At 34.7% G+C, this 243793-nt stretch overlaps 2 protein-coding genes and 1 pseudogene across 18 annotated transcripts; 2 read left to right on the forward strand and 1 right to left on the reverse strand.

Moving 5' to 3' along the window:
- Window positions 1-30817: 30817 nt before the first annotated feature.
- Window positions 30818-44893, forward strand: LOC114095844 (RNA-binding motif protein, X-linked 2 pseudogene; annotated as a pseudogene).
- A 4111-nt stretch (window positions 44894-49004) lies between these two features.
- On the reverse strand, window positions 49005-204037 carry Wrn (WRN RecQ like helicase). 15 transcript variants are annotated; one of them, XM_071610231.1, is made up of 36 exons: window positions 203849-204037; window positions 201261-201335; window positions 177963-178069; window positions 177286-177398; window positions 171168-171313; window positions 170527-170675; window positions 169692-169841; window positions 168429-168498; window positions 164769-164883; window positions 161082-161505; window positions 158370-158450; window positions 157329-157467; window positions 155933-156008; window positions 151041-151108; window positions 150654-150762; window positions 148809-148877; window positions 141722-141804; window positions 137261-137367; window positions 118941-119128; window positions 113152-113326; window positions 107238-107419; window positions 105292-105393; window positions 104708-104800; window positions 100466-100607; window positions 88703-88873; window positions 88528-88625; window positions 87921-88008; window positions 86874-86950; window positions 82403-82478; window positions 82052-82164; window positions 79774-79888; window positions 78080-78211; window positions 75424-75586; window positions 66641-66855; window positions 53374-53505; window positions 49005-51381 (listed from the first exon to the last, which is right to left on the reverse strand). In XM_071610231.1, the coding sequence occupies exons 2-36, from the start codon at window positions 201313-201315 to the stop codon at window positions 51259-51261; spliced, it is 4446 nt and encodes a 1481-aa protein (XP_071466332.1). In that variant the 5' UTR covers window positions 201316-201335; window positions 203849-204037; the 3' UTR covers window positions 49005-51258. The 15 variants fall into 15 exon arrangements, with proteins under 15 accessions (XP_071466332.1, XP_071466325.1, XP_071466324.1 ...); XM_071610224.1 differs by lacking the exon at window positions 203849-204037 and adding an exon at window positions 203666-203803 and having other exon boundaries at window positions 86874-86947; XM_071610223.1 differs by lacking the exon at window positions 203849-204037 and adding an exon at window positions 203666-203803.
- A 575-nt stretch (window positions 204038-204612) lies between these two features.
- On the forward strand, window positions 204613-242188 carry Purg (purine rich element binding protein G). Of its 3 annotated transcripts, none has more exons than XM_071610238.1 (3): window positions 204613-204680; window positions 204970-205848; window positions 241296-242188. In XM_071610238.1, exons 2-3 carry the CDS (start codon window positions 204976-204978, stop codon window positions 241398-241400), a joined length of 978 nt encoding a protein of 325 aa, XP_071466339.1. In that variant the 5' UTR covers window positions 204613-204680; window positions 204970-204975; the 3' UTR covers window positions 241401-242188. The 3 variants fall into 3 exon arrangements, with proteins under 3 accessions (XP_071466339.1, XP_027795116.1, XP_027795115.1); XM_027939315.3 differs by having other exon boundaries at window positions 204970-205839; XM_027939314.2 differs by lacking the exon at window positions 241296-242188 and having other exon boundaries at window positions 204970-208145.
- Window positions 242189-243793: the final 1605 nt, after the last annotated feature.

Here is a 243793-nt window from a genome sequence, read left to right on the forward strand (position 1 = left end):
AAGAAATAAAGGAAGAATATTATGGTAGAGGTCAAAAGAGAAATGTTCTTGCACTCTGATGTGCTTTAAAAGAAATAGAAAATTTAGGGGAAAGGGTGATATGTAATCAGAAGTTATTGGAAATCCTTTTACATTTGAAGTGAATCATAGTCATTACTGTGCTATTGATCAAAAACCATAAGGGAATCAAAACTTGTCATGACTTTCAGGATATTTGAAGAGAACAGAAGAGCCTTTGATAGTACATGCAGAAAAAAATACATCAACACCACAACCATGTTATAATAATCCCATTCGGCACTGACTATACATTAGTGCTACCAACTCAGAAACTTAATTTCTCTCTACTTTCCAAAAGATGCATACATGTATTTGCAATAGGGCTTCTATTAATCAGGAGAAGCTAAGATATACTGCAGTCATAAAACATGGGGTTAATTTCTTTCATTAAAAGTCCAAAGTGTGTTAGAGTTTACACATTTGGGAATGTGTGGTTTCTTCAGTCTATGCAGAAGGAGAAGAGAGAGCTGGAAGATGTAAGAGGTGTTCTTAATGGTCAAGCCTGAAATATATTACATCACTTCCATGACATTCCATTAACCAGTACCCTATGATCATCCTAAAAATCAGGATGTAAAACATAGTCTTCTTGTGAGCTAAGAAAGATAAATGGGATCCAGGAGTTTCAAGTCAGTCTGTATCACAATGAAGTTGTTGAAGACCTTATTCACTATGTCAATACAATACTTTCTTTTTTTGGCTGTGGGGGGATGTGGATTGAACTCAGGGGCACTCAACCACTGAACCACATCCCCAGCCCTATTTTGTATCTTGTTTAGAGACAGAGTCTCAATGAGTTGCTTAGCGCCTCGCAGCTTCTTGAGGCTGGCTTTGAACTTGTGATCTTCCTGTCTTAGCCTCCTGAGCCACTGGGATTACAGGCATGTGCCTGTGGCAATACACTTCTTTCTTTATAAGTATCAGCACCAGGAATAGGTAACCCACCTCTAGGTAGGTGACATACATTTTAGGGTATAATTTTACCCTGAGAGGCTTCTTTTCCACATTCATTTTCTCTCCCTACCTATGCCCACCCCCAAGTCTTTATAAATTTTTTTTTGTAATAAAGCAGAATATAAATGAAATATAAATATAAATATAAATGAAAAAAAAAAAAGCCAAACTGTAAACCCTGCCTCCAGTCTTGTCATCCTAACCCACTCATCACACAACCATCTGGTTGACATTTTCTAAGAAGCACATTTTCAGTTAAATTGATCATTGGATGGTTCCCTATAAGGCGTAGGACCTCCACATGCATTCCAGGACCCCAGGATCAGGATCCCCTTTTCCACCCTTATCCTGCCATCCCCAATTTTGAACCTTATTGCTTTTCCTCCTCCTCCCCACACCCCACACACAAATCATGACATGGACTCACCTCCATATTGGCCCATGATGATATCTCTCATTGAAAACCCTTCTCTCATTTTTCCCAACTTGTGAAGTTGTTTTTTCAACCATCCTTTGTGCTTTCATTATATGTCTAAGCTAGTGTCTGTCACATTCTACTGGGGATTATTTTTCTACATATTCGTCTCCCCTACTAGATAGAAGCAAAGTAGATGGACTATATCTTACTCATCTTTTAGTTTATCACTAAGAAGATACTTAATAAATATCTACAGAATAAATGAATTAATGAATATATGAATGTGTGGGATAGACTCATAAAGCTAAGAATAAAGTAACTGACCTAGGAACAAAACTCTAATGATTGAAATTAGTATTACTTACTTTGCCATTTTGTTACTTATGAGAAACCCAGAAACATTAAAAAAAATGATTAGGCAATTGTCACAATCAATTAATCTGAATGCTCCCAACATAAGTTCTGTTCAGTTCATTAACCTCAATCATCTGATCAGAGGATAGCTAGCACATTTCTCACAGTTATACTAGGCAGTTGTAGCTGAACTTGGGGTCCATTAAGCTAGGATCAACCATAAGAAATGTTGCAGTTGGGAAAGGATTATCATGAGCATTGAAGGTCCTTCTACCTTTTCACCCCTTTGTGGAATGAAGCTAAGTATTAGAGAAGAAACACACCAGACCACACAAGTAAGCCTAGTCTTGGTTCCATTCTCTGCCATTCTTCACCAATTAGCTGTGTGGAATCCAGGAGGCCACTTCACCTCCCTGTGCCTATTTTTCTCCTTTGTAAGATGAAGCTTGCACTAAAGATATAGGTCAAAATATTTAGGTCTTATAGCCACAAAATCTTTTTTTCTAACTCACATTCATAGAAAAACCCCATGTCTCTCTAGAGGAAAGTGATTTTACACTGTCAGATTCTTGTCTCTCTAGGTTTCTGGCCACATGGGACTTACCACACAGTCAAAATGTCGCCCAGCTTTTGGCCTTCCTCCCACAAACCCTGAATCCTTTACACCCTCTTGTATTTATTTCAAATCCCTCCTCTACTGAATACCAGGATAGTCTTGAAGTTTCCATCCATTCCAAACAGAACATCTGCATTCTGTTTCTTAAAGGCTTGGTTCTGTTCATTTCAAAATAGCTGAGGACAAAACTGGGTGGGTATTGTATGAGACAATCTTAGGTCCTTTCCTACACACCTCCCTTTCTCTTTCTCTTCCTTATATTTATGCATTTGATGTTAGAAAAAGAGGAGCAATACTGAATTTGGTATCCTTCCCCAAAAGACTAATAATCACATTTCTTTTTGTTATTATTGTTTTAATTAGTTATACATGACAGCAGAATGCATTTTGACACATTGTACACAAATGGAGCACAACTTCTCATTTCTCTGGCTGTACATGATGCAAAGTCACACTGGTTGTACAAATCATACATGTATGTAGGGTAATAATATCTGTCTCACTCCACCATCCTTCCCACCCCCAAACCCCCTCCTCTAATTCTCCTCTGCCAAGTCCAAAGTTCCTCCATTCTTCCCTGCCCCTCCTATTTTGGCTCAGTATCTGCTTATCAGAGAAAACATTTGGCATTTGGTTTTGGGGGATTGGCTTATTGTGCTTAGCATGGTATTCTCCAGCTCCATCCATTTACTTGCAAATGCCATAATTTAATTCTTCTTTATGGCTGAGTAATATTCCATTGTGTATATAATACCAAATTGTCTTTATCCATTCATCTGTTGAAGAGCATCTAGATTGGTTCCATAGTTCAGCTATTGTGAATTGAGCTGCTGTAAACATGTGGCTGCATCACTGTAGTATGCTGATTTTAAGTCCTTTGGTTATAAACCAAGAATCAGTAAGTGGGATGGATTCAAACTAAAAAGCTTCTTCTCAGCTAAGGAAACAATAATGTGAAGGAGAACCTACAGAATGAGAGAAAATCTTTACCTCATGTACCTCAGACAGAGCATGAATCTCTTTATAAAGAACTCAAAAAACTTAACACCATAAAAAAATAACCCAATCAATAAATGGGCTAAAGAACTGAATAGATACTTCACAGAAGAAGAAATACAATAGATCAACAAATATACGGAAAAAAAAATGTTCAACATCTTTAGCAATTAGAGAAATGCAAATCAAAGGTACTCTAAGCCAATCCCAAAAAAACAAAGGCCAAATGTTCTCTCTGAGAAGTGGATGCTGATCCATATTGGGAGTGGGGGCATGGGAAAATGGAGGAACTGTGATTGGACAAAGGGGAGGGTCCGGAGGGGAGGTGTATGGGGGCAGGAAAGATGGTGGAATGAGATGGACATCATTACCCTAGTACATGTGTGACTGCACATACAGTGTAATGCTACATCATGTACAAGAGAAATGAAAAGTTGTGCTGCAATTCTGTATAATGAATCAAAATGCATTCTGCTGTCATATATACCTAATTAGAATTAATTAATTAATTAATTTTTTAAAAATTACTCTAAGATTTCATCTCACTCCAGTCAGAATGGCAATTATCAAAAATACAAGTAACAGTAAGTGTTGATGAGGATGTGGGGATAAAATGAACATTCATACTTTGCTGGTGACACTGCAAATTGGTGCAACCACTCTGGAAAGCAGCATGGAGATTCCTCAGAAAACTTGGAATGGAACCACCATTTGACCCAGCTATCCCATTCCTCAGTTTATACCCAAAGGACTTAAAATCATAATCATATTTCTGATCTTTGTCTTTGGCCTCAGCTACACAAATAGAAACTCCAGCAAGCCCCTCTAAGGAAGAGTTCTTTCCCAAATTAATGGTGGTTCTTAAGGAGACTTGCTTATGTCTTTTAACTAAGGCCTGCTGGCTTTGGTATGTCCATCAATTTATCCCACACTGAAGCAATCCCAGGCTCTACTGTAGTCCCCATCTCTTCTTCCCTTTTATCCAACTATTCAGCTAGCAGTTCCTGTGGTATCTGGCCCCTCTACTCAGAAATAACTTTATCTGAGGTGGGGAAACTATGATGTCCTCCTTCACACCTGACACCTCCACCATAGATCTCTCCCCAACAACACAGCAGCAGTCCAACAAGCTGCTAGATAAGAAGCTGTGCAATCAGAGAATAAAATGCCATAACCCCTACTGTAGGTTGCTTAACTTGTAATTAACCACCGAATTGTTTGTTAAGAATGTAAGGCAGCTCCTTCACTAACGATTCTCTTGGGGGCCTCCTTTAGAGGCATAATGGAAAATGTCTACTTTCCCTCCTCCTTGGGGAGTAGAGGAACAGGAATAGCTTCACATCACAAATACTGTGCTCATCCAAAAAGGTGGCATCCCCACTTCCAGGCTCTTCTTATATCAGTAAGTGGGATGGATTCAAACTAAAAAGCTTCTTCTCAGCAAAGGAAACAATAATGTGAAGGAGAAACAAAATTTTAATACTCAACAAATATTCATTTAATGAATGAATGAAACTTCATTTATTGTAATTTTGCTTCCATGACCATAGCTGATGACCTAAGAAGAACTGAGTCATTGGTTTATCATTTGTCAATCATATTAGACAATGAGAACATTAGCCAATGTTCTAAGAGAAGTGGAACCCAAAGACACAAGGATTCTAGGTGAGCCTTTATTGAGTTCTTGATCTACAAGGTGACAGGAAGCTGGGATAGGACGGCACATGCATGGTAACACAGAAAGAGCCGATCTGAAAACAGGAAAATTAATGAAGCAGATATGAAGAGAAGTGAAAGGAGACTGTATGAACTCAGAAGAAGAAGAAGAAGAAGAAGAAGGAAAAAAGACTCATCTCTTTTCCTGACTCTCTAGTCCTTGGTTTCAGTATCCAAGAGGCCCAGTCATATCCACTATCCTCACTCCTCACTTCCTAGGAAAGCTCAGAATCCCTCCAGTGATTTTCCTTATCTCACCAAGTTTGGTGGAATTATGTTCCTTGAAACTGAAAAAGCCCTCACACTGAGAAAGAGTTTTCCATATCAGTGAATTCTCTAGATTACTGAAGTTCTTACTTGAACTATTTGTAATAATCTATTTATAAGCATATTATACAGATTTACTCTTTCATAGAATTTTTAGAATATAATTGTTTACTTGATGACTCCAAGTCACCTGTTTGTTAAATAAATAGTCCTTCAGTGTATGACTTTGCTGTCAGCTGTCACTATCAGAGCATCTTTCCTCTTAAAATGAATCTTCTAATTTCTTCAAAGCGTACTTTTGAGGAGTCATTTCTACAGGATGATTTTTCCTGGGTGATGACTCCAACAGTCCTGAGAAGAGGCTCACTCTCAAATGGATAGTGGCTCTTAGAGAAATTGGGCTACCTCTTGGAGCCTACCCCCCTCACTGCTGAACCCTAGCCCCTGACTCTGAAGCTTTCAAGCCAAACTGTTGCCCTTCTAAACTCCTTCCAGTCCCTCTTCCACTAGGAACTTGCTCCCCTCATCCTCTTTTATTTCTACTGTTAAGTGTTCACACACAGAAAAGTTCTCCAATATCAATTATTCTCTCTCAATAAAATGGATCTCCCTTTCCCAAGGGGCCACCTGGTTGGCAACAGAGAACAAAGGCCAAGTCCTGATGCCTTTGCTGCAGAGTCCAAGTTGATGCTAACTGGACTGCCTCTTGGTTGCTCACATAAGGGATTAGGTTCCTCTCTAACCAGCACACCGTTAAATCCACTAGGCCTGCTTATTTTTATCGTCATAACAAGGGTGCCAAGATCAAACATAGCCTCAAGTTTATAGAGGTAACATAAAGCCACACTCTTAGGTCATAGGCCAGACTCATCATAATAAGTCTCCTGTTCTCTGATAGACAGTTTCAAGAAAATAAACCCAAGTATATCTCAGGACCACCAGGTGTACTCTTAACTCCAGACCAGGGACCTGACCACCCTATAGTCTGTTCTTGGTGATGTAGGGTCCTGGTTATCTGAACCAAAGGCTCTAGGACCCAGATCAATTAGAAAGACTATAGAGGCCCATCTTGGTAGCTCCAGGATCACTTTTACCTCAAGGTCCACTTTACACAGGATCCATCATAATGTAAAAATAAGATCAGTCTACCAAATCACCAAGCACAGCCACCCGTCTTCCATTTCAGACAGTGTCTATTCACAAGTCTATGTTTCTAGTTGAGCTGAATTTTCTCTACCCAGACCATCAGGAACAAAGTCAGGATTCTTATAGGCTAGTAGACCAGAGATATAAATTAGTGTACATGGAATTTTGTTTGTGTATATATTTTCTTTATGGAATTATTCCTTTCAAACAAGGTCAGAAAAGATAATATAAGTGGCATGCAAAATGTGGCACCATAATGGACAAGGGTTATCTTTAGGGATCCACAAAATATATAAGAGAAAACACTTTCTACAATCGAAGGTCTGAGACCCAGAGGGATAAATGGAATCAAAGGGATCAATAGAACACTTGAGAAACTTAATAGCAGAATTTATAGCATATGTCACAAACCTACCTAAAAGCCATCTGGAGCAAAGAAAAGGACACCTGTCTGGCTTAGTGTCTGCTACAGAACCCTCTCCAGATAATGTAGATAAGTTTCTCTTCTTGAGAACTTCCAAAAATTAAAAACTACCAGCTATAAAAGTGAATTTTTATACTAAAAGGATATAATACTAAAATGTATATGAGAAAATAATTAAGACTGGGTCTGACCCCTAAGACATGAACTACTATTTGTTTTACTTAAAACATTTTTATAGCATTTATTATGTACAAGACACTGTTACTAAGTGATATACAAATGTTAAGACATTTAGTGTTCATAACACCCTGAAAATAAAGGCAGCTAAATGAGAGAAGCAAAAGCTGTTCAGGCAGAGTCAGCCACCATCACATGCATTTAGCATAGACTAAAAGACAGTGAGAGGAGGGCAAAGCTTTCCAGTGGAGAAAAGGGAAGCTGCAGGTAAGCCCAGATTGGGAGATATTGGCCTGGGGAAGCTGCAGGAAGGCTGACTAGGAGTGGGGCATCCTAAGCAATTGCTAACCTAACAGAAGCATATTTGGCTTTCTCTGCTTGGTCCTAAGTTGGAAGGAGGGACAAAAATTGGGGAAGCTATTGTTTATTAATATAGTCCTGGCTGTTTGGGACCAATAGTTGCATGGGTTATTGTTGTACTTTCTAACCTATTTGCTAGAGACAATAGTCTGATTTGTAGATGGTAAGCTAGCTTCCTGGGCTGCCTCAAGAATGCTTGCTATTGGGTCAGTTCTGGAAACTTATTTTCTGTGAGGAAATTTAAATCTCTGTTCCTCTCAGTTGTTTGGTGTCCTACCTATCCAATCCTGCAGCCCAGTCAAGAGGATCACAGCTGGCCTTTGCTTGGTATGCTACAGCATGAGACTGGGAATGTGCTGTTATGCTAATAATTGATGAGAGGGGTTTTTGTTGTTTTGTTTTATTTTCTGAGTTTTGCTTGTGATTATCTTTCCTGGGAAGACTAGGGAAGGAGAATGTTTACAGTTTGGGTTCACTGGACAGAAATTCTGAAATGGGGATTGGCATGCAGGAACTTTATAATAGAGGATACTCTTGGCATGAAGCCCAGTAGAGGGAGCAGGAACTGAGCAAATAGAAAAGTGGAGGTGTGGTGTGACTTCAACAAAGGACTCCACTGACCCCCGGCGCGGGGGGGGGTAAATGAAAGTGAGAAGGCTTTAGAGTTGTCCTACATTGCAGCAAGGCTGTATGTATCCTCTTATTTTCCCTCTAGAAATTAGTAATAGTGTAAGTTGCCACCAAAAGCAGCTATAGAGAGCTGATGGCCAAAGCTGATGGTCAAGGCTGTCTGCTGAAAACACTCCCAAAAGCTGGGAATTAAGTCCTTCCAACCCATAGAAGAATCAGCATCATAGCATCCACTCCAGAAAGTAAGTGTGGAGTCAGTTTATGTATTAAAATATCATTATCAGAAAGCAAAACTATTTAAAAAAGTATTCCTCAGACTATCTAAAAATAAAAAAGAAGCACTATTACCTGGTGATGTTACATTTGGTTGCACCAAAATAGAAACAGTTGAGCCAGTACAAAAACAATCCCTGAGTGCTTAAGTGGCAACTTTAGGAATGAATGAACCCCTAGGAGTACAAACCCCCAAAAGGCATGTGTGGGTGGGGTGACCGGCCTGTTCCAAAATGCCTTCTATTCCCATCTGATCTTTATTTACACTACAAATTTTGCAATTGTCTTAAGACACCAGTTCAATGGAATGAGTCTTGGATCCTGAACCAGAATTAGATTAGAGCATGGACCAATTGATAAATTCCTTTGGATTTTGGGTAGCTTGTCTGGGCTCTCATTGAAAAGAGATTTCTCTGCCTGCTCTGGGCTTCAATCATGTGATCCCTGAGCCAGCATTCTCTCTTGAACTCTGGCTGACTCAGGGTTTTCTAGTTTAATTAGTTTTCTGTTACTGTAACAATATAACTAAGATAATCAAAAGAGGAAAGGTTTATTTTGGCTCATGGTTTCAGTCATTTGGCCCCATTACCTTTGTGCCTGTGTTCGGAAAGGACATCATGGTGGGAGCATGTGGTAAAAGAAGCTGCTCACCTCATGTCAGCCAGGAGGCAAAAGAGAGATAGGAAGGAGTCAGAGCCTCAATATCACCTTCAAGGGCATACCCCAATGATCTAATTTCCTTCCAGTAGGACCCATCTCCTAAAGGTTCCTTCACCTCCCAGTGGCACCACAGGCTGGCAACCAAACCCTTAATGCAGGGTCACTGGGGGACATTTCAGATCCAAACTATAGCACAGGGGCTGTCTACAGGGTTGTGAAAGTTCCATGAGGGTAAGGGGACAGGAGAAGAAAGGGACAAGGACAAAAGAAGGAAAATAAGACAGAACATAGAAAGGCTGCCTATGCAGTGTCGTACCTGAACACAGGTGACAGATGAGAAGACATTTCAAAATTCTTTCATCCTCATGAATCTAAGATTAAGTTGACTTTGCAAGTAATTTTCTGCAGAGATCATGTGTGTTCTCCCCACCTACTAAGGCTAATTTTCTAATTAGGGAACAAAACATTATTCTACCTAACAACATCCTCCCACTGGGGAACACAGCAAAGCTTTTAACGCCTTCTTCCTACCGCTTCTAGCAGATAATCCACAGAGAGAAACAGAACACACTAAAATAAAACCCTCTCCACTTAGAAAATGGATAAAAGACAAGGCCAGAAGAAAGCTACCCCATGATAACTGAGTAGTGAAAGTTGAAAGTGCTCTTTCAACACCCATCAAAAAGTAGAACTATGAAAAGAAATCATCTACTTTTTCAAGCAATTTGCTCCTTACAACAAAAATGTTAAACACAAAACAAAATGCTGAACCTTTCAGAAAATAGCTTTGAAAGCTCATATGCAGAAGCATGTTACATTCATTTTCCCAAAATATTTCCCCTGCCAAAGGAAAAAAAAAAAAACCTGTATACCATTTGTTGGAGAAAACATACTGTTTCAAATAATACACAGCCTGACAAATACATCTCTTAGATTTTCTAGCTATTCTAATAGAAAATCCTTCTATTTTTTACATTGAACAATCCCTTTGGAATTATAAGGATACATTCATTCCAAAAGTATATGACTTTTAGATTTGTATTTTTCTATTCTTTTCACAGGTTTTCTAGCAAAATATTCAGATTGTCCTGGATTCTTGCTAACTCGGAGACCTAAGGCTTTATAGGCTAAGAAAGGCACGGAAAACTTACTTTTTTAAAATTTACAGTACAGTTAATCCCCATATTAATCTTTAATATGTCATTCTTACACTAATTTAACTAAACTCAAATGACCTGAACCATTCTCTCATTGGAAGGATGTTATGAAGTATAGAAGAAACATTTAACTCTTGTTTTACGCAACTGGATTATTTTTTCCTCTTGGTTTTATTGATTGGAGTTTAGCTTTTAAAAAAACCTAGACTCGCTGGGCGCAGTGGCGCACGCCTGTAATCCCAAGTGCTAGGGAGGCTGAGACAGAAGGATCCTGAGTTCAAAGCCAGCCTCAGCAACCATGAGGCACTAAGCAACTCAGTGAGACTCTATCTCTAAATAAAATACAAAATAGGGCTAGGGATGTGACTCAGTGGTTGAGTGCCCCTGAGTTCAATCCCTGGTACCAAAAAAAAAAAAAAAAAAAGATGATAGTACATGGCTATTGCCATAGACATAAAAAAAAAAAAAAACAGGTTCATTTAGGTAGCTCTAGTTCCTGGCCACCATAAAATAATATAGAAAGAAAAATACCAGGTCCATCAACATTCTGGGACTCTGGGACTTCACAGTCATGATATCTTTAGTGTAGCAACTTCTCCACCTCAACCTGAAATTTTATATGGTCTATTTCTATAACTTTTTCCATTTCGTGCGGTATTATATATCCCATGGCAGACATCACTTGGCAGGAAGGGGCTTTCTGAATAAAATGAACTACATATCACAAAGAGAGCAGAGTCCCACAGAAAAAGCGGGGAAATATTGATGCATGCCAACTGTCACAGGCAGGAAGGATAAATAAAGAATCATCACTTCAGCTGTGCTCCTGTTTCCTAAATGCCATATCATAGAGGTGTAGACCCTTGCTGGGTTGACATGGCAGTTCATGATTTTAGGCCCTTGGGCTAAGAATTTAATTTTCTTTTCCATCAGGTTTTGAAATGATATTGCTCTACTTTTCCTATGAGCACAGGCAGACTAACATGGAAGCATGCTTTTATCTTAATCAATTATTTGTGGTATGCTTACAATAGACTTGAGTGGAAGTCTGTTGGTAGGGTTTGTGTTATGCTCAGCCAATACTATAAGGAGCCTAGGCAGGTTAGAGGAGTCAGTAAAAGTTTCTACTTGAGTAGATCCACAAAGGCTTCATGATGGAGAGGACGTTGGAACCAAGGCTTGAAGGGACAGCATTCTAGAAAGACAGCAGTATGAGCAAAGGTACAAAAGTGAGAAGCTACTGGGCATCCACAGCTAGCAAATGGCTGGTACAGATACACTTGATTTCTCTGAATTTCTAGAAGACCCTTCCATCATCTTTAGTCCCCCCCCAAAAAACCACCTCAATTTAAAAATTAAAATTTCTAGTCTCACATAACCGGTAACATTCCAGGATTTAACTGCGTCCTCTCTTTTCTCCACCCTTTTACTTTTGTTGGCTTCAGTTCAGAAGTGGGGCAAAGAATGATGTATGATTCTTCTACTCTCTACTCTCTGTGAGCTTACTTCCTCCCCCACTGGGAAGCCACAATTTCAGACTCCTTTCTATGATTTGTCCCCCAGAAGTTCACCTTCTGGAGGCTTGATACTTCAGGGTGGTAGGACCTTTAAGAGGTGGGGCCTAGTGGAAGGTGACTGGGTCATGACCATCCTCAGGAAGAGATTAACAAGAGTGATGAAGAGAGTTAACAGGAGTGGACTGGTCTTAATGAAACTGCCTGGCTCCTCCCCAATCTCTTGCTTCCTCTCTTACCATGTAAAATCTCTCTATCCCCCCCACCCTCTCTCTCTCTTCCACCCCTACCCCCACTGTCCCCATGCCCCCACTATGTGATGCCATCTGCCAAGTCGTAATGCAGCTGGGGACCCCTCACCAAATGTTAACACCACATTGCTTGGACTTTTCAGCCACCACAATGGTGACCCAAATGAATCTCTTTTTTAGGAAAAATGTGTTAACCAGTGTCAGGTTTTCTGTTATAAATAGACTAAGACACCCCTCCAGGGTCAAAGCCGGTGCCAATGAGTGAGCAAGTAAGACAAGAATTCCCAGATAGATCTGGCTGTGTACCATGGATTGTGATGGTACTTTCCATGGGTTCTTAATGAAATTTCCATGACCCCATGAAACCCCTTGGCATCTTCTCTCATGTCAGTCAATTCCTACACAACATGCCTGAAGAAGACCCCCACACCAGGTCTCTCTCCGAAATGTGTCTACAGGAAACCTTCCACATCCCTTTCTCTGACAGAATCTCAGACAGCAGACCGCCCCCAGCACAGAAGGCACTCTTTCTTGCTCTGCCACTGAAGTGGCCAATTAGTCCCTTTCACCTCTGAAATTCCTATGTTATTGTCAGACCTCAGTCTTTGGAGTCTCCCAGCTGTGGTGAACATATCTCTAAACTATCCAATTGTCCCTTGCCCTCTTCCATGCCCTCACAAGCTGGAGTGAGAAAAGGACACCCTATATCTCCCTCCTCCAAAGGGTGCATTTGCCTGCATATGGCCCATCTATGGATGAGTATATAGACCAATAATAAATGGATAGATAGAATAAATGATATTTACTTAAATGTGATAATATCATTTATATACAATACATGGAATTTAATTTCACTTGAATTTAACAGAAGGGAAATAAACTGGAATTGTGAACATCAAATTAATGTTTTTTCTTCACAAGATATTATTTCTTTTTTATATATTTCTTTTTTAGTTGTAGTTAGACACAGTACTTTTATTTATTGTATGTGGTACTGAGGATTGAACCCAGGGCCTTGCAGGTGCTAGGCGAGCACTCCACCACTGAGCCACAACCCAGCCCAAGATATTATTTCTTAAATGGCTTTCAAAGGATTTTTTTAAAAAAATTGAGGAAAATTGAATTTTCTGTCATTAGGGTTTTTTTTCCCCTGCCATGTTTCAATTTTAGACAGAATTAAGAAACCCCCTGCTTTGAAAGAACATGTCTTCTCAAACCTCTCTCCAGACTCCTGTAGTTTTCTTCACTATTAGTTTACATTTTTCATTTACTTTGTATTATCTAAACATGATTTGCAGTGGGAGGGAGGTTAGCCTGAAATTCATATTTAAATGGATTTGATGCACGTCCAAATTATGTTATTAGAGTTTCTCTATTCTTTATTTTTATTCAACTCTTATTTTTCTAGGTTAATTGGTTAAAAAGAATTACATGGATATTGTATTACTTGAATGCACTTATATTAGCTGATATATGCCAGTTAAATACAGCTTTATTTGGGTATAATATTCTTGGCTCAGAATTTCCTCCCTCATAAAGTAAATTAGTACAACCATTATGAAAAAATTAATGGAGGTTCCTCAAAATATTAGAAATAGAACTATCATATGATCCAACAATCCTACTACTGGGTCTATATCCAAACGAGTGAAATAATGTGGAAGAAATTTGCACTAGCCAAGATATGGAACCAACCTAGGTGTCCATCAGTGGATGAATGGATAAAGAAATATCACACACACACACACACACACACACACACACACACACACAAATGGAGTATTATTCAGCTGTAAATGTAATCCTGTCACTTGTAGCAACATGGATGGGAATGGAAGACACACAAGTGAAGTATGTCAGACATAGACTGACAAATACCACATGTTCTCAATCACACATAGAAGCTAAAAAAAGTTGATATCACAGAATTAGAGAGTAGAATAGTGGTTACCAGAGGCTGGGTAGGGGGAGGAGGCAGGAATGGAGAGAGGTTGATTTATAGGTACAAGGGTGCAACTCATGGAAATACCACGTGGTGCCCTGTAAATATGTACAATTATTATGTGTCAATTAAAATAATTTTTAAAGAATTTCTTCCCTCAGAATTTCTTGGACTTTGTTCCATTGCCTCCTTGCATTAAACACTGGGGTTGGGGTGAAGTAAGTCAGACATAGACTGACAAATACCACATGTTCTCAATGCAGGGAGAGCAGCAGGGGCCAGGATGATCTTCCCCTTTCTGATGATTTGCTTTTTCTCTTAGAATACAATGTAGAAATAAAGGCAAAGGAATAAAGTTTAAATGAAAAAGTATTTGAAACGTGGTAGAAGAAATAAGCCTATCAATTAAAAAAGCTCAGTGAAGGGCTGAGGTTGTGGCTCAGTGGTAGAGTGTTCACCTAGCACATGTGAGGCACTGTGTTTAATCCTCAGCACCACATAAAAATAAATAAATAAAATAAGGGTACACATACATGGAATTAAATTTAAAAAAAGAAAAAAAACATCTGAGTGAACAACCAGTCGGGTACCCCCCCAAAATATCACACCAAGATACATCATAACTAAATGTTTTAAAACTAACATCAAAGTCCTGAAAAACAGTCAGATGTTTATATTTATTTGAATGGAAGTAGATTTCTCTTCTGAAACCACAAAAGACAGGAAAAAGTGGCTTGACATTTTTCAAGTACCTGTACCTAAAGAAAAACAGAACCATCACTCACAAAGTCTATACACAGTAATAGAGATAATACAAGAATTAAGGGAAGCTGCAGCTGGCTCAGTGGTAGAGCACAAGTACAAGGTCTGGGTTCAAACCCCTGCATCAGAAAGAAAAAAGAAATAAAGACATTCTCAGGTGGAGAAAAACTAAGAATTTGTTGCCGTCAAATCCACTCCTAAAACATGGCTGAAGAAAGCAGGTGCAATAGCCCACGCCTGATAGCCCAGCTACCCAGGAGGCTGAGACAGAAAGAGAGTAAATTTGAGTTCAGCCTGGGCAAATTAGCAAGATACTTTCTAAAAAAAAAAAAAAAAAAAACATGTTTGGTGGCACACACCTGAAATCCCAACAGCAAGGAAGGCTGAGGCAGGAGGATCACAAGTTCAAAGCCAGCCTCAGCAACTTAGCAAGGCCCTGTTGCCAAATTAAAAAAATAAAAAGGGCTGAAGATGTGGTTCAGTGGTTAAACACCCGTGGGTTCAATCCCTGGTACCAAAAACTTTTTTAAAAATTCTTAAGTGTTGGGTACCCATCAATAAAAACAGTGGGAAAATAAATAAAATGTACAATTTTTTTTTAAAGTTCTGGGATGTAGTTCAATGGTAGAACATTTGCTTAGTGTGTATAAGGACCTGGGTTCAATCCTCAGTGCCACCAGAAAAAAAAAAAAAAAAGAAACTAAAGAAAGTTCTAGACAGTACCCTACACACAAAGAATGTTCTCTGATAACAGAAACCTCAAAAAAGAAGGAAAATTAAAGCAAGTAAAAAAAAAAGAAAGAAAAAATTAATAAGAACAATAGGCTATCCTACTTCTAATGAGTTTCTTAAATCATATTTGATAACTGAAGCAAAACTTATAAATCTATCTGGTATGAGGTCAGTGAATATAGAGGAAATGCTTAACAAATATATTTTAACAAAAGGAAGGTAAAGAAACCTAAACACAGGTAAATTTTCTACTCTTCACTTGAATTGAGAAAACACTGATATCAGCCAAATGAGACACTTCGCAGTTAGATAGTTCCACCTACAGTAACCACTAAGAAAGCTATCAAAAAGAGGTCCCCCAAAATGTTATGAATAAATCCAGATAGTACCCTAAAAACTGTTCAAATAACACACAGAAAAAGAGGACAAAGGAAGGAGAAACAGGAGAAATAAATCGAAAACAAACAATAAAATGAAGATTTAAACCTTAACATATATGAAAAAGCAAGCTATGCATTGGGAGAAAATATGTACAAACTACGTTTCCAACAAAGTACTAGTGTGTACAATATAATAAGAACTCTCTAAACTCAATAATTTTAAAAGTCTTATTAGAGAATGGGCAAAAGACATGAAGAAACATTTTACCTATGGAGATACATATACGAAGGGTAATTAAGTGCATGAAAAATGTTCTGTCATTAGCATTAGAGAACTAAAAGTTAAAACCACAATGGCATGGCAATGCACATCTATCAGGGCAACTAAAATAAAAATAAATTAAGGACAACAAATGCTGATGAGAAAGTGGAGAAACGGGGGAGGACTCAACATGGTGGCGGGCGGGGAGGCAGCGCTTCCATTACCTCCTCAGCCACACGGACAGAGAGACACATCAGAGCATTTGGATTCTGCCTCCTGAGAAACTCCCAGCAAAATTCCACTGAAGTGAGACCTAGGCGGGGAGTTTGGGATTATTGAAGGTGACAGCTTGCCCTGGTACCAGTGAATCTCGGCCACCCTGCGTGCGGAGGTGCTGGCCAGCTGTTTGGCGACCAGCCACAGATGGAGGCTTTTCAGCACTGCCAGGGACCGTGAGCGGTGTAGAGAAGAGTTGGACCCTTTGAAGTGGTTGCTAACCAAGCCTCCATGAAACAGCGGACCGAGAACTGAGACCGAGACCGGGACAGACCAGAGACAGGCCAGACCTACCCCTCCCATCGGACACCCCGGCAAGCAGTCTGGAGCCCACCATAGCAGAGAGCTGACGTCACCAGAGTTCGGCAGACAGGATCCCTTCCCAGCAAAATCGGCTTTAACAGGTGTGTGACTCCCATCCCCACCAGATGCATACAGCTGGGAAATCTCAAAAATCTCTCCCCAGAGCTCTGTGGGTGTGACTGTAGGGGCCGAGGGAAGCAGAGGGGACTCCTGACCTCCAACTTCCCCTACCACCAGCGTGGACACCCAAGGCCTTAGCCACCAGCTCCCGGGAGTGTGTCCACTGAAGGGGTCCAGGCAAAATAAGCTGACGGTTCCCAGATCACCCGTTCCACAACCTTGGGGTCTGGGTGAATGGCAAACAGAGAGAGTGCTCAGTCGTTCGGGAGAACAGGGCACTCAGGGGGCTGCAAGTATAACTAGATCTGTGGAGAATGCCTCCGGTGAGCTGGGCCTGGCTGGCTGGCTGAGGAAGGGGGGAGGGGCCGGAGAAGAGAAATGGCTCTGGACTAACAGGATTGGAGAGACGCCCAGTAGGGGAAGAGGAGCCGCTTTACAGGGATTGCTTCCGGCATATAGAGGGCAGAAGCTCGGCTTGGAGGGCACAGCTCCACCTACTGAAAGAGAAGAAAATAGAACTCTTTTCCCTTTTCAATTTTTATTGTTCTTTCCATTCTCCTTTATTCTACCTATTTTTCTCTCCCTCTTTCTCTTTAAGGACTTCTTCCTTCCCCTTACCCCTAACTTTCATCCCAAGCATTAAGACTTTCATTACGTGTAATTTTCTAAATGCAAATAGGTGACTGTTCTGAGGCTGTCTATAGTGCTCCTAAGACCCTAGCTACTACGAAATACCCTGATCCATTCGCCTGCCTGTTAATATCCCCCTTCAGTAGAGCAATCGTCCAAAGTAGCCAAGACATACTAACCTTCATACCATCATAGCACCCAACCTAAACATAAAGTCCTAAGACCAAACAACAGATCACTATATGCCTACAGAATCTGTAAGCCTTTTATGAAATGAATGAATCTGCTTTAAATTACAATAAAGCCCAACATCTCTAGACATAGTCTCCCACCACAAAGGAGAGACCACAGAGATATACAAAACCAAAACAAATTTATAGGAGAAAACAAGCAGTCAAAGAATTGGAAAGTAACATGAACACCATGAAAAAACAAGGGAAAAAAGGATTACAAACAATGCAGGAAAACTTAAATTTACAGAAGAACCTAGAGGCATCAGAAAAATGGACAGAGAAAGAACTCAAGGCATACCTGACTCAAATGGAATGGAATCTTAAAGAAGTCATTACACAGCAAGTCCAAACAATGAAAGAATACTTTGAAAATGAATTACATAAACAGATTCAAGAAGCAAGAGATAGAGATTAAAAAAAAACATCAAACAGTAATCCTAGAAATGTAGGAAACCATAAACAAAATCAAAAACTCAAATGAGAATATTATAAGTAGACTATATCAAATAGAAGTCAGAACATCAGACAATGAAGACAAAGTATATCAACTCGAAAAGAGTATAGTCAATGCAGAAAGGCTGGTAAGAAACCATGAGCAAAACATCCAAGAGACATGGGATGTCATAAAAAAAACTAAACTTAAGAGTCATTGGGATAGAGGAAGGTATAGAGGTCCAAACCAAAGGAATGAGCAATCTATTGAATGAAATAATTTTAGAAAACTTTCCAGACATGAAAGATGGAACGGATTGCCAAATCCTGGAAGCCTACAGGACCCCAAACATACAAAACCATAATAGACCAATTCCAAGACACATTATTATGAAGATATCCAACATACAGAACAAGGAGAGAATATTAAAAGCTACAAGAGAAAGGAGGCAGATTACATTCAGGGGTAAACCAATTAGGTTAATGGCTGATTTTTCATCACAGACGTTGAAAGCGAGAAGACCCTGGAACAAGGTATTTCAAACGCTGAAAAATAATGGATTCCAACCAAGAATATTGTATCAAGAAAAATTAAGCTTCAGGTTTGACAATGAAATTAAAATATTTCACGATAAACAAAAGTTAAAAGAATTCGCAGCCAGAAAACCAGCACTGCAAAGTATTTTGAGCAAAACACTACAAGAAGAGGAAATGAAAAACAGCACCCAAAACCAACAGTGGGAGATAACTCAGTAAAGGGGGGGAAAATAATCAAAGAGGAAAAACAAGTCAAATTAAAATAAATAAATAAATAAACAAACAAACAAACAAACAAACATGACTGGAAGTACAAACCATATATCATAGTAACCCTAAACGTTAATGGCTTAAACTCACCAATTAAGCGACATAGGCTAGTAACCTGGATAAAAAAAACCAGATCCAACAATATGCTGCCTTCAGGAGACTCATATGATAGGAAAACACATACACAGGCTGAAGGTGAAAGGTTGGGAAAAATCATATCCAATAAAATCAATTTCAAACCTTAGTTAATCAAAAGGGATAAAGAAGGACACTATATACTGTCAAAAGGAACCATTCACCAACAAGACATAACAGTTATCAATATGTATGCATCAAATAATGGTGCTGCAACGTTCATAAAACAAACTCTCCTCAAGTTCAAGAATCAAATAGACCACAACAAAATAATTATGGGTGACTTCAACACACCTCTCTCACCATTGGACAGATCCTCCAAACAAAAGTTGAGTAAAGAAACTATAGAACTCAATAACACAATCAATAACCTAGACTTAACTGACATATATAGAATATATCAACAATCATCAAGTGGATACACGTTCTTCTCAGCAGCACATGGATCCTTCTCAAAGATAGACCATATATTATGCCATAGGGCAACTCTTAGTAAATATAAAGGTGTGGAGATAATACCATGCATCTTATCTGATCATAATGGAATGAAACTGGAAATTAATGATAAAAGAAGGAAGGAAAAATCCTGCATCACCTGGAAAATGAACAATATGTTACCGAATGATCAATCAGTTACAGAAGACATAAACAAGGAAATCAAAAAATTCTTAGAGATAAATGAAAATACAGACACAACATATCGGAATCTATGGGACACAATGAAAGCAGTTTTAAGAAGGAAATTCATTGCCTGGAGTTCATTCCTCAAGAAAAGAAAAAATCAACAAATAAATGAGCTCACACTTCATCTCAAAACCCTAGAAAAGGAAGAGCAAAACAACAGCAAATGTAGCAGAAGGCAAGAAATAATTAAAATCAGAGCAGAAATCAATGAAATTGAAACAAAAGAAACTATTGAAAAAATTGACAAAACTAAAAGTTGGTTCTTTGAAAAAATAAATAAGATCTACAGACCCTTAGCCATGCTAATGAAGAGAAGGAGAGAAAGAACTCAAATTACTAACATACGGGATGAAAAAGGCAATATCACAACAGACACTACAGAAATACAGAAGATAATTGGAAATTATTTTGAAACCCTATATTCTAATAAAATAGAAGATAGTTAAGACATCGATAAATTTCTTAAGTCATATAATTTTCCCAGATTGAGTCAGGAGGGTACACACAATTTAAACAGACCAATAACAATGGAGGAAATAGAAGAAGCCATCAAAAGACTACCAACCAAGAAAAGCCCAGGACCAGATAGAGTTTTACAAAACCTTTAAAGAAGAATTAACACTGATACTTTTCAAGTTATTTCAGGAAATAGAAAAAAAGGGAGTTCTTCCAAATTCATTCTATGAGGCCAATATCACCCTGATCCTGAAACCAGACAAAGACACTTCAAAGAAAGAAAACTACAGACCAATATCTCTAATGAACCTAGATGCAAAAATCCTCAATAAAATTCTGGCAAATCGATATAAAAACATATCAAAAAAATTGTGCACCATGATCAAGTAGGATTCATCCCTGGGATTCAAGGCTGGTTCAATATACGGAAATCAATAAATGTTATTCACCACATCAATAGACTTAAAGATAAGAACCATATGATCATCTTGATAGACACAGAAAAAGCATTCAACAAAGTATAGCATCCCTTTATGTTCAAAACACTAGAAAAACTAGGGATAACAAGAACTTACCTCAACATTGTAAAAGCTATCTATGCTAAGCCTCAGGCTAGCATCATTCTAAATGGAGAAAAATTGAAGACATTCCCTCTAAAATCTGGAACAAGACACGGATGCTCTCTCTCACCACTTCTATTCAATATAGTTGTTGAAATACTGGCCAGAGCAATTAGACAGACAAAAGAAATTAAAGGCATAAAAATAGGAAAAAAAGAACTTAAATTATCACTATTTGCAGGTGACATGATTCAATACCTAGCAGACCCAAAAGGGTCTACAAAGAAACTACTAGAGCTAATAAATGAATTCAGCAAAGTGGCAGGATATAAAATCAACAGGCATAAATCAAAGGCATTCCTGTATATCAGCGACAAATCTTCTGAAATGGAAATGAGGACAACCACCCCATTCACAATATCCTCAAAAAAATAAAATACTTGGGAATCAAACTAACATTTATACAATAGAAACTACAGAACCCTAAAGAGAGAAATAGAAGAAGATCTTAGAAGATGGAAAAATATACCCTGTTCATGGATACACAGAACTAACATCATCAAAAGGGCGATTTTACCAAAAGTTCTCTATAGGTTTAATGCAATGCCAATCAAAATCCCAATGCCATTTCTTGTAGAAATAGATAAAGTAATCATGAAATTCATATGGAAAAATAAAAGACCTAGAATAGCAAAAGCAATTCTAAGCAGGAAGAGTTAAGCAGGTGGTATAGCGATACCAGACTTCAAACTATACTACAGAGCAATAGTAACAAAAACAGCATGGTACTGGTACCAAAACAGGCGGGTGGACCAATGGTACAGAATAGAGGACACAGAAACCAATCCACAAAATTACAACTATCTAATATTTGACAAAGGAGCTAAAAGCATGCAATGGAGGAAGGATAGCCTCTTCAACAAATGGTGCTGGGGAAACTGGAAATCCATATGCAACAAAATGAATCTGAATCCCTTTCTCTCGCCATGCACAAAAGTTAATTCAAAATGGATCAAGGAGCTTGATATCAAAACAGAGACTCTGCGTCTGATAGAAGAAAAAGTTGGCTCCGATCTACATATTGTGGGGTTGGGCTCCAAATTCCTTAATAGGACACCCATAGCACAAGAGTTAAAAACAAGAATCAACAAATGGGACTTACTCAAACTAAAAAGTTTTTTCTCAGCAAAAGAAACAATAAGAGAGGTAAATAGGGAGCCTACATCCTGGGAACAAATTTTTACTCCTCACACTTCAGATAGAGCCCTAATATCCAGAGTATACAAGAACTCAAAAAATTAAACAATAAGAAAACAAATAACCCAATCAACAAATGGGCCAAGGACCTGAACAGACACTTCTCAGAGGAGGACATACAATCAATCAACAAGTACATGAAAAAATGCTCACCATCTCTAGCAGTCAGAGAAATGCAAATTAAAACCATGCTAAGATACCATCTCACTCCAGTAAGATTGGCAGCCATTATGAAGTCAAACAACAACAAGTGCTGGCGAGGATGTGGGGAAAAGGGTACACTTGTACATTGCTGGTGGGACTTCAAATTGGTGTGGCCAATTTGGAAAGCAGTATCGAGATTCCTTGGAAAGCTGGGAATGGAACCACCATCTGACCCAGCTATTGCCCTTCTCGGACTATTCCCTAAAGACCTTAAAAGAGCGTACTATAGGGATACTGCTACATCAATGTTCATAGCAGCACTATTCACAATAGCTAGACTGTGGAACCAACCTAGATGCCCTTCAATAGATGAATGGATAAAAAAAATGTGGCATTTATACACAATGGATTATTACTCAGCACTAAAAAATGACAAAATCATGGCATTTGCAGGGAAATGGATGGCATTAGAGTAGATTATGCTAAGTGAAGCTAGCCAATCCCTAAAAAACAAATGCCAAATGTCTTCTTTGATATAAGGAGAGCAGCTAAGAACAGAGCAGGGAGGAAGAACATGAGAAGAAGATTAACATTAAACAGGGAAGAGAGGTGGGAGGGAAAGGGAGAGAGAAGGGAAATTGCATGGAAATGGAAGGAGATCCTCTTTGTTATACAAAATTACATTTAAGAGGAAGTGAGGGGAAAGGGAAAAAAAGGGAGAGAAATGAATTACAGTAGATGGGGTAGAGAGAGAAGATGGGAGGGTAGGGGAGGGGAGGGGGGATAGTAGAGGATAGGAAAGGCAGCAGAATACAACAGACATTAGTATGGCAGTATGTTAAAACGTGGATGTGTAACTGATGTGATTCTGCAATCTGTATACGGGGTAAAAATGGGAGTTCACAACCCACTTGAATCAAATGTATGAAATATGATTTGTCAAGAGCTTTGTAATGTTTTGAACAACTAATAATAATAATAAAAAAGAAAGTGGAGAAACAATCCTTATACATTGCTGGTAGGACTATAAAATAGTATAACCACTCTGGAAAATAGGTTGGCAGTTTCTAAACTAAGCATTCAACCACTTTTGCATTCTCAGGCATTTACTTATCTCAAAGAAATGAAAAATATATTCCCACAAAAACCTGTACACAGAAATTCACAGCAGCTTTAATCATAATTACTGAAACCTGGAAGCAACACAAATATTCTCAGCAAGTACACAGTAAAACTATGCCACCTGTATACTATGGAAAACTAGACAGCAAGAAAAAGAACGAGCTATTGATACATGCAATAACTTGAATCCATCTCCAGAGAATTATGCAGAGTCAAAGAGCCCATCTCAAAAGATGACAAATTGTATGATTCCATTTAGATACCATTCTTAAAATGACAATGTTATAGAAATGAAGAACAGATTAGTTGTTTCCAGAGATCAGAAATGGGGAGGGGATGGAGGAGCGGGTGTGGTTATAAGAGAATGACACCAAGCTTCTTTGTGGTGATGAAGACATCTGTATCTGGATTATATCAATGTCAATACCCTAGGTGTTATATCTGCAAAATGTTAACACTCAGTGAAACTAGATAAAGGGTACAGAGTATCATTATGTATTATTTCTTACAACTGAATTTGAACCTACAATTTTCTTATAATTAAAATTTTATATTTTTCATAGTTTTTTTCATAGCATTGTTCTGAGAGATATTACCCATTCCTATTTTGACCAGTAGTTCAATTCCTATTTATCTAACCTAAGCACATTTAAATTCTAAATATTCTGTTCCTCTGGTCACAATGAAGGAAAGTCAATGCGTTATGACTACACAATTGTTAAAATTAATATTTATTACAAATAAATTTTACATAATGGCTGCTAATCATTTACCTTATTGCACTAATCAAAACTTTGTATGTCTTTGTTGGGAACTGGATTTTGGTGAACACTGAATTCTTTATTAGAATGCCCACTGAAAAGATAAACAACTGAATGGGTGAAGAAAGATGATAGAATCATTAGCTTCAGTCATGAATAGAGGAAAAGGGCAAAAGAGAGAAAAAAGAAATGTAAAATGAGGTGAGATGAAAAACAAAGAAAAAAATACATATAAAATCAGGGTTAGACCTTTACTTATAAAAAGGTTGGTTTCCTTGGGGCTTAAGAAATTATTATGAAGGTACAAGTCATTATTCAAGAAATGAAACTGACTGGGTCATTTGCTCTTCATGCTTTGCTTTGTTTCAAGAGTTAGATAGACAGGAATTCATATAATAATATAATTAAACACATACATATGAACACATCCAGAAAGCACTGGCCCATGGCAAAAATAATAATTATGACTTGACTTCTACTTCTCACCCCAGAAAATATATCTATCTGGCTAAGAAAATGCCCAGAAAACTAGTGGCTTCTGCATATATTTGGGTTGAGTTTTTGTTTGTTTGCTTATTTTGCCAAAAGTTCAGGGTTAGAGCTATCAAAATTAAATCAGTGAGCTATTCTTCACAAAAAAATGAACTTTTGGATGCAAGCTAATTGATAGTTTCTACAATCACATATCTCTAAATTCAGGGCAATTTTATTTATTGTTTCTTATTTAATTAGCATACTCTTGAGAAATTAGTTGCCCTTTTGATATCATTGAAGGCCAGTAACACAGGGCTCAACAGTAGAATGCTCGCCCAACATGTGGGAGGTCCTGGGTTCATCCTCAGCACCACATAAAAAGAAATAAGTAAAATAATTGTGTCCAACTACAACTAAAAAAAATAAATATTTTTTAAAAGGCCAGTAGCACATTATTATTGATAAATCAATATCTGCTCACTTGACAGAACTGTGAGCAGGCTTATTCATTAATCAACAGGTTGAAACTGGTGTATGGATTATGGAGATTTGCCAAGGCATAGAGCAAGATTAATTAATCAGGATACAATAATCTGATCATATGATTTTTTAGTCAGAGTTAATCTAATTAATTAGAAAATTATAGTGGAAACCCAGGGCATTTCTGGGAATTGGTGGTCATCTGGAACTAAGAACTTCAGCTTTGTTTTAGCTCCTTTGTCCCTCGTCAATAATCCCAACTGCCATTAATCCCTCCAGAACTCTATTGTTGGCATGGTTTCTGCAATCCTTCTCCAAACCCTCCACTGCAACCATCTCCTTGCCATTTGATATTGACTTGGAGATCCTGAAAGAGAATGGCTGTTGTTGGAAGTTAAGAAGAAATATAAGTAGTTCTGGGCTGTGATGAATCTATATAGAATTAATTTCCCTAAACCCACATGATTAGATATAACTATTACAGGTATAATGATTATATTCCCCTTTCAACCCAAAGAATAACTATGACCTTAAATCAAAGTATAATATTTATTTTACTACTATTGACTTTTTCTAATGAACACTTAGAAACTATTGCTAAATAAATCAAAAATACAAAATCAGTATTTAATGAATACCATGAAACATACAAAAGTGATTCCTTCACTCAAAAGAAAAGGTAGGTACAGAAACAAAGTTAAAACATGTGTTGGGTAAATAACAATAGAAGGAACCTATATAGCAGTCCTTGGTTGACTGCCAAAGAGCTGTTCAATCAGAAAAAAGTAAAGATGCTCACAACAATGTTCAAAATTGTACTGATAGTTTGAAGAACCCTATGTCTTATTTTGTTGAGATAGAAGACTTTGGAAGGTTTTAATAGAAGAGGAAGAATTTGAGTTGGCTTGTAAAGAATAGCAGAATTTTTTTTCCTTTTTTTATATTTTTTTATTTGTTTTAATTAGTTACACATGACAGTACAATGACCTTGACATACCATACATTTGAATCAGATGGGATATAATTTCTAATTTTTCTGAATGTACAGGTTGCAGAATCACATTGGTCATGCAGATATATATATATATATATATATATATATATATATATACACACACACACACACACACACACACACACACACACATACAGTAATAATAATGTCTGTTTCATTCTACTATCCTTCCTATCCCCCCCATCTCCTCCCCTCCACTCCCACCTAATCTAAAGAATAGCAGAATTTAGAGAGCATCCAAACAACCTAGAGCAGTGCAGTGTGAGCTCCTGATAACAGAGCTAACCAGTCTGGGTGACAGAGAGTTTGTGAAGAAAAATGAATGGGGGAGGGGGGATTAAGCCAAAGACATTGACTTCAAGATGGCATCAGAAGCCTACTTACTTAACTCTTATCTCAAATATAAAAATATTGTAGAATCTTTGCCAACTCTGGAACTTAATATGGTATTTACTAGAATTCAGAAACTTCTAAAAAATGCTACAAGATAAGTATAACTAGAATCAAACTGAAGAAAGGCCCAACCATTTCAGGGAATAGGGAGTTGAATTCCTCAGAGGGAACAAAATTATATATCCCTGCAAATTCTGAGTCATAGGGTTGTATGAAGGGTCACAGCGGCTAAACATCAATTCCGAGACGTCTGGAAAAGTAGGAAGAAATAAAGCACTACAATATGCTCTCCATTCCAGCTAACACTAAGATGGGCTATGTGTCAAGACTAAAGAGATTGGGGTCATTCTATTAATTGAATTCCTCTGAAGTGGAACACTGACATTCCTCTTAGGAAAATGTATAGATAAGCCTTAAGTTATAAGGTGAGTTCGCTCCATGGGCCTTGTTATTGTCTAGGTCAAGGAGAAGAGGAGGGTCTCCTTTGCTTTAGGGGAAAGAAACTGAAGTTCCCAGGAGAAATTAGGGTAGATGAGGAAAGAGAATCCTTAAAGCTGGGAACAGACACTCCCTTAGAGATGTGGTAGCCTAAACAGACTTTTGGGAAGAACAAGAATATCCAGGAGATGGATTACTCATTGTGGGGGCCTGCAACATAAAGTCCTACACATGAATACTCACCTCCCTGATGAAATCTTCAGGTAATTCTAGGAGGCTCTTGGATTCTTTTTGTCTAAGTAAATTACTTTGAGTGATAATAACTTCTTCATTCAAACTGATATGTGTGACAGGAGTTGGGGGAAGGTGAACAGAAGATTCATGTTTTTATTTTTTTATTTTATAGTTTTGCACCACAGTTATTTTTTTAAATACATTTATTTATTTATTTATTTGGTGCTGAGGATCAAACCCAGAATCTCACCTGTGCAAGGCAAGTGCTCTATCACTGAGCCACAACCCCAGTCCCAGATTCATGTCTTGATACAAAAGCCAGGTACATCATAAGAACCTGGGATTAGTTTCAGGTGAAAAAAATCATGGGAAGACTTCTTAACTTTTCTAGGATGTGTTCAGACAAAATAATTCAACAATGGCAAGATTACTGTGGGAAGGTGTTAGACCATAATGCAAAGAAAAGACTACTTACTCCAATTGAAATCAAATTAAAGCAAGCTTATAATTCTGACTGGCCCAGGCTGATTCTCCTGAAAAACTCGGGAACAGAAGACAGCCCAGCAGCTCTCTAGGAGTACAGCTTTATAGCACAGAAAGTTTCACAAAAGGAAGGTGTCTTGATAACTTACAGATAACAAATTTTTTTATATTTAATATTGCATTCAAGAGAAATAGAAATAATGAGCAGAAAATTTTAAATTACAATTGAAAAAGTTAAAATGAATGTTTAGTTGGCAAGTCTTGCCAGATAACAAATTTTGACAAGCATAACACAAAGGTTAGTTAATATTTTAGCTGGTCCCGATGTCAGAATTTATTAAGGCGCCATTAGAGCTTCAGAGAGGGTCATTATCTGGCCAGGGAGAGCCAGAATTTATGAGGCTCCACTAAAGTTTTGGAAAGGGTTGTTATCTGGTCAGGGAAAGCCTGGCATGGGTGAGTTCAAGGCATGGGCAGGCATTCCAAGCAAGTTTAGAAATCACAGTGATTTATAGTAAAGATGAAATGAACCTTTCATGCCTTTGTGGCTGCCGCAGTCTGGCTGGGCAAAATAACCGGGAGGTGACAAGCAACTTGAAGGTTGAAGCGGTAACTGAGAGGGAACTCAAGGTAGTGGGCACCCAAGTTAGCAGGAGCCCCTTTATTGCGGAGCAGCAGAGGTATATATACCTAACTGATTACACACAGCTTGACTCAATTAGCATCATCCAGATACAGCAGTCAGCCAATAAGGAATCCCCACCATCTTAATGGCTCGGTGGTGTTGCTTCACAAACCACTCCTCCTGGCAAACTGCCAGGCACCATCTTGACTTGATTTGTGGTCCCCAACATGTGGCGAGATGGCTCCCAATCTTAAGAGGGAATTAGGCTAGGTTTATCAGAAGGCAGGAGAGGGTTGTAAGCAATTGACATCTATGATATACCACGTGAAGGGGTGAATTTGAATCAAATTCAAAAAACTTTCCACCTTCCAAAGATTATAAAAAGAACATACTTGCAAGGTGTGGTGGCAGTTGCCTGTGTAATCCCAGCAATTCAGGAGGCTGAGGCAGAAAAATCATAAGTTTGAAGCCAGCCTCAGCAACTTAGCAAAGCCCTAAGCAACTTAGTGAGAACCTGTCTCAAAAAATTTTTTTAAATTATTTTTCAAAAAAGCTAGGGATGTGGCTTACTCATTAAGTGCCCTGAGTTTAATCCCTGGTGCCACACACACACACACAAACACACACACACACAAATAGAATGTGAGTTAAAAAACAAAGCAGACACTAAACCTCATGAGACCTAGATAAATGACCCAGCACTAATAAAGAGCAAGAAATAGCCCAATACACTTCAGCACAATAATGGGTCCATTATTTCTAAAGGCAGAGCCAGAGTAGTTTCTTTACCTAAACTATTATTTATTAAAAATTGCCTTTTAGACAGACGAGTAGTTGATGGTTTGGCAGTTCTGCTGACTTGAATACTACCCTAGAATTGAACCACGTTCACCTTCCCTGAACTCCAGCCCATTCTTCTGACTAAAAACTTGTGTAGAGACAAACATCATCTTTTCCAGGAAGTTCATGGAGATGCAAGATGTACTCAGGCAGGTACTAAGACAGAAGATTTCTTCCTGTGGATTCAGTTTCTTGAGGGAGAATAAGGCATTATCCAAATAAGAACTTTAAAGAAGGGAGTAGATGAAACCCAGTGCAAGAGTGTGAGGATTAAAGAGTCAGAGAATGAAGACCAAATCTTTGCACAGCTCTATAGAAAAGCAAAAGCCAAGCCCTGAGAAGTGAAAAGAAGAAAAATAATAATGTCTGGAAAATATTTGACACCACAACAAAGTTCCCTGCTTTATGTCTGATTGTGACCTGAGCTTCTGCCAACAGATCCAAATAAAGCAAAAACAACTTTCTCCAATTCAGAGAGGCCAGTAACTTAACTGACGGTATGGAGAACACAAAGTTTGAACCTACAATCAACTTCAGAAAACTAAATGTGGGTACAAAAGGGAAAGCCCTTGTTCCCACCTCACATAATATGCCAGCTGGGGTGTTGCCATGGTAGGTTCACAATGAGGGTGGTCAGGCAGTTAGAGCCATAGACAGAGCCTCTGCTGATCTTTTCTGCCACAATAAACATCGAAAGCAGCTTGGCTCAGCTGTGAAGTTGTGGGCTGTTGTACTGCCTTGAGCTACAGCTGTTTTGAAGTTTCTTACAGTCCAATAGAAATAAAAGTGACAAAATAAAACCACACAAAAAAAGACAGGTGATACTTGAATCTCTGAATTGCAAATTCTAACATTGGAAACTACAGGCAAATTTACCTGTAAGATTAAGCTAACAAGGTGCTATAATTTGGGTCTGGAATATACCCCAAAAGACTACATGTTAAAGGTTTGGCTCTTAGCTTGGTGCTATTGAGAGATGATGGAACCTTTAAAAGGTGGGGCCTAGTAAGAGATCTTTAGGTTATTGGAGGTGTGCCTTTGAAGGGGATGTAAGGACTGCACCAGCCTCTCTTTTGCTCCCTTGTCATGGGAGCACTATAATGAAGGACTTTTCCATTCCAATCCTCTTTTTGGAGCAAAAAAATCTTGACCAGAAGCATCCTCAAGCCATCTGACTTCCATCATTGTCTGAGTGGTCATAGCTTAGCTCCATGTTCACCCATAAACAAAGAAAACAGGACCAGTGTGATTTACATGGAGTAGCCTACCCACTATAGCAATTAGCATATCATAATTGGTAAGGGAAAGTAGACTTCTGGCAAGCCACATTTTCCAGGTACAGGGTAATGTGCCCATTAGAAATTCATTCAGCTGCAAGTAGCAGGAAGCATAGGTATTAGCAGGGGAGGTATTCATAAGCCCACGTAATTAGAAGTCATGTAGTTCCTTTCCCTCTTTCTGCTTTGCCATCCCTAGCCTGTTAGTCTTTACCCTTGACTTTTCCTGTACCTCTGACATAACATTTGCATCACATTTGCATTCAGGGAATTTAGCAAGGATGAAGAAGAAAGGGCAAAGAAGTAATGAGCTTTTTTTGGAAAGCTTTTGCCTTTCTATTCAGAAAAGGACTCTGACTCCAGGGACTTGTGTTTACATCTTGCTGGTCAGAACCATGCCCCATGCCAGGACTATCTACAGGTGAGTAGAGAGGCAGACCTGCGACCAACCGGCAGAACAGGCCCAGGGGCCCGCCGGCGTGGTAGACACATCACCCCAATTGCAGGAGGGGCTGAGCCGCCGCCTGCGCCTGCAAGGTAGGCAGACCTGCGACCGACTGGGAGAATAGGCACAGCGGCCCGCCGGCATGGTAGACACATCACCCCAATTGGAGGAAGAGCCCAGCTGCCACCTGAAAGGTAGGCAGACCGCGTGTCCTGAAGAAGGGTCCCAGCGGCCCGCCAGCCTAGTTGAAAGAACACCCCAATTGGAGGAGGGGCACAGCTGCCGTCTGCGCCTGCAAGGTAGGCAGACCTGCAACCTGAAGAACAGGCCCAGCGGCCCGCCAGCGTGGTAGACAGATCACCCCTATTGGAGGAGGGGCCCAGACATTGCCCGCAAGGTAGGCAGACCACGCAACCCGGAGAAGGGGCCCAGCGGCCCGCCAGCGTGATAGACAGATCACCCCAATTGGAGGAGGAGCACAGCCGCCACCCGCACCTGCAAGGGAGACTTTGCAACTATACAAGAGCAATATAAATATATAGGGGGGAAATTCAATAACACAACAGTTTCACCAAGCAGAAAGAAACACAAGCAGTATGAAAAGACAAGGAAAGAAAGGACCACAAGCAATGCAGTTCAACTCAACTTTAGAAGAGGTAATAGCTGCAGCAGATGGAATGTCAGATAAAGAATTCAGGATATACATGCTTCAGATGATTTGGAGTCTCAAGGAAGACATTAGACAGCAAAATCAGACAATGAAAGATCACTTCGACAATGAATTACATAAACAAATCCAAGAAGCAAAAGATCAACTATACAGGGAGATAGAGGTTATAAAAAACAAACAAACAGAAATCCTAGAAATGCAGGAAGCAATAAACCAACTTAAAAACTCAAATGAGAATACTACCAGCAGAGTAGAACACTTAGAAGATAGAACATCAGACAATGAAGACAAAGTATTTCAACTTGAAAAGAACATAGACAGCTCAGCGAGACTGTTAAGAAACCATGAGCAGAACATCCAAGAAATATGGGATAACATAAAGAGACCAAACTTAAGAGTCATTGGGATACAGGAAGGTATAGAGGTCCAAACCAAAGGAATAAGCAATGTGTTCAACGAAATAATACGAGAAAACTTCCCAGACTTGAAGAATGAGACAGAATCCCAAATCCTAGAAGCCTACAGGAAACCGAATGTGCAAAATCATAAGAGATCCACACCTAGACACATTATAATGAAGATGCCCAACATACAGAATAAGGAGAGAATTTTAAAAGCTACAAGAGAAAGGAAGCAGATTACATTTAGGGGTAAACCAATCAGGATAACAGCTGATCTTTCAACACAGACTCTGAAAGCTAGAAGATCCTGGAACAACATATTTCAAACGCTGAAAGAAAATGGGTTCCAACCAAGAATTGTGTATCCAGCGAAATTAAGCTTCAGGATGGAAGATGAAATTAAAACCTTCCTTGATAAACAAAAGTTAAAAGAATTTGCAGCTAGAAAACCATCTCTTCAAAACATCCTCGGCAAAACATTACAGGAAGAGGAAATGGAAAATAACAATGAAAACCAACAGTGGGAGGTAGTACAGTAAAGGGAAAAAATAATCAAGGAGGAAAAACAAACCATGTTAAGTAACATAAATAAACAAATATGGCTGGAAGAACAATCCATATCTCAATAATAACCCTAAATGTTAATGGCTTAAACTCACCAATTAAGAGACACAGGCTAGAAGAATGGATCAAAAAAAAAAAAAAAGATCCAACAATATGCTGCCTATAGGAGATGCATTTGATAGGAAAAGACATACATAGACTGAAAGTGAAAGGTTGGGAAAAATCGTATCACTCATATGGACTTCGGAAACAAGCAGGAGTGTCCATACTCACATCAAATAAAATAGATTTCAAGCCAAAGTTAATCAAAAGGGATAAAGAGGGACATTACATACTGCTCAAGGGAACCATACACCAACAAGACATAACAATCATAAATATATACGTCCCAAACAATGGTGCAGCTATGTTCATCAAACAAACTCTTCTCAAGTTCAAGAGTCTAATAGACCACCATACAATAATTATGGGAAACTTCAACACACCTCTCTCACCACTGGACAGATCTTCCAAACAAAAGTTGAATAAAGAAACTATAGAACTCAATAATACAATTAATAACCTAGACTTAATTGACATGTATAGAATATACCACCCAACATCAAGCAGTTACACTTTTTTCTCAGCAGCACATGGATCCTTCTCAAAAATAGATCATATATTATGTCACAGGGCAACTCTTAGACATTATAAAGGTGTGGAGATAATATCATGCATCTTATCTGATCATTAGACCATGGAAACATGAAGATTTAAACACATATATTAAATTATGTAGAGACATTAATGAACAAGAGCAAGTCGTGGCAGTTGCAGTAAAACAGGCTTTAGATGCCAGGCCAAGAACATGCTACAATTGTGAACAAACAGGACATTTTAAAAGGAATTGCCCCATAGGAGGAGGGTTTAACAAAACTAGGTATCAAAGGAGTAGAATACCGGGTATTTGCCCACGATGCCGTAGAGGGAGACATTGGGCTAATGAATGCCATTCTCAAACCACCATAGAGGGTACTCCATTATCAAAAAATGATCAAGGACCAGGTGTTTATCCACGATATCATGGAGAAAGGCATCGGGCTCCATTGCCAAAAAATGGACAGGGGGGCCCAATGCTCTGGGGCCCAAAACCACAAATATACAGAGCACTGGAGGAACCCAGCAACCCCATCAGGGTAGTGCCCAGGACAGATTGTCCATCAGATCCCTCATCATACAAACCAGAGGGAGCGCAGGGTTGGACATCTGCGTCTCCGCCAGAGCAGTACTAACTCCAGAGATGGGAGTTCAAATCATTCCCACAGGGGTAAAAGGACCTCTTCCCAAAGGAACAGTAGGCTTATTATTGGGACGCAGCTTTTCTAATCTAAAAGGGCTTATGATAAGTCCTGGGGTAATTGATCCCGATTATGAAGGTGAAATAAAAATTATAGCCAGTTCTCCAAAGGGTATATCAGTAATTTCACCAGGAGATAGAATAGCACAGTTACTAATAATACCCAGCCTACATGATAAATTTTCCAGTCATACTGTAGAAAGAGGTTCCAAGGGATTAGGCTCCACAGGTGTAGATTGGGCTATGCTTTCTTTAAATTTAGATTCTCACCCCATGCTAAAACTAAATATTCAAGGACATGAATTTAATGGGCTACTGGATACAGGTGCAGACCTTAGCATCGTCTCTCGTCAAGAATGGCCAAAACATTGGCCATTACAACAAGCCACTCAAACTCTTCGAGGCCTAGGAGTGGCGACTAATCCCCATAGAAGTGCAATGGTATTAGATTGGAAGGATCCTGAAGGATGTGAAGGAACTATACAGCCATATGTATTGGATCATCTTCCCGTAAATTTATGGGGACAAGATGTCCTAGATCAATTAGGTTTGACATTAACAAATAACATCAACCAAAATGCACCCACTATTATGACTAGACAAGGTTTTAGGAAAGGAAAAAGATTAGAAAAACAAGAACAAGGTATAGCAGCACCAATACAATAAAGGAGAGGCTTGTGGGAAGCCGGTGGTGGCAGTTGGGCTCTGAGGGTTTTTCCTGAGGAGCTGTTTTGTTTGGCATGTGTGGTTCTAAAAATAAAGTTTGTTTTTTTTTTGACAAGTGGCTCCTGAATTGTGCCCAGCCAGACTGCGGCAGTACAGCATCCCTTTATGTTCAAAACTCTAGAAAAACTAGGGATAACAGGAACATACCTCAATATTGTAAAAGCTATCTATGCTAAGCCTCAGGCTAGCATCCCTTCTGAACGAAGGAAAAATTGAAGGCATTCCCTCTAAAATAAGGAACAAGACAGGGATGCCTTCTCTTACCACTTCTGTTCAACATAGTTCTCGAAACACTGGCCAGAGCAATTAGACAGACGAAAGAAATTAAAGGCATAAAAATAGGAAAAGAAGAACTTAAATTATCACTGTTTGCAGGTGACATGATTGATACCTAGCAGACCCAAAAGGGTCTACAAAGAAACTATTAGAGCTAATAAATGAATTTAGCAAAGTGGCAGGATATAAAATCAACACGCATAAATCAAAGGCATTCCTGTATATCAGCAACAAATCTTCTGAAATGGAAATGAGAACAACCACTCCATTCACAATATCCTCAAAAAAAAAATAAAATACTTGGGAATCAACCTAACAAAAGAGGTGAAAGATTTATACAATGAAAACTACAGAACCCTAAAGAGAGAAATAGAAGATCTTAGAAGATGGAAAAATATACCCTGTTCATGGATATACAGAACTAACATCATCAAAATGGTGATATTACCAAAAGTTCTCTATAGGTTTAATGCAATGCCAATCAAAATCCCAATGCCATTTCTTGTAGAAATAGATAAAGCAGTCATGAAATTCATATGGAAAAATAAACGACCCAGAATAGCAAAAACAATGCTAAGCAGGAAGTGTGAATCAGGCGGTATAGCAATACCAGACTTCAAACTATACTACAGAGCAATAGTAACAAAAAAGGCATGGTACTGGTACCAAAACAGGCGGGTGGACCAATGGTACAGAATAGAGGACACAGAAACCAATCCACAAAACTGCAACTACCTTATATTTGATAAAGGGGCTAAAAGCATGCAATGGAGGAAGGATAGCATCTTCAACAAATGGTGCTGGGAAAACTGGAAATCCATATGCAACAAAATGAAACTGAATCCCTTTCTCTCGCCATGCACAAAAGTTAATTCAAAATGGATCAAGGAGCTTGATATCAAATCAGAGACACGGCGTCTGATAGAAGAAAAAGTTGGCTCCGATCTACATATTGTGGGGTCGGGCTCCAAATTCCTAAACAGGACACCCATAGCACAAGAGTTAATAACTAAGATCAACAAATGGGACTTACTCAAACTAAAAAGTTTTTTCTCAGCAAAAGAAACAATAAGAGAGGTAAATAGGGAGCCTACATCCTGGGAACAAATTTTTACTCCTCACACTTCAGATAGAGCCCTAATATCCAGAGTATACAAGAACTCAAAAAATTAAACAATAAGAAAACAAATAACCCAATCAACAAATGGGCCAAGGACCTGAACAGACACTTCTCAGAGGAGGACATACAATCAATCAACAAGTACATGAAAAAATGCTCACCATCTCTAGCAGTCAGAGAAATGCAAATCAAAACCACCCTAAGATACCATCTCACTCCAGTAAGATTGGCAGCCATTATGAAGTCAAACAACAACAAGTGCTGGCGAAGATGTGGGGAAAAGGGTACACTTGTACATTGCTGGTGGGACTTCAAATTGGTGTGGCTAATTTGGAAAGCAGTATGGAGATTTCTTGGAAAGCTGGGAATGGAACCACCATTTGACCCAGCTATTCCCCTTCTCGGTCTATTTCCTAAAGACCTAAAAAGAGCATACTACAGGGACACTGCTACATCGATGTTCATAGCAGCACAATTCACAATAGCAAGACTGTGGAACCAACCTAGATGCCCTTCAATAGACGAATGGATTAAAAAAATGTGGCATTTATACACAATGGATTATTACTCAGCACTAAAAAATGACAAAATCATGGAATTTGCAGGGAAATGGATGGCGTTAGAGCAGATTATGCTAAGTGAAGCTAGCCAATCCCTAATAAAACAAATGCCAAATGTCTTCTCTGATATAAGGAGAGTAACTAAGAACAGATTATGGAGGAACAGCATGAGAAGAAGATTAACATTAAACAGGGACGAGAGGTGGAAGGGAAAGGGAGAGAGAAGGGAAATTGCATGGAAATGGAAGGAGACCCTCATGGTTATACAAAATTACATACAAGAGGAAGTGAGGGGAAAGGGGAAAAAAAACAAGGGGGAGAAATGAATTACAGTAGATGGGGTAGAGAGAGAAGATGGGAGGGGAGGGGAATGGAGGGGGGATAGTAGAGGATAGGAAAGGCAGCAGAATACAACAGACACTAGTATGGTAATATGTAACTCAGTGGATGTATAACCGATGTGATTCTGCAATCTGTATACGGGGTAAAAATGCGGGTTCATAACGCACTTAAATCAAAGTGTGAAATATGATATGTCAAGAACTATGTAATGTTTTGAACAACCAACAATAAAAATTTAAAAAAAAGAAGAAGAAACACCAATGGCAAAAAAATAAATAAATAAATATTTTTTTAAAAAAAAGGTGAGTAGAAAATTGAGCAATTGTGCTGCATAGTTTGCTGCAATCAACAAAATCTGAGTTCAGTGACTAGAGAAAAATGGAAGAGATGGATATCTGATATGCAAATAGCAGCATCTGCCAGACACAATAAAAATAAAAAAGTCTGGCACTTTTAAAAATCAAATCCCTTGCAAATTTAAAAAGCAGTCTTCTTATAAATCCTTGGATGTAAGAGAAAGCAAGAACTGTAATACTATCTACATCGATCACAATAATAACAATACATAGCAAAGCACAGAAAAATAATCCCCAAATACCCAGAAAAGAAAATGATTTTGAGCTTTAAATATTTTTAAAATTACATTTTTACAAAAAAAATCAACTAATTGAAGAAACTAGAAAAAAATAAATGAAAGCAGGAAGTGAGAATTACTTATTAAAAAGTAAAATTAACTAATTATGAAATTAAAAAAAAGATTGACAAGCAAATATTAAGACTGTCCCTTGAGAAGATCTATAAGAGACACAAACTGTTGGCAAGTCTAACCAAGACCGAAAAGGAGAAAATGAAAATATAAAAACAAAGAATGGAATCAAATAACAGATAAAAAGTAAAAAATTTCAACTACAAAACAATACCATTGTGTGGTTTTTACAATAAGTGAGACATTGTTATGATAAATAAGATTATTTTGATCAAATTAATAATTTCTATGCAGATATACATTACCACATTCAGCTCTAGAAGAAATTAAACTATTTGGAAAATAAACCAAATAGAAAAGTAAGAAACATACACAAAGAAGAAAATGTCTCATTTTTTAAAATATTTTTATTTTTTAGTTGTAGTTGGGCACAATACCTTTATTTTATTGATTTATTTTTATGTGGCGCTAAGGATCAAACCCAGGACCTTGCATGTCCTAGGTGAGCACTCTGCCGCTGAGCCCAACCCCCACCAGAAAATGTCTCAATTTTTAATGGAATTGTGATAGCCATATACTGAAACCTATGAAGGAGAGAAGGAAAGAAGAAAACAAGTGAATCATTCCTAAAAATATAATACAAAATAAAATATGAGACTATTAAATCTGGTTCCAACTTAAATAAATAATTTATCACTACCAGAAAAACACTGAAAAAAAAAAGTATATAATATTAGGAAAATCTATGTAGATAACTTATCATATTCACAAACCAAATATATAAAAGATATTAGATAGGTGTCAGTAAGGACACCTGATAAAATCCAACATCCATTCTGGGAAAAAATTAGAAACTGAATATGTTACAAATAGAAGGAAACTTCCTGGAAATGTAAGCAAATATTTATCAGAAGTTACTATTAAATATAATAAGTAGTGAAATGAAATTATTGCTAGAAACAAGATGAGCATATTTGATTTCACCACAATTATTCAACATTGTTCTGAAAGTTCTATTCAGTACAATTAGAAAAGAAGAATTAAGAGATATACATAGTACACAGCAATATATATCAATACCATGTTTGGCATATGATATGAGAGTCTCCCTGTAAAATCCTATAGAATCAATGAAAATTTTATATATAACAGTTATTGCTCAACAAATATATAATTTTATTACTATCATAACTAGCCAATTAAAAAATGTAAAGGGAAAGGTCCCCATTCATAATGACACAAACAGGAAAACAAAAACTACCCAGGGATAAACTTGAGATATACATGAGACCTAGATTAAGGAAACTGCAAAGCTTTACTAAGAGACATTTTTAAAAATGAAGAATAACAAGAAATAAGCTATGTTCCCTATAGAAAAATTTTAATTATGTTAGATGATTTTTCTCCCAAATTAATCTATAACATTAATGCAATCCAAGTAAAAAAAAAACTTGTTGGAATTTTACAAAATAATTCTAAATTCATTTAGATGAACCAATTATAGGAGAATATCCAGGAATTTTTTGAAAATTAGGAGAATTGCTTTACAGACATTAATATATATTACAGAGCTGCAATATTTAAAACAGCATAGTACTGACTCAGGATCTGACAGAATATAATAGAAAGTCCAAAAGAGACCCAATTTTAGAATAGTTTAGAAGGTAATATCATAAACATAGTTTTTCTTCCCCCTGTATTAGTGTTCAATAACTGAGTTAGGGACTATGGGTGCACACCTATAATCCCAGTGGTTTGGGAGGCTGAAACAAGAGGATTGAAAGTTCAAGGCCAGCCTCAGCAACTTAGTGAGGCCTCAGAAACTTAGTGATGTTATAGTTTAAGCACCGTCCCAGGTTTCATAAAATGACTTCCAGACCACTCACGTACAATCGAATCAAGCCTTTATTGAAGCATACCGCACGGCAACTGACTGGGAGCATAAAGTCTGTTCTGGATCCGCCTCAAACAATTGTAAGGGCCTTCCTTTTAAGCTTGAAAACCACAAAAGGGACATTTGGGGGTTTAGCCAACGCAAGCAAGCCAAGTTACAGAAGCAGGAGATTGCAGTCAGGTGACAGGAAGCTTAGCCAATCACAATTAGCCCATTCACCCCAATTACAGAAACAGAGCCCCATTAGATATTTCCATGTTCTTGAGGGTTTCTACAACAAAAGGAAAAACAACTTGCCCCAATCATGACCTTTCTATTTGGCATGGCTGTTTTACAAAATGGAGTTACTAAACAAAATGGAGTCACTTTGGCTTGATTATCACAGTGAGACCCTGTCTCAACATTTACAAAAGGCGGGGGGGGGGGGGGGGGGGGAGGGTAGGGATGTAATTCAATGTTTAAGCACTCCTGGGGGTTCAATCCCCAATACCAAAAAAAAAAATAGTGTTCAATAATTGGTCCTGGGGTAACTGGATAATTATTAGAAAATCCAGAGACCTTAAATACTGTATACTTCACAACTTATTCCAATATAAATTCTAGACGGACATAATTTTAAATAGCACTTCATAAATTTTTGTAATACATTTATTTTTTGTTTGTGAAGAAATCATGAATCCAATTAAAATGTAAATGTCAGACTGACATAACTGAGAGATAAACATGACTGAGCCAGTATCTTTAACTCATAAAGCAGCTTTTATAGTTTTGTAATGTTTTTAAAATACCTAACTTTTAATAAAGAAAAATACAAATTACCAATAAATCTGTACGATTAATGTTTAATCTTCATAAATAATAAAAGAAATTCAAATCATTATACAATAATAAGTGACAATTTTTTACCCGTCAGATTGACAAAAAGGCAAAAGATTGAAAGTAGGCAATGTTGGAAAGGTTACAGACAAGAACACTTTGGATACTTTGGACAATTGGAAAATATGCACACATATTCTCTAAATGGGGAATTTTGACCATACAAATCTATTCATATCAAAAAAATTTTCACTTTTAAAAAATATTTAAAATGATGTCCATTGCAGCATTATTTATAACAATGAAAAATAGGAGACTAATTGAAAAAAGCATGGTACATCATGAAATAGAATGCTGTGTGACCATTAAAAATGATGTGGTCATAAGAGTACGTCCAAATGTATTTAAAGTTGCTTTCAAAACAAGAAACTCCTAATTGAAACAATGGTTAATTGAGAGTAGGTACAGAATAGGAATTTATTTTTCTAATTGTGTTTCTTATTTTTTACACTACATTTACAGCTTTGCTTTTAAGTTTGTATAAGAAAAATTGATGGTATATTGCTAAAGACCTTGCATTTTGGGCCAAGAGGTTCTTACAGCCTTTAAAATGCACACAGGATATTGGCCAACATCAAGGAGCTTACCCCTGGCTTGTTCTCCTACATTCCTTTCCATTAGGAAGGGTGAGCTCAGCATCTACCAAATAAGATCTAAACAGGGAAGAAATTAGTCCAGGTTAGAATTCTCAAAATGGAGAATCTCTGCACTCCACAGAACGAGGGTGAGGGTGTTAATGGAAAACATTGCTTAGATAGAGGCTGTTTAATCCATTTTATGGGATGAATTTGAACAATGAGAAACTCAGGGCACATTAGTCTGCTAGGGCTGCCATAATAAAATACCACAGACTGGGTGTCTTAAGCAACAGAAATTATTTCCTCATATTTCTAGAGGCTGGAAGCCCAAGATGAAGGTATCGACAGGGTTACTTTCTTCTGGGGCCTCTCTCTTTGGCTTGCATATGTGGCTGCCTTCTCCTATGTCCCCACATGGCCTTTCCTCTGTGGCTATGTCCTGATCTCCTCTTCTTCTAAGAACACCAGTCTAGAACCTTCCTAGTGACCTCAATGTAACTTAATTACTTCTTTAAAGGCCCTACCATTAAATCTGAGGCTCTTAGGGTTAAGACTTCCACACCTGATTTTGGGAGGTACACAAGTCAGCCCATAACTCAGGGTTATCCTGGCACTGTGGCTATCAAACTGGAGGACAGGTGGCCTGATGGTAGGTTTTATCTAAGTAATAGGGTGCTTACCCTTTGTTTCAGAGATGCTCTCTACAGAAGTATAATTCTTTCTTTAAGGCACAAGATTTGGAGACTAGAAATAATTGTGAGACTCAGTAAGTGAGGATGAAGGATTGCTGTCATTCTGTCTGTGAGGCTGAGTTCTCTCTGACAGGATGGGGTAAGAGGAAGGAAAGTTTAAGAAGCCCCTCTCTGGACTGTGGGGAGTCCCAGAATTTTCTCACTACAAGTCAAAGGAAGATTTCCAAATGAGAACAGAGAAGTAAATCCAATTATGCCCTGCCCAAAGGGACTGATGGTCAGTTAAATTCAAATCCCTTCAGCTTTACAAGTAAATAAATAGATTTCAGCTTCTCTATGATGACAAAAATGGGTTGAGAGTTAACAGCCCTCTCTTTCCCTGCAAATCTGGACCCATCAGCTACATGAGATTTTTAAAGCTTTACAATCCTAGACATGTCTCTGTTAATGCAAAAAAAGCTTTGTAAGCAAAAAACATTGCCCTTAATTGCACACTACTTTAAATTTCTGTTATTCTTGAAAACAAAATAAATTATTGACAATCTGAGGCTATCTCTAGAACAGAAAGCACTCACTCTTTTCTTCCCCACAAATCAATAAATGATCCTCATCTCGTGCAAATTTTCTTCCTGAATATGGACACCACAATCGAGTCAGCAGAGTTAGAGTTCTTTAAACAAAAGAGAGATGAGTATCTAAGAATTTGATTTCCCAAAAGCCTGGAGAAATGAGGTGTGGAGAATGAATACATATGCAAATATAAGTATACACAACACTCACAAACTGGGAAATCCTCCAACAGGATGGATTTGAATGATTCAGTGCTATCCCAGGCCTGTGGTTATCAAGGAGAGCAATTTGCTCAAGAGGGAAAAGGAGCCACTACTCAAAAGTAAGGTGATACTAATTCTATCCACAGTCCCAGACAAATATTAATCTTTCTGTATCTTCCTATAATTACAATCACACTTTCACTCACTGACAAGAAATCCTCTTGGTTTTAAGCAGCAGCTCTCCTTCCGCTGGGCCTTTGAAGAAGATAAAGGATCACAATCCTAAAATTGCCACCAGGGGGCGCAAGCGATACATTCCTGCCTCTCCTGGTTTACCCCTACCAGATCTGCGATCTTTATTGAACTGAATTTTGTCCACCGGCTAAAGGTGGACCTAAAGTCCAACCAAGGAAGAAGAAGCAACAAGGGGAAAAGAAAATGAGTATGTTGGTGAGTTGCTGGAAGGCCAGAGTCGAAGGCTCCTGATTCAGCACTCAGGAGGACTGCTTGCTGATTCCCAGTCTGATATCGCCCCGCATCTGTTGTCTACTCTCTAGCAAAACCCAACATCTCATCACTCCCTCGCATACACTTCTGTGTCCTGGCTCGGTTGTTCCCTGCATCTGTCATACCCTTCTGCTCTCCACCTGCTTGTTCTTTGTTTGCACTCCCCAGGCCATCTAAACATCATCTCCAGAAGCCTGCCCTGTTCCTGCAGGCCAGGTGACAGTTTGCTTTCCAGAAGCTGCCCTAAGTTCCTGAGTGACCTCTCACCTCATCATTAACCCCCATGCTATTGAGATTTGGGGGACTTTTGTGTTTGTCGGAAAGGACCTTGTTGACCCTATCTGCGTAGATAGGACACCCAGCTTACTTTGGAGTGCGGATCCACTTTCTTTATGCCAGTCAGGTTTGAACTATCTAACAATGTTAGAGGTTTAGTCTTGAGTTTCCCATTGTCCCATTGGCATAAGAAGCACTCTGCTCCACTTACCCTCCTGGTCTTCACATTATTTTCCACCTAGAAAACTGCTTTAATAAGTGAATTGACCAAATCCAAACAAAACCAAAAGATGGTCTTTGATTTTTAGGATGAACCATATAACCTGAAATTGCCAGATGTGACCAGTAGATGGTGATCTTGAACCAGTGAAGTAAAATGTTGCTTTTTTCCGCCCAGAGTGAAAATCATGAGCCAAAGAAGCAAAAGGAAGATAGATAAATAGAAAAAAAAAAGGGGGGGGGGATGGGGACGGAGAGGGGCGGGGGGGGGGGTGGGTACAAAACATAATTTCTTATTGTTTACAGAGTATGAAATTCAAGTTTTTAAATAAAAATAATAAACTGTCCCTACTGGGACCCAAAACAATGGGGCCTGGAGGGCTTGCCGAGTCTCATTTTCTGTAAGTTACAGAAAATGCTTTTTTCTCCCTGCTATTCAGCAATCCGTTCCCAGCTTAAATACCCCTATTTTTAAACAACTATAGTAAGCCCTTGAGAAATAAAAACTGTGATTTAATAAATAGCCAATTCACAAACCAGAATATTTCGTGCAAATATTTGACTATTCCGAATATTTTCTTAAAAACGTTTCTGGAATGCCCATCCCTTTGTATTCTTTGTTAAGTGAAAAGTAAGCATTGCTTTTGTACATCAAGAAGCCTTGGTGAAGCTTGCCCTTGTGAAGATGAACTCTTTAAAGTGAAGCTGATCAACAAGCTGAACAAAGAGAGGTCCAGCTTGGGGTGGCAGATAAGGTGTCCTGGCACGCTTGAGTACAAAGACAGTGCCTGATCTTTCTGGGAGGGCTTCCTTATGAATTGACTGAAGGGGACATCATTTGTGTGTTCTCACAATATGGGGGATTGCTAACATTAATCTTGTGCTAGACAAGAAGACTAGGAAATCCAAAGGGCTCTGTAGACCAGAGGAGCACAGTTCTGGCATTTGACAATTTTAATGGGATCAAGATAAAAGGAAGAACTATTCGTGTGGATCACGTGTCTAACTATGAGGCTCCTAAGAACTCAGAAAAAGTGGATGATGTGACCAAAGAACTCCAGGAGAAGGGCTGTGGGACTAAAACTCCCTCATTGAGTTCATATAAGGGTTCTAAAGATGACAAACACACAAAAAAGCAGAGCGGGGGAGGAGGGGGGGAAGGAGAAAGACAAAGAGAAGAACAGCCATCCTCTTCTTCGTTGCTTGGAAACAAGACAATAAAAGAAAAGAATGACTCTGCTCCTAAGAAGCACAGCAGCAAGAACTCAAAGAAGGTTCATAAGTCCAAATCTAGAGGGACAGAAGCACCACCCTTGATCCCTGAGGTCAGGATTTCCTGCTGTGGTAGGGCAGAGGGCGCAGAGAGGGATCCCAAGAAGGAGAAATCTAAGAATGAGCACAAGCCCTCAAGCAGAAAGAAGGCAGAAGACAGAATAGGGATGGAAACAGAGGGCGACGCTCAGACACACATTCTAGCTGGCACAGTGGGCATTTTGAAGGATGGTGTCACAGAAGTAGAAGTAGGAGCCAAGATAAATCCGGTACACAAAAAAGGCCCACTGCTCCTGGGAGCAGGAGACTTTCAACACCTGCAACTGTAGGCAGCACTGAAGCCTGTTTCAGCTGCTTGGTTTATTTGAAAATGAACTGTTTATCAAATTCAGTTTTGCTATTAATATTTCCATATATAAAATCTCTGTGACTGATTCTTATAATCCCTTGCATTTGTTGAGAAGGTTGTAATTTCAACAGCCAGATATCCTGGAATTTTTGGTGCAGTCGTTGTCTCTGGGAATATACTTGGTACTTAATCAGAGTATGTGTCCTAAATTTTGGTTCATAAATATGGCCCTTGAACCCACAGACCCCAATTTAAGGTGAAATTGCCAGAAAGGGAAAATACCAGATAATTCTAGAATTGTATTGCTTGTGGTAAGTATTTAGAATCCAGGATGTGGAGCTATATAGAAGTGTGGCTTCTTAGGAATTGGTAGGAGTCCTAAAATTAGCCACTTCCCTCCCTAGCTCTCCCTTGAAAAACAGTTTTTAAATATCTTACTTATTTATTTTTGGTGGTAGATATATCTCTTTCTGCATATGTCCCTTACCATTTGTTTATTCATATTGAGATGAAATTCACATATGAACTATTTTACACACACACACACACACACACACACATACACCAAAAAAAAAAAAAAAAAAAAAAAGAGAAAGAAAAAAGAATAAAGAAACCTTGTCTGGTATCACTAAGTATCAAAATTATAACTCCCCTTTTTTATACCAAACCACTAGGCAAACTTCTGATTATAACACGGCTTCCTCTATAGCTTTCCTAGAGAAAGGATGAAAATAGCTAACGTTTATTATTCATAGTCCAATAAAGATTGTGCTAAATGCTTCACTTCATTCAACTCCCAAATACTCTAAGCCTGTTTCCTCTTCTACAAAATGATTTTAATAAAAAAGGCGTGTAGTAGAATGATTTGCTCAAGGTTATAGTTACAAGCTGTTCAACTCAGGCTAATTCCAGAGCTCAACTCACATTCTCAGCATCCAATGTGAAATACTCTTGCCTCCTTCCCCACTTCTCCTACCACATTATCACCATCTAAGGGATGAAAAAATACACATTTTCTTTTATTCACTACCGTATCCCCAGAACCTAGAAAAGTGTCTGGCACATAGTAGTTACGTTACTTAGTAAATTATCTGTTGAATATTTACTTGTGGCTCTGTCAACTTGGATAATGACAGTCAGAATCTGCCCTTGAAAGAGATATCCAGTTTGAGTTGCTGACACCTGAGATTTCTAATCAAGCACAGTAAGAGGCATTCACAGGACCACTGTGATCTCACAAAGAACTGCCCACCAAGGAATGTATGGGAGATAGGTGACCTGTCTGCACTCCTGATCACTGACTGTGTCTTTCCTGTTAGATGTTTCTATGGCTACAAGAATGAACACCAACTATGGGTGCTAACCATTATTAAACAGTCTACATACATTGTGTCTAAGACCAGCAACATCTCTACATTGTATTACAAAGTGTTTAAAAGAGGCTTAGTGTGTGTAAGTAATTTGCTAATAGATGGCAGAGCTGAAGACTTGATTGTGTGTGCAGCTACTCTGGGGTCCAAAGGCAAAGTTATAAAGGGAAGTTTTGTGATTCATTTGATTGGAAACCAGATATAACCAGGCATCTTACAGAACTGAGATCAAGGACCTGTGTGGAAAGTAGAGATGACTAGGGATCCATATGCCTCCCCAGCTAACGGAGCTTTGACCAGAATCCTGTGGCATCTGGATGCTCCCACATATTTATTTATTGAACAAATACTTCCTACGTTTCTGCCACCCTCTTTCCTAGGTGTTAGGTACACAGCTGTGAACAAAGCAGACAACAATCCCTGTCCCCATTGAGCTTATGTTCTATCCAGGGAGATCATAAACATAATAAGTAAATTTTCAGTATATTGGAAGGGGATGTACTGTGGGAAGAACTGGAACAGGTAATAGAGAGGGACAGGGTACTGAAATTTAAAGGAGGTTAGTTGGAGTATAGTTCTATTTTGTTTTCTGCTGTGCTGGGGATGGAACCCATGGCCCTGAGTATGCTCTCGGCAAGTTCTCTTTCACCGACCTACACCTTCCAGTCATTTAATGGAAGTACCTTCCAAGAGGAAAAAACAGACAATATAAACACCCTAAGACATAATGTATTTGCCTTCAGGAACAGTACAGAGTCCAGTGTGGCTGAAGCAAAGATTGGGACAGGGAGATAGCCTAAGAGCAAGATAGTAGGAGTCAGAGAGGTACTGAGGACAGAAACCCTAAGGGCCTACAGGGCTCTGTTAAAAGCTTCCCTTTCACTCATGGAAAGAAGGAGGAAAGAAAACCTTGAGGCAATCAAGCCTCTTGGGGAGGGGGAAACTAAGATTTTTGTTGTCTGTTATCAAGAAGAATTAGGGTTTAAAATAGAGATTTCTGAGTTACAGAAAGCAAAAGCAATATTTTTGAAGTGTTGAATTTGAAGTTTGTGAAATTCTATTACATAAAGTTGTATTTTACTTTATTTTGCAAAATGCTTAGGAGAGAAGTGAAAACTTTCCCCCTGAAAAGCCCATGCATGACTTTGACAGGCACTTTTAATAATTACAGCATTCACCAAATTGCTTTTTGACGTTGTTGTGGTTTGGAAGTTTTTGGTTTCATTTTGTTTGCAATTTCATAAATTTAACACCACTTTGGAAGGTTGACACAAAAACTTAATAAAAATCATTTTTTTCTTTTCCTCATCTACTTTTGTAAAGTTCCACAGTTTGAAATACACACCAAACAAGTAAAATGTATATTTGAGTTATTTTGTAACAAACTAACACAGATATGTATCATGAGAAAAATATTCTTATGTGGCTGCCTATCTACCACTGGGTTGGAATGGAACCACCATTTGACCCAGTTACCCCACTCTTTGGCATATACCCAAATAACTTAAAATCAGTATACTCACATCAATGTTTTAGGAGTTCAACTCATGTTACCTATGGTATGGAACCAACCTAAATGCCCTTCAACAGAAGAATGAATGAAGAAAATGTGATACCTATACACAATGGAATATTATTCAGCCTTAAAGAAAAATAAAATTATGGCATTTGCTGGCAAATGGATGGAACTGGAGACTACCTTGCTAAATAAGCCAATCCCAAAAACCAAAGGTCCAATGTTCTCTCCGATATGTGGATGCAAATTCATAGTAAACGAGGTGGGGGGTGGACAGGAGGAATAGAAGTTCACTGGATTAGATAAACAGGAATGAAGGGATGGGGGGTAACAGGAAAGACAGTAGAATGAACTGGACATAACTTACCTATGTTCATATATGCATACACACACAACCAGTGTGACTCCATATCATGTACAACCACAAAAATGGGAAATTATACTCCATGTATGTATAATATGTCAAAATACATTCTACTGTTATGTATAACTGAAAAGAATAAAAAATATTTTAAAAAACCCTCCTTCAAACAGGTTTAATATAAAGAAGAATTAATGTCCCACTTATCTGAAATATTCAAAGTAGGGTAAATGAACTAGTAGCTCGGCAACATCACCAATAACCTAATTTTTTCCCATATTTCTGAACTGCCTATCTCAGTGCCAGCCTCACTAAAGGATGATTGTTCATGTTCCTAAAACTGCCCCCCAAATTTCTTCCTAACTAGTACCAGGGGAAAAGAGAACATATTTGCTCTAGCATTTTGACAAAAAATACTAACATTCACTCTAATTTTAACAGCTCAGGCCATGAAGCTACTCCAGATTCAAATGCTGTTACCAGGGACTGGCTTAGATACGGCCATAGGTGCCAATCCCACATCCAGGTTGGACTGATCCTCCTTAGAATCAACCCAGACAGAAAACAGAACCACAGGTAATGAGAAAAGAGAAATTACGCTGCAAAGGTATAAAATCTAACAAAGAAAAGAAAAACAGATGTATTCTCCCTTTGGTTAGGTTTTTGGCACCAGACTATACCTATTTTGTTTCAAGAATGTTCAAAGCACTGCTGTTTAAAATAGCAAAACAAACAAACAAAAAAATGGAAGTAACTTCAGTGTTCAACAATAAGAAGTCAGTTAAATAATTCATTGTATACACATATAATAAAATATTATATCAACAGTTTTCAACCTCTGAGATCAAAAGTATCCCTTTTAAAAAAGATTTAAAATTTATTGAGGATCCCAAAGAGTCTTTGTTAATGTGGTTTATAGCTATCATTCATTTAAGAAGTCAAACATAGGAAGATTTAAAAATATTTATTAATTTGTTTAAAAATATTAAATCATTACATGCTAAGATAAATATGATTTTTTTTAAAAAATCGTATTTTTAAAAAAATAGTGACAAGAATGGTATTGTTTCATTTTTGGAAATCTTATGACATAGTTTAACAGAAGTGGCTGGATTCTCAGATCTGTTTCTGCATTTAATCTATTTTGACATGCTGTTCTGGCAAATTGAACTTGACACAAGTATACAGTTGGAAAACAGAGGAATTTTACAGCTTTTTCAGATAATGGTAGACAGTTTTGAAATTATACCAAAACTGAATAAGTTATAGTTTAAGATAGTTGTAGTTTAAGATACCTGAGATCCAACAGATCTTTTATTCATGCATGATTATGTAACACCATGAATTAATCATCCAGAAAATACTGATTCATTGAGTTATGCAAATCTTCTAAACATATATAAAATCTTTAATATCAAGAGTCATATTTTAAAATTATTATCTATCTCATTAGATAAATCTTTAAGTTAAGGCAAGTGGCAAGTTTTTGGTAAAGGATACAAATTTTCCAAAATTATAAATTTTACTAGAAATTTCAAATATTATCACTGGTGAAGTGAGAAGCTGACATCATTTAACCTTGAGAAATTGTTGCTGAATAACCAAGTTTTCTGTCGGTCTGTTTGTTTGTTTGTTTTGGTGAAAATTATATTCCATGAAACAAAGTAGCCAATTCAATTCACAACTCAAATAATCAAACAAAATCAAATTTCTAGAGATGATCATCACACTTTGGCATGCAGCAAGAATGTTTTATGTGTACTTGACATTTCATCACATAGAACGTAAATGCATGGAAATGTACAAGAAATATCTAGAAAACTATGTATGACATATTTAATAGGTGTTCCCTTCTGGCACTGGGATGTGATAAAATGACAACACAGGGGACTTTTACTTTTTATTTATAGTTTGAGAGTTTTACAATTAAAATTCTTTTATGTATTATTATATATAACCAATTAAGGAAACAAGTAAATATGAGAAGGTCTAGCAAGATATACAAAGGGAGATAACTATGATTTCCTATCAGTAGAACTAAGGGTGATTTTCATTATCTTCTTTTTTCTACTTTCTGGACTTTGGTAATTCTTCTATAATAAACAAATATTTCTTCTTTATTAAAAATGATTATTTTTATTAACAAAAAAGTCAATCAGCCAGGTTTAATGGTGCACACCTGTAACCCCAGCTCTCAGGAGACTGAAAAAGAAGGATTGCAGATTGAAGGCCATTCTAGGCAACTTAGTGAGACCTCATTTCAAAATAAAAAATAAAAAGGGCTAGGGATAGAGCTCAATGGTAGAATGCCCCTAGGTTTAATTCCTAGTATTGTGGGGATGGGAGGCAATCAAGGTTCTGGAATGTATTTATAAATTATATGATGAACTGCTTAAAGACATATAATCATGGTTTACCAAACTCTGTCAGAGTTTGAGCTTCAGATATTTATTTGTACTACATAAGAGACATTAGAATCAAATGCGGAAATTCTAATAAAAAGGTATTTGGAGTAATTAAGTAAATGAAAGTTATATATGTATATATCTTTATAATATTTAACATGAAGGACATTGTTTTATTATTTGAAAAATATCAGAAGCTAGAAAATACAAAGTGCAATAGCTGCCTAATACAAATGGAATTCTTTTAACTTTCTTTTTCCCCACTTACATGTTTTCCAAAATACTGTTTCATTTTCACTGGTCTGGTCAACTAATACCATCTACAATGCATACACAAAAGCTTCTTTGAAAGACAGTAAGACAATTTGTGAAATAACTATGCTTCCTTACACTTGCAAGACAGATTTTTGGTAAAATAAAAAGATTTTATATCACATAATCACTATACAACTATTAATCTGTTATATATATCAAATCATCACATTACAATTTACAAATATATTATTATAAAAAAATTAAAAAGCAAGACACAACACATTCCCAAAATCAATCTGAAAGAAAATTTAATATTCTATTTTATGATATATTCACTTAGATTGAGAGAAGACTGAAATACTTTATCTGAACTGTGAAAAACTAAGATGCCAGTCCTTCAATATACAGGTGAGTTTTATTTTGGGATTAGAATAATTTTTTAGCTAAACTATTACTCCTAACCCTTTTCAAAAATAAAATATAGCTCTTTCCTCTTATAAAACAGTAAGACACACAAGGTCATTCTAGTAATTGCCAACTTAACTAAAAAGACCTTTCTTTATTGTTTTGGTCATTGATTTGTTGCTGGTGGCAGCTGATGTTTCACTTCTTTTGGCAAACCACTCAGGTAATTTTCTTTTTGAGGCTTCTGATGATGCAGCCTATAGGAAACAGAAAGAAAATACAAAAAAAAAAAAAAAAAAAAAAATCTCTATTACTGAAAATATACAGCATTTGCAAAAAAATAACACAGGTTCCTGGATATACAACCACCTTTCCTCCCCACACAAAACCAACCAAACCAAATAGTGACATCCATAGAAATTTATGGGTCAAAAAGTTAATAAAAAAAGAAATCATTATCATTTCTTTAGGCAATTACTTGCTATCCCGTCATCTGTTCTTAGACACTCAAGTCTAGGCACTAATGTAGTAAAGGAAGAATTTGGACATTATTTTAATCCCATAGTGAATCTGCTTTGGGTTAACGAAAATGGTGAATTTTTAATTTTCTGAGAAAGGCATACAGTCATGCATGCAGACACACATACATTAGGCATTTGAAAAAGAACATAACTTCTAATGTCCACAATGGCAGATAGACTAGAAGAGTGATCCAATTATTATCAGCACCTTGCAGAGTGATCAAGACACAGCAGACACTCATGAAATAGTCAATGAATAAATGAAAAATAATATTTTTTTAAATCTCAGAGTCCTTTGAGACTCTGCTGACAACTACAAATCCCCTTCCCAGAAAAAAAAAAAGAAAAAGAAAAAGATAAATGAACACAGGTGCAACACTGCACACAATTTTAGCAACTCAAGCACTAAAAGCCTCTTAACTATAGGTTAAAAGTCCCTGGAAAAAAGAATACACAGGATGGGTTTGTGTACCATACCATCCATACATGAAAAAAAAATTTTTTTTTAAGTAGGCAAGAATTCCCTAACTCTATAATAGCATTAATCTGAGCATTCAGTTTGAGTACTAGAACTTCAGAATAATATAACAGAGAAATCATTCTAACATGAGTATGCCTTGGAATCAAGCAGAGTTAACAGTGACTGGAAGTATTTGAAGGCTTTATGAGAAGGTAGCTTTATTCAAGTTACAAAACATCTGTTACCCTCATGTATAGCTATAATATAATTTATTTTAAAAACTGATGGTTTATTTATATATTGTTTATCAACTGCTAGCTATGTTTTACTGTTATGTTTAAAAGCTATTTATGTTAAAATAGTTGAGGATAAGAAAAAAAGCAAACAATCACAGGCAATACACTATGAAACTTTATATTTTAAAAAGCTGTTAGTGCCATCCTGTAATCCCAGCTACTGAGGAAGGTTTGAGAAAGAAGGATCACAAGTTCAATGCCAGCCTGGGCAACTTAGTGAGACCAAATCTCAAATAAAAAAATAAGAGGCTGAGGGTGTGGACAAGTGGTAGAACACTCCCTAGGTCCAATCCTCAGTACTGTTTAAAGAAAAAGAAAAAATGTCCTTGGTTTAAATTCCAACTGAGACACATGCAATATGTATGACTCATGCATGTTATTTAAGTTTCTTCCACAGAAAAGGGTAATCATAGTATATATAACATCACTGAAGTAACTGGAGTTAAATGAAAACGTGCAAAATATCAAAACACATCTTGACTTATTCTTGGTACTTACTAATATTATTTTTTCCTACAATATTTCTATAGCATTTGTCAGTATTTATAATTATAACAATGATCTTATTTCATTGAGAAAAGAGGGGGAAATGCTTATTCACTGTGTCTTCTGTCTCAACAATCAGTATATGAAGAGACCTTAATTATGAGGTGTAAGTCATTTATTAGAAACATTGCTCTCCAGGTGTCTATTTCCTTTATCAGTAGAACAATAAAATTCCCAGCCATCATAAAAAGGAATTTTATGGGGCTATTTACCACTATTTGATGTTCCAAATTCTATCACCATTGCCATTAAGTTGTAATAGAAAACATTAACTCATTTGCTGATTATATGCCTACACATATTTAAGTAAAGAGAAATAAGTTATATTCACATTTAATTTCATCTATAACTAAGAAAATTCTATACATATTAGTTATCAAGCCTGACATATTTGTCATGAAAACTATTTTCATAAATCAATTTTACCTGTGAGTGAGAATCTAAAAATAAATCTTCTTTTTCTGGATAGTTAGATGGCTGACTCCAGGAAGTTGGTTTTATTGGATGTCTGTGATCTCTGTCTTTCATTGAAAAATTGTCAGAATGCATTCCAACAACCTTTAAAATTTTTACAAAATATAAAATAGTTATGTCATACACTATTCTCTTAGTTAAAAAAAAAATCTATTCCTAAGAAAGTAGAACAAAATCAGATAAGGACACATCAATGAAAACAATAGACCAATATCCCTGTGAACTTTGATGCAAAAGTATTTAATGAAATATTAGAAAATCATATTCAACAACATATTAAGAAGATTGTATATTATACCAAGTTCATTTTACATCAGGGATGAAGGACAGTTTAAAATATACAAATCAAGAGCTTCCAATCACTCCTGCAAGGTAGGCGGGCCTGCGACCCACCGGCAGAAGAGGAGCAGCGGCCTGCTGAGAGGCTGAGCCGCCCCCTCCCCCTGCGCCGGCATAGTAGAGGGAACTGTGACCAAACACAGAGCAGGCCCAGCGGCCTGCTGAGGGGCAGAGCCGCCCCCCACCCCCCGCGCCTGCCAGGTAGGTGGAACGGTGACCACCGACAGAAAAGGCCCAGTGGCCCGCGGCGGGACAGAGCTTCCAATCACTCCTGCAAGGTAGGCAGGCCTGCGACCCACCGGCAGAAGAGGAGCAGCGGCCTGCTGAGAGGCAGAGCCGCCCCCTCCCCCCCGCGCCTGCAAGGTAGACGGAACTGTGACCACCATCAGAACAGGTCAGACCTGCAACCGAGAGACAGAACAGGCCCAGTGGCCTGAGGAAGGGTAGACCCGCCCCCCCCCCCCGCGCCTGCAAGGTAGGCGGACCTGCGACCCACTGGCAGTACAGCCCCAGAGGCCTGCAGAGGGGCAGTGCCGCTGCCTGCGCCTGCAAAGTAGGCAGAACTGCGACCACCGACAGAACAAGCCTAGCGGCCCGCAGAGGGACAGAGCCGCCGCCCGCGCCTGCAAGGTCGGCGGACCTGCTACCGACCGGCAGAGCAGGCCCAGCGGCCTGCCGGCGTGGTAGGCACATTGCCCCAATTGGAGGAGGGGCAGAGCCGCCGCCCGCGCCTGTGAGGGAGACTTTGCAACTATACAAGACCAATATAAATATATAGGGGGAAAATTCAATAGCACAACAGTTTCACCAAGTAGAAAGGAACGCGAACAGTATGAAGAGACAAGGAAAGAAAGGACCAAAAGCATTGCAGGTCAACTCAACGTTAGAAGAGGTAATAGCTGCAGCAGATGGAATGTCAGATAAAGAATTCAGGATATACATGCTTCAGATGATCTGGAGTCTCAAGGAAGACATCAGACAGCAAAATCAGACAATGAAAGATCACTTCAACAATGAATTACATAAACAAATCCAAGAAGCAAAAGATCAACTATACAGGGAAATAGAGGTTATAAAAAACAAACAAACAGAAATCCTAGAAATGCAGGAAGCAATAAGCCAACTTAAAAACTCAATTGAGAATACTACCAGCAGAGTAGAACACTTAGAAGACAGAACATCAGACAATGAAGATAAAGTATTTCAACTTGAAAAGAACATAGACAGCTCAGCAAGACTGTTAAGAAACCATGAGCAGAACATCCAAGAAATATGGGATAACATCAAGAGACCAAATTTAAGAGTCATTGGGATACAGGAAGGGACAGAGTTTCAAACCAAAGGAATCAGCAATCTATTCAATGAAATAATACGAGAAAACTTCCCAGACTTGAAGAATGAGACAGAACCCCAAATCCTAGAAGCCTACAGGACGCCGAATGTGCAAATTCATAAGAGACCCACACCTAGACACATTATAATGAAGATGCCCAACATACAGAATAAGGAGAGAATTTTAAAAGCTACAAGAGAAAGGAAGCAGATCACATTTAGGGGTAAGCCAATCAGGATAACAGCTGATCTTTCAACACAGACTCTGAAAGCTAGAAGATCCTGGAATAACATATTTCAAACACTGAAAGAAAATGGGTTCCAACCAAGAATTGTGTTTCCAGCGAAATTAAGCTTCAGGATGGAAGATGAAATTAAAACCTTCCACGATAAACAAAAGTTAAAAGAATTTGCAGCTAGAAAACCATCTCTTCAAAACATCCTTGGCAAAACATTACAGGAAGAGGAAATGGAAAATAACAATGAAAACCAACAGTGGGAGGTAGGACACTAAAGGGGGGAAAATAATCAAAGTGGAAAACACACCATGTTTAGTAACATAAATAAACAAATATGGCTGGAAGAACAACCCATATCTCAATAATAAACCTAAATGTTAATGGCTTAAACTCACCAATCAAGAGACACAGGCTAGTAGAATGGATCACAAAACAAGACCCAACAATATGCTGCCTACAGGAGACGCATTTGATAGGAAAAGACATACATAGGCTGAAGGTGAAAGGTTGGGAAAAATCATATCACTCATATGGACTTCGGAAACAAGCAGGAGTATCCATACTCATATCAAATAAAATAGATTTCAAGCCAAAGTTAATCAAAAGGGATAAAGAGGGACACTACATACTGCTCAAGGGAACCATACACCAACAAGACATAACAATCATAAATATATATGCCCCAAACAATGGTGCAGCTATGTTCATCAAACAAACTCTTCTCAAGTTCAAGAGACTAATAGACCACCATACAATAATCATGGGAGACTTCAACACACCTCTATCACCACTGGACAGATCTTCCAAACAAAAGTTGAATAAGGAAACTATAGAACTCAATAACACAATTAATAACCTAGACTTAATTGACATATATAGAATATACCACCCAACATCAGGCAGTTACACTTTTTTCTCAGCAGCACATGGATCCTTCTCAAAAATAGATCATATATTATGTCACAGGGAAACTCTTAGACAATATAAAGGAGTAGAGATAATACCATGCATCCTATCTGATCATAATGGAATGGAACTGAAAATCAACGATAAAAGAAGGAAGGAAAAAGAATACATCACTTGGAGAATGAACAATAGGTTACTGAATGATCAATGGGTTATAGAAGACATCAAGGAGGAAATTAAAAAATTCTTAGAGATTAATGAAAACACACACACAACATATCGGAATCTATGGGACACATTGAAAGCAGTTCTAAGAGGCAAATTCATTGCTTGGAGTTCATTCCTTAAAAAAAGAAAAAACCAACAAATAAATGATCTCATACTTCATCTCAAAATCCTAGAAAAAGAAGAGCAAAACAACAGCAAAAGAAGTAGAAGGCAAGAAATAATTAAAATCAGAGCTGAAATTCATGAAATCGAAACAAAAGAAACAATTGAAAAAATTGACAAAACTAAAAGTTGGTTCTTTGAAAAAATAAACAAAATCGACAGACCCTTAGCCATGCTAGCGAAGAGAAGAAGAGAGAGAACTCAAATCACTAACATACGGGATGAAAGAGGCAATATCACAACAGACACTTCAGAAATACAGAAGATAATCAAAAATTATTTTGAATCCTTATACTCCAATAAATTAGAAGATAGTGAAGGCATAGATAAATTTCTTAAGTCATATGATCTGCCCAGATTGAGTCAGGAGGATATACACAACCTAAACAGACCAATATCAATTGAGGAAATAGAAGAAACCATCAAAAGACTACCAACTAAGAAAAGCCCAGGACCGGATGGGTATACAGCAGAGTTTTACAAAACCTTTAAAGAGGAATTAATACCAATACTTTTCAAGCTACTTCGGGAAATAGAAAAAGAGGGAGAACTTCCAAATTCATTCTACGAGGCCAACATCACCCTGATACCTAAACCAGACAAAGACACTTCAAAGAAAGAAAACTACAGACCAATATCTCTAATGAACCTAGATGCAAAAATCCTCAATAAAATTCTGGCCACTCGGATACAAAAACATATCAAAAAAATTGTGCACCATGATCAAGTAGGATTCATCCCTGGGATGCAAGGCTGGTTCAATATACGGAAATCAATAAATGTTATTCACCACATCAATAGACTTAAAAATAAGAACCATATGATCATCTCGATAGATGGGGAAAAAGCATTCGACAAAGTACAGCATCCCTTTATGTTCAAAACTCTAGAAAAACTAGGGATAACAGGAACATACCTCAATATTGTAAAAGCAATCTATGCTAAGCCTCAGGCTAGCATCATTCTGAATGGAGAAAAATTGAAGGCATTCCCTCTAAAATCTGGAACAAGACAAGGATGCCCTCTCTCACCACTTCTGTTCAACATAGTTCTCGAAACACTGGCCAGAGCAATTAGACAGACGAAAGAAATTAAAGGCATCAAAATAGGAAAAGAAGAACTTAAATTATCACTATTTGCAGATGACATGATTCTATACCTAGCAGACCCAAAAGGCTCTACAAAGAAACTATTAGAGCTAATAAATGAATTCAGCAAAGTGGCAGGATATAAAATCAACACGCATAAATCAAAGGCATTCCTGTATATCAGCGACAAATCCTCTGAAATGGAAATGAGGACAACCACTCCATTCACAATATCTTCAAAAAAAATAAAATACTTGGGAATCAACCTAACAAAAGAGGTGAAAGACTTATACAATGAAAACTACAGAACCCTAAAGAGAGAAATAGAAGAAGATCTTAGAAGATGGAAAAATATACCCTGTTCATGGATAGGCAGAACTAACATCATCAAAATGGCGATATTACCAAAAGTTCTCTATAGGTTTAATGCAATGCCAATCAAAATCCCAACGGCATTTCTTGTAGAAATAGAGAAAGCAATCATGAAATTCATATGGAAAAATAAAAGACCCAGAATAGCAAAAACAATGCTAAGCAGGAAGTGTGAATCAGGCGGTATAGCGATACCAGACTTCAAACTATACTACAGAGCAATAGTAACAAAAACAGCATGGTACTGGTACCAAAACAGGCGGGTGGACCAATGGTACAGAATAGAGGACACAGAAACCAATCCACAAAACTACAACTATCTTATATTTGATAAAGGGGCTAAAAGCATGCAATGGAGGAAGGATAGCATCTTCAACAAATGGTGCTGGGAAAACTGGAAATCCATATGCAACAAAATGAAACTGAATCCCTTTCTCTCGCCATGCACAAAAGTTAATTCAAAATGGATCAAGGAGCTTGATATCAAATCAGAGACACGCCGTCTGATAGAAGAAAAAGTTGGCTACGATCTACATACTGTGGGGTCGGGCTCCAAATTCCTCAATAGGACACCCATAGCACAAAAGTTAATAACTAGAATCAACAAATGGGACTTACTCAAACTAAAAAGTTTTTTCTCAGCAAAAGATACAATAAGAGAGGTAAATAGGGAGCCTACATCCTGGGAACAAATCTTTACTCCTCACACTTCAGATAGAGCCCTAATATCCAGAGTATACAAAGAACTCAAAAAATTAGACAATAAGAGAACAAACAACCCAATCAACAAATGGGCCAAGGACCTGAACAGACACTTCTCAGAGGAGGACATACAATCAATCAACAAGTACATGAAAAAATGCTCACCATCTCTAGCAGTCAGAGAAATGCAAATCAAAACCACCCTAAGATACCATCTCACTCCAGTTAGATTGGCAGCCATTATGAAGTCAAACAACAACAAGTGCTGGCGAGGATGTGGGGAAAAGGGTACACTTGTACATTGCTGGTGGGACTGCAAATTGGTGCAGCCAATTTGGAAAGCAGTATGGAGATTTCTTGGAAAGCTGGGAATGGAGCCACCATTTGACCCAGCTATTCCCCTTCTCGGTCTATTCCCTAAAGACCTAAAAAGAGCATGCTACAGGGACACTGCTACATCGATGTTCATAGCAGCACAATTCACAATAGCAAGACTGTGGAACCAACCTAGATGCCCTTCAATGGATGAATGGATAAAAAAAATGTGGCATTTATACACAATGGAGTATTACTCTGCATTAAAAAATGACAAAATCATAGAATTTACAGGGAAATGGATGGCATTAGAGCAGATTATGCTAAGTGAAGCTAGCCAATCCCTAAAAAACAAATGCCAAATGTCTTCTTTGATATAAGGAGAGTAACTAAGAACAGAGTAGGGTCGAAGAGCATGAGAAGAAGATTAACATTAAACAGGGATGAGAGGTGGGAGGGAAAGGGAGAGAGAAGGGAAAATGCATGGAAATGGAAGGAGACCCTCAGAGTTATACAAAAGTACATACAAGAGGAAGTGAGGGGAAGGGGAAAAATAATACAAGGGGGACAAACCAATGTCAGTAGAGGGGGCAGAGAGAGAAGAGGGGAGGGGAGGGGAGGGGAGGGGGGATAGTAGAGGATAGGAAAGGAAGCAGAATACAACAGACACTAGTATGGCAATATGTAAATCAATGGATGTGTAACTGATGTGATTCTGCAATCTGTATATGGGGTAAAAATGGGAGCTCATAACCCACTTGAATCAAATTGTGAAATATGATATATCAAGAACTATGTAATGTTTTGAACAGCCAACAATAAAAAATTAAAAAAAAAATAAATAAATAAAATAAAATATACAAATCAATAAAAGTAATTTATCACATCAATTAGAATTAAGGTCAAAAACACTTGGTCATCACAATAGATGCAGAGAAAGTTTTCTAACAAAATTCACCATCTATTCATGATAAAAACACTTAAGAAACTAGCGATAGAAGAAACCTAACATCATAAAGGCTGTCTACAAAAACCCCAAAGCCAATATCATAGAGAATGGGGGAAAAGTGGAAACATTCCTTTAAAATATGGAATAAGATGTCCACTCTTACCACTCCTATTTAATATAGTACTAGAAATTCTAGCAAATTCAGCAAAGTAGCAGGTTACAAAGTCAACACAAAAAAATCAACAGCTTTCTTATATAACAATAATAAGTCTGCTGAGAAAGAAATCAGGAAAAAAAAAATCTCACAATTGCCTCAAAAAAAAAAAATGTGCTAAGAACTAGGTGCTGTGGATAATGTAATAAAGGCAGCTTGCTTCCCACCTTCAAGAGGCTTATAATCTTCAGTATCCTCCTGAGATGTTTATAAGCAAGCATACAAATACATTTTGTAAACGTGTTTTATAAAGTTTCTGGTTATGAAATATACATCTGAATTTAAAAAAATAAATACCTAGGAATAAATATAACCAGAGATAAAAGACCTCTATAATGAATACTATGACCTCTATAATGAATACTATACACTGAAGAAGGAAGTGAAGAAGATAAAGGAAGATGAAAGACCTCCCCATGTTCATGGGTAGGCAAATTTAATATTGTTAAAATGGCCATATTACCAAAAGCAATATACAGAGAGTCAATGCAATTCCAATGACAGTCTTCAAAGAACTAGAAAACACAGTCCTAAAATTCATTTGGAAGAATAAAAGACCCAGAATAGCCAAAGCAATTCTAAGCCAAAAAAAGCAATGCTGGGAGCATTGCAAAACAAGACTTCAAATTATACCACAAAGCTACAGTAACAAAAATTTCATGGTGCTGGCATAAAAAAAGAAATGAAGACCAATAGAATAGAAGACACAGAGACAGATCCACAAAAATGCCTGTCATCTGATCTTTGACAAAAGTGCCAAAAACATACATTGGAAAGAAGACAGCCTTTTTTTTTTTTTTAGAGAGAGAGAGAGAATTTTTTTAATATTTATTTTTTAGTTTTCGGTGGACACAACATCTTTATTTTTATGTGGTGCTGAGGATTGAACCCAGCACCCCAGGCGAATGCGTTACCGCTTGAGCCACATCCCCTGTCCAAGACAGCCTTTTTTAACAAATGATACTGGGACAATTGAATATCCATATGTACAAGAATGAAACTAGCCCCTTATCTTTCACTCTGAGCGCACACATGCATACACACACACACACACACACACACACACACAAATTCAAAGTGGATCAAAGATCTAGGAATTAGACCAGAAACTATAAAACTCCTAGAAGAAAATATAGGGTCAATACTTCAACATATAGGCACAGGCAACAACTTTCTGGAAGCTCAGGAAATGCTTCCAAGAGTTAATTAATGGGATGGCATCAAATTAAAAAGCTTCTGCACAGCAAAGGAAACAATTAAGAATATAAAAATGGAACCTACAGAATGAGAGAAAATCTTTGCTAGCTACTCTTCTGACAGAGGAGTAATATCCACAATATATAAAGAACTCAAAAGACTTGACACCAAAAACAAGTAACTGAACTAATAAATGAAGTGAACTAAACAGACATTTCTCAAAAGAAGAATTACAAATGGCCAATAAATACATGAAAAACTGTTCAACATCATTAGCAATTAGGGAAATGCAAATCAAAACCACACTGAGATTTCATCTCATCAGAATGGCAGTCAGCAAGAAAACTAACAATAATAAATACTAAAGAGGATGTGGAGAAAAAGGAACACTTTTATGCTGTCGGTAGAACTCTAAATTAGTACAACCACTATAGAAACCAGTATGGAGGTTCCTCAAAAGACTGGAAAAGTCATCATAATATAGTGATACATGTATACCCATGTTTACAGCAGCACAATTCACAATACCCAAACTATGGAACCAGCCCAGGTACACATCACAGATGAGTAGATTAAAATAATGTGGTGTAAACACATTATTTTTAATGAAATTATGTCATTTGCAGGAAAACAGATGAAACCTGAGAACATAATGTTAAATGAAATAAACCAAATTCAGGTTAAGGGTCATATGCTGGGGAAATGCTGGGGAATGATACTAGCCAAATTATATAGTTTTACTGTGTGCCTGTAGGAATATATAACAACAAATCCCAACATTATATACAACTACAGTGACCAATAAAAAAAAGTATGGGAAAAAAAGCAAGCTTAAAAGAAAACTTTCTCTTATGTAGTCAAGAAAAATAAAAAGAAAAAATGATAAAGGAAAAGGTATTGGAAAGAAACTTTGCAGCAGCAAAGTTTTTAATATTTCTAAATACCAGTATTAAAATAGATAGCAAAACCAAAAATCCATCTTTTTCTTTTTGAGTTCAACATTTTTTTAGGTCATCTTTAGTTTTACAGCAAATGAAAACAATAAATGTTATGCATTATATATTAATCCACAAGCAGTCTGACTTCATATATGAATGGCACTCGAGAGCATGGGAAATTTAGCTTGGAGGTATCTAGAAAAAAGTCAAACTATTAAGCAGGTAAAGACAGACAACCAACAGCCATTAACACCAATATAGCCACCAGGCAAGGTGATGCACACCTGTAATCTCAGCAACTCAGGAGTCTGAGGCAGGGAGATCACAAGTTCAAGGACAGCCTCAGCAAATTAGTGAGGCTCTGTCTCAAAATTTTTAAAAAGGGTGGTCTGGGGATGTGGTTCAGTGGTTAAGCAAACCTGAGTCCAATCCTCTCAGTACAACAATAAAAATAACATTTTTTTTTTTTAAAAAAAAGATCAACACAATAAACATCTGTATGAGAAAAAGCAAAAACAAATAGTGAGGTGTCTGTAAACAGGAGAACCCCAAAACAGTCCGCTGGGGTGGACATGGTGGTACATGCCTATAATCCCAGCAGCTCAGGGGGCTGAGGCAGGAGGATCATGCATTCAACATGAGCCTCAGCAATTGAGTGAGAACCTGTTTCAAAAAAAAAAAAAGGCTGGGGCTGTAGCTTTGTGGTTTAGTGGTTAAGTGCCCTGGTTGGTTCAATTCCTGGTACAAAAAAAAAAAAAAAAAAAACACCAATAGAAAGCATGATAGAGTAATGTGAAAACAGCATCTTAAAATTGGAGGGCTTTTGTCCAACCCAATTAGCATGTGAATGTGAAGAGTTCCCACTGGTGTCTGAAGTGGCTAAAGCTTTGATGAATCTGTGACCACTCAAGGCTATCTTCTAGGAGAAGGCCCCACATTCAAGAAAAAGTGCTAGGGTTATCAAAATCAAGTAGATCATGTACAACAGAAACAAATGGAAAAGAAAGCCCTATATATCTCATATTTGAATATTACAACGACATTAGAATTATGTGAAATTGAAAAAGAAATCCTGACCATGCCTTCTTTTAAAGTGCAGGAAAACTAATTTCACATTAAAAAGAGCAACAGAAAAGAATCAAGATCACATCTCAGACATCAGACCTGCTTAGACACAGAGTAAAATAGCAACCTTTGTTTTTTAGGGATTGGCTAGCTTCACTAAGCATGATCTGCTCTAGTGCCATGAGGAAGAGCAGGAAGAAAAGATTAACATTAAACAGATACATGAGGTGGGATGGAAAGGGAGAGAAAGGGAAATTGCATGGTAATGGAGGGAGACCCTCATTGTTATACAAAATTACATATAAGAGGTTGTGAGGGGAATGGGAAAATAAACAAGGAGAGAAATGAATTACAGTGGATGGGGTAGAGAGAGAAGATGGGAGGGGAGGGAGGGGGGATAGTAGAGGATAGGAAAGGTAGCAGAATACAACAGTTACTAATAGGGCATTATGTAAAAATGTGGATGTGTAACCGATGTGATTCTACAATCTGTATTTGGGGTAAAAATGGGAGTTCATAACCAACTTGAATCTATTGTATGAAATATGATATGTCAATAGCTTTATAATGTTTTGAACAACCAATAAAAAAAAAAGAAATTTGAATTATAAAAAAAAATAGCAACCTTTGAAAATGAGCTGAAAAACACTAATAAAATTATTCAAAACATGAAAAACAGCATAAATCAAAATCAGAAAACTAAAAAATTGAAAGAAAAACTCAGGGGAAAAAAATAATCGAAGAGAAAGAAAGAATTTAATGAGTACTAAATTATGCAGAAAACAGAAATAAATATTATGTCCAAAAAGAAATAGAAGGTTAAATAAAATTGTAAAGAGAAATAAGTTAAATAAAATTGTAAATAGTTAAATAAAATTGTAAAGAGAAATAAGAAGTATTCATAAAATGCAACCAATATTGAAGGTAGGTAAGGAAGACCATAACATATAGATAGAAGTCCCTAAAGAAGAAATACAAAGCAATGGAACAAAATACTGAAAATATAATTTAAGAAAACTTTCTTGAATTAAACAAAAAAAATTTAAAGCCATAATTCAAGAAAATATTCCAGAATAAAAAACTACATATTCAAAGAACCCACTGTATTCCCATGTATCTTAAATCAAAACTACCATTATCAAGACATAGAATTCCTCCATTAAGACTAGATCAAGCTTCTGATGTAACAGTAAATAAAACAGACATAATAATAACTATGCATCAACTAATAAAAATAATTCATTATAATTACATTCTTTATCAAAAGCCTCAATGATAAAATGGAACAGAAGAAGGAATATAATCCAGGTCAATAAAGAAGATGAACTTTAAAACACAAAAGGCTCTGAAAGGAGGCCTCCAAGAGACTACATTAATCAGAGCACCTTTCTATACATGGAGGCTGACAAAAGATGCTTTGATGGCTCCCTCACCTCTTAATCTACTCCCACTGCCTGCCTCAATACCCTTTTTCTCCTAAGTGGGGGAAAAAAGGCTTAATTAGACATACCTTTAGGATCCAATAGGCTTAGTATGACTTCCTCCCACCCATCTCCCAAAATCTGTCTCCACTCTCTGTTGGCATCTGTTGCTATTTCAGTGGGAAAAAAACAAAATTGCTAATGTGTGGTTAAAATGATACTTTACTGTAAAGGTAAAGTAACAAGAAAAAATAAGTTACATCTTTTCCTATACTGACAATTAGAAGTTGGGGAAAAATAAGAGAGTCTTAAGCACTTAATAAATGAACCTAGTATAGATTACAAAAATGAAAGGTTGGGCATAGAAGATAAATTTCATTAACTCCACCCAAAATATATTTACTTTAATGTTCCTTTTATAACTATTCAACTAATTAAATCTCATTAGGTTATCTAGGACATGACTATACATAAGCCTAAGTATAGAATTTCAAAAGACCAGTTACCTTATTTATAAGGTTTTGAGAAAAGTAGGAGTTTGTTTGAAATCCTATAAAGATTACCTTAGAATTAAATTGTAGTCCCTAATCTTGTAATTTAAGTATTAATAACCTACTATTACACTAAATTTATCATCTAGGAACTAAAATAATTTTTTAGTGTATTATTAAATGTTCAACAACTTTTATCTTGGACTCATATAATTTTAGACCTGGAAGACGCTGAAGGTCAAATTGTATAATTTATGCAATCATTTAAGAGTCACCTTGTCAAAGAATAATTATTCTCTGATCACTTTTTTTATTGATTTGTTAAAAATAAATGACAGTAGAATACATTATAATTCTTCTTACCAATCCCCAAAAGAAACAAATGCAGAATGTTTTCTCTGATATAAGATGCCTGACTCATAGTGGGGTAGGGAAGGGGAACATGGGAGGAATAAATGAACTCTGATCACTTTTTTATCTCATATAACACATCAAGCAATAATTTTCAAAGCATTTGATTTTAATACAATATACTACCTAAAATAATACTAAATTTGTAAATTTCTCTCATCATGCATAAAACACTTTATGATATGCTCAGAACTGTGAACAAAATTATCCCGGTATCCCACATATTCAATGTAATAGTAACAGCATGATGAATGACAAAATGATATATAAATAAGCTTGGGGGATATTTATAATAGAATTTGTTTTCTTTTTTTTTTTCATTAACTATATAAATTGCCATATGCTTAAATCCATTACCTACACCACTGAAATAAAAAAACAATTTCCCAGATATAAGGTCAAACTGCTACAAATTAAGCTGATATAATATATAATCAACTAAATAGAAGGGAGATCAGTGGAGGAAGGGGATTGAGAGGGAGGGAGGAGCTGACCAAACTTTCTTATGCACATACATGAATGAACCAAAGTTAATTTCACTTTTTATGTATATCCATAATTGACTAATTTTAAAAAACCATAAGTAAACAGAAGAACAATCAGTAGAGTTGAGGAAAGGGAATAGAGGGAGGAAGGAGGGGAACCCATAAAGGGAGGAAGAAGGGGCAGGAAAGGGGAAGTACTGGAGACTAAATTGGAGCAGATTATATTCCATGCTTGTATAATTATGTCTAAACGAACCCCAATATTATATTTATACTGAGTTAATAAAAAAAAGTACAGATCATTCTAGTATTAGAACATGCAAACTGAATAAGCTCTTTATGAAAATTCTACATATAATTAACACCTTAGTACTGGTGCTTACTTCTTCCTTGTTTCTCTTAGAACTTAAACAGGTCTCTTCAGAGTTGGGAAAACATCTCTTTTTGTTGGAATCACACGAAGGCTGGAATAACGGTCTGCTGTCATGATTATTTTCAAGGATCTCAATTGCCATGTGGATAAGATATGTGTCGATGTTTTCTGGAACTAACATTCTAATTAGTTTAATTTTATTCATATCTGTAAAAGATGAAAAAAACAATTTTAAAACAAATTGTGCAGAATACTTTAGAAAAACCTATGAGCTGGATACAGTGAAATATTTTACATAAAGGAAGGAGGAAGATTACCCAAGAAAAATTTCCTCTTTCACATGCTTATAGCCCTACAAAAATGATAATGGACTACAAACAAGTCCCCCTCACTCCTGCATCCCCTCAATCCACCTGGCTCCAATATAGGTCAGTACTTTTGACTCTGAATAAATTTATGTTTCACACTACCTTTTGTAGACCTCCCTGAGAATCAATCCAAGCATTTAGAGAAATGTTCCTACAGGAAACTGCTTTGAATTACAAATATCCATTACAAATTAATATATCTTAAAAATAATTTATTCTTAAAATAGGAGCTAATCATATTTGTAATATACTAACAAAAAGAATCCTTTCAATGGGTATTATAGCATAACAAAACACATCAATTGTTCAAAATGCTTATTAACTAGATGAGCTTTCTGGGAAACATATGATGCATATTCAAAATCAAGGAACTTTGAATTTTTTGTATCCAACAGAACTAATTCAGATTGGGTCTTCTACACACCTTCTACAAATTATGTAGCAATCTTTTACAAACAAACCACTAGGCATGTTTCAAGCACTTCCTTCAACATCATATTCATCTGCATGCTCTAGAACATAACAAAAATAAGCAGCATAGAATCTACTCACTCATATTCATGTGACTTATAAAACACATCAAACATTCTAACAATTCAATTTAGTAGTCAGAAACCAAGTCGTTTTTTAATGCCCACCCTGAAAAAATGGTTTCATATTATTACAGTTTTCAGATTTACATCTTTTTTCTTCCAAAGATCTTAGCTCGCTATTCCAGGCCTTCTCCCATACACTCCACTTTGATTAAAAAAAAAGGCAGAAAGAAAGTTAAGAAGCTCATTAAAATTAGGACACTGGGTTATCTAAGTATTTTTAAAGTTTTTAAGACTGGTACTAAGCATAGTCTTAGAAAAGGAAAATAGCCTCTAGTTGCCATATCTACCAACCAAACTAAAATTTTATTTGTTCCTTGATCATTATCCAATTCTAATATACCATGGAAACATCACAAATTTTATTACTTCATTTTTTTATGACTAAAGAATGTTTAGTTCTATGTGTATGTCAGAATTTACTTTTTGAGTTCCCTTTGTCTTCTCTGTTTTTTTAAAACCAGCGTTATGATGAATATCATATTATGTATATCTTTCCATACTTATAGATTCCTAGGAGACAGATTGATAGTTCAAGGGTTAGACACCTTTTATATTTTGATGTATATGGCCAAACTGTTTTGAGACAGTAACTAATAACCTACATGTTGCTATGGAGCAAGTGAAATGTGGCTGGTATGAATAAAAAATGAATTCTTAAATATAACTTACTCTAATTAATTTAAAATTAAATTTAAAACTGATATTTGATTCTTTTATTGGAAAACTTAAGCATTTTGGAGCAATTTGATTATGCCAATCTACTTGTTAAGATGTAAATTTTATGAAATCTAAACATACCTAAAGTATTTCTACTTAAACTTTAGCATCAGAAGATATGCTATAAATGTAAAATATCTGATTTCAAAGGTTTATTACAGAAAAAGAAATATCATTAGTAATTTTATATTGATTAAATGTTGAAATAATAAAATTTTAGTATATTAAGTAAATTAAATTGGTGGCTAATATCATATTTCTATTGAATAGTGCTGCTCTAGAAAAGTATAAATTGTCACACAACCTAATCAATTAATACAACTATAATGTACTATATTTTCTTCTGTGGGTATCTAAAAATCAAATACATCCTTAATTTCTTTTTTTTTTTTTTTTCCTTTTTTGCACATTGAAAAGATTGAACTCATACGCACTCAACCACTAAGCCACATCCCCGGACCTATTTTTCTGTTTTATTTAGAGACAGGGTCTCACTGAGTTGCTTCGCACCTCACTGTAGCTGAGGCTGGTTGTGAACCTATCCTCCTGCCTCAGCCTCCAGAACCACTGGGATTACAGGCATGTACCACCATGCCCCACCCATCCTTAATTTCTTCATGCTATAAATGAAATATTTGCAAACCAATTTTTTTAAAATCCATACAATCTTGAACTACCATAATGTCATATAGGCTAATTGAGTCATTTAAAAAGAAATTAAAAAGGTATTTTGAATCAATTAATTTCTAATACTATAATGTCTTCTTTTTCATAAAATTACAATATATAAACCATTGCTTCTGGTGTTTAACCTCTGTTAGTGATTTAAGAAATACATAAAGTTAATAAAATTTTAGGTATAAGTAGAAAATTCATATTTTTTACACATTTCTTTAAGTACCTTTTATATTTCTATTTTAAAGTCATCCTTCATTATACATATGCAAATAAGTGACATCTAGCTTTAAGGATCCATCTTATTCTGGTCCAACTTTCCAAGTAAATAAATATCTACTGAAGAACTAAATAATAATACTAGCTGTACTCCTTCAGTGATTTAAGTATTTGTGTTTGTGTGTATGGTGCTAGGGATTGAACCCAAGGCCTCTTGCAACCGAGGCAAGCACTCTACCAACTGAGCTACATTCCCAGCCCTCCTTCAGTGCTTTAAAAGAGACCATGTTACCCCTACTTTTATGGCACGTCCCGTGGAAGCCACCTTTTATTTTCCAGTTACAAGTACACAAAAATGGGAGAAAGAAATTATTCAAAACATTATCTGTGCATCTCACTAAATACCTTTCTTAATTAGTTATTAAATACAGTCAGAATCAACTCAATAAAAAGGTTAAGATTATATAAATACAGAAGATTTAAAAGAAATAGACTTCCATAAGAGTTATATAGCCCAAATCTATGTAGCAAATAAGGGTGTTTCAAAATAATATTTTAATACACCAGTACTTAATTTTTAGGTAAAGACTATGTTACATAAAATATAGAAAATTTCTCACTTCAGGATGGTGCCAAATTTAAATTTCAATTAAACTTTTTCATTAAAACACAATTACATGATAAAGCTGCAGTTAAATAAGATGATTAGAATTGCATTAAATCTGTATAGTGCTTTTGGCAGTATGGTCATTTTGACAATATTAATTCTGCCTATCCAAGAACAAGGTAGATCTTTCCATCTTCTAAGGTCTTCTTTAATTTCTTTCTTTAGCATTCTGTAGTTTTCATGTAGAGGTCTTTCACCTCTTTCATTAAGTTGATTCCCAAGATTTTTTTTTTTTTTTGAGGCTATCATAAATGGGGTAGTTTTCCTCCTTTCCCTTTCAGAGAATTTGTCACTGATATACAGAAATGCCTTTGATATACAGATGTTGATTTTTATATCCTGCTACTTTGCTGAATTCATTCACAAGTTCTAGAAGTTTTCTGATAGAATTTTTTGGGACTTCTAGGTATAGAATCATATCATTGTCATAATGCTAAAAAAAGAAGTCATAAAATTCATCTGGAAAAATAAGAGACCCAGAATAGCTAAAGCAATCCTTAGTAAGAAAGGGAAGTAGGTGGCTTCACTATATCAGACCTTAAACTATATTACAGAGCAACAGTAACAAAAACAGCATGGCATTGGCACCAAAATAGACCTGTAGATTAATGGTACAGAATAGAGGACACAGAGACAAACCCACATAATTACAGTTATCTTATATTAGACAAAGGTGCCAAAAACATACATTGGAGAAAAGACAGTCTCTTCACAAATGGTGCTGGGAAACCTGGAAATCCATATGCAACAAAATGAAATTAAATCCCTATCTCTCACCATGCACAAAATTCAACTCAAAATGGATCAAGGACCTAGGAATTAAACCAGAGACAGTGCGCCTATTAGAAGAAAAAGTAGGCCCAAATCTCCATCATGTCAGATTAGGCCCCAATTTCCTTAATAAGACTCCAAAAAACAAACAAACAAACAAACAAAAAACAATAACCCTATCAATAAATGTGCCAAGGAACTGAACAGACACATCTCTGAAGATGATATACAATCAGTCAACAAATATATGAAAAAATGTTCAACATCTCTAAAAATTAGAGAAATGCCAATCAAAACTAAGATTTTATCTCACTTCAGTCAGAAAGGTAGCTATTAAGAATACAAACAATAAGTATTGGTGAGGACGTGGGAGAAAAGGCACCCAAATTTGTGCAGCCAATATGGAAAGCAGTATGGAGAATCCTTGGAAAATTGGAAATAGAACCAGTGTTTTGATCCAGCTATCCCACTCCTTAGTCTATACCCAAAGGACTTAAAAACAGCATACTACAGGGGCACAGCCACATCAATATTTATAGAAGCACAATTCACAATAGCTAAACTGTAGAGCCAACCTAGATGCCCTTCAGTAGATGAATGGATAAAGAAAATGTGGTATATATACACAATGGAATACTATTCAGCATTAAAAGAGAATAAAATCATGGCCTTTGCAGGTAAATGGATGGAGTTGGAGAAGATAATGCTAAATGAAGTTAGCCAATCCCCAAAAACCAAATGCCAAATGTTTTCTCTGATATAAGGATGCTGATCATAATGGAGTTGCCGGGGAGCATGGGAGGATTAGATGAACTCTAGATAGAACAAAAGGGAAGGAAAGGAAGGGAGGGGGCACGGGGGTAGGCAAGATGGTGCAATGTATGAAAGCACGAATGGTATGACTGTACTTTGTGTACAATCCGAGATAAGAAAAATTATCTCTATATGTGTAATATATATGTGTAATATGAATTGTAATGCTACTGATATATAACAAAATTTTAAAATTTATTTTAAAAAAGACAAAAATAATGTCATTAATATAGCAAGTATATCTTTATTTCTTATCATTTATAACTTAATTATGTTTTCTCCAGTAGGAGAACAAATAGTATTTTATCAAAGAAAAATAAGAATCTAAAAGCAAAGTCTCACATCAATTCATGGTATCTTATAGACTATAAATATACTATCAAAACAAATAAAAGTCAGAATTTATGGTTATCACAACCTTCTTAACTTTCTCCATTTTGGCTCTGGAAGGAAAGTAGGCCAAAAAATATACTTTTTTAATATTATGTATGCAACCTGCACACATATATTGACACAAAGCTAAAATATGTGCTTAATAAGTCAAAAACTCTCCGCTACTCTTTTCAATTTAATTTGATATTTATCTCCAAATAGAAATTTATTTAATGCTATACTCTGCATATAATGGTAAAGACAAATATTTTATTAATGTTTTAGTCATTAATTATTGCAAAATACTTTTCTCATCTCCCTAATATTTGAAATCAAGCTGTTCAATTATAAGAATGTTTCATGCTTACATATTGATTTCAATATTGTTTAATTTAAAAAGTTATCTAACATCAGAAACTGAAATTGCTAAACTTAACATAATGGATACTAGATATTGTAAACAATACTTAAAGATATAGAAGTTATTAAACAAAACATTATCAAGCTAATTTATTTTACTTATCAAGTTAGAAATTTATAAACCTGAATCCTATATAAGACTTATAAATTGCATATTTCCTTCTTTTAAGTTAACTGGCAATATAACTTAAACATGGTTTAATAAAAAGAAAAACTTGCTCTAACCTTAGATATGATATTAAAACAATTTTGCAACTCTACAAGTCTCACTTTTCTGTCTCTAAAAACAGGATGTGAGTGGGAAAGAAAAAATTTAATGTTCCCAATTTCTTTTCCAAATATAAAGTTCCATAACTTTATGACTATATGATTTAGAAATGAAATCACCAGCAACTCAATTCTTCATCATAGACAAATAAAATAGATGTTGTCAATATTTGACTGAATAAATATAATCTTAAATTTTCCTTTATCATTTCCCGCTGCCAATAATAAACTGAGATTAGAACATTCATCTTATGTCACTGAAGAATATTGCCCAAAAATTCTTCTTCTTTTCTTCTTTTTTTGGTACCAGGAATTGAACCCAGGGACACTTAACCACTGAGTCACATCCCCAGCCCTTTTTATTCTTTATTTTGAAACAGAGTCTTACCAAGTTGCTGAAATTGGCTTTGAACTTGTGATCCTCCTGCCCAAGAATTCTTTAGGACAAACACACACACACAAAATACATTATGTTCTTCCAGAATTATTAAAGGTGTATGTTTCTGTAAAATACACTTGGCTATTGATATCTGTGGGTTCTGCATCCCTGTATTCCATGTCCTGGGTTTACTTTTTACCCTTATTTCTTAAACAATACAGGATAGTAACTGTTTATATAGCATTTACATTATAGTACGTATTTATGGTAAGTAATCTAGAGATGTTTTAAAGTATACAGAAGCATTATGTAGATTACATGCAAATACTAAACCATTTAATATAGGAGACTTCAGCCCACATTTTTGGATTTATGCAGGGGAGAGAGGGGTCTGAAACCAATATCCTGCAAACACTGAGAGATGACTGTAGTTTCTAAAATCTTCCTTTTTATATCCATATTTATCAACTTCATATATTCTGAATTAGCTATTAAAAAGGATAAAGTATAAAATGAATCAGATTTAAAGGGTATTTTTAAGATGTTGTGAGATCTTACCATCTACTTCTTCAGTTATAATCTTTTAGCATCACCACTTACTATTTATCATGTGCCAGGGTTTTCTGTTTTATCTAATTTATTTCTGTGTAAGACAAGCAATATTATCCCTCCCTATTATAAAGATGAGGCAACTGAGGCTCAGGGAGATTGGGTAATCTATCAATGTTCACATAACCATGAAATGGTAGACAGAAGATCTGAGAATATATCTGTTGCCTGAACCTTTGCTCTTATTGACTAGGTAAAACCATCTGGATTTAAGGAAGGCAATCTTAAGGATTTAAGGAAGTTAGTCAAATAACAGCAAACATGATTGTCAATATTTTTTCTTAAAAAAGGAAAAATATACAAACTTAGAGAATGTTGCCTACTACTGAAAATTTTATCAAAAGACATTGTTTTCTGAGTCCTGATAACACATTTATAATGAAAAAATAATTTCAGAGTATTAAAATCAAGAAAGCATTTGAGTCTGACTTTTCCTAAAACAGTGTCTTTTTGCAATGAAGAAACAGATTTTACCACCTTAATCCAATCCCTTAAAGTAATTACTATCTTCCTCCCTCAACCTTAATTACCAGCAAAATAGCTGCTGGTGTTATAAAGACTGGAATGTGACCAGGAGAGCTGGCTAGCTTTCTCAGAAGATAATCCACAGCTAAATTACCTTGAATATTTTATTGTATAGGATTTGGCTCTCGGGCTTTCAAAGTTAGAAACCAAATTTAACCCTTATCAGATTCACACTGACCAAGTTCACAAAAATTCCAATTTATTAACTTACAATTAATATATAATTATCAAATAGATACTTAAATAAGCATGACTAGAGCATGCTTTCCCTATAGATAGAGAAAATTATAACCAGAAAGCTAGAAAGTGACATAGAAGCTGAATTACTTGTTAAGAGTATCAGACATGATCTTGATATAATATTATCAACAGGCTCGATGGCCACCACTCCTCATCTCTGGATCTTAGATGAGCTCCACCAGAACATGCCCTTCTCTCCTGTTTCTGGGCTTCCACAGTGGGTCAATGGAAGCGATGAAAGTGTTTGTTCTTTACACCTTCAGTCAAGTCTTGCTTTATCCTAGAAATAATGCTGCCTTTTAAGATGACTTGATTATTTTTGCTCTGGTCAATTAAATACTATTAACTGCTTTTAGAGAGTGATCTTATTTCCCTTATTTTCAAATTCTTCGGGAGAACATTATAGTTGCTTCCATGTGGGAAAGAATTTGAGGTCATAAAACATAATTATTCATGTGGTTTTGGAGATAAGGCCTTATGTTTGTTCTATCTTAATAGTTTGGAAAAAATTATTAGATTCACTGAATTATGACAAACCAAGTTTATACATATATACATTTAAGGGAGAAATCCTCTAATATCCCACAACTTTACTTCTGTAAACAATGGATCATTCCTTATAATTTTTTTGCAGGGCAAGTAAAGAGGCTCTACTTCTATGAGCACAGTTGAGATTTTGCAAATCCTCCTACAGGAGCTACAAAACTTGACCTACCCATCCCATGTCACAACCATTTTGTTGATTAGAGAGATTACTCAAGTCAAACAAGGAATCAGAAAGGTTTAGGGGAAAACAAGCTGTCAACAAGCTGTTGGGAAAGAATGTGGAGAAGTATTTTTTTGCAAATAATGAGGTAGAAATTAGAAAAGGGTAAAGTGCACTTTTGGGGCGCTGGGGAAGTTGTTATCTAAAGTGGGAAGGAAAAAAGAATTTCCCAGTATACTTTTCTCTGAATGATACTAGGAAGAAAATTTGTTTTTCTAAAACAATAAGAAGCATTATAAAAGTTAGGCTTTTACAATATCATAAAGGGTCAATTCTGTTAAAGTGAAAAGTATTAACAGATTGCTTGTTTACTTCATCTGGGTACAGTGACTCAAGTCATTAAGGCTGCAAAGAAAGGCCATGTTTATCACCTGAGTTGACAGGAGGGTTTCGGATAACATCAACAATAATCTTCTGAACCTCTGGAGTCAGGCCTGCTCTCTCCATATCCAGGGGGTAGCCAGCTTTCACTGCTTGGGCTAAGTGCATGCCAATTGCTGTGAGAGGCAGAATCCTCTTCTCAGCTATGCTAATCTATAGACAAACAGTAGGAGGAAAAAAAGTATTTTTTTTTCAAGTTTTCACTATACCTCAGGGTAAGAAAATACCTAAAACCTTCAGAAAGTACACGTGCAATGAGAAATAAATAATGGACTACACTTTCACTTAAATTTTTCATTTTATTTCTTTAAAAGTACTACAGACTTCCACAGGATCTACTTTTTATAATCATTATATTGATTAAAACAAAATCACCTAACTTTAGCCAAAAATTCAATCTTCATACGTAATTATTCACTTTAGAAAACTATTAGTGGCAGAGGGAAGCCATTCCATGTAAATCTAATAGTGGTCATAACCTACTGGAAATACAGAAAATTGTACTGTAATATTCTACATACTTGAAATAATAGACGGTGCTTTAGTTACATCAATTTCCAAGGAAACAAATCTTAAAATGCTTAGTGATAACATAAGGTTTAGATGTGTTCCGTAAAAGGCTCATGCAAAGACTTTAACAGGTGTTTTAAATTGGCTCTATTCACAAAATAATAGTTATAATTTTAACAAGGGCTGTCAGCACTATCCTACTATTGAATTTAGCATGAATTACATTAAATTTAGGATAGTATTTCATATTTATAAAGTTTTTAAAACAAATGTGACTCCAAATATATTAAGATATGTATTAGGTGAAACATTCTTTTCACAACATTCAGAAAGCTTAGTCATTCAACTCTAACATTTCATAATACTCCTCATGTATTTCTAAAGTCTAAATTTGTAGACTATCTTTGTGACTATTGATACTTTTACAGAACAGTCCATTTAAGGTGCTACTTTCAAAAGTAGTATTAAATTACTTTCATTAAATGTCTACCTTTTTTACTAAAAAGTGGGCACCATGTGTGCATAATATCATGGTTATTTGATACGGTTATTTGATACTAGGCATCAAATTACCTCAAACTAATTGTATTATTGCTCCTGATTAATTAGTTGTTAGGCATCTTTAATTTGGTGGTTAACTGGCAAGACCCTCTCAGACTCTAGGGAGGTACAAATAATTAACCATCATATCACACAATAAAATACTACCAAACCCCAAAAGACATAAATGAAGATATACCACTGTTCATATCTTAAAGTATGAATGTGTAATATAACATATGAAACCTCATATTATGACTATTAGAATGCACTTTATTCAGAAAAATCTGGAGACTGTACCAGATTTCCTTAATAACTATATCCATTTCTACCATATATATATATATGGCCAAATCATGGATATACAGGCATATTTAACATGTATGTGTAAATTACTAATTACATAAGAATTCAACTTAAAATTTCTATTTAACATGTATTTTGTTACAAAAATAGTACAATAGAATTATTTGGTTTCTCAGGTAATAACTTTTATACTTTTAATTGAGGAACCTATCTAATTAGACCGTTAAGTTAGTAAGATAAGCTATGAACAATTTATTTGTATTTACAGTGGACCCTGAGTTAAGTAAACATGCAGTTTAGTGGATTGAGGCACAGTGGATATGAAAAGCTGGCATTGGATCCCATAATATGTTCCAAATCAATTTAATGTCAGAGAGAACAGGAATTCAAATCAACTAAACTCAGCTAGAAGCCTCATTCTATCCCTATTCTATCTCTTCATATTGTATACCCATCAAAACAAATAAAACCTCAGAAGCCTTAAGGATTTATATAAGAACAATGAAAAAACATTAAGAATGGCTATTTCTTTACAGTAATTAAATCTGTCCCAAAGAACATCTGTTTAGTTTTAAAAAAAATGCAAGAAGATAGAGTAAAAATAAGTTTTTTTTTAAATTATTTTATTTCCAGTTTTTGAATATACTTTCAGAGATAACTGTACACATTTTTAACACATACAAGGAGATATGAATATAAAAGCAGGAATATATACATTTATGTATATGTGTGTGTGTATATATAGTTTTTTCTTTTTTTTTTTAAACACCATTCTGCATGTCCATTTTTTAAACTTAATGTATCTTGAACACTGTTTCTTCCTTGTTTCTTTTTCTTTTTTTGTTTTTCTGTGTATATGGTTTCTGGGGGTTGAACCAAGGGCCTCACACATGCTAATCATGCACGTACTCTACCACTGAGCTACACCCTCTGCTCTAGGAGATTTTTTTTCTTAACAGTACATATAATAGCTTTTTAAATTATTAGTTTCATTTAAAAGAATAGTTTTAAAATATTGCTGCTGCAGTATCCCTGAGCTATAAATGTGTTTACTTATAATGCATATAATCTCTTTGAAAAAAATCACTGTCAAACCAGTTTTGCTGTTGCTCCTAGACAGGGATAGGCTTAACAGAGGAAATGTCATTGTTTTAAAATTAAAAATAAAATAAGACTTCTTGTGCAGTTAGAAGAAATTGGTCACAACTCCCAGCTCTAATATACAAAAGCTAATAAAACACAAGTTTAAATAAACTAAAAAATTATCTGTAACATAAAAGTAATACTTACCAAAGACATTTTCTTTTCTTGGAATAAAGAATATGTGCAGGCCACAGACTGTGAGAGTGAGCATTTTTTATTTTTAACTTCCAGACTTTTCTTCTGTTCTTCTTGAGGTATTATATTTGAAAAGAGGTCTGTCTACATAATTGTAAATGTAGCACAAGTAATGAATAATAACATCAATGATAGATATAATAATATCAATATATAATCATTTCCCATTAGGAAAAAATAAGAGAAGTCAACCAAAGAATTCTTATGGGGAGCTCAAAAAGAAGTTGGATTTTTCACATATTGATTTTAAAAGGAAAAGTAATACTAGAGGACATAAATTTTATATTTGTAATAACAAACTTTATTAGTCTTCTCTTTAGTTAATAAGAAAAGGAACTACAATGTGAACCACTCTGTTCCTATATCCCTAATCCTTTGGAAGTGAATATTGAATAATGAATAAACAAAATCAATATTCAACAGGTAACCACAATCACAAATATGTGTGTGTGTACACACACACATGCACACACACACACACACAATTAATTTATAAAAATATAGCCTAACCAGAACTCTAACCTTTAAACATTATGTAAAATCTCAAATATGGTTCCTTAAAAGATGTTTAAAAGGAAAAAACAGAGTAAAAATAAAACTAATATAGAAATACTGGAATATCTTAAAGATATAGACAACTATTTTCTTAATCACACACAAAACAGCCTACTATAGTCGTAACAAAATTTGTAACAAACTAGTTTAATAATTTAAAGAGCCTTGTTTCCTGATGAGTGACACTGGTATCATTTTGGCAATGTTTTTTATCATTATGGTTTATTAAATTTTGTTTAGATACATGAGGAAGAATATGAGTTTTCTTTGGGAAAGCCATTTACTTTTTGTTTCCATATTCTGTCATTAAGATAATTCAACTTAAAAAATTGTTATGTAAGTTTTGGTCTACCAATTGGCAAGAAATATAAATGTCTGACTTTTCCTTATTATATGTACAATGCCTAATTTTAGAATTTGAATCATCCTGCATGTTTTCCAAACTTTTGAGGGCATTTCATAACAAATTTCAGAGCTATACTTTCACATTAACATTAAAGAGAATTGTAAACAAATACCCTGAAGGGTGGGGATTTAATGTTCTGAGCATATAATAGGTCTAAATAAAATGGGGCAAGGTGTTATATCTTTCTATTTCCACTTTAAAGTTTCAGAATGGCTGCATTTTGGAGTTTGTAGAAAGAACACATCAAGACAGAATAGATGTTTTCTAGGAAAGCTTTGCAAGCTTCTTAGACTGGTCCCCATGCTGTGGCATTTTGCCATGGTTTAGTGTGGGGTTTCAGTCCTCATTCTTGCAACCTTAAAAGTCTGATGTGTCAAAGCAGTTGCACTTTGGGAATTATAAGTGTTTATACTACTAGGAAGCAAATTTATCAACCTAAAATACAGGACTTAGTCAAATTTCAAAATAAAGCCTACCAATGAAATAGAAACAAAAGCCTCCCAGACAATCGCTTTACTATCATCTTTTAACAAGTAACTAACAAATTTTTATAACTATTTACTATAAAAACAATCTGAATCCATTTTCTAAGTGTCCAGTATGAAAATGCAAATAAAAGGCTAAAATGTTGCTTTTGAAATGGTCAAAGAAAGGTTCTTTTCTAATAGTTCCAATAGTATTTTACCTGAATACTATTTTCTATGCAGAACTGTTTGATGACTTCCAACAGAGGAGCTAACACAGTAGCTTTGCCTTCAGAAACACCATCGATCTGTTTTACATTTTCAACTGTCGTTGGTCTATCATTTAAAAAAAAAAAAGTCAATAAACCACTGAAACAGCATCACTCCAGCAATACAGTTGATGTTCAGCTTCATAGTGATATTTAATAAATGTACATTTCTTTAAAAAATAAAATACAAATTACTATACAAGCAGGCAAAAACTTTATAAATTTATTTCTTTGCTTTCCTCCACTTACAGATTTGCTGTTTTAACAATTCATGAATAAAACCACCACTACCTCTATCACCACTAAAGCATAGTAGCTGTACTATCTAGTAAACAGGTCACTGTCAGAAAGAAGCAGGCTAACATTTTATCTTGCACTATTATTTATATTATTATTATTGCAAAAACAAAAACTAGGAGGTACTACCTGAGGACAATTAAGAGCCTTAAAAACTCTCTTTTTTTAAGACTGTTTCAATCATTTTTTTCTACAAAATGCTTATCTATGGCTGGGGTTGTACTTCAGTGATAGAGTGCTTGCCTAGCACATGAGAGGCACTGGGTTCGGGCCTCAGTACCAAATAAACAAACAAACAAAGTAAAGGCACTGTGTACATCTACAACTAAAACTATTTTTTAAAGATGTTTACCTATAACAAAAATCTGCTAACTAGGCTTTTAGTTCTTATTTCTTATTGTGTCCAATATCCAAAAGACTGTAAAATATCTTCTAAAAATCTGCCAAGCTAATGATAACTCCTTTTCCTTAAATATCTTCTCCAAATATTAAAGTGTGGACTTAGAATACAGGTAAATATTTTCAAAAAAATATTATTGTAAAATATAAAGCACTGTAATGTCATTAGAAAATTCTGCGCTAGAGTTACATCTATTGAATGAAATTTAGTGACAATTTTTAAATGAAGTTTAAAAAGATGAATGAATGAAAATTAGCAACAAACACATTTTTGGAAGGAAGTATAAAAATGAATACAATTACCCAGCAACTATTCTTTGGGAATAATTTCTTCTAAATATTTATTAAATGCCTAGTCTTTATTAGGCATTGTGCTTAGTACTGTGAAAGACACATAGAGAATAGGAACAAATATCTCTATCCACAGAGACTAAAATCTAGACGATATAATATATGTCTCCCATTAATTATAAAAATTAATAAGGCATTCTGTGAAAGTGCCATTAAAGCATGTTTAGAATTCATCTAAAAGTTCTTTATGAATTCAAGATAGAGGAATTATTTTGCTGAGTAACACAACAGGAGGCTTCATGAAGTAAACAGTAATAAAACTAGATCTTGAAGGATTTAAGAAGAGTTTTAAGGAATCAAGGAAATACAAGGCAAAAGCAAGACTGTAAATAAATATATATAAGTTGAAAAGGAATCTTCAATAAATGGTAGACAATCCAGGTAAGATATATCATTCTGAATTCTGTGACTTAGATGAAAAAAAGCAGGTTTAAGTCCATAATGGAGGGGCTTGATTTCTAGGCTAAAGAAGTTAAGATGGGGGGCTGGGGATGTGGCTCAAGCGGTAGCGCGCTCGCCTGGCATGCGTGCGGCCCGGGTTCGATTCTCAGCACCACATACAAACAAAGATGTTGTGTCTGCCGAAAAAAAAAATATATATATATATATTAAAAAAAAATTCTCTCTCTCTCTCTTAAAAAAAAAAAAAAGAAGAAGAAGAAGTTAAGATGGTTTCCCATGGAGAGATAAACTGAAGAGTGACCACTTAAAAGGCTATTATAATAAGTACTAATATGGGGTTGAATAGGCAGGAAGGCATATATAGATAAATACCAAAACATTCCAATGAACACTAACTGAATAAGAGACAAGATATATGTTAAGGAGTGGAAACAATATCAAGTTTTAAACGTGTGATTAGAAACATGATAGTACCACTAAAAATGAGGGATTCAGAGAGAGGAGTACTGGCATTTGGATAAAATATGTACATGGAAGGTAAATGAACAATGAGTTGGATTTTATATATACTGAATCTGATTGCTATACATAATTGGTTCTCAACTCATGCAGAAACGTGGAACTAAAGCTTAGCAAAGAGATCTGCATAGCAACATGGGAGATTTGGGCGTTAGCTCACAAATCTGATAGCTGAATCCCTGGTCAGCTTATTACTTAATGATATATTTTACAAATCTATTATGTCAGAGGAAATAAATCAGAATGTAAACAAACAGCTTACCTCATTTTGGCCATATCCAACAATATCTTATTTGTTGCCAAAATAGCTGGAGGTACATCCATTATATTGGCATGTCTCTGTCTAGCTTCTACCAATTTGCGATATAACATAATCTGAACAACAACAAAAGAGAAAAGAACTCACAATTTTTTAATGTACTTAGAAAAATTCAGTTGTTACATTTAGAGCTTCAGATACTACATTTTCCCTTAAGATGAAAATAAACTGAACTCTATCTCAGATTCTTAGCTAAAGAACAATTTTTAATAAACTGGTAGCAGATTTTTAAGCATGCACAGAATACTAACTCCCCTCTCATAAATTAATTACCCCTTTTCACAAAAACCTTACCTGAGTCTCTTGCTCTTGGGCCAAAAGAACAGGATCTGAGAAACTGTAAGATTTTTCTGATGAATGCACCATGATACTAAAATATTAAAAAATAAATAAATAATAAAGTCTTTTCTTTCTCCTAATTTTATTTTGCCCATAAAAATGAGAATATCATTCCAACTCAGTACAAATATTTATTCTTAACAATGCCAGGAGGGCAATTATTATTTAAGTGGCAACAATTAGATTTTAAATATTTCAGAACAAATACAGTCAGTATAATCATATAGTTAAAACTGTAATTTGAGTTCTTTATAAAATTGATGTACTTAAGAAAAGTATCTGTCCTATCCTCCTCCTCAAACAAATGTTTTGAAAGAAAATACTGCATATCCATACTAAAGAGAACATTTTTTTCTTAACTAATACAAATACAATCTATGATTCTTGATGTAAAATCGCTGATTTTCAATTGATGGAAAACATAATATTATTCAGAACTTTCTTCAAAATGAAATGAATAAGCATAAAGCAAAAGAAGTAGCTAGATGTGGTGGTACATACTTGTAATCCCAGCAACTCAGGAGGCTGAGGCAGGAGGACTGCAAGTTTGAGTCCAGTCTCAGCAACTTAGCAAGACCCTAAGCTACTGACACCCTGTCCAAAAATAAAAAATAAAAAGGGCTAGGGATATGGCTCAGTGGTAAAGCACCCAAGTTCAATACCCAGTAACAAAAAAAAAAGAAGTAATTTTGTTTTGTTTTGGACTCTTCAAGAGGGAAAAACTATACCTAATGAGGAAACATGGTATGAAAGGTGCTAGGCAGCAAACTAGATATTCTACAAGAGACATTTCTCATTGATAAACTAATTGGAAACAGGAAAAGTTATAAAAATGAAATTGTACAGAATAGTCTACATAAGAGGTGTCACATTTAAATAAATTCCTGCTTTGGGGGACAAAAGGGAGAGCATACTTGATATTTAAGAGATGTTTACAGATTTCTCTGTTATAAGAACTCAGAAACTATAATGTAAAGAATTTCATTTTCACAATTATCAAATTAAGTATTAACAAATCCTATCACTACAATAAATAGACTGGACCCTGAAGAAAGATAACTACAGTTCAAAGAACTAGTACTATCAGGTTAATCAAGAAAATGATAAATCTGCTTTAAATTACATATTAACATTTATATTAGAATTATAGAATCTTTATACTACAATGCCATTTGAAAAATGATTTTTAAACTATTTCACAAAGGAAATTTTATTATTATGTATACTGGCCAAATCCTGGTAATATCCCTGAGGCAGAAGTATATGCAGAAAAATTTTAACAAAAAAAAGAATGTGATGTCTCTGAACATCATTACAAGTTCACAGAAGAATGTTTCAAAGTAACTATAATGAATATCATCAAAGAGATTAATAAAGATACTGTATCTACGAAACAAGAAAACAGTTATATATTATTAAACAAAAAGAGAACCAGAATTCTCATCAATTAAAAATTTGACAACTAATATTCAATGTTCACTAGATGGGAAGTGTTAAAAATAAAGGAGGAGACAATTATTAACATCAGGAACAATAAAGGTAGTGGTGGCCATATCAACAGAGTTTGGCTTTAGTATAGAATATTTTTGTGGTTATAACAATATAAAAATAAATTATTAATATGACCAAAACTTATAATTATGTTGGGAGGATTGAAAGAAGGCAACCTACTATGACAGCAATTCAATAAAACATTTCTATAATTGGTAAGTCATAAACTAGTATCTAAGCATGTCATTTAGAAATATAAAGATTAAGTACCAGAGAAATCAGATGGAAGATTGAATACAGCTAAGTAGGCTTAGGGAGGGTGAGCAAAGTGAGCAAAGCATTAGAAAGTGCATACTTTATTACAGACCTCGAAGTATCAATTGACTTTTCATATGTATTATTTGACGAAAATAAAAGTATCCTGTGTACTTCTGTACACTAAATCCTTATATTTAAATTCATTTCTAGGCAATTCCACAGGTATCCCAAACTCAGTATTAACCCATCTATCTTTTTCAATCACCGAGTACTAACAATTCTATCACTAGGACAAGGGTGAAGCTTAGTGGTAGAGCGCTTGCCTCATGTGTGTGATACCCTGAGTTCAATCCCCAGCACTGAAGGAAAAAAGTTCTTAGAAGTCTAAATATCTCACAAGTCTCTTTCTCCCCATGCCCACTGCCATTTCTCTCATCTATGCTACTATCACCTCTTGCAAATTCCTCTGCAATCACCTCCTTATTTGTGTCTCTACAACAACTCTAACCTCCTCTATTCTCTCCACAACAAACAGATTAATAAAGGGTTGGCACACAATGGTCTACAGGCCAACTCCAGCTTTTTTTTTTTTTTTTTTTTTTGGTCAGGACTTAGCTAAGTCTTTTATACTTTGAAATGGATTTTTTAAAAAAGATCATTCTGTGACATGCTAAATTATATAAACTTTAATTTAATAAATAAGATTTAGTAGGAACATGGTCACACTCATTCCTTCATATATTATCTGTGGCTGCTTTGAGGCTACAAAAGTAAAGTAGAGCAGCTGTCACAGAGGTTTGGGCCTTCAATGACTAAAGTATTTACTATCTTTCTTCTATAGAAAAGTCTGTCAACTCTCGTTCAGAAGTAGAGCTTTGACCACATTACTGTTCTACTTAAAACACTTCCTTAGGTTCCTAACTGCCTTTATGATCTAGTCAAGTGCTTAGAAGAAACTGGATACTCTGGACTCTATTTAATTTTCTATCTTCAATTTTACCACTCTCTACTGATAGGTAATCTCTAGCCATATTGCTGAGCATAGACCTTCATTTACTTTCAGCTTTTTACATGTGAACAATTCCTCTACTTGGAACACTTTCCCTCATATCACTTGACTGACTTCCACTGAAGCTTCAAGTATCACTTCTGGGAAGCCCTGATTAAGCCTCTATTGTTTCCAAAATATTATTTTCTGGATTGTAGTTTTATGTTCCCTTCCCTGTATATCCCATTACAGTATTAGCTCTGTGGGGGGCTGGTGACTATGTCTCCATTATTCTCCACTGAATTCCAAAACCTAAAATAGCACCTGGAACTAAGAAGCCTAGCAAAAAAAAAAGTAAATATTTAAATGAAAAAATGCTTCAGGATATTTAATGGACATATTGTTTTTTACACCCCTTAACCTTTCTGTTCATATAAAACAATGGTAATTACATTTCACACATTCAAACAAAAAGGAATTGATTGGGGTAGAAAACTGATATTATGATAAACATTTTATTAGCTCCAAAGTAGTATTATCAAAGTGAGCAAAACATTAGAAAATGCATAACAATCCTAGATCACATTAATATACTTTGACCTGATATGAATGTAAACATAGTCCATTTAAACTGTGTATGTATAACACGGGCCCTGACATGACATGATTTTCAAATTTTCCTTCTTCAGAAACTCTGGAATTTGTACTCTTCTCACTCTTTCATTAATCAGTAAATCAAATAGTAAGCCTAAATGTTCAAGTATATTATCTTTATTCTCTCCCAACTCTATATGTGTTTATCATTTTATGTTGCCATAAATTCCTTTTTTTGAAAATGAAGTGGGTATATTTCACACAAATGTAATAACAGTGGTTAAGGCTAGTTGTATACACATATAGATTTAAAAGTCACCTCTGCCATTTGCTATATGTTCTTCAACAAGTTAGTTAACTTCTTAACCCTTGGTATCTTCAACTATAAGATGGAGATAAATAATAGGGAGTACTAACTCACAGACTGTTGTAAGATGAAGTGTTACATATGAAGTGCTTAGCATTTAACATAGAACCTGGCAAACAATAATACCCATGAAATGTTAGCTATTAAATTAATACTATCATTGTATGGACCTGTCAGATCAGACAAGGCAGGCAGCTACCAAAGGAGGCAGATTTAAAAGGGCCGCTGAACAGGCTTTATTGAGATATCACTCCCGGGTGGAACTCGATCAGACCCACAGAGGGGACAGGGGAAGGGTCTGAGGAGAAACCATGTGGAAGCTCGCACCGGACTGGACTTTTATGGGGCTTACAGCAAGAAGGGAAGGGCTTGGGACAGGAAAAGGTGTTTCTAGGGTCCCTTTGCCCCCTTGGAGTTGGTCAGGGGAGTTGGCTGAACTCTAGGATTGGCCAGGGGGTCCTGCTGATTGACAGGCATTTCCGGCAGCATCTGATTGATGTTCTTTTCAGGCATGGGCTGCTTTGTTCTAAGTTGCCATTAAGTCGCCACCAAGTCGCTGCCATGGACCTAACAGGATCTACTCTAATAATTGTAGTACTGGAAACTTATGCTTTAACCTCCTTTTGTCAATGAAAAAGCCAACATCTAACAGTCCTTTATCTTCAGGAAAGAAAGGAAAGTAATACTGATAATATAAGTATAGGAAATAAATATTTGGAACTCTGTACCTTTTTTTAGGAATGTTACTCCCAGAAGAAATGTTAGCAAGTGCTTTGGAAGAACACGTCCTCTCCAAGTTAGACTGCTTTTAAAAACATAAAGGATCATTTAAAAATCACAAGTTTCAAAAAACACTTAAATACAAAGAAAAAAGGGTACAAAATCTCACAATGACAATCTCTCCTCAGATAACCAAGTCATCAAATAAATCAACTGAAAATAAGCTCTTGAACTATCAACTTTTAAAATTCAAAAGGCAATTAAAAATACAACTCAATAGCTGGGGGCTATGGCACACACCTGTAAGCCCAAGGTCAAGGCCAGCAACTTAGTGAGGACCCATCTCAAAATAAAAAGGCAAGGTATATAGCTCAGTAGTAGAGCACTTACCTAACTGCTCAAGGTCCTAGGTTCAATCCCCAGTACCAAAAAAATAAAACACAAAAATACAACCCAATGTCCCACTAATCCAAAACTCATAAGTGATCAAAAGAACATTCTAAAGTACAGTAAGAGCCCAAGACACGAAACTGATTCAATTACATTCCACATATTTTAATAAAGCAGAAAAAGTATACTACAAAGTTTAATTCACCTGTATGTCCCGTTTCCACATTCTAATTAGCTAATGTCCACCTGTGGGTGAGTTCCTAATCTACAATAGCTGTCTAAGATCCCAACAAAGCAAGAAAATGTGGATGGTGCCTGTATGTGTGTTTGTGCTTGTGAAGTGAGTAATGTAGCTTTAATGAGACTATTTAGGAAGTAGGCTTATTTTTCCATCAACCTTAAGCATTATAAATATGTAAAAACTAAGCTAAATTAGTTATCAAATAGGCTTAAAAGAATCAAAGTAAGTTTTTTTCCTCAAATACTTCTAATTCTTCTAATAGCTCCAGAAATCACATATTGCATTTTACTCTATTCATATCATTTCTCTTTTCAATTTATGACTTGTTATATGTGCCATTTTCCTCTTTATGTAAAGCAGAATTAACATAATGTTTTAAAACAAGAGTTGCAACAATTAAAAAATAAAATAAATTAAGAACCACCTCTTTAAAACAAACCTTCTCTGCAGTTAATTCAATTGGTATTTGATTAGAAGAATGCGGTTCGGTGCCTGAAGATACAGTTTTAGAACTGAAAAATAAAATTAAATTATCTCAAATGTGAAAATGCAATTATCTATCATACCCCTACTCTCTCAGAAAAGCAGATGACATTATATTATCCTTTTTAAATGACCCGATGACTTGTAAATGTAATTTCTTTTCCCAGAAAAGGAAGATGTTTGAAAGAAAAAACTGATACACAATCAATAATATGTAAAGGTATTAAAAAGTAGGCAATAAGTGTATTCCCTTCCCATCTTCTACACATGAGAAGAAAATGCAGTATATGAATTCTTCAGCATTCATGTCAATGCTACTTAATCAATGGAAAAGAAGTTTTCTAATGGTCAACTACTTCCCATCAACCAAGAAAGTTCTGTGATTTATCTTTTCCCAGGGACTCCCTTTCTTCCAAATTGACTAAAGTAGATATGCAAAAACAGGCAGGCAATTCATTTTACTTGAGTGGTACCTAAAATCACTGAAACAGCAACACCACCAAAAACCCATAAGTTAACAGAAAAAAAAAAAAAACTGAAAAATGAACCTTGGCCGAAGAAACTTCCTTGGACACAACTCTTCATCAGCTTGAAGCATAAGACTCTGAGGAGATTCTGCATTGGATCTATCAAGCCAATTTCTACCCTATTGAAATAAAAAAAGAATCTTAATGCATAGTTGAGAAAAATTAAGTCAAACAGGTAGACTTCTATACTGTTTACCTTTTTTGTAAGGGTGCAAATCTTTGCAAATTTGTTATGCCCAGGAACTTCTACCAAGAATCCTTCAGTTATGAGGTGACGGGATAAGGCCTTCCACCAATTCTCTGTTTGATCCTTACCAGTGCCAAAAAAACTGTGACTACGATATTTATTTGCAATACGCTGAGAACTCTGAAATCAGGAATAAAATTAATATCTAAAAATGCTTATCCAACTAAATGGAATAAATTAAAAAACAAACCCATCCATTGATTCTTTGGATTTAACCAAAAAATCCAACTTTAACAACCTATAAAATTAAAAAAATTTTTTTTAGTTGTGATGGGCACAATATCTTTATTTTATTTATCTTTATGTAGTATTGAGGATCAAACCTAGGGCCTCACATGTGCTAGGCAAGCACTCTACCACTGAGCTACCACCCCAGCCCCCTATAAAATTTTTATATCCATCCTGCTTGTTCTGTACCCAACTCATACATAGTATGTGTTCCTTTTATATTTTAAATAATCACAGAAATTTTCACATATAACTCAGATGCACTTCCCAATGCATAGGTTTAAATACATGTTTGGAATTGTCAATCTCTGCTCTTTAGACCTTTGAATAACATACATTATACTTTAAAAAGATGATCACGATCTACAGCTCAAGTCTAGAACCATGGATGTTAAAAGACAATGTGACATGATAGTCCTGTAACAATTCATGGCTTCCATGCATGGCTGCTTTTACTGTGTGTTTCTTCATTATACACTACAAAGTTTATTCACTCCTTTATGATTTATTTGCTTCACTGAGATATACCAAGGAAAACATGCTAAACAGTTGATGATTTTTGAGATATTTTTCCCTAAGTGATGAGAGAATTCCTATGGGAGACCCTTCATAGCCATCAAGTTCAAGAAACACTGAGAAATTTATCCTTTCAGAGAGAGGACTCTACACTCCCTACAAAGTACTCTTCCATTCACATCACCCTTGTACTGCCTCTTTCTTTCATCCTACACATTTAAATACTAGTTCAAATGTATATGGTAATATATGAACAGAACTATTCCTGTCTAATATAGTTGAGGTAAATATAGCAGATAATAATTCAAGGGTCATCCTAACCTCAGTCAACTTCTACTGTACAATCTGGGAAGTCACAAACACGATTTCTGAAACTCTTTCGGTCAGGGTTCTGGATATGACTTAAGTTCTGCTCATCAGATGTTTGCATGGTATGCAAACATATTTGCATGGTATGCAAAAGCAAAATGTGAGGTAAAGGCTACTCCTCTACTAGTTTTGTAGATAACATATTTTTTAATGAACATTAACAAGGAACCCAGCAAACAACTATTAGCTTTGTAAGTATCAAGAGGCATTTACTTTGTTGACACAGATTATAGCAACCTCAATGTGGTTCTCAGCAAAAATAGAACCCTCCTGAGTGCTATGGCTTCCAATTCAGTGCAATTCAGGATAAGGTGTCAGTGATAGCTTCCCAAGTTGAGAGCTTCCTGATCACAGAAGAGGCAGCTGCTCCTTTGACAGACTGCTTTGCAAAGTAACCTTGTCAATAATTTCCTAAGTCACTTAATATCCTTTCTGTTTAAATTAATTAAAATGATCATTAGCTTTCTAATATAAGTACTGTATTTTAGGTTGTATTTATGTTATAAAAACATTCATCCCTTCAATATGTGAAGAGGTGATTATATTCTGAATACTTAATATAAAATAATACTTAATATAAAAATGCAGTCTAAAATTTTAGAATTGGGAAGATAATTAAACATTTCATCTACGAAGGTTTAACAACCAATGTATATACAAATCCAGAGGTCAAAATTAAAAGAATATGCAGGATGAGCCACAATAGACATAACTCAGGGAACTGTAAGACTCTATTAAAAATATACTAGCTTTATTCAACTAATGAGAACATAATGGTTATAGGTTTATTATTTTGTAATCTAAAAATGTGAATTCCAGGTTTTTCAACATGGCGGCGGGCGAGGAGAGATCAAGTCTCTGACTTCTTCAGCTGCGTGGGCATAGGGACTCGTAAATTGTCTAAATGCTGTTTGCTCAGGATCACTAGGCAATGCTGAGCTGACATGGATCTGGGGCAAACAGTCTGGGCCCCTCAGAACACACACACTGAGCCCAGATCGGCTGCATTCAAGTTCGCCTGCTTCTCGTGACTCAGCACTAACGATCCTAGGCAGTGGCCACAGGATTGAAACAGGGCTTGGGAAAGACAGTCAGGACCCACCTGTTGCATTGGTCACCCGGCAAAGGGAACGAACGGTCACCATTTGCACAGGATACCACCATGGCAGAGAACTGACGTCACGGGTGGAGGAGATAACTTCATTGAAACCAGCGCGACAGGTGTGTAATCCCCTAGCCATCTCTCTCCACACAGCGGGGAAACCTTAAGGGCCCCTCCCAGCTCTCCTGTGAGCGCAATAGCCAGACCAAGGGAATCAGGAGTGGCGCGGGACTCGCGGAGCGGAACTCCCGGCTACCGCTCCCACCAGTGCTGACAACTGAGGTCTCTTGCACCAGCTACTGGGGGCGTGGCTACCGGAGGGCAAGAAAATTCACTGGGGGTTCTCAGCCCCAAGCTCTACAAACTTAGGGTCTGAGGGAGGCAAACAGAGAGAGTGTGCCCAGGCATTCATGAAAACAGGGCTCCCAGGAGCAGCAGACCTGGCGTGTAGCCAGTATTGTGGTGAGCGTCACAGGTGAGCGGGGCCAGGCTTGAGGAAACACAAGAGAAGGCTCTAGGCACTCAGGATTGGAGACCCGCCCAGTCTGGGAGAAAGAGCTGCTGCACAGTGAATGGTTCCCACCTATTGAGAGGAGAAGCTTGGCCCAGTGGGCACAGCTCCACCTACTGGAAGAGAAGTTAATCGAACTCTATGACGGCATTTATTATTATTTTTTTTTCTTTTTCTTTCATTTTCATTTTTGTTGTTGTTGTTGTTCTTTAACTTTTTTCAATGTTTTTAATTTTTTTTAATTCTTTTATTTTATTATTCTTATTATTTTTTAAATTTTCATTTTCATTTTTTTATTATCATTATTATTTTTTTAAAAAAATTTTTTTCTTTCATTCTTTATTTTCTATTTTTTTCTTTTGTCTTTTCACTTCTTTTCAATTTTCTTATTCCCCCTTCCTTGAATTCTACCTGCCTACTCTCATTCTCTTTAGTGATTTCTTCCCTTCCCTTCTAATATCTTTCCTCCCAAGCATCAAATAAATTTATAAGAGTAAACAGTAACTCAGCAGTCAAACAGAACAAAAAGTAACATGAGCAGCATAAAAAACCAAGGAAGAAAAGGAGTACAAACAATGAAGGACAGCCTAAATATTCAGGAGGACCTAGAGGCATCAGAAAAATGGTCATATAAAGAACTCAAGAAATACCTTAGACAGATGGAATGGAACCTTAAAGAGGATACGAGACAGCAAATCCAAACAGTGAAAGAATACATTGAAAATGAATTACATAAACAGATAAAAGAAGAAGTTAAGCATCTTTATCAGGAGATAGAGATTATTAAAAAAATCAAACAATAATTCTAGAAATGAAGGAAACGATAAACCAAATTAAAAACTCAAATGAGAGTATCACTAACACAGTGGAGCAAGTAGAAGCCAGAACGTCAGATAATGAAGACAAAATATATCATCTTGAAAAGAGTCTAGCCAACTCAGAAAGGCTGGTAAAAAATCACGAGAAAAACATCCAAGAGATATGGGATAACATAAAAAAACCAAACTTACGAGTCATCGGGATAGAGGAAGGTACAGAGATTCAATCCAAGGGAATGAGTAACTGCTGAATGAAATAATTACAGTAAACTTTCCAGAAATAAAAAAGGAAACGGATATACAAATTGTAGATGCATACAGGACACCGAGCACACAAAATCACAGTAGACCAACGCCAAGACACATTGTTATGAAGATATCCAACATACAGAACAAAGAGAAAATACTAAAAGCTACAAGAGAAAGGAGGCAGATTACATTCAGGGGTAAACCAACAAGGTTAACAATGGATTTTTCATCACAGACGCTGAAAGCGAGAAGATCCTGGAACAACGTATTTCAAACACTGAAAGACAATGGATGCCAACCAAGAATTCTGTATCCAGCAAAATTAAGCTTCAGGTACGACAACGAAATAAAAATCTTTCACGATAAACAAAAGCTAAAAGAATTTGCAGGCAGAAAACCAGCATTGCAAAGCATCTTGAGCAAAACACTACACGAGGAAGAAATGAAAAACAATAACCAAAACCATCAGTGGGAAGTGCCTCTATAAAGACAGAGGGCGGGGGGAAAGCTAATCATGGAGAAACAAACTAAATTAAAAAAAAAAAAAAAAGAAGAAGATAAATAATCAAACATGGCTGGAAGTACAAACCATATATCAATAGTAACTCTAAACATTAATGGCTTAAACTCTCCAATAAAGCGACATAGGCTGGTAACATGGATTAAAAAAACAAATCCAACAATATGCTGCCTCCAGGAGACACATCTGATTGGAAAAGACATACACAGGCTGAAGGTGAAAGGTTGGGAAAAAATATACCACGCACACGGTCCTCGTAAGCAAGCAGGGGTGGCCATCCTCATATCGAATAAAATCGACTTCAAGACTAAGTTAATCAAAAGGGATAAGGAAGGACATTATATACTGTTAAAAGGAACCATTCACCAACAAGACATAACAATTATCAATATTTATACACCAAATAATGGTGCTGCGACGTTCATAAAACAAACTCTCCTCAAGTTCAAGAATCAAATAGACCACAACACAATAATTATGGGTGACTTCAACACACCTCTCTCACCATTGGACAGATCCTCCAAACAAAAGTTGAATAAAGAAACTATAGAACTCAATGGAGGAAGGATACCATCTCCAACAAATGGTGTTGGGAAAACTGGAAATCCATATGCAACAAAATGAAACTGAATCCCCTCTCGCCATGCACAAAAGTTAACTCAAAGTGGATCAAGGAGCTAGATATCAAATCAGAGACTCTGCGTCTGATAGAAGAAAAAGTTGGCTCCGATCTACATATTGTGGGGTCGGGCTCCAAATTCCTCAATAGGACACCCATAGCACAAGAGTTAACAACAAGAATCAACAAATGGGACTTACTTAAACTGAAAAGTTTTTTCTCAGCAAGAGAAACAATAAGAGAGGTAAATAGGGAGCCTACATCATGGGAACAAATTTTTATTCCTCACACTTCAGATAGAGTCCTAATATCCACAGTATACAAAGAACTCAAAAAATTAGACAATAAGATAACAAATAACCCAATCAACAAATGGGCCAAGGACCTGAACAGACACTTCTCAGAGGAGGACATACAATCAATCAACAAGTACATGAAAAAATGCTCACCATCTCTAGCAGTCAGAGAAATGCAAATCAAAACCACCCTAAGATACCATCTCACTCCAGTAAGATTGGCAGCCATTATGAAGTCAAACAACAACAAGTGCTGGCGAGGATGTGGGGAAAAGGGTACTCTTGTACATTGCTGGTGGGACTGCAAATTGGTGCGGCCAGTTTGGAAAGCAGTATGGAGATTCCTTGGAAAGCTGGGAATGGAACCACCATTTGACCCAGCTATTGCCCTTCTCGGACTACTCCCTGAAGACCTTAAAAGAGCGTACTACAGGGATACTGCCACATCGATGTTCATAGCAGCACAATTCACAATAGCAAGACTGTGGAACCAACCCAGATGCCCTTCAATAGATGAATGGATAAAAAAAATGTGGCATTTATACACCATGGAGTATTACGCAGCACTAAAAAATGACAAAATCATGGAATTTGCAGGGACATGGATGGCACTAGAGCAGATTATGCTTAGTGAAGCTAGCCAATCCTTAAAAAACAAATACCAAATGTCTTCTTTGATATAATGAGAGCAACTAAGAACAGAGCAGGGAGGAAGAGCAGGAAGAAAAGATTAACATTAAACAGTGACATGAGGTGGGAGGGAAAGGGAGAGAAAAGGGAAATTGCATGGTAATGGAGGGAGACCCTCATTGTTATACAAAATTACATATAAGAGGTTGTGAGGGGAATGGGAAAATAAACAAGGAGAGAAATGAATTACAGTAGATGGGGTAGAGAGAGAAGATGGGAGGGGAGGGGAGGGGGGATAGTAGAGGATAGGAAAGGTAGCAGAATACAACAGTTACTAATAGGGCATTATGTAAAAATGTGGATGTGTAACCGATGTGATTCTGCAATCTGTATTTGGGGTAAAATTGGGAGTTCATAACCAACTTGAATCTAATGTATGAAATATGATATGTCAAGAGCTTTGTAATGTTTTGAACAACCAATAAAAATAAATAAATAAAACCTTAAAAAAATGTGAATTCCAAAACAGGTATATTAACACATTTATGTCATTTACTACCGTTTCTAAGGCACAGATTTCCAAAAATAGCCTAAGTAAGGTATATCCCTCAAAAAAAGAAGCTAGGATGAAATGAAGTAAAGGAGACTAAATTCCCACCAGAGTCCGAGACATCAGTGCCTAGATACTGGAATATAAACAAAGGCTTCCGCCAGGAGTAGTTAACAGTCTATAGTTGCTCTCTATTAAATTTTCAAAATAAAAATAGAAGGTTTATTAAAATAAACAAAGTAAGGAATTTTAGAAGCATGATGATTATATTTATGAAAATGTTATTAGAACAAGATTTAGAGAAATATAAACTAGGTATGACACGACACTTTTTTTCTTACCCACAATCTTTGCCTATGCTAACTCTCACTTTGGTTGATTTGAATAGAATGTTTAAAAATCAAACATCAAATACATATGATGAACAAATCTAACGACCTTATGTACAACATGAGAACTATAGTTAATAAAACAGTACTATAATTGGGATTCCTGTTAAATGAATAGGTGCTCTTGCCACAAAAACAAGCAAACAAACAAATAAATAAAAAATTGGTAACTATGTTGAAATAATGGATATACTATGTTGCTTCACTCCAGGAACCATTTTATTATACTTATGTACCCTCCAAACATAGTGCTGTTTACCTTAAAAATATACACATAAAATTTATTTCAAAAAATAAGTGACATAAAAGAAAATATCATAGAATTTAACAACTGAAAGGAAAGCTGAATCTGTTTGATCTATCTTAAGTCATTTTCTTACTTATACTCTAACAAATAATCAAACATGTTATGTCACATCCCACAGTGTCTTTGTACTACAACTAGGATAGAACATAGGCCTCCAAGACAACTAGCACCAATTTTTTATTAGTTTTACATGTACTCTGCATGCATACATACACCCACATACACAACCAATATACTAGGTAGGTTTTTAAGCTACTTTACCTGGGTTTAGGTCACTGCTCTGGCAAGTTATTCAACTATGCTTCTAGGCCTGACTTGATATGCAAGTATAATAATAGTTTCTATGTCTTGGGAATATTATACAGGTGAAGTGAGTAAGTAGGACAAATCCTGTCTCAGTAATATTAACTTTCTTTTTACTAGTTAACAGCAGACCCTTTAACTGAACCTGAATTCCCTAATCTAACAGTATTAGTTTCCTCTGGAACATTTGCTAATAGTCTTGTACATCTGCTATGGGGCTCACCTTTGTAGTAGAATATTCTACTGCTTATAAACTAGTAACACCAAAAGGTATTAAGTTGCCTAACTAGCACTTTCTAGTTCTCTTAGACACTAAAAATTACTGATAGATTTTCCTTTCCTAAGCAGAAAAAAAACCTGAAGTGAATCTGTGTACATCTACTAGTATGAAGCAATAAAGCTTTTTCTAACTAGTCAGGAGTAACTGTCTCTTCCCTTTATGATTAAGAATCATTGTGAATACTGAGTTTTATGTGAATAAATTTTCACTGTCTTGTTTCCATGGTAATAATCATGCAGAGAATGAAGTATCTTTGCTCTTTGATAAAGAACATTTTTGTTTTAAAGAAATCATATATTCCCTTTTCAACTAGAAACCCAAATGGAACCAAGTAACTTAAAAAAAAAAAAAAACCAGAATTAAAGCAAACTGCAGTAAGAATTTTCAACAACAAATGTTTGATGATTTCTCACTCCAAGAAAAACATCCTCCATTAATTGCTTTAATGTTTCAGTTAATTTAATTTTCCAGGTTATCTACTGTCAAGAGTCAAACTGCCTGGAATGGGAAAGCTGCTATGAAGAGAATATAGGGCTTTGGGTATTGATTTTTATAGAGGGCACAATTTTATACACATATCACTCGTCAACCAATAACAAATCTTCATTTTAGTATCTCTAGATAATTCGATTTAAAAATACAAATTTAGAAGTGCATTTAATAGCATAATAAACACAAAGGCACTGTTAGGAAAGCTATTTGTCCATCCTGCTACTGGCACAAAGTAACAGTATGGCCTAGACCAGATCATTTAAAAACTCTGTTTCAATTAGAATAAAATAAAACGATAGGGCCAGTCTTTTTGCCAAGTTTTGGCACTAAGAGTCTATACTTCTATGGGATGAAGTCTTAAAAAGGAAATTTTCATCTCATTATTTTCCTTTAAAAATCAGGTTAGAAAAACAGGGTCAACAAAACTTAAACTCTTGGAATGTGGAAATCTAACTGATGAGTAACAGTTGCAATAAAGAGAACTAACTGACTAGTCAAATTACACTACTTGACATATGAGTTTTTGATAAACAGTTTTCTGACCTAGTATCTGACAGAGAAAAACAAAAGACTAAAATTTTGCCACTTTTCCAAATTAACTTCTTTAAAATTCACAATTGCTTTTTGTAGTAATTCTTTCTGCTGGGAAAAGCATTTTCCTCCATCCTTCTTCCTTCATTCTTTCTCCAAATGTCCAAATCAACTATACCTCTCAGAAATCTACTGTATCCCCCATAAAACAGAAAGCTCCAATTAAATCTTCACAAACACTTCTAATTCCCCTAAGAATACTCTCTCTAGGACTTCAATAATAGTTCCTATCGGTTCATATATCCTTTACCTCTTTCTAAACTATATTATACTTACATCCAAGTAATATTTTCTACACTAGATGATAAGCCTCATCTAATTCAACTTTGGATCCCCTAAAAAATACAATATAGTGCCTAACACAAAAATAGATGTTTAATAACTAGTGGAAAAATAGCTATAAACTTCAACTCAAGAAGCGTTGAATTCTAAGTTCTTAAGAGTACAAAACATGTCCAGAGCTTCTATTAAATCTCTCTCACACAGACACACACACACAAATACACAGACTCTTTCTCAGTTCCTACAAGCAAAAGAGGTTCATGATTACCACTTTAGGGCTTCAGAAAATCATTTTGAGCTGTTAATTCCGTGTAAAATAAAATCAAAGGATAAAGTAACCATAATCATCTCTAGGAATATATTTTAATCAGATGAAATTGGTTGTCTAGAAAATCAATGGGCAGTCCTTTCCTGTTAGGTACTTTGAAAATCAGAGTTTGATTAAAACTTACCAATAGTTCCAATGGCTGTCTAGGTAAAATCATCTTTTATGAAAAGCACTATACAATGCTGGAGCAATGATAAGGTTTAGCATGTTAATAATATGATCAGAAAAGATGTTTCACTTAATCTTTCCTATACAGATTAATGACTGTGTTTCCATTTTCTAATCTATAAAATTAAGGCCACTGTATATATTGTCCATATTCACACAGGGGGTGTAAAATTTTTTAGATGGTGAACAATTTAAAACAAAGTTCCTTAGGCAATACTATCATGATTTAATTTCTAATAAAACATGATCTTAAAACAAAATTTTAAACTCCACTTACAAACTTGTGAATAAGCTGCATAAATGTTTATGCTATTTAGGAAAATCTTGTGTAGATGAACAACATCATGTATTGCTGAAATTGCATTTGTTATATATTTGCACACATAACATTATTTCTTTTAAAAACTCTAAAAGTTTCTCTGTTTAAGACACATCATTTTACAGATCAAAATTATCTACAAAGATATTAATGTATCCTAAATTGGTTAAGGAGAACAATTCCCAAAGGTATTACAATTATAATTTTTAAAATAATATCCCAGTAGATAGCAAGATCACTGAAATGGGGGGTGGGGGGTAGATAGGGAACTTACCTTATTTTCACTGCAGTTAGTGTCTCTAAATTTTCATTAAGTGGTACTTTTTAAAAAGTTTTACACTTTTATCTAGCAAGGGTAGTATAAAATTTCACAAAGGATAAACTTCTTAATTTGAGGACTCCCAAAAGACACTGTCAGTATAAAAGGTCTGAGTTGGTTTTCAAATAATAGGTGAAATCTGATCCCTCTTGTGACCAGTTCAAGTTAGTCTATGAGCCCACTTAAACTTATTTGTTGATACTGGATACTACTGGATTATACCAAATTAAAACAAGGATAATGTTTATAAGTTATACATTCAGCTGGGGTACAAAGGTGTTAAAGGTGATAAAAATTTAAAAAATTATAGATCTCAATTATATTTAAGCTGTCCCATGCAATTTGTTTGTTTGTTTTTTAAATAAAAAATATAGTATCACTCATAGGAATTAAAACAAAGTTCCTTAGGTGACACTTCCACTATTAAATTTCTGATCAAACTTGTGATTTAAAAATAAAAATGTAAACACCATTCAGAATATTAAAATATCAGTAAATGAAAAGTTAATATGTTTTCAACTATTAAAAATATTTCTTAACTAAGTTAACAGGTTCCTTTCTAAACAAAATAAAAACTAAAAAATATTCACATGAGCATTTGACTATTTAACAAATAAATGCTTATCTAAAATGGTTTTATTGGGCTGGGGATGTGGCTCAAGCGGTAGCGCGCTCGCCTGGCATGCGTGCGGCCAGGGTTCCATCCTCAGCACCACATACCAACAAAGATATTGTGTCCGCCGAGAACTAAAAAATAAATATTAAAAAATTCTCTCTCTCTCTCTCTCTCTCTCTCTCTCTCTCTCTCTCTTTAAAAAAAAATTAAAATTCTTTGAAAAAAAATGGTTTTATAAATTCTACATACAAAATAAGAATTTTAAAGAATATTTAAAATAAATGTATGTAACTGTAAAGTGTCCTATTTTCCACTCTTAGTTTAGTCAACTAGTATCAACATAGAACACTTAATTTTGTTCTATCAGGAATAAAATCATATTTTATTTTACAAAACAAAAGTAAAGTCAAATTTTTTTCTTGGTATTTTATACTTCTGGTAGGAAACAGAAGAGGAAAACAAATATGTTGCCAAATATTGTTATGAACTAAGACATTTACAAAATTATCCTCAAAACTACAGTTTTGCTTATTTTAAAATTCTTTCCTGGGTACCAAAAAAATCCAACTTTATTCCACCAGCGCCTTGATAATGAAAGTTAACATGCCTTAACTATCCTAAGAAAGATCAGTCTAGGGATTTACCCCAACAATGTAATAAACTAATATAATACTTCAGACTGAGACGCAAAGATGAACATAAGCTTGGAACATCAAACAACAATAGATGTGACACATATATGTTCTGTCAGAAGTAGTGAATTGCAGGGTTTAAATGTAAATTAATGTTGATTTTCTTCATTTCTAATAATTCACCTAAAGTCAAAGCTATAATCACAACACAATAAATCTTTAAAGAAACCATAACAGGAGCAAAAAAAGAACTAAGAAGGTCATTCACATATACTTACAGATCCTCGGAGAAATAAAATTGGAACCCCAATTCCAAACTTTTCCTCTAAGATGCCCACAGCAGATAACAACTGGAATGCTTGTGGACCAAAGTCCTGTGATGTATCATCTGAGTCATTATTAGAATCACAATGATTCAATCTGAATAAAAATATTAATTATTAAGACAGCATAAACAAAATACATACCTTAAGCAATAAAAAAAGATTTAATGTGCAAATTAGCCAAGTAAAAAATATCTCAAATGTGTCAACTGCTGTAGAAGATACAAAATTTATATAGCCAAGAGCATGTGAAGTATCTCAAACATGACAAATAAACTATAATACAGCATCCCAGAATGTTATGCTAATGGTTCCCCTCTAGTGTCCTAAGAAGCCAAGTTTCATGGCAAGTGGCCCAGACCTTAGATGGAAGAAGACTAAGAAGTTCAAGAAAGTACGACAGTTCCACTTGATGGATTATATATGAACATTGGACTTTTGTGTTAGGTTTTGTTGGAAAAAAAATGGGGTTATTACAAAAGAAAATTTTAACTTAAAAAGAAAATCTCCTATCCAATAAACTGTTAGTTTAAACTCTAACTTATAGTTTAAACTATAAATTATGACAGAAAGATATAAACTCTTCATTTAAGTGTACATAAGGTAAATTCATAAATCATTCTTCAACTTGATATGAAATTTTTATTAATATAAATTTGATTTTTTTTTTAGGTCAAGAACAGCAACAAAAAAATCCTTAGGGAAAAATCAACCACCTAATTCAACTGATAACTTTCATAGCAATAAGAATGCATTCAATATTCCAGATAAAATAATGTTTGGAGGGAAGGGGAAAAACTATGTTTAGGTTTATTCTTCTATTCTAACATCTTTAGTAGGATGATTACCTGGTTAATTTACTCTACTAATAAGAGTAACTAAAGCTATCAAATTCTCATAAAGAACTACCTGTATTGCATTTATTGGTTTTTAATATAATTATCACTAAATTCTAAAAATATTTTAATTTCCAGTTTGATTTTTCTTTAAGTTATTTAAAAGTATTATTTTAGATTTCCAGATGCATAAGAATTTTTTATTTATCTTTTAGTTTACTATCAGATTTTAATATATTATCAGAATATGTGGTGAATTAGATACCAATTCATTGAAAAATGCTGAGATAAACTATAATTTAGTAAAGGGGTCAGAAAACATTTTCCATAAAAGGCCAGATAACAAATACATCAGGCCTTGTAGACCACAATGGGTTTTGTAGATAACTACTTAACTCAAGCAGTCATCATAAACAGAAGGGCATGGCAAAGTTCCACCAAAATTTTATTTACAGAAAAACAGGCAGTAAGTGAAGTGGATATGGCCCAAATATCATATTGCCAACCCCTGCTCTTGTAGTCAATATTTATAAATACTCCATGTATACATGAGAAGTATAGACTCTCATTCAGTTTTTCCCAACTAATATGCTGCAAACAGATTCTAGGTGGGCTGAAAGGTTAATTATTTCAGTCCAAGTTACCTGTATTCTGACATTTGCCCAGTGTGGGATACAAATACTGATCATTTGTTAGGGGGATCATGAAGTAAATAAAGTAATTTACATCCACTTCTCTAGCTGCTTGATAAGTTTTCTATTACTAGGTGCCTAATAAATAAAATTTGTACTATAGTGACCAAATTTCCTATAACTTGCTAATTTTTTTTAATTATTTAACCTACCAATAACTAAAAAATTATATCAAACTTTTCCACTTTGAGGGCAGATTTGTTTATTTCTTTGAGTTCCCTCAATCTGTGCTTTATGGGAATGAGTTTTCTGTTTTGTTTTACCTTGTTTGTTTTTTGAGACAGAAAACAATGTTCTCTTGGTGAAGGAACTATTTATCATTATGCAGAGAACATCTCCAATCCTAATAGCATACCTTGTGTTTTATAATAATGTATCTACCACACAAAAGTATATGGCTAACTCAAGCAGGTGTATCATTTGTTTTAATTTTTCAATCAATAAAGAGTTACATTAGTCATATTTGTGTAAAGTTCTACAAATTTTAACACATCATAGATCCACATATATAGATTCACCTAATCCTCACCATACTCAGGACACAAAACAAATCTATCACTCAAAATACTCGTTTGTGCTACCGTTTTGTATACCTTCTCATTCTCACTAACCTCTGGCAACCGCTGATCTTCTCTTCATCCCTACAGTTTAAATACAAGTTTCAGAGAATATCATATAAATGGAACCATATTGTAGAACTGGTGTTATTTCTTCTTCAAATGTTGGCCAGATTTTGTCACTGAAGCCTTCAGGGCTAGAAATTTTATTTTCGGAGGCTGTTAATAAGGAATTCACTTCCTCTAATGCTTGGGGGACCATTCAAGTTCACCTATTTCATTGTGGCTGAGTATGGTTAGTTTGAGATTATTAAGTAATTAAATTAAGTAATTTCATCTACATTAGTGAATTTATATGTAAGTTGTTCATAGTGTTTTATTCTTATCCTTATTAATGTCTACTGGATTTGTAGCAAAATTCCCTCTCCCATGCCTGCTATTAATAAATCTATTTCTCTTTCTTCTGTCAGTCTTGCTAGAAGTTTTTATCAATTTTGTTGACCTTAACAAATAATGACCTTTTGCATTCACTGTTTTTTACTACTCTTTTTTCTGTTTTCTATTTCACTAATTTAGGCTCTTATCTATATTATTTCCTTCCTTCCACTTCCATTTGCTTTATTTTGCTTTGATTTGCTTGTTTCTTATGTTGGAAGCTTAACTGGTCTGAAACCTCTCTCCTTTTTTAATATTTAATGCTATAAATTTCCTTCCTAGCATAGCTGTATACTAAACATTTTTGTATTTTTATTCCATTCAGTTAAAAATATTTTCTTATTTCACTTGAGACTTTCTCTCTGATTAATAGTTTAGAAGTGTGCTATTTAATTTCCAAGGGTTTAGAGACTTTCCTCATATCATTCTGTTACAACTTTCTAGTTTAATTCCAGTATAGTCAAAACACATACTTTATCCAAATAGATTACTTCCAAATTTATTAAAATTTTGTTTTATGACCCAGAGTATGATTCATGTTTGTAACATTCCATCTTCCCTTAAAAAGAATGTGTACTCTGTTGCTGTTGGATGAAGTGTTCTTTTAAAAACTAATTATATCCAGGTTGTTGACAGTTCTGTTTATTCTTATCCCCTTAGTGATTTTTTTTGTTCTACTACTTCTATTGATTACTGAGAGAAGATGTTAAAGTCACCAACTATAATTGTGGATTCTCTATTCTCCTTTCAGGTCTTTTAGGTTCTTTCTTTGAGTATATAAACATTTAGGATGTCTTCTTGGTTGGGATAGTTGATTTTACGTGTAACTTGGCTAGTCTGAGGTACTCAGTTGTTTGGTCAGATACTAATCTAGAGGTTGCTGTGAAAATATTTTGTAGCTGTGATTAATATTCATAATCAGCTGGCTTTAATTAAAGGAAGTTACCATCAATAATGTGGGTAAGTCTCGTCCAATCAGTTGAAAATGTTAAGAGCAAAAAATGTAGCTGAAGAAAGAATTCCACTTCAAGACAGCAACATCAACTCTTGCCCATGTTTCCAGACTGCTTAACTTGCCAACCCCCACAACTGTGTAAGCCAATTCCTTATAACCAACTCCACATAATTCCTTTCATCCTTCCCCCTTTAATATAAAACCATTCATCCTATTTCTCTGGAGAATCAAGACTAATAAATGAGTGAGCTGATCCTTTTACATCATGCAATGTCCTCTTTTATTCCCGCTAGTATTTTTTGTTCCAAAGTGTCCACTGCACAACATTAAAACAGCAACTTCAGCTTTCTTTTGACCTGTGTTTTCATGGTACACTATGTTTCATTCTTTTGTTAACCTACCTATATAAATATACTTGCAGTGGATTTCTTACAGCATATAAGATAGGGTCACATTTTTAAATCAATCCTGAGAATTTACACCTTTAAATGATATTTTTAGACAATTTACATTTAACAATTGATTATGTTTAGGTTTAGGTCTACCCTTCTATTGTTTTATCTATTACATAAAGTAAAATACTCTAAATTGTTTGCTTTTTAATTTTTAAATAAATTCATTTAGTTTAAAAAAACTAAAATATACATTCAACAAAAATTCAATTAAATATGACCTAAAAAAAGAGAGAAATTTTAGAATGTTCATCAAGAAGAAATCTGTACCTGAATCTGCAATTATCACAGCATTTTTCAGTTCCCATAATACCCATGGAGGCCTTTCTTAGTTGTTTGTCCTCAAAATGAGACAAGATCATTCTATCCAAGAGAAAATTTTAAATTAAATAAATAAATACACACACGTTAACTTCATTGCTAAAAATAGATAAAATCACCATTAATTATTTGCTTGGAACCTCATTATTTGAGTTTAGTTTACTCAGGCACAAAGAAAGCTGCCTTTAAAACTGAGCATACCATAACATCAACAAAATATTCTTTCAAAATAATTCTAATTATTTAGCAAATGTTTTTCTTAAAAGAGAAATAGCCTGAGTTTTCATAAACCCAGGCTACTAATTGATATAAAATAAGTAATACAGCTGAGCATGGTGGTACATGCCCATAATCCCAGCTACTCAATAGGCTGAGGCAGGAAGAATACAAGTTCTAAGCCAGACTGGACAAAGCATCAAGATCCTATCTCAAAACAAAAAATAAAAAGGACTGGGGATACAGCTCAGTGGTAGGGTATCCCTGGGTTCAATCAAGAGTACAAAAAAAAATAAAATAAAATAAATAATACATACTGTCGCCTACATCTCCTGGAATGAAGATATTTTTCCATTTTTGCCATCATCTTTAATTTGTATAATCGAAACTTTTCATTACGTATCTCAGTAAGGCAGTTCCTGTCAATTCAAAATTTCACAGGGATACGTGAAACTATTATTTATTACTGCTTATTTTCATAACCTACAAAACTCACACTCATATTAGGATAAAGAATATTTCTAATCATCCTAGAAAGTTCTCTTATATTTCTTCACAATCAATGCCCCCAAAGGAGGGAAGCACTTTTGTAATTTTTATAAAAATTGCTTTCAAAAGAATTCTACCGGTGCCGGGCGTGGTGGCGCATACCTATAATCCCAGAGGCTAGGGAGGCTGAGGCAGGAGGATTCAGAGTTCAAAGCTAGCCTCAGCAAAAGCAAGGCACTAAGCAACTCAGTGAAACCTTTCTCTAAATAAAATTCAAAATAGGGCTGGGGGTGTGGTTTAGTGGCCTGAGTTCAATCCCTGGTATCAAAAAAAGAAAAAGAATTCTACCTATGTCCAAGTAACAATTCTTAAGCTGCCTTTGAAAAATTACTATACATGCTAGTTCTTCATTTTGATTTATATGTCACAAACTTTTTGATTTCCAGCAAATCTTTTATTATACACAAATTTTTACCTTTTCCCAGGTAAGTCTATGCATTATTTTAATTTATTTTCTAAGAAACTGAATGCATTTATATAAAGAATACCAAAAGAGGCTCATTACCAGTAGGAGTCTTTATCCCTATTAAGTCTTCAGAGAATTTCTTGATCCTCCAAAACTAACTTTGTATATTGGGGTATGCAGGAACACCAATAAAGTATAAGAAATAAATTTCTTCCTCAAACAAGTATAATTGATTTTCTTCTATAATACTGAATTTATTAAAAATTGTTAAATCGGGCTGGAGCTGTGGCTCAGTGGTAGAGCGCCCGCCTCGCACTTGGTAACTATAAAATGGGATTTCTGTTCATTCTGTTCGATCCTCAGCACCACATAAAAATAAATGAAGATATTGTGTCCAACTACAACTAAGAATATATTTTTTAAAAATTGTTAAATAGTATTAAAACACATTATCTTCTAAAAAGCCAGTGCAACTAAGCTCACCCTGTTTGTCTAGTCTTCTGTGAATAAATTTTATAAGTATCAATATCAAATGATAAAAATCTCCCGAATAGCTTTGTATACCTTTCCAAGAATAAACAGAAGAAGGCAAATGAAGGGGAGGGAGGAGGGAAAGGAAAAGGAACTACAGAATGAAACTGATTTCTGAATTATGCTCCATACATATATGAAAGAATAAACAAACAGACTCTAAGGTAACTATGGCTGAAGACATATTACAACATGAGAAGACATGAGGAGGAAAAAATACTATTCACTTGATGTACAACAGTAGGAAAGTATTCTGTAAGATCTATGTTATATGCCTAAGTATAAAACTTATTTAGGTAATTCCTCACACTCAGGAATGGCTAAAATTAGGTCATCTCCTCTATGTGGCAACATTTATCATCAATGTTCTTCATAGATGTTGTCTGTTTTGGATTTTTGCTTTCATTTGTTGGTTGATTTGGGTGCTTTATTTTTATTTTTTTTTAATTTGTTTTACTTAGTTACCCATGACAGTACAATGATATTGACATATCATACATTTGAATTAGATGGGATATAATTTCTCATTTTTCTGAGTGTACAGGTTGCAGAATTACATTGGTCATGCAGTCACGTATATACCCACAACAATAATAATGTCTACTTTATGCTACTGTCCTTCCATTCCCCCCTTCTCCTCCCCTCCCCTCACTTCTCTCTACCTAATCTTGTTTTTTTTACTTTAAATATACCTGCAAATTACTTGAAATTTTAGACCCTGCTTCAATATTTTCTTGGAAAGAAAGAAATATGCAAGGTGAAAACAATAGTTTTTACCTATTTAAGTTAAAGTCTGCTGGAGCCCAGAGTATATGACAAGAACTTTGAAGTCCATCACGGCCAGCTCTACCAATTTCCTGATAATATGATTCCATTTCTTTAGGAGCACCATAATGAATGACTCTGCGAATGTCAGCTTTATTAATGCCCATTCCAAAAGCTATAGTAGCGATGACACACTGAGAATAAATAACATAGTTTGACAAACATATTTAACAGAATTAAAACTTTAACAATAATTCAATCATTAAAATATCTGGCATAAAACTAAATTTAATATAATTTCAACAAATCACCTATAGAATAAAAGAGTATCTGCCCAATTTACTTATTAAAGATTGGTAACTATAAAATGGGATTGCTGTTCATTCTCTATAAAAAGCATAAAATAAGTGGGTTCTCTGAACATCTGTGAGTGTGAGACACAAAAGAGGGTCTTAAAAATATTTATTGTATTAAATGAAATGTTTATATTATGAAGTATTCAAGTATCTTACTACATAGCAAAGTATCTTATCCTAACATGATTCTAAGACAGAAAAACGTCTCATTAAAGATGGTGAAGTGAAACATAATTTTCACTTCATCCTTAATTTTCTCTATATCCTTAAGAGGAAATGACAGAATACCTAATATGCATGTATATGCTAAGAAATCTTAACAAGTATTAACAATAAGAATACCAGTAAATGGATGGGGCTGGAGACTATCATGATAAGTGAAATAAGCCAATCCCAAAGAATCAAAGGCCAAATGTTTTCTCTGATATGTGGATGCTAATCCACAATAAGGGGGTGGGGGGCTAGGGAAGAATAGAGGTACTCTGTACTAGACAGAAAGGAGTGAATGAATAGGACATTATGACCCTATATACATATATGATTACCCAACCAGTATAATTCTACATCAGGTACAACTACAAGAATGAGAAGTTATACTTCATTTATGTATGACTTATACATGCATTCTACTGTCATGTAAGAACAACAACAAAAAAGAATACAAAAAGAGCTGGGCATGGTGGCTCACTCCTGTAATCCTATCTGTTCAGGAGTCTGAGGCAAGAGGATCACAAATTCAGCAACTTAGCAAGGCTGTAACCAACTTTACTAATAAATTTAGTAAAATTTAATATAATTCAAAATAAAAAAATACAAAAAGGGCTGGAGATTCAGCTCAGTAGCTAAGCACCTCTGGGGTCAATCCCCACTACAAAAAAAAAAAGAGAGAGAGAGAGAGAGACAAGTAACCGTAATAAACTACATGACTGCATTGCTTAAAGATTTAAAAAAAAAACCTTTACAGAGTAATTGTGTAAATCTTGTACAATGAAATAAAATTATGATACAAATAATGCCTATAATCTCAGCTACTCATGAAGCTGAGGAGGATTACTTGAGCACAGGAGTTCAAGATCAGCCTGAACTCAAGATCAGCAATACAGGGAGACCTCGTCTTTTATTATTATTATTATTTATGTATTTAAATTAGGTATATAAGACAGCAGAATGCACTTTGATTCATTGTACACAATTGCAGCACAATTTTACATGTCTATGGTTGTACACGATGTAGCATCACACCATATGTGCAGTCATACATGTACCTAGTGTAATGATGTCCATCTCATTCCACTGTCTTTCCTGCCCCCATGCACCCTCCCTACCCTCCCTCTCCTTTGCCCAATCAAAGTTCCCTCCATTTTCCCCATGCCTCCCAGCTCCCCATTATGGATCAGCATCCACCTATCAGAGAGAACATTTGGTCTTTGGTTTTTTGGGATTGGCTTACTTCTCTTAGCATAATATTCTTCAACTCCATCCATCTACCTGCATCTATCATCCTCGTCAACACTTACTGTTGTTTGTATTCTTAATAACTGACATTCTGACTGGCATGAGATGAAATCTTAGAGTAGTTTTGATTTGCATTTCTCTAATTACTAGAGATGTTGAACATTTTTTCATATATTTGTTGATCAAATTCATATCTTCTGAGAAGTGATTGTTCAGCTCCTTAGCCCATTTATTGATTGGGTTGTTTGGTATTTTTTGGTGTTAAGTTTTTTGAGTTCTTTATATATCCTGGAGATTAGTGCTCTGACATGAGTGTAACAAAAATTTGCTGCCAAAATGTAGGCTCTCTGTTCACCTTATTGAATGTTTCTTTTGCTAAGAAGGGAGACTTCGTCTTTAAAAAAAAAAATTGTAAGAAAATTGGTGAGGATGTGGGGAAAAAGGTACATTCATACATTATTGGTGGGACTATAAATTGGTGCAGCCAATATGGAAAGCAGTATGGAGATTCCTTGGAAAACTGCAAATAGAACCACCATTTGACCCAGCTATTCCACTCCTCGGTCTATACCCAAAGGATTTAAAAAACAGCATGCTACAGGGACACAGCCACATCAATGTTTATAGCAGCACAATTCACAATAGCTAAACTGTGGAACCAACCTAGATGCTCTTCAGTAGATGAATGGATTAAAAAAATGTGGCATATATACACAATGGAATATTATACTCAGCAATAAAAGAATAAAATCATGGTATTTGCAAATAAATGGATGGAGCTGGAGAAGATAATGCTAAGTGAAGTTAGCCAATCCCAAAAAATCAAATGCTGAATATTTTTTCTATATAAGAAAGGAAGCCCCTACACCATAGGTGGGTAGGGAGGGGGAGCATGGGAGGAACAGATAAACTCTAGATAGGGTAGAGGGATGGGAGGGGAAGGGAGGGGGCATGGGGTTACAAATGATGGTGAAATGTGATGGACATCATTATCCAAAGTACATGTATGAAGACAGGAATTGGTGTGAATATACTTTGTATACAATCAGAGTTATGAGAAATTGTCCCCTATATGTGTAATATGAATTGTAATGCATTCCACTGTCATATATAATTTTTTTAAAAAACTTGAAAAAGAAAGAAATAAGTAAATTGAGAAAATGGGGTTAGAAATGCATAAAATGGAGAGGGAGAGGAAAAGGACACTAAAGGATGTGAAAAAGATCTAAACTTTCATCCTTCACAGTGGGGAGTCAATAGATAATGCCTAAAACATATAAAAAAATTAAGTAGTAGCAATAGAGGCAAATCGTGGCAAAAAAAAATAGTTTTAAACACCTAAAGGCTCAGCTAAAAGAGTTGAGAGTAGGAAAAAGAAGTGAAAAGGCATGAGGGGCTACTTGCGGAGTTGTACGTATAACTGATAAAAATTAAAGTCCATTTTAAAGAAAATAGGTAAGCTAAGATAGGACAGGAGAATAAAAAGGATAAAAGGAAAGAAGAAAACTACTGAACTAGTCAAAGGATGATGAGAAGGGTGAGAGAAAAATAAATACACCAATAATAATAATAATCAATAATAAGTTAAAGCTTTGGACAAAGACTAGGCAATTTTTCTATATTTAAGGGTTAATAAGCAACACAATAATGATTCTACTTTTAATCATATTATTTTTAGAAGAGATCAACCAATTCCATAGGCTTTATTTTTAAAATATCCCTATAAACTTTCAAGTATAAATAAATATATTTTATCAAATAAGTGATTTGCAGCCTCATTCCAGAAAGAAAGAGAATTTAAGGTATCATTAAAGGACAAGTGAAAATACAAATGGATATACAACAAAAAGTCAGGATTAAATATAAGAATGAATGGCTAGATTAAAAGGCAAATCTACATGCAAATATAATTAGATATGATTATAAAAATCACAAATAAAAGTCTATTTTTCTAAAATTATAAAAATATAGTTAGATATGGCTATAATAATCACAAATAAAAGTCTATTTTTCTAAAAATATTAAGATTCTAAGCATCAATCCATCTAAGCTATTAAGAGTTGAAGATATCAGCTAGACTTTAGCCCTGCACTAAGGTATAAGTCAATTGTAAAAAGAATTACAGGAAAAGTGAATATTTAGAATTCAGGATATTCATTCATTCGTTAAGCACTAAATAAATATCAATGACAAGTAATCAACTGCAAAAGCACTAGCCTCTTCCATATAGAAGATAAAATATATTTTCATCACTTGAAAAAGTGATTTGAGAACTTTCAATACAAATGTGGAACTTCTAAACAATTAATGACAAAGGACTATCTGGACCAGCTGTTAGATAAAACAAAACTTGATGTTAGGCTAGAGTAAAATAATCAATACTAACTTATTAATCTTCATAATATGTATAAATATTTGTGACATCCCACCATAGAAAGGGAAAATATAGTATCACATATATACATACACCCTTCTAGAGATCAGGTGTAAGCTAAAAGATTACTATAAGGATTTTTAAGCCATATTTCAAAATATTAATATTTAAAGGAGCTGTGTATTGGTAGGAAAATCAGATGCATCCAATGAAATTAACCATCACAAAATAACATGGATAAAGTTTGTACTCTCTCATATTTTTGGGAGATATTTTAGTCTAAATGAATAATTATTAAATTAAATGAACACCTGAACAAAGAATAAACCATTGGTCAGTTAAAGGCTTGAAGACTGATTGCTAAGATTTAGTAGGCAGCTAATAAATTTTATCAGACAATTTTCAAGCCACTGAGATAATAAAAAACACAAATTTGCATAAAATCTCTGTCCAGTTATGACAGCTGTTTCCATCTGTGCAAAGAAGGGGAAAGAAGAGAATAGATACTTTGGGGCAGATATGCATTACAGCAAACCTACACACAGTGAACTTTATAGACAGTACATATGAACTATACTTAAGTGTTAAGATGTTTGAACAATTCTAGTTTGAGGTGGATAACAACTACCTCTCATAGGGAGGGCTTGATAGAAAACTCCAGGGCTGATGCAAGTTCATTTCTTGAGAGGAAGAACTATTATATTGGCTTACAGTAATCAGGTGGATATGATGCTGACATCATTAAGTTGTTGAACGAAACCAACTCATGTGACTTGAATTTAAATTCTCCCAGATATTCTCTAGGTTGCCTACTGAACCAAGCCAATCATGACAGGAGTCTCAGTGGCACCATCTCATAATAACTTCATCATTACCCTTCCCTTCTTCAGTTCTGCCCTTAAAATTAATCCTATTAAATGCTACCAGTCTATTTTTATGATAATATCATTCTGCTCAAAAACACAGAAGAGTTCATCATGTTAATATTCAAACTCTTTTCTGTGGCATGCTAAGGATTACAAAACACATACAGAGGCTGTCTTACAGCCTGGGAGGTTCAGGTCTCCCTTCTCCCTCATGCCAACTCCAACTAGAATTATTATTTAATCTATCTTACCTATTAGATAAAAGCTCATTTAAATGAAAAATTCTAAGGTTAAAGTAATCAGGAAAAATTACAGGAATCTAGCACCAAGCCCAGTATATCTCTTTCCTACAAGTTTTAAAGCCATCCATAAACCTGGCCAACAAATCCATTTAATCTTTTTCTTAGGAGTCTTTTAACAGTTCCTCACTGCCTCTTTATCCATAGTTTTTGCCATTCCTATCCCTTGCTCTTTCCCTCCAGTCATTCCAAACCACTCATAATTTGCTGAGCCCTGCAAACACTCTCACATCACACGTTAGTCCTTGTTCCTGGAATTCTATAACCAATTCTTCTGCTCTCATCACCTACCAGCCTACAAACTTCTATTCACATTTTCAAACTCTATTCAAATTGCACCTTCCTGGATAGTCAACTCACATAACAAAACCTATCTCAGACGGCTTTTTATACTTAATAATCTGCAACAGTTTTTTCATACACTTACCTTTCACATTACATATAGACTGATTTCCTTAACCAGAGGAGCTATATTATATTTAATACCAAAAAGTATTTAATAAAGATATGATATAATTTGAGAAATATCTATTTTCTCTAAGGAGCACAGAGAGTAATGACAATTGATTCTCACACCTGAATTTCATCTCTCATGAACCTATGATGAACATCTTTCCTTATGTTAAAACTCATGCCTGCATGGTATGTTCCACAGGCTAACTTCAGTTTCTTAAGTTCAGCAGTAACTTGTTCTGTCATTTTTCTAGAAGGACAATAGATGATAGTTGGACCTTCAAATTCCCAATCAGAACTAGAAGGAAAAAAGGGAAAAAAAAGAACAAACATAGTGAGAGAAAGAAGGGGGCGGGGGAAGAATATTTCAGACCAGTTTGGGTTTTATCTCATTTAACATTTCCTTTCTATTAAACAAAAGACTAAAAGCATATTAAAAAACAATGACATATTTAACTGCATGAAAATCTAAAACATTATGGAGAATCACGTGTGAAATAAGTTGTAGTGAGCTCCAAAAACTTTTGACTTAGTTTTGGTTCAAATCAAAGTTAAAATATGAAACAAGTAAGTTTGTCCTAGCAGAAGTCATGATACAAATGCATCAACTATTGATGCAAATATTCTAGGAATGTAACACAACAGAGAAACAATTAGTCTTAATTTTTGTAGAAGTGAATATTTATATAGAAATATGTATAAAAATTCTTATTCTTTTATGTTCATAGAGTTGAGCTTATTTACTAAAAAAAAAAAAAAAAAAAAAGACCTTTTTGGAATATTGCAAGATTGCTTTTATGGTTCAAAGAAGTAATTACTAACAATCTTGAGACCATCAAAGTTTAAGAAAAAACTGTTTCAATGTCTATTGTAGAAATTTGTGCTTACTTATTAAGAGTGTAAACAATGATTTCCATAAAACATTTAATACCTCAATGTATTCATTTACTTAAAGGTATTCATTTATGCTGACTTAATTATTATAGACAGACAACTATTTTAGATTCATGAAAAGTTATTTTAGGGCTGAGACTGTACCTCAGTGGCAGAGTGCTTGCCTAGCATGTATGAGGCACTGAGTTCAATCCTTAGCATTGCATAAAATAAACAAACAAACAAAAGGCATCTGTCCATCTATAATTACAAAAATAGTAATTTGATTTAATTTTAAATTCATATACCCTTTGATGTAATTTCAATTTAAAGTTTGTTTGTTTTCTGGGTACTAAGGATAGAACCCAGGGGTACTTTACCATTGTACTACATCTCCTTCCCTTTTTTTTTTTTTTTTAAGAGAGAGAGAGAGAGAGAATTTTTTAACAATTATTTTTTAGTTTTTTGGCGGGCACAACATCTTTGTTTGTATGTGGTGCTGAGGATCGAACCCGGGTCGCACGCATGCCAGGCGAGCGCGCTACCGCTTGAGCCACATCCCCAGCCCTCCTTTCCTTTTTTAAATTTTCATTTTGAGGAAAGGTCTTATTAAGTTGCCAAGTCTGGCCTCAAACTTGCTTATCTTCCTGCCTCAGCCTCCCATGTGGTTGGGGTTACAGAAATGTGCCACCTTGTCTGGCTCCAATTTGAATTTTGGGAATTTATTTTATAAAAATACTTATCTGCCAAAAGACTATACAAATATTCAGAGTAAACCTATGATAGTGAAAAATAATCTAAATGTTCATCATTATGTATATTCGTATAATGGAATACTAAAAAAACTTTTTAATATGTCAAACTGCACTCTACTGTCATGTATATCTTTTATTTTTTTAGATGTACAGGGACACAATACCTTTATTTTATTTGATGTGGTGCCGGGATTGAACCCAGAGTCTCACACATGCTAGGCAAGTGGTTTACCACTGAGCCACAACCCCAGTCCTCCTAAACAAACATTTTTAAAAATTAAATGTTTGGGGCTGGGGTTGTGGCTCAGAGGTAGACCACTTGCCTACAATACATGATGCACTGGGTTCAATCCTCAGTACCACATAAAAATAAAAATGAAGATATTGTGTCCACCTATAACTATAAAAAATAAATGTTTTTTAAAAATTAAATGCTTATAAAATCATTAAGAAGGACTATGGCAGAGGCTACTGAAAATTAAACAGAAAAATCAGGTAATATTAATAATATTAATAACCTACACTACACAAGTTTTGATAGTAAACATCTTAAAGGAGTGAGAAAGGCTAAACTTTTTTTTTTTTAAGTTCACAAAAATCTTATTATAAAAAACACATTTTCAAAGAAGAAAAAACTGCTCACCAAAATCTGGATAGTATATTCTACACATTAAGGCCCTAATTTAATAAAATAAAATATATGGAAAGATACTTTAAATGAAAGGAGAAATGGATATGGTATGAAATTATTTCTTTATAAACTTAACAACAAAAAAATAGGGGTGCACGTCTGCATAGTAATAGAGTAAAAGAAGTCTATGTAGCTAAACATCAAAATATCAATAGTAAATATACATAGAGAATGGGACTGAAAAATGAGCCATTTTCAACTTACAAATGCATCTGTATTATTCAAAATGATATTAAGTATTAAAATTTAAAAAGATACAGACAATATGTAAAAATTTGAACTTAACAAATCAAGCCTAAAAATTCCTTTTACAAAAGGAATTTACTGCCAAGTAACTTACTAAAAACTGTTATGTCTTCATAACAATTTCCTGAGAGTAAAAACAAAAAGCAGCCCTTATTTGCCTAACCATTAAATGAAATAGGCAAAAGAGGTTCATCTAATTATCTAAATAAATATAATGTGAGAGCTGGGACTGCAGTTCAGTGATAGGATGCCGTTGTGTGCGTGTGAGGCCCTGGGTTCGATCCTCAGCACCACATAAAAATAAATAAATAAAGATATTATCTCCATCTACAACTTAAAAAAATGTTTAAAAAATATATAATGTGAATATAAAAACAAAATAAGGCTATTTTAAGAAACATTTTCAATCAATAAATAGAAAAAATGTAAATACTGACAAATGGCAGAATCAAAGTAAGAGAAGAAAATGGAAATAAAAAACCATTGATCTGAAGCCTTAATTACCCTCTACTTCATGTCTCAGATCTGTAGAAAGCATTCTGACTCTCAATGTTTTACTACTACTATACTCTGTTTGAAGAGGACTGAAAATGGGTATAGAATATTTCTTGATCTGTTTTTAGAAAAAAATTCCATATTAAATATTGACATATTGCTTCCAATATTAAGCAAAGGAGTCTGATCTTCATTCCCTAGAATAGAATTCCAGAAAGGTGCTCCAAGATTTAAGAGGTGTGCTTTCAGAAGATGAATATGAAAGTTATGTGCAGAGTGCAACAATGAGCAAGAGGAGGAGAGAGATCTGTTAGGAGATATTCAGTCTGGGATATAAAGTAACAAAGACATCAATTAGAAGAATTAACATAAAAAAAAACAGAAAGAAACATTTGCATAAGACATGGAGACCAACAGTGTCAAAACACAGAGAAGCCCACATGGTGGTGTTTGCCTATAATTTCAGGAGCTCTAGAGACTGAGAGAGGAGAATCCTGAGTGCAAAGCCAAGCCTCAGCAATTTAGAGAGGCCCTATGCAACTCAGTGAGACCCTGTCTTTAAATAAAACACAAAACAGGGCTGGGGATGTGGCTCAGTGGTCAAGTGCCCCTAAGTTCAATCCCTGGCGCCCCACCAACAAAAAAAAAAAAACCAAATACTAACAAAAGAGGTGAAGGACCTATACAACGAAAACTACAGAACCCTAAAGAGAGAAATAGAAGAAGACCTTAGAAGGTGGAAAGATATACCTTGTTCATGGATAGGCAGAACCAATATCATTGAAATGGCCATATTACCAAAAGTACTCTATAGGTTTAATGCAATGCCAATCAAAATCCCAACGGCATTCCTCGCAGAAATACAAAAAGCAATCATGAAATTCATCTGGAAAAATAAAAGACCCAGAATAGCAAAAGCAATTCTAAACAGGAAGAGTGAAACGGGCGGTATAGCGATACCAGATTTTAAACTATACTACAGAGCAATAGTAAGAAAAACAGCATGGTGCTGGTACCAAAACAGGCAGGTAGACCAATGGTACAGAATAGAGGACACAGAGACCAACCCACAAAATTACAACTACCGCATATTAGACAAAGGTGCCAAAAGCATGCAATGGAGAAAGGATAGCATCTTCAACAAATGGTGCTGGGAGAACTGGAAATCCACATGCAACAAAATGAAATTGAATTCCTTTCTCTCACCCTGCACAAAAGTTAACTCAAAATGGATCAAGGAGCTACGAATCAAACCAGAAACTTTGCATCTAATAGAAGAAAAAGTTGGCCCTAATCTCCATCTCGTGGGGTCGGGCTACAAATTCCTTAATAGGACACCCATAGCACAAAAGTTAAAAACAAGAATCAACAAATGGGACTCACTCAAACTAAAAAGTTTTTTCTCAGCAAGAGAAACAATAAGAGAGGTAAATAGGGAGCCTACATCCTGGGAACAAATCTTTACCCCTCACACTTCAGATAGAGCTCTAATATCCAGAGTATACAAAGAACTCAAAAAATTAAACAACAAGAAAACAAATAACCCAATCAACAAATGGGCCAAGGATCTGAACAGACACTTCTCAGAGGAGGATATACAATCAATCAACAAATACACGAAAAAATGCTCACCATCTCTAGCAATCAGAAATCTCACTCCATTAAGAATGGCAGCCATTATGAAGTCAAACAATAACAAGTGCTGGCAAGGATGTGGGGAAAAGGGTACACTTGTACATTGCTGGTGGGACTGCAAATTGGTTCAGCCAATTTGGAAAACAATATGGAGATTCCTTGGAAAGTTGGGAATGGAACCACCATTTGACCCAGGTATTCCTCTTCTCGGACTATACCAAAAAGACCTAACTAAAAAGAGCATACAACAGGGACACAGATACATCAATGTTCATAGCAGCACAATTCACAATAGCTAGACTGTGGAACCAACCCATATGCGCTTCAATAGATGAATAGATAAAAAAAAAATGTGGCATTTATACACAATGGAATCTTACTCAGCACTAAAAAACAAAATCATGGCATTTGCAGGGAAATGGATGGCATTAGAGCAGATTTTGCTAAGTGAAGCTAGCCAATCCCTAAAAAACAAATGCAGAATGTCTTCTTTGATATAAGGGGGGCCACTCAAAACAGAGCAGGGAGGAAGAGCATGAGAAGAAGATTACCATTAAATAGGGACAAGAGGTGCGTGGGAATGGGAGAGAGAAGGGGAATTGCATGGAAGATGATAGGAGACCCTCATTGTTATGCAAAATTACATATAAGATGGTGTGAGGGGGAAGAAAAAAGAGAAAAAAACGTCACAGTAGACTGGGTAGAAAGAGAAGAGGGGAGGGGTGGGGAGGGGGGCATAGGAAGGGCAGCACAATACAATAGACACTAGTATGGCCCTATGTATAAATGTGGCTGTATAACCAATGTGATCCTGCAATCTATACACGTGGAAAAATAAGATTAAGATTACATACCCCATTTGAATCAAATGTATGATATGTCAAGATCATTGTAATGTTTTGAGCAACTAATAAAAAAATTTTTAAAAAATGTTACCCCCGCCCAAAAAGGCAAAGAGAATGATAAAGATTACAAATATTCCTATTCAAGCATCAACAGGGAATAAAAATAACAGAAGAATTGGTCCCTAACTTCAAAAATATACTTTTTCTCAAGTTACTGAACTGATTATGTAATACCACACTTAACTTGAACCACAGCTAGGTAAAAGCTGAAATAAGTCAAACATGTATTAGAAAGAAATAGTAAAAAAATAAATAAATTATTCTATAAAAAAAGAAATAGCTACAAAAATCCATCAACCATTAAATCCTTACCTTGTCTTTTTAACAAGAAATGGCTTTAGATCTTGAAGAATGTTCCCTGTTTTCCGTCCAACTTCTAAATATAGATTTGGTCGATCAAAACTAGTACAGGTAATCTGAGGATTGTTCAGTTTTAAGCAACGTACAATGTCTTCCCGGATTGAAGAACTTGCAGTTGCAGTGAGGGCAATGATTGGAACCTGAGTGAAAAAACATGATTTTTTAAAAATGTTCACTAATTCTAAATATTTCTACTGCCTTCTTACAAAAAGAGTGTTACAGGAGGTACACTGTCAAAAATACCTTAAAATTATACTTTTTAATAAAAGAAAAAGAAGCTACTTAACTGTTTTCAGTCTTCTAAACATAACATTACTTCTTAAAAAAAAGCAGAAATCATTTATAAGCACTAAATACAATTTACTTTGTCTTATTAAATTAAATGTATTTATTAGCTCGCTATCTTTCCAGTTATTATTTTGAACTATTACATCTATAATAGTACCCATATAAGTAAGGGTGCATTACTTACTTTTTTTTTTTGAAAATCTAACTGTATAAAGCAAGGAGGTGTTTTCTGTGGTTTTTCTTTGGCAGATTGGTGTTTTAGTGTTTTGTTTTTTTGTCTCTCGTGAAATATGTCAGTTAACAGCTTTTCATATCTAAAAGCAAAGCTTCCCATGACCTGGATAACCTCTTCCCAGTCTTACTAAAGTGAATCAATGGCATGGTATATATAATATTAAATGTGTATTATTAATTGCTTCCTAAAGCAATGAAACCATACTCTATTTTCAGTCTAGCAAAGACTCTGAATTATATAATCAACCAAAAAGGAACATAGTAGGCATGAGGAAAAACATACAATCTTTCAGAAATTCAAAGGCACGATAACAAAATACCTCCCATAAAACTACACTTCATATTTTTGTTCCTATTATAAAAGGGAATCATACTCAATTATGCTATATTTCATAATCAGGAAAAAAATGGGTTACATCTTAAGGTTGTTCCTAAATAATTAGCTGTTCCATTACCAGAATACAATTTTCCTAAAAATACGTTTTGGCTTATTACAGACAGAGGAAACAATGTCGCAATAAAATGCTTTTTTTTGTTGGATATGCTGTAGCTATCTCACAAACCAGCTTAAATAATTATCTTTTGTATGTAAAAATTTACATACAATTTATCAATTCAAAAAAAAGTGTATGTAGAGTCTGACTCAAAATTAAAACAAGATACAAATTACAAACTTTTTTGTTACATTTGCAATTAATATAGATTTACTGAATTAAAAACTATCTCATCTTGGGAGGTTTTATGAATGAAAAAAAAAACCCAACATGACCAATTAATTGTATCATTTTTATATTCTCTATCCTTAAATTCTGTAAAACTGAGGAGATCCAACATGGCAGCGGGCACGGAGAGATCAAGTCTCTGACATCTTCAGCTGCGCAGGCATAGGGAGTCGTAAACCATCTAAATGATATTTGCTCAGGATCACTAGGCAATGCTGAGCTGACGTGGATCTGGGGCGAACAGTCTGGACCTCTCAGAACACACACTGAGCCCGGATCGCCTGAATTCAAGCTGCCATTCGCCTGCGCCTCGCAGACAAACCGCTGTGACTCAGCACTAAACGATCCCGCTGAAACAACTGATGGGCCCTTCTGAACCTGCGGAGGTTAATACCAACCGAGCCTTCATAGGCAGTGGCCACAGGATTGAGACGGGGCTTGGGAGAGCCAGTCAGGACCCACCCGTTGCATTGGTCACCCAGCAAAGGGAACAATCTGTCGCCATTTGCATGGAATACCACAATGGCAGAGAACTGACATCATCAGAATGCGGCAGAGGAGATAACTTCATTGAAACCGGCGGTGACAGGTGTGTAATCCCTTAGCCCTTCCTCTCCACACAGCGGGGAAACCTTAAGGGCTCCTCCCAGCTCTCCCGTGAGCGCGATAGTCAGACCGAGGGAATCAGGAGTGGCGCGGGACCCGCGGCTACCGCTCCCACCAGTGCTGACAACTGAGGTCTCTTGCACCAGCTACCAGGGGCGTGGCTACCGGAGGACAAGCAAAATTTCGCTGAGGGTTCTCAGCCCCAAGCTCCACAAACTTAGGGTCTGAGGGAATGGCAAACGGGGAGAGTGTACCCAGTCGTTTAAGAAAATAGGACTCCTGGGAGCAGCAGAACTAGTGTGTAGCCAGTATTGTGGTGAGCGTCACCGGTGAGCAGGGCCTGGCTTGAGGAAAAGTAGAGAAGTGACTAGACACAAGAGAAGGTCCTAGGCACTCAGGACTGGAGACCCGCCCAGTCTGGGAGGAGGAGCTGCTGCACAGTGATTGGTTCCCGCGTATTGAGAGGAGAAGCCTGGCCCAGTGGGCACAGCTCCACCTACTGGAAGACAAGTTAATCAAACTCTAAGACTGCATTTATTAAATTTTTTGGGTTTTTTTTTTTCATTTTCATTTTTTAAATTTTTTTATTATTTTTTTAATTTTAATTTTTTTTATTATTTTTTTTCTTTTTTTATTTCCTATTTTTTTCTTTTGTCTTTTCATTTCTTTTCAATTTCCTTATTCCCCCTTCCTTGAATTCTACCTGCTTACTCTCATTCTCTTTAGTGACTTCTTCCCTTCCCGTCTAATACCTTTCCTCCCAAGCATCAAATAAATTTATAGGAGTAAACAGTAACTCAACAGTCAAACAGAACAAGAAGTAACATGAGCAGCATGAAAAAGCAAGGAAGAAAAGGAGTACAAACAATGCAGGACAGCCTAAATATTCAGGAGGACCTAGAGGCATCAGAAAAATGGCCAAATAAAGAACTCAAGGAATACCTTACACAGATGGAATGGAATCTTAAAGAGGATATGAGACAGCAAATCCAAACAGTGAAAGAACACATTGAAAATGAATTACATAAACAGATAAAAGAAGCAAATAAGCATCTTTATCAGGAGATAGAGATTATTAAAAAAATCAAACAATAATTCTAGAAATGCAGGAAGCTATAAACCAAATTAAAAACTCAAATGAGAGTATCACTAACAGAGTGGAGCAAGTAGAAGCCAGAACGACAGATAATGAAGACAAAAATATATCATCTTGAAAAGAGTCTAGCCAACTCAGAAAGGCTGGTAAAAAATCACGAGAAAAACATCCAAGAGATATGGGATAACATAAAAAAACCAAACTTAAGAGTCATCGGGATAGAGGAAGGTATAGAGGTTCAAACCAAGGGAATGAGCAACCTGCTGAATGAAATAATGACAGAAAACTTTCCAGAAATAAAAAAAGAAACGGATATACAAATTGTCGATGCATACAGGACACAGAGCATACAAAATCACAGTAGACCAATGCCAAGACACATTGTTATGAAGATATCCAATATACAGAACAAAGAGAAAATATTAAAAGCTACAAGAGAAAGGAGGCAGATTACATTCAGGGGTAAACCAACAAGGTTAACAATGGATTTTTCATCACAGACGCTGAAAGCGAGAAGATCCTGGAACAACGTATTTCAAACACTGAAAGACAAAGGATGCCAAACAAGAATTTTGGGTCCAGCAAAATTAAGCTTCAGGTACAACAACGAAATAAAAATCTTTCACGATAAACAAAAGTTAAAATAATTTACAGCCAGAAAACCAGCACTGCAAAGCATCTTGAGCAAAACACTACACGAGGAAAAAATGAAAAACAATAACCAAAACCAACAGTGGGAAGTGCCTCAGTAAAGACAGAAGGAGGGGGGAAAGCTAATCATGGAGAAACAAACTAAATTAAAAAATAAATAAATAACTAATCAACTAAATTAAAAAATAAATAAATAAATAATCAAACATGGCTGGAAGTACAAACCATATACCAATAGTAACTCTAAACGTTAATGGCTTAAACTCTCCAATAAAGCGACATAGGCTGGTAACATGGATTAAAAAAAAAAAAATCCAACAATATGCTGCCTCCAGGAGACTCATCTGATTGGAAAAGACATACACAGGCTGAAGGTGAAAGGTTGGGAAAAAATACACCAGGCACACGGTCCTCGTAAGCAAGCAGGAATAGCCATCCTCATATCGAATAAAATCGACTTCAAGACTAAGTTAATCAAAAGGGATAAGGAAGGACATTATATACTATTGAAAGGAACCATTCACCAACAAGACATAACAATTATCAATATATATGCCCCAAATAAGGGTGCTGCAACGTTCATAAAACAAACTCTCCTCAAGTTCAAGAATCAAATAAACCACAACAAAATAATTATGGGTGACTTCAACACACCTCTCTCACCATTGGACAGATCCTCCAAACAAAAGTTGAATAAAGAAACTATAGAACTCATATCACAATCAATAACCTAGACTTAAGTGGCATATATAGACTATATCAACCATCATCAAGTGGATATACTTTTTTCTCAGTAGCACATGGATCCTTCTCATAAATAGACCATATATTATGCCATAGGGCAACCCTCAGTAAATATAAAGGGGTGGAGATAATACCATGCATTTTATCTGATCATAATGGAATGAAACTGGAAATCAATGATAAAAGAAGGAAGGAAAAACCCTACATCACATGGAAAATGAACAATATGTTACTGAATGATCAATGGGTTACAGAAGACATAAAGGAGGAAATCAAAAAATTCTTAGAGATAAATGAAAATACAGACACACTATATCAGAATCTATGGGACACAATGAAAGCAGTTTTAAGAGGGAAATTCATCAGCTGGAGGTCATTCCTCAAAAAAAGAAAAAACCAACAAATAAATGAGCTCACACTTCATCTCAAAGCCCTAGAAAAGGAAGAGCAAAATAACAGCAAATGTAGCAGAAGGCAAGAAATAATTAAAATCAGAGCGGAAATCAAAGAAATTGAAACAAAAGAAACTATTGAAAAAATTGACAAAACTAAAAGTTGGTTCTTCGAAACAATAAATAAGATAGACAGACCCTTAGCCATGCTAACGAAGAGAAGAAGAGAGAGAACTCAAATTACTAACATACGGGATGAAAAAGGCAATATCACAACAGATGCTACAGAAATACAGAAGACAATTAGAAATTATTTTGAAAACCTATATTCCAATAAAATAGAAGATAGTGAAGACATCAATAAATTTCTTAAGTCATATGATTTGCCCAGACTGAGTCAGGAGGATACACACAATTTGAACAGACCAATATCAATGGATGAAATAGAAGAAGCAATCAAAAGACTACCAACCAAGAAAAGCCCAGGACTGGATGGGTATACAGCGGAGTTTTACAAAACCTTTAAAGAAGAATTAAAACCAATACTTTTCAAGTTATTTCAGGAAATAGAAAAAGAGGGAGTTCTTCCAAATTCATTCTATGAGGCCAACATCACCCTGATTCCAAAACCAGACAAAGACACCTCAAAGAAAGAAAACTACAGACCAATATCTCTAATGAACCTAGATGCAACAATCCTCAATAAAATTCTGGCAAATTGGATACAAAAACACATTAAAAAAATTGTGCACCATGAACAAGTAGGATTCATCCCTAGGATGCAAGGATGGTTCAATATACGGAAATGAATAAATGTTATTCACCACACCAATAGACTCAAAGATAAGAACCATATGATCATCTCAATAGACGCAGAAAAAGCATTCGACAAAGTACAGCATCCCTTTATGTTCAAAACATTAGAAAAACTAGGGGTAACAGGAACTTACCTCAACATTGTAAAAGCTGTCTATGCTAAGCCTCAGGCTAGCATCATTCTGAATGGAGAAAAACTGAAGGCATTCCCTCTAAAATCTGGAACAAGACAGGGATGCCCTCTCTCACCACTTCTATTCAATATAGTTCTCGAAACACTGGCCAGAGCAATTAGACAGACGAAAGAAATTAAAGGCATAAAAATAGGAAAAGAAGAACTTAAATTATCACTATTTGCAGGTGACATGATTCTATACCTAGAAGACCCAAAAGGGTCTACAAAAAAAAACTACTAGAACTAATAAATGAATTCAGCAAAGTGGCAGGATATAAAATCAACACGCATAAATCAAAGGCATTTCTGTATATCAGCGACAAAACTTCTGAAACGGAAATGAGTACAACCACCCCATTCACAATATACTCAAAAAAAAATAAAATACTTGGGAATCAACCTAACACAAGAGGTGAAAGATTTATACAATGAAAACTACAGAACCCTAAAGAGAGAAATAGAAGAAGATCTTAGAAGATGGAAAAATATACCCTGTTCATGGATAGGCAGAACTAACATCATCAAAATGGCGATATTACCAAAAGTACTCTATAGGTTTAATGCAATGCCAATCAAAATCCCAACGGCATTTCTTGTAGAAATAGATAAAGCAGTCATGAAATTCATATGGAAAAATAAAAGACCCAGAATAGCAAAAGCAACTCTAAGCAGGAAGTCTGAATCAAACGGCATAGTGATACCAGATTTCAAACTATACTACAGAACAATAGTAACAAAAACAGCATGGTACTGGTACCAAAACAGGTGGGTGGACCAATGGTACAGAATAGAGGACACAGAGACTAATCCACAAAGTTACAACTATCTTATATTTGATAAAGGGGCTAAAAGCATGCAATGGAGGAAGGATAGCCTCTTCAACAAATGGTGCTGGGAAAACTGGAAATCCATATGCAACAAAATGAAACTTAATCCCCTTCTCTCACCATGCACAAAAGTTAACTCAAAATGGATCAAGGAGCTTGATATCAAATCAGAGACTCTGCATCTGATAGAAGAAAAAGTTGGCTCTGATCTTTGTGGGGTCAGGCTCCAAATTCCTTAATAGGACACTTATAGCACAAGAGTTAATAACAAGAATCAACAAATGGGACTTACTCAAACTAAAAAGTTTTTTCTCAGCAAGAGAAACAATAAGAGAGGTAAATAGGGAGCCTACATCATGGGAACAAATTTTTATTCCTCACACTTCAGATAGAGCCCTAATATCCAGAGTATACAAAGAACTCAAAAAATGAAACAATAAGATAACAAATAACCCAATCAACAAACGGGCCAAGGACCTGAACAGACACTTCTCAGAGGAGGACATACAATCAATCAACAAGTACATGAAAAAATGCTCACCATCTCTAGCAGTCAGAGAAATGCAAATCAAAACCACCCTAAGATACCATCTCACTCCAGTAAGATTGGCAGCCATTATGAAGTCAAACAACAACAAGTGCTGGCGAGGATGTGGGGAAAAGGGTACTCTTGTACATTGCTGGTGGGACTGCAAATTGGTGCGGCCAGTTTGGAAAGCAGTATGGAGATTCCTTGGAAAGCTGGGAATGGAACCACCATTTGACCCAGCTATTGCCCTTCTCGGACTATTCCCTGAAGACCTTAAAAGAGCGTACTACAGGGATACTGCCACATCGATGTTCATAGCAGCACAATTCACAATACCAAGACTGTGGAACCAACCCAGATGCCCTTCAATAGATGAATGGATAAAAAAAATGTGGCATTTATACACCATGGAGTATTACGCAGCACTAAAAAATGACAAAATCATGGAATTTGCAGGGAAATGGATGGCATTAGAGCAGATTATGCTTAGTGAAGCTAGCCAATCCCTAAAAAACAAATGCCAAATGTCTTCTTTGATATAATGAGAGCAACTAAGAACAGAGCAGGGAGGAAGAGCAGGAGGAAAAGATTAACATTAAACAGAGACATGAGGTGGGAGGGAAAGGAAGAGAAAAGGGAAATCGCATGGAAATGGAAGGAGACCCTCTTTGTTATACAAAATTACATATAAGAGGTTGTGAGGGGAATGGGAAAAAAACAAGGAGAGAAATGAATTACAGTAGATGGGGTAGAGAGAGAAGATGGGAGGGGAGGGGAGGGGGGATAGTAGAGGATAGGAAAGGTAGCAGAATACAACAGTTACTAATATGGCATTATGTAAAAATGTGGATGTGTAACCGATGTGATTCTGAAATCTGTATTTGGGGTAAAAATGGGAGTTCATAACCCCACTTGAATCTAATGTATGAAATATGATATGTCAAGAGCTTTGTAATGTTTTGAACAACCAATAAAATAAATAAATAAATAAATAAATTCTGTAAAACTTTTTAAAAACTTAACCCCAAAACTAATTTAATTGATGTCTGGCTTCCAATCAGACTCTTCTCTGAATTTTGAATGCCTCCATAAGGAAGTAGAGATAAATGGGCTAATTTAAAGAAGTTAATTTCTCTAACCAAGCCTTAATATAGATACATTTCTGTGTTAATATATAGGTACTAACAAATATATGGCTGAGTATAGGGAAGTTGAAAAATTAGAAGTTGTGGGCTGGGGTTGTGGCTGAGTGATAGAGTGCTTGCCTAGTATGTGTGAGGCACTGTGTTTGACTCTCAGCACCGCACATAAATGAATGAATAAAATAAAGGTCCATCAATGTCTAAATAAAATATTTTTTTAAAAATAGAAATTACTAGGACATACACATTCTCACCCTTACAATAAAGCATTTCCCTTAAGTGCTTCTATCAACTTATTTGTAAATACATTAATAAATACTTGCTTCTCTGCATATGCAGATTAAAAAGGGAAGTGTTTTAGGATATAGCTCATAAGAAGAGAGGGTTAGGGCTGGGATTATAGTTCAGTGGTAGAGCACTTGCCTCGCATGCATGAGGCCCTATGTTCAATCCTCAGTACCACATAAAAATAAATAAATAAATAAAAATAAAAGGGGAGGGAAGGGAACCATTAAAAAAAAGAGAGCGGGGGGCTGGATATGTTTCTAAGAGAGATAATGTATCAGTAGACAGAAAATGCATTTACGAAAATATGGAAATTAAATGTCACATCTCCAAAAAGTTAATGGAAACATCAGACAAAAGAGCAGCACAGCAGTGAAACAAACCTGGCTTGGAATCAACTACTTGGGTTTAATGTCTATCTTTAGCTGTGTGTTTATCTCTCTAAGCTTTGGTTTTGTCCTATAAAAAATGGCTACAATAACAGAACCAGTATCATCGAGTTCTTATGAACATTAAATGAGACAAAATATGTAAAATGCCAAATATACAGGACAGCATAGAACACTCAAAAGTTTTCAACTGTAACCACCATTGTTACTGCAACAATTAAAAAGGTTTCTGTATGGAAATTTCACAGATATGGGTAGTAGTCCCAGATTTGCCACTGGCCTTGGCAAAGTGGGCTGTTAGACCCCTGAAATTTAAAAATTCCCATTTGCTTAGAAATTCCCAATTCCAATGACCAGCTAACAGTGAAAATGATTATAATATAAATAGTTACTCTTTTGCCTCCAACATTCTAAAAGTCACAGTTAAGAATGTTGCTTCTGACTTTCTTATATTTGATAAAGGGGCTAAAAGCATGCAATGGAGGAAGGATAGCATCTTCAACAAATGGTGCTGGGAAAACTGGAAATCCATATGCAACAAAATGAAACTGAATCCCTTTCTCTCGCCATGCACAAAAGTTAATTCAAAATGGATCAAGGAGCTTGATATCAAATCAGAGACGCGCCGTCTGATAGAAGAAAAAGTTGGCTATGATCTACAGTCGGTGGGGTCGGGCTCCAAATTCCTCAATAGGACACCCATAGCACAAAAGTTAATAACTAGAATCAACAAATGGGACTTAATCAAACTAAAAAGTTTTTTCTCAGCAAAAGAAACAATAAGAGAGGTAAATAGGGAGCCTACACCCTGGGAACAAATCTTTACTCCTCACACTTCAGATAGAGCCCTAATATCCAGAGTATACAAAGAATTCAAAAAATTAGACAATAAGAGAACAAACAACCCAATCAACAAATGGGCCAAGGACCTGAACAGACACTTCTCAGAGGAGGACATACAGTCAATCAACAAGTACATGAAAAAATGCTCAACATCTCTAGCAGTCAGAGAAATGCAAATCAAAACCACCCTAAGATACCATCTCACTCCAGTAAGATTGGCAGCCATTATGAAGTCAAACAACAACAAGTGCTGGCGAGGATGTGGGGAAAAGGGTACACTTGTACATTGCTGGTGGGACTGCAGATTGGTGCAGCCAATTTGGAAAGCAGTATGGAGATTTCTTGGAAAGCTGGGAATGGAGCCACCATTTGACCCAGCTATTCCCCTTCTTGGTCTATTCCCTAAAGACCTAAAAAGAGCATGCTACAGGGACACTGCTACATCGATGTTCATAGCAGCACAGTTCACAATAGCAAGACTGTGGAACCAACCTAGATGCCCTTCAATAGACGAATGGATAAAAAAAATGTGGCATTTATACACAATGGAGTATTACTCTGCATTAAAAAATGACAAAATCATAGAATTTACAGGGAAATGGATGGCATTAGAGCAGATTATGCTAAGTGAAGCTAGCCAATCCCTAAAAAACAAATGCCAAATGTCTTCTTTGATATAAGGAGAGTAACTAAGAACAGAGTAGGGACGAAGAGCAGGAGAAGAAGATTAACATTTAACAGGGATGAGAGGTGGGAGGGAAAGGGAGAGAGAAGGGAAATTGCATGGTAATGGAAGGAGACCCTCAGGGTTATACAGTGGAGGAGGTAGAGAGAGAGGAGGGGAGGGGAGGGGAGAGGTGGGGAGAGGGGAGGGTGGAGGATGGGAAAGGCAGCGGAGCACAACAGACACTAGTATGGCAATTTGTAAATCAATGGATGTGTAACTGATGTGATTCTGCAATCTGTGTATGGGGTGAAGGTGGGAGTTCATAACCCACTTGAATCAAAGTGTGGAATATGATATGTCAAGAAATTTGTAATGTTTTGAACAACCCACAATAAAAAATTAAAAAAAAAAAAAAAAGAATGTTGCTTCTGGGCTGCGGTTGTGGCTCAGTGTAGAGTGCTTGCCTAGCACGCATGAGGCACTGGATTCAATTCTCAGCATCACATGAAAAATGAAGTTATTAAAAAAGGGAATGCTGCTCCTGCAACTAGAAAATAAAGTAACATAATAAAATTAAAGAAACAATAAAGATTCACTTCAAAAGTAAATAGAACCTATTCTTAGAATTCTGTTTTGGGTACTTTATGATGCTACAATTTTACAAAGAAGGTTGGGGATGTAGCTCAGTGGTAGAGTACTTGCCTAGCATGAGTGAGGCCATGAGTTCAACCCCAGGTACCACACATAATTTATAAGCAAACTAAAAAATAATATACAGGCAGGTTATGAGAAGGGTGATCATACATGCTCATTTTACTGGGCTACTCTCAGTTTATATTTGTAGTCACAGAATAATTAAAAATTTGAACCCTTAAATTTTCAGAAGCAAACTGGACAGATGCTAAATTATACTGCCACCTAGTTGTAATAAGTTACTAAGTCTTAAAATTAATTATTTGAGTTTATTAAGTCTAGGTTTCAGGCATCAATTTTTGCCAAAACAAGCAACAAAATATAAAATAATCGTGTGATTTTATAAATCTAAAAAGATATTTAGCATATATTTCCATAGTACAACACCCAAAGATTTAGAAAACTATAACTATTCCATTTGCTTCTAAATTTGGGTCATGTTTATTTTAACTCTATATTCTATAATACACAGAGAATTTATTCCTTCATTTCAAATGGTTACTGAGTGTCTGCTGCATGCTTATCTTTTTTCCAATAGGTACTAGGAAGAAAGTAACACAAAGGACCAATATGTCTCATGGATTTCACAGTTCCCCCATTAATGTTACAGAATTTTAAGACTTCTGTAGAGTTTTATGCCTGGCTGCTCTTTCTCAAGGCTCCCTTTAATAATTACTTCCAAATAGAAATCTTTGTGCCAAATGGTTTAGTGATATTTTTGCTATTTTTTAGACTTACTGAAATAATACAATAAGAATTCCAGGTTTATAACAGGTGTCCTAGTGACACTTGAATTAAAAAAACAGCACCAAGAACAATGAGAAAAATGATTGGGCTACAACCACCAGGTGGCATTTCTCACCAATTAGCTAATAAAGAGGATTCTTGAAAACACCAAGAGAACAACATTTTCTCAGCCACTGCTTGACAAACACCCTGTCCCAGAGGTTCAACAGAAGGAACACGCAATATTTAAAATCATCCCAAGAAATGAAAATGATACAGTGACGTCAATAGCTAGACATAATAAAAGATTTAATTCCACCTGAAAAGTGTTTAAGAAGTACATAAAATATTTAAAACTCCTTTTAAACAATCCTTCTAGTATCAAAGGCCTAGGAAAAGATTACAGAAAGCAATCTTCCTAGTTTCCAAAAGGTTGCTTTAAACCATTCTAAATTAATGAAAATAAGTTCTCTAGGGCACTGTGCCTATGGGATTTCACCATCAAATCCCTTCTCTATCTATTACATGTACTATTAACACTATCACTATTAATCTTTCTGTATTATTTGTACCAGTCCACATACTTTATATTGTTAGGTATTATTCATTTGTGTGTGGGTATATGTGTGTATATGTGTGTGTGTGTGTGATGATGCTGCGTCAAACTCAAAGTCTCATGCATGCTAGTACTGATTTTATTTTTATAGGTATGAATCTAAATTCTTTTACTATCTGAAAGCAGAAACTATGTTTTATGCCTCTTCCAAATAATTTACTATAGAAATTAGCAGAGTCCTTTGGTGTAACTATTTATTACACAACTCTTTCACAGCTATCTGTGTAGGAGATTACTGATTATCAGCTTTCTGATCAGAATTCATTCATTCAATCACCCAATTATTTATTGAGCATCTACCATGATCCAGGTACTGTTACAGATTTTTTCACCAATCAAAAATCCCTCCTCACAAAAAAAAAAAAAAATATTCTGGTAGGTGCTCACAGAAAACAGACAAAATATAGGAAGTTTAAAAAAATAGAGATAATAATAGAGATAAATGCTATTTCTAAAAATAGCAAAGATATCTGAGGATGATTTAATGTTGGGGAAGGAGGATTAATGTGATATTTCAAATATGGTAGCCCAAGAGACCTAAATGAGATGGCAATATTTCAGTGAATATCTGACAAAAATAAGGGAGCATAAATCAACTGGGTGAAAAGTATTCAGGAAGAAGGAATATGAGAGGCAAAGCTCAGATGCAGAAGTGAGGCAGGATAGAAGAAACTCACCAGGCTGATGCCAAACCACCTACACACGCACTTCCAGTGTTCTGTATTTACAAAGTTTCCTTTGTGCCTCTTCTTTTCTTTTTTCTTTTTGGTACTAGGACTTGAACTCAGGGCATTTACCACTGAGCACACCCCCAACGCCAGCCCTTTCATTTTTTATTTTGAGACAGGGTGTCACTGAGTTGCCAAAGCTGGCCTGAAACTTGTGATCCTACTATCTCAGCCTCCTGAGTTGCTGGGATTATAAGCATGTGCCACCACACCCAGCCTACCTTTGGTTATTGTAATTATTACACCTCAGTCTACTTCCTTTGTGCCTCTTTTGATATATCCTGAAATTTCCTTCCTTTCTGTGGCATAAGTCAAGAACCTGCCAGGGCCAAACTGAGATTCCTTCTGTCTAAAAGGGGACCTCCTCAGACCCTTATCCAGTAATGTATGTATGACTGTATATGTAAAGCCCTAGGAAGGTGGAGTGGCTGGAATGCAGTGAATGAAGAGGCATTTAGGACAGGATAAGGTCAAAGCAAAACTGGAAGACTAGATAATAAGACTCAGTAAGACATGGTATCAATGTCTGCATGCCACTACCAGAGGGTTTGGAGGGGAATATATCAGACATATTTAAAAAGTATTAGTTCAAATGCTGTACTTAAATAGATAGGAGAAGGGGAAAAGTGAAAGCAGGAGATTACTGTAACAGTGCAGGTGAAAGCTGGAGATTTGTACCAGGGAAATGGCAGGGATCAACTGATTAGATCCTAAAGACCTCACAAGATTTCCTTACTGTTTAAATGTATTGTAGAGAGTGAGACAAAGAGTAGAGTTGAATGAAATTCTAAAAATTTTGACCTCAACACCAGAAGGATGAAGCTGTTATTAAATAAGATTTTGGAGATTCTTGGGAAGGGAAGGTCTAGAGTGGTGAGACTATCAAGAAGTCATTCTGAAACAGTTTGAGATACCTATTAGACATCTAAGTAGAAAAATCTTCAGAAGGTAACTATATATCTACATGAGTGTTTATATGTGTATGTATACCACATACACACAAGTATACACACATATATACATATTCTATAAATATTCTTTGGAATATTATATTTATATTCTATAAAATGTAACAAAAAATAATGATAATACCAAGTGCTGGCATGGAGGCAGAGAAACTGAATCACTCACATATTGCTAATATTAGTCCAAGGCTGTAATATAAACCTGAAGGTTCTCAGGATATAGATAGTATTAAAACTATATGTTGAGCCAGGCATGGTGGGGTGCGTGACTATAATCCCTGAGATTCAGGAGGCTGAGGCAAAAGGATTTCAAGTTCAAGGCCAACCTTGACAACTAAGCAAGACTCTATTTAAAAACAGAAAAATAGAAAGGGCTGGGAATGTATCTCAATGGTAGACAACCCTGGGTTCAATGCCTAGCATGGGGCAGGAGGCATGGGGGGTGGGAGGAGAAAAGGGCTGGGGAATATAAACTCTGTTAGAGTACATGCCTAGCCTACAGCAGTCCCAGGTTCAATTCCTAGTACTGCAAAAAGAAAAAGCCCTATCTGTTAGATAAGATGATAAGGAATTTGAGTACAAAAGAATAAGTCCAAGGACTAAGGTTTCAAGCTTGCCAACATTAAAAGGATAAAGAGATGAGAAGAAACAAAGGAGACTAAGGCAAAACCAAGGAAGAAAACCAGGATAGTATGCTGTTCTGTGACAAGAACTGTTTCAAGAAACAGTATAAAGATATTCAACAGAAGAAGGACAGCCTTTTCAACAAATGGTCTGGAGCATTATAAGGGAAAACAATGAACCTCAACCTAAACTTCACACCTATATAATTGAACTCAAAATGGATCACAGACTTAAATGTAAAAAATAAAACTATAAAGTTAAGGAAAAACAACTATATAAGAAAATCTTTACCATCTATGGCTAGGTGCAGAGCCTAGTCCCTAAGTGAAAAAATTGATAAACTGGATTTCACCAAAATTTTAAATGCTTGCTCTTTTAGACACTGTGAAAATGATGAAAAGATAAGCTAAAACTGAAAGGAAGTATTTGCAAACCACATGTCTAACCAAGGACTCAGATCTACTATATATGTGTGTGTGTGTGTTTGTATGTATGTGTGTATATATATATATATAATATATATATATATATATATATATATATATATATATATATATATATATATATAAAACATACTATATATATATATATAACATAATATCACACATGTATGTTATATGTATATATACACATACAGATATATATATATTTATTTATTTTTAAAACTCCTAATACTTGACAGAAAAAAAATTTAAACATAATCCAATTAAATCAGGTATTTCTACAAAGAGGCAACTTACACAAAAATCTCAAAATCATTCACCATTAGACAAATACAAATTTAAAACACAAGATATCATTCCATATCTATCAAAATGGCTAAAATTTTAAAAATAGTGTTAACACCAAAAGGTGGCAAGGATGAGAAGAAACTGCATCTCTCATGCATTGCTGGTGGAAAGTGAAAATGGTACAGCCACTCTGGAAAACAGTAAGGCAGTTCCTTAACAAAACGTGCACTTACCAAAGGATCCAGCAACTACTCTGCGGGCATTTACCTCAGAAAAATAACAACTTATGTTCACTGGTTGTTTAACCACTGGCTTAATGAAGGACCTTTAAGGTACACACAAATATTCATAGTAAATTTATTCATAATAGCCCAAAACTGAAAAATAACCCAAAAGTTCTTTAATATAGGTAAATGGTCGGACAAATTTTGATATGTCTATACTATGGAATACTGTGTAGCCATAAATAGGAACAAACTTTTGAAATATATGATAATTTGGATAGATATCAAGAGAATGAGAAAAAATTGCAAAATGCAATAAACTGTGATTCCATTTATACAACATTTTTCAAATAACAAGATTAGAGAATTATTAGCAGGAACTGAAGTTTGGGGTGAAGAGGACTGTGGGTGTAGTTATAAAGGACAGTACCAGGAAGCCTTGTGGGAACGAAAACAATTCTATATCTTGATTGCAATGGTAGTAACTCAAAATTTATTTGAGAAAAAATGGTGTAAAATACTCCACACATATATACACAAATGAGAACTTACAAAAATAATGAAATATGAATAAACTCTGGTATTATATAGTGTCATACTCCTAGTTTTGATATTATACTACAGTCATGCAATTACTGGGGAAATTGGGTGAAAGTACACAGGATCTCCTTACATATTTTTGTTTTACAACTTCCTGTGATCTTTAGGTTTTCAAAATAGAAAATAAGGTCAATACTGTGTTTTCAAGCCATTCATGTAACACATGCCCTTCATGTAGAACACTCATGTAAAAAATTTTCAAAAAATTTGGTTTTCTACAGTTTTCTATGAAAGGGAATAAAGTGGAATTCCAGTTCTAAAAGCTTTTCCTTTTTAAAAATATTTTTTAGTTGTTAATGGATCTTTACTTATTTATATGCAGTGCTGAGAATCAAACCCCGTGCCTCATACATGTTAGGCAAGTGCTCTACCAGTGAGCCACAACTCCAGCCCCTTAAAAGTTTCTTTTAAAAAATACCATTAGAATACTTGAATTTCCAGATTTCTAATGTGATACAAGAGGGATAACTATACTTTACTACATCCTATCACAAAAGAACTTACAAGTGAAACATCACTGAGAAGCATGGTAATCTAACCATGTTTCTAAAGCAACAGTCTACAACTATGGCCTATAGGACAATATGGCCCACAGCCTGGTTTTGCCCATAGTGAAGAATATACTGTAGTTCTACATTTTTAAAAGGGTATTTAAAACAAGAGAGAAAGAGAGCAACATGTGACACATACATACTACTCCTATTATCTGCAGTGTGGCTGTCTGTGGTTTCAGTTATCCATGGCCCAAAAATATTAAATGGAAAATTCCAGAATTAAATAATTTGTAAGTTTTAAATTATATGCCATTCTGAGCAATGTGATAAAATCATTCTAATCAGCTCCATTTTCCCTAGGAAGTGAATTGTCCAGTACATCGATACTGTATATGCTATTGCTGGTTTGTCATTTAGTAGCTATCTTGGTTATGAGACTAATAGTCAAGATATGGCAATACTTGCAATGGAGTTTTACTCAGCCATAAAGAGGAATGAAATAATGGCATTTGCCAGTAAACAGATGGAAAGGAGAAAAAAATCATGCTAATTGAAATAAGCCAGACTCAGAATATCAAAGGTCAAATGTTTTCTCATATGCAAAAACTAAAACAAAATAAGGGAAAGAAGGCAGTCGGGGAGGGGATCAGATATCACAAAGACCTAGGGAATAGCAATGGAGTTAAAAGAATAAGATGGAGGGAGAAAGGGAAAGAAGAAGATAAATGGGATGAATCTAACAAAATCATGTTATATTCATATATCAATATACCAAAGAGAATTTCACATTTATGTATATATAGAAGAAAGGAAATTTAATAGAGTAGAGGAGAGAAAATCAGGGAAGGAGGAGGATTGGAAAAGAAGGGGATGAAGCTTGAAATCGAATTCCTTGCATGTATGATTTTGTCAAAATGAACGTAATTACTATGTATTATTATGATGGTTTAATAAAAAATTAAAAATAAAAATTATATGGCAGTGCTTATATTCAAATACCACTTATATTACTTAGTTACTGCTCCAGAAAGCGAGAGTACTAGTACTGGCAATTTTATTACAGAATACTGTTATAATTATTCTCTTTTACTATTAGTTATGTTTGTTAATCTCCTACTGTGCCTAATTTATAAATACATAGAGTTTAGTACTATATGCTGCTTCGGGTATTATATCACTGGGGCTCTTGGAACATATACCCTATCAATAAGGGGGGACTACTGTAACTATTATCTGATTCTTTCAAGAAAAGGTTTGCCAAGCCTTATTCTATGGTATTTCTCCATATATTATAGACCAACCTTATAAAGAAGCCAAAGTTAGAATTTTTTAAAATCTTTCCCCTGATTACATCATCCGTTTGCCCTTTGATAAAGAAGTCTGCAGCTTTTTGGCCATTCCCCAGATCTGAATGCTCCACTTGGTGAAAATGTCATTAAAAAACATTAGAGTTGGCAAAGCTTACCATTGGGAGTGTTGCCTTTAGAGAGCTCAACATCCTGAATGAACTTCTAAAATCATGCCCCCACTCAGAAATACAATGAGCCTCATCCACAGCAATAAGTGTGATACCTACAAAACAAAAATGAGAAAAATAAAAGTTCAAAAAGAAAAAAAATTCATCTAAATCAACATCATTTTTTTCACTTAAGACTATATAAATATTACCCCAAAAAACCCAAAATAACCCAAATCAAAATATTTGTTTCATACGAAAACATAAGTATAAATAGTACCAGATAACATTTAAAAAAAAAACACTATTAGAAAAAGGAGAAGGAAAGAAATATGGATAAAAGGCATTAGGATAGGGCTGGGGCAGTAGCTCAGCGGCAGAGTGCTTGCCTAGCACGCGTAAGGCACTAGGTTCGATCCTTAGCACCATATAAAAGTAAACAAATAAAATAAAGGTATTGTCCATTTACAACTAAAAAAAAAAAATTTTAAAGGCATTAGGATAAAAAAAAGAAAGAAAAAGTATGCATTAATTCAAATAACATATTTATTAAATTTCAGCTTTTATTGTTATTCCTTGGGAAAATGAATGACTTATTTTTTTATCCAAAAACTATCACTTATGAACCATCTCTCAACAATGTTTTTTAAAAGTGGCCTGTTCTATTTTTCTGTGGCAACACCTTAAATCTTATCTCATGGATTAGCTTTCAAAAGAAACAGAAAGAGTATATTTCCACTGAGATTAAGTGCATCAGTATCCAAAATTGATCACATATCATATTGCAGAAAGTTCCTCTAATACGTCATAGAAAACAAGATGAAATCCACATTGTCTAATGTAAAAGGGTATGGGAAGACTAAATCTCATTACATACAAAGCAGGTAAGAAGAAATATAATTTGGTACCCACCCTGCCTCCCAGCATTCTCTCTACTCTTCCCACACTATAGACATACACTAAAACAGAGTTGATAGTGTGTAGTATTACATGTCACTGCAAAACCACCCAATAAGACATTTCAAAGTAATGACTAATATTGGTTTTGCCCTCAATTTTCAAGTTAAAGACAAATTTAACTTCCCTTTATGGGAATACTAATAATGTTCTGCCAGGGTGGTGATTAAAAATATGTGCTCTGGAATCAGACTGCATAGATGTAAAATGTGGATCCACCACTTACCATGTGTATTTCCTTGAACAAGTTACTCAAGCTTTTCAAGTCTTGGTTTCCTTACGAGTAAACTGTGGATAGTAATAGTACCTAACATTTCTTATAACTCTAAAGATTAAATAAAATCATTAACATAAGAGGCTAAAATAGGGCCTGATGCAAGAAAAAAAGAGTTTAATTAAAAAAAAAAACTGTTGTTATTTTAGTTATTATATGGTCATTTTAATCTAAATCCTTTTCTAGGAATAAAAAAGTGAAATATTAACAAGAAACACTGATCTCAAAGAGTTCACAATTCTAAAAAAGGAAATGGACATAAAAATAAACAATGGCAATTCGTTGAGATTGTACTAGCTATGATAATCCAAACAGAGCATGAAGGAAAAAGAAAGCAAATAAGCAAAGTAGGTTGATTAGCAAATTCTTTGGTTACTAATTGAACATAACTTGCCTATATTCATATATAAATACACCACCCGTGAAACTCAACATCATCTACAACCACAAGAATGGGATCCTAATTAGAATAAGTTATACTCCATGTATGCATAATGTCAAAATATACCGTCATGCATATCTAAAAATAATAAATAATTTAAAAAAATTAAAAAGAGTGGGGATGGTGGCTCACACCTGTAATCCCAGCAGCTCCAGAGGCTGAGGCAGGAGGATCGCGAGTTCAAAGACAGCCTCAGCAATGGCATGGTGCTAAGCAACTCAGTGAGACTCTGTCTCTAAATAAAATACAAAATAGGGCTGGGGATATGGCTCAGTGGTTGAGTGCCCCTAAGTTCAATCCCTGGTGCCAAAAAAAAAAAAAAAAAATGCAAAAAAATTCTCTGGTTACTAACTGGGAAATTTTCAGTGTTACCACTATACTTATTTTGGCTTTAGAAACTAAATCAACCAGACTTTAAATAGCTTAAAACAAAGACGATGTCCTCCTGTATTTTAAAAGTTTTAGTTGCAGTATTGATAAAGTAGCTTATAGTGAAGTTGAACCTTGTACATTACAATCAGTTTAGGCAAACTTTATCAACATACACTTTATTTTATTTTTGATGTTTTTGGTGCCAGGGATTGAACCCAGGGATGCTTAACTACATCCCCAACTGTTTTATATTTTACTTAGAGACAGGGTCTCACTAAGTTGCTATGGCTAGCTTTGAACTCACAATCCTTCTGCCTTGGCCTCCTGAGTCACTGGGACTACAGGCATGAACCACCACACGCAGCTAAAATACACTTTAAATGTACAAGTTCAAGTGTCTTGCCAGGTCCTAGACATATTTCATTTTGGCATACTGGCCTTTTAAGCCTTATTTCCAAAGTTAAAAAACAATTTACAAGTATGGTTGGTAAGGATTCTCCACACACAAGCATACTTGCTATTTCTGTTATAAATTTAGACTACTTACATAATTTAACATTTACCTAAAACTGATAAATCTGATTAGCTAAATGTCAGATTACTGTATATATAACACACTGAGTATGTTCTTTTTTGCAAGCATTTCACAATTTCCTACAAACAAAAGCCAAAGGAAAATATTTCAAAAAAAAAAACTCATTTAATATGTCCCTTTTAATTCAACACTGAGTCACTCAAAAAAACCATTTTCATCCTTCATAAGCAAAATGTTCTATGCTCTACTCTAATGAATGAGGGTTCATAAGTTATACATTACAAAAACTAGGAATTTACAACTCTTAATTAAATAAATATTTACTTAAATAATTAAACTATTAATTCATTGTAACAGTATCACAGAAATAAAACAAATATTAAAGTGGAACAAAAATATTCAGACCACTATGGACACAGATACTAACTTCTGCAATAAAACCAAGAAACATATGAAGTAGCTAAGTTTAACCCAAAGTGAAATATTAACAAGAAATTTCATACAACCTAAAAGGAGACATTTCAAACTCACATTAAAGGCAAAAATAGAATATACCAATAAGGGAGCTTAACAGATGATGGGTATACTCTTTGGTAATATATTTAACTCAAATATTAATATCTACTCTCATTCTTGGTTTTATCACATACAACTTTGTTTTCATTATATTGCTAGAAAACTGTTACTTTCCCTATATGTGATATTAACTGACAGTTGTGATATTATAAACCTAACCTATTTGGAATTATTTCAATAAATAATTATTCAAATAGATCATACAATCTGGGAAAACTTTAGTTCAATTGAAAATTTGAAATATAATCATTTGCAATAGAAGCCATGACACAACTCACAGGTGGCTCAGCCTCATCATCAAAAAAACAACAAATAAAAATTTTATTTATTTTTATTTTATTTATGTTTGTTTATTTGTTTTGGTACTGTGGCTTTAACTCGGGAGCTCTTTACTACTAAGCTATATTCACAGACTTTGTTATTTTTTTTTTTTATTTTGAGACAAGGCTTCTCTAAGTTGCTTAGGGCCTCGATAAGTTGTTGAGGTTGGCCTTGAACTTGCTTGCAATCCTTCTGCTTCAGCCTCCTGAGCCCCTGGGATTACAGGCATGCATCACTGCACCCAGGCAAAAACAATTTTTTAAAATATTTTTTAATCTGTAGATGGACATAATTCCTTTATTCTATTTATTTATTTTTATGTGGTGCTAAAGATTGAAACCCAGTGCCTCACACTTGCTAAGCAAGCACTCTACCACTAAGCTACAACCGCAGCCTCCAAAAGTTTTAAGTATAAAACAAAAAATGGCATCAGATTTTGATTAATTCTATATTTACATTTCCTAGTAAATGAGCTCTGACTTAGAATATCAAGGTTTTAGGTTTAGTTGTTCTGTAATCAGTCATACTCATTTATAATTAAAGGTGGTTTCCAACTTTGGCTACTCATAAAAATCACCTATGAACAGCTAGAGGTGCCAGGCCCCATCCTAGGCCTGTTAGATCAGAATGTGAAAAAAGGTAAATCATAATTTCATAGAATCTAGTATTCAACATTCATTCAATGGTACATTTCAGTAACATTTCAAGCAACACACTCAGGGAATATAAACAAACAAGAATGGTATTTTTCACTCAAAAAGTTTGTAGTCTCTTGGAAAAGCAAAACAGATACATTAAATAGAAAGTTATAAAACAGGGACCCAATTTCTATGGCAAAAAGAATTACAATGTTCTAAGAGATAAGACAAGAAAAACACCAAGTTAGAGAATCAGAGATTCCTTGGAGGAAATATTTGAAATCCAGTACCCACAGGTTTAACTTCAATGGGTAACAATTCAGGAAGTATTTACAAAGATCTATTTGTCACTTACCAATATTTGCCTCAAGTTGCCGGAGTAGGTCCAAATTACCTAAACAGAATTCTGGAGTCATGTATACAATCTGATATTTGCCTCTATAAACAAACAAACAAACAAATAAATAAAAACCAGAAAAGGAAACATACAATAAAGAAACTAACCACCTCAATAAGTTATACTTGAAATCAAAATACCTAATAGATTTTTAACACTATATTATGCCACTTATGAAAAACTACATGAATGCTATTCATGTGGGGATATATGATATACATTAATTCTTTTATTTCTATTCAACATATCAAAATAAAATGTGTCAAAACTCTTATCACAGACTATTTAGCACTAAGATGACATTAAAAGCCAGATCCTGATTTCCAGCATTCGAGTCCCAAAATTAAAGTGTTTCAATTAAATGATCAAGCCTTAATAAACTTTTCACAATGTAATCCCAGCCACATACCACCCCCTTCTCTCATGTTTACTCTATGTATTATGCTTTCTTGTCTAAACCTTATTGGGCATTGGAAAGACACTGTATCAAAGCCAAGCCAAAAGGTTTCTATCTTGGAATCTGGAGTTCTGATCAAGAAACAACCAGCCAAGTGAGGTAGCACACACCAGTACGTAATACCAGCGGCTCAGGAGGCCGAGGCAGGAGGATTGCAAATTCAAAGTTAGCCTCAGCAAAATCGAGGCACTAAGCAATTCAGTGAAACCCTGTCTCTAAATAAAATATAAATAGGGCTGGGGATGTGGCTCAGTGGCCAAGTGCCCTTGAGTTCAATCCCTAGTACCCTCTCCCACCCAAAAAGGAAAGAAATAACTAGTCACTGCAATTGTAAAAAGAAGAGAGTTGCAGAGCAGCCATTTTCTATTTTGTAACAAGACAAGTTGAGAATACTTAAGCTCTTCAGAAAGAAAAATGATGAGGACACATATGCAAATAAAAAGAAAGCCCTTCTGTATTTTCCATACCAAATTATAGTCGTCCTAAGTGGGGCTGGCTAATTTCTTTTTAGATGGATCCATATGAGACATTATCCCTAATATAAAACTCAATATTTGCTTACACTCGTTGCAGTTAATTTCTTTTTCTAGGCAGAAAGAATCATAATAAGACTATGTTTGTAATGAAGGCTAGGTCTTAAGCAAAACATTTCTAGAATGTTTTCCCCATTCTAGCAAATGAAGCCAGAGATAGACTTAAATAAAATAAAACTTATTCTACATAAAAATAACTTTACAATATTTAATTCATTCATCCAACAAGTATTTGAGTGTCTATTCCAGGCTAGGCATTGCACTTTCATTAGGAACACAACAAATGTCTTTACTTTCATGAAATTAATATAGTATTCTAATTAGCATAAGACACAATAGAAATAACAAGCTCTAATATCATACTGCCCAGGTTTGAATTGTAGTTCTATTTCTTTTTTTTTTTAATTTTTTATTTTTTAGTTGTAGGTAGACACAATATCTTTATTTTATTTATTTATTTATTTATTTTTAGGTGGTACTGAGGATCAAACCCAGTGTCTCACACATGCATGGCAGGTGCTCTACCACTGAGCCACAATCTCTGCCCCTGCAGTTCTATTTCTTACAAACTGAGTGATCTTTAGCAGGTTAGCTTTAGTTTGCCCCAGTTTTTTCAGTATACAACAGTAAAAATAATTATCAAGATAGCTAATTCTTTAGATCCCTAGATTCAAGGTAAAATAAAACACAAAAATCCCAGCAGGTATTTTGGTTGAAAAGGTGATGTTGAAATACTTAGGGACGGCGTGTCTCTGATTTGATATCAAGCTCCTTGATCCATTTTGAATTAACTTTTGTGCATGGCGAGAGAAAGGGATTCAGTTTCATTTTGTTGCATATAGATTTCCAGTTTTCCCAGCACCATTTGTTGAAGATGCTATCCTTCCTCCATTGCATGCTTTTAGCCCCTTTATCAAATATAAGATAGTTGTAGTTTTGTGGATTGGTTTCTGTGTCCTCTATTCTGTACCATTGGTCCACCCGCCTGTTTTGGTACCGGTACCATGCTGTTTTTGTTACTATTGCTCTGTAGTATAGTTTGAAGTCTGGTATTGCTATACCGCCTGATTCACACTTCCTGCTTAGCATTGTTTTTGCTATTCTGGGTCGTTTATTTTTCCATATGAATTTCATGACTGCTTTCTCTATTTCTACAAGAAATGCCGTTGGGATTTTGATTGGCATTGCATTAAACCTATAGAGAACTATTGGTAATATCGCCATTTTGATGATGTTAGTTCTGCCTATCCATGAACAGGGTATATTTTTCCATCTTCTAAGATCTTCTTCTATTTCTCTCTTTAGGGTTCTGTAGTTTTCATTGTATAAGTCTTTCACCTCTTTTGTTAGGTTGATTCCCAAGTATTTTATTTTTTTTTGAAGATATTGAAAAAGTTGGCTACGATCTACATACTGTGGGGTCGGGCTCCAAATTCCTCAATAGGACACCCATAGCACAAAAGTTAATAACTAGAATCAACAAATGGGACTTACTCAAACTAAAAAGTTTTTTCTCAGCAAAAGAAACAATAAGAGAGGTAAATAGAGAGCCTACATCCTGGGAACAAATCTTTACTCCTCACACTTCAGATAGAGCCCTAATATCCAGAGTATACAAAGAACTCAAAAAATTAGACAATAAGAGAACAAACAACCCAATCAACAAATGGGCCAAGGACCTGAACAGACACTTCTCAGAGGAGGACATACAATCAATCAACAAGTACATGAAAAAATGCTCAACATCTCTAGCAGTCAGAGAAATGCAAATCAAAACCACCCTAAGATACCATCTCACTCCAGTCAGATTGGCAGCCATTATGAAGTCAAACAACAACAAGTGCTGGCGAGGATGTGGGGAAAAGGGTTCACTTGTACATTGCTGGTGGGAAAGCAGTATGGAGATTTCTTGGAAAGCTGGGAATGGAGCCACCATTTGACCCAGCTATTCCCCTTCTCGGTCTATTCCCTAAAGACCTAAAAAGAGCATGCTACAGGGACACTGCTACATCGATGTTCATAGCAGCACAATTCACAATACCAAGACTGTGGAACCAACCTAGATGCCCTTCAATAGATGAATGGATAAAAAAAATGTGGCATTTATACACAATGGAGTATTACTCTGCATTAAAAATGACAAAATCATGGAATTTACAGGGAAATGGATGGCATTAGAGCAGATTATGCTAAGTGAAGCTAGCCAATCCCTAAAAAACCAATGCCAAATGTCTTCTTTGATATAAGGAGAGTAACTAAGAACAGAGTAGGGTCGAAGAGCATGAGAAGAAGATTAACATTAAACAGGGATGAGAGGTGGGAGAGAGAAGGGAAATTGCATGGAAATGGAAGGAGACCCTCAGAGTTATACAAAAGTACATACAAGAGGAAGTGAGGGGAAAGGGAAAAATAATACAAGGGGGACAAATGAATGTCAGTAGAGGGGGCAGAGAGAGAAGAGGGGAGGGGAGGGGAGGGGAGGGGAGGGGGGATAGTAGAGGATAGGAAAGGCAGCAGAACACAACAGACACTAGTATGGCAATATGTAAATCAATGGATGTGTAACTGATGTGATTCTGCAATCTGTATATGGGGTAAAAATGGGAGCTCATAACCCACTTGAATCAAAGTGTGAAATATGATATATCAAGAACTATGTAATGTTTTGAACAGCCAACAATAAAAAATTTAAAAAAAAAAAAAGAAATACTTAGGGAAATATAAAGAACCCAGAATACCCAAAAAAAACTTTGAAAGAAAAGAACAAAACTGGAGGGACTGGGGCTGGGGTTGTGGCTCAAGCGGTAGCGCACTCGCCTGGCATGCATTAGGCCTGGGTTTGATCCTCAGCACCACATACAAAGATGTTGTGTCCGCCGAAAACTAAAAAATAAATATTAAAATTCTCTCTCCCTCCCTCTCTCTCTTCTCTCTCTCTCTCTCTCTTTAAAAAAAAACTGGAGGGACTTGCACAACCTGATTTCAATGTAATGAAGTAATCTAAACACTCATCAAGACAAAATAGATTTACAAAACAAAGACTAGAGCAGCAACAGACCCACATGTATGTACTCAACCTATTTTTGACGCAGATGCAAAGTCAATTAGTAAAGAAAGGATAGTCTTTTCAAGAAGTAGACTAGAACAATTGGATATACTTGTGTGAAAAATAAACTGCAATCAATACTTCATACAATATTCAAAAATTACTAAAATATAGATCACACATCTATATGTGAAATTTAAAACTATAAAACTTTTAGGAGAAACATAAAATCTTTGTGACCTAGACTAAGCAAAGATTTCTTGGATGAAACACTAAAAGTAAATTCCATAAAAAGACTAAATTGACAAACTGGACTTCATCAAAATGTAAAATTGCAGCTATTCAAAAGAACTGTGAAGACAATGAAGAAAAGTCATAAACTAGGGGTATATGTGTGCAAAATATAAACAAAATAAAGGATAATAAAGGATCTGAATACAGAATATATAAGTGATTATCAAAACTCAATAAGAAAAGCAGAATGAAAAAATAAAATTGACTAAATTATGTTGTGTAAATGAATATATAACAATGGATTCCTCCAATATGTATAATTATAATGCACCAATAAAATAAGAAAAAAATAAGAATGGGCAAAAAGAATGATTAGATGTTTTCCCTAAGAAGACATACAGGTAGATATGAAAGAATGCATAATTAGTCATTAGGGAAAATCAAATTGAAAACACAATGAGATCCAATTAAAATAGCTAAAATTAAAGACTGTAACATCAAGAAATAGTAAGGATAGGAGGCTGGACCTCTCAAACTGCTGGTGGGAATATAAAATGGTATACCAATCTCAAAAAGGTTGACAGTTTCTTAAAAAGTTAAACATAGATTTACCATATATTCCAGATCCACTCCTAAGCATATACACGAAATACTTAAAAACACACTTTCATACAAAAATTTGCAAATGGGCTGGGGATGTGGCTCAAGCAGTATCGCGCTCGCCATGTGCGTGGCACTGGGTTTGATCCTCAGCACCACATACAAATAAAATAAAGATGTTGTGTCCGCTGAAAACTAAAAAATAAATATTAAAAAAATTCTCTCTCTCTCTCTCTCTCTCTCTCTCTAAAAAAAAAATTGTAAATAAATGTTCATAGCACCATTATTAGTTACAGCCAAAAAGCAGAAACAACCCAATGGCCATCAGTGATGAATGGATAAACAAAATGTGGAACGCGTATACAATAGAATATTATTTAGACATAAAAAGAAATGAAGTACTGAAAATATTAAACTAAATAAAAAAAGCCAGGTACAAAAGACCACAAAACTCTATGAGTTCACTATACAAAATGTCCAGAACAGGCAAATTAAATAGAGACACAAAGTAGATTAGTAATTGGAATGAAGTAGAAAAGGAGACAATTGGAAGAGACTACATAATCAGTGTGTCAGTACCATTGGGGGTGCTAAAATGTTCTGGAAAGAGATATTAACACTAAAAGCTACCAGACTTTAACAATGGTTAAAATGGCTAAATTTTATGTTATATGAACTTAATCTCAATTAGAAAAAAGAAAGTTTAAATATATATCTACCCCTTCATCCCATCAGTTCATTCCTTGGTATATACCAATAAAATGAAAACATTTTATGTTCAAACAAAGACTGATGTACAAAAGTTCATAAGCTTTATTTGTAATAGCTCAAAAATGGAAACAATACAAATATCTATCAACAGGTGACTGGACAAACTACAATATATCCATATAATGTAATCTACTTGATTGTAATTAGCTATTAATAAGTGTTAATGCATAAACAAATCTCAAAACAAATATGCTCTATTATTTAAACCAGACAAAAAAGAGCATATAATACCTGGATGATTCTGTTTAAATACAATTTTAGAAAACGCAAATTAGTTAATAGTGACAGTAGATCAACAGTTACTTGATGACTAGGGTGGGAAAGGCAGAGACAGGAAGAAAGGTACGGTACGAGTAAACTTTGCATGTAATGGATATGTTCATTATATGGACTATGATGATGATTTTTCTAGGTATATGTATACATCAAAACTTATTTAGTTATATATTTTTCAATAGGTAAAAATTATTATATATAAATTATATCTCAATAAAAGGAATAAAAATGTTTTTAAAAACAAAACAGATGCTCACAAATGACTATTATAATAATGTTTTAATTAGCTTTATTATTCATAGCCCAAAACCAGAAATAGCTTAGATATCCATCAATGAAGAAATGTAAAAACAAACTTTTTTATATAATGAAATATAACTCAGAAATTTTAAACAAACACTATTTCCACATGCAACAACATAAAGGAAATCACAAGAAGATTATGCTGAATGAAAAAAAATCTTACACAAAAGAGTTCATATTGTCTGATTCCAATTACATGAAACTCAAAGAAGACAAATTTAAACTGTGGTAGGGAAAATTAGAACAGTGCTTTGCCTCAGGATATAAGATTGGAAGGACAGACTAGGAAGGGACATGAAGAAATCTTCCGAAATAACAGTAATATTCAATTATCTTGATGGGGTTTGGGTTACTCACTAAATATACATATGTAAATTCATATATACCTATATTAAAAATACATGCACGTTTTTGTGCATATCTGAAATGATATTCTTCTTAGAAATGAATCATGATAGAAATGGTGGGACAAGAGACCCAGAATACAGTCCCTTCTCAGCCACAAATTCATTGAGTGGTTTTTGGGAAATGATTTACCTCTGGGCCTCAATTTTCTCATCTATAAAATGAAACAAATCTAGATATTCTCCGAATTCTCTTTCAAAATCAAAATTTTATAATTCAATGCTAATCTAAGAACTAAAAATAATAGATATCTTAAGTTCTGAAGATTTTAAAATTAATAATTCTCAAATAAACTATAAAAAGAAAGCATGTTTAAAATCATGGCCATTTTATTCATGGATTCAGTAAATTTTTTGTGTGTACAAAATTCTCCCACATAGACAACTGACCACATGATCAGAAATCATATAAATTACTCACAATTTAATATCTTCGAGAACATTTTTTGATTGTGCTGATCCAAGAAAACAGGTTGGAACTTTGGACATTCTATGAGAAGAAAGAGCAATATTCTAGAGCAATGTCTATAGTACAAATATTTACATCATTCTTAATTGAGAAGGAATAAAAAAACATGATAATGTGTTACTCCTTGTCTTTGAAATCTCACTTTTTGTGGTGAACTAAATTAATACAAACACTATGGAAATCAGAATGGAGGCTCCTCAAAAGACTAGGCATGGAATCACCATATGACCCAGCTATACTACTCCTCAGCATTTAATTCTTTAGGAATTAAAGTCATCATACTACAGTGATATAAACATACCTGTGTTTATAGCAGGCAATTCACAGTAGCCAAATTGTGGAACCAGCCTAGGTGCCCATCAATAGATGAATAGATAAAGAAAATGTGTCATACATACAAATGGAGTTTCATTAAACCATAAAGAAAAATGAACTTATGTCATTTGCAGGAAAATGAATAGAACTAAAGACCATTACGTCAAGGGTCTTATGTTTTCTTTCAAATGTAGAAACTACAGAAGAAAAAGGAAAAGAAAGGTGGGGGCAGATCTCATGAAATCAGAATAAAGATCAGTAGGGGAAAAGGACGGGGTTGGGAGGAGAAGAGTGAGGGGAGAAGTGCTACGGAGTGATATTGGGCAAATCATATTGTTATTTTGTGTGCGTGTACAAATATGTAACAAATCTCATCATTATGACAACTATAATGCATCAATAAAAATGTGGAAAAAGAGACATATTGAGCTTTTTAAAACTTAAAAACCAAAAAGAAATTCTCATTTTATATCTCACTAACTTGATAAATTTTTTCAAGGGCTATATCAGAAAGTAGTTGTTAAAGAGAATCTTTAAAAAAAGATTGAAAGCTCAGGTTGAAGAAGTTGGAAAGGTTTTCACAGATTAAAAAACACACTTTTACATATATACTTCATACCAAGCTAAAGAATATGAGTAACAGAGCTGGGGTTGTGACTCAGAGGTAGAACGCTCGCCTAGCGGGTGCAAGTCCCTGGGTTCAATCCTCAGCACCACATAAAAATAAATAAAAACAAAGGTATTGTATACAACTAAAAGAAATAAATATTTTTTAAAACAAGAATATGGAGGGGCCAGGGGATTAGCAAGGATGGTGGAATGTGATAGACATCATTATCCAAAATACATATATGAAGACACGAATTAGGTGTCAACATATCTTATATACAGAGATATGAAAAATTGTGATATATATGTGTAATAAGAATTGTAATGCATTCCACTGTCATTTTTTAAATCAATAAAAAAGAAAAAATAAAATAAAATAAATAAATAAATAAAAATAGGTGGTGTTCCAAATGGATAAGTGCCCACATCAGTAATCTTCCAGAATTAGCTTATCCATCCTGGATTTTATTTTCTGAATAGAATCCAAATATCAATAGCATCAACAAGCAGATTTGAAAATTCAATAAAAACATACTATTATTTTAAAAAAAAGAATATGGGTAACAGAACTAGAAGAGAATTTTGAAACAGTCAATATAAACTGGTATAATATAATAATGCTTTTTCAGAAAATTTTCGCAAGGCCACCTGATAGCCTTGAATTACAGAGAACTCAATACAGAAAATCAAGGTTGGACATATAGCACAGTGGTGGTGGAGCCTTAAAAAAAAAGATAAGCCCTTCCTCCAAAGTGTCATTTACTTTTAGAAAAGCATTAGTGTGAACTAAATTTTAACATACATGATACATCAGATGTTTCACTCATAGAATAAAAGAAGAGGGAAAGATGTGGCAATGCAAACATTACTTACTCCAGCTGGAGCACTTGGTCTTCCATCAAAGAAATAAGAGGTGAAATGACAATGCCAATCTTGCCTATATAAACAGGTGGGTACTGGAAACACAAACTTTTTCCATATCCTTGAAATTAAAAAAAATATACTCATAGAAAAAAAATTAATCCTTGATATTTTAATCTTCTTCTTAAAAGGCACTTGCATAGCTGAATGATCATATTAACATTTCATCTTCCTCAAAGATAATTCATGCATAAATTTGTGCATTCATCCCCTATATCAAGTCTTACATATTTTATATCAATTCTACTTGTATTTTGAGAATTTAATGAGAAATTAAACATTTTTAAATCTTCAAGTTTTATTTTTCAAAAGACAGGTTACTTGCTTAGTATAACTTACCAGTTGCCATGACAACAACATTATCTCTTCTTTCTTCCAATACAGAATGAATAACTTTCCACTGAACCCTTGAAGGTAAAAAGCATAAAGCTATTTTATTAATAAGATGACACTAAATGGATAAAGTTAAAACCTATTTAATCTTTTTACTTCTGTTAAAAAAATTTCTTTTATACTTTTGAGCTTCATGTACAAATATGTTCATAACCTAGAACTTTAAAACAAAGAACTTCATTTGATCAACTTCCCATTCAGGTTGACTGAAAAACTAGGAGTTTCCATTTGGTATATGTATTAAATGTTGTTACATATATACAAAACATAAAATGAATTTCAAGCTTTATACTAGATATTCAAAAGAACAATGCTTTAAACAAAAGAAATGTTTAGGTTTAAAATGAAAGAACTTTAAGACCATATATTATGCCACAAAGGAACTCTTAGCAAATATAAAAAAAAAAGTCAAGATACTACCCTGCATTCTATCAGATCATAATGTAATGAAATTAAAATTAATGATAAATTAAAAAATAAAAGCTATTCCAACACCTGGAGATTAAATAATATGCTACTGAATGAATAATGGGTTGCAAAAGACATCAAGGAGGAGATTAAAAAATTCTTAGAGGTGAATGAGAACACAGATACAACATCAAAATCTCTGGGACACTACAAAGGCAGTTCTAAGAGGAAACCTCACTGCCTGGAGTTCATTCCTTAAACAAAGAAAAAGTCAACAAATAAATGACTTAACATTACATCTCAAAGCCCTAGAAAAAGAAGAACAAATAAACATTAAAAGCAGTAGAAGACAGGAAATAATTAAAATTAGAGCCTTGAATTACAAGCTACAGAGAAAAAATAAATAAAATTAGAGCAGAAATCAATGAAATTGAAAGTGAAAAAATTAACAAAATAAAAAGTTGGTTCTTTGAAAAAATAAATAAAACTGACAAACCCTTAGCCATGCTAACGAGGAGAAGGAGAGAGAAAACTCAAATCACTAACATACGTGATGAAAAAGGAAATATCACAACAGACACTACAAAAATACAAAAGATAATTAGAGATTATTTTTGAAAACTTGTACTCCAATAAAATACACAATATTGAAGGCATCGACAAATTTCTAGTCATATGATTTGCCCAAATTAAATCAGGATGATATACACAATTTAAACAGATCAATTTCAAGCAATGAAATACAAGACACCATCAGAAGCCTACCAACCAAAAGCCCAAGACCAGATGGATACACAGCCAAGTTCCTCAAGACCTTTAAAGTAGAACTAATACCAATACTCCTCAATTTATTTCAGAAAATAGAAAAAGAGGGAGCACTTCCAAAATCATTCTATGAAGCCAATATCACCCTGATTCCAAAATCAGACAAAAACACATAAAAAAAAAACTTCAGACCAATCTCTAATAAACATAAATGCAAAAATTCTCAATAAAATTCTGACAAATCAAATACAAAAACATATCAAAAAGATAGTACACCACAATCAAGTGGGGTTCATCCCAGGGATGCAAGTTTGGTTCAACATGTGCAAATCAATAAACGTAATTCATCACATCAATAAACTTAAAAGATAAGAATCATATGATCATCTCAATAGATGCAGAAAAAGCATTCAACAAATTACAGCACCCCTTCATGTTCAAAACACTAGAAAAACTAAGGATAACAGGAACATATCTCAACATCATAAAAGCTATCTACACTAAGCCCCAGGCCAACATCATTCTAAATGGAGAAAAATTGAAAGCATTCCCTCTAAAAACTGGAACAAGACAGGGATGCCCTCTTTCACCACTTCTATTTAACATAGTTCTTGAAACTCTAACCAGAGCAATCAGAAAGAAAAAAGAAATTAAAGAGATACGGACAGATATAAAAGAACTCAACTTAGCACTATCTGCCAACAATATGACTCTATACATAGAAGACCCAAAAAATTTCACCAGAAAACTTCTAGAACTAATAAATGACTTCAGCAAAGTAACAGGATACAAAATCAATACCCATAAATCAAAGGAATTTCTGTATGTTAGTGACAAATCCTCTGAAAGGAAAACTACCCATTTACAACAGCCAAAATAAAATAAAATACTTGGGAATCAACTTAATGAAAGAGGTGAAAGATGCCTACAATGATAACTACAGAATGCTAAAGAAAGAAATTTTAAAAGACCTTAGAAGATGAAAAGATCTACCTTGTTCTTGGATAGGCAGACTTAATATTGTCAAAATGACCACACTACCAAAAGCATTATACAGATTTAATACAATTCCAATCAAAATCCCATTGACATTCCTCATAGATAGAAAAACCAGTTATAAAATTCATCTGGAAAAACCAGAATAGCTAAAGCATCCTTAGCAAGAAGAATGAAGCAAGTAGCATCACTATGCCAGACATTAAACTATACTACTATATACAGAGAAATAGTAACAAAAACAACATGGTATTGGCACCAAAACAGACTTGTAGACCAATGGTACAGAATAGAGGACACAGAGACTAACCCACATAATTACAATTATCGTATATTAGGCAAAAGCACCAAAAATGTACATTGGAGAAAAGATAATCTCTTCAACAAATGGTGCTGGGAAAACTGGAAATCCATAGGCAACAAAATGAAATTATCTCTCTCTCACCATGCACAAAATTAGCCCTATCTCTCACATGCACAAAATTCAACTCAAAGTTTAATTCCCAGAGACCTAGGAATTAAACTAAAGATACTGCATCTATTAGAAAAAGTAGACCCAAATCTCCATCATGTTGGATTAGGCCCCAACCTCCTTACTAAGAATCCTATATCAAGAATCAATAAATGGGATGAATTCAAACTAAAAAGCTTCTTCTCTGCAAAAGAAACAGTGAGGTGAATAGAGAGCTTAAAAAATAGGAGTTATTTTTTACCCCTCACACAGCAGATGGAGCTCTAATCTCTAGGATATATAAAGAACTCAAAAATCAACTCAAAAAAACAAATAACCCAAACAATAAATGGGCCAAGGAACTGAACAGACACCTCTCAGAAGAAGACATACAATCAGTCAACAAATATATGAAAAAGTGTTCAACATCCATAGGAAATAGAGAAATGCAAATCAAAACTACTCTAAGATTTCATCTCAGTTAGAATGGCAACTATTAAGAATACAAATAAGTGTTGGCGAGGATGTGGGGGGGAAAGGCACACTCATACATTGCTGGTGGGACTGCAAATTGGTGCAGCCAATATGGAAAGCAGTATGGAGAATCCTTGGAAAACATGAAATGGAACCACCATTTGACCCAGCTATCCTTCTCCTCAGTAAATACCCAAAGGACTTAAAAACAGCATACTACAGGGACATAGCCAACATCGATGTTTATAGCAGCACAATTCACAATAGCTAACCTGTGAAACCAACCTAGATGCCCTTCAGTAGATGAATGGATAAAGAAAATGTGATACATGTACACAATGGAATATTATTCAGCAATAAAAGAGAATAAAATCATGGCATTTGCAGGTAAATGGATGGAGATGGAGAATACAATGCTAAGTAAAGTTAGCTAATCCCAAAAAGCAATGCCAAATGTTTTCTCTGATTTAAGGCTGCTGATTCATAATGGTGATGGGGGGCACGGCATGGGAGGATTAGATGATAAGACACAGGGGAAAGGGGGAGGGAGGTGAAGAGAGGGGAAATGGCAATAGTGGAATGAGATGGACATCATTACCCTAAGTACATGTATGAAGACACGAATGGTTTGACTGTACTTTGTGTACAATCAGAGATATGAAAAATTGTGCTCTATATGTGTAATAGAAATTGTAATGCATTCTGGAGTTATATATAACAAATTAAAATTTTTAAAAATGAAAAAAAAAATAACAGAACTTTGTGGTGATAATGTTCTATATCTTGATGAAGACTTAGGTTATATAGATGTGTGTGTGTACACTTGAGATTTGCAAACATACATTTAAGGTTTGTACTCTTCCTAATATGCAAATTTTATCCAAAAACTGTAGTAATGGATGGATAGAGATATGTATAAATGGATGTGATAAAACAAGTAAAATAAAGTGTTAATAATAGAATGTAGGTGGTGAATAAGCCCAAGTCCACAGCAGTAGTAGTAGTAGTAATCCTTTCAATTTATTGTATCTTAGAAATTTTTCTTAATAAAATGTCAAGGTAAAATCAATTGGAAAGGTGATCTTCTGCTATGCTGATAATGACCTATTCTTATCTAAGTGCTGGTTACACAGAGTGCTCAGTTCATCAAAATTCATTGATCTGTATCATATGTATATTTTTCTGTATGTAGGATATATTTAAATAAAAATATCTTAAAACAGAAAAAATGCTTCAATATATTCTTCTGCAAGTTCGCAAAGCTGGAAAACAGTCTACATTCTTAACAGTTTTATTCAAATTTACTTCTTGTTCTTCTCATTTTTATTCATCCTTTTTATGTATATATGTGCCTGTTAAATGTGAATACATTTGAGTATATTAAAACAGATAAAATTACCACTATTCTTTCAACTATTGCCTTATGAACTTCTTAGCATACTATGGAAAATATGATGCACAAAAAAAGCACATAGATACTTAATGGAAAAAAAATCAGCATTAAATAAAAATTCATTTTTTAATATTTCTAAACAGAAGCATTCAATTAAAATGAAAATCATTTTTCCTTACTGATAAAAAAAATTTTCAGAAATAATTTTATAGTCACACATAAGAAATACAGTGTGGCATGCATGATTACAAAGAAGTTGTATGCTACTGTTAAAAAATGGGTTATTTACCTTTTTGTTCTTTGTGAAGAAAACACTAAGTATTTTATTTAATTAACTGAAATTATACTCACGGTTTAAAATTGTTATGGCCAAAGTAGGTCTTGAGGCAAACAATATGCTTTTCATTGGGTTCTGGCAATAAAAGATCTTAAAATAAAACAAAATAGGCATTTCTGTTCAAATAGAAATACACTAAATAAGAGGAGGAAGGAGTTTATTTCATTGGCTTTTTTTAAAGAATAAATATAGTGGTAGGTTTCAGAGGTTACTGTTTTAATTCCAACTTAATTTTGTTCTCAGAGTATAAGTAATGACTTCAGGTAAATACCTTGATTTTACTAAAGTATTAAAATTTTGTTGTGGTTCAGACTTTACCAGCACTGCAAAAAACTAATGTTTTGGAAATCAGCTAAGTTTTTAAGATCTAACATCTAGAATCCACCATAATAAGCAATATAACAATCCATAATTTATAATATAACTAACTAATTAATGGTAATCAGAAATTATACCAGTGTCATAAGTGAAGTCTACAGATAAAATAAAATCTTAATTTTAAAACTCAATCTATTACCTAAATTTAGTTACCTACATCTAATTTAGTTATCTAAAACCGATTTTTAGGTAAATTTATCTATCTATCTGATTAAAATTCTAACTGCACAGTACAATGAAGTTATGTTAGTTCTACCCAAGTGATTTCCACTGTTTATTATTTGGCTTAAAGGTTCATGTGAGACCAAGAAAGGTCAAAACAAAAAAATCAAGATAATTTTTTACTAAACAAATTAATTATTTTACTTCTCAACTTTAACAACTGTAGAGAGAAAACCAAACATATTTGGACAAATTATAAGAAAACAAAGAGGAAAACATCTGTCAACATATTCATATATACTTTCCACCTATAAAATGGCTTTAAAATTTTCATTTGTCAATGATGAAGTCTGAGTTTAGTAAGAGTGCTACTTTATGAGAATAACCCAAACTTTCCATAATATGCTTATTTGCACTTACACAGAAAGTTCATTTAATAAATTCTTTGTTAACATACTGTCTAAAAATAAGTCCATTTTGTTCCTTTTTATTGTCCTACTTATTTAAATAATAAGATCCTGAAGAATAATGCTACATATCCATACATGTCACTAACAATGATCTTTAATATAAGTAATTGGCAAATGATTTTGACCATCATTAAGATCCAGATAAAATATAATTCAGTATGAAAAAAGTGAATATATAATTCACCACATCCACTGAATGACACAACACTTCTATTACACATTTTTATAAATAGTAAGACTCCGCTTTATGGAGACAAGAGCACTAAGGAATTTCATAGCAAGTTTAAAGGAACTAATAATTATATGTCACAAAGTCCCTGACCTCCAGAACACATGTACTCTAAATTAAAGACAGTGGTGCGGATCAAGAGAGTTAAATAAAACACACTTCAGTGCTTACCCTCATCTTCTTCTTCCTCTTCAATAGCTTCATTTTTATCATCATCATCTTCTTCAGTAGAAAGTCTCAGATTTCTTTCCATTTCTAAGCATTTAGAATGAATTGGTTCTACCATGCCACTATTTAGATTTTCTAAAGACTGAAAGTTTAAAAGAAAATTTAAAAGCAAAACCACTGACAGTATCAAATCTTTTTCATCAAGCACAAAGAAGTATTATTAACAGAGCCTACGATTTTGTTCAAAGCTGGCAGATGTGCAAGCAATACCACAAAAGAACATGTGTGCTTCTCTATAAATATGTGCTTAAGAATGGTTTCCAAGGCACAAGGCCAAAGATGGAATACATCCAGCATAAACAAGGTTCATTAATAGCATAGAATAAACTGCCCCTGGAGAAATCTATCATAAATTTTGAATCTGGATAATTTTAAACATTTTTTTCTTTCTTGTATTTAAATGTTTGCAATTCCAAATTGATAAATATAGATTCCAATGCTATTTTTGTAATAAGTTTCTCTATATCATATGTCAGTCATTCTTACTGAATAAGGATAAGATTTAAACCATAAGCAAACAATGAAAATGTTTTTGCAATTATTGAAACAAAAAACAAGATGGAAATAATTTTAGGAAAGAATATTATGTATGTGAAAAAAATTATTTGGCTTTTTTCTGGTTCCACAATATTAGGATTATCTATTTCAAAATTATTTCATCTATGAAACTTTTTACAAAGAAGTGATATGGAAGATTTCATGAAACCATTAAAACTTACATTTATTATTATTTTTTATAATTTTAACTAAAGGACTTTATTTATAGACCATATAAACATACACAGAAGTATGAATTGAAAAACACTAAATCTGTTCTTGGCTTGTATAGTTTTTGAGTCCTGTGAAGAGTTTCTTGTACTTAGAATGTTACATAATTGGTAGCAACTTCATTACTGTGGAAACTGGTTTAGAATCAGGTAATAGTTTACTTAATTAAGTGTCCTTTGGAAAGAATAGGTAACTTTTCCAAAATTTTAAACATACCTTAAGCATCTCCATTTCTAAATCTTCATCACTTTCAATTAAGTAAGATGAATCTTTTTCATTATCATTGGGAGACAAATGCTTTAAAAGAAAGTATTTCAAACATTAATTTCCAGTATAATCGATTCTATATCCTCTTTCCTACAAAATAAAGTTTCCATATGCTAGATAACTGTAGATATCTTCCTCTTCTCTATTCAACAAATGTATTAAAAAGGGGAGAAGGTGGGCTGGGGTTGTGACTCAGTGGTAGAACACTTGCCTAGCACGTGCAAGGCCTTGCCTTGGGTTCGAATCTCAGCACCACATAAAAAAGTGTAAACAAAATACAGGTATTGTATCCAACTACAACTAAAAAAATAAATATCTAAAATAAAGGGAGAGGAAGAAGGATAAATAAATAAAAGGAAAAAAAGAAATACAGCAAGATAGACAAGTTAGATAAACATACATAAAATTCCTGCTCTAAATAAGAGTACAAAGTTCAACTGTGGTTAAACAACATCAAACTGTGTTTCCCAAACATTTTAAGTACAAGAAACTCTTCACAGGGCTAAAAAACCATATAAGCCAAGAACAGTAATTATTCTTTTATTAAATCTACTGATGTTTTTAAAAAGATACAAAATCTGGGGCTGGGGTTGTGGCTCAGCGGTAGAGCGCTCACCTAGCACGTGCGAGACCCTGGGTTGGATCCTCTGCACCACATAAAAATAAATAAAATAAAGGTATTGTGTCCAACTACAACTAAAAAGTAAAATATTAAAAAAAAAAGGATATGAAAGCTAATACACTATGACTGTGGTATCTCTAAATAAATCAGTAATTTTCCAAGAAAATCTATATATGTTTGAAAAGGTGTCCTGTTATTTACTTGGTCTGCTGCTGAAGTTTGGATATGAGGAATCTTTATAATAATTTGGCAATCCCAGTACATCAAGTGATCAAAAACTCACAAAAGAAATTTTAAAAAGCCTGGTGCACTTGTGCACACCTGTAATCCCAGCAGCTCAGGAGGCTGCTGCAGCAGGAGGATTGTGATTTCAAAGCCAGCCTCAGCAAAAACAAGGCATTAAGCAACTCCTTGAGAACTTGTCTGTAAATAAAATACATAATAGGGCTGGAGATGTGGCTCAGTGCTTGAGTGGCCCTGAGTTCAATCCAAAGAAAGAAAGAGAGAGAGAGAGAGAGAGAGAGAGAGAGAGAGGGAGAGGGGGAGGGAGGGAGGGAGGGAAGGAAAGAAGGAAGGAAGGAAGGAAAGAAAGGAAAGAATGAAAAGAAAGAAAGAAAAGAATAAAAAGAAAGAAAGAGGGAGGGAGGGAGGAAGTGAGGAAGGAAGACAGAGAATCTGCCTCCAAAATGCATATTTAAGCTAGAAGTGGGATAAGTATAGCCTTAATTGACCTGCCAGTTTTAAGCTTTAAAAAAAAAAAAGGTCTTTAAAGGAAGTATTTTACTAGGAGATAAAAATTCTTTTACTTTTTAAAATGTGGTGCTGGGGACTGAACCCACTGCCTCACATGCACTAGGCAAGTGCTCTACCATTGAGCCAAAACCCCAGCCCTCTTTTACTTTTTAAATAAGGTCTTGAATAAATAATTGAAAAACTTGAATGAATGAATGAATGAATAAGAAAAAATGCTAATAATTATACAATAAAAATTATAACTGGTTTAAAAATAGTCAAGAAATATTATCATAATTCTATATACGAAAAATATCACTTTAAAGTATATATCTAAAAATAAATGTCTAGAAAATTAAAGAGTAATACAGATGCTAGCAAAAAATGGTATTTCCCAAAGGAGGAAACTGCTTTCTGCACAAATGATTGAAATGAGAATAGCTGAAAAGCAATTTTAAAATAAAATATATCTACATAATAAAAATGATTATTAATATAGTGATCAAAGCAGAGAATTTCTCCAATTTCATTTCCATTAGAAAAATGAGGCCATAATCCTATTAGCAAGCTTTCAAAATCTAAAATCTTATTACAAAAAATGTATAAAATTCCAGAGAATATGGACTTCTTAACTAATAAAAACAAATGAGAAATTAAGGGGGGGGGGAAACATTTTACTTATGTATTTTTATTTGGTGCTGAGGATCGAACCCAGGGTCTCGCAAGTGTGAGGCAAGCAATCAACTGCTGAGCCACAACCCCAGCCCCAAGTACCTGACTTTTAAAGATGATAGTAAGACATGTCAAGCAAAAACATGAGGTATTTACTAAAAACTTTACCTAGCAGGTAAACAAACTTTGTATGAAATAAAAACTACCTAAAAGTCAAGTTTAGAAGAGTAAACACTAGAAGATATGTAAAGAATACACAAAAAACAGATACTTATTATACAAAAAAGAAAAAAAGCATAAGAAATTGTAAAATAGAAAATTACAACAAATGTCTATTGATACTATAAATTTTTTCCACTATACAGTGCTATTTATTATACTAAGTCCAGGGCAACAGCTGTGGCTCACAAACCAAATACAGCCCACTGTTTATATGTAAAGTTTTATTAAAAAACAGAAGGCATGTTTGTTTACATTTGTCTGTGGCTAGGGTCACACTACAGAATTGTCTCTATGGAAGAAGTGAGTATCTGTATGTTTCATAAAGTGTAAAATATTTACTATGTGTCCATTTAAAAAAAAAAAAGACAATCCCTACTAATTAATAAACAAAGTGTTTCCTCCTTATTTAGTACCTCAGCAGAAAGGTAAGAAACATCATTAAGAGGAGATTCTTCCTGAGCCTGTTGTTCCAAAATTTCAAGTTCTTGATCTGTAATATCTAATGACATCAAACAAGTTCTTTCCGTATTTTCTTTCAATTTATTGTCTTCTATTCCATCTTTAAATCCATCTTCTTGCTTTACTTCATTTCCAAGTACATCTTTTCCATCATGTTTAACTAAATTATCAAGTGTTATATCCCATGGCTCATCTTTAGTTAAAATTTTATGTTCTCTAATTTGTTTCTGTTGATGTCTACCAACAGTTGACTCTTCCAATGATAATAAATCAAAGTTACTGCTGGGGCTCAGTTCAGTCTCGGTGTTAGAAGAACCAAATATAATCTTCTTCAGTGAACATAGATTTTCTGAAATATTCTTCAAAATTATAGAAACCCTAAAAAATTTTTAAAGAAAGATTATTCAATTCAATTGCATTAACTATACTAGCAAGCTTTAAAGCTTTTAAACTGACCTGCTAGAAAACCCACTGGATAAAGTTGCTTTTCATCCCCTAGTCCCTCATGCCCATGTAAGGATAGGTAGTAGGCACTCTCTAGCACAGCAAGGTACTTTTGCATCTAACAACTGACTTGTATGCTAAGAGTAAACAGTGTTTGATAATCAACTTATTTATGCCAGCTTTACTTATTTGGAGGGGGGGCACGGTAACTAATTCAATTAACTATAAAGTAAGTCAATGATACATGACTACATAAAAGAAAAACTATTTCATTAAATTCTGGGTTGAACACATCGAAAGACCTAGCAAATTTCTTTTAAAAAGAAAAAAGTTATTTGATAAACTATAGTCAAAAATTAAAATCTGAAGGAAAATTCCTAGGACTGTGCACTCAGATGGCTTCAAGCATCTTAATTTTTCTCTCCATTTTAAAGAAACTGAAATGAGAAAATGTAGATAATATATTTTGAGTATAGTCTGAACAAGAAAGACCCTGAAGAACTACAAACAGCAGGCCTATAATTAAAAACAAACAAAAAACCCTTGGTACATACCAAAAAATTGGGAACAAATATATTAATATGTTAAGTTAAAAGCAAACTTTTATGATCTCTTTTTATAGCTAACTTTTTCAACTCACTGATCAATTAATTACTAGTCCCAAATGCAAATCATAATAGTGCTTATGCTACAATTTAAAAATGATACTTTTTGCATCTTCAAAATTATCAAAACTGTACACATATCCTTTGAAATATAGAAGAAAAATTTCCCACCAGGAATTATTTCTATACTGAAAATTGTATCATTAATAGCACTTCAAAGTGGGCCTAAGCTTCTAAGCAAACTCTACATTAACACAAACAAAATCAACAGCAAAATTAAATCCAAAAACTAAAAACATTTTTTAATATTTATTTTTTAGTTGTAGTTGGACACAATACCTTTATTTTATTTATTTTTATTTAGGGCTGAGGATCGAACCCAAGGCCTTGCACATGCTAGGTGAGCGCTCTACCTCTGAGGCACAACCCCAGCCCCAAAACATTGATTTTAAAATTATAAAATTCTCTAAATCTTATAAAGAATATTTAGCATTATATACAACTATAAAAAATATTTAGGTCTGCAGTTGTGGCTCAGTGGTAACGCGTATGCCTAGCACGTATGAGGCACTGGGTTCGATTCTCAGCACCACATATAAATAAATAAAATAAAGGTCCATCAACAACTAATATATATATATATATATATATATATATATGTGTGTGTGTGTGTGTGTGTGTATATATATATATATATATAGAGAGAGAGAGAGAGAGAGAAGAATATTTAGCATTATACACAGCTATCCAAATTGAAGAACTGTCTATAAGTAATTTAGTAGGAACAGTTACGTGATACAGCTTAATTATTAAATGTACAGGATGCTGTAATATAAATATAGCAAAAGTGGCACAGATCAACCAACAAGATTGGCTCATTTATCCTGCACTAATATCAAAAATATTTCATACAAAGTAATTTAATATTTACTCTAACAAATACCAAAGGCCATTCTGCCTTCTTTAATAGGACATAATATACACCCTTCTTTCTTGGGATTGTTATCATGCATTAGTTGCCTGTGGACAGTCTTGGCATCCAGCAGAATATCAAATACAACAACAATAAAACAAATAATGTATTGAATTTAAATCAATAACTCTGCAATACTATATTCAGTGAACTTCCAGGTTCTACTGAAACATATGTTCCCTTATGCAATAAACTTCAAACTTCTTTAAGAGTTTTATTTCAAATTTATTAAAATTTGGCTACTCCTTCATAGACTACTAGCTATCAGTTCTAGCTGCTGTCATGCACATATCATTTTTTATTCATATCACTGTCATTTTAACTAGAAATCCAAGCCTGTCAGACTCAATCTATAAACAAAAAGCAAATGTACTCTGAATGCAGCCTATTCACTCCACTGGAAATGCAGAAAGTGAGTCCAACTGCATGCTTATGGCAGGTATTTTGGCTACTAAAAGGCCTTTTTTGCTCCCTCCTAGTTCTGAAGTATAATCTGAATAAGTTATGTTTTACTGAAGATGTATAACAAAGAACATGAAATAAGAGATTTGATTAGTTATTGTTTTGACACTAAAATTTTATGAGACCCAATATTTCTCATTGTTAAGTTTCAAGAAAATCTATTTAGCTTTGGTGTTACGAAGAAAAGCATTAAACATATGCAATTTATCTTAAGTAGATATTTTCACTGCCAGTACAAAAATCTGAAAGGTATATAAAAATCAGATAAAAGAAGATTTTTCTAATTTTATAGAAAAATGTAAAAATGACAAAGAAATGGATTTACTAGTACCTTTTACCCATTTAAAAGTTATATTTTTTCAAAATTCTCAGTTACCTAAAAACCACCAAAACAACTTCTTCGTAAGGGAAAAAATGACTTAGAAATTTGAATTTCTATGCTACATTCTTTAATCTCTTAATCAAAACCTATCACAAATCTTATCCAAAAAAGAATACATTAACACTGCACTTTCCCAGAGTCAAATATTTTCTATTTCAGCTAACCGCTTCACATTTCTAACAAATATCTTTGCCCACAAAATACATTATTACATTGTTCACTATTCAAGAACATTCCTGCTTTTAAAGACTTAAGAAAAAAGTCATTCAGCAATTAAGACCAAAGCAAGGTTTGGTTCCAAAAAGATTTAGCTACATAGCACCTGGAGTCTAAGGTCTATTAATCTGTGTAGAACATTCAATCCAAGTATCTCAAGTTATTTAGTGGTTTCACCATAAAACAATTTTTAAACTTTGTATACCCTCTATTTTAATAGTCTGCCAACTAGATAAGAGTATTAAATAATAACCAGATGATAACCTATTTTATTTAAAGATTTCAAGTGATCAAACTATAATTAAATGAAAGATGCTCATAACCAGAAAGACAACTTTGCATCAAGTATTTTCCTTAATATGTGCTTATTTTATTTTGCTTTAACAAAAATACAAAAGTAATTTCAAAATATAATTTGTTCATAAAATAGCCTATAAAGAAGACAGAAAATCCTTAGACATCTGGATGTACGAATCTATATATAAATCCACCTTTATGAACAGTCAATTCTTCATATATAGGAATGAGAATAAATGTAATTGATAAAAACATATTTAACCTCTGTGAATTTTCCAATTTTCTGCAACTGTCAGGAAAATGCTTAGCCAAATACATCATCTCCTCAGAGATTGAAGTCAACTGTTTCTTTACTTCACCAGGTGAGATTTTCTCCTCTAGGGAAAAATAAAAATCAATATTCATTTTCAAACTACAAAACAGAAATATTTATTCAGCTACTTCATTAACTAGTATTAGGGCTCAGATTTGTATATTCTTTCCTTAAACTGAATTCCAACAAAAAAGACTATTCATCTCCAAATCATATCACTTTGCTTCACTCATCTGCACTATTTCTAAATTAGAAATCAATACAGTAACATGAGGGCTGATACAGTTTGGTAAATATAATCTCTTCTAACAGTCATTCTTCATTGCCCTCATTACCAGTCAAAACCAAAATCAAATGCAAGACTTTCTAATCAGTAATCATTTTCCAAATTATCAATTTCATTATAATCTCATTTTCCATCAACAGCACAAAATCTGTTCTCCTTTCCCCAAACCTTTCCTTTCTTAGCATTTTTTCATCACAACTTCCCTTGTCCTTTAAAAAGTCTAGCTCTAAAGCATCTGACATTGGGCCATAAAACCTGTTATTCCTGATTGCTACAATTCTCTTGTCATCTCAAAATCACATGCCTTTACGTGTTGATTTTAACACCTTGTTCATTAACTATCTTTCCCTCTACAATTATTCCTGTGATCATTCCTTGTGATTTCAGCATTCACAGACATGGTCAATCCAAAAATGTGGCCTTTTCCATTCCTTGACATCTCCATTTCCAATAATTTTTCTTCAGCTGACTTCAGCCACCTATTCCCTTAAATATATCTTTGACCTTGTAATTGCCAATAAAATCATCACTTCAATAGTCCAAGTACACATCAATTAAAAAATATAAAAAAGAAGAAAAAATTCAATTGTAAGTATTCCCCATGAGCACCAGCATGACTTTCTTTCCATACAATTATTTGACACTTTCAGAACCAAATCTATTGAACCTACCACCTTTTTCATTATTCTCCTAGTCCCACTCCATTGTCTTTCTTTTCTTACTCCCATTTTAGTAGTCATTCATCTGATGCATAGACTCTCAACATCTTTGCTCTCCTCCTCAATGGTACTTATTTGGCAAAACCCCTATTCTAATGAAATCCAGCTTTTTTACCTACACCCAAGCAGAAGAATATAGATGAAAATAAAACACAAAGAGAATCACTCAGTTCACTTTAAATTCCTGGCACAGATCTATAGTTCCCACTGGAAAGATGACTATTTGACAACTTTTCCTTTCTCTTTGAGCCTCCAACACCTGCTTATCCTTCCTTTTACTCAAGAAATAGTTTCACCTCTAATTTCACTAAGAAAATAGAAACAATAAGGACTACTTTATCCTCCTACTCTCCAAACCACATATTGATCTGTATTCATATCTTTATTTTCATTTACAACAAATACCCTTAAAAGAATTGTCCACACTCACTGTCTCAAATTTCTCAATTTTCGTCTAAACTAACTCCAACTAATCTTTCACCCCTATCAGTAAAGTAAAGCTGCCTCTGGAAATGTTACTAATGGCCTCTACTTTACTAAACCTAATTGTTAACCCTGAATCCTCATCTCGCTCAAACTCAGAAATTTAAAACAGCTGAAAACTTCCTCCTACTTAAAACAGTTTCACCTGGCCCCTGAACACCACAATCTGATACTTCCTGCTTCATTAATTCCCCTTCTCAGTCCTCTTTGCTGCTCTTATCTTCCTCACCTAAGTGTTGGAGTGCCCTTTGATGTCAATACCTCTTCTTTTCTTTATTTCATTAATTCCCTTAAAAAAAAAAATCATAGATGTAGATGAACAAAATTCATTTATTTTATTTGTTTATTTTTATGTGGTGCTAAGGATCAAACCAAGTGCCTCACACATGCTAGGCAAGTGCTCTGCCACTGAGCCACAGCCTCAGCCCTCATTCATTCCCTATTTTCTCATCCAGTTTCATAAGTTACATCTCCAACCTCAACCTTTTCCCTGAACTCCAAAATTGCATTTCCAACTAAAATATCATATAAGTATCAAAGCCATTTAAAATTTATCAAGTCCAACATTGAAATCTAAATGTTTTTCACCAAAATTTGTTCTTCTCAAATTCTTCCACTATAACTGACCTTTCCATTTATCAACTGATTCAACCAAAATATCTTGATTGTTCTTTCAGTCTTGACTCTTAGAATTCATCTACAAATACTTCACTAAATATTCAAAAATCTACAGAATCCACCACTTCTCACCACCTCTCTTTGCTACTAGCCTAATCCAAACAATTATCATCTGTTATCTGGACTATTAAAATGGTCTCTGAGCTAACCCAGATGCCCTTCAGTGGATGAATGGATAAAAAAAAATCGTGGCCTCTCATCCATATCTCAATTTCTGTTGATAATACCAATCTACTAAATGTAGTTTGACACAGCCACATCACTCAATACAAAGAACTGGTAAGTTAACATTACTTCTTATTTGGGTTTACTATCATAGTCTCCCAAAGGGAATTCACACTTTGACTTTTGCCCTCCTACACTTTGTACTCTATAGTTCAAATTTTGTTTTGATCTGTTTTATTTTTGAAATATAATGTTTTTTCACTCCTGTGTTTAAAATCTTCAATTGCTCTTGGGAGGAAACGTGAACTTCTTAACACAGCCTGTCTTCTTTCCCTTTTCTGCTTCTCCTATATTACCCCATTAGACTCAATATATTTCAATTGCTCACAACCAGCATCATATCTCTGATCTCTAACACTCTGCATCTGGCCTTTCCTGGGTCTACAACACTTTTCCCTTTCTCTTCAGGTAGCTAATGCCTGCTCATATTTAAGGTCTTGCCTAAAACATCACTTTCTCTAGGAAATATTATTGAATACCTCAAAATATGTTCATCATGTTGACACTCAAAAAGTTCTGGATTTCAAAGCCTTCCATATTTCAGATTAGAGAAGCTCAAGCTGTATTAAAAACTCTCTCTACAGCTGCATATAGATAGATATTGTACTATTATCCACATTCCAAACATAGGGAAAGAGATATACCCCAGGTCACACGACTGGGATTCCACCACTGGTCTACATAACACAAAAGCATGCTCATCCACTCCACATAACTCTTTATGCAGTCACTGATCCATCACAACATCTAACAAGGGCACTGAAGTTGAGTGAAGAAACACAGCAGAAAGAATATGACAATTTAAACTAGAAAAATATAAAGCATCTTAAACATTTTAAAGCATTATACATATAAAGCATTTTAAATAGTTATAGCAAGGATGCATAATCTCTAGCCTGGAGGAAAGTTTTTTGCTTTGGTGATATTATCAAACCTACAAGCCCCAATTCCAACAAATTTCCAACAAAATTCCAAAAAATTTTGTTTTGTAGTAATGCTACAAAAGTGATAAATGCTGCTCTACCACAAGTAACATACCTAAAACTCTAATCTTTGATCTTGATAAATCTCACCTTCACATCAACACTGCTCAGACATTTGAGAAGTTCTAATATTGAAAAATACTTTTACAAATATCTGAATATTGGGGTTTTTTTAAAATAAATCTCACAAAAAAAAAAGAAAATTCACCTTTTATCTTTTTAGATCATAACATACCTTTATTTGGAGCAAACATGTGCATAGCACTATTCAAAATTTCTAATTTTCGATAAATAATGAGACCAGCCTACAGGAAAACAGAAAAATAGGTGCAGGTTAAAGATAACCAAAATAAAGGTATACATCTCAGCTTTATATAAATCCAAAAGTATGATTTCCAAAGCACCCATAATACTGAATTTAACCTACTATGGTACACAAATATCTTCATTTAATCACCATTCCATTTGTAAGAATGGAGAAAGTAACCTGCCTCAGCCTTAAAATATGTTTTCGTTTATAAACACTCAATATATGAGCAGGTATCATGTGACTTATAAATACAATTTAACAAAATACATTATAGTAAGAGAATCTGCTTTGATTACAGATATCTACTTCCTTCCATTTCAATAAATCAGCTGAGAATGTTAGTGTATGAGCAGTTCTCCTTCTAAGCATGGTTAACAGGAATAGTCAAGTAAAATGATTTTTCACAAATGAAGGTGCTACAGAACTTTTGATAGTTTGAAAAGTTTTTTAATTTTTTTTAAAGGAAAAGTATCACCCTATTACCCTGCCAAGAAAAAACAAATTATTTTTCTGGTTACAAATTAAGCTTACATTCCTAAAAATAGATGCAAAATGGGAAACAATAAATTCATCAACAAATGAAATTATGAATTAGGGAAAAAGAAATTAACTGTGGAACAAAATATATTCCTCATATTAAATACATATATACAAATAATGCTATCTGTAAAGATAAGCTGAGATTTGACTATATATAAACTTGTACTAATAAAAATATATCTAACAGAAGCAGCAAGTTAAATTTGGAGGCAATTTTTCTAAATTTTTGCCACAGTTTAAATATAAGAAATAAGGCCAGTTTCAATACAGAAAATGTCTTGCAACTATTCTTATTCTGAATTGCTATAAGCAATTATTGAATACATCATCAATACCATTTGTGCGTTCCAAGCCTGAGCTTATTAGTCTTTCATGATTTCAGCAAGTTTCACATTTTTTCTATATACAAATTACACATTATTTTGGCTTCATGACAATGAAAATAACTAGTACTGAGCAATGTTTTGACTGATACTTGCTAATTAATACCAAGACTTAAGTTTCAATTCATGAAAGCATTTCTTGCTGCCAAACTGATATTAATTATCTTGGTAGAGTTTATGCCTCTTCCACAATAAAGTTATTCTAAAGTAATTTATGCTAAGGTTTAAAAAATACGTAACAACCTAAAAATCTTTAAGTACGTACATAAGCATCAGTGGCTGCATATAGTTTCTGGTCCTCAGTGAGAGGAAAATTACTCCAATCGCTACAGCGGATTGATTTGTCTTTCAGAAGCTGTTTACCTAAGAGATGTTTAACCAGACCATTGAGGCTCCAGGTCTCTATACATTTCAGCTAGAAGTAATAAGAAAGCAACATAGCAAAAATTACTTTCTTCTATTATCAGATATTCCTGAATACCACCACATGACCAGGCCACAAATAAACAACCCTCAGTAAATTTTCTGTCACTAAAAATCTCATTTGTAGTCTACAGTATAAGAATTTAACTCTGGAATTTTGCCAATGTAGGTATTAAAATTCTTGGACTTTACAAGTATTGTTCATGGGGGGAAAAGCCCAATAGTTTAGTATGCTTTCCACAGCCCAGCCATATATGAGAATTTAATGACTTCATTAATAAAATATGTGAAATATAGGAAGTGGAATTAATGGTCAAACTTCCACTCAGAGAATTATATCACAATAGCTACTTTATATTCTCTCTTTAAAAAAAAGTTATTGGTACAAATACTTTATTAAAAAACTTAAAATAAATATTTAAATTTGCAATAGAAAATAAAGTCAAACAATACCAAGAATTGGGGATAAGAAAGACAGGAAACTTAAAGAAACTAAGTACTGCCAAAATGATGGATTAAAATTGAAGGTTTCATTATGGTACATTCACTCAGAACCTTTGTACTCATACAAAACAGTACATAGCTTAAATTATTTTTTTTAAAAAACAAGATACCATCCACAGAGAAAAACCACAGTATCGTCTTGTTTATGAAAATAATACACTTGTTATTTCTACCTTTTCATTGGCAACATCTGTCAACTCCACAAAACTCTTCAATTTGATGTCAAAGTCACGTAGAAGTTTCCACTGATCTCCTTCAATTCCTACACCTGCTTTTTTAATTGCTTTATTTTCAAGCAACATTTTTAATCCCTGGGGAAAAACTATAACATTTTGTTATTTCCATAAGTTCTGTTAAGTATAATGGATTTATTCTCTATTTCTTACACATGCCATTTGTATTTTTTAAATTGCTTATGTTAAGTTTAAATTCGGAAACACATTCACCTCAAGTATTTCTTTTCTTGCCTAAATCAAAAACTCCTGATTAATAAATGGTAAGAAAAAATGAGTGTGAGTACTCTGCTAGAACCAACAGTGTATTACTGGTCATCCAGATCCTCTAAAGTTCCATCCAGATCCTCAAAAGTTCATTTCTCTCTTCTTTAAAACAGAAAAAATATCAATGCTTCACAGGGTGCTATGAAAATTAAACATGAATATGAGTGAATCAGATGGAAACTAAATAGTTAAATAAATGTAAGATGATGAAAGAAGTACCAGGTAATGAAAGAGTTTAATTTTACAGGGATAAAGTTAACATATTACAATTATCAGCAATATAAAAATGAAACAAAGAAAAAGAGATAACCAACCTGCCATTGATGAAATGTGAAACAAGTAACATTTGCTTTCAGACACGCACAATTGAATTAGTGCAACTCTGCTTAGTTTCCCTTTACTGTATACTGGCGGCCATTCCATATCAAATCCTATCACATCTCCATCAGACAGATTCATGCTGGGGGGTGGGGGGTTTTGACCGGAAGAATAGTGTAAGTTAATTGCATTAAAATTTTAAACAATTGCAGAACTAAAGACATCATTTTAAAACTAAATGACAAACAAAATCTAAAAGACAAACCATATAATGGGAGAAGATATCTGTGATACATAAAACTGATAATAACCAGAAAATATTAAAAGTTCCTCAAAATATTATTAAGAAGCCAGGCATGGTGGCACACCCTATATCCCAGCAATTCAGAAGGCTGAAACAGGAGGATCACAAATTGGAATCCAGCCTCAGTAACTTAGTAAGACCCTAAGCAACTTATGAAAGGTTGTGTCAAAACAAAAAATAAAAGGTGCTGGTGTAGTTCAGCAGTAAAACACCTCTGGGAAAGATGGAGGGAATGAAAAGACATATAAGATAAATAATCCAGCAGAAGAATGGAGGAAAACAGCAATAGTCAATTCCCAAAAGGAAATTCAAATGGCCAATAAACCTAAATAACTATATGAAGATACCAATTTTCTCTACACTCTTTCACATGTATCCAATTGGCAAAATTTAAAGGTTCACAGTATCAAATGCTAAGACAAATAAATATGTGTGAGACTGCTCATTACTGATACTGATGAAAATATAAATTGGTAAAATTCTTTTGGAAAAAAACTTTCACAGTTTCTAATTGAAAATGTATAAACACTATGACTTGGGAATTTTTTGTTACAAATATATGAAATTCTTACACATATACAAAGAGACAAACATGTTTAAGTATGTTAATTGCAACATTGTTCCTACTGGCAAAAAATTGGAAACTAAAGTTCTGTCGATCAGAGAATGCATATATTGTAGCATACTAAAACAATGAAATATCATATAAACATCATATAAAAGTCAAAATGGAACTACACAGATCAATATGAAAAGCCCTCAAAAACATAATGTTGACTGAAAAAATACAAATACATAGTATACATACAGTTTGACAACATTTTTAAATGTTTTCAAATGGACAAAATAATATATATTTGAGAATATAAAACACTAAAGTAGTATAAAAACTATCGAGGAAATGCTGACCACTGAGCTCATAACAGATGTTATCTCAAAGGGCACTATAAACTGTACCCTGACTCAACTCTCCTAAACTGGTTCCCTTATCTGACCACATAACAATTTTGTATCTGTATCCTATCTTTCTCTTGGCACTGCCTCCTTGAAACCCTGTGGCTTCCTTGGCTGTCTTAACCCTTTCTTAGCTTTACTTTAACCTATGTATATCATTATGTGAAGTAGAATGTGTGACTTGAGTGTTACAGATTATTAGTAATTAAGATTGAAATGAAATAAAAGAACTTTCAGTGAATTAAAGCCAATAAAAGTGATGTACCTTGTGAATTGATTAAATAACACTAAACTCAGAAACTAAATCAATTGGAAGTTGTAAGGCATATTTTTGGAGAGAAGGGCATTAGGCAGGAAAAGAGCTCCATAAGTCTTCCTAGGCTATCCTTGAGACTTTGTAAAATACTAAGACAAGCATGCACAGACTGAAATTCTATGAGTCTAAGCAAAGAACTACTAGTAGACTATAAATTGAATAATTCCTAGGTATTAAGAGTTAAAAGATTCCAAAAGAATCACACCTTTAAATGGCTTAAAGTACCCATAAGAGTTAAGGGCTTAAAAATATAACTTAAAATATAAAGTTGATCTTTAAGTTACTTAACTATCTGACAATCAAAACTCCTTTCTTTGAAAGACAACAAAATCAAACAAGATAAAAATCACAATGCCTACTCAAAAAAAAAAATTAGAAGTCATGAGAACAGGAAAATGTTGTCATAACCAGGAGAACAACAACTCAATAAAAGAAGGAAAAAAAAAAAAAAGGCCTAAAATAATGAAATTGAGACAAGTAAATTATGTTCAAGAATATTTTAAAGGAAGGAAAATTGCATGGTAATGGAAGGAGACCCTCAGGGTTATACAGTGGAGGAGGTAGAGAGAGAGGAGGGGAGGGGAGGGGAGAGGTGGGGAGGGGGGAGGGGGGAGGATGGGAAAGGCAGTGGAGCACAACAGACACTAGTATGGCAATTTGTAAATCAATGGATGTGTAACTGATGTGATTCTGCAATCTGTGTATGGGGTGAAGGTGGGAGTTCATAACCCACTTGAATCAAAGTGTGGAATATGATATGTCAAGAAATTTGTAATGTTTTGAACAACCCACAATAAAAAATTAAAAAAAAAAAAAAAGAATATTTTAAAGGCATGAATATGAGACCCAAAATGGTAGATATATATTTTTAAATGGAATTTCTTGAAATGAAAAGTATAACCACAATAAAAAATTTATGAGATAAACAGATGAGATACTACAGAAGAAAAAAATCGTGAACTTAAAAGAAAGCAAAAGAAACTATTCAAAATGAAGCACAAAGAGGAAAAAATCAAAAGAGAAAATAGAAACAGAATTAAGCACTCTAACTTGCGTATCAGGATGCAAGGAAAAAATATTTGAAGCAAATTTTCAAGTATGATAAAAGCAATAAACCCACAAATCCCCCCCCCCAAAAAAACAAACAAACAAAAATTCAATGAATCCAAAGCAGGATAAATACAAACCACACTATACAAAGACACATCATAAATTGGGGGAAACCTGTAATGGTATAAATCTTTTTTTTTTAACAGCTATATTTATTATTTGTTCTCATTAGCTATACATGACAGTAGAATGTATTTTGACATGTTATACATATATAGAGTACAACTTCCCACTCTTCTGGTTGTACCTGATGTAGAATTACATTGGTCATTATATTCATATGTGCACATAGGAGAGTAATGTCTGATTCATTCTATTATCTTTCCTATTCCCATTCCCCACACCCTTCCATTCATTTCCCTTGTCTAATCCAAAGTACTTCCATTTTTCCCTACCCACACCCCTTATTGTGAGTTAGCATCCACATATCAGAGAGAACATACCAACTTTGGTTTTTTGGGATTGCCTTATTTCACTTAACATGATAGTCTCTAACTCCATCTATTTACCAGCAAATGTCATAATTTCATTTCCTTTTATGGCTGAGTAGTATTCCATTGTATGTATATGCCACAGTTTCTTTATCTATTCATCTGTTGAAGGGAACCTAGATTGGTTCCAAAGTTTAACTATTGTGAATTGAGCTGCTATAATCATTGAGGTGGCTGCATCATTGTAGTATGCTGATTTTAAGTCCTTTGGGTATATGCCAAAGAGTGGGAAAACTAGGTCAAATGGTGGTTCCATTCCAAGTTTTTCTGAGGAATCTGGACACTGATTTCCAGAGCAGCTACACCAATTTGCAATCCCACCAACAATGTGTAACTGAATATTTTCCCCCACACCCTCACCAACATTTATTGTTAATTGGTATACTTGATAATTGCCATTCTGACTGGAGTAAGATGGAATCTCAGTATAATTTTAATTTGTATTTCTCTAACTGCTAGAGATGTTGAACACTTTTTCATACACTTGTTGACAGATCATATTTCTTCTGTGAAGTGCTTGTTCAGGTCCTTTGCTCATTTATTAATTGGGTTATCTGAGTTTTTTGGTGTTAAAGTTTTTTGAGTTTTTTTTTTTTTAGTTACCAATGGATTTTAACTTTGTTTACTCGTATGTGGTGCTGAGAATCGAACCCAGGGCCTCACATATGCTAGGCAAGCGCTCTACCACTGAGACACAACCTCAGCCGCATTGAGTTCTTTTATATATACTGGAGATTAATGCTCTGTCTGAGGCACAGGTGGCAAAGATTTTCTCCCATTCTATAGGCTTTCTTCACATTCTTGATTGTTTCCTTTGCTGTGAAGAAGCTTTTTAGTTTGATAGATGGTATAAATCTTAAAAGTGACCACAGAACAGGGGATAAAAAAAAAAACAAAAGACAAAAATTCTGCCTGTCTCTTATAAAGCAAATACAATTCATCAACACCCTAATTCTTCAAATCATTTATATGTTTTGATTTTAGATATGATATACTATAGGTATATCAAAGGTAGCTAGTGAAGTTAATATATAAAGAATTTACCCTCTCTGTGAGTCTAATTTAATTCAATACAATAAAACCAAAAGGACTGGAGTGGAAGTGAGGACAACTGAATACTATTTCTAGATTACATCTATCACCAGAACATTAATAAATAGCTTAATTTATTTCTTTTTTTTAACCCAACATGTAACAGGTTTGTTTGGTTTTTTTTTTTTTTGGTTTTTTTGTTTTTTTAAAAAGATAGGTGTAACAACTTCAAAGAAGATGGAAGAAAAAAGGAAGGGAAAAGGAAGATAGAAAAGGAGACTGAGCAAATTAGGTGCATGTGCAAATATGGCAGGATGAAACCATTATTATGTAAAATTATGATGCACAATTAAAAAAAAGAAAAAGAAAGCAGATCTGATTTACTTCCTTACTACTTCTGCTTATAAAATGTTTCAAGAGGTTTAGACTGAAAGATTACAGTTCCAATTTGCTTTGGTTTAAATATCACCTCCAGACACTGCTACATAGATGTTCATAGCAGCACAATTCACAATAGCAAGACTGTGGAACCAACCTAGATGCCCTTCAATAGATGAATGGATTAAAAAATGTGGCATTTATACACAATGGAGTATTACTCTGCATTAAAAAATGACAAAATCATGGAATTTGCAGGGAAATGGATGGCTTTAGAGCAGATTATGCTAAGTGAAGCTAGCCAATCCCTAAAAAACAAATGCCATATGTCTTCTTTGATATAAGGAGAGTAACTAAGAACAGAGTAGGGAGGAAGAGCATGAGAAGAAGACTAACATTAAACAGGGACGAGAGGTGGGAGGGAAAGGGAGAGAGAAAGGAAATTGCATGGAAATGGAAGGAGACCCTCATGGTTATACAAAATTACATACAAGAGGAAGTGAGGGGAAAGGGAAAAAAAAAACAAGGGGGAGAAATGAATTACAGTAGATGGGGTAGAGAGAGAAGATGGGAGGGGAGGGGAAAGGGGGATAGTAGAGGATAGGAAAGGCAACAGAATACAACAGACACTAGTATGGCAATATGTAAATCAGTGGATGTGTAACCGATGTGATTCTGCAATCTGTATACGGGGTAAAAATGGGAGTTCATAACCCACTTGAATCAAAGTGTGAAATATGATATGTCAAGAACTATGTAATGTTTTGAACAACCAACAATAAAAATTTAAAATAAATAAATAAATAAATATCACCTCCAAAACTCATATGGAAATTTAAACCTCAGTGCAACAATGTTAGGAGAGGTGGCTAATAAGAGTACTCTGCCCTCCTGAATGGATTGATAATGTTATCACATGAATGGATAGGTTATCAAGAGAGCAGATTTGATTTAAGTTTAGCTCCTTATGCTCTTTTCCTTTCTCTGTTCACTTGTTCTTCTACCATCTTATGACACAGTACAGAGGCCCCCACAAAATGCCAGTGCCAGGATTTTTGACTTCTCAGCCTTCAAAACTGTGAGAAATAATTTTATAATTTACCCAGTCTGTGATAATTTTGTTACAGCAACTATTAACAGTACCAGCAGTCATGTCTAATGTTCTTTTTAAGGGCCACTTGGTGATACTGTCACTAAGCAAATAAGAGAACCAATCATAGCCATTATTCAATATTACTATGTTGATATTTTAAATAAGGTTTTATATTATATTACTCAACATTTAGAGGTTGAATAATTTTTGCCTTTTTTCTAAATTGCTTATGAATGAACAGATATTACAAATTTAATTTTCATAATGATTTTATTTTTATTTAAAAAGTAGACTAGAACTTACTAATACTCTATATTGTAAAATTAATTTCCTCTGGAACACATCTCAACTATAAAACTCACTATACTCACAAATATTAACTAAATAGTTATTATCTTCTAAGGATGCAAAAATCAATGAAATTCAAATCTCTTACCAAATATCTTCTGACAGGAAAGAGCAATCACTAGCTTCATAGCTATATATAATAGATCCTGTGAATTCTAAGAAGGGAAGGTCATCTTCAAAAACACTCTTCAGAATACATGCCTTGAGAAAAATAAAATTCAACACAAATACAAGTAAAGTTCATATTAAATAATAAATGTTCACCAAAATAATAAAGTCCACTGAGTGGTAGAATACTCGCCCAGCATAAGTGAGACACTGGGTTCGATCCTCAGCACCACATATATATAAATAAATAAAGGTATTTTGTCAATCTACAACTAAAAAATATTTTTTAAAAATGCTGATAACTGGTTGTCAGAACTTAATTCTAGAAGGTCTTAAACTGCTTTCCCCCCAAAATTCACCAGTGTTAGTGTTTCTAAATTATCTGAATTCAAATAAACTACTAAGGCCAACCATGTAAACTGACATAAAGGGGGAATATACAGCAAAGTTCTCATTTTGTAAAACCCAAGAAGTTCTCATTTGTAAACCCAAAATTTATTACTATTCACCCATTCTAGAACTAGATGCTGGTTCATTCACACATCAGAAACACTAACCTAAATAATTACCTGAAGTTTACAAGTGAGGGTTGACTCATTCTACAGCCAAATTTAAATTAAATTCCCCATCTGAAAGAATAGTCAATAAATAATATACCTTTCTTTCTTCTACAGCACATTTTTTATTCTGCACTGTCATCCATTTAGGAAATTTCCGCTGCTGTGGGTTTGTTTCCAGCTCTTTTTCATTCATTTTTAAAATCCCTAGTTGCAAAAAGAAAAAAAAAAAACAATGACTTGGTGAATAAATGCAAATCCTTGAAAGAAAACTCAAGAGAGAGTCCTGTCAATGAGATAAAACTGAATGTACATAATTAAATTATCACATCTAGGCCCAAGTATAATATATAAATATAATAGTTTCTATTAACTATACATTAAGTATCTCTTTCTTTTAAAGCAAGTGGGTCATTTTGAGTTCTAAAGTTCTGGCAATTTCAAAATTCTATGACTTTAATCCTTTCAAATAACCTTTACATCATTAACAAAGAGAATTCTTGGGTATATGAAATATTAAAATTTTTTCAGCCAGATGCTGTGGCACAATGCCTAAAATCCAAGAGACTAAGGAGGCTGAGACAGGAGAATCTCAAATTCGAGACCAGCCTTGGCAACTTACTGAAACCCTGTCTCAAAATAAAAAATAAAATGGATTGGGGATGTAAACAGTAGTAGAGTGTCCCTGAGTTCAATCCCCAGTACAACAACAATAACAAAAAAAAATTATCTTTAATTTTCTGTACAATTATTATCTACAATCAAAGTAAACTAAGCCAGACCATTAGATTTATTCACAAGTATACTTGAAAATCTTCCTTTTAAAACACAGAACAGCTCTTCTATATTAAGGTTGTTTTTTTTTTTTTTATTATGTCCTTTCCTAGAAAGTGTACGTTACCCTAAAACTAAGAGCTTCTTAGAGAATTTTTTTTAAATGTGTTACTAGTTTTGAGGGCTCTCTACAATGTAAACAAAACTTAAGTATGGTTAAAGTAAACAGTGAATGAGCAGGGCACTACACCTTGTAATCCCAGGGGATGAGGAGCCTGCAAACTCAAAGCCAGCCTCAGCAATTTAACAAAGACTTAAGGGAGACCCAGTCTCAAAATAAAAAATTTAAAAAGAGCTGGGAATGTGGCTCAGTGTTTAAGCACCAGGGGTTCAATCCCTGATACCAAAAATAAAAAAGAAGAGCTGTGAATGAGAAAAAAGAGAACCATAACATGTTCTTTTTGCTAATGGATCCATACCCTGATGTGACTTACAATAAACTGAAGAAGGCTTATGTTCTCAGCAACAAATCGCAACTTTACTTCATATTAACTCCACTTTCTAATAAAGGGGTAGTAGTTTTAAACATACTCCTAAAAATTCTCATGATGAAACATGATATTAAACAATCAATAACTACTTAGAATTTAGGGATAGCCTGTTATATTTGAGACTATTTAGTAACACAATCCCTAGCCCTAATTGACCCTTTCCCAAAGTATGAACTAAAAACTGAGAATACTGACAATGTATGGAACAAAACAACTTAAAACAATTACTTTACCAAACTTAAATTTTCCACACAAAACAAAAATCCATCACTCTTATGCATTGGGATGGAAAGAATTAACTACAGGCTTGTAACTCAAACTTATAAAGAAAGAGGAGGAAGAATAAAAAGAGCTCAACCAGGGGTCCTAGTAAACATGATAATCACCTCAAGTCAAATGGTACTTTTAACCTGTTAAGAGTATTTATTAGAAGAAAACTAAGGAGTCCCCATTTAGAAAATGTGATTAGCAAGGAAGAGCTCAACCATCTAAACTGCTTATTGTAAATAAGGCTGGAATTACAGATTCTAAATATATAACTGGAAAACGAAGGGTAATGAAAAAAGCTGTGTAATTATGAGAATATAAAATCAGAATTCAAAAAAAAAAAACTGCCTTTGGGCAATGATTTTACACATAATACTCAAAACTTCTCTGTTAATTCAAAACCATGACATCTCCTAATACAGAAGAAAGGGACATTTTTCAAATCTGTTTCTCACTATTTGAGACTCCTTCAAAAAAAACAACATTCTTAGGAAAGTTTGGGATTGGTAAGATCTATGATTCACTGAATCAGAACAGACAACTCAACTCTTGATGTTACCATATTCACAATAAGCAGTAGCATAAAATGTGCAAAATATATATGCTTTGTACACCGTAAAGCATTTTACAAATGTTAGTGGTTGATAAGATCCTACTTTCACAAATTCAAAACCCTTGAAGAAGTCAAGTTTATCCCAAATTGTATATATATGATCTCTTCTTAATCTTCATATATATGCTTATAAGGCTGGAAAACTAGTTTCTGCTATACTCAAGAGTAGATCACTGGGGCTGGGGATGTGGCTCAAGCGGTAGCGCGCTCGCCTGGCATGCGTGTGGCCCGGTTCGATCCTCAGCACCACATACAAACAAAGATGTTGTGTCTGCCGAAAATTAAAAAATAAATATTAAAAAATTCTCTCTCTCTCTCCCTCTCTTAAAAAAAAAGAGTAGATCACTGGCAAAATGACAAGTAAACTAGGTTTCAGAAAATAATGCAAACACTATAAGAACAATCAATAATCTTGATATTTTGAGTAACTCATTTACACTCTCAAAACAAAAATAAATCTTAAAAACTCTTACCTATGACTAAGTATAAGACTAACATCATTTTAATTTGAATTATCTAATTTATATCTAATATAAACCAGCCTCTTTTACACACAAAATTTGATCTAGATATTTCCAGGTAAAGAATTTGAAAAGTAAATTTGTTTACAAATCCAACATTTTTGTCAAGCTTACTTAGATCTTGGGGCATAAAAAACACAGAAAATTAAAGTTGTAGAATAATTTGCAATAGGAAATCTTTTAATATACATGAGGATTTAAATTCTTCATCAAACAAAGGTTATTGTTGAAAGGGATCAAAATCTCACAATAAAAAGAATTTTGTATTCATGTTTAGTTGCTAATGTTGTTACATATGAGCAACTTTGACCCATCATTTTCCAAAATCATGTCTTTTAACATTTCTTAATGCTTCATATTTTGTCATTAAAATACTTTATATACACCTTTGAAATAAATTATATTTTGATTTGTTTTGGACTTTACTGGTGTCCTGAAATCTTTTTGCCTATCCATTTACTACTATCTACAACTTTTCAACCTTTATCACTATTTTTAAGGCTTTCAAATATTTTTGCTATTGTTTATTTTTAGTTTTCCATTTTTAATAGCCCAATTTAAACAGATTTGTCTTTCAACAGGGAAATTAATCTTGTTCATAGGCAGCATGACTTTTCCCTTTTCACTGTACTTGGACTAAACTAGTATTCATCTTATTTTCTTCAGATTCCTTTTTTCTACTTTTTCTGACTTAGCAAATTCATCCCTTTCCCATCATAAATGTTCAACTATATTAGGTTTTACGCTACACTTCACTTCTGAACAAGATGCTATTTTCTTCAAAATCTACATAGCAACCATCACCAAAAAAGCACAAGTGGCAGCAAATGGCAAAAGAGAAGCTTTTGCCTCAACAGACCAAAATCTCTATTTTCACCATTAATCAGTATTCCAGCAACTTAATCTCCTTAAATTACTCTCCAGAAAAAAATTCTTTAAATCTAATACATTCTTTTTCTGTAAGAAATATTCTAATTTCTTCTGATGTTTTAATTCAATTGAATTTTTATACCAAATGTTTCAAAATAATAAAACTTTGTCTCATATACACATTGACTTTGCTCTATTAGTACTATTAAGTCTTCTTTGGGATTCAAATAACACTAATTAAACATCACTTCTACTTCACTTTTCTAAAGCTGAATTTTTGCTCTGAATTCATAAACTGTCAGTACCAATTAATAAGTTTTCCATAGGATCACTGCATTTTTGATTCAATAATTTAAGTACTCATAATGTTAGTTAATGTCCCATTTTTTGGAGCCAATAACTACTTCAATAAATCTACAAAGTAAGAAACATTAATGAGGAATAATTTATGATTTGTTCTTAGCTTAAAACCTTCCTTTGTGTTGTCAACACATTTCAGTAATGAAATAGTTAATTGCATTCTTCACCTGAAGCTGAAGAAGGGGTTATGTAGGAGCTTCAATTTCACTAGGCCCACTATTTTTATTACATCACTTAATGAAGAACTCAAAACTAAAGGCAAGGGGGATTCAAGATGGCGGGCTAGAGGAAGGATGCATTCCTAGTCACTCTGTGGCTTGGGATTCAAGCGGTGGTAGACTGTTTCTCTGCAAGGTGGGTAAAAGAGGGATTTCACCAAAATTCAATACTGGACAGTCAGACTGCTGTAGAGACTAAGAAATCTGGGGACGTGAGGACCAATGACCCACATGCAGCCCATGCAGGACCATGACAGGACCACCTACCTGCACAAAAGACTGCCGACCAGTGCAGAGGACCATCCTGTAGCTCCCCATTTACCAACACATAGCCACCCAGGCCTGCCTCCATCTTGGAACACTGCAGCCATCACCATAGCCTTCCCCATATAGTAGCCTCAATCTTGGGACAACGGACAGGGCCTGGTGGCAGCTCCCCACCACTGAACCAGACACCACAGCACTGCATCTCCGAGCAGGCCACCCAAGGCCATTGCAGGGCCCCTTTCAGCCTCATCTCTGAAAGTGGTCGCCTCCATCTTAGAATACCTCCACCACCATCTCGGGTTACCTGTGCGGCCGCCACCACCATCTTTAGTGGCACAGCTTCCACTTGGGACACCAGCCAGGGACTGGAAGCCCAACACCAAGGTACTTACAGATTTAATGCTAGCACCACCACCATCTAGGGACGTGGCTGCTTCTATTTAGGGACAACAGCCAGGACCCAAAAGATCATCAACAAGGTCCCTTCAGGCTTGGTTACACCAGAAGTACCCCTGCTAGGTATGCTAATAGCCACCATCTTGTTACAGAGGTAGGAAAGAGCCTTGCATGGGGTCACATCTTTCTCTCTTTCTCCTGTTAACAGCCAACTTCTTTTGATTCCTCTTTCACCCTTCCTATGATCTAATACCTCTATATTCTCACATCCTAACTCATAAATATCACATCCCACACACACACCCCCCACTTCTTTGTCCACTAGTAGAAACTTTAGAACCCTTTGCAAATCTCCTGTTTATATTGCAGATAATAACTGAACACACCATTTCTGTTTATTGTGACAAAACTGTAATCATCTAAACAGTAACTATTTGGTTTAAGGAGGTATACTGTTTGCCTTGGGTGCTATTAATATTGATCTCCCCCTTAAAGGCAAGACATTAGAAACTTGCAGGGGCACTATAAGATTATAAGGTAGAAACTGTAACACCTTGGATCTGCACTACTAGAGGAGAAGACACACAGAAAGCATGAAAAGACAAGAGAAGAAAGTGCCCCAAACAAACCAAGATGATACAATAATAGAATCCATTGATAGCACAGTAGAAATGTCAGAAGGAGTTCGAAATGTACATAAATAAAATGACCTGCAAAGTAAAGAGTGAGATAAGAGAGCAAATACAGGCAACAAATAATCACTCCAATAAAAAGATAAGAGAACAAATACAGGTAACAAAAGATTACTTCAAGAAAGAGAGATTCTGAAAAATAACCAAACATAAATCCTTGAAATGAAGGTAACAGTAAACCAAATTAAAAATTCAGTAGAAAGCATCACCAACAGACTATATCACTTGGAGGACAGAACCTCAGACAATGAAGACAAAACATAATCTTGAAAATAATGTTGACCACACAGAAACCATGAACAAAACACCCAAGAATTATGGGATAGCATGAAAAGAACAATTTAAGATTTACTGGGATAGAGGAAGGCACAGAAATTCAAATCAAAGGAATGCACATCTTTTCAATGAAATAATATCAGAAAATTTCCCAAACCTGAAGAATGAATTGGAAAATCAATATAACAGGCTTACGGGACATCAAATATACAAAAGAAACAATTGAAAAAAACTGACAAAACAAAAAGCTGGTTCTTTGAAAAAATAAATAAAATTGAAAAACCCTTAGCCACCCTAACCAAAAGGAGAGAAAACTCAAATTATAAAAATTCATGATGAAAGAGGAAACATCACAACAGATACTATTAAAATACAGAAGATAATTAGAAACTATTTTTTGTTTATTAATTTATTTAATTTTTAATTGATTTTTAAAAAATAAATGACAGCAGAATGCATTATAATTCTTATTACACATATACAGCACAATTTTTCATATCTCTGGTTGTATATAAAGTATGTTCACACCAATTTGTGTCTTCATACACGTACTCTGGATAATGATGTCCATCACATTCCACCCTCCTTGCTAACTCCCTGCCCCCTCTCTTCCCCTCCCACCCCTCTGCCCTATCTAGAGTTCCTCTATTCATCCCATGCTCCCCCTTCCCTACCCACTATGAGTCAGCCTCCTTATAACAGAGAAAACATTCACCGTTTGTTTTTTAGGGATTGGCTAACTTCACTTAGCATTATCTTCTCCAACTTCATCCATTTACCTGCAAATGCCATAATTTTATTCTCTTTTATTGCTGAGTAATATTGCATTATGTATATATGCCACTTTTTTTTACCATTTATCTACTGAAGGGCATCTATTCCACAGTTTAGCTATTGTGAATTGTGCTGCTATAAATATTGATGTGGTTGTGTCCCTGTAATATGCTGTTTTTAAGTCCTTTGGGTATAATCTGACAAGTGGGATAGCTGGATCAAAACAGTGGTTCCATTCCCAGTTTTCCAAGGAATCTCTATACTACTTTCCAGATTGGCTCCACCAATTTGCAGTCCCACCAGCAATGTATGAGGGTACCTTTTTTCCCAAATCCTTGCCAACACTTATTGTTGTTTGTCTTCATAATAGCTGCCATTCTGACTGGAGTGAGATGATGTCTTAGAGTAGTTTTGACTTGCATTTCTCTTTTAGTCTAATAGAAGAAAAGGTAGGCCCTAATCTTCATCATGTGGGATTAGGCTTCAACTTCCTTAATAAGACTCCTATAGCACAAGAATTAAAACGAAGAATCAATAAATGGGATAGAATCAAACTAAAAAGCTTCTTCACAGCAAAAGAAACAATCTGTGAGGTGAACAGAGAACCTACATCCTGGGAGCAAATTTTTACCCCTCACACATCAGATAGAGCACTAATCTCTAAAAACTAAGCACCAAAAAATAAATAAATAAATAACCAAATCAACAAATGGGCCAAGAACCTGAACAGACATTTCTCAGAAGAGGATATACAATCAATCAACAGATATATGAAAAAATGCTCATCATTTCTAGCAATCAGAAACTATTTTGAACATTTACACTCCAGTAAAATAGAAAATCTCAATGACACCAACAAATTTCTAGAAACATATGATCTGCCCAAACTGAATCATGATGACATATATAATCAGCCTATGTATCATCAACAGATAAATAGATAAAGAAACTGTGATATAAAAACATAATGAAGTTTTATTCTTCCATAAAGAAAAATGAAATTGTCATCTGCAGAAAAATGGATGGAACTAGAGAGCATCATGTTAAGTGAAATAAGTCAACCTTAGAAGGTTAAGGGTTATATGTTTTCTATCATATGCTCAGCTAGAGAGGAAAAAGGACAACAAAGATGTGAGCAGACTTCCTAAAAATCGAAGGGAGATCAGTTACAGGAAAAGGACCCAGAGGTATGAGACAGAGAGAGTGTGGAAGTACTGGAGAATGATATTAGCCAAATTATATTGTTATACTGTGTACATGGATAAATATGCAACAATAAATCCCATCAGTGTTTATAGCTATAATAGGCCAATTGAAAATGTTGAAAAATAAAATAAAGGTAAGTTTAATATATAATCACATCTCTGTGAATAGACAACTTATTACTTGTAATGTATTTTTAGATAGAACTTAATGAAAAACCTTTGTAACTTCCTATCTGTTTCATGTATCTTGTAGGGTTTTTTTTAAATATTTTTTTAGTTGTAGTTGGACACAATATCTTTATTTATTTGTTTATTTATTTATTTACTTTTATGTGGTGCTGAGGATCGAACCCAAAGCCTCGCACATGCCAGGTGAGCATTCTATCGCTGAGCCACAGCCCCCGCACCATATCTTGTATGTTTTTAAGGTATTCATTTATTACATTGAAGAGTTCATCCCCGGTTAGTTTCAGAACTTCTTTGCCAAGAAAATAATGTCTTCCAGATTTTTTTTTTTTTAAGGATTTTAGTGTCTTCTGAGGACCCTATCAATAATTATGGATGCATGTCTGAAATGAACACCTTTTTGATTAAACAATCTTCTCACTAATCCGTTATCATAGTGTTTCATACAAGCAAGAAAAAAAGAGTTGATTTGGAAAATAGTATGCCATCAGGAATATGTTAACTGTGCAACCTATTAACTAGCTTCTTATGCTCAATCTCATAGTGACTTTAATCAATTATTACAGTTATATAAAAAAAATTACAGTACATCCATAAAACACAAAAAATGCAGTCTTCAAAAACAGTTTTCTAATTTTATGTATGTGCATGAGAGAAAGAGAGACACAGTGTGGAACAATGTATACCAAAATATTATTAGTTATCTTAGTAATTGTAGATGGTGTTTAAGTTTCTGCTCTGTACTTTCTTATATATTCCAAACTTCTATAATATAGAACATGCATTCCTTTTATTAATTAGGGGGCCAAAAAAGGTGGATGCCAATAAAAGAGGAAAAGGTTTATAAAATGAACAATCAAGGCTACAATTATTTTTCACATTATTTTTTTTTATTTTATTGGTTGTTCAAAACATTACAAAGCTCTTGACATATCATATTTCACACTTTGATTCAAGTGGGTTATGAACTCCCATTTTTACCCCGTATACAGATTGCAGAATCACATCGGTTACACATCCACTGATTTACATATTGCCATACTAGTGTCTGTTGTATTCTGTTGCCTTTCCTATCCTCTACTATCCCCCTTTCCCCTCCCCTCCCATCTTCTCTCTCTACCCCATCTACTGTAATTCATTTCTCCCCCTTGTTTTTTTTTTCCCTTTCCCCTCACTTCCTCTTGTATGTAATTTTGTATAACCATGAGGGTCTCCTTCCATTTCCATGCAATTTCCTTTCTCTCTCCCTTTCCCTCCCACCTCTCGTCCCTGTTTAATGTTAGTCTTCTTCTCATGCTCTTCCTCCCTACTCTGTTCTTAGTTACTCTCCTTATACCAAAGAAGACATCTGGCAATTGTTTTTTAGGGATTGGCTAGCTTCACTTAGCATAATCTGCTCTAATGCCATCCATTTCCCTGCAAATGCCATGATTTTGTCATTTTTTAGTGCTGAGTAATACTCCATTGTGTATAAATGCCACATTTTTTAATCCATTCATCTATTGAAGGGCATCTAAGTTGGTTCTACAGTCTAGCTATTATGAATTGTGCTGCTATGAACATCGATGTAGCAGTATCCCTATAGTACGCTCTTTTAAGGTCTTCAGGGAAAAGGGTACACTTGTACATTGCTGGTGGGACTGCAAATTGGTGCGGCCAATTTGGAAAGCAGTATGGAGATTCCTGGGAAAGCTGGGAATGGAACCACCATTTGACCCAGCTATTGCCCTTCTCGGACTATTTTTCATATTAAAGAACAAGAATTAGCAAACTTTTTTCTCTAAAGGGCCAGACAATAAATATTCTAGGATTTGTGAGCCAGCTGGACTTTTGTCACAACTACTCAAGTCTGCCATTATAACACAAAAGCCTTATACAGATTTAACGCAATTCCTCTTAAAATCTCAATGACATTCTTATAGAACTAGAAAAAGCAATCATGAAATTCATTTGGGAAAATAAGAGACCCAGAATAGCCAAAGAAATCCTCGGCCAGAAGAGTGAAGCAGGAGGCATCACAATACCAGACATTAAACTATACTACACAGCAATAGTAACAAATATGGCATAGTATTGGCACCAAAATAAACACGTAGACTAATGGAACAAAATAGAAGACACAAAGACAAACCCAAAAACATACACTGGAGAAAAGATAGCCTCTTCAACAAATGGTACTGGGAAAACTGGAAATCCATATGTAGCAAAATGAAATAAAACCTCTCTCTCTCTCTCATCCTGCACAAAAATCAACTCAAAATGGATCAAAGACTTAGACACTAGACCAGAGACCCTGCACCTAACAGAAGAAAAAGTAGGCCCAAATCTTTATCGTGTTGGCTTAGGACTTGACTTCCTTAACAAAACTCCTAAAGTACAAGAAATAAAATCAAGAATCAATAAATGAGATGGATTCAAACTAAAAAGCTTCTTCTCAGCAAAGGAAACAATTAGTAACATAAAAAGAGAGCCTACATTTGAGAAGCAAATTTTTGCCACACCCACATCAGATAGAGCACTAATCTCCAGGATATATAAAGAACTCAAAAAACTTAACACCAAAAATCAAACAACCCAATCAATAAATGAGCTAACAAGCTGAACAGACACTTGACAGAAGAAGATGTATGATCAATCAACAAGTACATGAAAAAAGTTCAATATCTCTAGTAATTAGAGAAATGCAAATCAAAACTACTCTATAAGATTTCATCTCACTCTAGTCAGAATGGCAATTATCAAGAATACAAGTAATAACAAATGTTGATAAGGATATAGGGGAAAAAGGTACAGTCATACATTGCAAACTGGTGCAATAACTATGAAAAGCCATATGGAGATTCCTCAAAAAAATTGGAATGGAACCACCATTTGACCCAGCTATCCCACTCCCCTGCTTATACCAAAATGACTTAAAAGTCAGCATACTAGAGTGACACAGCCACATCAATGTTTATAGCAGCTCAATTCACAATAGCTAAACTATGAAACCAACTTAGATACCCTTCTAAAGAATGAATGGATAAAGAAAATGTGGTACATATACACAATGGAATATTACTCAGCCTTAAAAGAATGAAATTGGGGCTGGGGTTATGGCTCAGCCATAGAGCACTCGCCTCGCACGTGCAAGCCCTGAGTTCGATCCTCAGCACCACATAAAAATAAATAAATAAAGTTATTGTGTACAACTACAAATATATATATATAGAATGAAATTATGGCATTTGCAGGTGAATGAATGGAACTAGAGAATATCATGCTAAGCAAAGTAAGCTTATCCCAGAAAACCAAAGCCAAATGTTTTCTCTGATAAGCAGATGCTAATCCAGTGGGACAGGGGAGATAGGGAAGAATGAAGTAACTTTGGTTTGTGTAGAGGGGTATGAGAAGAGGGGTGGGGCTGTGGGGATGGGAAGGATGGTAGAATGTGACAGACTTTATTACCCTATATACATGTATGATTACACTACTGGAATGAGTCTGTACTATGTAGAGCCAGAAGAATGAGAAGTTGTGCTCCATTTGCGTACAATATATCAAAATGCATTCTACTGTCCTGTGTAACTAATTAGAATAAATTAAAACACAAAAGCCATCAAAAACATTCAGTCAAATAAGCACAATTATAACAATAAACTTTATGAACATTGAAAGCTAAATTTATACCAATTTTAAAAAATATTATTCTTCTTTTGTTGTCTTTTTCAACCACTTAAAATTTTAGCAAAATGAGCACAAAAACAAGCATCAGGTCAAATGTGGCCCAGTGTCCAGTTTCCAATTCCTAGTGTATAACACAGACCACATGCTCAAAGAATAGAAGGAAACAGTCCAAGGATAGTGTTATTAATAGTGTACTATAGCTAGTTTTTAACTCTGTAACAATCCATAAAATATCTAATAAGAAAGCAACTTCTTGGTAAAGACTTTCTGATAAATTAATTGCAAAACATGCTTCATGATAACTAAATGAGTAGACCTTTTGTACAGGGCTGATATTAGCCAATTAAATGTTGAGGGGTTATCTGTTGAAATTATGAATTATGTCTTGGAAAAATCATCTTAAGTGATTCAATTTGACAGCAATGTGACAGTAGGACAAGTTATTTCTAGTTTATGTCAATGGAAATCACACTACTAATATTTCATTTTTTTTTCAGATTTAAGTTAGACCAAATTTTGAAACATTAAGACCAATCACATTACAAATTAGCTGAGAGAAGTTTTTTAATTAGTTTTTAAACCACACTCTAACTCACTCTGACAGAGTAGATTCATCTCAAAAACACATTTTTGTACTTAGAGTCAACTTCTAGAGAATGGACATACTTAATGCCAGTCTCAAAAGAAAAGTTGGGTTTCAGTGGATGAGCTTAGACATTTCTTTGGTTATTAAACCTTTAACTAAGGTAAGGAAATTAATACCTACTACTACCATGGTAACTGGCTTGCCTAACTGCTTGCAGGCTAATCTGAATAAGGTACCCCACTCTCTTTTTAAAAGCATTAAAATTAAAAAAAAAAATTAAAAAGCCACTGTTAGAGTTAAATGGCACAATCTAGATGACCATTTCAAGTCCAGGACAAAATTAAATAAATAACTCAATGCTTAATTCTGATACACAGTTTTATTTTTTCATGTGGACAAATTTTTCACTTATTACCTTAAATGGTTCCATTCTACTTGGTTCCAAATATGTAAGGCTAAATTTACATATTTGGAATAAACGGTTTTATAAGTACTGATTTCGTAATCATAAGGTAAGAATGTTTACAACTACTCTGAAATTTGCTAACATAAGACAGAAGTCACAATACTTAATCTATAATTTCAATTTCTCACTTTGGCATTTATGCAAATTTTACAAACATTCATTAAGTTTCACAGTGATTTTCTAAGGAACAAAGTTGAATTACCACCACTATGCACAAAGGGAAATTAATAACAAAGAATAGCTAGCTGACTTTGCAAAAATTAGTAGATTGCTCTATTATTACAAATCATACTAAAAAGAAGCAGTAAAGCAGAGTAGAATGAAATCTGGACTTGGAATCAGAAAACCCAGGCCCCAGTGCTGCTTGTGTCAGAAAACTCAGAAGTAAAACAGACTATATTTCCTTTCGATGTCTTAAGAGCACAAGGCCATCCAAAGATCATTTCATTAGAAAATATTTTTTAATTGGTTATGTACTGATTATTCAGACAATATGTTTCATTTTAACTCATAAGTTTTTGTCTAATAAAGATGTAGCTGAATTCTATCCAGTAGAAAAGATAACCTCAAAGGTTAGTTTTACTAGCAAACTCATTCTAAACTTCTTTCTCCAATATCCATATAATTTTTGTTGCTCTTTGAAACAACTTTATCATGCTGCCAGTTCCCTCATTAATAAAATGAATCCTACAATGTGTTCTATCTATATTTGTATAAGAATGTGTCATAGGCAGGCACAGTGGTGCATGCTTATAATCCCAGCAGCTTGAGAGGCTGAGGCAGGATGATGGCAAGTTCAAAGCCAGCCTCAGCAACTTAGTGAGGGCCCAAGCCACTTAGTGAGACCCTGTCTCAAAATAAGAATAAAAACAAAAACAAATTGGGGATGTGGATAATGGTTAAGCGCCCCCAGATTCAATCCTAAGTACAAAAACTAAATCTGTCTTTAAATTTTTTTGAAAATGATGTTTGACACTTGATCACTTAGCATCCACTTGAGTAAGTCACTTTGCTTTTCTAAATTTTCCTCATCTGGAAAATGGGGTTATATTCCCATTACTATAATACTTTACTTATGATAATGTTATTTTTATATATTTATGTTACTTATCTTGTTGACTATGGGGCTAATGTGAAGATAAGCAATGATAAACATGATGTCACATTTTTCAAACTGTAGTTATGAGTTGGAATACTGGTAGGAGTACTGATAGGTCTTTACCATTATTATACCACATCCCCTATAGTATACTGGAATCCCTTAAGAGGGATCAAAAATCTGTGAATCTGCGGGTACAAATAGATACAAACCACACAAATTAGACAAGGTATATAAATTAACAGTTAATTAACCATTTAAGTGCTTAACAAGTAGAGGTTCTTTTAAATGATAAATTCAAGCTGAGAAGAGAAAAATACATTCATTTATCCAATACAATACTTCATTGTTACCCATCAGGCCTGACTCAAGGAGTAATGAATTTAAACATTAATGTACTTTCTGTTTAACTATACTTCACAAAACGTATTTAGGAATTTCCAGCTATAACCTAATATTCATGTACTCACCCAGCTTTTGATATGGGTAGAAAGAAATGCAGAAAAAGAAACTTCAGTAACTGATAAAGTGGGCTGGGGCTGTAGCTCAGTGGTAGAGCGGTTGCTTTGCACCTGTAAGGCACTGGGTTCAATCCTCAGCACCACATAAAAATAAATAAAGATACTGTGTCCATCTAAAAAAAAAAATAAGTAACTAATAAAGTTATAAGACCAGATTAATAAGCATTTTAAAATAATCTAACACAGAAAGCTTATAAAATCAAAGCAACCTAAATATTTTAGCAATTCAATTTTATTATCAATGTCCTATTTTTGGTTAAGACGGTTTGGATTTCACCTACATAATTATATTATTTTTATTGAGAGGCAACTTCCAGTCAAAAAAAACTTTCAAATTTAATCAATGATGCAATGAATTTTAAAAAGTCTGGGCCTGGGTTGGGCATGGTAGAGCATGCCTGTAATCCCAACTCCAGAGGATAAAGCAGAAGGATTACAAACCTCAGCAAATTAGCGAGGCCCTAAGCAACTTAATGAGACTCTGTCTCAAAACAAAAGTGTCCCTGGGTTCAATCCCCAGTACCCATTTAAAAAAAAGCTGGATCTGATTTCTTTTAATTTATTATATTATTTTCAGAAAATGTAACCACGCATATTATACATACTTAACAATATACTAGCAACTACTTTATATATGTCTATACACACGCATATACATACCTACACATACATAATCTTAATGTGTATATCATTTATATCTTTATTGTAAAAGGAATTGTTTACAAGGTATTGTCCTGTATTGCTTTTTTGTGTGTGTGGTGCAGAGATGGAACCCAGGGCCTTGTGCATGTGAGGCAAGCACTCTATCAACTGAGCTATATTCCCCAGCCTGTGTCTTGTATTGCTTTTTAAGTGGACACAATACTTTTATTCTGTTTATTTATATGTGGTGCTGAGGATCAAACTCAGGGTTTCCCACGCACTAGGCGAGGGCTCTACCACTGAGCCACAACCTCAGTCCCCTCTATTGCTTTTAAGAATTCCTTTTTAGGGTTGGGGTTGTGACTCTGCAGTAGAGCACTTGCCTAGCATGTGTGAGGCACTGGGTTCAATTCGCAGCACCACATAAAAAATTAAGCAAAGATATTATGTCCAATGATAGCTGGAAAAAAAATTGTTTTTAATTCCTTTTTAGGGGCTGGGGTTGTAGCGCAGTGGTTAAGTGCCTGCCTCACATGTAATGAGGCACTTGTAGAATCCTAGCATCACTTAAAAATAAAATAAAGGTATTATGTCCATCTACAATTAAAAATATTTTTAGAAAAAAGAATTCCTTTTTTAATTTTCTATGAACTTATTCCAAAAATAAGAAAGGATGGAAGAAAATAGATGAACTAATGTTGGGAGCTGCCCTAGATGAACACGCCTTTAAGTCCTGATGCACCAGGTTCTGAACAATTATTGCCTACAGTCTGGCACATAGTAACTTGGGCATTACCCCAGCTCAGATAACAAGGCGTGGCTCCAGGTATAGGCATCACCTGAGGGGGTTGAGTTACACTTACCTATTCCTTTGTAATCCTACCCCTTTGCCCTTTTTGGGATAGAATGTTCCATGGAACCTCCCCTTGTATGTCCCCTATATAAGTATAAAGAATTCCAGTGGCTCTCTCTTTTTCCACAGACCCGTAAGGTCCCAGAGCTGTCCCCAGATTATTGAAAAGGTACTTCTGTGTGTGTGCGTGCTTTCTCTGTTGTTTTCTTAAGTTACTGGAATAGTCAGATCTTGTGAACCCAGCATTAGGTCGCCAACTAGGATAGATGGCGATAAACTAAAGAATCTCTAACAAAGTTCTTCATTAAATCCTTTAAAAAGACTTTTTGATCAATCTATTATTATATTTCTGATAATCCTAACTTCTCTCCCAAAAACTCAAGCAAGGGCTGGGGATGTGGCTCAAGCGGTAGCGTGCTCGCCTAGCGTGCTTGCGGCCCGGGTTCGATCCTCAGCACCACATATAAACAAAGATGTTGTGTCTGCCGAAAACTAAAAAATAAAATATTAAAAAAAAAAACTCAAGCAAGTCAATCAGAAAAACTAAATAAAGCTATCTATTAGCATTGAGTCAGCTATAGTAATTATAAAAAGTAGTAGGATGTTTTGAGAGATTTAGCTCTTCTAGGTACCTAACAAATTTTCATACATGTCAAATATTATCTAAAGCACAATTCTGTATTAATAAAGCCAAGTGAAATAAAGTGTAAATGGGACGAATGAAATGAAATGCCACTAAAATGGTAGCACAGGAGAAAAGATAAAAGCTTCTGTCTCTCTGCTATAACATAGTGAAAAGCCAGCCACACTGCCCATAAACCAGAAACACAATTTGGTAATTTTTTTGTTTTTTGGTTGGTTGGTTTTGGTACCAGGGATTGAACCCAGGAGCACTTTACCCCTGAGCCACAACCCCAGCCCTTTTGTGTACCTCCTACAAGGAAAAAAGTTCTTTTTCCAGACCAATTACCATTCCCCTGTAGTTCAGTGATTCTGGTTTATGAATTAACAGCAAAAATAGATCTGGGTGAGACGGGTACTGCCTCATATCTATATCATAGTAGCCAGGGAGGCTAAGGCAGAAGGATCACAAGTTCAAGCCAGCCTCAGCAAAAGCGAGGCACTAAACAACTCAGTGAGACCAAAAATACAAAATAGGGCTGGGAATGTAGCTCTGTGGTCGAGTGTCCCCGAGTTCAATCCCTGATACCCCACCACCATCCTCTGCCAAAGAGAGAGAGAGAGAGAGAGAGAGAGAGAGAGAGAGAGAGAGAGAGAGATCTGGTATCAAGAGGTGATTTCTCATGCTTCACATCAAAATTTACAGGAGGAGGTATTTTTTCTGATGGCTTCTATTATTCCTACTACAGACTAGGAAAGTCCCATACCTCCAGCATCTGAGCTTCAAAGAGAGCTAAAGAGAAGATGAATTTCTGCTATCCTCTTGATAGCTAACCTGCAAAACTAACTGGAGAAGGGATTATAAGAATGCAGAGACAAGAACACTGGAATCAGACAGAAACAAAGGCATAAAGAAAAGAATATGAAATCATCCTAATTTCTTATTTCTCCATGAAGAAATTGTCCAAAAAGTATCTTCTGTCTTAATCTTTCCTCATATTAAGCATTTTGCCAAAGGGGAAGATCACCTTAACTTTTATCAAAGAACTAAAGTCTCCTAAAATAAAAATTTTAAAAATTCCCCAGTACCTCTTTAAGGTAATTCTACCTATTCATTTAACAGGTGACCAAATTTCATTCATATGCAAATTAAGCAGTTTCTATATATACACAAAATCAAATTCAAATATATCCAAATCTAAATTACACAAATTATATCCAAAATTTATATCTAAAATCAATAACAGCAAAAAAATGACCACCTACCTAGAATAAACAACAAAAAATATAAGGGCCATTTTAAAGACAACTAGAAAATTTTAAAGACAACTACTGACATCAAAAAAGGACTGGAGGCTGAACATGATATTGTGTGCCTATAACCCAGAGACTCAGGAGTTCGAGGGAGGAGCACCACAGGTTCAAGACCAGCCTCAGCAATTTAGCATGGTTCTCAGCAATTTGCTGAGACCGTCTCAAAATAAAACTTAAAGACTAGGAATATAGCTCAGTGGCAAAGTGCCTCTTGCATTTAATCCCTAGTACCAAAAAACGTAAATGACCAGAAAAGACAAAGATTTCCTAGATGGCTAGATTAGGAACTGTAACTATACTAATTAAATCAATACACTCAAAAAGTAATACCAAGGCCAGGGGATGGCACTTACCTGTAATCCCAGTGACTCAGGAGATTGAGGCAGGAGGATCACAAATTCAAGGGCAGCTTCAGCAATTTAGGAGGTTCTAAACAACTTCATGAGACAATGTCTCAAAATAAAAATATTAAAAAGGACTGAGGATGGTTCAGTGATTAAGTGTCCCTGGGTGCAATTCCAAGTACAAAAAAAAATAATACCAAGAAAAAAATTGTCAGCAGGATTTTTTCACAGAACCACATAGTTTATATTAAAGTTCACAGGGAAGGGCAACTCATTTGGAACCCCTCCTTTGTGAGAGCTCTTCCTGTTTAAAAACTAAATTCTGTCCTTGGGTCTCACTCTTAATGAGACAAAAAACCTATACTTCACTACATCTCAGCACCACAAAACAAACAAAAACAAAAACAAACAAAAAAAAAAAAAAAAAAGCTCACAGAGAAAAAGCTCAAGAGAAGTAATTTTTTTTTAAAAAATAACACAAATAAGGGAAAACACTATCAAATATGAAATGCTACACAACTACAGTAATCAAAATAGTAGAACTGATGTAAAAATAGAGAAATAAATCAATGGAACAAAACGTATTGAGTCAATTCTTTATGTAGAAAATCCTAAAGACTCCATTAAAAAAAGAACTAAGGGTTGGGGATGTGGCTCAAGTGGTAGCGCAATTGCCTGGCATGCGTGAGGCTCTGGGTTCGATCCTCAGCACCACATAAAAATAAAATAAAGATATTGTGTCCACCTTAAAAAAAAAAACTAAAAAGTAGATATTTTTAAAAAAGAATGAACTAATAAATGAATTCAGTTAAGTAGAATACAAAATCAATACACAAAAAAATCAGTTGTATTTCCTTACACCAAAAATCTTCTATCAAAAAGAGAAAAACATATCATTTGTGATGTTTTTTGATACATCAAAAAGCATAACATACTCAGGAACTTAATAAATTTAATCAAGTAAGCAAATAACCTGCAAAATGAAACTATAAAATATAAAATAATGATGAAAGAAACTGAAGATGATCCAAAAAAGATACCACATGTTCATGAATTAGGAGAATGAATATTGTTAAAACCTAAAGAGATATACAAAGTGAACACAATTCCTGTCAAAATCCCAGTGGCAGGGCTGTGGTTGTGGCTCAGTGGTAAAGCACTCACCTAGCGCGTGTGAGGCCCTGGGTTCGATCCTCAGTACCACATAAAAATAAATCAATAAAACAAAGGTATTGTGTCCAACTACATTTTAAAAAAATAAGTATTTTTTTTTAAATCCCAGTGGCATTTCTCAGAGAATTTAAAAAAAAAAATCAATTCCAAAATTGGTATGGAACAAAAGCTTTGAAAGAATCAAAACATTCCTTCCCACCCCAAGCTGGGGATAGAAGCCAGAGCCTCACACATGGTAGGCAAACCCCCTACCACTGAGCTACATTCCCAGAAAATTAAAAAGAGAAGGAAAAATGAAGTTGGAGGTATCTCAACTTCCTGATTTCAAATTATATTACTAAGCTATAGTGATAAAAACAGTATGGCATTAGCATAAAAACAGACACAAAGACCAATGGAACACAACAGAGAAGTCAGAAATAAACTAAAGCATACACAGTAAATTAATTTTGGAAAAGGTTTCCAAGAAGACACTTCAATAATCTCTTCAATAAATGTTGGGAGCTAGGCCTAGTGGTAAACACCTGCAATTCCAGTTACTTAGAATCCTGAGGCAAGGCCTTGTCTCAAAATAAAATGAATAATGGGCTGGGGAGTGCAGCTCAGTGGTAGAGCACTTCTCTAGCTTCTCTAGCATGTTTGAAGCCCTGGGTTCAATTCCTAGTACAACAATTTAAAAAAAAAAGTTAAATAAATAAAGAAATGGTACTTAGAAAGTAGATATCCATGGGGCTGGGTTATGGCTCAGTGGTAGAGCACTCGCCTCGCATGTGCAAGGCCCTGGGTTTGATCCTCAGCACCACATAAAAATAAATAAAAGTTATTGTGTACAGCTACAAAAAATAAATAAATAAATATTAAAAAAAAAAAAAGAAAGTAGATATCCACATCCAAAAGAATAAACCTAGGGCTGGGGACATAGGAGGTAGGGCACCTGCCTTGCACGTTTAAGACCCTGGGTTCAACCCCTACCACCACACAAACACAAATAATAAACTGAATGCTTATATTATACCATACATAAAAATCAACACAAAATGGATTAAAGACCTAAAACTAAAAGAAAAAAAAAGAAAAGTTCCTTGATAACTGGTCTTGGCCACAATGTTTTGAATATCACATCAAAAGTTCAGGCAATAAAAGTAAAGATAAACAAGTAAGACTATATCAAGTTAAAAGGCTTCTGAATAGCAAGGCAACAATCAACAAAATAAAAAGAAAGCCTAGAGAATGAAAAAAATTTTTCAAATCATATATATAATAAATAATTAGTATCCAAAATATATTAGAAACTCATAAACTCACAAGCAAATAACAATTTAAAAATGGGCAAAGAACTTGGAATATAGATTTTTCCAAATCAGATACAAAAATGACCAAACAGTATATGAAAAGGTGCTCAGCATCAGTAATCATCAGGGAAATGCAAATCAAAACCACGATGACCCAGCAGCACAGGAGGCTAAGGCAGGAGAATCGCAAAGTCAAAACCAGCCTCAGCATCTTAGTGAGGAACTAAGCAATTCAGTGAGACCCTTTCTCTAAATAAAATATAAAAAGGGCTGGGGATGTGGTTCAGTGGTTAAGCACCACTGGGTTCAATCCTAGTGCCTACTCCCCCCCAAAAAAATCAACACTTCATAGAGATATCTCAGCTTCCACATTCTGCAGCATTATTCACAATAGCTAAGGTATGGAAGTAATCTAAGTGTCCATCAAGGAATGAATGGATAAAGAAATTGTGATACACACACACACACACACACACACACACAAAATAGAATATTATTCAGACTTCAATAAGATAGAAATACTGCCATTTGTAACAATATGTATATACCTGGAGAATACTATTTAACATAAGTAAGAAATAAGTCAGAATCAAAAGGAAAAACATGGCATGATCTCACTTAAATATAGAATCTTTAGAAAGTTCAAATACTTAGAAACAAACATTAGACCCTGACTACTAGAGTAAGGAGAGGAAGGAAAAGAGAAGAAGGAAGGTCAAAGGGTACAAACTTAGTTACAAAAAATAAATAAGTCTAAAGATCTAAGATATAACATGAAAACTACAGTTTTCATGTACATTACATAGTACACTGAAGTTTTATGAAGTGAGTAGATTTTAGATGCTCTTACCAAATAAAGAAAATAAAAGGTAACTGCAGAAGCTGATGGATATTAGTTTGCTTAACCATTAGTAATCATTTCATTCCACGTATTTCAAAACTTAATATTGTATACCTTAAAAATACGTACTAAATAAATAAATACAACATACCATACCATCTCCAGAAATAGATCTGGTAAATATGGAATCTTGACATAGGATAAAGGAAGCATTCTAATCACTGTTCAAACTGTTCAATAAATGGGGTCAACACAACTGGCTATCCCATTATTGGCAAAAATTTAAAAAACTGATCATATACAGTATTTGCAAGAGAGCAAAAAACTAGTCCTACCATTTTGAGAGATGTTTTGTAGAAGACACCAAAAGTTAAATCTGCATAACCTTCAAATTAGCAACTACATCTACGCTAGGAAATACTGGCATATATACACAAAAAAGTAAAGGTTGCTCATTACTATTTATAATAGCAAAAATACTGAAAGCAATTAGTAAATTAATAGCTAAACAATGACACATCCACATATAGCAAACTAAGCAGACAGTAAAAGAAAACAGAACTATGTATTAACAAGTTCTCTATGATATGTGCTAAGTGAAAAGGGAAAAACTGTCAGCAATAGTTACCATTTAAATTTTAATATAAGATGAAATTCTGTGTATAGTTGCCCCTCAGTACTTATGGGCGATTAGTTCCAGGACCACCCCCCACATACCAAAATGAGTAGATACTCAAATCCCATATAAAATGGTGGTGTATTTGCAATATAGCCTATATATATTATATCTCTAGATGACTTATAATACCTAATACGATGTAAATGCCACGTAGTTGTTATACTATATTGTTAAGGAAATAATGACAGGAAAAAAATGGCTCAGTACAGACACAATTTTTTTCTGAATATTTTTGATCCAAGATAGGCTGAATCTACTGATGATGATGATAACCCATGGATTCAGAGGGCTGACTGTATATGTAAATGTAAAAACAATCCAGGAGGATACATATCAGTTAATAAGGGCCCCTACAGGGAACAGAATAGCACTGAGGTCAGATATGTTAAGAGTGGGGTACAATATTCTAAAGTTCATTTGCTTCTCTCAACATGCACAAAATTCATTCTCTCATTCCCATTCTCTGTCCCCATACTATTTCCCTTTCCCTCCCCACCCTCTCTTTCCCCTCTCCCTTTCCACCCTCTCTCCTCCATCCACATCTTTCTTGCAATCTGAGGAGTAATATGAAAGGCCTCTATAAATAATAAGCAGTGTAAACACACTTTTTCAACTTAGAATCCTGAGAATATACATGTCTTATGGTTTTAATAAAAACAGGAATGCATGGAGGAAAAAGAGGCTAGTTACCTTCTTTTATAGTGTTTGATGAAGCTAGCCATCTTATTATAGCTATACAAGAAATCACCCTGAAGGTGGTTTCATAGAAGTCAATGCACAGGGCCAGAAAATTGTCAGAAAGCCACTCTACCTCAGGATGTATCTATTAAAGACATCAACAAATAACCTCTTTTTTAAATTTGTTTTTTAGTAGTTGTAGATGGACAATATGCCTTTATTTTATTTGTTTATTTTTTATGTGGTGCTAAGGATTGAACCCAACGCCTCACATGTGTAGGCAAACACTCTGTCACTGAGCTACTACACCCTCAGTCCAACAAATAACCTCTTATTGCTAAAGTCAGCTTGACTTTGGTTTTTCCAATGAAAGCATGTTTGTTAACAGGATAAGATAACTAAAACCTAAAACCTAATACCAATTTTTTTTAACCATGTTGGGGATAAAACCCAGGGCTTCTATCACTGAGCTACATACATCCTGGCCCTAACACCTCCTCTTAATCTGATCTCTTAAGACAATATAAAATTCCATTATCTTTAGCTATGATAAACAGAGTTCTCTAAGATTTCATCTCACTCCAGTCAGAAGGGGAGCTATCAAGAATACAAACAATAGGGCTGGGATTGTGGCTCAGCAGTAGAGCACTCACCTAGCACGGGCGGGACCTGGGTTCGATCCTTAGCACCACATAAAAATAAAGGCATTGTGTTGTGTCCATCTACACCTAAAAAATAAATATTAAAAAAAAGAATACAAACAATAATAAGTGTTGGCGAGGATATGGGGGAAAAGGCACAATCATACATTGCTGTTGGGACTGCAAATTGGTGCAGCCAATATGTAAAGCAGTATGGAGATTCCTTAGAAAACTTGGAACGGAACCACCATTTGACCCAGCTATCCCACTCCTCGGTGTATACCCAAAGGACTTAAAAACAGCATAGTATAGGGACACAGCCATATCAATAGCTAAATTATGGAACCAACCTAGATGCCCTTCAGTGGATGAATGGATTAAAAAATGTGGCATATATACACAATGGAACATTACTCAGCATAAAAGAGAATAAAATCATGGCATTTGCAGGTAACTGGATGAAGTTGGAGAATATAATGCTAAGTGAAGCAAGCCAATCCCACAAAACCAAAGGCCTAATGTTTTCTTTGATATGAGGATGCTGACTCATAATGGTGATGGGGGGGGGGGGAGCATGGGAGGAATGGAACTTTAGATAGTGCAAAGGGGAAGGAGGGGAAAGGAGGGGGTAAAGGGGAAGGAATGATTGTAGAATGAGTTAGACATCATCAACCTAAGTACATATATGAAGACACGAATGGTGTGAAAATACTTTGTGTACAATCAGTGACTTGAAAACTTGTGCTCTATATGTGTAATATGAATTGCATTCTGCCATCATGAATAACAAATTAGAATAAATAAATAATTTAATTTTAAAAATTCCATTATCTTTAGCTATGATGACTTATTTAACTATTCCTTACTGATGACAGGATACTTGAAAAAATTACCATAAATAATCCTCAATGAACACCATGTACATATGTGGGGGTTTCTAGACATTATTATTATTATTATTATTTCTAAAGGTTCCTAGATATGAAACTACAAGGTCATAGAGTACTCCTGCTTCTCTGCCTGACTTCTCATGAATGCATTATTCACAATAGTCCATTAACCCCAAAAGGAAAAACCAGCCCAAGAAGCAGACTGCACAGAAAATCAGGAAAAAAACTTTACACTAGCTGGATTAGAATAAACCCTTAGTGAAGGATTTTGAACTGACAAGCAAAGATATTAAAAAACAAGGCATTAGTAGCACATGCCTAAAATAGGAGGATCACTTGAGCACAAGAGTTCATGACCAGCCTAGGCAACATAGTGAGATTCTGTTAAGAAAAAAAAGGAAGACAGAAAGAAAAAGATGGTTTAAGTTACTTACTACTCCGACAACAATACTTTGATAAAAACAAATCCATAAAGGGCCTATGGGTTAATTATGAGTTGTAATATAACCACATATAATTCAATATCTAACTTTCCAGAGTTAAACAGAAATCAATTAAAGGTATTTGAGTTGGATATTTATGGACTTCCATCATCACCATAACTATCAATATCACAACCATTTATATCTATGTCCTATCCCCCACTTGTCCACTGGGTCAAATTTCCACAGGAAATAAGATAGTCACAAGGTAATCAATCTCTCAATTCTTTCAGCTCTTTACTCAATTAGCTTCTCAGTGAGGTTTTTCCCAGACCAATTATTGTAAAATTACAGATCCCACCCATACTCGTCATTCCTTTCTTATATTATTCTCCATAGGATTTTCACCTTCCAGCATACTACACATTTTACTTTTTGCATATCTCTTTGCACTAAAACGTAAGCACTAATAGCAAAGAGATTTTTCTGCTTTATACATTGTTGGTATCTCTGTTAAGTATTTGTTGCATTAACACAGGGACGGCTGGTGATACAGCTCAGTGGTAGAGGACTTGCCTAGCATGGGCAGTGTCCTAGGTTCGATTCCCAATCATCGCAAAAACCAACAGGGCTGGGGATATAGTTCAGTGGGAGACCCTGGGTTCAATCCCCAGCACGGAAAGTTAAATAAATGGAGACAACTATGTCAGGGAAATCTGAACTGCCCTACCCATCTGGAACTCCAACATCCTTTATATGGTCAGTAAACCATATGAAGTCTAAACTAACACCCTAAAAATTTTATTGCCATCTCTAACAGGAAGTAATATCTTTACATATCAAATCTATCCAGAGAACAAGTCAGACCCAACCAGAAGAAAACTGAATATAGACTGAAGAAACCCAACACAACTTGCTAAACCACAGATACCAGGTTTTTTCCCTAGACTTTTGTTCGGTAAACATGGAGTGTCTCGATTATAGGAATAGCAAAAGATCAGAAATGAAAGATAGTTCCAACCAATAGACAACCAGTCACACACGCAAGGGGCGGAAGGGGCGTGGAAGCACAGCTACAGACTGATAAAACTCCGAGAAGGCCTACCCGCGGTCTGTGGTCCTCTTCCCGGAGGGAACAGGAAAAAGAGACAGTCCATTTCTACGAATCTCCTAAACAGCGCAGGGACCTGCACCATAGGTCTGAACACCTCCAAGTGTCGGAAAAGCTTAAAATGGCATCCCCCGGGGTGGGAAGCTAAGGGAAGCAGGAGTGGCGAGGGTACGTTACCCTGAGAAGAGCCAGTTCAACGGGAATTCTCCAGCTGGAAGTTTTGTGGAACGCCACAACACCAAGGCCTGTAACCCGGGCATCCAGGCTAGGCACCAAATCAACCAAATTTACTCCGGCCCTGCAGAGTACACAAGGGAGTTTCACTGGCGCGCACCGTACACATCAGCTCTGGGACACCGTCTTTTCCCTGGCCCCGCCCCCGAATGACAGAGCTCGCGCGGCGTTGTAGCCCTCCCACCACAGTCCTTTCCGCTGGGGCTGGCGCGCCGTGGCACGCATGCGCAAATGTTGGGTGCCGCTGAGCACGTCGGGAAATGTAGTCGCCGTGCAGGTGCCGGTGAGCCGCCAGAGTCCTACATCCCGGCGGAATCCGTGGAAGTCTGAGCACTCCTACCACCCTATCCTTATTCCCATCTTCACACCTGTCTAGTCACCTCACACGCACGCTCCATCCCCACGCGCTGGGCTTCTGTCAGGGCGAGTCCCGAGGGACGGCTCCAGACCCCTTCGTCCCTTCAGCTGGCTGTACCGGGGAGGCGGGGTCCACCCCCCGCCCCCCGCCGTCAGCCTCCCCGCCCCCTCCCTCCCCTCCCCACTGGTGTCGGGCCGGTGCCCGAATAGAGGCAGCGGCCGCAGAAGGGGCGGCGGCGGCGGTGGGCGCCGCAGGCAATGCCCCTGCCCCGCTGCTCCGGCGGGGGGCAGTGCGGGCAGCGGCGGGGGAGGAGGCGGGGGGCGGCGGCTGCGGCGGCTGCAGCAGAGGGGCCGAGAGCTGGCGGCGGCGGCGGCGGTCGTGAAGGGCATCGGCGGCGGCGATGATGGCAGAGATGATGTGAGTGCCTGCTGACTGGGGACCCCAGGGCTGCGGAGCCTGAGGTGGGCGGCCCGGCTGCGTGCGGGAATAGGAGGCCCGAGGGTGGCGGAGGGATGCTGTGTACCCTGTGCAGAGCCGGGAGCCGCCGTCGCCGCCGACGACGACGACGGTCGGGTACAGGCCAGAGCCATGGGCTTCTAGCGGATGTGGGGGTCCCGGGCGGGAGCACTGCAGGCTGAGGGGCGTCTGCGATTGTTCTCAACACCCCTCCCCCACCCCACCCCGTGTGTCTGTTTGTCACTTGCAGCTGAAGATGGAAAGAGCCAGGCGGAGGGGAGGCGGCGGCGGCCGCGGCCGTGGAGGCAAGAATATAGGGGGCTCTGGCCTAAGCAAGAGTAGACTGTATCCCCAGGCCCAACACTCTCACTACCCCCACTACGCTGCTTCAGCCACCCCTAATCAGGCTGGGGGCACAACCGAAATCCAGGAGCTGGCCTCCAAACGAGTGGACATCCAAAAAAAGAGGTTTTACCTAGACGTGAAGCAAAGCTCCCGGGGCCGGTTCCTAAAGATAGCCGAAGTCTGGATAGGGAGAGGCCGGCAGGACAATATCAGAAAGAGTAAACTGACCCTATCCTTGTCTGTAGCAGCGGAGCTGAAGGACTGTTTAGGGGACTTCATCGAGCATTACGCCCACCTGGGCCTGAAAGGCCACAGGCAAGAGCATGGCCACAGCAAAGAGCAAGGTTCCAGGAGGAGGCAGAAGCACTCAGCACCCTCCCCGCCAGTCTCCGTTGGGTCTGAAGAGCATACTCACAGTGTCCTCAAAACAGACTATATAGAGAGAGACAATAGGAAATATTACCTAGACCTAAAGGAAAATCAGCGGGGTCGCTTCCTAAGAATTAGACAAACCATGATGCGGGGAACTGGCATGATAGGTTATTTTGGCCACAGTTTGGGCCAAGAACAGACTATTGTCCTCCCAGCACAAGGAATGATTGAGTTTCGTGATGCCTTGGTTCAGCTGATTGAAGACTATGGCGAAGGGGACATAGAAGAACGAAGAGGTGGAGATGATGACCCACTTGAACTCCCAGAGGGGACTTCTTTCAGAGTGGACAATAAAAGGTTCTACTTTGATGTGGGCTCTAATAAATATGGAATTTTCCTGAAGGTAAGTGAGGTGAGGCCACCTTACCGTAATACTATTACTGTTCCATTCAAAGCTTGGACAAGGTTTGGGGAGAATTTTATCAAGTATGAAGAAGAGATGAGGAAAATTTGCAACAGCCATAAAGAAAAGAGAATGGATGGCAGAAGGGCCAGTGGTGAAGAACAAGAATGCCTCGACTAGAGTGAAATTGAACTCCATCAGGCAAAATTTAAAATCATAAATTGGCTAAAAGTACTGATCCATAATCATTTGAAGAAGTTTTTCCTCTTTTTTGGCCCTTTGTTATTAGTAATACCTCTAGTAGTTTATACTTCAAGAAGTCTGATTTTCATGTTATGTTATACATAGATCACTATAATTCTTATGGGAATTCTAACCTTCCCAGAGCTAAATAGTTTAGCTGCTTCAACTGCTCCAGACTATTGAAGTATGCAAATCAGCACAAAATGTGACATTCTGACCTTCTAAATATCATAACTAAGATTTATATTGCACTATGACATAATCCTGAAAAAAAGATACATATACTTATTATGGAAGTGTGAATTTCTATTTAACAAATTTCCAAAACAGTATTCCATTCCTATATTATTAAAAACTGCTAAGCTTACCTGTAGGACAGTTACCACAGAAACAGAAACTTTATATCAAGTATCATCATTATATTTATTTATAAAAGAAAAAATAGAAATATATTGTCCATTGGATAATAATATTGAACAGTACCATTAAAGGATCAAATCTTATTAGATAATTAAACCTTTAATATTCCTTAAGAATTAACTAGAGTATTCTATAATTTTCAAATTTTGTGGTAACCCTACAGTTTACAGTTGCCATATCAAAGCCATGGGAGCATTTTAATTGGGTATCCTAAGCTAGTTAAAATCTTATCTTCACTTCTGTTTGTTGCACCATATAGTTGTATTGATTTTCCAACAGTTCAGGAATTTCATTTACATTACAATTGAGTGGGAGGCTTCATCCAGTGGCTTTGCTATGGAAATTTTGGTGTTTTAGCATTTCGTGCTAGTTTGAAGATTGTGATAGGTTTATCCCTAAAATATGTCATGAATTCAAGGTATTATATTTTATGAGTTTTGTTTAACTACTTCAGGTCACCAGTTACCTAATATAAAACTATATCTGTAATAATATACTTTAGTAGTGCTTTTGCAGTTGCCACCCTTAAAACCACGTCAAGCTTCCAGTATAAACCAGACTTTTACAGGTGTTTTAATTCCAAAAGGGGAAGTAAAAATATTCTTCCTAAAAAGACTTTAGAATACAATTTTTTTTTCCTGGGAAAATATTATTTGAAAATTAGATTCGTTGTAAACATATTTGAAAGGAAAATTCAGGCATTTTCCAAGGTGCTCTTTAAGGTACTTAAAAGAGGTTTACTTTACACAAGACTCATCCCTTTATCTGTATTAAAAATTACTTTCCAGAAAGTGCCACATCAATTTTTCAACACCTAAGCAATTTTTAAACAAGTGGATATAGTGTATACGTGTACCAACCCAACCTGTATTAACTGAAATTTCATCTGTTAAGCTGCATTTTATTCTGAATGAAATTGTCTTTTATCTTGGCTTTATTCACCTCCCACATAGTAAGTTCATATAATCATGTTCTAAGAGCCAGAACACTGATTTCAACCCCCAAATATAGCTCTCATTGATGAGAGCTGGCTGCATGGATTGAGGTCAGAATGTAGCTCTTTGATAAGCTATAACTCAAAATTATTTAAGTTTTTTCCTTCAGACTTTGTCTCCAAATGCATTTAAGTTTCTAAGAAAACTTTAAGGTATGAATTGAGAAAATTAATTTTATTGGTTTATGTCACATAAGAACAAGCGATCAGTAACTCAGACATATATACTGGTATTGGTTTGCAGATTATATTTCACATTTCCTCAAGTAGTATGAGGAATCTCAGTTTATTATAATTGTGGATCATCTGGATCACTATGGAACAACTGAAGGTTAGAAGATGATGTTAATAACTAAAGTTAATAGCACATGGTGGGTGTTGAGACAATAAAAGTAGCAAGGATTTTTAAACTGTAAAATAACATAACTTTGTAGGCTTGCTAAAAAAAATAGTTTTTCGTTTATGAAGGAGTGATGTGCACTTGAATTACTGTACTACTGATTGTTATTGCTGCCCATCATAGTGCCTATTAATAATCAACCTGTCAGATTTTGGCAAACTGGAGCTGTGAATATTACAAAATTTGATTATTCCTATCACTATTGCTATGAGTGTATGCTCTCTCTTAAAACCTTCATTTTAAAAATATTTATATCCATTAGGATTAAATGATTTCTTTTTTGGTCTGATAAGATTTGAGTATGTGTGTGTACATATACATATATATGTATATATACACAATACTATGTCAGACTTAAATATTTTAATTCATTGTATATAAAATTATTAGTTTAATTTTGCATTAATTATTTAAGTAAGGAATTAGTTAAGCAGCCAAATTTTCTGCCTTGTATGTATACTTCAAAGTTTTTACCATCTCAAAGCTGCAAATTGGATAGATGGATATATACTGGCAATTGAATATACTCTTAGAATCATTAAGGCTTCTACCAGTCCTTTTGTTTCACTTTTTCATAGTTAACATATTCATTGAGAAATGAAAATAATGCTATGATTTTTGATACTAAAATTTCCCAAGAATTCATTAGCCATAATTAAGCATGATCCAGTTCAAAACTCTGGTATTAGGACATGTAATGCCATGTATCTTATTAAATAAGCTACTAGTCTTATCTGTGCAATATATATTTTATTGTCATTTGTAACATAAATGGAGCTGCAAGTGTACATGGTATTCCTCAAAACAATAGGATCTTTGCCTTGAAGACATTAAACTCTTAAGGCAACTGGACGTTGAAGTAAAAAATGAGCATTGAAGTTAGTAACCAAAATTACTTGTTCACTGCATAATGCTAAAACACTGATGATGTTTGCACATAATAATCCAAGCATAATGTGGTACGGACTCAAACTGTAATAATATAAGCTAATAGTATGAAATTTGGAAACGGGTCCTCATAATTGTTGGCAGTGTGCTCCTAGCAATTGAAAGCAGCACTAATTTGTTGCTTATATGCAAAAGATGCAATGTATTATAAAGGTATTAAAGTTCTGCCACATTTTATAATTTTCCTTATTAAAGCCCCAAACTGCCATGTCCCTTAAACTTGAGTCAAACACAAGCATATTTGCACTAAAGAGCATGGCCAAAAAAAAAAAAAAAAAAAAAATGACAGGGTGGAAAAGCTAGTTGGAACCTCTTGAAAAAGTTGGTTCTAATAAGAGAATTTCACATTTGTCTATTTGAAAGCTATATGGTCCAGGCAGACAATCTGTCAGTTCACTAATTTAATAATGCACTTTACCTTTTGTATATAGAAGATGTACATTTATGCCACTTGACAGGTGGGATGTGTTCCAATAACTACGTAGTTAGAATCTGTAGGGTGATCTCTTGCATGCATATGTTTGTGTTGGAACTGTTGTTGTAACAGGTTTCCATTATATCAGTGTAATGGAGAAGGGTAGAAGATGCTTTTGAAATAAATCCCAATACATTTAACAAAGAATTTTAAAGTAGAGTTCATATTTGTATTCTTAAAGACTATTTCTAGTCCAGATTAGTATTGCAGTTCAGGCTGTATCTATTTGAAGACACACCCTCCATAATACTCTGAAAGTTAATTCTGGGAATTTTTCCAAATTAAAAAAAAAATTTTAATGATTCTGTTTTATTCTGATTCAAGTAACTGATAATAAGAACATGATTCTATACTAAAGTTACAAGTATGGGTTAGCTGGTATTTTTTAAACACTCAGACTAACGAAATAATGTTTCAAGTTAAAGAAGTGCAAAGAGCCTAATAAGTTACTAAAATAAATACAACAAATCAAAATTTGCAGAAGTACTAACCCTTCGCCAACTAAAAAGGGTACTGGAGGAATTAGTGTATCTTTCCATCCTAAAAACTTCCTAAGATGTACATGTGAAAAGTAGATAATTGTTGCTTAATAATAGGTTGTATGTACTTTACTGAAAACACTGTGTACTAACAATTCATCAAAAGTGTGCTATATTTACTGCATTCATTTTATATCTATAGATAAGAATACATTATATATAGTCATCCTATCTTAATATAATCATGTATTTATATTGTAATTTTGCAAATATTTTCAGTAAAATAAACATTTATCTCAGCTGCACAGTTTGAAGAGGATGAAATTGAAATACACCCTCAGATACTCATTTTTAATAAGCAGCTACCATTGAAAGCTGATGTATGTATTGTCATTCCTTTAAATTTTGTTTTATAGTTATTTTAATATTTAAATGAGTAAGATTTAACTTGAATTTTTGAGTGGTTTTCTAAAAATAATTTTTCATGTGTGAGATATTTTTGTCCTGCTTATTTCCAAATGTCTTTCATTGAAACTATGAAATCTTATTCCAAGCTTTATGTGAGAGCTTTGCTTAGTCACCACTTAGTTTGAAATCGTCTTTACCAAAATACCAAACACCTTTGGCAGAATATTTAACAAAGAGAAGTTGACACTGATTCTATGCCTATAAAATAATGCAGGTATGATATTTATCACTGCCAGATAAGATTCTTAAAATCTTTCTGAAGATTCCTTAAAGATTTCTTGACTTTCATAGAGAAATGATGGCTGTTGGCTAGCCCATGAGAGAGGGAATAAAGATGCTAGCATGCTGTTGAGACAATCCATAGTCCACAACACTATAGCAATGAAGTACAGGAAAAATGTGTTTCCCAATTTAACATCAAGTGAATATTGTGGTTTTAGATCACAGTAAATCTGTCATAAAGAAAATATACCCAAATTTATGTTAGGTAGGTTTTAGAAAAATAATAGTATATTTTCTTGTATGATGGAAAATATCAGCCCATGTTCTTACTTTGACATTACATTTTAAATCATTTAAATTTATTTTAGTAGTGGATTCTAATATTTTTGTAATAGGGAAAAATATGCATATAGTACAAAATTTAAATGCTACAGATGGGTAGACAATGAAAAGTAGTAACCAATGTTATTCAATTTCTTGTGTATCTTTCTAGAGTTACTCTGCATATACAAATGTTTATATACATAAATTATTCTTAAACATACAAATTAAAACATATACTTTCCCATACCTCGTGGTATTACTTTAGATCTGGCATTTAAGGGATTGTTTTTATTTAAATTTATTTAAATATCATACTTGACCTAGTTAACATGTCATTTAATTTACATTATATTATTACACCAACAGAATGTCAAGGAAATTTTGAATAAATTCCTTTGGTAATTACTTAAAATACAAATATATATATATATGTTTTTTAATTTTTAAAATTTACAAATATTCTCTACCCTATTCTTAACCATCTTGCCTTTCTATATTCCCCCTTTTCTTTCCTCAAAAAGAAATTTTTGGTCTTTTTTCCTAAAGTAACACAGTTTAGGAGTAGCAAGATATTAAATGATGTAACCAAGTGTTATTTTAAGTTAACTACATTCTATAATGAGAAACACTCATATTAAAAGCTTTAACAAATTGTAATTTTCAGTTTTTACTAATCCTGTTACTATTATTTTTTAATCCAAATACCTTGCCATTGTAAGAGCCAATGAGTATTAGAACTATATTGAAAGATTATGACTTTTGAAATCATTTGATTATTAATATAAAGCTTTTATCATAATAATATGAAGGGTATAAATGACTGCATCAAATCCAAGTATATGCAAAGAAATAACATTGGTCCTAATTGTTTAAAACATTATTTTTTTTTTTTTTTAATTGAAGAACCCAGTATCTGTCAGAAATCCTTGGGATCAGAAGGTGATGATTTGGAAAAGAGTAAAAATGGAGAATTTGAGAGTTAAAAGTACCTTCTCCATTCTCTGCTGGAAGAATATTAAATTAATAATGTAATTGTATTAAAATGAAGTTAGCATTATTACTAAACCTGAAAATAAAAGCAAAATTACTTTAATAATTTCCTGAACTACCCCTCCCCCTGCCATATCATTTTATTTTGATCTGGCTTCCCTACCCCATTACTATCCTGGGGTCTAATACCCAGGACCTCATGCATGCTAGGCAAGTGCTATACCACTAAACTACACCGCCAACCCTCAAGTATGCATATTAAGATCACTTTTATATTGACCATGAAAAAAAATATTAAATGAAAAATTAAAGATCCCATACTTGACCCCTTCAATCTTATAAATTAAAGTAGCCAGAGTAAAAAATACAAGCCAGCAGATGTGGCAGCTCACACCTAAAATCCCAGTGACTCAGGAGACTGAAGGCAGGAGGAATGCAAGTTTGAGGCCAGTCTCAGCAATTTAGTGAGGCCCTAAGCAACTTAAGTGAGATCCTGTCTCAAAAGTATAAAAAAGGCCTGGGGATGTGGCTCAGTGGTAAGCACCTAAGTACCAAAAAAAAAAAAAAAAAAAAATACGATTAGAAAAATTTTTTAATGTGGATTAAGAAAGAATATTTTAATGGATTGGTATCTGTAAATTTTATAAAAATACTATAAGGTGGAAATTTTTAAGGCAATGATTTAACCTTTATAATAATTTTTCCATGATTGATGGCATTATTTTCTGTTTATCAAATGAGAAAGGTATTATTAGAGGACAGGATGCTCATAAACATACTTTAAATGCATAAGAGTTTGATTCTTTTCTTATTTTTTATTGGTGCATGATAATTATTCATAATAGTGGGATTCATTATGCCATATTCCTACATGCCCAAAACATAATTTAATTAATCTCATTCCCTAGTATCTCTCTTCTTTCTCTCCCCTTCCTCCCCCTAATCACCATAATCTACTACTCTCATCTCTCTTCTATTATTTTTAATTAGTGCACTATAATTATATACAAAAGTGTAGCATTCATTTTTTGTATATTCATACATGAATATATCATAATTTGGTATATTTCATTTCCCCTCTACTACTTCCCCATGCCCTTCCCTTTTCCCTCCCTCTCAATTCCCTTCCTCTTCTCTGTTGATATCCCTTCTATTTTCTTGAGATCCCCTTTTATCCCCCACCCCTGTAGTTTCCATATGTAAGAGAAAATACTTGATCCTTGGCTTTTTGAGTCTGGCTTATTTCACTTAGAATTGTTCTTTTGATTATGAATAACTCATTCATCTTGATCATCATAATCATTGATTATCCTTTACAGAATCTGTAGGGTTGACTTAAAAAATATCCAGGCATTTATTTGTTTAAACTTAAAAATGCTGTGTTTGTATATTTCTCCTTATTTAAAGAAGGGGTCAAAAAGGAAGGTAAATTCACTTTCGAGAATGAATTTTGGCCAGGCATGGTGGTACACACGTGTGATCCCAGGAAGGTTAAGGGGGAGGCTGAGTCAGGAAACCAACAAGTTTGAGGTCAGCCTGGACAACTTAGACCCTGTTTCAAAATAAAAAGGGCTGGGGATGTAGCTTAGTGATAGAGTACTTACCTAGCATGAGCAAAGCACTGGGTATAATCCCCTATACTGCAAAAAAAATTTTAAAAGAATGAATTTTGCTTGAATTTAAGCCAAAAAAGTTACCAATTCCCCCATCCCTAGTTACGAGTTTTCCATATTTGTGTTTTCTGGTAAATTATGTTTTCCATATTTTATCTTTTTTTAAGTATCCCTTGTGAAAAATTGCTTATTCTTGAGGCCAGTGATATTCACCAGTAAATTAAGGCATAATGAACTAGTGCTGCTGCATCAAAGTTACTTTGTTATATGAAGAAAATAACTCATTTTAAATGGAATATATAGTTTCTTCCTTAATATTTTTTTACTTATTTCTAAGATTGAATAGCAATTGTCCACCTTCTCACCTTCTTATACTTAATTTCTGAAAGAGCTGTTTTATTCACAGTTTTCATTTATCTAGGAAGTAGCAGGGTAAAGAAAAAGGAAAATAAACCCTAAGAAATATCTAAAAGTTAGAGTTGCTCAAAGAGGGGAAAAGGCTTCTGCTGATTTTTGTGTTTATTGGACTAATGGTATAAATCTGATTTTAATCTGTTTCAAATCAGAATTCCTATAGTATTTCAAGTTACTATATTTTATTTTTTTTAGGGAAAATGGTTCTGCAGGATAATACTCTTCTTCAGGATTTTACTTATTATTTGTTATGGATTTGATGAGAATTATTTGTTATGGATTTGATGAAGTTGTTACACAGAAGGAGCAAATAGAAAAGAAAAAACAAGTAGTGGCTGATGATTTTGTTTGTGTATAATATATTAATCTAACAGAAATGAGAGGAAAAGAGTCATTCTCAAAACTAAATATTTATTTCACCTTTAAAAGAGAGTCTCAGAAAAAGCAGTAAGACCTAATTCCACCAATACTGGACTGACTCTGAGTAAGTCATTTAACTTCTGTTGGGTGGTTTCCTTACATGAAGAAGGAACAACATTGGGCTAGAAGCTAAGGATCCCTCTTACTCTAAAACTTTTAAAATTCTGAATCATTAGAGTGTGAAAAAAAATTAGATGAAGTATATCACAATTGGAAAGTATAAGAGATTCTCTTTATATATTAAAAGCAACTCTAATAAAGCTGAAAACTGTGATGATACCCAAAGGATTAACACAGCAATGTAGTTCTTAACATTATGGATCTCTTTACCCAACACCAAGTTATTGTGTACTAACTAAAAATCTAACATATACTTTATTTTTTAAAAGAAGTATTTTATTATCTATACAAAGTCTCATTCTTGGAATACTGTGTTACTGAAATAACCATGATTTACATTGCTAAACAGTAAACTACAACTGTCATTGTGGTGGTCCCTAAAAATTAAGTACTGCATTTGGTCCTTTTTTCTGTGACCATATTGAATAGCATACCTTTAAAATGATGTTTAACAAAGAACAACAGGAAAGACACTGATCTGTGAAATGTCGTTCTGTTTAGAAGGACCTGTAACTACTAGGGTTTGCAAAAATTAAACATTCTAATGCTTAATTGTTTAGTGTGGAAAAACAACAAAGGCTGATGATTGAGAAAGAGAAACAACACACAGGTTTTTGTGATGGAGGCATTTATTTAGGTACCCCAGTCCTCTGCTATACGATGCTACCATCACTGTCTGTAGAAAGTAATAAAAAAAAAAAAATGGCACCTTTCTCCCCAGACCTCTTTTTTGGTGTCTACTTGTTTATCAAACAGTTTTTAAGAGTAATCAAAGTGTATTTGAAATGGATATGCACATGTATTTTTATTATTTCAAAAACAAGTATATACATAAAATCCCATTACTGAAATATTCCATAAGACAAATAATCTTTGGCTAGTAGTATTGACAACAGCAATTTGATTGGTCTGTTTTCAACAAATTCTATAGAATGAATTGGCTGAGGTAGATTATTTTTTCTCTTTTCCCTCTTCTTAAAATAGCAGATACATTTTATGTTCTTGATTGCTTCTCTTTACTGCTGTTTGAAATCTAAGTGGGATATGAAAGAATAGTTTAGTTTGGCAGTTGCTGTTTTGCAGAGATTTTCTTCAGCTTCCTGTCAAACATTCCAAACAACTTTACCAAAAGAATGTTATCTAAATGCAAAAACTACCCAGCTAGTTGAAACTACAGAACCAGAAGACAATTTAGGAGTAAGGATAAGAATAAGTTCAGACCAACTTGTATTTGGGGCAAAAATGGGAGTTCATAACCCACTTGAATCAAATGTATGAAAGATGATATGTCATGAGCTTTGTAATGTTTTGAAAAACCAATAAAAAAAAGAATAAGTTCAGACACCTAGATTCAGAACATAACTTTATAATTTACTGACTTACTTCAGACATCACTGCATTTCATTTCTAGATTCTACAGACTAGCAGTGTGATTTATACCAAATGTTTGAATTCCAGTAGGAAAAAAAATCTATTATTGCTTAGTATATACTCCAAATGGGCTATGACATGCTATAGTCAGGTGTAAAAGTAGAATCTGAAATTTCCATCAGTCTAATAATCTCTTTTTCCCTCCCATACACTGTACCCTATTGGAAAGTGGTTTAATTTCTCTCACCACCACCAGAGCCCCATTTCATCATATTTCTTTCTCGGATAACAATTGGCACATAATAAAGACTGGAGGGCTGGTGTTGTGGCTTCATGGTAGAGTGCTTACCTAGCATATGTGAGACACTGGATTCGATTCTCAGCACCACATATAAATAAATAAAAATAAAGGTCCATTGACAACTAAAAAAATATTTTAAATTTTTTTTTAAAAAGACCAGAGCTCATTTTCAAAATTTCAAAATCCATAGAATATAAGAAAGACATCCTGCTACTTAACTAATCTCAACACTCTTATCATATTTCTATATAATAATTTAAGATGAATAAGTAAAAAACAGATTTCACTTGGAATGATAGGAATTGGAAGTTCAGTTATTCCCCACTTTTCAGTACACAATTGATCTTCAGAAAATTATTTTTACTATCATGATTGACAGGTAATTTCGGAAATGAAAAGTTGCTCCATGATTTGCTTTTTTTTTTTTTCGTATTAGGGATTGAACCCAGGGCGCTTTACCAATAAGTTAGATCCCCAGCTCCCTTTCTTTTATTTTTTGTTTTGAAACAGGCTTTCCCTAAGTTGCCAACACTGGTCTTAAACAAGACTGGTCTCAACCTCTCAAGCAGCTGGGATTACAGACATGCCACTGCATCTGGCTATCATGAGCATTTTAAAGAGAAGAGGGTAATAAAAAGAAAAACCAATTAAGATTTGTTAATAAGTGTTATTGAATACTTTGTACTTGGCATTTCTGGGCCCCTTTTATCTACTATTTCTAATCCTCATAACAACCCCGTTATCACTCCCATTTTTATGTAATTTCCAGAGGCTTAGAAACAGGTTCACTGTTTCAGAACTAATATGTTCTAACCAAAATAAACACCGAAGCCAAAGATTATGCTTATTCAGTTAAGCCGGGCTGCCTTTTAAGACTTACTGTGAAAATGATTCCCCCCCCAACTCTAATAAAGCACAATCTAAACCCCCCCCCCATTGTCATTCTAAATAAATCTGCCTCAGATTACTGGGAATTATTTTATCAAAACTACTCCCTATGCACGGGACTGTCTCACCAAGAGACATTTGCTTATATAAGAATTTATTCAGCTGTTTAAAGTTGCTGCTAATAAATACAACTTATTTGATCTTTAATATAGTTTACAGATTGAATCTGTAATCCTGATCAACTTCCAAATAAATGTCAGTCATTTTTAAAAGGGATCAGATGATAAGACTGCAGATGGATCATTTCAATTTTATTTGTAAGGGCAAGGAAGAGACAAATTACTATTCGTTGTGGGTCTATGATACAAATGGCTATGTTAAATTATTGGAAATAAATTTTATCAAGATTATTGAGAGTTATGTTTATTTCACACAACTTTTTCTTGCCATCTTATTGATTTCTCACAACCTTCCTGCCATGGCTTCCTATGTCATTCTGTTCCTTTTCATATTTAATTACCAAGTTTCCTCCTCTTTCTCAACTCCAAAATAAACTGGGATAACTGCTTTACTTACAGATATGTATTTTTCTGCATTACTCCAGGACAGGACATTAGTGTGAATAAGAGCACTTCTAGGGTATGTTTAACCATAGATTGCTAGCCCTCAGCTTCAGAGTTTCTGTTCAGTAAGACTGGTAGGGTGGGGAGAGAACCAAGAATTTGCATTTCTGACACATCCTCTAGAGAGTGGATGCTGCTGATCTGAGGACCATACTTTAAGAGCCACTGTTCTAGGCTGATGAGTTACAAAAGACAAAAAAGGAAAATTTTTTAGTCAAAACAACTGTAGTATCTTGGTAAAAGATTCTGTTACTTATTCTGCCTTGAGAATTTTACAAATCTTAAGCAACTTTTTTTTTAATACATTGACTAGAGTTTTTCTTCCCTTTTCATCCTTTCATCATATTTAACTTTCTGATTTCCCCTCACTTTTCTACAGCTATCTTGAGAAAAATCTGGTAGCATTTAATTATGAAAACTTACATTTTAAATGTATGGAGACAAGCATATTTTTAATTTAAGTAATTTTGGCATATAAATCTTTGTAAAGGAAAGTGAATGATTTTAGTAAATCTTAGTAAAGGAAAATGAATTGTTAACCAAGTTTAGTGAATATTAACTATTAGAACTTGAAGAGACCTTGGAATTACTTTAGCCCATTTACATTTTGTGACACATAACCTATAGCTCAAATGATTCAGAAATTACTAGAATAGTGTAAAAATAGAATCTGAAATTTATTTCAGGGCAATAAACAAAATTTAAAGAATGCTTAAAATGCTAATTATCTCAAGACAAGTTATGAGAAATATATAGCTTCAAAGCATATAGTATTTTCACCATCTTCCTATATCCTTCCTTTGTAGGATGGAGGAACTATATACTACACTGTAGATATGGTACTTTCTTAGATCAACAGCTGGACCCACTGGTTTAAATTTAGAGATATTTCTCCTGAGGATTCATTGAGCATATTTTTGAAAACATATCACTTAAAAAATATGTTTGTCAGCCTTGTAGATATTATATATTTGTGTTAATCAAAATGAATAAAACCATATTTTATATATAAATCTATATAATAAATATATAAGCCTCTTAATAGCTTTTATTCTAAAAGGGGATCACACCCCTTTGGAAATATTATATGAATACATACAAATTTGTCAGTTCTCCAAGTTCATTGATATCTCTCTCTCTCTCTCTCTCTCTCTCTCTCTCTCTCTCTCTCTCTCTCTCTCGTTAATACCCTTCTAGTTACTACTGATTAGTACTGCAGAACACTGAAGCATTCTTAAGTAAAGATTAACTGCTGACATAGAAATAGTCATGAACTCAAAAGGATCATTTGTAACTTTTTTTTTTAATTTACTAGTCTGTTTGCATGGAAGCTATGATATAAATTTAGATTACAATTTTTAAGTTTTAGAATTTTGAGTTGGTGTCAGAATACAGATTTATAGTAAATTTCAGCTCAACATGAGGGCATGCTTCAAGAATAAGACTTCCCTGTTTCTGGAATTATTTAAGGCAGAGACTAGGTATGAAATTAATATAGGGTATATAAGGTAATTAATAATTCAAAAAAGAATTGTTACTACCTCAAATATTTTTTTCAACTCAGACTCAGAATTTATTAGGAATAGTACTTGGAACTTTTGCATTCGGGTCTATGAATTTATGACTTTGAATAAAGAAGATTTCAAATTTTTTAGTATTAATATGGAAACATTGCCAAAAAAAAAAACCCTTTTTTCCTACTCCTTGTTAGTGCAAAATAATAGAAGAACTTGTTTACAAATTTCCATGAAATTTACTAATTAAGTAGTTAAAAGTATCTTCATGCAATTTGCCCTGAAATTTTTTACTTTTTTTGAAGAAATTTTTCACTATTAATATTTTTTCAGAAAGGACTATGTGAAGGGGTTGGAATTATGGCTCAGTGGTAGAGCACTCGCCTAGTACATGTAAGGCCCTGAGTTCGATCCTCAGCACCACATTAAAAAAAAAAGAAAGAAAAGAAAGGTATTATGTCCAACTACAACTAAAAAAATGAATATTAAAAAAGGATTATGTGAAGAAATAAATTTAGTATTTATGTTGCTATTTCAAAAGTTTCTGCATATAGGTTTGTTTAAAAAGACAGATTGGAAAATCAAATTATTGGATATTGTTAAACTTAGTTTTTTAAAACAAATTTTTAGTTGTAAACACACACAATAACTTTATTTTATTTATTTATTTTTATGTGGTGCTGAGGATCAAATCCAGTTCTTCACACATGCCAGGCAAGTGCTCTACCACTGAGCTACAACCTCAACCCCTAAACTTAGTTTTTATTTATAAAAATCCATATTAAATTCTGTTCGAAGGTCAAAGCATCTATAATATGTAGCAAACAAGTTTCCAAGTAAATTAATTATTTTGGCAAATAATGCATGTGATGCTCTCCTTGTGAGTTCCAAGGCTTTGTAAAGGGCAAAAAGGTAACAGTAAAATCTAAATCCAGGATGTAGTCTGATCCAGTATAAAATTTAATTTTCCATGACAATGTCCACTGTGTTTCCTTGTCATTTCTTTCAGCATTCATTCCTTTGTGTGATACATTTCAAGTGGGCAAATGATTAAATAAAAATTGTACTCCTCCACTCAAATATTATATACCTAATCCTTATCTGTATGATTTTTACATAAAGTATAAAGAAAGCCTTGTCCTGTCCCCACTTTCTTGCCCTGAAGAAGTAATGGCAAATTGGTTTCACCATAGTTGTTACTACGGTGAATTAGCAGTCTTAAAGTGCTGTGTAGAGAATTTAACTCTGCATCTATAGGGAGAGAGAAAACAGCATTCATGCCAGACATTTGATATTTATCATCCCTGCTTTAAAGCTGTTAAAGTTCTTGTTGTAGCTCTAAAAATTTCAAGTTTAGCCAAAGAGCTGCTATACTCAACAGCGCAAACTACCATGTGACCCACCTAGAAAAGTGTCTCTTCTAATACTTCAGAGATTGTTTTAACTTGACAGTCCCTCCTTTATACAGCACAGAATCTCTATTATGCCTCTGAAGAATCAAAGAATCATGACCATGATGATGTCATCAAGGATACCTTTAATCATTAAACTTTATATTTGCTTCTAATGAGTTCTCACCATTAAATGACATTAACTAATAAAAGGACAGCATTTTCTCGCCTTAAAATTTAGTCTAATAATACTCAGACATTACAAAATGTAGGTTCTGGTCCCTGTTACCAGAGATTCTGATTTGTTGGGTACTGAATGGGGTTCAGAAATTGGCATTTTAATTGTCTTGCTCATTTTGATATAAATGTGGAACTTTGACTTACATATCATTTTTCCAACTGAAATTGCTTAAGTTTTAATACTGTCTCCATGACACCATGGGTGGTTGATTTTTTTTTCCCTTGGCAGGGGGAGGGGAAGAGGTTCCTGTATTAACAATGTTTATGTCTCACTTTAGAGAGGCTAAAGACATAAGTCCAAGTATTTAACCCAAGATTTTATACTATTGTATTGGCTAGCTTTCTAATGATTACTGAGAATGCCAGTTTCTCCCCAACTCAAGCTGAAGTTCAAACTGTTCTTATTTGCCATATAACCACTGGTTACATCTCCCTTTATTTCACAACACAAACTTTCTGAAATTTCTCCAGCCTGAATCAAGTGATTGTTCTTTCAGTCTTTTATGAGTTGACCCTTTAAATATTAAATAATGATTTTTCTCAATCTTTTATTATAAAATTTTTATTTCTTTAGATATAAACCTGTAATTTATTAGAAGTAAAAAAATATTCTTAATCAATTTTTGAATGCCTCACTTCTAGTGCTGTTAATTTTTTTTAATTGTGGCCAAAAATACATAACATAATCAACCTTTTTTAAAATATGCAAAATGGTTTCTTAACCCTTATCCTCTCAATAATAGTTTTTCTGGTTATTGTCATTTCACTCTTATATAAATCTTATCTCCTGTACTGTTATAATTCTTACAGGTAAAAAATATTTTTACAATTACAAAGCAATTGTACTTATATTCAGATAAAAGATCCTTATAAACTTTGTGATTGTAAGTGAAGGATATTTTATCCTGAAAGCTTTCTGTTGACTTAAGGGGAAAATAAGCCCCTATTTTCCTGAGATCTGGAGGACTCCAAATGAACATTTATACTTTCTTGCTCATTTATTTGTTTGTTGAAGGTTTGAGATTAGAGTTACCAGAGCAAGTAAGTTTAAATGCTAGAATTTCTGTGACTTTTTGCTATGTACATTCTAGTTTTCCCATAACACGTAATTTATGCTGTAGACTGGACATTTTTCTAGAATTTGACAATATCAGTGTTCACTAGATGATTTCAAAATCTTTGCTTAATTCAGAATCAAACTGTTTAGCTTTAAATAGATATATTAGATGCATAATTTGGAAGGAAATAGTTATAAAATAAAAATATTTTTCTGCACATGAACTGTTTCAAATACTATTTTCAAAATCATTGGCAGAGAGAAAAAACACCAAAAACATTTTAAACTTATTTTTCAAAAGTTTTTCTTCAAAACATTTTCTTCTTATTATTAAAATTTTTCAAAGAAATCAATAAATTTTAAAATTCTGCAAGCAATATACATCTAAATACCCAAAAATGCTATCATTATGAGTATACTGCATATCATCTTGCCACAGGAAAAAAAATCTACCTTTTCTTGACCTTAATTACTTTGGAACTACTGCAAAAACTCGTTGATCATGACCCTTTAATAATAATAACTGATTTTTCATTTTATGAATTTAATAACTTATAATATCAATGTTACCTTATGAGTTTTCAGGCAAAGGGAATCATAGTAGAATTATTTTGAATATTTCCATGATTTTTGTAATACTCAAATTTTTCTTTTAACACTGCTGGTTACTTTAAAGAGAATTCTGTATTATTCCTTTGATTTTCATTTAAAAATTAGAAATGTTTTCTTAGTAAGGAAGAGGGTGGAAATCCCATAAGTTGAAGAGATTTAGTGTAGAAGTTGTGGGTGCAGTGACATACTAGTCAATTACTCTTCTTCTTTTCAGTGCTCCCCTCACTATCTTTCTTCATTGTCTCCACATCACCCTTAAATCACAGAAATTCATTTAGTGTCCTTTACTCATTAGAGCACATGATGCCAGGACACAGAACTTAAATCTTCCCTCTATTTCTAGTCTCTAACAAAAGGTAGGCACTAATATTTTACCAATAGGAAACTTTATAAAATATTGTGCATTCCAGCCTGAAAAGTTTCCCCAAATTCTGAGCCTTTGTTTCATAAATTTTTACCTACTTTGTCACTTATAAAAAAATATTTGATTACTTAGAATGAAGAATGCCTGCACAGTTTATAATAATTAAAGTTAGTTTGAATTATTGTTCTTAAAGGATTATTAAACAGTACTAGTATTTAATAGAGTCTTTGGGTCATTCAGTATCTGTGTGATTTGGTTTTTTTAATCACCATTGATTGTTTGACTTTTTTTTTTTTTTTTGGTACTAAGGATTAAATTCAGAAGCAATTAACCACTGAGCCACATCCCCAACCTATTTTATTTTTTATTTATTTTGGGGTGGTGGATACCAGGGAATAAACTCAGAGGCATTTGACCACTGAGCCACATCCTCAGCCCTATTTTGTATTTTATTTAGAGACAGGATTTCACTGAGTTGCTTAGTGCCTCGGCTTTGAACTCGTGATCCTCCTGTCTCAGCCTCCCAAGCCACTGGGATTATAGGCATGGGCCACTGCACCCCACTTATTTTTGAGACAGGGTTTCAATAAGTTTCTTAGAGCCTCGATAAATTGCTGAGACTGGCTTTGAACTTGCAATCCTCCTGCCTCAGCCTCCCAATCCACTGGGATTACAGCTGTGCACCATCACATCTGGCTTGACTCCTTTAAAGATCCAAATACTACATTTAAAGACAGGCCAAGCTGTTATTTAGCCAGGTTTTGTGGTGGTGGTAGCAGGGGAGGTATCTGTTGTCCCAGACACTTGGAAGGCCATGGCAAGAGGATAGCTTGAGCCCCAAGTTTGAGACCCACATGAGCAACATAGCAACACACCTCCCTCACTAGTTAAAAAAGAATAAAAAGAAGGAGGAGGAAGGAAGAAGACATACCAAGCTAGCTATAATTCATGCAGTACCTTCCATTAAGGTAATTTGAATCTGATTTGAGATATATTACATAAAATCTACCTATTATTTGATAGAAATGTTTTACATGGAAAAATATCAGTCTTAGGGAACCCAGAACTTGATTTTTAAACTGGTTTTTAATAACTCTAAATGACAAATTAGTAAATTTGTTAAAGGTAACTACAAATTGAGTGTGAATCCTGAAGTACCAGGTTTATACTACAATTAATAAAGCCAAAAGTTTAGTTGTTTATTATTTGGGTTATGATTTCAAGCATTCATGGAATTTTAGAAAACCCTTTTCATCTTGCCTTTGACCTCATAGTGTGCAGCAGTGTAGTTTGGAGGTCTGTAGGACCCTATGTTACCCTTGTGAAGCCCCAGATCTGTGCTTGGGACTGATCCTGGGACAAGTCATTGAACTTCTGTGGATCCTGACTAGCTTATCTGTCAGTTGAGGAGATTAGCCCAGAATAGTTGATTTCTCAGAAACCTGTCAATTTCTGTTATCCCTGGAGGCAGCAAAACTTCCCCTAAGATATCTTCAATTTCTTTATGTGGCTTTTTCTCATTTTTCTCCAAATTTTTGTTTCACCTGACAGTTATTAACCATCCTATCCTTCTTGGCACCCTTCATATTTAGTTATATCCATTTTACAGAGTTTCAGTGTACTGTTTCTCTAATTTATCCAGCTCCTTGTTACACTCCATTTGTGTGTGTGTGTATGTGTGTGTGTGTGTGTGTGTGTGTGTGTACACCAATCTCTTGGAACTAACATAAAGACTAGTTGAGCATGATATACATACAGTCAGTAAGACTTATCCTTTGACTTTGTATACAAGAGCTTTAAATTGGCTGTTCTATCAGTTCCAAAAGATTTATTTAGATATGCAACCTAAATCTTGTTAAATATATTTTTAAATTTAGTTTCCCATATGAAAACCCTATCTTCTTAACTTGAATTTAAATTTAAAACCAGAGACTGTTTTTTTCTCCTTTTCATACCCCTCTATACCTAACACTGGACTAATTCCTTAAATCATCCCTGTTAATTTAATCCCCATGGTTCCTTTTCCTCTTCCTATTCTGCCTTTGAAATCACAGTATTCAACAGACAAATCTAAGTGGGAACAAATAGAAATAAAAGTGACCATTTAAAAACCCGATAAGAAGTACTAGTCATTTTTGTTTTGAAGTTAATATAAACTAAGGTACAGTTTAATATGGAGTCTTTTGTTTCCGCACATCCTGAAATTTACTTCAGAAATGTGTTTGTTTCATTTACTTAATAAGTGATGCTGTTCTTCTATTCATTCAGTGAACATTAGGACTAGGCATACAATTATTTGCAAAAGATAGATATTTCACTGCTATTAAGTTTAAGTATGGCATGTCCAAAGTTATTTGATTAAAAGCAGCCTTTGGAACCTAATAAAACTGATATATTTTTCATTCAACAGATATTCCACTTTTCCTCCATGCCAGGCAGTGTGTTTGTATATATGAGAATGTTTGAAGCTATCTATTATAAAAAGCTGCATTTTATTTTCCTTTTAACAATTTATCCTTTGAATATTATTAATTATCTGTATATTGTCATAATGCTCAAAGTATGATAGTGCAGATTTAGAAAAATACAATGATAACTATTTCAAAAAATAATTTTGTCTTTCCCATTCCAAATCTCTCTTTATGTCCTCAGATGAAAATAACACTTCTGTTTCATCTCATGTTCTCATGTGCCTTCTGTGTTCAAGTGGTAATGAGCGCCTAATTTGGAAATGATTTTATAATCATCACTTTTATAGCCCCATTCAGGCTCATCATGAAGGACTTTTTTGGGAGTGGGGGTATAGGGGATTGAACCTAAGAGTGCTTTACCACTGACCCACATCCCCAGCCTTTTTTTTTTAAAACAGGTTCTCAATCATCCTGCCTCAGCCTACCAAATCACTGGGATTGCAGGATTGTGCCCCCATGCATGGCTTCAGATTCCTTTTTTCTTCACAGCTGAATTTACAAAACTCCATCAGTGTTGTTCTCAACTATGGTGACTATCTCACCAATGTCTTAGCCAAATATTATAAGCCCCATTCTACATTGGCTATGTTAGTAAATCAGCGGTTGTAATAATTTTCACTATAGAGCTGAAGACCATTAGTAGAGACCTGAATTATAGGTACAAAAGATTGATTTGTCGTAAAAGTTTTCTCATAATTAGTCATTAACTATGAAATAGTTTCTTTCTTTCTTTTTATTGTACCAGGGATTGAACCCAGGGGCCCTTAACCAGTGGGCCACATCCCTACCTCTTTGTATTGTTTATTTTGAGACAAGGTCTCACTGAGTTGCTCAGGGTCTCACTAAGTTCCTGAGAATGGCTTTGAACTTGTGATCCTCCTGCCTCAGGCTCCCAAAACACTGGGATTACAGGAATGTGCTCCCATGCCTGGCCTGAAATATTTTGTAATTAAATTAAAGGTAAAAATAATATTAAACTTTAAATTATAATAATTTACATCTAATTTAAAATTATTTTCATATTTCACAAATTCTATCTCATTTTATCTCAATGAAAATACTAATTTAAATTATTTTAGTCCCATATCACTATCCCCACATCATAGATGAAGAAACTGAGGCTCTGGCAGGTGAAATTATTTGTTGTAATCACCTGGCTACCTAATAAAATTTCAGGGTTTGGTAAAAATTATGCATGTTGTTATAGCTAATTTAAAATGTTCTTTTAAATGTATTCTAGGCATTTTCTTATTTTTATCTCATCTTTAGGCTCACTTCTGCCCAGAATTCACACTGCTCATTCCCTAATAGAAGGCACAGTATTTGTTACATTGGTGTACATGTCTGTACATAAATCATTTGCTGGATTTTAACTATATACATATCAGCCTCTGCCTTAAATTCTTGAGTCTTTGACCCTATGTGCTTTAATCTCCCTGCCTGAGCTTTCCTCCTTAGCTAGTGTTTCAGAACCTGATCTCTTCCTGTCTTAGTATCTAGTCTCTGCATTGCAGAGTAGCCCAGAAAAAATTTTACTACTCAGAGAATTTACTTCATTTGTGAAGTTTATCAATTAAAAATAAACTAGTGAGGCTGTGGATGTAGCTCAGTGGTAGAGCACTTGCCTACCATATTTAAGGTTCTGGATTCAACTCGTGAATCTTTTTCCTATACTCCTATAAGCAAGAGATAAATGACCACATAATAAGTAGGAAGCAGGCTTTTTCAAAAAACTATTTGGAAGGAATATTCCAGGTTTTTATCAAATTAACTCAAGAACCCACATCAACTTCCTTTCCATCATTATATGGCAATTAAAGTTGTTGATGAAGACTAGAGCACTACAATATTCCCATTCATGCACACAAATTCAATCATGTTCATTATGTTGTATTTATTAGAGCAGAAAATCAAAATAGCACATATTAGAAATGTTTCCATTTCAACAGGGTTAACAGCATTGCGATTAAAACTCTTAAATAGGAAATTTCATTAAATAAATGACCTTGCTCACTGGCTTTTCCAGTTAGCCATGTTTTTGTAGTATCACTGGGGAATCAGCAGGCTGAATTCTCAATTCTGGCATGCAGATTGAATTATTCTGATTCAATATTTTAAGCCCTAAAAGTTGTACTCACAGATTAGCCTAATCTGTTATGATTTATCATGTGTTTATAAATTATATATTTGTAAATATAAAAAGATCAATATGCTGAGATTATCAAGGAGAAGCTTCATAAAAGTTCTACATTTGCCTTTGCTATGGCAGATATAAAACAATAATTATTATAACCTACTTCCTCCATCCACCCCCTTAAGCAATAGCAATAGCAATAATTTCAACTGTATTTTCAGTTACTATCTCCCTACAGAATTATCTGGCCCTCTGTGGCGTACTATAAACTAGTAAATAGCACAGATTTTGGGGTCCGCCAGTTCTAAGTTCAAGCCCAAACTCTCTCATTTGTGTAATTTAGGTCAATTTGCTTAATTCTACATTTTACTTAATTTTGCACTTACAATTAACTTAATTTTACATTTTTGTTCCAAAAATGTACTCATACAGCACTCAATTTATACTTATTGATCACCTGCTATATGCTGGACAATATTCTAGATCCTGTGGAATTGTATCAATAACAAAACAAAACAGGCTTCTTGACCTTATAGGACCTGTGGTCAACCAAATTCTTTTGAAGAAGAAAAGCTTTTTTTTCCCTTTTTTCTTTTTGTGGTTTTGGGGATCAAACCCAGGGCCTAGCTACAGACTAGGGAATATCAAACCATCACTTATTCCTGGAGGAAATCATGACTGCTTTGTTTCTATTTTTAAATAGATGATCATTATTAGGCAGTTTGCAGGATTTAGGAGTCATTTTCCCCAGTGCCAAAAGAATTCCATTCACCTATTTTCTAGTATTGGTGTGGGTATCCATAGTGACTTGACAACCTGATATTTTCTTGTCTAAATCTGTCATCAACTTTTTTTCCTGAAGGAGTCTTCTTCATCCTCATTCATAACAGATGGGGAAAATCCTAAAAGTGTTGTGTTCAAAAATCATTTAAGTGTTCACTATAGAATATGAACTAGATATTATTAAATGGTTCTTCCATTACCCACTGTCTGCTTCTTCACTACTTAGCTTCAAAATCAGTGGACATATGTGGGCTTCATCAGAATATTTTTGTTTTCATCTCTCAACTGAAAGTTTTCTCACCTGTTTTTTTTCTTAAATTGAAAACATTATTATAAGATGATGTTTTAACCCATTTGACTCTTAAAAAAATAGGTTTTGAAAGTGAATGCATACTTTAACCCTTGGTTTCAGGATAGTAAGAAACTATTATAATTTAGGCCCTGTCATAAAGAGGATCATACAGACCATAGTCTTTTTTTTAAATATTTTTTTAGTTGTTGATAGACCTTTATTTTATTTATTTATATGCGGTGCTGAGAATTGAACCCAGTGCCTCACACATGCAGGCAAGTGCGCTACCACTGAGCCACAACCCCAACCCCCAGACCACAATCTTTTTATTTATTTATCTATCTATTTATTTATTTATTTATTTTAGTTGTGGATGAACACAATACCTTTATTTTGTTTATTTATTTTTTTTTATGTGGTGCTGAGGTCAAACCCAGTGCCTCACACGTTAGTCAAGCGCTCTACCACTGAGCCACAACCCCAACCCCCCAGACCATAGTCTTGACACTTAGCTTTTCCGCTTTCATATTTGAACAGTATTTTTTCTATCTTCTTGCACTGAAACTCTGTTTTCTTTTGGTACTTTTGGACCTTTAAACCTCTCAACTCTCAGAAATGTTAACTGAAACATCTCATCATTATCCATTCTATTGATTGCATAAGTTTTTATTGTTCACCCTAGAGAGGCAAACAATGTCCTTAGTGTCATTGAGTTTTTAAAGGGAAAATTTTATAGTGAGGATCCATGTTACCCTGTATCAATTTGTTTTTTAAATTGCCCCAATTTAAATTTATGCAGTTTTTATGTTAACAAAGCAATAAAAATAATAATGTCTGGCTTAGGGATTTTAAAACGTATTTGTTTTTGTTTTCTAAATAAGCATATACCTAAACTTTCACTTTTTAATAAATCTGATTTTTTTAGGGTAAGAAGCCACTATGTGAGGTAAGAAATGGCAATTACAGGTAAATAAGACTCTTCATTTATTTATTCAACAAGTACTTATTGTTTTTGTCCCATAGTCAGGTATTATTCAAGGAAATTGTTTACTTTTTCATCTAGTATCACGTGAAAATGATAATGAATAGTAAAATTACATATTCTAATGTCTTTGTATAACATGGACTTGGAACAGCTTAAATCTTTGGTATATTTGGAAAAATTACAAAAAAAATATATTGGAGAATAATTATCTGACTTTTGATTACAATTTTAATTTTGCAAACGCATATTTGGCATCACTTGTGGATAAATTCTGTTCAGGATATTCCTATTCTTCTCAAAACTAACACAATTTCTCACTTACTTAGGATTATCAAGTATTATAATAAGATTACACTAATTCATTGGATATTTGCCTTTCAAGGTAACCTTTTTAAAACTGATAAACACATGTCCCCTCACATTTGAACTGGTAAGGTAATCATTATAAATTAGGTCCCAATCACTGAAATTCAAAATGGTTTTGAAATGTGAAATCCCATATACACATGATTATGTACCAAGAAGTATAAGTTAACATTTTCTTTTATTCCCACCTAGAAGTTTTAGACAAATTAGTTTCCTTTCTACACTAGTAGTGTCCTACTGCTCCACAAGTAATCCTTGATATAAATGCCTGTAGAGTATAGGTCCTGGATTTCACTCCAGGGTATGCTTCTGTCTATGAGATACTTTGAAGGGAGAAGTTTGAAATGAAAAAACAAAACGCCAACCATCCTCTGGCGCTTCTGCAAAAATATTGTGTTTAGTTGTAATATTTTATAACATTTTTATTAAGATATAATTTACATAGAGTGAAATGCTCCAATGTTAATATACCATTCAATCAGTTTTGACAAACATGGAGACACAGAATACCTCTCTCATCCCAGAAAGTTCCCAAGTAACACCTAACTTCCCAGTCAACATCAACAGACCCCAAACCATCCCAGCTTCCAAAAGCAACCACGAATCTGTTTTTTATCACCACAGCTTAGACCTGCCTATTCTAGAATTTCACATAAATTAACATGTATGTTTTTTCGTATTTTGTCTATTTCATTATGCCTAGTAGGTTTGAGACCATCCATATTGTTGAGTTCATCAGTCAACCGTTTCTTTTTATTGCTGATGAAACTTGCTTAAAACAGGCAAGAAACAAGCAGATCTTCATGAAGTGTCTGAAGTGACACATAACTACTGCTAAAATCATGGCAGCAAATTAATAATAACCATTCAGGGGGTAGAAATGCACTCTAATATTAAGTGATAATACACCTACATTCAAACAACTCTCCCACCTTAGTGTTATATGAATAAGATACACTCTTTTGGGAGATTCTAAATTATGCTACTAAAAATAGAAACATGGGTGGGTACACTTTAGCAATAGAGATGGCTATAGAATTCTTATGTCCTCCTATTTTGACTTCAGAAAGTAAATGTGAAAAATAATCCCAGGTAAGGAGCTAATTCTTTTAGTATCTCTATTATTAAAACATGCTGGAAAGAATGCTTTCAATGTTTATCAATATGGTGATACCTTAATACCAGTTTCAAAATGACATAATGTGGACCTGATAAGTTCAGTTTTATTGTTAGAAACTCACTTTAATCTAAAGTTCCTGGTAAAGCTTATATAAATGGAAGAAGAGTAGATAACAAAAAGAGCAACATCCAGGTTGCATTTTTGTTTTGCTGAAAGTCCTAATTATACATAGCTAAGTTTTGCTATTTTATGCAAAGATTCATTGAGGTCCAGGGGAGCAGGAATACATTTAAGCAAAGAGTATACTGTGATTCTTGGGAGCCATAATACTATAAAATGAGTTCTAATAGAGGTAAAGGGTGAATTTTTGCCCTCTATTGTCATTTTCAAAAGAATTCTGTTCTTAACAAGGAGATGGCTGAATTTGACATAACTAAATAAAGGAGAGGATTGAACTATCTTTGGCTAGTCCACCCACATCCTTAACCATCTCCACTTTCAAGATTCTACAGGAACACAAAAGCATCTCAGAACACTGTCACAGACTGATAGCATACACACAGCCATTTTCTTGCTTTTATGGGTATTGGTTTCAATTGCATGTAATCCATGAGTAAGAGAAAGGACAGCCATATAGTGCTAGAGTGCTTACATTAGTTTTATGGGAAAAGTACCCAAATGAAATAAGAAATGCAGCCAGAGTATTAAGTGGATATTAATAAAGTTTCTAATTATTTTAATTCTCTGAAACTCTTATTCATTGTTTTCCCATTTCTTTCACTTCCTGCCTATCTCTATGCATCTACTTTCCTTCTGCCCTCTCATACTATTTTTTCCTCCTTCTGGTTTCTAAATTGTTTTACTATGCTTGTATTTAATTCTGATATCATTCAAAAAAAACTAACATGAAGCACTTCTCTTTAATATGACCTACTTTAATGTAGAATTTGCCCTATCTTTTTTTAATATCCATGACAGTAGGGTGTATATTGACTTATTATACATACATGGAGTTAACCCATTACAATTCTTATGGTTGAACATGATGTGGAATTACACTGTTTGTGTATTCATATATGAACATAGGAAAGTTATGTCCGATTCATTCTACTGTCTTTCCTATTCCCATCCCCTCTCCTTTCCCTTCATTTCCCTTTGTCTAATCCAATGAACTTCTATAAACTTCTGTACTTCTTCTCCCTACCTTTGTTATGGGTTAGCAACCACATATCAGAACATTTGGGCTTTGATTTTTTGGGACTGGCTTATTTCACTTAGCATGATCATCTCCAGTTCCATCCATTTCCTGACAAATGCCATAGATTTATTCTTCTTTATGGCTGAGTAATACCCCATTGTGTATACATGCCACAGTTTATTTATCCATTCATTTGTTGAAGGGCACCTCAGTTGGTTCCATAGCTTGGCTAGTGTGAATTGAGCTGCTATAAACATTGATGTGGCTGCGTCACTGTAGTATGCTAATTTTAAGTCCTTTGGGTATAAACTGAGGAGTGAGATAACTAGATCAAATGGTGGCTCCATTCCAAGTTTTCTGAGGAATCTGGATGCTGATTTCCAGAGTGGGTGCACCAATTTGCAGTCCTACCAGCAATGTATGACTGAATCTTTTCCCCCACATCCTTGCCAACATTTACTGTGACTTGGTATTCTTGATAATTGCCATTCTGACTGGAGCAAAAAGGAATCTCAGTGTAATTTTAATATGCATTTCTCTAACCACCAGAGATGTTGAACATTTTTTCATATATTTTTGACTATTCATATTTCTTCTGTGAAGTGTCTGTTAATTTCCTTTTCCCATTTTTGACTGGGTTATTTGGGGGGTTTTGGTATTAAGTTTTTTGAGTCTTTGTATATCCTAGAGACTAATGCTGTATCTGAGGTGCAGGTGGTAAAGATTGTCTCCCATTCTGTAATCTCACTGTTCATGTTCTTCGTTATTTCCTTTGCTGTGAATAAGCTTTTTAGATTTATGTGGAATTACACTGGTTGTGTATTCATATTCATACCATCCCACTTATTGATTCTTGATTTTATTTCTTGCTCTTGAGGAAGTCAGTTCCTAAGCCGACATGGTGGAGAGTTGGGTCTACTTTTTCTTCTTATAGGTGCAGCAGTGTCTGTGATCTAATGCCAAGATCCTTTATCCACATTGAGTTAAGTTTTGTGTGGGATGAGATATAGGGATTCAATTTCAATCTACTACATATGGATTTCCAGCACCACTTGTTAAAGAGGCTATCTTTTCTCCAATGTATGTTTATGGCACCTTTGTCTAGTAGGAGATAACTATACTTATATGGTTATGTCTCTATCTTCTATTCAGTTCCATTGGTCTTCAATTCTATTTTTGACAATACCATGCCATTTTTGTTACTATAGTTCTGTAGTATAATTTAAAGTCTGGTATTGTGATGCCTCCTGCATTACTTTTCTCACTTATTGTTTTGGCTATTCTGGGCCTCTTATTTTTTCAAATGAATTTTGTGACTGTTATTTCTATTTCTATGAAGAACATCATTGGGATTTTAATGGGAATTGCATTGGATCTGTATAGTGCTTTTGGTAGTATTACCATTTGGACAACTTTAATTCTGCCTATCAAGAACATGAGAGATCTTTCCATTTTCTTAGGTCTTCTTCAATTTCTTTCTTTAGTGTTCTGTAGTTTTTATTGTTGAGGTCTTTTTATTATTTTGTTAGATTGATTCCCAAGTTTTTTTACTTTGTTTTTGTTTTTGAGGTATTGTGAATGGGATAGTTTTCCTGATTTCTCTTTCAGCTGATTTGTCATTGATTGCTGTATGAGTGTTAATTTTATATCCTGCTACTTTGCTGAATTCATTTATGAGTTCAAGAAGCTTTTGGTGGAGTTTTGGGGGTTGCTAAATATAGAATCATGTCATAGGCAAATAGGGATAGTTTGAGCTCTTCTTTTCCTAATCATATCCCTTTAATTTCTTTCTTTTGTTTAATTGCTCTGGCTAGGGTTTCAAGAACGATATTGAATAGGATTGGTGAAAGAGGGCATCCTGTCTTTTTCCGGTTTTCAGAGGGAATGCTTTCACTTTTTTTCTATTTAGAATGGACTTAGCATATATAGCTTTTACAATGTTGAGGTATGTTCCTATTACCCTAGTTTTTCTAGTGTTTTGAACATGAATGAATGCAATATTTTGTCAAATTATTTTTCTATTGAGATACTTATGTCTTACTTCTTATAAAAGGCAGTTACATTTGAATTACCATGAAAACCTCATTAGGACAATTTAACTCATGAGGAGAACCAATAGTGCTGACACACTAAGCTTCAAGGATATATGTTCCCAACTCTAAAGACTGATACCTTATTTTCAGTAGTATATGTAAGTTGAACTCTCTAAACAGTCCATCATCTTAATTGTAGTAATTAATTTTAAGTAAGTGCCAATAATGTTTCTTACCAGATGAAAAAATGAGGATATGGCTCTTGTTCCCATTTGAATATGAGAAATGATATCAGCTTAATGTAAGAAAGGCAAAGAGATCTTAGAGTTAAAGAATTATAAACCTCATTTCTCAGTGAGGGCACTCTGCTTGAAAGGAAGTCCTAGCTTATCAGAAGTTAAAGTTTATTGTAAATCACCTGTCTTCCTCCCATCTACTTATTGTTCTAGCTAATAAAAAATAGGTTTTTAGGAGGTAAGAGAAGTAGCTCAGTGGTAGAGTATGTGCTTAGCATGTTTAAGGTCCCTGGTTCAATCCCCAACACCAAAAAAAAAAAAAAATTGGTTTTTACTTTCTAGTTTCTGACTTACATTTTCATTGCTTCTTAATCAAAATGTTGTAATTAGAAGTGTTTTTATTTACATATATAGATCCACATTTAATATCAAATCTATATATTTTTTCACTGATAATTTAAAACCATAACCAATCTTTACAAGAAATAATTTCACATTTCACTCACTGAAATGGGAATTGAGACTATGAATTGTACATCATTAGTGAAACCAACCTATTCTCAAGGCAACAAGTTTATATAAAGTAGTGGGAGTAGGAACAAACTCCCAGATACTAATTTTGCAGACATATAAAGTATTATAAATGTCCACACTGTATCAATGCAATTTTAATACATTTATTCAATATTTTATAAACTATTCACCAAAAAAGGAATTAAAAAAGGAAACATTTGATACTTAGCAGTTGCTCTAGAGTTTCAAAACATAAAACTTTGGGGTTTTAACTATTATGTTTTCTTAAGAAAGACTTTTGAGCACTGAACAACAAAATAAAGAATTTTAAAACTAGAAAAGTCTTGTCATCATCCAACCTTTTCAGCATTCACCCAGTTCAATAAAATCACTATCTCCTCAAGGGTCTTGGCTTTCCTACTCTGATTGCCAAAAAATTGAAGAACCACTAGTCCTCCGATCCCCATTGCTGTACATGTGTAACCATCCTTTCATCTCTTTCTGGTATGCTCCATACTCATGCTAATGATTGTAGCTGTGAAGATTATTTCCTTGATTTATTATGTTTGGATTAGCTTACAAAAGAACCATCTACCATACACACAGCACAACTTTTAACTCAAATGCCTGGCAAAAGTACAGATGAATAATTCAAAGTTTTAGGAGTAATTGTGTCATTGGTAGGCTGTGTCATAAAGACTCAAGAATGAGTAATACTACCCCTATTATTTAAGACCATAATGCTACCTACCCTACTGTAGTGGAGAAGCAAAAGGAGGCCTGCACAGCTTTTCTCAAGGAGGCAGAGATGGGCAATATTTATTGTGCATACCACGTGAGCTAAGCAGTAGATCAAGATATTACAGCAGACGATGAGATCCAGTATTTGGCCTCAAAGAGCATATATTGTGCTCAGCATTGAGCAATGCCAGGTTATTGCCTACAGAAGAGAAACTACATGAGACTTCTACAAGTTTCCTGCAGCTTCATCACTGCACAGGCAAGTTATTAACTTTGCCTTCCTCATCAGTATACTGTGAGAAATAACTACTGTAGTATTGTGAGGCATTTTGTAAATGAGAGTGCTATAAAAAGAGATGAATATTAGAAAAAAAAACAGATTAAATAATATAGTAGGAACGGTTCTCATATATATGTCCAATCTTTCATGTCACCACTACAGGACTGCTACCAGGGAGAACTTATTTTAAGTAAACACAATGGCCTACCCAGCTTTTGCAAAGTCAAGAAAATATCTGGGTATATTAGCAAGAAAGATTGTAGAGTCTTACATTATTTGGGTGTTATATGTGCTAAATACAGTTGGAATATTTCATATACTGTGAAGTTCCCACATGTCAGCAACTTCTTTTGCAAATCTGGGGCTAAGGATGTGGCTCAGTGGTACAGCACTTGTGTAGAAAGGGTGAGGCCCTGGGTTCAATCCCTAGCACCACATATATACACGCTCTAGAATCTTCTGCATTTCAATGTTTATTTGCAGTATTTATGTAACAAATTTTAATTACTAAAACTATCAAAGCCTATTATTTACCAACAAGGTATTATGTTTTTATAACTCAGAAACTGAGAAGATTCTATAGGTGAATATTCATTCTGTGATTAAATCTGTCATTATATTGGGTTTGTGGAAATTGCTATCAGTGATTTATCATGGTAACTGATTTTAATTACATTTTTTTTTATTTTTTAGTTGTAGTTGGACATAATACCTTTATTTATTTATTTGTATGTGGTGCTGAGGATCGAACCCAGAGCCTCACACTTGCTAGGTGAGTGCTCTACTACTGAGCCACAACCCCAGCCCTGATTTTACTTACATTTTTAAAGTTTGTTAATTTTCTCAGAAGACTGGGATATTTTTATCCCATCCTACATCTTAGACAAAAGACAAGTTTATATAATTCGTTTTTGTTTTTCAGATGCTTTCCATCACCACCACCACTGGGGATTAAACCCAGGGACACTATACTACTGATAGTATACCCCCAGCCCTTTTTATTTCTTATTTTGAGACATGATATCTCTAAATTGTCCAGGGTGGCCTCAAACTTGCAATCTTCCTGCCTCAGGCTCCCAAGCAGCTGGATTACAGGTGTGGCCCATGCAACCTGGCTCAAATTCTTCTTTTGAAAAAAAAAAAAAATTTTTTTTTAAATTGTAGTGCTGGAGATCCAACTCAGGGCCTTGCAAATGTCAGGCCAGCACTCTACCACTGAGCTATATCCCCAGGCCAGGGATGTAGCTTTTATACAGTCATTCTTATACATTCTCAAAATGGAGGAAAAGGACAGGAATCTTTTTTGGTAGACATTAATGTTCTGTGACTATGATTTACTCCCAATTTTAAAAAATTAGTATTTTTATATTTTTACTAGCCTTTTCTTTCTTTTTTTTTAGGGGGGAGGGGATGGGATGGGGAGGGAGGGTTGTTCTGAGGATTGAGACCAGGAGCCTTGTTCCTCTAAGCTAGATCTCCAGACCTTTTTATTTTTATTTATCTTGAGATAGGGTCCCACTAAATTGCCCATGGTGGGTTTCAAGTATGTTATCCTCTTGACCAGATCTTCCTGTCTCAGTCTCCCCAGTAGCTAGAAATTGACAGGCATGCACCACCATATCCAACACCAGCATTTTCACTCTAATTGAAAGGAGCAATATACCACAGTGTTTAGTTTGTATTATAACAGAACCCAAATAACCTGCCATTGAGAATCATGACCCTACATTCTCTCTTTCTCCTGAACAATATAAAATTTTGACCTTGGTTTATAATGAGACAACACCCTGGTTTAATTTAATTACATTCAGAAATAACAAAAACATTCAAAATTTAAATTTATGTGCATGCCATTTATTTATAAAAATATATATTCATACAATTATTACATGATAAGGAAATCTCCATTTTTAATTCTCTTTTCCTGATTGACCAAATTCAGTCATACACAGAACTTTCATACAGTGACTTACTATTTTATTCGTTCTGTATATTTGTGCTTTGGTCTCTTTATATTTATATATTTGTGCTTTTGTCCTCATTATTTTATCTCTGTATACTTCTACTTAGTGCTTCTATTTAGAATAAAGAGACAGAAGCATGAAAATCAATAACCCACTCATCAGACATTTTTGCTGTACTACAGAGGAATGACCAGTTAAGGCTAGAAACCTCAGTATTTACTACTGTTTTCAAAACTTGGGTTTCTAGATAATATTATTGCTTCAGTGATTGAAGAGAGTAAGTATAATATGTAGTCAAATAGATAAAAAACAGGATAACTAAACCAATTTGTTTTCTGTTAAACATATGACATCTGTGTGTTGCCTGGCACAGTATTATTAAAATTTGCCTAAACAAGCTCTCATGATGTTTTCAAGTTTCATGGAATGCTTTGTCTATACTTGGACTTGAGTCTTCATAATGACAAAGGCTCTTAACAGTTATTTTTCTTTAACACACAAACTATATCGTTTTTAGAAACTTATAATTCATCTTCCTAGTTATATTTCTGCTAAGTTTGTGAAATTGTACTATACTAGTATGGGAAGGGTAAAACTGTTTATGTATTTAGATTTTGAAAAATAGAATCGTGCATTTTAGATAAATATATGGTAACGTGGCACTTTGGTAAAGGAATGTGCAATTATAAAGGTTTATGCCACTTTAATTTTTTAAACCCTGGAATTACTCTCACTAGGCTTTAGATTCAAAGCCAAACCCAATTCTAAGACTAGCATTTCCCCTACTGGTAATTCCTGTTTTTCTAATAATATGGAACATTAACTTAAACCATTCTTTTCAATGAGTATTCACTTACCTTCTCTATCCTGACTGCAAAACCTTTAACTTAAGGAACATTTTTAATTAACCCAGTGGCAATCAGAAAAGCATTTTAGGTATCCTGGCCATTTAATCTTGTACCTCATTTCAGTAATCTTTTCAAAATAGCTAAATTCCCGAAAATGAATATTCAAATATTTTAATTGAGTTTTAATGGTTAAGAGCTACCGAGCAGTTGATATGTATGTTGTCATAATTTTTCCTAAAATCTGGACCTGTCTAAATAACTGAGTATACAGATGTACTTAAAACATATATATCCCCAAAGAGAAATAATTAAATATATAATAAATAGAATTCCGTATGCTTATTGATATCATATAGATACACTCTTATTAGGATACCAGTATTTTACTATGATATACCCATGGATAGTAGAAGCAAAAAGAATATAAATGCTCGATATTAACTGTTGGCATCAATACAGGTTATGCACAGTCTGTTGCAATAAAAGGTATTCATTATGCCTGTATCTGAAGAATTCCCTGTTAGTTTTTTCTGGCCTTTTTCATTTTAGGTTGCACAATCATTTTAAATGTAAATAAAACAGAATATATGAATAAATGAACAAAATAATGGCCCCATTTGCCATATGATTAAATATTCTATTGAATTTTTTGAGGGACATTGGCTGCTGTAGATTATGACGTAAACCTGATTGTTCACAAGCAACATGAGAGTCTTATGTAAAAGTCCTAGCATTTAGAAATTATACATATTTTCCTTTCCCCACAAAATGGATTCAGAATTGATAATTTAAATTTATAATTTTAAGCTGCTAGTTATTAAAGATTACTATATGGATTTAAAGATTAAATAATATAAGAGCTATAAGCCTTAAAATATTTTAGTGAAAAATTAATTACCTGGAAAAGAAGGCACTTTATTACCTTGAACTAGCTATTTGTCTGTATAGAATATGTCTAAAATCTCTTAAAATATTCTTTATCCTTTTATAAATTTATCCTATTTATATGTTTTTCTAAAGCCATTTAGAGTATAATGTAATAAATCAAACTATTTTAATTTAACAGAACAGTATGTTACATAATATAGCCAATGAGCAATACAGAAATAAAACTTAAGAGTAACAAAAGTATATGTGATAATGGCAAAACTGTCTAAGTTAGTCTACAATCATTTGAAGTTAAAATATTGTAAAATTTGAAGACTTTATCATTGAACAATTTTTGGACAGTTTTTATTTTTAAATTTCTTTTTTTAATTTTTACTACCTTAATTGAAATGTTGATCAAATATAAGGGCAATCAAAATTATTCACCTAGCCTATCACAGCTCAGTTTTATTTTAGCTGAATTTTTTAATGTAAATCAGTTTCGTTTCTTCTTTGCTCAAGTCAGTCATACCTGGTAAATTATCAAATTTAAATCATTCACATAAATATACTGCTATGTGCAGTGTTTCTTCTTCAGGAAATGGGTAGATTTATAGAATGGATGTAGTTCAGCAAGAAAAGCAAGATATTTTTTCAAAAGGGTTCTACCCTCTCAAGTTAAACTTAACATCTTCCTGACATTTATTAAGATAGGCTAACTTTTCATTCAGAATGTTTTTCAACAGAATATTTCAAAGTGAACAAACTTTGCTTTCTTTTTTGTTTGAGAACAAAATATTTTAAAAAATCAAAACATTTTTCTATAAGGTTACTTATCTTTAATTCTTTCTTTGTGTAGCCATTTTTCTATCTCTAGTTTGAAATGTTTTTTACTAAATGTAAATGCAGTTCCTTAGATGGAGTCATCATTACATGGTATAGAAAGAAGTCAAGTTTATCAGGTCTGTCCTTATCAAAGAGAGACTAAAGACAAATTCCATGTCAGTTGTTTGGTTTGTTTGTTTTCATTTTAAAATAAGATATATTAACCCAAAGGTGTGTTAATGTCAAGGCATGAACAATCTTAAATGTAGATCGATTGAGTATTTTGTGATGCTGAATAACAGACTTTTCTCAAATATCTGTGATGCTAAATATTTTCCTTAGAAAGTTTTGTTTAATGTTAGATTGTTGTTCTGAAAGATGTTGGTCCTAGTGGGATTTTTAAAAATTTGGAAAACAAATAACCGCATGTATTACAAGTATAGATATGGTGAATTGTAAACTTACCGTATAGTACTGATTCTATTTTCAAAAATGTTTCACTGTTAAATATAGACAACATAAAATTGCTGCTGTACTGTAATTGAGTACTTTTCCTAAATGACCCTGTTATCACTATTCCAGAATTAGAAGTTGGGCAGATACATGATTGATTCATGTGTCTGCATAGATGCTTCAAGGTATATTCTTCTCTTGGTGAGTAAAAATATATTTTCCTTGGCATCAATGCATTGAGATCTGAATATACCTGTATCTATTCTTACTGCACATTTCTTATACAGTATCTTCTCATATGCCAAAATTGACCTAGGCACAACTAAAATTAAGGGTTTGTTACATGCTTTCTAACAGAAAGGTTTTCAATAATATAATGGGTTTATACTGTAAAAATAGTGGAACTCCCTTTAAAATTTCCTATTTGCTAAATTTAAATTAATATTTTTTCTTTAGCTCACAAATTGCCCTAAATCCAGAGAGAATATCAACCCTTTTCACTGTTGTCAAACCAAGCATAAGGAACAGCCCAATGATACTACAAAAACAGTTGAGGAGTAAGGAATAAAATCTCTAATGTTACACTCCAGAATAAAGACATTTGGTGAAAGAAATGAACCGAAGTTCATCATGAATCCAAGGCTTCTATACTTGGCATTCCTCCACGGAAAGGAAGACAAGTATCAACACCATTGGCATCATTTTCAAACTGATCTTATGTGGAAAACCTTCCACCACAGTGGAGCACTTCTTGACTCTTTCCAGATTTTTGGTTTCTTGTTTAATTCATCCAGCCTTTCCATTTTCAAACCACCATTTGTCAGCATTGAGGTACAAGACACGTAGATTTGAAAATACTTTCTCAAGAGATCATGTAACTATACAACTCTGAATTTAAAAATTGAGGGGGAGGGATCATTCAACCCAATGCCTCTTACAAGAAACATTTTTTTAAAATCTGTAACTGCTGTAGTGTTAACAGGGTACAAAGTGTTTTTTGTCTTGTATTGTACTTAAAAGGTTCTCATTGATTGTGATCGTATCGTACTGTATAAAAAGAAATCATAAATTGCCTTGTATTGTTTATAATAGACCATACCATGTAATACTTTGGTTTCCATGTTCCAAGTTTTTCAGTGATGCATGTTAACAGTTAGGTCCTAAAATTCTGTGGTGCTAATTCTTCCATATCCAATGGTGCTTTTGTGGATGCTAACTGCACACATGCTGAACAAAGCTTGAAGTTTAAAACTTTCCTCCCTTCCTCTGTTTATATGAAGTAAAATAAAATAACTTGAATTTGTCTCAAAGTATCATTGACAATCTAATAAACTGGTTTATATGTGTAATTATTCTGGATTCTTATTTTTCAGAAATAATTTGAGTTCTACTGGGCCCTAAATGTTGATCTTACCATGGGTTTATTCTGTTATTTCATTTGTGCCCTCAAATCTGTTGTATCTTTAGGAATTTAAATCCAGTTTCTCTGGCTTCTAAAATCATATTTAGGTAAGACTTATAAAAACTAGTCCTACAAGACATGGAATTAAGTAAGTTGAGAATGTGACAAAAGAGTGTCTATTTATTGCTTTATTAATAATTTGTCATCTGGTTGAACTGGAAGATAACATTTGCATGAAAGCAAGTATGCTTTCAAAACCTTTATTTCAACTCAGATGACACTGAAAAGGCCATTCACATAGGTTCATATTTAAAGACAAAGTTTGGAGGCTGGGGAGTAGCTCAGTAGTAGAGTTATCTCCCTAGAATGCAGGATGCCCTGGTTTGATTCCCAGCACAGCAAAAAAATAAGATACAATTTTAAAATAAAGTAAGTTTCGTTCCTCATGTATGAAAATAAGGACAAAAAATAAATTTGGAATGTTCCAGAACAAACTGGCTTCATGAGTCAGTGTAATAGATAGTCATGGCAATGGTTTTATGGGATTCTAAACTTCAGCATCTATATTAAGAATCACAGCAGTAGGGCACATGAAACTAAGAACAACTTCATGAGGGCAAAGAGCAGTTTCTCCCAAGCCAGAGATAAATTCAGTATTAAGGCAGTATGCAAATTTGCATTCCGACCTTGATATCTTGACTAACCCGAAGGCAACATTAAAATTTTAAAAGAAAAAATGGAAACAAATGTATCAAAGCTCCTCAAGCAACAATCATTGACCTTAAAAAGAAGATGATCAAACTTTTCAGTCTAACCCACTGGGTCTGATAACTGAAAGGACATTGCCACACTACTATGGCTCTTTGTTGTAACAAGATTTTAAGGCACATAAATTTTGCCTCAAAATGTTATTAAATCATGTCTGACTTCTAACATCAGAAAATGAAGATTAGCGAATAAAGCCTATGAACAGTAGGCTTGCTTCCCTGACACCATCTTGAACAAATGCAATATTTACTAAACCATAGCTTCTCACAAAGATATTTCTACAGTATATTTTGGTAACTACATTTACAGCATTACATTTTATGAAAACTGGTGAATAATAAATGTAATACAAAATAATTCCACATTTTCTTTAATGAAAAAGATAAAGTGGGTAAGTTTATTAATATTTTAGAGAATTTTTATTTCTGTGCTATAAAATAGAAATAAAAATTCTAATTTGATGAAAGTGTGAGAGAGTAAATGAGTTGCTTTTGGGAGAAAATCTTTTTAATCTATAGGAAAAGATGTCTAAATTTAACTCCATAATCAACCAGATTTCTTTATTAATGTTCACTATAATGACTGTGCCATCTAAAAAGTTATTCTCAAAAAATTTTATCAGGGCTGGATTATGGCTCAGTGGTAGAGCATGTGCCTGGCATGTGTGAGGCACTAGTTTGATCCTCAGTACCATATAAAAATAAATCAATAAAAGGTATTATGTCCATCTACAACTAAAAAAAAAATTAATTTTATCAGATTTTTGAAATTATTTTTAAAACTC

The sequence above is a fragment of the Marmota flaviventris genome, chromosome 3, assembly GCF_047511675.1.
Source record: "Marmota flaviventris isolate mMarFla1 chromosome 3, mMarFla1.hap1, whole genome shotgun sequence".
Lineage (NCBI taxonomy): Eukaryota > Metazoa > Chordata > Mammalia > Rodentia > Sciuridae > Marmota > Marmota flaviventris.

Bases quoted from the DNA above. Each gene is read 5' to 3' on its own strand.
- Wrn (XM_071610223.1), bottom strand. From the start codon at position 203,756: ATGGTGCAGGTCCCTGCGCTGTTTAGGAGATTCGTAGAAATGGACTGT. The intron at 161,506-164,768 runs GTTAAATATGTT...AAAATTTTTTAG, and splicing joins AAATTGGAAAATTCACAGAG to GGTTTCTATAATTTTGAAGA. The intron at 113,327-118,940 runs GTAAGGATTTAA...TTTTCCTTCTAG, and splicing joins TTTCTTGTTAAAAAGACAAG to TTCTGATTGGGAATTTGAAG.
- Purg (XM_027939314.2), top strand. From the start codon at position 204,976: ATGGAAAGAGCCAGGCGGAGGGGAGGCGGCGGCGGCCGCGGCCGTGGA.